Source organism: Saccoglossus kowalevskii, chromosome 6 (genome assembly GCF_978046115.1).
Source record: "Saccoglossus kowalevskii chromosome 6, keSacKowa6.1, whole genome shotgun sequence".
NCBI lineage: Eukaryota > Metazoa > Hemichordata > Enteropneusta > Harrimaniidae > Saccoglossus > Saccoglossus kowalevskii.
The window spans coordinates 26,470,878-26,759,235 of record NC_140646.1 but is presented as its reverse complement, the minus strand read 5'-3'; the positions used below and the strand labels follow the sequence as shown (position 1 = coordinate 26,759,235).

The following is a 288,358-nucleotide window of genomic DNA, read 5'->3' as shown; positions in this document are numbered from 1 at the left end:
CTTCAAGACTTCTGCAATACACCTACTACCGATGTCTTCGAGACTTCTGCAATACGCCTAGTATCGATGTCTTCGAAACTTCTGCAATACACCTAGTACCGATGTCTTCAAGACCTCTGCAATACACCTAGTACCAGTGTCTTCAAGACCTCTGCAATATGCCTCGTACCGATGTCTTCAAGACTTCTGCAATACACCTAGTACCTATGTCTTCAAGACCTCTGCAATACGCCTAGTACCTATGTCTTCGAGATCTCTGTAATACACCTAGTACCGATGTCTTTGAGACCTCTGTAATACACCTAGTACCGATGTCTTCAAGACCTCTGCAATATGCCTCGTACCGATGTCTTCAAGACTTCTGCAATACACCTACTACCGATGTCTTCGAGACTTCTGCAATACGCCTAGTATCGATGTCTTCGAAACTTCTGCAATACACCTAGTACCGATGTCTTCAAGACCTCTGCAATACACCTAGTACCAGTGTCTTCAAGACCTCTGCAATATGCCTCGTACCGATGTCTTCAAGACTTCTGTAATACACCTAGTACCGATGTCTTCAAGACCTCTGCAATACGCCTAGTACCAATGTCTTCAAGACCTCTGCAATATGCCTCGTACCGATGTCTTCAAGACTTCTGCAATACACCTAGTACCTATGTCTTCAAGACCTCTGCAATACGCCTAGTACCTATGTCTTCGAGATCTCTGTAATACACCTAGTACCGATGTCTTTGAGACCTCTGTAATACACCTAGTACCGATGTCTTCAAGACCTCTGCAATATGCCTCATACCGATGTCTTCAAGACTTCTGCAATACACCTACTACCGATGTCTTCGAGACTTCTGCAATACGCCTAGTATCGATGTCTTCGAAACTTCTGCAATACGCCTAGTACCGATGTCTTCAAGACCTCTGCAATACACCTAGTACCAGTGTCTTCAAGACCTCTGCAATATGCCTCGTACCGATGTCTTCAAGACCTCTGCAATATGCCTCGTACCGATGTCTTCAAGACCTCTGCAATATGCCTAGTACCGATGTCTTCAAGACCTCTGCAATACGCCTAGTACCGATGTCTTCAAGACCTCTGCAATATACCTCGTACCGATGTCTTCAAGACCTCTGCAATAAGCCTAGTATCGATGTCTTCGAGACTTCTGCAATACGCCTAGTACCGATGTCTTCAAAACCTCTGCAATACACCTAGTACCAGTGTCTTCAAGACCTCTGCAATTTGCCTTGTACAGATGTCTTTGAGATCTCTGTAATACACCTAGTACCGATGTATTTGAGATCTCTGCAATACGCCTAGTACCGATATCTTCAAGACCTCTGCAATACACCTAGTGCCGATGTCTTTAAGACCTCTGCAATACGCCTAGTACTGATGTCTTCAAGACCTCTGCAATACGAATAGTACCGATGTCTTTGAGACCTCTGCAATACGCCTAGTACCGATGTCTTCGAGACCTCTGCAATACGCCTAGTACCGATGTCTTCGAGACCTCTGCAATATGCCTAGTACCTATGTCTTCGAGATCTCTGCAATACACCTAGTACTGATGTCTTCGAGACCTCTGCAATATGCCTAGTACCGATGTCTTCAAGACCTCTGCAATACACCTAGTACCGATGTATTTGAGACCTCTGCAATACGCCTAGTACCTATGTCTTCAAGACCTCTGCAATACGCCCAGTACCGATGTCTTCAAGACCTCTGCAATACACCTAGTACTGATGTCTTCAAGACTTCTGCAATACGCCTAGTACCGATGTCTTCAAGACCTCTGCAATACGCCTAGTACCGATGTCTTCAAGACCTCTGCAATATGCCTCGTACCGATGTCTTCAAGACTTCTGCAATACACCTACTACCGATGTCTTCGAGACTTCTGCAATACGCCTAGTATCGATGTCTTCAAGACTTCTGCAATACGCCTAGTACCGATGTCTTCAAGACCTCTGCAATACACCTAGTACCAGTGTCTTCAAGACCTCTGCAATATGCCTCGAACCGATGTCTTCAAGACCTCTGCAATATGCCTCGTACCAATGTCTTCAAGACCTCTGCAATATGCCTAGTACCGATGTCTTCAAGACCTCTGCAATACGCCTAGTACCGATGTCTTCAAGACCTCTGCAATATACCTCGTACCGATGCCTTCAAGACCTCTGCAATAAGCCTAGTATCGATGTCTTTGAGACTTCTGCAATACGCCTAGTACCGATGTCTTCAAGACCTCTGCAATACACCTAGTACCAGTGTCTTCAAGACCTCTGCAATACGCCTAGTACCGATGTCTTCAAGACCTCTGCAATACACCTAGTGCCGATGTCTTTAAGACCTCTGCAATACGCCTAGTACTGATGTCTTCAAGACCTCTGCAATACGAATAGTACCGATGTCTGCGAGACCTCTGCAATACGCCTAGTACCGATGTCTTCGAGACCTCTGCAATACGCCTAGTACCGATGTCTTCGAGACCTTTGCAATACGCCTAGTACCTATGTGTTCGAGATCTCTGCAATACACCTAGTACCGATGTCTTCGAGACCTCTGCAATATGCCTAGTACCGATGTCTTCAAGACCTCTGCAATACGCCTAGTACCGATGTCTTTGAGACCTCTGCAATACGCCTAGTACCTACGTCTTCAAGACCTCTGCAATACGCCCAGTACGGATGTCTTCGAGACCTCTGCAATACGCCTGGTACCGATGTCTTCGAGACCTCTGCAATACGCCTAGTACCGATGTCTTCAAGACCTCTGCAATATACCTCGTACCGATGTCTTCAAGACCTCTGCAATAAGCCTAGTATCGATGTCTTTGAGACTTCTGCAATACGCCTAGTACCGATGTCTTCAAGACCTCTGCAATACACCTAGTACCAGTGTCTTCAAGACCTCTGCAATACGCCTAGTACCGATGTCTTCAAGACCTCTGCAATACACCTAGTGTTGATGTCTTTAAGACCTCTGCAATACGCCTAGTACTGATGTCTTCAAGACCTCTGCAATACGAATAGTACCGATGTCTTCGAGACCTCTGCAATACGCCTAGTACCGATGTCTTCGAGACCTCTGCAATACGCCTAGTACCGATGTCTTCGAGACCTCTGCAATACGCCTAGTACCTATGTCTTCGAGATCTCTGCAATACACCTAGTACCGATGTCTTCGAGACCTCTGCAATATGCCTAGTACCGATGTCTTCAAGACCTCTGCAATACGCCTAGTACCGATGTCTTTGAGACCTCTGCAATACGCCTAGTACCTATGTCTTCAAGACCTCTGCAATACGCCCAGTACCGATGTCTTCGAGACCTCTGCAATACGCCTAGTACCGATGTCTTCGAGACCTCTGCAATACGCCTAGTACCGATGTCTTCAAGACCTCTGCAATACGCCTAGTACCTATGTCTTCGAGATCTCTGCAATACACCTAGTACCGATGTCTTCGAGACATCTGCAATACGCCTAGTACCGATGTCTTCGAGACCTCTGCAATACACCTAGTACCGATGTCTTCAAGACCTCTGCAATACGCCTAGTACTGATGTCTTCAAGACCTCTGCAATACGAATAGTACCGATGTCTTCGAGACCTCTGCAATACACCTAGTACCGATGTCTTCGAGACCTCTGCAATACACCTAGTACCGATGTCTTCAAGACCTCTGCAATACGCCTAGTACTGATGTGTTCAAGACCTCTGTAATACGAATAGTACCAATGTCTTTGAGACCTCTGCAATATGCCTAGTACCGATGTCTTTAAGATCTCTGCAATACGCCTAGTGCCTATGTCTTCGAGACCTCTGCAATATGCCTAGTACCGATGTCTTCAAGACCTCTGCAGTACACCTAGTACCAATGTCTTCGAGACCTCTGCAATATGCCTAGTACCGATGTCTTCAAGACCTCTGCAGTACACCTAGTACTGATGTCTTCAAGACCTCTGCAATACGCCTAGTACCAATGTCTTCAAGACCTCTGCAATACGCCTAGTACCGATGTCTTCGAGACCATCGCTAATTAGAAACCATAATTTGTACTCAATTTGCCACCAATTGTGATAAATAACACATACAATTATAAGTATCCGCCATCACACACACAGATGTGAACATACCATACACACATTGCATATGAAGTATGTGTTTACAGTCTTTCTATGAATACCAGCGAGATTTACACTATCCATATCCATATAAATACACATATGAATACAACTATGTATTTACAAACTTCATATGAATACAAGTGCGTGTTTACATATTTCATATGAATACAACTATGTATTTACGATCTTCATATGAATACAAGTGCATGTTTACATATTTCATATGAATACAACTTCGTGTTTACAATCTTCATATAAATACATGTGAGTGTTTACATATTTCATATGAATACAACTATGTATTTACAATCTTCATATGAATACAACTGCGTATTTACATATTTCACATGAATACAACCATGTATTTACAATCTTCATATGAATACAAGTTCATGTTTACATATTTAATATGAACACAACTATGTATTTACAATCTTCATATGAATACAAGTGTGTGTTTACATATTTCATATGAATACAACTATGTATTTACGATCTTCATATGAATACAAGTGCGTGTTTACATATTTCATATGAATACAACTATGTATTTACAATCTTCATATTAATACAAGTGCGTATTTACATATTTCACATGAATACAACCATGTATTTACAATCTTCATATGAATACAAGTTCATGTTTACATATTTAATATGAACACAACTATGTATTTACAATCTTCATATGAATACAAGTGTGTGTTTACATATTTCATATGAGTACAACTATGTATTTACAATCTTCATATGAATACAAGTGCATGTTTATATATTTCATATGAATACAACTATGTATTTACAATCTTCATATGAATACAAGTGCGTGTTTACATATTTCACATGAATACAACCATGTGTTTACAATCTTCATATGAATACAAGTTCATGTTTACATATTTAATATGAACACAACTATGTATTTACAATCTTCATATGAATACAAGTGTGTGTTTACATATTTCATATGAATACAACTATGTATTTATGATCTTCATATGAATACAAGTGCGTGTTTACATATTTCATATGAATACAACTATGTATTTACAATCTTCATATGAATACAAGTGCGTATTTACATATTTCACATGAATACAACCATGTATTTACAATCTTCATATGAATACAAGTTCATGTTTACATATTTAATATGAACACAACTATGTATTTACAATCTTCATATGAATACAAGTGTGTGTTTACATATTTCATATGAATACAACTGTGTATTTACAATCTTCATATGAATACAAGTGCATGTTTATATATTTCATATGAATACAACTATGTATTTACAATCTTCATATGAATACAAGTGCGTGTTTACATATTTCACATGCATACAAATATTATTTACAATCTTCATATGAATACAAGTGCGTGTTTACATATTTCATATGAATACAAATATGTATTTACAATCTTCATATGAATACAAGTGCCTGTTTGCGATCTCTGTATGATACAAATTGCGTTATACAATCTCCAAGTATGTCATAATTTCTCAATATGAATACACGTATGACCCACAATCTCTATGTGGCTACATGGGGTGCTCATATTCTCTAAATAAATACAAGTCTTGTTTACAATCTTGTGTATGTGTGTAAGTTTGTATCTACAATCGCAAATACAATTCATATGAATAGAAGTGTGTTTATAATCTTCATATGGTATGTGCTTAGCGTGAATATACGTATGTGTTTACAACATTCATAAAAATGTGTGTGTTTACACAATATGAATACAAGTATGCATTCACAATTTCCACATGAACAGATTTATGCGTTTACAGTCTCAATATAAATACACGTTCGGTTCACAATCTCTATATTGCTACAGGCATGGTTTCACAATATTTATACGAATCCTAGTATGCGTTTGCGATCGCCATACGAATACAAGTGTGGTTCTCAATATGTGTACAAATATGTGTTCACAATTTCCATAATAATTGCGGCGGTTTACAGTAGCCATAGCAACAACTTAGCAACTTTAGTGTTGATTTATACATGATTATGGGCAATATGCCCAATAGTGGAGGTATAAACACCGAAATGTTTCATAAACGGTTTCCGATGGAGATGTACAGTATGCATATGAATATTAGAGCGATGTGTAGAATATGCACATGAACACCGAAGCGATGGGTACAATATGCAAATGAACACCAAAACGATGGGTACAATATGCATATGAATACCAAAGCAATGTGTAGAATATGCATATGAATATCAAAGCTATGTGTACAGTATGCATATGAACACCAAAGCGATGTGTACAATATGCATATGAACACCGAAGCGATGGGTACAATATGCAAATGAACACCAAAACGATGGGTACAATATGCATATGAATACCAAAGCAATGTGTAGAATATGCATATGAATATCAAAGCTATGTGTACAGTATGCATATGAACACCAAAGCGATGTGTACAGTATGCATATGAACACCAAAGCGATGTGTACAATATGCATATGAATACCAAAGCGGTGTGTACAATATGCATATGAATAACAAAGCAATGTGTACAGTATGCATATGAATACCAAAGCGATGTGTACAGTATGCATATGAATACCAAAGCGATGTGTACAGTATGCATATGAATACCAAAGCGATGTGTACAATATGCATATGAATACCAAAGCGATGTGTACAGTATGCATATGAATACCAAAGCGATGTGTACAATTTGCATATGAACACCAAAGCGATGTGTACAGTAGGCATATAAATACCAAAGCGATGTGTACAATATGCATATGAATACCAAAGCGATGTGTACAGTATGCATATGAATACCAAAGCGATGTGTACAGTATGCATATGAATACCAAAGCGATGTATACAATATGCATATGAATACCAAAGCGATGTGTACAGTATGCATATGAATACCAAAGCGATGTGTACAGTATGCATATGAATACCAGAGCGAGGTTTAGAATCACGTGCACCGTATAAAAGCAAGTGTTTGATTTACATTCTCTATATAAATAGACAATGAATTTAAAATACATATGACTTTATGGGTCTTCATGAATAAATCAACGTCCTAAACAATGAATCACAATGACTATATTTGTTCATATATGTTATTTCATGTGGAATACATTAATTCCAATAGCATGAAAATAAGTAGAAATAAATTGTTGTTCTGACAAAAAAATACTAACCAGCTGTATAGGCGACGTTTACGTGTGCATATATAATTACAAAGATAATTTATATAGATTGAAAACAAATAACACGCTTTATTCCTTTTAATGTAATTGTCCAACTCCCTAGTTACAAGACACGCCTGTACGACAGTTTCAGTCATCAATGAAAATTTTGTTATCAGATATAATTCGATTTTTCCTTTGACCATTCAAAATTCCTCTTCGAAAACCAATGGGAAACACTGCCCTCGGTGTCATTCTCTTCAATACTTTGACATCAATAAGAACAACATGGCCATAATGGAACACGTGTGACATAGCTAACATGTGTGCCGTGGATTCTCTGAAAGGAATGTGACTTATATAATGTTTACAATTATTATGTATTCAGCGGTACAATTCATTCTTTCCAATCCAGCGCCAGACAGCAATGGACCGATTCAGAGAATCACTGTTAGTGATTGCCTTCGTGGCCACGGTTCTTTTTATATGCGAAGTTTACATCTTTCGAAATATTGAACTATGTATATGTGATACGACAGAAATTGTCACAGTTGAACCTTCATGGAGTTCGTCTCTTGATAAACGCAATGAGAATGGAACTCATACCACTGAGAAACTTTATTTCAAAATATCGACAGAATTATTGGAAAAGAATATTCCAGAAGATGTGGATGATAGTATAATTTGGGATGCAAGTGTCGACAAAGTTGCCTACTTGCATGCCAAGTTTGACAATTTTTGCTATAAACCAGAAGAACCTTACTTTGAGCATAAGCAACCGCTGGAGAGAAGTAAACTTGATCGTCGTGGATGTCAAAAAAGGCTGCCACAAATTATCATCCCGGGAGCGAGGAAATGTGGTACGGGAGCTTTAATGAAATTTTTGAATACGCATCCAAATATAACGGGGGCTTCGGAAGAACTGCACTTTTTCGATGAATGGAGAGTACAGAAAAATGTGTCAGATTACAGGGAAGACATGCCGTATACCACCAGTCATCAGTTTACTCTAGATAAAACACCCTCCTATTTCTTTCGCCCTCACAACACCCCGCAGTTGATCAAAGATGAAATCTCTTTAGATACAAAGATTATCATTGTGTTGTGTGACCCAGTTAGACGCGCTGTCTCGGACTACTTGGAATTTCTCTGGCTAGAGGAGCAGAGATATAAAAAAGGTATCGTCGCAAAGAAGAAAGAGATGAGAAGTTTCGAACATTTGGTGTGGGATCACGCATCGATACGCGGTGGGGTTAACCAATTAAACGAAATGGTTGATATGGGAGTTTATATAAAACACCTTATAAGGTGGTATGACGTCTTCAGTGAAGAACAGATTCTTCTTCTGGATGGTAGTTTTCTTTTAACAGATCCGGTTTCTGAATTGAAAAAAGTTGAAAAGTTTCTTGGCCTGAGAAATTTTTTTCTAAAAGAACATTTTTCACTGAATGAAGAACGGGGTATCTTTTGCATGGATTTTCCCAGCAAATATTGCTTACCCGGATGTAAGGGACGCAAGCACCCACACGTGGAGGACAAAGTATGGGCGACACTGTGTGACTTTTTTGCACCATACGACAGATCCCTTGAACAAATGACAGGAAAACATTTCTCATGGGTTGGTAAATGTTCGAGTCAAGACCAATGATCTTCAACTTAGAATGTTTGCGATTACATATGGCGAACAATCTGTGACGTTTAATGACGTATCTGACGTATGTGTGGCTGATCACAATCTACATAGACACTGTGAATTTACAGGAATACATTAATGGCCAAAACAGTGGATCACATGACCTGGACGCTCTCCTGAATATAGTTCACATGGCTGTAACACAAACTACGCCTTGTAACACCGCTTCAAGTACGTCTTTGGATATTTCACTAATCTGGATTTAACAAATTTTAATCAGATTTCATGACGTTATAATTAGCATACATTACGACATAGCCTTTGATATTCTTTCGTAATTAGTGAGATAATTCATGTAGTTAATGAGGTCGTGTTAGAGCTCGTTATTCGATCATACACAAGTTAATTGTCATTTTAAACCACAAATTATAACATGTTTTATTTTACATTTTACCACAGATGGACTGTGATTTTACTAAAGTACTGCTTTTTTATGATAGTATATTTCATGTAGATCTGGAATCATGTGAGTACACTGAAAATGCATTTCTATCTTCAGATAACACAAAGCATTCAATGAATTAGATCAGCGCTTTCTTTATAAAGCTGCACAGCTATTTGATTTAGTAAATCGCTAACAAAATAGGTTTACGATTTGTATTCAAGCATTCAAATGTATGTGCATTCAAGGGGTAACAGCAGTGGGTGGTTACTTACATAGTGGAATTGTGTCACTGTACTAACATTGCTTACTGCTTATTCATTTCGTTGGTTCAATGGAATGACTTACACACAAAAAACTATTCACATTTTAGTTTCCGAAAATCGTGAAATCCGCTGAGAAGATTAATGTTTTGCGTGCTGTGTTCTATGGAACAGCATTAAAGAGATTTATTTTGAACACAATGTTTTATTTTGATTTGATTCCTTGTTGTACCAACATAATTCCATCACAATCATGTCAACTTATCATTCAAGTAAATGCCAGTGTCACAGCAGAGGATTGTCCAATACCTTACAAAGCAACGCAAGTTTGCTAGGTCACTGGTAACAAAATGGAGAACTGACGGTCAGGATCACTAACGTCTCAGCGGTGTTATCACGTGACCGGAAGAGTAAGCATACCTTGCTGACTTGTCACACCGTTCATTATTGGTCTCGTATTGCAATACCAGTCAAGAAATATGGGTCTGATTATGGCAAGTCATAGGTGATCTATATAGAGTCGTAATTAGGAATGCTGTCTCGCAAAATTTGCTCAATTTGGCGAATATTTTAATGATATTATTACCAATAGTCGTAATATGAAAAGTACCCATAAACACGGCATGAGGATGTGACTCTTGTATTGACTCGCTTTTACATGTTCTGAACAGTCAATCATGACCAGGAAGTGAAATTTATCCCCATCCGTATCAGTATCACATATTTTATAGAAGCTCTCTTCAACTTTAAATTTGTGTATGGCCTTATGTGTTGACATTCTGTACTATTAGATTAAGGTAACTATGATTGCGAGTATTTTTGCATATGTTTTTCGCGTAATTTGTGGTTTTAAGTTTGCCAACTGCTGCTACATTGTGAATTCTTTCTTTAAATGTAAAGTACGCCCTCTATTTGTTATTTTCTCCTAAGCGCGAGATTCCTGAATTGCCTTCACCTTTAAACAAAACTTTCTAATTTGTTTCTATTTGATCACTTTTTTCCGAATCATTTCTTGTATTGACGTTCTCAGGAATATTGAAAACTCCGTTTACTAGCTAGTTACTTGTATTTCCAATATCTAGCCATAATATCGGTCCAATGTAGTCTTGGCGAACATATGATAAAAGATTTGCATGAGATCGAAAATTGAGAAATTGGCAGTATATTTCCAATGTTTCATTTTATGTGTGAATACATTGCATTCAATCTTTCACAATGTACATTTCAATAATAATTTCATTGTTATTTGTTTCGTCTAAATAATTATTTAAAAAAACATTGGTGTCTATTGTATTCAATATTATAATGAATTATTAGCTAAAAACTGTGTGTCGGATATTGTATTGTTCCCTTAACGTGAACAGTGTTAACTGTTATCTATAAACATGTTAACGATTCTATAATCTGGTCTGTTCACAGCCTGACAAAGTTTTAGAATACGATTTAATCCGTGGCATATGGTGGTCATTAATTTATTCTATTAATTATTTTCTCACTAAGCCTTTCTCAAAAACCTGTTTTGCTTATGTTTGGCCGGGGAACGACTGGAGCTGAAATAAAGAATTGTAGAAACCATATTCATTCGTCAACAATTAAGGGTTAGAGTTTTACCTCTTTTGTTTGTGCTGTATATCAACAATCTTAAATGTAGTTTACTACAACAAGACATGTGTAACTACGATATCACCAATTCTTGAAAACTGTCGGAGAACGTTGTCGTTTTTATTTCACTGAATTTCCATGTGACTAAGCGCACGTCCGTACCACATGGTGATTGTCACTATAATGTACACTTGAAGTCAACCTTCTCTTTTATACTCAGCTGCAGCCAACGAGTAATAACTTGAAATAGTCAATTCTCTGGGAAGTTTTTTTATTTTATTTGTCTTCCCCTCCTGCTGATCAAATTCATCTTTCCACCGCCCTCATTAAAAAAACATTTTTTTGCCTACTCCCCTACCGCCAACTTGCCTTTCTTGCCCTCCTGCTGACAAAATTCATATCTCCCCTTCTTGCATTTTCAGTTATTGATAGCACACAGCTATTTAGCTGATGTTACCCCCCCCCCCCCCAATGCGTTTTTTTAGTATACCCTGCCCTAAAGGCTGTTTTGCTTATCCTGTGATATTGTTTTATGTAAGTACCCTACCCATTTTTTTAGAAATCTGCCCTGCCCACTGGGGGGGGGGGGCGTACTGATATTTCCCGCTCCCTACAAAAAATAGAAAAAATCCCCTGCCCTCAACGAGAATCAACAGCTATTCCGATGAACAGCTCCATTGGCTGCACCTGTATACTCGCCAGACGGATTCTCTGCCGCTATCAGAAGATCAACTAACTTATACATGTTATCATGGCAATTATAGAGCCATTCACAACGACGCATTGTATAGTAATTTGGCCTTCAGATATACTCATTATATGATGTTCCCGCGCTTCTTAAACTTTATGTGTTTTCTTTCACGTTCGATTTTAAGACATATAAGGAAGAGTATTCCCGGTTAAAGTCATGCATTTCTTCAGTTTGTATTCTGATAGTATGTTCCTGTGTTTGATGTTGAATAAACGGTAGTTTAGTTTAGTTTGTTGAACTTAGTCTACGCCTGACGTTTGTATACCCCCACAAAAACTGCCCAATTTGAAGCACATTCAAAAGCAAAATCACAAAGTGCTATTGTATAAGGCACAGATGTGTTCATGAAAGTACACTGTAAATCTAGGTGTTTTAAAATATGACACATTTGTGTCCCTACTTTAAAAACACTTAAAGTGTTTATATTCTGCATAATTATGAGTGTATATTATGAAAACATTTTCATTGCAACACATTATATAAAGTGTTTCCATTAGAAACACGTTTTGAAAAGTGTTTTCACCAGAAACATGTATGAAAAATGCTTATAATCACAACACTTTTAAAAGTGTTTTTACTGGTCACACATTTTGTAAAGTGTTTTCACCAGGAACATGTATAAAAAAGTGCTTATTATCACAACACTTTTAGAAGTGTTTTTACTAGTCACACATTTTGTAATTTTTTATAATCACGACACGTAGAAAAATGTCTCAACCGAAGACATGTTTTAATGAAGTGTTTACTATCACAACTCTTTGAAAAGTGATTTCACTAGACACACATTTTGAAAAGAGTTTCCACCAGAAATATGTATTGAAAAAGTGTTTATCATCGCAACACTTTGAAAAATAAAACACTAAATATTGACAAGTGCTCGTAACAGAGTCACATTTTAAAATGTATTTACATTGATAACATGGTAAAAATCTTATCAATCGCACGAAGAAGTGTCCTTGACTTATGTGCAGCTGAATAAGTGTGTTTACTCAAAATTCACACGTTTCGTGAAACTGTGATGAATTTGTTTTTGCGTATCTGTTAATCGACTTAGTTAGGTGATTACTAGCGAATGGCTGTGTTATGTCTGTCATCGTTTCGGCCCATTTGAGGTTCTGGACGAAAATCGACTCGGTGATTTGGAACTAATTACGAGATAACCGTCGCTATTTGGACTACTATTTCGGAGAGTTAGTATTCGCAGTTATTAATATAGTGAACGATTAATCAAAAGATATGACGTGTTCAGTACTTAGTGTTATTGGCTGTATGATTGAAGGCCAGGCCTTAGAGTCTTTTAACTGCTTTGTGATTGGTTAAGGTTTTGAAAATGAATAAAGAGTTGTTTGAGTTGGTCTTGGCGAGTACACCAGGACAGACGCAGTCTAGGGACAGAGTCTTGAGTCAGCTCTGCGAGTCTTGGGGACTTTTCCCCAGGGCGCTGTGTCTTATAGAGTGCTCGACTGACCGACTAAGACGAGAGTTGAAACGTATTTTGTTGTGTGCGTCTATTTGACTGTAAGGTTTAAGTGACTTTCCCGATTCCGTACCTCAAGGGGACGCGATAGAGAGACGAGACGAGATTCCCCCCTGACACGTGTAGAGAACCCAGAGAGAAAATTTCCCCCTGATAAAACTGTAGATACAAAACCCAGTATTTGTGAACATTGACACTTCAAAACAGATGAGTAATTAACTGAAAGGAACAATAACATCTTTAAACCCTTTCCTCACTGACATAAATGAAAAGGCCCAATCTCTTCCCATGCGGTAATGTTCAAATGCAGTCTCTCCTAGGGAAAAAATAGTGGGACAAAAAAAATCATTAATTTCATTTATTGCGATCCCATTCACACTCAATCATTGAATCTGCATATATACATTACATCTATTCTATTTCATTTATCTTTCACTTTTCTATCCGTCAAATGCTTGATTGCTTATTTTTATTACTTTTAAAATCATCCCTAACACGGGAAGTGTGGTATTTTAAAAATATATTTACCTATTAAACCAGAGGCTCTGATCGTTTCCCTTAATATCATAAAAGTGTAATATTATCAAAATCCAGTGAGTAATGTTTAATTAATTGTCATTATTGTTTCAAACAATGCGATATTTGAAACAGAAATATGCGATGTTAAATATTATTGTTGTTATAAACCAACGCGCATGTAATGTGAACACGAAAATATTACCACACTCCATTAACACGAATTGAACTGCATTTTCCTGTTAAATTCTGCAACATTTCTATGATTTTATTTGGTAACTCAGATCTTGTCTCTGGGGGTGATGTCGGCATGTACGTTATTCAGTATGGAATTCTCTAGACCTGTAAATGCATGAACTTGAGTTTAATAAGTTATCCCGCACATAATGCAATGAATGGAGGCCGCTGCAAATATCAATGTAGTACACAACTGCTGACGCTTGGTCTATCAATTACACTTGCCACACGCTTCGCAACGGAGTAATAATATCATCTTACCTTCAGGTTTGTTTAGGATAATTTCCGGTTCACTTCTTTCCTCAGAAAAATCAAACAAGACATTATTCGGTTCAAGTTGTTATTGCTTCTTTAACGAATATGCCACCTGTTCACACGCTCCCGATAGTATTATTCAATCATGAATGAGTGTGCTCAGTTACTTGAACACGCAACATGCATTAGTGCTCATCGTCGTTTACGAAAGGTATCTCAAAATGTTTGCAAAGAAGTAGCAAACTAATTTATTGTTCAATATTTATTTTCATATTGTATTTATTGTATTAATTTAATTTCTAAATAACAATTAAATGGTTATGTTTTATTAGAGGCTAAGAGGAGCTCGTTTAAAATATACAGGTGTGTGGTAATCACCATATTGGAATTCAACACCGCCAATAGAATAAGAGTTGTAAAGAAAATGCATCTAATGATTAGATTACAGAAATTAACGCCTGTTTAGCACTGCGTCATTTATCTTACTAACTCCAGCATTGATAACATTGGTTATTCAACGTGTGACAGGTACATTGTATGCACACTCGCAAAATACTAAAATCTATAAATTTGTCGCTACATGCACAGTATGACTTGCTGACAAATGTGACGTGTGTGAGCATTTTTTTCAATGAATAAGCTACATACAGTCGATAATAAGTACTGTGTACATTATAGATGCATACCGTAGACGGCATACAAAACTGTCCTGCATATGAACACTTTAAGTTAAATTTTCGATTGAAACATTGCACGCATTTTTGTTTTCTGAAGTGCCTCAAAATAAAACAGTTTTAAAGAAAAGTTTAAAGAAAAGTGTTTTAGTTACACTGATGAAATTGTGTACATGTCGTATACATAAACACTTATAAAACATGCATAGTCGAGTGTTTTACATTTAAACATCACATGTGTGTTTGTTTTAGGAAGTGCTTCATGATAACAAAAATTGGAAGAAAAGTGTTTTACTCTCATGAACACAAGTGTGTCGTATACATTAACACTTTGCGAATTGAACTTTTGGGTTGAAACATCGGTGGTCATTTTGCTTTCTGAAGTATTTCAAATTGAACATTTTTTGAGAAAAATGTTTAAATCACATGTGGGAATGCTCAGATGTGATTGGAACTACAACTACCGTTCATCAAATGCGGATTAATAGAATAAGGTGAGATTATATAGATTGGTGCTCGACATAAAAATATTTTCTGAAGGTAATGTCATGACCCATCACTTTCGGTGATTGTCTAGTTGGCATATATACCATAATGTTTACTCACGAGTCCCCAGACTTTTCACTCAATTTTGTTAATACTGCTTGCATAAATTTGGATACATTAGTCCATAAATGTCTTATCAATAAACACTTCAATGACACATTTATAATCACATAAAACACCTAGTGTTTTATTTTGAAAAAGTGTATTTTTGTATGTTTACAATGTGCTTAATTTTCACCAAAAAGTGTTTTAATAACTCCCTAAAACACTATTCTAAAAATAATAAAACACTACTGTTTTGATAGAAAATACAAGACTTAGTGTTTTATTATATAATAACAGTGCGTTTTCAATTAAAACGGTGTGTTTTAATGAAAAATATTTAAGTGTTTCCAAGATTTACAGTGTACTAGTAACTAAAACACTTTTCTCTGTTTTATTTTTAATTTCTTCAGAAAAAAACTAAAATATCCGACAACAAATGTTTCATAAACAGTTTATGTACTGAACACTTTTGTATGCAGTCTAGCGTACGCAATTATAATAATATAATTATAATATAATTTATTATCGAATGTGTATAGCATATTTATTAGAAAATATACCCACACACTTCACCATCGTCAGCCAACGTAATGTGCACGTAGAGATAAATTTATTGATTTTAGTAATTTCAATAATAAACAGTTTTATATATTCATGTATTTTGCGCGTGTCCTTACCGTGTACCTGTTATAAGTTCAGTAACGGGTGTAATTAAACATGCACGGTGAAGTTGTTAACGCTCGAGTTAGTAAGCTGGTATACGCAGTGCTAGACTAGCGCTAATTCTCTGTGTTCTAATCAATAATTTATTTTCATCAGGTATTACTGCAATTACGGCATGCAATTTTAGCGAATTGTGGTAAAATGACGTAATAGCGAAATTTTGATTTAGCGAATCTCTCTTGCCATTGTTGATTTCTTTGTTTGGCGGCCATTTTGAATTGATAATAAAGTCATTAGCGACATCTTGAATTAGCGAATCAGTTCTCTCGCTAAATTCGCGAAAAAGTCATGCTCGCGAAAAAGGCATGTTTTACAGTATTCTATTGGCGGAGCCTCAATGTTGAATGCCGTCTAATGGTGCTTACCACACACCTGTGCAAATTTGCGTGTAATATAAAGTCTATATTAATTCATAACTATTTACCTACTATCTAGAAATGTCATAAATACAATACAATATGAAAAAAACTGATATTGAAAAATAGTTCAGGTTGCTACTTCTTTTGTGAGATACCTTTCGTAAACGGCGCCGTTCACGGTAAACATTGTTATATGTTGCGTGTTCAAGTAACTGGAAACTTGTATCGTGTGCACGCTCATTCAACGATTGAATTATACTATCAGGAGCATGTAGACAGGTGACATGTTAGTTAAAGAAACTAAAACAATTTGGACCGAATGCTTTTTATATTTTTTGAGGAAAGTCGAGGACCGGAGGTTATCCTAAATAAACTTGAAGGTATTATTACTTGTATACAAAACGTGTGGAAAGTGTAATCGATAGAGCCAGTGCCGGCAGCTGTGTACTACATTTTCATTTGTAGCGGCCTTCATTTATTTCATTGTGTGCAGGCTAGTACGATGAATGATTTAACTCAAAATCATGCATTTACAGGATCAAAGTAATCCATACTGCATGAATGCCTTACCGACATACTTCAGAGTCATAATCCGAGTTACCGAATAAAATTATCAATATTTCCACATACTTTATAATTTTATAATAATTTACATCACATATATTTTATTCAAATATCTTATTGCTCGAAATTAATTAATTAATTAAACATTACTTACTGATTTTTTCAGGTTGAAAAGAAAAACACAAAAGTTTGGTAAGAGCGGACGAGATGATTTTGCTAATATTGGGAATTAATTAATTAATTACTTTTAAATATAGATTATTATTGTTTGTTAGTGTCTTCTGAGCCAGAAGAGCTCTTGTTAGATACATATACTAAAATACTACACTTCACCGTTTTAGGGGTGATATTCAAATAAACAAACCACTGGACGGATAGAAACGTGAAAGGTGAATGGAATGGAGTGAATGTAGTGCATGAATGCAATTTTCGTGGATTGGGTGAAAATGGGATTAGAATAGATTACATTTATTCCTAGTGAGCAAGTTTGTATGAAATAAAACTGCATTCGATACAACATACCACATGGCATGAGTACGTTCATTCATATCAATGAAGAAAGAGTTGAAAGATGTTATAGTTTGTTTTAGTTTATTACTCACCTGTTTTGGAGTTGCAAGTCAAGGACCAGGGCGGATACAGGATTTTGTTATGGGGGGTCCAAACTTTAAAATCGCCAGACTAAGTTAATAATTTTTTTATATTATACAAAAACAAACTGAATATTTTTTTCAGCAGGGGGGCCCCGGATCCCAAGAACCCCCTAGATCCGCCACTGAGGACATAATTAGTTTTTCTTCCTGTGATTGTTCTTATTAATATTTATGTTTAGTAATAAATATTCACTTGTAATGTGATTTGTTTATTGTATGTTATAATTAATGTGCAAAGTGCTTAATTATAATTATTTAATAAATATTATCACTCTAAAATGTATTCCGGGTGCAGATTATGTGTATTGATAATGATTTGTGTTACCACTCTATCTCAGTGTTACAAGCACTTGTCATTACTTCGATTTTGTTTTACGTGGAAGCACTTTTCAAAATGTTGCGATGATAAACAATTTTTCAATACATAATCCTGGTAAGAATACATCTCAAAATGTGTGTCTAGTGAAAGCACTTTCCCCCAGAATAGTGTCTTGATCATAAACACTTTACAAAGTGTGTTGTACTAATGAACATATTTCCATAATGTGTCTATTGAAAGTGATATGGTAATAAGCTCTTACGTATCTTTAGTGGAAACACTTTACATAATGTGTTATATGCAGGAACATCCCCGAAATGTCGCATAAAAAATACGAACTTACAAAAGCTTTTATCATATACGCTTTTCATAATTATGCAGATTATAAACAGATTTTAGAGTTGTTTTATTTTAAAAAAGTAGTGTTGTAAAATAACTCTTTTGCGATTTTAAGGAACACGCTTAATGTGCTTAATTAAAAAAAAATTGAAGTGATTTTTAAAGTGGGGACAAACATTTGGCAAATTTTAAAACAATGTAACGTCGTTTCTATATTATACTCAACTATTTTACGAACTTCCTATCAATGGAAGAGAGGTTGGGCAATATTTAAATTCACAGAACCTGTACATGTAAGATTAGAGAAATCAAATATGTAAAACAATAACAAGCCGAGCCAAAGCCGAGACCCCCCCCCCCTCCGTGTACTACCAGTGACGTGGTTGAACAAATGATATCCATGCAATTGGTGTACGTATTAACAATGACGTTCCGATGCACGCATCTTCTACTGCAGCTACTGACTCTAACAACTTGGACTAATATTTCCAGTGGCACAATTGAACAATTTGAACAGTGTTGTTGCAATCATATCCGTATATCACTTCTAATTTATAACAACTGTCTCGTCTTCTTGGTGACTATATCATACAAACCAGGTTGTGTACTTCTTCCTAATCTATAGCCATGGTTTCGCGGCGTTTTGGGTCCGGGAAGGTACTTTGCTTCTTTTGTCAATTATATATACATCGTCGGTATACAGTCGGGCCGCTAGCCTAGGGTCAGACGAAGCAAAATACCACGGCTACCTAATCTAATGCACTATCATGTAACATCTTACATTTAGTCTTTTCTTGAAGAATTTGCAAAAAGATATGCCCCCTGCACAGTCAGCTGGCGCACACGTGATAATAAAATAAATACGATATTTACTACATGGGGCCGCCATCTTGAATGACGCGTAAAACTAAATAAGAAACAAGTTGTGAAACGCGTTTTTCAGATTCCTACAAATCAGGACAACAATATCAATCTTTCACAAAAATACGGTCCGTTGGGGTTATATTAAACCAACCGATAACAAAATTCGGCCTAATTCGTCGCTTTTGTGTGGAAAAATCCCTTGCATACGATCACCTAATTACGCGAAGAACCTAGAACACTAAGCCGAGGTATTTGAAACCAAAATTGTCATCTAAGCGTTAGGCCGTCGCTGATTGGCTGCTAAGCTGGAATGCAAATTTTTAGTTTTAAATACCCCAGGAAAGTGTTCTAGGTTCTTCGTGTAATTGCAAGGGATTTTACCACACAAAAACGACGAATTAGGCCGAATTTTGTTATCGTTGGCTAAATATAACCCCAATGGATCGTATTTTCGTGAAAGATTGGTATTTTTGTCCTGATTTGTAGGAATCTGAAAAACGCGTTTCACAACTTGTCTCTTATTTAGTTTTATGCGTCATTCAAGATGGCGGCCCCATGTAGTAAATATCGTATTTATTTTATTATCACGTGTGCGCCAGCTGACTGTGGCCCCCTGTTCTGATCACCCCCCCCCCAATAAACTTGTCATAATTCGCTACTGGTGGCGCTTTCTCGTTCCGTCGACTGCATCTCAACATTTTTAAAATACCTCCTGCTTACCACCGTCTACCAGGTATTTGAACTAAAGTTCAACATATATGAAAATATGAAAATGTAAAAGCACCCAACCCACATACACATACACACACAAACAAACAAACATAGACTCGCTTGCAGTCTGATGCGATTCGGATAAAAAATTCTTGAAAAATAAATATAAATTGTGTAAACAGACTGTTGAGATTTCGCGGTCACATGACTTTCGCGTTCACCCCTCGTTTACGCAATTTAGTTTTATTTTTCAAGAATTTTTCATCAGAATCGCAAAAGACTGCAAGCAAATCTGAGATTTCCCGGTCACATGACTTTCGCGTTCACCCCTCGTTTACGCAATTTATTTTTATTTTTCAAGAATGGTGTACCAGGGAGTATGTTATAATTCAACTGCCATGTTTTCTGAACTTAAAATTTTGTCACTAAATGCGAGGGGCTTGGGTCATTGCAAAAAAAAAAAAAAAGTGTTAGGTGGGTTAATAATCAAGGCTCTCGTATTGTTTTTTGCAAGAAACGCATAGCAGTACGTACAGATGTGGTTAAATTTTAAAGATGTTTTTTTAGCCATGGTGTTTCCAACAGTAAGGGGGTGTTGACTATCTTTCGAAACATCGACTATGAGGTTTTAAATACAATATGTGACCCAGGGGGCAGGTACTTATTTAATTCACGATGTTATGTTATATGGGAAACATTTTCTTTTGGTTAATTCATACGCCCCAAATGAAGAAAAACTTGTCTTCTCAATTCTCTGAAGAATTTACTCAGTGAGATCAGGGGGAGCATGTCAGACCCAGATATCCAAAATGTGTGGGGGCGATCACAACATTGTATTGGACATGGTTAAATATAGGAAAGGTGGTAACCCCCAGAGATGGGTTCGTGTTTTGGAAATGTTTCATGGCTTTTTGGAGGCGGTTGATCTGGTAGATGTATGGAGAATTATACATCCGGATAAAAGTAGTTTTACATGGAAACACTTTAATCCGGAATTGATCCAAAGTAGACTAGACTATTTTCTGGTAAGCCAGTCACTTATTAGTGATGTTACAGTAGTTAAAACAGAAATTGTTCCTGTGTGCTGTCTGATCAGTCAGCGGTCGTCATTACCTTTAAATATGACGAAACTGTACGTGGTCCCTTTTATTGGAAATTGAATACTAGCTTATTGAGAGACACTGATTATATTGAGCTTATTGAAACCCAGTTCCCTAGTTGGCTAAAGAAGGCAAGGATATTGAGGACCCGCGTATGGTATTGGACTGGCTTAAATATTGTATTAAGAAAGTCTCAATAACCTTTAGTAAAGAAAATCAAAGAAAGCTTAGAAAGAACTCCCATGTGCTGAGAGTATTGGAGACACATTAAATATAATTCGAAATTACTTAGCTGAAAACTAATTATGCAAATCAGAAAATTAATATGACCAGATTTGAGTGTAAAACTAATGAGGTCTGCGCAATGTAACAGAAAATCTATGTCTCCAAGTTTAATTGAAATGTGATTAGAACCAAAAAATTATGAATTATTATGCTTATTAGGGAATTAATATGAACAGATTTTTACCCCAAACTAATTAGGTTTGTACATTGTCCTAGAGCATCTTTGTACTAAGTTTCATTGAAATGGAATAATTAGTACCGTGAAAACTCCAAAATTTCGACCCCTCTAAAAATTCGATTGGCTATTTATTTGCCGGGTTTCGGTGTTTTATTTACCTCCAAATTTTCGACTCCACTAAAAGTTGCCGACTCATTCTTATTCGAAAATTGCGACCAGTTTTAGTTTTCCCCCAAACGAAAAAAAAAAACGATGTGAGCGTTCAAACGGGACCTTCCTCGAAGGCATGAATCCGGGTTTCTGATTGACTGAGAGATTTTTATTTTATTGGTAACGAAAATATATTCTAAATAAACGAAGTTTCAAATAAAAACGAACACAAAAATCTCGGCATGCTGCGTTTCTGAATTATTGATTATTACTGTACTCAGTAGTGATTATAATAATGTACACAAAATAAATTTGTTGAATGGTTATGAAATACAAATAAAAGTCAACTAAGTTTCATCTAAGCGAATGATTCCGGTCTCGTATAAACGTTTGATGCTGTAGGATATCCGCCATGTTCTCTTAGGTCAAATAGGTCAAATCGCTAATTAACCAATCAAAAAGCTGGATGATGCCAACGTGTTCAAATTACCATAGCTTATTTAAATATGTTAATGTTATTGAACGCAATGCGAAGAGATTGATGTTGTAGTACGATATTTTGGCTTGGATTTTGATGCGAAAACGGCATGATTTTTTTTAAATAAAAAAATTAGTTGTTTTTAAAAAATAAACTGGTCATCTGAAGAATAATTTAACATTGTTCACAGTGATAACAGCTCATTCTCGAAAGGAAGCTTACCCGCTCACGCTAGTCACGATAAAAATCATACACGTGTACTCTTGAATAGACAGACGTCAATGACTACGGTAAAACTTAGACTCTATTTTAGCCGGCAGGATTGATTGAAATGTCCGAAAAATGACGCCAAAATACACCTTAAAAGTCCCATTTTATTTTCTTAAATCCCATTTTATTTTTTAATCCAAGGGCGAATTTACGGCAGAATTTGGTCCCTCAAATAAGGGACACGTGAGCTTTGATTCTAACCGGATACATTGCACTGGGTCGGGGAGATAGTTTGCTAAACTTCCATGTATCTTTTGTCCAATGGGTACCTGTACTTCGAACATTCGCAAGTTTTCCTAGGTAGTGCGAGACAGCTTTGTCTTTTGACCTATTAGTTTTGTGCTGACCTCTTCTGCGCGTCTTGATGTTTTGTTTTGCTTGTCATAATACTCACTGATTGATGACTTTGTTTAGATTTTGAGTTACAACTCGGCCACGACTCTAAAAACATGTCACATTTCTAACGCCAATTATTTAAAACCGGTCGAAATTTTGGAGTTTTTACGGTACTTTAGATATCAGTGTGAAAGCTTAAAATTGGTTAATTATGCAAATTAGGTAATTAATATGTACAGATTGTAACCCACAATTATTCAGGTCTGTCTATTGTCCTACAGCATCCATGTACATTCATTGATATGTGATGTATAGTACCTGAGATATCAGTGTGAAAGTTGGTTAATTATGCAAATTAGGTGATTAATATGCACAAATATTTACCGGAAACTAATTGGGTCTGCATAATTCTAGATTCATTGAAATGTGATGATTAGTACTTTAGATATCAGTAGAAAAGCTGAAAATTAATTATGCAAATTAGGTAATTAATATGCACAATTATTTACCCTAAAACTAATCAGGTCTCTGCATAGTCCTAAAGGATCTATGTACCAAGTTTCATTGAAATGCGATGATTAGTACTTGAGATACCCATGGAAAAGCTGAAAATTAACTAATTATGCAAATTAGGTGATTAATATGCACAAATGTTTATCGAAAACAATCAATCTCTGCATAGTCTTTGAGTATGTAAGTACCAAGTTTCATTGAAATGTAATGCTAACTACTTATATCAAATGCTGAAAATTAATTAATTATGCAAATTAGGTAATTAATATGTACTGATATCACCATAAAAACTATCAGGTCTGTGCAGTGTCGTATGACATCTATGTACCAAGTTTCATTTGAAATGTGATGATTAGTACTTGAGATATCAGTGGAAAAACCGAAAATTGACTAATCATTATGCAAATTAGGTAATTAGTATCCACGGATTATTACCAAAAACTAATCAAAACCTAGCATTAGTTCAGAGCATCTATGTACCAAGTTTCATCAAAATCCAATGAGTGGTTGTTTAGATATCAGTGGAACAGTCATGGAACCACTAAAAAATAGCTAATTATCATGTAAATTAGGTAATTAATATGCACGGATTTTTACCAAAAATTAATCAAATCTGCGCATATGTTCAGAGCATCTATGTACCAAGTTTCATCAAAATCCAATGAGTGGTTCTTTAGATATCAGTGGAACAGTCATAGAACAGCTAAAAATTAGCTAATTATCATGCAAATTAGGTAATTAACGAGCATGGATTTTTACCAGAACCTAATCAAATCTGCGCATTGGCCCAGAGCATCTATGCACCAAGTTTCATCAAAAACCGATGTATGGTTCTTGAGATAGCAGTGGAACAGTCGGACACACATACACACACACATACACATACACACATACAGACACACTAACTGCAAAGACTCCCATTTTGTGCTTCGCACATGGGAGTCAAAAAGAAAAAACAAACAGTAAAGATAGAAAATCTGGAGCGAAAATTAAAAAATTTGGATGATCAAATTTGCCTAAATCCTACTGCTGAAGTATTACATGAATTTAGTCAAATAAAAGAATCATTACAACAGGAATACGACAAAATAGCAGAGGGGCAGATTGTTAGAGCTAGGGCCAATGAACGCTAGGAGATCTCAAATAAACAAACTTACTAGAACGAATGGGTCAGAGGTGAGGTCCCAGAGAAATTAAGAAATTAAAATGTATTATGAAAATTTGTGTGCCTCAAAACTTGACCAAAATGAAAGAGTGGGGAGGGAAAATGCTCATTTTTTGATAATCCAGACATTCCAAAACTGAAGATCAGGCAAACATTTGTGAAGGCCTCATCTCTGTTGAGGAAGCCTGGGAGGTGATTAAAACTTTTGTACCAAATGAAACCTAAGGTAATGACGTTCTGCCAGCTGATTTTTATAAACAATTTTGGCCATTGGTTAACAAATTTATGGCGAGGGCTCTAAAAACATCCCTTGAGAAAGGCAGGCTATCCACATCTCAACCACAAGCTGTATTAATATTGCTGGGGAAAAAAGGAATAGAAGGGATAATAGCAAGATCCAAAATTGGCGGCCTATATCACTCCTCAATTCAGATTACTAGTATAAGATTGGTACAAAATGTATAACTAAAAGATTAGAAAAAGTTCTTCCGCAGTTAATACATATAACCCAATCGGCTTTTGTCAAAAATAGATTTATAGGAGATGTTGTGAGATTGGTTGACTGTGTAATGGAGTACATGGACGAGGAGGACATCCCTGGTTTGTTATTAACAATAGACTTTGAAAAAGTGGCCTTTCCTCTTTAGAGCATTGGAGACTTATAATTTTGGCCCAAGTTTTATAAAATGGATAAAAGTATTTTACTCTGACATCTCCAGTTGTGCTATGAACAAAGGCACCAGTACAGGATATTTCCCTCTGGGGCGAGGAGTTAGGCAGAGGGATCCAATTTCTCCCCTGTTGTTCATTTTGGTGTTGGAGATATTTCTGTGCTCACTGCGGTCCAGTCAGGATATTGAAGGGGTTGCGGTTCCGGGTTTTGGTTCTCTCAAAAGTGCGTTTGCAGACGATCTGACATGCTTCCTCAGTGATCTCTCTTCATGTAGAAAACTGTTTGAAAAATTGGGTAATTTCGAAAAAATATCTGGGTTAGCAATTAACCAGGATAAGTTTAAGTGTGAAGCAATGTGGATTGGAAACAAAAGCAAATGTAAAAAGAAACCCCTTGCGGTAAAATGGCCAATTATGATTCAAATTGTTGGTGTTTACTTTTCAAATGACAGAAAAATGGCAATGGATAAAAATGTCACAATCCCCATAGAGAAACTAAAAGTATCTTTACACTTCTGGAAAATGAGAGACCTAACACTGCTTGGGAGAATCCAAATTATTAAAGCTATGGGTATTTCATGAGTTCAGTATATTCTTAGTCTCTCGGATTGCCCTAATAGATACCTGAAAGAAATAAACAAAATGTTATTTACATTTCTTTGGAAAGGAAAAGATAAGGTGGCCATGAAAACAATGATAGGGGATATTTTTGCTTAACGAATAGATTGATTACGTCATCTGTTTGACAACGATATAGTCCACCCTTGGAAATGAATATTGCAGAAGAAACTGCCTCGAGTTGGGGAATAGAAACACTTTTAAGGAGTAATTTTAATATTAATGCTCTTCCTATTACTGTGAGGGATTTCTTACGTAGTATGTTAGAGTCGTGGCTAGCAGTCACAGCTCTGCCAGATGGTGAAAAGCATCCCCTAAATCAAAGTATTTGGAACAACAAATATAATTTACAAGGAGGCAGAAGTATATTTTTGGGAGATTTCAGGGAGGCTGGTTTCCACTATGTTGGAAATCTTTTTGATAATAAGGGCCAACTTCTTTAATGGGGTGAAGTGGAAAAAATGGGAATACCTCACAAGAGGTTTTTGGATTAGTCTGGAGTTGCGAGTGGAAAAGGGAAGTAGATATAAACAAATTTGCTAGCCTTGAGGATGACATGTTGGGTATCAGATTTGTGGGCATTCAAATTCATTTGAAACAATGTAAAACTAAGTTGGTGACTCCAGAAGTGATAAAGCAATATTTTATTTCGCCAAGATTTGAAATTTATCATGTTAAAACACTGAACTCCAATATTACTGAATGGGAAATTATCTACTTAGCACCATTTAAACTCACAATAGTCAAAGCTCAGAAAATTTCAATGGAAAATCAGATATGGGGGACAAAACTGATTTTCCCTCGGGTAAACGACCCAGAATGCTTTTTGTTTGGTGATAGTCTTCACCCCTCCTGTTAAACTTTTTGCTTTTGGTTGCCAGGAGGTTTATTTATATTTGCAGATGTCAGGGTAAAAAACCAAAATTTGAGGAATTTAAAGACTTTGTGCAGAGGGTACGGAAAAGTGAGTACTTGATTGCAAACAGAAAAGGTAAATTGGGAAAACATTTTTAAAAATAGGGAAAATTTATGAAAATTGTAGCTACGTCCTAGCATATCAACATGACTACCAGAGCATATATATATAGTACACGGGCTACGTACGTACACACATTCAATATTAGTGGATCCAGAAGATGTACACTGCCATTTTCAAGCGAGTAAATTCCAATAATTATAGGCCGCTCCAGTTCACTGTAACATCGAATACTAATAAAAGACTATAAACAGACTCGTTTTTTTTCACTACTGCAGAAAAAATGTAATAAAGAACGGTGAAACTGAAAAAGCGATAGCGTTAGCATATTAACCTTTTCGCCACCAGACTTTCTCGCCCAAATTATTCTGGAAATGAACCCTAATTGTGGAGCTTTTACTCAAACAAATTTGACTATTTTTGTCCTGATCTTCTGAAGGAAACTATACTATTTCCATACATGCGAATAGTGATGGATGTCCTGGATAACTTTGTCTCTCCCAAAGAATAAATAGTTTACACAGAGCCCTTGTACATAAAATCAACATGAGTGCGTCTAGATGATTAGTCAGACCATCTGCCATTGGATGAATTCCAATAATTACTGGCCTTTCTAAATCACTGTAACTTCTGATACTAGTTAACACTATACAGTCTGACTGGGTACTTTCTTCATCCTTTACATTATATCCTAAAGCTTCAATTTCATATTTGACTTTACTGATGTCTTTCTTTGTATTAACTAAGACGGCTATGTCTTGAGGTAAATAACCCTCAGATTTCAAAGTGTCAAGAATCGAGCCGAGGTGTTGGAGAGATTCGCAATGCTCTATTTCACATGGAGAGCATCCATCGAAGCTGTGTGCAACTTCTATCCCCTCTGAATACAAAACTTCACATAGATATTGTTTAGCGTGGTTGAATATGTTAATACTATTTCTTACAACTTTTCTAAGACTGTAGCATGGTTCGAGCAAGCCAGGGATACCACTCATATTATATGGGTAATCAATTCTAATTTTCTGAGCCAAATCAATGAAACACCAGAAGTAGCCACCACTCTTATTTGTCATACTTCTTGCTTTGCAATACCACTTATCATATCTATCTTCATGTCGGTAAAACTGAACCCCATCCATGACGATGTGTTTCACTTCAGGAAAGTCACCCCTGACGAACGCGGCTCTTGTTATAGCTATACAGACACCTGTTTTCCTACAAAAAACGACAATTTTAAGAGTTAATTCAGATAGATCGTTTCATATATTTGTATTCTCAATACTGGTCGCAATTCAGGGCTAATACACTGCACAAGTTCCTTTGTATTAAATATACATACAACATGCATTGTATATCACTACTTACAAGGCTAATTGCAATGCTCCTTTGTATTCATTCACGTACAAAATCTGTTCTGGTGAAAGGTTTTCTTCTTTGTGTTTCTTCTTCATGAATTCTAAAGCCATCAATGTTTTTCCAGTTCCAGGCGGCCCTTTGATCCATAGATGCTTACTTGAAAAATCATGCAATTTCTTCCAGAAAATATGGAACTGATTCACTGTTAACGCATTTAGATAAGTACATCCCACTTTACTAGAGAGGTGTGTTGAAGAGAATGATAATAATACAGCAGTCAGTGAGTATGTGATAGATTTCACTTTATCCTGGTCGATGTTGTGATACTCTTTCGGGTAAAAATTATTAATGACAAGTTCTACAGGCGCATTCAATAAATCGATATCAACAACATTGTGATTGATTGCAAACTGTTTTGTACAGTCCCCTATCTTTACTAATGCAGATTTGAGCTCCTTGGCAGTTTCTCGACTGTATTTGCAGATTTCTTCACTTGCTCCTCTTGAAAGTGTCAGAAGGAAAATTCCCTTTCCAACCACGAAAAGTAGAATATCGCAGACTAGTGTATTAGGCACAAGTAATTTCATTGCATGTGCGTCTTTAATGCACTCGCAATAAAAGGACTTGACACAGATGGATGTTCCTTGAACCACTTCTAGTATGTTGTCTTCTATATTTTTCTTGTAAGTGGACGACAGACTATGAAGAACACCACCTGTTACACTCTCTCCTGTGGGAAATAATTCAACGTATCTTGTAACTAAGTGTAGACCCACATTTTTTAAACATAGATAATCGATACAACTAATCAGAATACTGTCAATCAATGAAATGCACTCCATTTGTTACAGGGCTTGTGTGATCATCTTACTATCATAATGGCTTCATGGCAAAGTACGTGTAGAGAAATAATTGAGATGTCTTGCATCCTAATTAATAACCTAAAATCAAATTATAGAATACAAAAATACTTCAACCTTATTTTTTCCATACAGGAAAGAATATGGTAAAATTCCTATGATTGAGTGGTATTTTTTTAAATATTTTAACTAAATTTAGGAAATTTATTGGAAGATTTGTCACATAGCCTGTAATAGATACAAGTTGGGAGAATGTCTCCCTGTTGGGAGATTATGCGATGTATGTATAATATGATGTGGGTGGATACAGCATTACGTGATGTGTAAATGTCATTACGTGATGTAGATATGGCATTCTATGATGTAGATGACATTACGTTGACATGGTGTACATAAAGCATTATATGATGTAGATATTATATCTCATGATGTATATATAGCAATTATGTGATGCAGATAAAATATGTAATCTAGATATAGCATTACATGATATAGGTATGACATGAAATTAATTTTGTGATAAAATGCAGTGGAAGAAGAAAGAAACTTAAAATGTGCAGTTAAAAAATGATAATTTAATGCATATGTCAATAAAATAGAGAGCAATTCCTTATACGTATTGTATCAGTGGAAATACTAATGAAGGCTTTCAGAACAGTATAATGATCCACATCTGTTAACCATTGGAAAGTTTTTTTTCAGTTCACTTATTTTATTTTTGCTTTGTTTTGTATATTTTTTGCTTATCGTTAAGTGTTTACTTTGTAAACATTTTGTATGTAAATTGATTGACCATCAATTGTTTGATCATCAAAACAATTACTGTTGGTAGATTAGGTTGTTTTATGTACCAGGAGTGTTTGTTGGGGAAGTGACCATCCACAACCGAAAAGTTTAAGTGTTGAGCTCAACCATCAATATAAACATAGACCTCAACCACAAAGACATGGAAAGTTTACATCCCATAGGGCTATATCTATACCACATATAACTATGGATAGACATATAACAGCTTTGATGTTTCATTAAAAATGCCAAAGCGGAAATACATTATGCTTACAAAAACATTGACACACTATTAAAATTACTATAATACATTTACATGCATCACGTACCGCTAAATAGTTCCTTCCTTGCATTCTCTATGGTTTGATCATCCTCTAAGTAGTAAATCGGTCGTGATATATCACTAGATGTTTCCAACTTCTCCATCCGCTTCGTCCGATAATCCAACGACGAGTCTGTGAAATACAAAAAAAATATATAATATTTCAAAATGTTGCTACAAGCTACACATATTGCACTCAGACTATGCCATGTATTTTATAATTATCAATAATGTTTTTGCTATACACTAACGGTCAAATAACCTGAAACTTGGCAGTGTACCAATCGTCTTTATGTTTGAATTGAAACTAGTAGTTGCATTAGTAGTGAATCGTAGAAAGTTTAGTTCACGGACAGGCGGTCTAGTTTTGGGTATGTGAGAAAGTCAATGCTTAGTAGTTCGGGACCATTAAAATACTTTTGCACATTCGATATGGGACTCATAGCGACGTATACAACGCGTGTAAAATGCATTGTTTATTTACATGAAATTCGAACACGCACTGCGCGACGACCACCGCGCTTTAAGTTTGTTCGAATGCCAGATCACTGGAAGTACTGTGTTTGTCAATTTAATTAATTCAAACATTTTGATAAAGATTTAAAAGTTGTATTATCGGATATATTTTAGATATAACGTAGTATTTGACATACACTAACTGCAACAATTTTGGTATTAACAAAAAATCTGTGCCAGAAGTTTCGTTAAAAAGCCGAACATTTATACTGAGCATTTATGTAGATTCGACTAAGATCAAGTTTTCATCATCTTATCTCCCATTGCACGCGAAATGTTTACAATGCGACCTTCCTAATTAATCAAAATTCAAGGTGAAGCTGGTTTCTTTAAGATTTGTTTGATGAACATTTTTTTAGGATTTTGGTCTGGTCATTTTTATAATAAGGGTGACATTTCTTCTGAATTTAAAATGTGAAAATAAGAAAAAGGTTGCACAATTTCACCAGAGACCGTGTGACATGTGTTGTATACGTCGATGTGAGTCCCATATCAATCACGAACATGATTGTAGAGCTTTAACGTAAAGATTCGCATTGTTAATTTTAAAGAAACTAATAGCAACCAATTTTACTTTAATTTTGTCCATGAAAATAATTCATATAACCCGATTTCAAAAATTGAAATTCTATCAAATCTTAATACCGGGTAGTTTATGTTCTATTGCTCATAATGTGTTGCACAGAAATTCCTCCATCTAAGAACTATCTTGGTTTGTGTATGTTTATAATGTATTCAAACGAAATTTAACAAACCGAAAGCAAGACTACCTAGTGTATTTGGTTGTAACTATTTATTAAGATTAAAAACATACACCACATGCCATATATTCACGCTGGTGATTAATCTACATATTACATAATCTTCATATTCACTGATGCTTACCTCCACCGACTGTATTTGTTTTAGCAGCCCACTCCTCAAAGTCTTCCATTTTTACCACCTTTGTTTCTTCGTCCAAATAATAGCTCTCAGGAATTCTACGGTATACTCCTCCGGAATATTTGATACCAGCAACAGAGATAACAATGACAATATTTCCATCATCATGACAATTTCCCATCTTCTCATTCTCCTCGTCATTATCTACGGAAGACTCACTGGTGACTGGTATAAATGTAATTTTCCAGTGTGTGTTCTCTTGCGGAACGAACCCCCATTGTATTTTTTCAAGTTCACGTTTGACCTTTTGTTTCAGTTTTATAGAATTAATGTTCTTCAAATCGATTCCCTTGGTTATGCATTCGTCATCAACCCCGAAAAATATATGACCTCCTCTGGTATTGGCGAAACCAGAAATATATTTACCAAGGTTGTCTGAGAGTATAGTATCTTTAGATATATTTATGTTTTTAAACTGCACTTGTGTATCTTCACGAGAGAGGTTTGCAGGCATATACTCTTCTTTCGTCAATTGGTGTGGCAGCTTGGGAAGATCCTCTAAATGACATTTAATAGAGCATTTTTTCTTTCTTTCACTGAGCAGTGTTTTTACTTGTGATATAGACATTTTGGTGACTTCACAGTTGGAGGCGCTATAGCAGTCAAGATTAATCGATTTCCACTCTTTTGCGGCAGTGACAAAAAAATTAACATATTCACTGGAACAATCACCTTCTACGGATACAAAATCACTCATATTCTGTGGGTCAATAAGTTTCTTAATAGCTTCGTCAATGGATTTGAGCCACCTGTCAAAGAATATAGGTAACTTATTTATCTGCTTATTCTCGACATTTTTTATCCTCAGCACACCGCCTCCAGAGTTCAGAAGTGCACATGTTTTAACAATTATCTCATCTCGCTGTGCCTCTCGTTGTGATTTAGTATTGCATTTTATTGGCAGAAGGATCTCATTTTCCATGACCAGCATAGTTTCGGCACTGCAAATCAACAAAAACATTGTATTGCCTTGTTAAATACACACTATATGTGATATTATTATATATCTGTCACCGTAATACCATAAGTTACAGCGTGTCGTAATTTTGCGGTATTTTACAGGGTATTTTTATCATACCATATTAGGAAATGCAAATTCCAAATATGGAATGATTATGCGCGTAAAGCGTCCTCTAATAATAAAAATAAACATGGCTGCCACCCGATTTTGACCGGATTCCACACAAAGAATAACATCCTAAAGCAACGTGTAAAGCAATAAAAGAAATGTGCCAATTCATAATAGACCACCTTTCCAAGTTACCCTGCATTTTTTACCCTAAGTGAACACCAATGATCAGGAGAAGAAATACTCACCAATCATTCATATCTTTATCAACAAACATTGGCAGTTTCTAAAGAGAAAATACTTAGTGTCATATTCATAATAAAACTATCATCTATAATATTGTATAGTTTTTCAAATCACATCCAAAAAAAACCATAAGTGTGATAGACATATGTCTTGATATACTTATAGTTGCATTATAATATTATAAACTTATTGCATATATTAGACAGCATTGACGCATCATGTCATGTGTGAATGTAGTGTTCATACTTACAGGTTTACGTGACGAACCAGCACCTGCTTCAACACTTTGTCTTTTCATTCTTCAAATGGTACACATGACGTAAAGTAAAACTAAACAAAACGTTGTTATGACACTGATACTAGAGTAGAAAAAAAGTATTTAATCTGTATTATATTGGTATCATAGACACATATGGCAGCAGCACGTGAATTAAATACCACAAGTACTTATATGTTAAAGGGCGGTAGTCGTTGCGCCGCGGCCTGTTCGATATGGGACTCATAGCGACGTATACAACGCGTGTAAAATACATTGTTTATTTACATGAAATTCGAACACGCGCTGTACGACGACCACTGCGCTTTAACTTTAATATTTCGCTGAATGAAATGAATATTTGAGAATAGTGTTGTAAATACGGTGGCCCACAGGTGCCACGGCAAGGTTATTTTTGGGAGGCAAAACTTTAAATTCGTGGGACAAAACTTATTATTTTAGGACGAAACTACAATTTCTGTATTCAACACTTTAATATTGCAGTACAACATTTTTAATTAGATGGACAAAACTTTAATATTCCGGGACACAATTATAATTTTACTGGACTGCACTTCAAGATTGTGGGTCAAAACGTAATATTTCAGGATTCAGTTATATATTTTTAGCAGGCCGTACTTTAAGATTGTGGGACAAACCATTTAATCGGTGGGACAAAACGTAATATTTCACGATTTAAAAAAAAATATTTGTTTGGATATCAAAATAACAAGAGAAACTACCTACAATAATGTGGAAATACAATATCTAATTCTGCGCTGAAATATATGCCATAGAACGTAACATATATATGATGTGGTCGTACTTGTATTCCACGGGACAAAACATTTATTTCGCAGGACAAAACATTTAATTCTCAGGACGGAAGTTATCATTCTACCCAGAACTCCTCGCGACCATTTCCGCCATTGTACCAAATGGTTGTCTGCTAACCCCGCGCTGCTATAAACGTAGTATTCCCACCGACCAAGTACGTTGAAGATGTCAGCAGGTAAGAATCTCACATTATATACTGTTAAGTTTGTTAATGAACTTCCTGACTGAAATTCAAGTCCTGGGCGTCAGGCCATTGTCAATGCTGTCAACCGGACGCTCGCCGCTAGAATCATCGGAATGATGGAAGTAGTAATACATCACCTTCGATGTCCAAAAATGGATAAGCAGGTGTGATATATGTAGACAAGTAGCTAAAACGTGATCCCGGAACTTGATATCAATTGCAACATTCCCACTCTGTCGAAGCACGGCCTCTCAACAAGGGGCCATGGTCTCAGACACTCGGCGTACAGCCCCCCCCCAACCGGGGCCGTTAGAGACCAGGAAAAAGTCGGGCTATGAACCACAGCTAGCCACTTTTTTTTCCAAAGAAGATATAATTAAGCTCTTAATATGTATATACAGATTACTGGAGTAGATGGGGGAGGGGGGTCCAGTAATCATTACTAATTCATTACAGCAAGTCTCAGAAGTATTGGGGCAGCCAATTTGCTTTGGTTTGCTTTGGTTTTGTCTGAACGATTGGCTTTCGAATCTCGCTGTCGCCGTCCTGTGATCACACTCACTCTGGATGAATCCATATAACAGTTGGAGCCATACTTTGGTTGGATGGCAATTTTGCTTTCAATTATACCAGGGAAAATGTTCTATTTTCTTTGTGTAATGAGGTGTTCGTATACAGGGATTGTCCACACAAAAACGAGGACAGAAGTTGAATTTTATTAGCGGCTGGTTTAATGTTACCCCAACGAATTGTTTTAATGTGAAAATTTATTTTCTCCCTGATTTGTAAGAAACTGTTTCAATCAGTGTTCAAGATGGCTACCGCCAAATAGTAAATATCGGTGGATTAATCGCATTTATCATATTATCACTTGTACGCCAGCTGACTGTGGACATTCTCAGGCTGACCAGGGAAACTACTTTCACATTATCACGCCTCGCAAAGTAAATTATTAAGGGGAATCTAGACATGTATCAGGCTACGTAAAAGCATTCCATGTTCCCTAATGCAATATAGACTCGCCCAGAGTGAACGCGATCACGAGTCGGCGCCAGCGAGAATTGAAAGGCAACTGTTTTATCAAAACCCAAGCAGTTAGCTAATTCGCTAGCGAGTTTGCAAATTGGCTGCCCCAATACTTCTGAGACTTGCTGTAATATAGGTGTGCTCAACAAAGTTGGTTTTAATATTCATAAATATGCAGGGGTGGACTACTGTGTTCTATGAGTATACTAGTACATGGAAATATTCTGTCCCATTGCAGTACACAAATTCCATATAAACAATAATAATAATGGAAAAATTAAGGGGATCTCGAGCAAGTCGTTATTTTTGTAAACTGTGCAAATCCAGATAATCAAAATGCATTTTTGTGGGATGTTTGTTGGTAATGATATGTACTAGTAATTTTAAGCATGATGTTATACTAGCAACTTCATTTAGTCTCACACATTAAATGATTTCATTTATTTGTCTCTTATCAGAACATAAATATTGTTGCAACTGTGGCAAGGAGTTAAGAGGAAAATTCTGCTCACATTGTGGTACAGAATCTTACACCAAGGCAGCAGCAGCAGGTAGGTACTGATTTTGAAATTGCGATAGTCAATATGTCAGCCATTCATTTGCTTGTTAATAAATAAGCATTTCTGGCCTAATTGCCACTATGTTCCCCTGGTTGACCATGTATCTGTTGATAGTTTGCACAAACATTCTAGATGACATCTAGCTCAAATAGTGCTTTGACAGTATTACCCTGATAGACTGGCCATATATACAAGTCATACCTTAAACAAACTCAACTCCTCAGGGAGCATACAATCCCGACTGCCACTAGGCCCACATGGGCTAGCTGCCAATTATTCCTGTCAGGTACCTATTTACTCCTGGGTGGAAGGAAGCACTAAAAGTTAAGGATGTAGTAGTTTTTTTCTTTGAAAATATCAAATTAACTTTTTTTCCATATTCTTTTATACAAATATATAAAGCATGCATTCAACAATTGTTGCAATGGTTTAAGAGGGTGATACATTTTGAGTAAATCTGAGATACAGTGTGTTTTATATTTTTTTGTGATTTTTCACGCATAAGTAAACATCAGTATTTGGGGTTAGTCTAGAGAGTTGATCTCGACTCCCAGCTGCTCCACGATTTTTGGCATAGGTATTCTCTGATAGCTGCTATTGAAATCTGGCAAAGATAGTTTGTCTACCACTTTGACTTTAAAAAATACACAACTCTCCCCTTTGTGAACTGTGACACAGGGTATCATAATTTAAAACAACATTGACGATGTTTTTAAAAAGTGTTATGAGGTAAAAATCTAGGTTACGCAACATTAGATGAACAGGGAAATTGAATTGAAATCTTTTATGAAAATACGACACAACTCTCCCCTTTGTGAACTGTGACACAGGGTATCATAATTTAAAACAACATTGACAATGTTTTTAAAAAGTGTTATGAGGTAAAAATCCAGGTTACGCAACATTAGATGAACAGGGAAATTGAATTGAAATCTTTTATAGTATCTCTAAGTACCACAAACATCATTTCTGTGGCCTTATTTCGGTTTCCTTAAAAAATAACACCTCTCTATTTGTACAGTGATTACACGGTACGATTTTTTGTAGAAATATTTATTTCATATTATTTGAAAAATAAGTTTTCTAAAAATATATAATTTGATGGGATTCAAAGAATATGTTACATGTACTTCCAAAATGTGCTATGCAACTGCAATAGCAAAAACCTACTCATACTCACAACACTATGATTGTAGGCACACAGCCATTGTACCACAGTACCTCCTATTATATATTATAAACAGAAATAAAAACCATGTTAAACATCAAGCAACTAATTTACCATCCCTTGACTTCTAAGTATTGTGAAAATTGCAGGGTCTCATATAAAATACCTTGTGAAATACTTGTATTAAAAGTATCGACATGTATGGTCACTGGTGTAGACCATGTGTACCTGGTATTGTGGTTACAATGTACACAATGTATATCTTGTATCATGTTTACTGCTATAGACCATGTGTAGCTGGTATCATGGCTACTATAGTTACTAATGTACACAATGTATATCTTGTATCATGTTAACTGCTATAGACCATGTGTAGCTGGTATCATGGCTACTATGGTTACTAATGTACACAATTTATATATTGTATCATGTTAACTGCCATAGACCATGTGTAGCTGGTATCATGGCTACTATGGTTACTAATGTACACAATGTATATCTTGTACCATGTTAACTGCTATAGACCATGTGTAGCTGGTATAATGGCTATTATAGTTACTAATGTACACAATGTATATCTTGTATCATGTTAACTGCTATAGACCATGTGTAGCTGGTATCATGGCTACTATGGTTACTAATGTACACAATGTATATATTGTATCATGTTAACTGCTATGGACCATGTGTAGCTGGTATCATGGCTACTATGGTTACTAATGTACACAATGTATATCTTGTACCATGTTAACTGCTATAGACCATGTGTAGCTGGTATAATGGCTACTATGGTTACTAATGTACACAATGTATATCTTGTACCATGTTAACTGCCATAGACCATGTGTAGCTGGTATCATGGCTACTATGGTTACTAATGTACACAATGTATATCTTGTACCATGTTAACTGCTATAGACCATGTGTAGCTGGTATAATGGCTATTATAGTTACTAATGTACACAATGTATATATTGTATCATGTTAACTGCTATGGACCATGTGTAGCTGGTATCATGGCTACTATGGTTACTAATGTACACAATGTATATATTGTATCATGTTAACTGCTATGGACCATGTGTAGCTGGTATCATGGCTACTATGGTTACTAATGTACACAATGTATATCTTGTATCATGTTAACTGCCATAGACCATGTGTAGCTGGTATCATGGCTACTATAGTTACTAATGTACACAATGTATATCTTGTATAATGTTTACTGCTATAGACCATGTGTAGCTGGTATAATGGCTATTATAGTTACTAATTTACACAATGTTTATATTGTATAATGTTTACTGCTATAGACCATGTGTAGCTGGTATAATGGCTATTATAGTTACTAATTTACACAATGTTTATATTGTATCATGTTAACTGCTATAGACCCTGTGTAGCTGGTATCATGGCTACTATGGTTACTAATGTACACAATGTATATCTTGTACCATGTTTACTGCTATAGACCATGTGTAGCTGGTATAATGGCTATTATAGTTACTAATGTACACAATGTATATCTTGTATCATGTTTACTGCTATAGACCATGTGTAGCTGGTATCATAGCTACTATAGTTACTAATGTACACAATGTATATATTGTATCATAGCTGGTATTATAGTTGCTGATGTACACAATGAACACTTTGTATCAAGGTACATGCATGTACATTATTCCATGGTATATACCTATATATATTGTTTGGTATCATGGTAAATAGTCCATACCATTTCAACAAGAGTGGTATCATGTTATATGTCATTTACACTTAATATTGTCATAGACTAGCATATGTTATTTATACCTGGTGCCATATGCCAGTTTGTTACCATATGTCATTCTTTAATGTATGTATGTACCGTTGTTTTCTAGGATCCGAACCTGGTCACATTGCTGGTGAAGAAGGTGATTTTGTCAGAGGTAAGCATAATAGTGTAATTGTTATGTTGTAAAAGTGTAATTATATTATACCAGTATATCAAGCTCCTGAATACATTGAATATACTGAATATACTGCTAAGCGAATTACACATAGTTTAATTGAAAAAATTTTTTTTTTTAAATTTATGCACTGCATTGTGTTGATTCTTGTATGCATGGAAAGTCAATTTTTCGAAAAACGCAAACTGCGCTCATAAATCGACTACCGTCTGCACCTGTTCGCTCGAACAAGACCAGAGTCGTTGCTGACCTGTGCACTGTCAAGCCGTGTACGGTGTCATTCGACAATCAATTTTTTCCAATAATAGGCTGGTTATAGTGATGTCAAGTCTGCCGATATCCCTGCGACCAGAAATAAACAGAATGAACAGAAGCTTGCCATATACAAACTTGCTATCGCTAGTTTCTGTGCAAAATCTTGTGGTATACCTTGCCGGGGCAATGGTTTAATGCTTAATTTTTCTGCGTGCATGTTAATGAGGGTTAATTAGGTTTTTCAGTAATCGTATTTAGATTAAATTCAGTAGTACACTAGAGAACAGATCACATGCCTTTATTTTGTTATATATTTGATGCACACCTGTTAGTTAGTTCACACTTATATAATTGGGACTGCGTAGTTTACAATGACTTGATACTTTGTTGTAGATGCTCCGGAAAAGGCAGGAAGAGCGAAATTTGGAAAAGTAAAATCATTTGAGGAATACAGACGTCAGAAAACAGCAACAGCATTTAGAAAATTACCTGTCACCAATAAAAAGAAACCTGGTAGACCCAGTAGTGGTGAGGATGATAGCGTTACAATAAACATCGGCATCATGATGTTTGATGACAATGTACTTCATTTAAAATCACAGTGGGGAAAACGTCTACTTTTGAAGATTGAGAAAAATGCCACTTATTGGTCAATTCTAAATAAGGCATTGAAAAAATGGAAGGCTTTCAGCAAAGATTTCATTAAGGAAGGTCAGACGTATTTACTTTTATTTCAAGATGGTAACCAAGCAATGTTTGTACCAGGAAGTGAGCGAAGTGATGAGTCATTCAGCCTATGTCGATACCAAGAAGAACTAGGCAAACCATACAAACGAATTTGTCTTTACCTGTGTACAGAAGAAGATTATAATCCCTCACTTGGTTTGAATACTGACTATGAAGAAGAAGATGAAATACTATGTGTAGATCAACTAAGCACGAATAGAGACCCCCAGCCTTCGACTTCAAATTCTGTAGATAAACGTGGTACAGGTGTAACCTGCATGCCTCCAAAAAAGAAAAAGAAAGTAGACAGCAACATGTCTGCAGATGATGTTTCTAATGATGTTTCTAATACTACAAGTCAAAAAAAGTCAGAATCAGCCAATATTGATGAAATAGAGTATGATACGTATGCATCTCTGCTGTTTGATGATAAAGTTAAAGAGTGGTATTCTGATGACGAGGTAGATCTGGAATCATCTCCCATATTAAATGAAGAAGTGCCTCTAGATGATATACTGGGCAATCTGGCAAGTCAAATTAATGCTGATGATGGTATATCTAAGTTCAACATATCTAGAAGCAAACTGTATGAATGTGTGAAAAGAGGATTGAGAAGAAAGTCATTTAATCCAAAACAGAAGATTTCTGTCAAGTTTACCGATGATGCAGGGTCCTCAGAAGGAGCTGTGGATGCAGGAGGTCCAATGAGAGAAATGTTAACCTTATCCCTGTCTCATATACATGGTTCTCAAATATTTGATGGTGGTACTAAAAACAAGTTTCTATCCTGTATCAGTAGTTGTGTGGATGACAACGAGTATTATATGGCTGGTCAGATGATTGCTTTGTGTTTGGTTCATGGGGGCATTGCTCCTCATTTCTTTGCTAATCATTTTTTTGATGCATTAGTGCATGGACCAGACTTTGTGAAACCAACCACTGACGACCTTCCTGAAAACTGCACTGCTAGAGACGAGCTGCTCAAGTTGAAGAATGCAAGTTTGAGTGAGGCAAATGATGTATTGTCTGGAAATTTTGAGAACTTGCTTGAGTTGGCTGGTACTTTGAAGGTGATGCATACTGAAGATGACATAGAAAAGGTTTTATCGGCTACTCTTAAATGGTATCTGTATGGAAGAACAAGAGCAGCATTTGATCAGTTCAAGAACGGCCTTAGTACTCTTGGAGTTTTAACGGCAATGCAGCAATATCCATGCAGTTTAAGGTCAGCTTTCTGTGAGGATGTTGCTTCACTCACTGCTGAGATGTTTGAAAATATGGTTGTTGTGACTAGAAGTGAAGTCGGATCCAACAAATATAATCAAGAAAGCAATGTACTCGCTTACTGGGCTGACTTTCTGCAGAACATGTCTGTCTGTCTCTGTCTGTGTCTGTCTGTCTGTGTCTGTGTCTGTGTCTGTGTCTGTGTCTGTCTGTCTGTGTCTGTCTGTCTGTGTCTGTCTGTGTCTGTCTGTGTCTGTCTGTCTGTCTGTCTGTGTCTGTCTGTCTGTGTCTGTCTGTCTGTGTCTGTCTGTCTGTCTGTGTCTGTCTGTCTGTGTCTGTCTGTCTGTGTCTGTCTGTGTCTGTCTGTCCGTCTGTGTCTGTCTGTCCGTCTGTGTCTGTCTGTCTGTGTCTGTCTGTCTGTGTCTGTCTGTCTGTCTGTGTCTGTCTGTCTGTCTGTCTGTCTGTGTCTGTCTGTCTGTGTCTGTCTGTGTCTGTCTGTCTGTGTCTGTCTCTGTCCGTCTGTCTGTGTCTGTCTCTGTCCGTCTGTCTGTGTCTGTCTCTGTCCGTCTGTGTCTGTCTCTGTCCGTCTGTCTGTGTCTGTCTCTGTCCGTCTGTCTGTGTCTGTCTCTGTCCGTCTGTCTGTGTCTGTCTCTGTCCGTCTGTCTGTGTCTGTCTCTGTCCGTCTGTCTGTGTCTGTCTCTGTCCGTCCGTCTGTCTGTGTCTGTCTCTGTCCGTCCGTCTGTCTGTGTCTGTCTCTGTCTGTCTGTGTCTGTCTCTGTCTGTCTGTGTCTGTCTCTGTCTGTCTGTGTCTGTCTCTGTCTGTGTCTGTCTGTCTCTGTCCGTCTGTCTGTGTCTGTCTCTGTCCGTCTGTCTGTGTCTGTCTCTGTCCGTCTGTCTGTCTGTGTCTGTCTCTGTCCGTCTGTCTGTGTCTGTCTCTGTCCGTCTGTCTGTGTCTGTCTCTGTCCGTCTGTCTGTGTCTGTCTGTCTGTGTCTGTCTCTGTCCGTCTGTCTGTGTCTGTCTCTGTCCGTCTGTCTGTGTCTGTCTCTGTCCGTCTGTCTGTGTCTGTCTCTGTCCGTCTGTCTGTGTCTGTCTCTGTCCGTCTGTCTGTGTCTGTCTCTGTCCGTCTGTCTGTGTCTGTCTCTGTCCGTCCGTCTGTCTGTGTCTGTCTCTGTCCGTCCGTCTGTCTGTGTCTGTCTCTGTCCGTCCGTCTGTCTGTGTCTGTCTCTGTCCGTCCGTCTGTCTGTGTCTGTCTCTGTCCGTCTGTCTGTGTCTGTCTCTGTCCGTCTGTCTGTGTCTGTCTCTGTCCGTCTGTCTGTGTCTGTCTCTGTCCGTCTGTCTGTGTCTGTCTCTGTCCGTCTGTCTGTGTCTGTCTCTGTCCGTCTGTCTGTGTCTGTCTCTGTCCGTCTGTCTGTGTCTGTGTCGGGGCCATCTAGTAGCCGTTTTATGTATTCCCTAGCACCTTGGACATCATAATCCGGCGATCTTCGTTTTAGTCCATAATCTGAAAGTCTCCTTATCAAAGTTCTGTGACTCATATGTATATCATAATACTTGGACATGAACTGCAAAATCTCGTCATATCTATATCCTCTAAAAAAGAAGTACCTAATTAAACTTTCCTCATCTTGGTCAAGGTAAGCATCTTCGTCTTCGTCTGATTCAAACTGTACACGTGGTTGCGCGTTTGCCATGATCCCATGAAACTGATCTCAAGTAAATACCACTATATACTACTATATAGTAAGCTGATAAAGAAAATGGCGATACACTGGATGTTCAAGGATTCTGGGGAAAATACTCAACTTCCGTCGTGTAAAGTGTTGAAATGTGGAAAGTCGCATGTTATGACATGAAGTTTTACCATCAAAAAAAGAATTATGCCATGATGGTCTTAAAGTTCAGTCCACTAAAAATATAATTGTGTCCTACAATCTTAAACTTCCGTCTACTGAAAATTATAATTTTGTCCTGAAATATTAAGTTTTGTACTGCAATTTTAAAGTTTACTCTGCTGAAAATATAATTGTGTCCTTAAACATTAAGTTTTGTCCTGCAATCTTAAAGTTTACTCTGCTGAAAATATAATTGTGTCCTTAAACATTAAGTTTTGTCCTGCAATCTTAAAGTTTACTCTGCTGAAAATATAATTGTGTCCTTATACATTAAGTTTTGTCCTGCAATCTTAAAGTTTACTCTGCTGACAATATAATTGTGTCCTTAAACATTAAGTTTTGTCCTGCAATCTTAAAGTTTACTCTGCTGAAAATATAATTGTGTCCTGCAATCTTAAAGTTTACTCTGCTGAAAATATAATTGTGTCCTGAAACATTAAGTTTTGTCCTGCAATCTTAAAGTTTACTCTGCTGAAAATATAACTGTGTCCTGAAACATTAAGTTTTGTCCTGTGATCTTAAAGTTTACTCTGCTGAAAATATAATTGTGTCCTTAAACATTAAGTTTTGTCTTGCAATCTTAAAGTTTACTCTGCTGAAAATATAATTGTGTCCTTAAACATTAAGTTTTGTCCTGTAATCTTAAAGTTTACTCTGCTGAAAATATAATTGTGTCCTTAAACATTAAGTTTTGTCCTGCAATCTTAAAGTTTACTCTGCTGAAAATATAATTGTGTCCTTAAACATTAAGTTTTGTCCTGCAATCTTAAAGTTTACACTGCTGAAAATATAATTGTGTCCTTAAACATTAAGTTTTGTCCTGCAATCTTAAAGTTTACTCTGCTGAAAATATAATTGTGTCCTGAAACAATAAGTTTTGTCCATCTAATTAAAAATGTTGTACTGCAATATTAAAGTATTGACTACAGAAATTGTAGTTTCGTCCTAAAATAATAAGTTTTGTCCCATGAATTTAAAGTTTTGCCCACCAAGAAAGACATTGCCGTGGCACCTGTGGGCCACCGTATGTAAATAATTGGCTACAAACACTTAAGGTAGAAGCCTAGTCATAATTTTTGACAAAATTAGTCATGACAATGTTCATTAGTTTATTATGTACAATCATGAAGCTAATGTCCCATGGTACATTGAAATAGCGTTATTTTGTGTGTTATAGTTAACGCGCGGTGGTCGTCGCGCAGCGCGTGCTCAAATTTCATGTAAATAAACAATGTATTTTACACGCGTTGTATACGTCGCTATGAGTCCCATATCGAACAGGACGCAGTGCGACGACTGCCGCCCTTTGAGCTTTTTGAGAAACGTGTTCTAATATTTCTTGAAAATTGCTATTTTTAGAACAATTCTATGGAACACAATGTTAAAGAAAAATTGCATTTTTGTCACTTTTTAAAACCCAGATTTTTTAAATAATTAAGAACAACAAAAAGTACTCCATCATTAACAATGTATGATTTTTTCAGCCTATGTCACCAGGCTGGATTTTGAGATACTGCATAATATCTCTGCCATAGGAGCCTGTGGTACAAGTGTTATAATAGTGACAAAATGGCGACTAAAATACAACCATCATTTTCTCGAAAAAAAGGCTGGTGACCCCCAACGTTTTTAAAGTTAATATCCTTATATTGCCTAGGAGTACAGTTTATTGCAAAACGAATAAATTCAGGGTATTTTAATTTATGAGTAGGCTTCTACCTTAAGTATACCTCTTTACTCTACTATTAAAGGGTGGTAGTCGTTGCGTCACGCATGCGCGAGATATATGGGGTCTCACATAACAAAGATGGCGACTATGACTGTTGTGCAAATCAACGAGTACAAAATGAGATGTTACCAAGCTTTATCGAGTCGTCATCGGCGGTAATCAGTGCAAGTCGCGCCCAGGTCAAACCTCACATTTGTGATTTCTATTAAAAATGCGCATTTGTTTGTGGGAAAAATCAATGTTTATCAACACAAATTTCGCACATGCGCAGCGCGACGACAATTGCCCTTTCAATACATTGTATATGTGAATAACGTCAGAATCGCCATGTGTTTTTGTTGCTCGGGACACTTCGCATGAATGAAGGCATGATTTCATATCACTGCAATCAATTCACTGACTTAAGCTTATGGCCTTTTGAATATGTTTATACATATACATATACTCACACAAACATATCAGTCATCAAATTGTAATACAGTATCTGATATATAGTAAGAGAATATATTAATTTATTAAATAATTTGGGAAATATGTACAATATCTGTTCCCTTGCTGTGATACATTTATTAGATCTATCAGTCACGCCGTTATCGTGAACCCGAGAGAATGAGATCTAAAGTCCGACTTGATTATGTATTTTCTTTGATGATTGGTTGTTTTTCAAAGGCTAAAGGTCGAGATATGCAAATCGTATAGCAAATGTACTGGAGTCTATTTTCGGTGGCGAATTGGAGGAGCAGACGGAGGCAGCTGCGGGAATGTAACATATAATTATATATTTACCAAACGTGAAACACGGCTAATACGAGAAATAATTAATTTACCCCATGACCACACAAAAAGAACTGTAGGCACATTAAGATATATATGCGTGCAGAGAAATAAAAAAAAATACTCAAAAAACATTAATTACAGATTCTATTATGATCTTGGCGCTAGTAGCAAATATTCAATAAAACGAAACTGTACAATTAATGTAATCTTTCAAGTTCTATCTGAAAAACAGCACTTTTAGCAATGGGTGAAATCTGAGGTAATTTTCCAAACCACTACTAGGACATTGAACATTGGTTTCCGATCCAAATCTCATTTATACAAGTAACTTTTTACATGTAATATCTCAAGAGAAGTCTCCCATCCATTCGCTGCGGTGTCTTGGTCATCGCTGGACACATGATAGCTCACATACAGTATGGGCCTGCACTGCACTAACTATTTCCTCTTCAGTCCTTGTGGGAGGGGGGTACAGTCACTTCGCCCGAAATCCACTTCGCCCGAACTCCTTCGCCCGATTACCAGTTCGCCCAATTACCGGTTCGCCCAATTACCGGTTCGCCAGTTTTCCTTTTCGCCCGATTTACCGATGTTACACACTAGGCCTACTGGGGGTTTCGATTCGAAATGTACATCTGGTAAAATGCATAAAATCTACCATATGATCGCATTTTAGTCAGGGTTTTCTTGTCGATGCAAACACTGCAACTGATGTCCGCCATTGCGGGTAGTCATCCCCATTCACAATAGAGGGGTGGCCGACAGGCAATGGGACAGGTATGCATCGGCCGTCATACACAGATTTTTCACTTGTTTCACCATCGGTGATATATTATTTCCTCTTTTTTAATATATATATTATTTCCTCTTTTTTTACAGTCAGAGAAATGGTTAATGTTAAATGTAACTGGGAATTACCAATTTTCAATAATATGCAACAGTTGGTACTTTGAATTATGACGACGAGGCCATCGACTGTACGAATGAAAACCCAAGTTATTTTATCTGAATAATAAAACAGGTTTTATAATTGAAAGTGAGCTTATAACAGAGAGCATGAACACGCTTGTGGCACGACGAATATCAATAGTACATTCATTGTCATTGCGACCTGTTTTTTCTTAGAGAAAAAACCTTGCAACTTAGCACAGTATTTCCACATTTACTTTTACAACTGACTTTGCGGTACGTTTACACTATTTCCCTGTTATACAAGTCGTTAATCGACGCAATTACACCATGATTACTTTGATATAGATTGGTGGATTGATGGACAGGAAAAGGCAAAAGTAAACATCAAGCATTAGTACACAGTATTTTTGTTATTTTTCATTATTTATTAAATATTTACCAAATGTGAAACACATTAAATGCGTACAATAGACAAGATCAAAGGATGCCACTCCATTAACTATATGATTGACACAAATTAACACCTGTTGATCACACCTAAGAACAAAGGTTACCATATCCCCCATGAGACCATTAACATACTCTAAAAATAATAGCAGAAAATATGTGCTGCCATTTATTTTACATGCAAATACTGACAATGTGCAAGCAAAATACTGACAATGTGCAAGCATTTGTGATAAAAAACAATTGTTTTTCACTATGGGTTTTTTTTCCTAGGGTTTTTTCCTAGGGTTTTTCCTAAGGGGTTTTCTTTCCGGACCCCTAACGTAACATGGGGCGATTTTTTTTATTATCAGTGGGACTGATATAATGCGACTTAACATAACATGGGACGATTTTTTTATTACAATGCGACTTAACGTAACATGAGACGATTTTTTTATTACAATGTGACTTAGTAACATGCGACGATTTTTTTATTACAATGCGACTTAACGTAACATGGGACGATTTTTTATTATCAATGGGACTGATATAATGCGACTTAACGTAACATGAGACGATTTTTTTTATTACAATGCGACTTAACGTAACATGCGATGATTTTTTTATTACAATGCGACTTAAGGTAGCGAGAAGGGAAATTTTCACTTTTTTCTTGATTTTTCAAAAATTGATAAAACGGTTACTTTAGACCTTGATACATCACCCCAGGTTTACAAAAGATCGAAATTGCGAAATAACGTTGCTCAAATTAGTGTTTTAAAACACTAGCAGAAAAGACTACAACAGCCGTTTCGTGGATATTTGCATAGTGTTTATCTTTGAAAGGGTTTAAATGATAACATCTTATCTGTATACTCTGTTGTTGACGATTCTGATATAACGGGTGATAAGCTTCCAGTTGCAAACAATGCATGTTTATCTAACGTCCATTGTCAGCATTATTGTCAGTCGAGACTTCGTCGGAGAAACATGGTCATACAGTATTCATTTCGCCCAACCTTCCGCTTTTACATCGACCGCTTATCGCGTAATTTCCGACCACGCGGTCTTGTCCGACCGGAAACCGACCGCATTTTAATCGCGTTTTTTTTTCGCTCGCTCGCTCATTGAAAACATTGACCGCTCGCCCAAACACTGAAAACTGGCACATGGGTGGTCGAAATGGTGGTTTTGATAGTAAAGTGTGAACATACAACTAGTATTAACTATTATTACATTCTGAACGACAATTCAAATCTAATAGTTGTATTACACTTGTATCGTGAAAGCAACTGAACTGGGACCTCTTGTTACGTGTTTTGGGTGCTTGTTCTAGATGTAATATTTTTTTTTTTATTTTAATGAGACAGTTACGTGAAAAAAGCCTAGGTAACTCCTTTTGACAGAGCAGAGAAACGAGGAAATGTTAGTGATTAATTCCAAAAATAACGATACCGAATCCACATCGGTCCACGTCTGGTAAAATTTGACATTCAATTTTTAAAATTAAGTCACGATCATTGAATAAGCTCGGTCTATACCATATATGTACCGCAAAAGTGTTCCCACAAAAAATATTCTCGACTAAAAACGGCCACATGCCCTAAAAAAATCGAACAGAGCTTGACATGTATGAATATATTGGGCTTAAAAGAAAAACTTGTCAAATTTAGTTATAGCCATAACTATTTGGTGGCCAGTCGATGAACAATTCAAAACTCAGGATTCACACGGAAGTCCTTCAGGGCTGAAAATCATCGACGCTACTCTGGTTTACTTTATTTCACAACTTGCAGAGAAAACTGATTCGCGTGAGCTCTTATGTATCTTAGCCTAGTATTTTCTTTTTGAACTAAGGTCAAATTCCATCAGTTTGTCAAAATACATGTTTTTCAGCGAATAATTTTGAAGCCTGTCACAGCACAAAAAAACTATGTGAATCGACGCCGGTGATTGGATTGTACGACGACCCTTCAATTAGCGTCAAATATTCTTTGTTACAACATCATTGCTTGGCTGAGAGTCACCTGATCGGAGCACAAACTGGGTCACAGAACCATATTTGTCCGTATTATCAACAGGACTTTGCAAAATAACCACACCCACATTTTCAATCTTTTTTAGCGCGGAAGTTGCCAACAAATGTAAAAAAAAAATCGTGAATTTCATGGATTCGAATAAAATAAAGCAAGCGATTGATAAGGATGATTATTAATATTTTCCCCGATGCTCTTCGAATTTTTTTTTTTTTTTTATTTCAAGGTAAGAAATGGCTAGTTGAAGTTGCATCGTCTTCAATGCGGTTGTTTCACCGCTCTGTTTTGGGCATGGTTTAGTTTTGCTATGTAAAATAAAATATATATTAAAATAATAATACTTGATTAATTATTTGGGGTTTCAGCCCACAAATTACGGACATGATCTCCATGAATTACGGTCAATGTTTGTCTTCTCTCGGCTGATTGTCACGGTGTTGATCGACGCCCTTCCTAAACTCAGTATGAAGAAACCAACGGGGATCGATATTCCAAACAAACAATCGAAATTATCAACGAAAGACGAGATTTTTCTAGATATTTACAAACATACTGTCATGACAAACATATGTAAAATTAACAAATACACAAAGAGGTGTAATATTAGGTTTTATTTTAGGCTTAGAAATATTTTCTTTCACTCAGTCCATGCATGTAACTGCCATTTAGCTTTACGGTCCTTCAGCATCGGGGTAAAACAACAATAATTATACAAAACACATTGCGAAGACTCAACAATCAGGAAAGAAACCCCAGACAACCATGTCGTACTTGTGTTGAAATACATTTTGTATTTCACGTCAGAATATTGTTTAAAATATAATATTCAGTCCAAGCCAAATCGAGGTCAAAGGGTCAGGTTGCGTGCATATAATTATATATAGTTAAAACAAAAAGTATTTGAACTTCTGTCAGCTGTTCAACATCTATAAAAACCAGAAAGACAATTATAAGACAATGTGAACCTCGGAAATTGTTCTGTTAGTCTGAATTTTAAATGCGCGCGAGCGAGCAAGTGGGCGGTGATATTTCGGGGTTTGCGCGGTGGAAAATAAAGCGGAAATTGTTAGATCGAATTCAACAAGCGGTCGCAAAAGCGAGAGAAAAAGGTGATTGGAAAGCGGAAGCGGGCGAGAGGTTGTGCGAAAGGAGTACCGGGGTACTGTAACTTTGCACAACATTCTTTTAAATCGTTTTATTTTCTAAGTCAATATTCTATTTTACTAATACATTTTTTTTTCTAACGCAATGGCGAAAGAAAAGAAAGAAAGCGTTGACAGACGAGGCAAAGAAAAATCTGCCACTCAGTGTCGCACTCTGACACAGCATTTTTTTTTTCAAACATCGGCCATTTTGTTTCACCATGAAAACCGTTTTATTATATGTCTTATCAGAGACACTTGAAGGATTAGCTTGTTTGTAAACTGTCAGCGTGTACAGTGGGACAGTAATGTTTGTCAGAGGATTATCCCTCGTTGTTCGTTCGCATAACAATGGAAAACCCGAACGTTCCTGGAGTACGGACTCAAATGCCAGCAGTTTTCTTCATTTTTCACGCTCGAGCTTGAAATTATTCATTATCTGACACTCTTTATGAGTTCTATGATATCAGTGGTTAATATGTTTGGCCATTTTTAGTGTATATTTATAATAATGCAGCAAATCTACAGTGTTTTATTAACCAAAACTGTTTTTCGCGTTTTTCTCGAGTTGAAGTTTTGATCGAGAACGACTCATTGGGACCGCCGCCAAATCAAGTGCGTTCGGACTAGGACATTCAAACTCGCAGTTATCGTTCAAAAGATAATGATGGTGCGAAATATGTCTGGGTTTTTAAAGAAAATGCTTTGTCACAGAATAATAGTCTGTTAAAGGTGCCAAGTATGAAATAATTTGGGGACAAAAAAACAAACCTGCATAGAAATCGGAATAATAGGTCTTTTGATTATCGGAGACGCAATTCAATGGACTTGATTACGGACAATGCATGACATAAATTTCACCAGGAAATTCCGCAGTATGCTCTCGCAATCGCGGACTTAGTCATTTTTACAAGGTTCGCCATGATAATTATGTAAACAATGTCTGTCCAGTTTGTGTTTTATTTAAAAACGTCACAAAACCTTCTCGCTACCTTAACGTAACATGCGACGATTTTTTTTATTACAATGCGACTTAACGTAACATGGGACGATTTTTTTATTATCAGTGGGACTGATATAATGCGACTTAACGTAACATGGGACGATTTTTTTTTTATTATCAGTGGGACTGATTATAATGCGACTTAACGTAACATGGGACGATTTTTTTTATTATCACTTACGTACAGGCGCGGCATCATCAGTCACGTACTCACTTCTATTCAAGTTCTTAACACCTTCTTTTAGCTGTGAATTTTTTTCTTTAAACAATGATCTGCCGCCAACCGATAGGTCATTGTTTATATATTTAGCGTATAAAAGTAAAAGAAGTTGGACATTTAACAAGGCGACAAAATAAAACATCTTGCTACATTGTTACATTCCGACTTCTGTTCTTAATTTATTTACGCAATAACGCATGGAAAAACATCCAAACGAACCACAAAAATGCGGACCCTGAGCGGAACTGACATGTATTGCTTTACGGTCTGAAATCTGGGATGTGGTCAATTGAATTGCCAATAACTTGCGTGTCGGACTATACCATTTAGGTGGCTGCGGGATAGTTAGCATGATGTGGTTGATTGACAGGTCAACTAGTTAGCATGATGTGGTTGAGTGACAGGCCAATTAGTAACATGCTGTCTTTGTTTTATTTTACAGGCTGCTTTTAGGTTTAAAAATAAAGATCAGAGATAGGCTGCTTTTAGGTTTAAAAATAAAGACCAGAGATAGGCTGCTTCTAGGTTTAAAAATAAAGACCAGAGATAGGCTGCTTTTAGGTTTAAAAATAAAGACCAGAGATAGGCTGCTTCTAGGTTTAAAAATAAAGACCAGAGATAGGCTGCTTTTAGGTTTAAAAATAAAGATCAGAGATAGGATATAGGCTGCTTTGAACCACTCTAGTTAAGATTTTCTTGCAGACTTACAAAAAGCACGCCATTTTATGTTAATTACCAACGACAAAGGATCACTTGCGGGTCACAGGACGCGGTCACTGACCTCTACCGGATGCCATCAATAGGTAACACACAACGTAAGAAATGGACATATAAATAAACTCAATGCATATGCATGTATAAAAACCAAGATGTAAGATGAATCAAAAACACTTTTCTAGTATCTTTGGGTAAATGTACGATTCCTCGATTGTGGCTCACCAAACGTAGTCACAGATGAATGAGCCCGTCATTTTAACGCCACAAGTAGTGTGAAATTAAGTGCGAAGCAGGGCGCTGGGAGGCAGCGTCTGACGCGCCGCCTCGATTAGCAAGCATTGTTTGAGGTGTTATGTTCTTTGTTGGAGGTGTTACATTCATTGAGTTCATGTGGAGGGAGCGGTATGGAAGAACTGACAACGAGGCAGTCACGAACATTTTACGCCATATTTCGGAACAGTACCCCCTAAATTAAAACCATTTCGATACGACGTTCTAAATTAAAACCATTTCGATACGGCGTTCTAAATTAAAACCATTTCGATACGACGTTCTAAATTAAAACCAAATTCGATACGGCGTTCTAAATTAAAACCATTTCGATACGGCGTTCTAAATTAAAACCAAATTCGATACGGCGTTCTAAATTAAAACAATTTCGATACGGCGTTCTAAATTAAAACCATTTCGATACGGCGTTCTAAATTAAAACCATTTCGATACGGCGCTCTAAATTAAAACCATTTCGATACGGCATTCTAAACTAAAACCATTTCGATACGGCATTCTAAATTAAAACCATTTCGATACGGCGTTCTAAATTAAAACCATTTCGATACGGCATTCTAAACTAAAACCATTTCGATACGGCATTCTAAACTAAAACCATTTCGATACGGCGTTCTAAATTAAAACCATTTAGATACGGCGTTCTAAATTAAAATCATTTCGATACGGCATTCTAAACTAAAACCATTTCGGTACGGCATTCTAAATTAAAACCATTTCGGCACGGCATTTAAACAAAAAACAAACAAACAAAACAGCCCTTTTCAGGGCCAAAACATCCTCCAAGAAGGGATATACCGTAAAAATATGACACATAATCACACACATTATTTGTCTCAATAAACATATTTTTTTAGCAAGCGTTTGCCCTGAAAGAGAGATAAAAGTAAATGATTAGTACTTGAGTAAGTGTGAACAGCAGTGATTAACGCAAGCTAGCTCCTCCCCTTCTTTGAAAACTCAACCACCCATTCCCGCAGCCACCTCCCCACACCTAAATGGTATTAGGTAATTCTACCATTTTGTTGGTGCAAGCCGGGTCAAAAAATCAAAGTGTTGTTGTAAATCATGGAACGCCAATATGGAAATATTTAAGAGATGTTCAATAGAGATTCAGTTAGTACTTTTACATTTTTTGCTTGAATTTTTAACGTTATAAATGGCTTTAATTTTAGGAATTTGCTTTATGTTAGTGTGGCGGACGCGCTATTATCAAAGAGATGGCCGATTTATGTGTCCGTCTCATAGCTTGTTAAATAGAGGAAATAGGTGTTAAGTATTCTTAGCACAATATCATTGAGTGTTAATGTTCTCACCCGCGTATTTCGTCCAGCAGTTTTAATTTATTCGCCATAACTATTTTCAAATATTTTGTCTGGAAGTTTGTTTCTAGGTTGAGTTTTATTTTTTTCAAGACATTTTATCACTGAATAATAAAATTATTATTACATTATTTTTAAAAAAAGAATCAAAGATGTAAATTTTTAATTTGTATTTCAATTTCTACGTAGACATTCCATATGTAATACATGTACTAATATATATATTTTTGGTATTTGTGATTTCTTGTAATTGTCTTGTACAGTGTGTGTGTTTTTATATTGCTCGATTGTATTAGCACCTGGTGTGCCACTTTATTCTTATTCGAGGGTAAATAAATAAATGTAATGTAAATGTAAATTATGCATTATATCTTTACTTTCATTGCTCCCCCCTTCCAGGAAACAAAAAGTTCATGCAATATTGGAAGTGAACTGGGGAAAACAAACACAATACTAGAAAAATATTTCAAAAGTTTTTCCTCAACTCAATTTGTTGAATTGTTGTAGCTCTGTGTTTTACTGTGTCAAGTTACCAAAAAATGCTAATATTAAAGGAAAAATAAAGTTTTATCAGATTGAAATTACATTAAAAACAGAGGTTTACATTCTTATACACAAAAAAATATGTTTTTAAAGGGTCACGGTGCATTTAACTAAAGGAACTACCACCATCAAACAAAAAGGTGTGACTGTCCCTCAACTCATTGTTTCCTCCCGATACACAAATGGTATGACCCACACAAGATGGCCGCAACGGCATAAAATTACTTTACAACCCCGTTGTAAACTTCACGTTCGTCACCTTATAAAAACAAATTTCGACTTCTACGTTATCTTGTTTTGACTACACGTAAATACCAAACATACGAGGAATCAGGCGAACTGGTAATCGGGCGAAATGGCAATCGGGCGAAATGGTAATCGGGCGAACAGGTAATCGGGCGAAACCGTTCGGGCGAAGTGGTAAATGGGCGAAATGCCCCCAATTCGGAAATGCAGACACATGTTGAATGCAATTTGCAGACAGTCTAAGCTTATACTTACAACTTTTCTTGAAACACGGTGTCCCTAAATTCTTGACGAAAACGATTTTATACTTGTAACGTATAAATAGTAATAATTTACCTTCAATATTTCTCTCCAAATGTCCTGGTGGTCTGTGGCACGAAAACGAGATCGTCAGACGATTATACTGTGTATGATGACGTCACGGTCCAAAGTATAAAGGTCATATGACGAAACTTTGCCTCCGTCTGGCCCACGGGCGCTTGCAACAGGATTTATGGTTAAGGGAGATAGGCTTGGGTAGGGTTATATACTAGTATAGAAATAAAGACAGGGTATGAAACGTCCGCACTTGGAATCGCTGTACACCAAACGAATACGGCTGGTTTGTGAATAAACTCGCACACTACACTCACCAAAAAAGAAAAAAGCAATCCACTTGACTATCAGACTCTTATTTATCCAATTTTGTCATACGTTTGTAATAATTTGTCTGTAAATTCGCAAAAAAATGATAATTTCTGGCGCTATCGAGCGTCGCGGCGTGAAAAACACAACTACTCCCTGACAAGCTCCGCCCATCGAACGCTCATTGGTAGAAAGGGCTCGGGTCAAAGGGTCACCCTGATTTCAAATACAATAGCGGTCACCTACGAATGCAAATACGGGAGCCAAAATCCGGAGAAAATGGGCGTTTCATCTCTTATGAAAGCTGGAAGATGGCATTTTATAGTTATTGGTAGGTACTATCGCATATAACATCAACTATTTTACACCAATCTCAACGCGTTGGTAAATGCTTTTTCGAAAATTCGCTGCTTTACAGGGGGTGCCACTCTTAAAGTAGCATTTCGTCGAACACGGTCTCGCGTTTGTACCGATTGCTTTAAAGTTAAAACAACACTTGTAAAACACGTTTAAAACGCTATTACATAATATATATCTTATAATGAATAGATGATCGAATATGACTGTAATCGTTAATATGAATAAATTAGAATTTATTTTTCACCATAAGTATACATCAATCTACACAGTATATGCACTGCAAGCTAGTTCGTCTCCTTTTACTGAAATTCTGCTTTTACATGTATATGTATATGTATATACAGGATTTTGTCAAACTTGAGAAGTGCAAATGAGAGTGATTGTATTGTGTGTGGGTCAGTTTACAAAGTTTACAAAACGTATTCTATGTCATTTGCGGCCACCACTGGTAGCGACAAGATTGTCAGTAAAAAGGTACATAGACTAGGACTTTGTTTTTTTAGTAATGTATAATATCATTATTTTTCGATTTCAATGGCAGATATTTTCTAGAGCTCTGAAATGTCTTGTACCAACAATATATAGGTGTAACCACAATAGACAACAGTAAGACAGAATATATACCGAGAAGTGAAAAAAGACACGTTGAAGATGTGTAAAGAACGTAGACAAACCGGTCACACTGTTCACGCTTACGACTGGTCACAATCACCCTCGTTACCTTAGCTTGTGTTTCCAGTCAAACTCCAATCACAACGTGCCTGAGTCGTTAACGTCACTGGATTTGTTCGGCCTCTAGGGGGTACTCCCGTTGAAAAGATATACACATATGTGCCACCAGATGGGGTCCCAAATTCAGCACTTTTATATGGAAAGAGAAAATGCCATTGCATAGCCATACACAAAATAATCTGATTGTAAGGTGTCCGGTCCCTGGTGAAATTGAAATATTATGAGTTTATATTAAACTTGTATCGTCGTCATTTTTGCAAGCCTTTGTAGCTAATTTAGAAATCAATGTATTCAATCGGTTAGTATGCGTGCGTGTTGATTTGCCCATCCTTCTTCGTGCACAATTCCAATGCGAAATCACAATCGGGTATTTCGTTATTTAAACAATAATTGCAGTGGCTAATTATTATACAGTTAATTTATTACACGCAATTATTACTCGCAGTATATTTTTCAAAGTGTTTGAGGCTTTCACAAATTTTCTTCATGGTCCCTGTCATAATAATCTGACTGTATTTCTAGTTGTGTACGATGTGTATTTTCTTTTCAGAAATATACAGAGGTATGACATAGTGCCACAATAAGGATGGATATAACGAATCACTTGACATGTGTGAAATCGCAACATTAATGTTGAATAAAAGGTTCTTTCAGTTTGATATTACCAGTAACACTGTGACTGTAACCTTGTGAAAGCACATTATCCGAGAGAAGCCGATTGGTATCAACATTATGTCTGTAACGTTTACCAGTGATGACTCCTTTAGTGTTAAGATAAATGATACGGCAGTTGATTTGAAACAGTATGGGTTTCCAACAGCCATGTTTTCTACAGAATATAACTTAGATATTCTAGTACTTTTCTTAGACAGGATAAAACTATGCACTGGGTGTGACCAAACCATGTAATATTACTGTCACACAAAACCTACTAATTGAATCTAATCCAGTAAATGGTAAAACTGTTCAAAGTGTGCGTGATATAAAGTATTGTCGCATATTATCATAGGCTTCTGCTTCCGATATTTGTCGAAGCTGTCAGCAAAGTTCTGCTATCAGAAGAGCTACCAGCCAAAAACTGTAGATGAGCCTAGCCCTGACAGGAAGAAATGTGTCGTTTCGGAAATTAATGTAAGGGATGTGTTAAACATAATAGCACCGAACGATGATTCAAACATGCTTTCGTTATTGACTCCAATAATCAATAATAGTAAAGTGCAACCCAAAGAACGTAGTTGGGACAGGGCAGTAATCAAGTTTGCAATTCAACTTTGGTGCAGGAGTTCAAAGGTTACTAGGATATCATTGACAACAAGTACTTGATTCTGCCGTCCACGAGATTGTCAATGATGTATAAAAATGTCATCAATCAAAGGCCTGGATTCAACCCAGATGTGTTTAGGTGGATGTACGACAATATAATAATGGATGAAATGAGCATATAAGAAGATTTGCAGCTTGAAAATAAGGGCGGCAAAAATCAATATGTCGGTGAAATTGACCTGGGCGAAGAATTCAATGACATTCACATCATTAAGCATCAACGGCGAGATGCCAGACTTGCGACGAAGCGGAGAGAGCACCAACCACTGTCAACGAAACGAGTCACCTTTTGATTATATAGGGTGATATCCCCCGGTGAGGTGAGCAAGAGTGTTACCCTTTGACCCGAACCCTTTCTACCAATGAGCGTTCGATGGGCGGAGCTTGTCAGGGAGTAGTTGTGTTTTTCACGCCGCGACGCTCGATAGCGCCAGAAATTATCATTTTTTTGCGAATTTACAGACAAATTATTACAAACGTATGACAAAATTGGATAAATAAGAGTCTGATAGTCAAGTGGATTGCTTTTTTGGTGAGTGTAGTGTGCGAGTTTATTCACAAACCAGCCGTATTCGTTTGGTGTACAGCGATTCCAAGTGCGGACGTTTCATACCCTGTCTTTATTTCTATACTAGTATATAACCCTACCCAAGCCTATCTCCCTTAACCATAAATCCTGTTGCAAGCGCCCGTGGTCTGGCCAATAACAAACAGTTGTATCTTATCTTTTAAATTACTAGTAACTAGGAAAAAGCGGACTTCAAAGAGGGGGGCAAGGGAGTAGCTGGTACAGTTTTACGGGAAATAAAAAGTTTTTTTTACAATTTACAAGGGAAAAAGACGTTTTTACAGTTTACAGTGAAAATTGAATTTTGCAGTGAATTGTGTCATTTAGTTGTTTTACAGTTTCGAAAATGTAATTTCCCTGGATTATTCTTCACGACTTTTTTATTTGGATGTAAATTCTTATACGTACCGAGAAAAATGACACATTTTTACAGTGTACGAACAAAATAATTGATTGATTACGGTGTACGTCTAGCCTGTGATTACAGGAATTTATTTTTTCAATTTACGTTGTACGAACAAAAATATATTGCAATTACGTTGAACGAAAACAACGTTTGCCCCCCTTTTTAAAGCGGAGAGGACATTACTTGCACGCGACGATAACAACGCACGCTAAAAACGACCAAATTATAACTCGATGTTGAATTAACAGTTAAAAGAACTTTGAGTTGCGGGAAATACATAAACATGTATATGTTTTATTGTTGTTGAACGTCCACATTTAGTAACTCGAACTTTAATAAACAGTTAACCGGACATTGAGTTACGGGCAACACAGATTTGTTGTTTTGTTTAACGTTAAAATGTAATAACTCGAATTTTAATTAACATTTAACCGAACTTCGAGTAACTGGAAACATAAAATGTTAAACAAATCAACAAATTTATGTTGCCTGTAACTCGAAGTTTGGTTAACTGTGAATTGAACATCGAGTTATAATTTGGGCGTGGTTTTGCAACAGTGGGCGTGGTTTCTAAAACATAGGCGTGGTCATGTTCGTAACTCGATGTTTTCGTAACTCGATGTCCGTAACTCGGACAATTCAGCATCTCGCGACGACTCCCCGCGTTACTCATGAATCCTCACGTTAGTCTATTTCGGTGCGTTGTGTATGCAACAATACAGTGGCGGCGGCACGGGGGGGGGATCTCCCCCTTCAAAATAAAACTGAAACCCTTTGTGTCAGCAAAATTTGACCATCAAAATGCAGGAAATAGCGTTCCAGAGGGTCTATATTTCAAACATTTTAAAGGGTAGTATGCTCTGGACCCCATAGTAAAGCCGATTACAAGTGTGTTTGCCCAGAATTTATTGTGTATTTCCCGGATTTATTTTGTGACCAAACTATATTCTATAGTCTACATAAAGTGTTATACACCAGCACTGGCATTGTTAATCTTTACCAAACCAACACGCATTTGTCAGGCTGGTATGTGTCACACGCAACGTAATATTACCGTAATTGGTATAGTACAGGTGTGATGGTTCAAATACCAAAATGGCAACAGTAACAGAAAGACTTCCCTGGCGGCGATGATAAAATACGAACACGGAGCCAACAGATGAGGTTTCAACTGGTACTGGTATTATTATACTCTGCAAACATCAAGTACAATAACGCGGTAAAACTCCACTACTCCAATAACTAGATACTTAAACTCCAATACAATTCAATGAGATCCCCGATCTGATCTCAGTGCTGAACAACTCCCCTATATATACCCACACTGTCTATAAATAGACCATTACATCAGCATACATAATGAGTCTGGAACTTACTACCAATTTCTAGAATGTTCCATTACCTTCTATTGCCTCCTACAGTGTTCTATTACCTATTCAACCAGTTTCTAAACAAAATCTAGAATATTCCACCCAGACACAGTACGGTTCTAGAACATTCTCAGTGACACGGAAGTGGCAAATAAGTCGTATGCGACAGTATGATATATCTTTACCGATAATTATTTGTGTCTGATATACATTTATTTAGTCCAGTGTACTTGACCTGAAATGTGTGTTGTTGTACTCATTAATATTGCGAATACTGTCCTTTTCAATTATATTCAATTATTTTCTTTATATTATTGTAACCTTAGAGTTTTTCCCCGCTTATTTTATATTATCTGTGTTTAACATGTGTGCGATGATCCATGCGATTAATGAAACTCTGCTTTTAACATCACTAAAAATGTATATTTCCATGTACCTAGTTTATTTAGGCACTCACATAATTGATACCTATTACGCAATATCTCAGACTTGCTTGCAGTCTGTTACAATTCCGATGAAAAATTCTTGAAAAATAAAACTAAATTGCGTAAACAAGGGTGAATGCGAAAGTCATGTGACCGCGAAATCTCGACAGACTGTTGGGATTTCGCGGTCACATGACTTTCGCGTTCACCCCTCCGGTCGATTACGCAATTTATATTTATTTTTCAAGAATTTTTCATCGGTATCGCAACAGACTGCAAGCAAGTCTAAAACAAACACTAAAAAACATATATCCTGAAATCACTTCTCAGATCCTCAGTTATTGGTGTGGTTGCTTCGTTGGCAAAAACAAAATTGGTCTTAGACTAGTAAAATTCGGGCTAAGAAGATTAATAACACAATTTCATTCATGCTGTACTTCCTCACGTACACATACATACACTTTATCTCAAATGTAGCTGTACTTAATTTTGCCAAAGTGTATATTTGATACTCAGGTTGTTGAAAATAATTTCTAGTAATTTGGGTTTCAGAAAAAATTACGATGAAGCAATATTTACGCTAAAACTTCGCTTGTTTCATCGAGACAGCCTGTGGAGGATATTAGGAGCCTATGGAATTCACCCAAAACTCACCCAACTAATCAAGACATTTTATGTAGACTTTGAGTGCAGCATCATCCTAGACAACGGTCTCTCAGACTGGTTCAAAATTGAGTCAGGAGTACGACAAGGATGCATACTCTCACCCATGTTCTTCCTTAATACCCTTGACTGGGTAATGAGAAACACAAATGTCGGCAAAGCAAGAGAAATACAATGGTCCATGTTTTGCAAACTTGACGATCTGGATTTTGCATACGATATAGCTCTGCTTTCATCAAGACTAGACCACATGCAAGAAAAGACCAACAGGCTCTCTAGGTTTGCAGCACAAACAGGACTGTCAATCAATGAGAAAAAAACACAGCTATTGAAAATCAACACAACAAACCAAACCCCACTCAAAATTCAGGGTAAGGCCATCAATGAAGTTGATGACTTCACTTACCTGGGCAGTAATGTGAGCAAAGACAGCATAAGTAAAAATCAAGAATAGCCAAAGCCAGGAATGCCTTCATAAAACTAAATCCAATTTGGAAATCCAACCAATACAGTCAGAAGCTTAAACTCAAGCTTTACAATAGCAATGTAAAATCTGTCCTTCTCTATGCATATGATCCGAATGTTGGCGTGTAACAAAATCCGATATGATCAAGTTATCATCTTTCCACAATAGTTGCCTTAGGAGAATTTGCAAAATATTCTGGCCAGTGATCATATCCAATGATAATCTCTGTAGGCAAACACATTCTAAGGACATTATTATTATTCTTAGAATACCACAAGACTCAATCCCCAAAACAGCACTTCGCTGGACACCACGACGAAACAGAGGGAGGCCAAAAACCACATGGAGAAGAACCATTACCATAGAACTTGCCCAAGAAAACCTGACCTGGAGTAGTGCAGAAATGGTGGCCAAGGATAGACAGGAATGGAAGAACCTGATTGCAGCCTTATGTCCCGGTGTGAGATGAAAAGGGTCAAAAAATGTCTGCGATATCATACACAGTCAACATGGAGATTACGCACAGCGTGGTAGGCGTGCGTAACTGTTGGTGTCAATTTCAAGAATTAATTTATTCAAATTGACAATTGTTTCAAAAAACAATAATAATTTTGCCAAACCGATACAACCGCTTTGAACATGAACGTACCGGTAGTATTTCTAATCACAGTGTTGTGGTATTTGTGTCACATTGGAAATAAACATCACTGTATTTATTGTATTTTAATGTGGTTATTGTAGGCAGGGTGGATTAGCGTGAACACGTGTGGAAAGATTAACAGCAGTCCTGTCCAATTTGAGGTCACTTCGTAGGCACTTCTCTCGCATATTCATTGCAAAACATACAGTAAAATCTTTAAGTATTTAATAAATCAATGAATGTGCGCTATTTGAGTAATGTCCAGTAATTTCGGTGGGAATTATATCAAATATATGTCATATTATAAGTATTCGACAAGTTCTATACTAAAAAAATAGCATTGCGACATCATCGGTATTGTTTTCGTTGTTCGCAATGTCCTACCCACGAAAAATTATATCCATAGATTTTAGCTAACATTTTATCATAAGGCGCGTAAAAATCGCACATTTTCTGCCAAATGATGTCGTCCACAATTGGGTGTGTACGTCCTTTGCTCTCCGGTAAACAATATTCTTTTGGAAAATTAATGCAATATATTCCTCTATCTGGGTTTAGCGAAAAGTGAGCTTCTCTGAAGAAAGGCCGAAGGCCGAGAAAATGCTCAATCTTTTGGAGTTCTCGGTACGGAGCGTTAGAAAATCGGGTTCCATCCACCAACAGTATGTTCTCTTTTTCAAACGCATCGTACCAGCGTATTAGAAACTTTATATAAACCCCGAGATCTACAATCTCCTGTTCTTCTTTCACACTTTCAGAATATCCGACGTCCACCACCGTCAACTCGAAAGTCTTTCGGATTCTTTTCGCTGCCCCGGCTCCCGGTACAGTTGTTCTCCACTGGTATTCTAAGTAATCAGACACCGCCCTTCTAACAGGGTCGCACAATACCAGAATAATTTTTGTCTCCGGTGACAACTCTTCACGAATCCTCCGCGGAGCGTCGTCGGGGAAGTTGAAGTAGGTTGGAGTTTTTTCTATTGTAATTTGATCTTGAGAACTATATGGCATCTGGTCTCGGTACCATGTCAGATCTCTCTTAACTCGCGAGTCAAAATAGTGGACTTCGGCTTGAGATGACCCGGTGATATTTGGGTGGAGGTTTAGAAATCTCAATACCGCGCCTGTGCCGCATTTTTTGACGCCAGCGATGATGACCTTTGGCAGCCGTTTTGCACAACCTCGTTCTCTCAACACGGATTCACTCAAAAGCTGCTTATCGGTAGCGACGAAGTACGGATACTTTGGGCTGTAGCAAAAACTCCCGAATTTCGCCTCGATGTACTTCGCTTCGTCGTAGCTCGCATCCCAAGTCGACTGTTCCGTTTCTTCTGCAACCAAGGACACATCGCGGAGCTGTATACTACGAGTGACATTATCACCGATGATGACTTCCGCCGAGTGAACTGATGACGAATTCGCCGTACATACAACTGCGGTCTCCGAGCACGAACGTTTGAGATCGATAAGTGACTGCGTGCAGTGTTGAACGTGACTGATATGTCTAACAGTTAGCATCAAAACAAGAACAGCGGCAAAAAATGCGCATTTTGAATGCTCTTTTGATATAATAAGACGATACGGAACCCACCTCATGATTGTCACCGCCTGTTATGACGTGTACCGATCATGATACTATAATCCCACGTGTTACAGTTGTGTGTGGCATATTGGAGGTTTATATACACCCGCTCTATCGAGTTTGAAAACACGCTCGTTTGAAAGCGCGCGTGAGTAAAACCGGAAAAGCTGCCACACATACAATGAAAACAACTATACTATTGCAGTAAATACACAGTAAGACACAATGCAGTGAGTAATTTAAAGGCAACGGTAGTCGAAACTTTTTACTTTGACACCGAACTTTTTGTTTTTTATTTAATTGACTGATATAATAAATACTTGATATTGATCGATAATATACACCTCGATTCACGTTGAATAGTCGTAAAATTCAACCGCTTTACGACACAGGTGCTAATAATATTTACTGGACGGCGTTCAATTACAGCAGAAAATGCGAGTAATACGATCATGTCGACATTTATAACGTCATTTATGAACAATATAAAACAATCTAGCAAAATTACGAACACCTTTGGCGTAGCATACTAAATATAAGCATTTTTTCCGTCGCAAAAAAGAACAATTTTGAAAGTTTGAATAATTAATTCATATGACGTGTCATTTCTATGCTTAAATGAAAACAATACTAGTATCTTATATAAATACTTTGACCGCAGCAAACACAAAGAGTTTTTACAATTTTATATTGGAGCATATTATTAGTTTTCGTTGTTACTTTTTTGCGCTTTATTATCTGTTTGATGGGCTAGGCTATATCGGTTCTAAATATGATGAAAAATCTACGGGCTCCTCAGTTTTAATACCATGTAAATAATATTTTGATTATATTCTAACCACAAAGTTGGCTCATTTTATGTAGTTTCTCTAGTGTTATTAGTCTAAGACCAATATTATATATGCAATATTATAAGCATGTATTATCGGTTCAGTGTCGTCCCAGTGCTGTTTCGATCTAATCTATTTTGTTGTTACTCAGGCTATTATTACTATTGCATATTACTATTTCCTCATCAACATGTTCGATTACGACAAACTGAACTCAGCAGAAATGAACAAATGTTCCAGACCTGCTTGGTCCATGCACGGTTACTTTTAGTAACCATGGTTCACGAGAGGAGCTTAACTTTATTCTAGATTTCGACCAATCGAAAGTCACGAAAGCTTTTGCATGAGTTGTCGTTGTTATCTAGCCCTGACAACCAGGAGACTGTTCAGTCTTTCGAACAATGTTGATGCCTGTTACTGGAAATAACGAATCGACATCTTAAATTGTTTATATAATAGTGAGTTTCTTGTATTCTGATTTAATTAATTTATTTACTTTCCCTGTACAATAATGCTATAGCAAAAACAAAATATATAAAAATCGATGGACTGGAACTAAACAGTGTTGAATCGAAACAGCATTGGAACGAAAAGCCGTTTGGGCGAAACAGCTGGGCGAATCCACGCTTCATATCATGTCAGAGCCTAGCAGCCATGGGCGATGACGTTTTATCGCTGCTGCATGATTTTAGCAATTTATAGGAAATAGCAAAATGGACTGGGGACAGAGGGTAAGTGATTGGAGTTGGGAACCCGACGGTAGAGTCGGGGTAGTAATAATTTAAATGCTGAACTATCCGCGAGGAATCTATGGTGTGTGTCTTTTGTCGATTCATCCAGTATCTCTATATTGCATTCTGCCTAGACTGGCAAAGTCGGGACTTCTTTTTTTGTTTAAAAAAAAAATAATTGTCAGTTTAGCCTTTTTAGCGTGATCGCGAAAACTAGCGTGACCGCGGTCACATTAGTTTTCGCGATCACGCTAAAAGGACTTAAAACAATTAATTATTTCTTTTTGTAAAACAAAAAAGAAGTCCCGACTTTGCCAGTCTACAGCTAGCTGAGTTCTCAGTCCCGGTCATACATGCTCCTAACCGCAACATGCTTCGGTAATAATGCTGTGATGCGACAATAAAGAGGCTTGTTTACTTCACCTGCCGTAAATTTTTCGTAACACTGAATTGAAAGGTACATGTTTTCAGACGTTTAAAATATCACACGTTCGTCTGTTTCCTGGGGTTACAATCCACACAGCGACAAGAAAAAAATAATTATTTATTTATATATAATAAATAACGATTGTCATCAAAGTTCTTCTTTTTCATTTGAAAAGGTAATTTTTCTACCAGGCACCTCTCCTTCAATGCCTATACGCGTAGAACCATCGGTATATTCAAGGATGTGACGTAGAATGTTTCCTCTTCTCGTCATGTCGTCCAACTTCTCCTTGCTCACCTTACCACCTGCAATTCATGGGGGCGCTTATCAGAATATAATAATTGACAACATACGTATTGCGTGTAGCATCCACCATGTCAGATATACTTTATCCAGCTAATAACTCGAAATATTGAATTCATAGTGATATGCATTACACGAAGTTTACATGCTCTAAACACAGATTGCAATGTATCAAAGTTGACATGCGCCGCGATCACTGGGCGCAGATCAACGATTACAAACTGAGACGTTACTCAGCTGCAATTAGGTATATTTTAGGTGAGTAGCGCCTAGGTCAAACCTCATTTCTATTAGAAGAGCGCATTGGATTGTGGGAAAATCAATGTTTATCGACACAAATGTCACACACAGCGCGACGACCACTACCCTTTAAATAATACCCATAACTCACACATACCACAGCCCTTTAAATATATCGTAGGTGAAAGTAACATTGCTTAATCAGCTCATGAATATTTATGACCTTTCTTTGAATGTGATTAAAGCGGGAGGGTCGTCACCTGCGCACACGCAGGAATTGAGTCCCAAGCGACGATAACAGCACACGCTAAAAACGCAAAGGCTTATGGGTAGACGCTTGTTTGTAAACTATGACACGCTATGGCCAACTGGCGCATGCGCAGGTGACGACTCCCCCGCTTTAACATAGTAGATTAACGGACAAGGATTGAAATTGAGTTGTGAGTTCCAATCTTACAATGGGCGTTGTTTCTATTTCTGTAACTTTCGGGACACTTCTAAATTAGGTATGTTCTATAAATGTATAAGGGTCGCAATATTTGGTCCATATAAGTAGATACAAATTGTTCACAGACTTTCCCGCAAGAACAAATATATAGATCACGTGACTGTAACTCACCAATGATGTTATTCACTCGTTGTATTTCCTCGTGGACGAAAGAAACTCCCTTTTCTTGAATTTTCTTCAGGACAGCTAAATAGTAGTCAACATATCTAAAATAAAAAAAGACTTCTTTAACGTCTACATAAGAACATAATTTGGAACGATAAATTTAACTCATCAGATGAATGAAGTGCGGTGATGCTTCTTCCTGTACACCGCCCTCAATCTTAATAAATAACACTCACTTTATTTCTATGTCCGTTGTAAGCTGGGATGACGCCCTCAGTATGTCCTCTCTAGTGGAAGCCTGAAATACACAAACAATACACACTGTTCAAGGTCAAGATCAATTATCTAAATTAGAAGGTAAGTAACCTTACACATGTTTTGTAAAGAAAAAAAACGTAAATTTGACACTTTTTATTCAAAGATGTATTGAAATGAGATCCTAGTTTGTTTGTTTTTTATTTATTTAATATACTGATAATAATTTGTGTTATTATAGTTTGTTTAATTATTTATTTGTTTGATGTTTGTTAAATTTCGGGTAAGTATGTGGTTGTGGTTAACCACACCAGTAAAATAGACTGAGAAGTGTAATGTTGTTGAGATGTATTATTTGTATTAAAGCCAGCTAGATTGCTGTGACGTACAGGGCTCATACCACTTATTAGATTAGTTTTATAGACGACAATGTTAGCCCTTACAAATAAATATTGTTTTAATTTGCTAAAACCTCATGTATGTAATGTAATTATTGCTAGAAAAACACAAGAAATGGGTGTAAATAAAACACACACATTTTCCAGGCTGTCTACGTTCTACATATCATGCAGAATGGAATTTTGGAAGTGTCTAATCTAGTGCTGCCCAGATCCACGGGTCACGGGTCACGGGTCAATAAACAAAGCTTCAAACAGGTTGACGTAATTGCACAACTCCTTCTCACCTCTTAGATAAGACACGAAAAAAATCGTTGCCTAGCAACAAAAATATGATTTGAGGACTATGAACGCTGATTGGCTAATTGGTGGTATGCTGAGGCATACGTAAGTAAGAATATTACAGTACCGTATCACCACTTTGGATTTTTCTTGAGTACTTAGCGATGATGGGATCGATACTGGGGATACGCCCTGCCTGGAAAAATAAAAGAATCTTGACTTTCATGCTTCATCTTATATTGTTTAGTTATGTCAATTACGCTGGGAGGGGGGGGGGGTAACACACACCGATGTGGTATGTAAAAAGATCTATGTAATATACTATAATATATCAACTGTCATCTGAACACAGTCACAGTTTCGTATCACGAAACTAATGGTAAAGGAGACGTTAAATCTCAAGACAACAACAACTCACTGCGTCCGTTAGATTGCCGTTCAGCGATCTCCATAGTTTGGTTTCTCGGTTGATGAAATCCACGAAGTTCTGAGAGGTCAGCTGGACATTTGGGTCGTGCGATGCACCTGGAAACTAAGCACATATGAATATTGATTACGTCACTTCCTGGACAGCGGAATGTGTAAATAATTAGAGCATTAGGTAACATGGACAGGTCACGTGACTTGTTACTACACAGAATGCAACTATTGCGATTATACAAATTAACATCTTTTAAATCTTTAGTATAACGCCCTACACTGGTTGGAGTAATCGCTCAACGAACAAGCAAATATATTGCGGCATCGCTTTTTTGAAATTTCGACAAGCTAGTAGATGCATTCACGGTGAAATAAATGACACATTAAACTTGTGTCATGTTATTGGTAACTTCACGTGTCAAATGATAAATTTAAACTTACCAGTTTTGATCTTTTAGTTCTTTGTGGGAACCACAGATATGCCGGGAGAGCGTGGACATGATAACTGGGAATATAAAATGCATGAACCGATTTGTATCATTTGTACAGAGCCACCGATGGTTGGATACTGACAAAGTTCACCGATATAAACTAATATCGAACAGAGCCAAAAGACAAGTCTCACTTCTCTGTTCGTGTCATCCGTTCGCACGTAACGTGAGCAGTGGCGGATCCAGCAAAATGTATTGGGGGGGGGGGGTCCAAGCTACGCTTAAGATATACGGACCGTAAATCGCAGAGAAGCTATGCGTAATTTAGATGATACGAATCGTCATGCGTTTGGGGGGGTATGCCCCCTGGCCCCCCTCTGGATCCGCCACTGAACGTGAGTGGAGCAAATTGTATTTCCCGCTAATTGTAAGTTGTTTTACAGTATTCACAATATTATTATAGCAAAGTAACCCACTAAGGAGTGTGATGTTTTTTACGAGCCGGCTACTGCATTTTTATAATTCTGAGCACTTCAAATGAAACGTTAATCTGATAAGTCAGATTTGAAAGACTATTCTACTGACACGACTAACTACAAAGTAAGCAACATCATAGAGGATCTGATGAAGTGCTTAAACAGAAATAATATCATTTGACACCTGTTGATAGCTTATCATTAAAATTGTTAAAGGGCGGTAGTCGTCGCGCCACTCATGCGCGAGATATATGGGTCTCATATAAACAAAGATGGCGACTTTGGCTGTTGGCTGATCAACGAGTACAAACTGAGATATTACCAAGCTTAAATTAGGTATTTCTTAGGTGATTGGAAGGTATCGAAGGAGTCACCGGCGGCAATTAGTGCAAGTCGCGCCCAGGTCAAACCTCATACTTGTAATTTTTCTTTAGAAAGGCGCATTGGATTGTGGGAAAATCAATGTTTGTCAACACAAATTTCACACATGCACGGCGCGACGACTACTAGTACCACCACCCTTTAACATGTAACTAACAAAGACTAGTGGGCGGACTGCATGTTTCTTTTTAATAAGAAAGCGTATTTATTTTAATACTTACTGTTCTAGAAGATATCTGTCCGTATCACGACTCAGATCAACACGACCAAATAGTATCTGAAGATATAAATTGTTAGTCTAATAAGATCATAAAGACAATTACACCAAAGGAACCTTCTCAATGAAGCCTGACTAAATCGAAAAAAAACACACACACAAAGGGACTGATGTCGAAAGCAAACACTGATAAAGTGAAATCTATCTGTACCGAACAACAACAAAACTAAAGCAGTGAAACCTGTCTAAACCAAAGAACTGATGCAGTGAAATCTGTCTAAACCGAACAACAACAAAACTGATGCAGTAAAACCTGTCTTAACCGAACAACAGATGAACTGATGCAGTGAAACATGTCGAAAGCAAACAACAAAAGAACTGATGCAGTGAAACCTGTCCAAACCGAAGAACAAAAGAACTGATGCAGTGAAACATGTCTAAACCGAACAACAAAAGAACTGATGCAGTGAAACCTGTCCAAACCGAAGAACAACAGAACTGATGCAGTGAAACATGAAACATGTCTAAACCGAACAACAAAAGAACTGATGCAGTGAAACCTGCCTAAACCGTAAAAACAAAAGAACTGATGCAGTAAAACCTGTCGAAAGCAAACAACGAAAGAACTGATGCAGTGAAACCTGTCCAAACCGGAGAACAAAAGAACTGATGCAGTGAAACATGTCTAAACCGAACAACAAAAGAACTGATGCAGGGAAACCTGTCTAACCCGAACAAGAGAACTGATGCAGTGAAACCTTCTAATACTAAACACCAAAGAATTATATTAAAGCGGGGGAGTCGTCACCTGCGCATGCGTCAGATGGGCATAGAACATAAAAACAAGCCTCTACCCATGAGTCTTTGCGTTTTTAGCGTGTGTTGTTATCGTTGCTTGCGACTCAATTCCCGCGCGTGCGCAGGTGACGACCCTCCCGCTTTAAAGAAGACAACTTTTAAAAAAATACACTATGAGTTTGGGTATTGACTAGTTATGATGTTGTTCTTGTTCTACTTTATTGAGAAGTGTCTGATAAGGGTAATGAAGTTGCAATGCCAGAAATGTTAAATCATGAAATGATATCATGTATGATACCTGTTGTAATAATCAAGCCCGCCCTCGTGCGATAGTTGGGCGACTGGAACACGTAAGGATGTTTCATGACTCGGGGATTATCAGACTTACTCCGAGTAAAAACATTATAGTGCGGTTAAAGCGGGAGGGTCGTTACCTGCGCACGCGCGGGAACTGGGTCCCAAGCGATAATAACAACAGACGCTAAAAACGCAAAGGCGCATAGGTAGACGCGTGTTTATAAACATTGACACGCTATGGCCATCTGACGCATGCGCAGGTGACGACTCCACCGCTTTAAATCCGAGTTTATGCAATGACAGACGTGAGCATAAACTCAGTCCACATACTCACATCCGGATCGTTCTTATACACCGATGCAACCCGTTCAAAGACGGGATAAAGTTTTCTGCATTCGTCGTGTGCTTTGTCGTACAATTCCACCAGAGCATGCTTGTCATTGTCCACAATGGTTGTAGTGAAATTCCATGATGTGACGAACTTGACGTTGGTATTATACTTTTTGGCAAATCTCCCAGCTACCTCTTCTATCAAGGTCACCATCTTTAGCACATTTGTACCTTTAAAACTTCAAAAACGAGAATAAAATTTTAATGACGGAACAAGTATATTAAAGCGCGGTAGTTGTCGCGCATGCGCATGTTCGACATTTGTGCTGATAAACATTAATTTTCCCACAATCCATTGCGCTCTTCAAATGGAAATCACAAGTATGAGGTTTGACCTGGGCGCGACTTGCACTGATTACCGCCGGTGACTCCTTCGATACCTTCCAATCACATGAAAATTACCTAATTAAAGCTTGGAAACGTGTCAGTTCGTACTCGTTGATCTGCGCAACAGTCAAAGTCGCCATCTATGTTTATATGAGACCAATATATCTCGCACATGCGCAGCGCGACGACTACCGCGCTTTAAGCCTCTGTGCGTAATAGTTTTTCTCGCCAAAATGTTGGAGCAACATATTACCTGATTACCAAATGAACATACTTCTTTAATGGTTTTATTTTTTGAAAGGTGGAACAAGTTACTCTTTTTTTCAACTGGCTAAAGTTGCATTCCAACTTTGTGTGATCTATAGAAAATCGCTCACGTGTGGCATGATACCATTGTAAACACATAAGTTTTTTTGTACAGTTCAGGAAAATCTTTTCCCACTTGAACAGAATTCTGAAATCGAATTTATAGGTCCTTTCTACTAAATTAAAGGAAGCCATATTAACGTCAAAAAGCACACATGTAAATGGCCTTGAATGGTTTCAACAATGAAAAATGTTACATTTGGGGATTTCCGTCAAGCTCAGAATATCTATGTTTAGTTCCATGTGCAGAACTAGATTCTAAGTCCCTAATCTACTATAGGTGATTCTCCTTTTACTACGAGATCTCGCGTATAACGCGAAAGGCGCACACCGAGCGCCTGGCACAAAAATCAAACGATTTGATTTTAAACTTGAATTTCTTTTCTTTCTTTTTTTATAGGTCAATGTCGAAGCTCCAATATTTCAGAAGGGAATTTGACACTGAGATACCCTTAATTCATCAAAATTGATCATTGGCAAATATGCATAGGACAATATTAAACGTGGGAAGACCCAATAAATACTTCCGCGTTTGTCCGAATCCCACGAGATGTATTTACGTCACTACGACGCTATGACCTTTGTTTGTCATGTTTTTACGTTCGATTTCACGCATAACGCAGGATCTCGCAGTGAACAGAAAATACTAGTAGTCTAGTGGCAGGAGTGGCGCCCTCCACCGACGGCTCTGTGTAATATTAATAATTTAATGCACTTGTTATCTCAGATACTGGTATTCTATCGTTTCCCGATGCAATCTCAACTCTTCCATACTGCCATTATATAAACACCGCCTACCGGTATTGCTTTTTCGACCTTTTCAAAATAAAGTACGTAAACGCCGCCTACCGGTATTGCCTTAGGTGGGAAACCCCGATGTTTTGGGTAGACTCACCACATCCAACAATGTACAATGCACACGTAAAGTTCATGCTACGAGCGGTCACATAGACAAAATTGCAAAGAAAGTATATAAACGCCACCTACCGGTATGGCTTAGTGTTTCCCTTCTCAAAATAAAGCACAGTGGGAAACCCCGTTATATCGTATCTCTGTGACAACGACTTTTCACTGTAAGCGTCAATCTTTGCTATGACAACGTCTTCTCTGTTCGCAAAATACTCGGCTATGTTCTCGTAAGATGGTGCGAATTTCTTACATGCGGTACACCCTGGTATCAACAATAATAATAATGATATTAATTTAATTTAACATTAAAAATTGACCACTATTTTAATTTGTTATATATATGTATAGAAGCACTCGCCAAATGAAATCGCTGTTTTGCTATTATCACAATTTTTAATAAAATTATGAAAATTAAAATTGTAATCCTCTGAAAAATTGCTGATAATTTAGCATAATTCAGTATCATTTCGCTATACAGAACTTTGATTATACTTTTCTGATAAATTGACTGATTCGCCAGATATTGAAATCATATTTGAGAAAAAAATATTGTTTTGCTGATTTTTGTAGTTAATTTAGTCTATGTCATGACTTGCTTAGTTTTATTGACACTAGAGGGCGTCACCCCAACAAATTCACCGGTGACCATACATTTTTTTTTGTTCTTGAATACTCTTAGTTCTACTACTGTAGAAATGTTCAGAAAATTACTGTGTAACATTACCCTGAGTAGAGACCCTCTTTAAATGAGCGACCGTCCGACGCTCTACTCTTATTAAAAACAGGAGAACATCCTACTCGAGTTCTTGATAAAATTGATAAAATTCAAGTTAGTTTGGCAATATTTAATGTTTGTATCGACGTTATTTTTTATGATATTGTCTTGAGTGATGAATATCTTGTCGATTGAATCTCGGGAAATCTTAAATATCAGGGTATAATGATTCACCTTACTGTTTCTACGTGTTGGAGAAATTTCTGAACGGCTACAGAACCGTGCGAGGGGACGATGCTCGGGATGCGCCCTCTTATAGTCGGTGGATAATCAACGATGTAGTTCCCGGGGTATTCACCCTGCATATGGTATACATTACATGTTCACTCGTTGCCAGGACAACGGTATGGTGTAAAAATAACAATATATATATATACTCACATGGGGCATAAAATTCGACCATAACGAACCGATCTCCAATGACCTGTGTAATTAAACACGTGTTAGGTAATGAAACTGAATACACAATCTTTCCACTGACCTATGCATTTCGCACTGGTATATATTTCATTAGTGTCACATCAGAAACAGAAAATAAGTAAAACAACGTACTTACGTCATCAAAATTTCTTGCGTCTAATTCCATCATAACCATATTCGTTTTAACTGAAGTTGAATATAGCAAAACTAAAAATATCACCAAAGGTTTACAACAAAATACATCCACTTTCATCCTAATAACCTCTGGAGCGTTCACACAAAGAAAGAGACATTATTTATTAAAGTATAGTAGATATTAGCTTAGGTATTGACTTCTGCGGTTAATGATACCATTTTAAAGTTTAAGCATTGATCGACAAATAGGAGTCTTTGCAGCTGTTGGACATAGTGACAATTTAATTTCAGTTAATTACACCAGACGTGGCATACGACGATAAATGCAATTCCATCTCTGATCTCCGTCCGAGGCAGAATGAGACAAAACAACTATACTAGCATAGGAACTAGGAAGCATAGTAATGAAAACAATGCCTTCAACGTTACGCTTGGCAGTCACGGTGAAAATGATTACACGTCGTCATGTACTTTGCATCATAGGTGGGGCACTCGTTTGTAGTCAGTGTGAAACAATCATGGAAAAAGTATTAGTCTAAATATGGACTATAATATAAAACATATTTGTCTACCTCCATGATTTAACAAGGACCACATCAGCTTACATACGTTTGTATTACAGTTTCAAGTTTGTTTTGTTTTTTTGAGCAAATAAAATGTTAGCCTGACGTGAGTTGCGCCCTCCGCTGTGCTCCAAGTTAGTGAGGTCTGATGCAGTTCGACCGGCGAGGGCCTACTCACGCCTACATGTCAGCCTAATAAAATGTAGTTCGACACTTCCACCATCTAGTATACTAGTATATGCCGCATTGCTTTCGAACACATAACTTGGTTTCCAGCGAATTTGCCATACTAATGATTGTTGTACTTCAGTGTTCACTGGCGGCGTACCTCAGTTTAGCCCGTTCTGGTATCGTTCGCAAGTATCCAATCCTCGGGGGCGGACATCCGGGCTTTTTCTACCGCCTGGCAACCCTCGCGGTGAAAACAAAGACCAAAAACTCGCAGAAAACGGTACTTTGCGATGGTTGATGAGAGTCTCCTGAACAGTGTAACAAGATTAGCCCTACGTGTGTAACATATATGAATTTGATTGTTCAGGATTACTTCAAAGTTGAGTTTGTGTTGTTTTCTCGACTTTTCACCGGCTCCACCGGCGTTCCACAGCAGCGCGCACAAAGCCCATAGAAATACGTGGTACAGTGGTGCGCGTCTTAGCAACGTAGAACGACCGTGACGTAGCTCCGCCCCCGAGGATATAACAAAAGTTCAATGAAACCTGATATTATTAGAAGCATTATAGTTATATTCTGTCTTAGAGGGCAGTATATTGACATAGAGACACCCACCTGAATCACTGTAAACAAGTAAACATATTTAAATACTATTGATTTTACGAACATGTTGATTTGTCACCCAGCAATGCAGTGTGTTTTAATTTGTATAAAACGCATGCAAAATCATGTTTAAACATTTGCACATTTACAGCTGGTTACACATGTTTCCTAACAACTGGACTGACAAATGTATATATATGCCGCAAACATAATCTGATAAAAAACTGATACGTGACTGAAATAATAATTTTGTGAAATATGACATGGATTACTGAGGTATAGTTGTCTGTCGTTCTCGCCAAGGGGCTTTCGCGGTCAGTCGACGCGACATGTGTATCAGTCACGGTCGTTGAAATTGAAATGTTGAGATGAGTGTGTTCTATCCCAGAGTACCAATTGCATGAAGCGGATCGTTCTATTATTGATATCATTTGAAGTACCACAAAGAACACAGACTGTCATTTATTACCGAAAAATGTCACGAATCTTTAGGGAACTGTATGGCATATCAGACATAATAACAAATAATTAAATAGGTGTACCATCTCATGTTGCTTGTCTCCATGGTTACGTGTCGAATGTAATGAATTATATATTTGTTTTCCGGCTTCTTCTTATTTTTTCTCTCTGGTCGCTGTAAAAAGCATGTTGTGACAAAGTTGTGTTCGCCTTCATTATTTGGCCAAAGATTGTAGATTTTTGTCATGCTGGTAATTGGTGTTTAATATGCCTCTCTGATTCAATTCTGACGGGTCGTGGTTACTTTAGGGACTGTGCATAAACGAAACCGAAAGATTTACCCCCTCCATGGGGTTTAATTGTAAGCATTTCAAATGCCTCTCAAAGCTACAGTTATAATAAAAAAAATAAACCACTGCAATTTTATTTCAAATTTTATTTATTTATTTATTTATTTATTTATTTATTTATTTATTTATTTATTTATTTATTTATTTATTTATTTATTTATTTATTTATTTATTTATTCATTTATTCATTTGTTTATTTATTTATTTATTTATTTATTTATTTATTTATTTATTTATTTATTTATTTATTTATTTATTTATTTATTTATTTATTTATTCATTTATTCATTTATTCATTTATTTATTCATTTATTTATTTATTTATTTATTTATTTATTTATTTATTTATTTATTTATTTATTTATTTATTTATTTATTTATTTATTTATTTATTTATTTATTTATTTATTTATTTATTTATTCATTCATTTATTTATTTATTTATTTATTTATTTATTTATTTATTTATTTATTTATTTATTTATTTATTTATTTATTTATTTATTTATTTATTTATTTATTTATTTATTTATTTGTTTATTTGTTTATTTGTTTATTTGTTTATTTATTTGTTTATTCCAATGAAGGGTGAGTAATTGTTTTCTGACGCTGCTTCCTTCACCAGCTCCATTGATATTTCATTACTTTTAATTAAGTATACTTAATTGTCTTTAGAAATGAGAGCATATATTGGAGAGAAAAAAAGTGTTCTTTCTTACTAGTCTGGGGGCCAAAATGCCAAAGCCCCCTATAAAATGAAATTCGTAGCACCACCCCCCCCCCCCCTGTGAAAAAGGTTTGACACTTTTTCTTGTTTGTGTGGGTCCCCATGAGTGAATCTAGGGTGAATGTGGTCTGTCACAGTGGTAACATTTATAAGTATGGAAAATTTTCTGAATCATATGAAAATTCTATTTTTTTCATTCCTGAAAAAATGCGGTAAATGCGATGATTTTTCAATGTGCATACTATCATCATGTGCATATTTAATTTATGAACTCAATTATGATTTAAATTTATTTTTTCGTTTAAAATACTGTCTTAAAATATATAATCCCCATATAGTTTATAAAAAACATAGAAAAAACATAGAAGCCCTGCCCTTTTATTTAAATAACGTTGTTACTCTTCTTATAATGTTGAACTTGTTCAATATTCTTCATGACATATTTATCAATTTATTCATATTTCTAGAATCCAATGATAATTATCCCTGTAAGACACTGATTACCCCTTGGTATATGCGTGCGAATATCATGTTTAGACACAGACCTAGAGCCAGTTAATTGGAGATACTATTATCCAACTGAACTATATATTTCATTATACACAAATTGTTCACTAAATTCACAGTGTGAAGGCGATATTGTAACCATTTAACGTATGCTGCTTGTATAGGTAAGTAAATTTCTTATTCAATTCTTTCACATCGCATCCATTTTGATCTTGTTTTATACAGATATATACCATGTTTGAAAACATGTGTGGCAGTATAAAAATTATTTTTTAATGCATTTAATGATAATCAAAAAATAAAGACAGCTTTAATTAGTCAAATGTAATATAATTGGTCAATCATATGTGCAGTTGGTCAGAGTAACAACATTCAGTTGTCTGTCAATGTGCTATTTTTTTTTAGGAAATTGGCAAAATAGTTTCAATAACCGTGATATGAAAATAAATCCATTGAGCAAAGCAATATATTTTATCTTCAAAAGTTTGATATAATTCGGAATTTCAAAGTACCCCATTAGATGTGGTATATCATCATTATGCTCTGTGTCACCACGAACTTGTTTGAGATATGTATATATATATATATATATATATATATATATATATATATATATATATATATATATATATATATATATATATATATATATATATATATATATATATATATATATATATATATGAAAGTAGTATTTAATACTAGTTAAATGTAGCCCATGTATCTTGTTCAGGTATTGAATAATCCTAATATGGAAACAAATTAAAACTGCATCACATATGGCATCATCATTTGTCCCTACTATGCCGAGAAGCAAACATTTTTTTTGGCTTTATATTATGATATAAGAAATAAGTGTACAAATATAATAATTTTGCATGTCATGACAATCTGATGTGACTCTATGTTTTATTTGAATCTCCATTCAGATAGCAGCAAGAACATAAAGAAATACAATAATGGCTGATGACTTTCCTAAGACCTTGACCCTTCTAACAAAAAAAACCTCGTCTGGTTAGTGACTGGTCTAAGTGTATAATTTGCCAGGTTTCGACACCCGAACAGCTTAGGACTGCAACTCCAGCAGGACTAAAGTCTTTTCATTGTGCATATCTTGCTAGAAGAGACCATGTTTATCAGAGATTACAGTCTTTGGATATTGATTCATTATTGACATTGCCACAAGTACATTATCATGCACGATGTCACCAGTCTTACTGCAGCAAAACCAACCTAAAGCCATTTATGCATCAAGGAAGAAGTTCCAGTCCATGTCCAATGGCAGAACCTAGCACATCCATGGACCCCAGTCAGTGTGCAAGCTCGCGCAGTCAAAAATCTACCCGTCAGCTTGTTAACTGGAATGTATGTATAATATGTCAGAAGGTGTATAACAAGAAGGACAAGAATATGTCTCAAATACTAACTTTTGGAGGGCAACAAACTCTATTCGAAGCAGCTGATAACAAGGAAGATGATACTGTCCTGAAGAGGATAGCTGAATTGGACTTAATCGCATATGAAGCAAAATACCACAAAGGTTGCTTTAAGAGTTTCACCATAAAACGAAAACCAGAGTCTAAATTGTCACTTACCAGTAACAAAAAAGACGAGGATATATATCAAGAATGTTTTTGTGAACTAATTTCTGAGGTTGAAAATGACATTCTTATAAACAGAAAAGCATTTTCTATGTCCTACTTGTTACAGAGATACCGTAATCTTCTGAAAGACAAAGTTACAGGCAGTGAAAGTTATCGAAGCGAAAAGTTAAAAAAAGAGACTTTCAAACTATTTTGGTACAAACATTTTGTTTCAACAACAGCCTGACCCAAGTAAACCTGAATTGGTCTATAGCAATAAAGTATCGCTCGTCATAAACATTGCTGCCAAATTCCATTCAGAGTTACAACATGAAGATGAGACTTCTGTGAGCACTTCCAGGATGAGTGATATTGATACGACTTCAAACACATCTACACTTTTCCATGCATCACAAATAATTCGCAAAGAACTCAGAAAGTGTGAGGGGTTGGAGATTAATCCAGTAGATAGTTCCACAATCACGTTAGAACAAGCAGTAAAAATGATTCCAGATAATGTGTATAGATTTTTGCATTGGATCTGCAAAGGGGATGATGGTGATGAACCTATAGATGAGCACTGTCCTTTGAGAACATCCAACAACAGGAATCTACACAGACAGATATTATCAGTTGGTCAGGACATGATTCCTATAGTGTCCAGAGGTGCAAAACGTACCCCTAAACATGTTGGGCTAGCAATGTCCATACGACATATGACAGGATCAAAGCAGGTAGTATCAATGGTACACAAGCTAGCACACTGTGTCAGTTATGAAGACCTGGAGAGAATTGACACTGCTATTGCAATGGATCAACAGAGGAGAGCAGCTGCAGACAATGATGATATCAATGAAGAAACATTAGATGAGAAACACACAACCCATGCTACAACTATGGTAATGTATCAGCGCCAGAATTCAGTAATTATGGAAGGCTGTTTTGGAATAGTACCAACTGAGATGCAGGGGAAAATAATACCACCTAGACAACGAGCACTTAGTAACCCAACAATTTGTCACACAATCCTACAGTACAATTGTCATGGAAGACGTCCTAATCCAAATCTTCTTGGAAAAGTAGACAGTAAATGGTTTTCTGATATTGAATCATGTGAGCAAGCTGCTAACATTGATTTACAATGGCTTATTGTTAAGTGTTGTCCTATAAAGCTATTTGAAGTTGAATTTCAAAGGCTTACTACCCAGCAAATCCCTGGATGGACAGCTTACAATGCAATTATTTCCTCTACAGTACCAAAAATAACATCAATTGAGTACTGCCCAATGCTTCCAGCATCACCTACTGAATGGAGCACTGTGTATACAGTGATGACAAATGTGTGCAAGATGACTTGGATACTTGGGCAAGATTACAGTGTCCTGACATTCGACGAGGCTATATAATGTAAAGCCAAAGAAATTCAGTGGAGGTGTACTGAAGAGTTTAACAAAACAGTATTGAGAATGGGTGGTTTCCACATAGCACTGACATTCCTGGCGGTGATTGGAAAGCAATATGCTGACAGTGGTATTGAAGACATCCTTATAGAATCACAGGTGTATGGCAGCAGTACAACAAGTAATCTACTGAAAGCCAAAACTTACAATCGTGGAGTAAGAGCTCACAAACTGGTAATGGAGGCCCTGTTCAGACTAAGGTGGCATTTTGTGAGTGGATACAAGGCAATGAGATAGATTGTGATGTTGACTTCATCAACGAAAAACTTCAAGAGTGTCAGTCTGCTGTTTTGAATGATAACATACCTAGTCTGGAAGCAGCGCTCTCTCGGTTAAGTGGCGCCATCAATATTGTGCATGATGCACTTAACAGATTCTGCATTACAAGAAGTGCATCATCACAAACATTCATTTTCTGGAATAATTACATCGAAATGGTTAATAGCTGAACGAGCAAGCAACTGGGAACTACATCTGACAGCAGTTATAGAGATGTTACCACTATTCTTTGCCTTTGACTGTACCAACTATGCCCGATGGGTGTCAGTGTATATAGGTGACATGAAGCTTCTACCAGATTGTTCCCCCGAAGTACATGCACAATTTGTACAAGGGAATCATGCTGATGCTCGTTCTACAAATAAGTTTAGTGAAGTCTGGACAGATATGGCACTCGAACAAACAGTAAACCGTGATAGTAAGGTAAAAGGTGGGATTGTTGGGTTTACTTTATGACCAGGAGCCCTTGCTAGGTTTATCACTGCTCATGAACGCACATCTATTACAACCTCTATGAAAGTGATGTGTGATATGGTGGGAGAAACACATGCAAAGCACAAAGAAGCTACTCCAGGCCGCATACAGCGCAATGAAGGAGATGTCAATAAAATAATTAGCACTGTCACTAACTACATGGCAGACCCGTTTGACATAGAAGTGGACCTGGCATCACTTACCAACATTGCCACTGGCATGGCATAGTGATACCACCAGCAATTTCTACTCTGCTTATAAATGCTCGAGACATAGGAATGAAAGCAATGGATCAATTTGTGGAAGACAGACTAAATACAAACAGAATAGGATGTTTTCAACCATTGAATAGACATAACATAAACATATTCGCATCTATGGGCAAGAAAATAAAGAAGAAGGTTGGTGGAGAGCAGACAGTGGCCATCAATGCAGATAGAGAGTTGTTTAGTCGGCTTGTAGTGGCTGCTAAAACAAGAGAAATTAATCTCAAAGATGTTTTCAAACATGAGCTGTCCACAGTTCCATATGCATTGGCCCATGCTGATGGTTCTCTACTAAAAACAGCAAAAAGTAAGCTACTGCCTGAATTAGAGAAAGAAGCGGAATCACAACACCAATTGCCAGCATCCAACATTCCAACAGCATGGATGATAGACGGCATGGCTATTCTGCGGATAGTTAAACAAGGAGGTGCATCCTGCTTCGGGGAACTTGCTGAGGTGCTTTTCAAAATAGTTTACCAACCTCTACAGAGATATGAATGCTGTACAAGAGTAGATATCGTTTTCGATAGATACGATGCAAAAGATTCCATCAAGGCTTTTGAGAGAGCCCGAAGGCAATCCTCACAGAGCTATGAAGTTAAAATTCATGGCCCTAACACACCAATACCAACACAGTGGAGTAAGTATATTGGTAATCCTAGAAATAAAGAACAACTGGTAGACTTCTTATCAGAAACATGGTGCGAAATGGCACAATTGTTACTTGAACCAGATGAGAAAATTATAGTTGCAGGAGGGTTCAAGGATGGTCTCATTGCTCGCATGGCATCTACTGGTGGAGTTGTTGATGTCGAAGATCTGTTCTCATCACATGAAGAAGCAGATAGCAGGCTTTTACTTCATGTTGCACATGCTTCAGAAGAATACCCTCGAGTCGTGGTGTGGTCTCCAGATACTGATGTTGCAGTACTCTGTGTATACTTCAATCACTCCTTGGAATCTGTCCAAGAACTATGGTTCCATACTGGTGTGAAGGATAAATCTCGATTCATACCCACCCATTCCATATCTGATGCATTAGGTCAACAATTGTGTAAACTGTTGCCAGCAGTACACACATTAACTGGATGTGATTCCACCAGCAGTCCTACAAGGGTTGGCAAACTTAAGCCATGGAAGCTTGTCAGGAAGAACCCAGACAAGTTTGGAAGCCTTATGGACTTTGGCACACATGTTGATATACCTCTGATAGAACTGACATCAATAGAACTTCTGATAACTATTATCTATGATGCGACAGCTGACTCGGCGGATGTGAATGGTGTGCGACATAAACTTTTCTGTCGCAGACAAGCAAAGAATGAAGCCCTTCCACCAACATCTGATAGTTTAGAGCAGCATTCCAAACGTGCAAACTACCAAACTTATATATGGAAGCAAGCATTGGAGGCTCAGCCAGTCATTCACTCCCCTATTGGTAATGGATGGCATTACAGTGGCGATGGTCACATGTTTCCGACACTAATGACACAGTCACCTGCCCCTGAAGCTCTTCTAGAACTCATTACATGTGGGTGCAAGAAAGCAAAGTGTGAACGAAACTGCAGTTGTGCGAGACAAAGCATGGCATGCGCAGATGCCTGTTTATGTATGAATGGTGATGATTGTAATAATCCACATAAAGTCGCTATTAGTGTTGACCCAGAAGAATCGGATACAGCGGACGACTCTGATATGGATATGGACGGATAAAATACTTAGCTGTGATATTAGCTGTGATGATAATGGCATTATTATTGTATAGCTGTATAGTTTGTGTGTTATCATTTAGAATTAGAATATATATCTTGTACATGAGTCATATGTATTTCCATATTGAACTGTATACAACTAATGTATTGCAGATATACACTGTCGAATTATTTTTCTATTATTTCGTGGAAATCTTTATTTTGTCCTATTCTTATGTTTTTCCAATGGATCACTCCTAAGCAATACTATGTACAATAAGAAATACAATACATAACCTTGATTAACAATGTTGGATGACTGGAATTTGTTTTTACTGATTAAAAACAACAATATTCAAACCAGACAATTTTCGTTATTTTATGGTGAAATTTAGAGTTTGTCAAAAATCGTTTTTTAACAGTGTACAACAATCCTCGAAATCTACACCTTGCTACCACTTTTTAGGGACACCCCCCCAAAAAAAATAAGTTCCCAAAAGGACACTTCTATGAAAAAAACATGGTTGTTGCTTTTCACAAGGGGGGGGGGGGTGCTACGTCTGTGAAAATTTTCACCCTGGGCCCACAGACTATACGCAAAAAAGTGTAGTTGAACATCTTGTATGTCAAATTTGTAAGAATTCTTGCCTCCCCTAATATCGCAGACTGACGTATGCCGGATTTTTCTTTTAATTGTTCGCTGCTGTGAAGTTACCATTAATATTTGAACTAATTCCCAAATAATACAGTTTACACGTTGCATGAAAATATCCCTATGACACGTTACTCCAATTATAACGTGCGCAAATATACATTTGGACTAACTCGGTTACGTCAACTAGTTCCATGTTAATAGGGTCAATGTTTGCAGCTAGGTCAATGTCCGCTCTGCTTTCCAACCCTGAACTGAACTACTGAACCCGAAAGTCTCAGCAAAAAACTCGACAAATTGTCGTATTGCAAAAAAATAATATGGCTGCTTAAACATATTTTTAATGAGAACTTTGAAACAAAGAAGAAAGTGTGAAAATATTGTTTTTCACAAAAAATACTTATTATATCATACCATAGGGCGGCACGACTCTTATTTCATCCATGCCGACTGTATTTCGGGGATTAATGTGATCGATAGTTCGCATAGTGTGGTTATCGGGATGAAGCTAGGAGATCAAACAAGATGGCGTACAATTGGTAGATTGTTGTGTCTCATGCAAACTGAAAATCTGTAGAATCGCACGCCGTACAGTTAAATAACACTCCAAAAATATCGAGAATACGATGGATATTCACCATGGAAGTACAATACCGGCATTCCTCAACAAATTAATATCCCTACTCGAAGATGAATCGACTAACGACTTGATACGTTGGGGTCAAGTAAGTGATTACGTTTTAAATTAACCACCCCTGCTTGGTCATGGTACGAGTTGAAGTCATACAAATCTAAATACCGATTAGCTAACTAAGGGCGTTATGAACGATTTTGTCACCTTTTATGAGCTTTAACGATTTTCCCAGACTTCGAAATAACTAAATCAATTTCCCATGGTATTTCAAAAGTTGATGCAAAAGTTGAAACGATTTCAAACTTCAAAATCAAACAATAATATGTCAAAGCAAAGTCAGAATGTAAAATAGTCCACTTAATTAATTAAATTTTGTATTAAGTTGATGTATTTGTCCCAAAATATGAATTAGATTTGAAATAAAAATAGCTTGTTACCACAATCTTGGATTTGCAGGGCACTATGGGATAATCTTGTTTATTTTGCTATTTTTTGTGTTTACATGACGAACATAGGCAATATGATTACAAGTCGTTTGGACCCCTCGCCGTTTGGACCTCAGGACGATTAGACCCCTTGACGTTTCGACCCCTTAAAATATATCACGATTAATAAATACACAAGTTAATTGAAATATTAGAAACATATTTACAAATTGTATGTTGTACCATCGAATTTCTACAAGTTGTCTTGGCCCCGGAAATGAACCCGACAGAATATAATTCAAATGAACATTTGTATTTTCCTGTTTGATGAAATAATGACAGCCATGTACCGGCTTGTAAATATGTTTCTCGTATTTTCACCTAACTACTAGTATTTTGATTGAGGTAATCACAGCTTTACATGGAAAAGAACATTGACTTTTTCCTGAAAACAAAACAAAAAAGAAATGTGTTAATTGACTATATTGCCGTCCCTAAGAATCGAATGGTATAGTCCTATTGCTAAACAATAGCCTTGCGATAGTAAACAACATGGCGGACTGAATTCTCTCCAACGCCCAGTACAGGCATTGATCAGAAAAGATATCCGCTGTAATTTGCGACTCTGTTTATTATTATTATTATCAACTAATTTTATACAGTAAAGTGGTTGTTGCTTTTGATCGGACAGTATTCATATTCGTAACAAGAGTGGGTTCAAACGTTTTGGGGTTGTGACGACGAGGGGTTCAACCGTCGAGGGATCGCCGTAATTCGCGATTCTGTTGCCAAAGTCAGGTATCTTCTAGTTTTATCCAGTAAAATGTTGCAACTTTTGACAAATAATGCTGGGTTCAAATAGTGAGGATTGTGGCGCCAAACATCGAGGGGTCTAATCGTCCTAGGGTCGAAACATTGAGGGGTCTAATCGTCCAGGGGTCAAAAGGGCGAGGGGTCCAAACGACCTGATACCGGCAATATCACAGTCCAGTGGAGTATGTGTACTATAGGTGCACTAAAGGTCCACTTAGTGATATTTTTTTACTTCTTTTTTCATAGTGACTCGTCTAAAAAAACAAATTGTGAAACTAATGAAGTTGAGCTGTTGTTCATATCAATAATTCATTTTATAACTTAAAATGCAAAAATAAAAATGTCTATGGACTCAGGAGATACATTAATAACCAGTTTATTTTGTTCAAAACCATACAATTCACTGTTTCGACTGTTTCCTTCGATTTAAGTACTAAAATTGCAGAAAATTAATAATCAAGAGGGCTTGTGCATGGAGTTATAAGTAACTTGTTCAAATAGGGTCTTACAACCTAGGTAATGGCTCAATCAACCAAGTTTCAGCCAATCATGGATGGTGTTACAAGGGTTATTTGATGCACTTACTGCAAAAAGTCATCCTGTTGCTGTTGATCAAAGTTACAGCAAAATTATTGACTCAGACCTGACATTTACAAAGAATTTGTTTGGTTGCTAATTGGTTATACTGTGGGTATTCTAGTAGACATCACACAATAGTGAAAGGCCTATATTAGGTACCACAAATAGTTGTAAAGTTTATAGTCCAACTAAAAAATTATTCTTGGTATTGTAATAATAAAAATACTTTTAATGTAATGTGCATTGGTTTTAGTTTTGTTAATGGCAAGAATAAAATGCAATGATCACTGTATTGCAATCTGTTCACGCTGGTTCACATGTGAACTACTTGCTTGTTTTAGATGTTACAAATATTGATTATCACTCAGTCATATGATAATAATATTATATATAATGCAAGTAAAATTTAGTCATTTATCAACATTGCAGTATGATCTCTTGATTTTGGTAGAAAAAGTGACATATTTTTTTATAAAACTGGAAATTAGTAATTTTAGAAAAATAAACTTGAAGAGTATTGAAGAAGTGTAAAATAATTGTCATGCTGTTAACATTTAAATCTGGTCACAATAAAACATATTCTTGAATAGGGATTAGCAATTACGAAAACCTAAACTGTACTCTAAGCGTCAAGAATAATTGAAATGTTCTAAATACATAACAGTAGTTTTTACTCTTCCATTGTTCCAGAATGGTACATCATTCCTTGTCTGTGACCAAGGTCGATTTGCCAAGGAAGTGTTGCCAAACTACTTCAAACACAACAACATTGCCAGCTTTATAAGACAACTAAACATGTGTAAGTTAATTTATAAATTGTTGATTTTAGAAGATGAAACTTTTTTAGGATGGGTGTACTTCAAGCACTGTTATTCAAGCACTGCTATAGGCTGTGTTTGTGTGAAGCTTGAAGCGGGAGGGTCGTCACTTGCGCACGCACGGGAATTGAGTCCCAAACGATAATAACAACACGTGCTAATGCCACAAAGGCTCATGGGTAGATGCTTGTTTGTAAACAATAACATGCTATGACCATCTGACGCATGCGCAGGTGACGACTTCCCCACTTTAAATTTGGTACCAAAAATGTTGAAGTTTGTGAACTTGAGTTCATACATAATGATGAAACTGAGCAGAACACATTTCCCTTGTCTTGCATGTATTAGTCTTATACAACAATAACCCTCTATAGACAACAATGTACAAACTTGAAAAGTAGGACTACACATAGACAATGTAGTCATCACAAAATTGAAATAGTAAACAGCATCGTCACAGTCTGAAAAGATTAGCCGATTCAACCACACTGATTATGGCAGTCATGTCAAAGTTGACCCAGCTGAGTACGCATTGCCATAGTGATATAGCACCATATTCTAATGGCTTAGCGTCCAGGGTCTCAGCTAAAAAACATGTTTTCGGGCTCTTCCCCAAGCACCTCCTTCGAGAAAATGTACAAATGACAATTTTAGTTCACCATGTGACAGATTGAGACGAATATTGCGTCTTTTAGGGAGAAAATAAAATTGCGAAATTAGTTGCATCATCATTGATTTCAACAGCACTTTTACAATGAAGAAACAGAAATTGTCACAAAAATATTCATATTTTATTTCAATACTAACCTGTTCACCACCAGTTACCTCTTTTCATCACAAATTCAGAAAATAGTCCCATTTATAGTCTGCAATTTCCTTCAGAAGATTGGGACTAAAACCTGAAAATTGACTCAGATTTTGTCCCATTTCCAGAAATATTCAGAATATAAGTGCAGACAAAATGTTGCTTTTTTATATTTGTAGATGGCTTCAGAAAGCTTGTTAATGTTGAGAGTGGTGGATTGAAAGTAGAGCGTGATGAAACAGAATTTTGTCATCCTTATTTCATAAGGGGACGGCTTGAGTTGTTGGAACAGATTAAAAGGAAAGTAAGTACACCATTTTGTTGTTCATGTCATTGCAAACTTATTTTATTTTTCCTAAACTACAAAAGCACCTCATTCTTATTTGTGTGCACAATAATAATTATTATTATAATATATCTGTGACCGTAACGCCATACAGCGTTTTCATCCTACCATATTAGAAAATGCGAATTCCAAATATGGAATGATTACGCGCACAAGCGTCCTCTACTAATAAAAACAAACATGGCTGCCAACAGAGTTTGACCAGACTCCACACAAAGAAGTTCGCTGATTCTGTTCAAAACATTTTGAATTTCGGCATTCCCATGGTGTATCCTTGGAAGGAAAAGATGTATAATAATAAGGTTATTACGAGAATATCTCAAAGTATGCACTCAGACAGTATGCCGTGCATCGACCTCTGCTGCATGTCGAATGATAATCCAACTGTTACTGTCTTTGTGCGTACTTTGAGGTATTCTCGTAATAACCTTATATTATTACATATCTAGCGCCAACAAAAATAGAGTTTTGTAAAAAGCCACATCAGCCCTAGTTCTAAAACTTATCAGCACTCATTTCAAACTTTCAAATTTTCTCTTATACTGGGGTAAACTATGATGTCCATATTGTCACATTCAAACACTTTCCTTTGTTTACATTGCTATAATGCTATAGTGCAATGGAAATAGAATCTCATGTCTCGCGCAAACATTCACGTAGCACAAAACGTTTTTTCGATGTCATTTCGGATTATAATCTCTCAATAAAATATTAATACAAGCAGGAAAAAATGCATAATAATGAAGTTGTCATGAGTATACCGTAAAGTATGCACTCAGGCAGTACGGTTTACATCTCGCATCAGCTAAGCATCGAGCTATATGATCACAGTGTACTGCCTTTGTGCATACTTTGCAGTATTCTTATGATAACCTCGGAATATTAATTTCATATCCTGTTTTTAGCTCCTGTTTGGCACCAGTTGTTTCTATGCATAAATCCTGTTTCACTGATATTTCAAGGATTCACATGAAGCTTGATAATCAAATGCTTTGGAAAAATTGCAAGATTTGATTTGTCTGTGCATATTAATTAGGAATTCTTTCATCATTAAGATGCCCTTCACAAGTACGCAACATTGAGAAAAATTCATACACAAGTTTCAAATTGACGTTTCTGATCACAAGGAGAAAACATGTTGTTGTTTTTTGTCTGATGTTGTTTGTTCGTTGCAGATTTCCTCCAGTAAAGGTGACGAAGTGAAAGTAAAGCAAGGAGATGTGTCGCTCATTCTGAATGATGTTAAACAAATGAAAGGAAAACAAGGAGACATGAGCAACAAATTGGATGCTATGAAAAGGTAAATGAGCACTAAGCTGAACCATTTTGCTCTTATGAAAATAACTAATGATTTCCCAATGTTTATAACATTTATTGCAACATGCATATCAAATATGGTGTCATGGTAAATACTACTGTGTAAATAAGGGCCATACAGGCGATCATTTGCCCGAAGCTAGAATGGTAATTTGCATTATGCATAGATCTAATCGTTCATATACGTGATATAATATTTTTATCACGTGCTTACTTATATAATATTGAATAATTTGCATAAACAATTAACAAGATTTGGTCATACTTTAAAGACCATTCATTCAAGTGTTACGTGGGTGTACTAGTGTCACTGGACTGAACTATTATCAACAGTATATTGAATTTGTATGGATGTGAAGGTGTGCAATGATATTATAATAGTCCATGTGTTAGTCCTTACATTATTTTATTTTTCTTTCTAGAGAAAATCAGGCACTATGGCGTGAGGTAAAAGAGCTTCGTCAGAAACACACCAAACAGCAGCAGATTGTCAACCGACTGATTGAGTTCTTGCTTAGTCTTGTCAAACCAGCAAGATCTGGACTTAAGAGAAAAATGTAAGTTTATTTTGTAATCAGTACCATTACTCTTTTATTTTTTGTGACATCAGAACAAGTTGTCATCAATACAATGTATGTGAGCATTTTGCTTGATGCTTATCGACAAGAACATACTGTGGTGACTTAAGGTAGCGAGAAGGGTTTTGTAACGTTTTTGAATAAAACATTCTATGTCTGTTGTCTCGTTCAGAACAGTAGTTTAGGTTATATATTTCAAAAGACTAAGTATAGAGGTGTACAAGTTCGCACAAACTGAACAGTCATTGTTTACATAATTATCACGTGACATCAAAAATGGCGAACCTTGTAAAAATGACTAAGTCCGCGATTGCGAGAGAACACTGCTGAATTTCCTGGTGAAATTTACGTCATGCATTGTTCGTAATCAAGTCCATTGAAATGTGTTCTCGGTAATCAAAAGACCTATTATTCCGATTTCTATGCAGGTTTGTTTTTTTGTCCCCAAATTATTTCATACTTTTAACAGACTATTATTCTGTGACAAAGAATTTTCTTCAAAAACCCAGACATATTTCGCACCATCATTATCTTTTGAACGATAACTGAGAGTTTGAATGTCCTAGTCCAAACGCACTTGATTTGGTGGCGGTCCCAATGAGTCCGTACTGTCAAAGCTTCAACTCAAGAAAAACGCAAAAAACAGTTTTGGTTAATAAAACACTGTAGATTTGCATTATTATAAATATACACTAAAAATGGCCAAACATATTAACCACTGATATCATAGAACTCATAAAGAGTGTCAGGTAATGAATAATTTCAAGCTCGAGCGTGAAAAATGAAGAAAACTGCTGGCATTTGAGTCCGTACTCCAGGAACGTTCGGGTTTCCATTGTTATGCAAACGAACAACGAGGGATAATCCTCTGACAAACATTACTGTTCCACTGTACACGCTGACAGTTTACAAACAAGCTAATCTTTCCATTGTCTCTGATAGGAGATCTAATAAAACGGTTTTCATGGTAAAACAAAATGGCCGATGTTTGAAAAAGAAAATTGCTGTTTCAGAGTGCGACACTGAGTGGCAGATTTTTCTTTGCCTCGTCTGTCAACGCTTTCTTTTCTTCGCCATTGCGTTAGAAAAAATGGTTGCGCAAAGTTACAATACTTATTTCGCACAACCTCCCGCCCACTTCCGCTTTCCAATCACCTTTTTCTCTCGCTTTTGCGATCGCTTGTTGAATTCGACCGGACAATTTCCGCTTTATTTTCGACCGCGCAAACCCCGAAATATCAACACCCGCCTGCTCGCTCGCGCGCATTAAAATTTCGGACTAATAGAAACATTTCCGAGGTTCACATTGTCTTATAATTGTCTTTCTGGTTTTTATGAATGTTGAACAGCTGACAAAAGTTCAAATACTTTTTGTTTTAACTATCTATAATTATATGCACGCAATCTGACCTTTTGACCTTGATTTGGCTTGAACTGAATATATAATTTTAAACAATATTATGACGTGAAATGCAAAATTTATTTCAACACAAGTACGACATGGTTGTCTGGGTTTTCTTTCCTGATTGTCGTGTCTTCGCGATGTGTTTTGTATAATTATTGAAGCTAAATGGCAGTTCCATGCATGGGCTGAGTGAAAGGAAATATTTCTAAGTCTGAAATAAAACCTAATATTACACCTCTTTGTGTATTTGTTAATTTTACATATGTTTTTCATGACAGTATGTCTGTAAATATCTAGAAAAATCTTGTCTTTCAATGATAATTTCGATTGTTTGGAATGTCTGTCGACCGTGTCCAAATACTTTGTTTGGAATGTCGATTCAAGTTGGTTTCTCCATACTGAGTTTAGGATCAACACAATCAGCCGAGACAGGACAAACATTGACCCTAATCATTCATGGGGACCATGTCCGTAATTTGTGAGCTGAAACCCCAAACAATTAAACAAGTATTATTATTATAATATATATTTTATTTTACATCGCAAAACTACAACAGAGCTAGAGTTGTTCACGGTGAAACAGCTGCATTGAAGACAATGCAACTTCAACTAGCCATTTCTTACCTTGAAATAAAAAAAAATAAAAATTCGACGAAGAGCATCGGGGAAAATATTAATAATCATTCTTATCAATCGCTTGCTTTATTTTATTTGAATCCATGAAATTCACAAGTTTTTTGACATTTGTTGGCAACTTCCGTGCTAAAAAGATTGAAAATGTGGGTGTGGTTCTTTTGCGAGGTCCTGTTGATAATACGGACAAATATGGTTCAGTGACCCAGGTCGTGCTCCGATCATGTGACTTTCAGCCAATCAATGATGTTGTAACAAAGCATATTTGATGCTAATTGAAGGGTCGTCGTACCATCCAATTTGCGGCGTCGATTCACATAGTGTTTTTGTGCTGAAAAACATCGGTATATTTTGACAAACGGATGGAATTTGACCTCAGTTCAAAAAGAAAATACTAGGCTGAGATACATTAGAGTCCACGGCGAATCAGTTTTCTCTGCAAGTTGGGAAATAAAGTAAACCAGCGTAGAGTCGATGATTTTCAGCCCTGAAGGACTTCCATGTGAATCCTGAATTTCGAATTTTTCATCGACTGGCCACCAAATCTTTATGGCTATAACTAAATTTGACACGTTTTTTTAAAGCCCAATAAATCATTCATACATGTCAAGCTCTGTTCGATTTTTTCAGGGCATGTGGCCGTTTTTAATCGAAACCATTTTTTGTGGGAACACTTTTATGGTATAGACTGAACTCATTCAATGATCGTGACTTATTTTTGAAAATTGAATGTCAAATTTTACCAGACCGGCCGACGTGGATTTGGTATCGTTATTTTTGGAATTCATCATTAACATTTCCTCGTTTCTCTGCTCTGTCAAAATGAGTTACCGTACCTATGCTTTTTTCACGTAACTGTCTCCTTAAAATTATAAAAAATATTACATCTAGAACATGCACCCAAAACACGTAACAAGAGGTTCCAGTTCAGTTGCTTTCACGATACAAGTGTCATACAACTATTAGATTTGAAGTGTCTTTCAGAATGTAATAATAGTAAATACTAGTTGTATGTTCTCACTCAAAACCACCATTTCGACCACTCACTGGCATGTGCCAGTGATCAGTGTTTGGGCGAGCGGTCGGTGTTTCAATGAGCGAGCGAGCGAAAAAAAAAACGTGATTAAAATGCGGTCGGTTTCCGGACGAACAAGACCGCATGGTCGGAAATTAAGCGATAAGCGGTCGGTGTAAAAGGGGAAGGTTGGGCGAAATGAGTACTGTATGACCATGTTTCTCTGACGAAGTCTGGACTCATAATGCTGACAATGGACGTTAGATAAACACGCACTGTTTGCGACGGGAAGCTTATCACCCGTTATATCAGAATCGTCAACAACAGAGTATACAGATAAGATGTTATCCTTTAATTCCTTCCAAAGATAAACACTATGCAAATATCCACGAAACAGCAGTTGTAGTCTTTTCTGCTAGCGTTTTAAAACACTAATTTAAGCAACGTTATTTCGCAATTTCGATCTTTTGTAAACCTGGGATGATGTATCAAGGTCTAAAGTAACCATTTTATCAATTTTTGAAAACGCAAGAAAAAAGTGAAAATTTCTCTTCTCGCTACCTTAACATAGTTAAGATCAGATTTCTTTAAATATAGTTTATTTAATGCTTTTGTTCTCGAGACCCCGAAATAAAGAGGTCGACAAACTACTTTTTGCACAAAACTCTGATCTAATCTCTATGAAAATTGTGATTTTTAGCTTATCATATGAGTGATTGTCCGTCGTCGTCCGGTGTCGTCCGTGTCAATGTTTTACTTTTTCGACTTCTTCTTGAAAACTACAAGCCTGAATGCTTTGATACTTGGTGTATATGTACCTTGGGTAGACCTCTCTTAGGTTTGTTCATTTCATGTTGATATCTTCAATTCCCTAATTTTGGTGAATATTTTTGTCATTTTTGGTAAAAAGTGATATTTTCGACTTCTTGTTAAAAACCGCAAGTGCAATTGCTTTGATATTACATATATAGGTACTACATATGGACCTCTCTCAGATTTGTTCATTTTGTAATGATATCTTTAATTCTCTAATTTTGGTGAATATTTTTGTCATTTTTGGTAAAAAGTGATATTTTTGACTTCTTGTTAAAAACCGCAAGTCCAATCGCTTTGATACTTCATATATAGGTACTACATGTGGACCTCTCTCAGATTTGTTCATTTCGTGATGATATTTTCAATTCTCTAATTTTGGTGAATATTTTTGTCATTTTTGGTAAAAAGTGATATTTTCGACTTCTTGTTAAAAAATGCAAGTCCAATTGCTTTGATACTACATATATAGGTACTACAAGTGGACCTCTCTCAGATTTGTTCATTTTGTAATGATATCTTTAATTCTCTAATTTTGGTGAATATTTTTGTCATTTTTGGTAAAAAGTGATATTTTCGACTTCTTGTTGAAAACTTAAGTCCGATTGCTTTGATATTACATATATAGGTACTACATGTGGACCTCTCAGATTTGTTCATTTTGTGATGATATCTTCAATTCTCTAATTAATTTATTTTGGTGAATATTTTTGTAATTTTCGGTAAAAAGTGATATTTTCGACTTCTTGTTAAAAACTGTAAGTCCGATTGCTTTGATACTATTCATATTGTTCATTTTCTAATGATGTCTTCAGTTCTTTAATTGAAATGTGCATTGCTAACAGCGGAGCTATCTCAGCCGATAGGCTGCTTGTTTAAGATATTTCCAATTTGTTTCCATGGTTATATAAAAGTTCTTGCCATATCTTATTTCATTTGGTTACATATATGTCTGCGACGGCCTCAATTGCAATGAACCGTGCTACAATTAAGTTTATAGGCAACTACCAACTTGTTGGTTTACTTGCCTAACAGGAAAGCATTACGATAAATCACTTGGTTTTTCAGAAACATGTCAAAAATTAAAATATGCTACTGTAATGTACATTTTAAAAATGCATTTAGCAATTTTATCGGAATAATTTTGTAATTATTAGTCTTAGCCATAGGTGGTGAAAGTTAAGTAATTTATTGTAGCTAAATCTGAATGTGTGATGTGCCATTAGTGACTGGGGAAGGGTCAGTTTGAAGCCAAGTGCTTACCATCATCTATTTCTGTTCTATCTTAGGCCTTTGATGATTAACCATGCGACAGAGAGTCCGACTTCCAATCCACCAAAGTACAGCCGGCATCTTGCATTCCAGCCATCGACTAGTACAATCTCAGACTATGACCTGCAGTCTGTAAGTTTGTATTTATTTACTTTTTGAGGTAGCTAGTTTGTTGCAACTGTTGCTACCTGAGAGATGTTTGTTGGGAAAAAGTTTCATTGGCATCTCTATTTACACTCTGGAAGGTATTCCACCTCATCATCATTGTGATCACTTGGTCTGCTGGTCCATATTTACATACAAATTATCTCTGCTACAGTCACAGCTGGGTAGACAATTAGTTTCAGCTGTGTGTAAAATACATCTATAAACTGTGAAACCACATTGTATATTTTGTATTACATTCAGATTTATTGATTTGGGAAATGTTATGAATATGCACAAAATGCTCAAATCAAATGTTCACCAAAATTGAACCAAAACATTATAGGTTGTTGGTGTAGAATGTAGGGGTTCGTATTAATTATTTGAAAATACAGTTTTCGTGATACAAATTGTAATTCACAATATTGTCGTAAGAGGGCAAAACAAGATTCAACCTCATTGTACCATTTTGCAGTCGACACAATGTAAGACGTAGTTAGTTTGGTAATGTTTTTTATTGATCAAAAGTTTGTTCATCCAGAAAACATTTTTAACATAGTTTCTTATTTCTTGTTTCCGTCTGTGACCTTTCCTTTACATCTCTAACATTTTCTCAGAAATTCTGCAGCAGATATCGGGTATCAACTTGGCAGGTTGATGAACAAGTCTCTGTTGAATATGCTAGTAATTTTTTTTCCCAGATCTGAAAATCCTAATTGGGTCTTTTTCATGATTTTCATCCAAAATTACTTCTCCCAACAACACTGAGAGAACAACTGAGCATGCTCAGAATAAATAATTAGCTTAGATTGCAATGCTAGGGTTTTCAGTAATGTCATGACCTTGATCTGAATCAGTGACAGAAATGGTCAGTCTGGTTTTTGTTTGGTTTTATGAAAAATTAAAGCTGAAATCTTGAAAAAAGTGTTCAAAAAAGTTGTGTACCGTATTTGTCGGAATGAGCACCCATGCTCGGGCAAACGCGTGTTAACACGAGGTAAGCGTGTTCGCCGTTGTTTACATTTATTTTTCAAGATTTTTCATTAGAGTCATAACAGTCAGCAAGTCTACAAAAATGTGTATTAAAGCAAAAAGTATGTCGTGGCCCTGAAAAGGGTCGTTTGGTTTGTTTTTCCATAGAAACGATTCATGCAAATCTTAAGCATATGGAGAGCCATGAAGCAAGTGTCGCATTCGTTCAGCTTTAGCATCATCGACAATGAAACCGATGTTGCAATATTGTAGCAACCCATACCTAAGAGAGTGGTTGAAAGCGCGTTGTTTTGGCTTAATAATATATTTGCTAGCAGCTTGCAAATCCATAACTGGATAATTTTGCAATCTCAGGTCAAGGACTGCCAACTTTTTTACCATATTTCCTCACCGTTATTGCATGAAAACTATTCTTCTGTCATTGGATAAAAAAACATTTCCTATTTCAAGCCCATCACGATATCCATAGTGAGACATTCCAACCACCGGAACTTGCTGAACGGTAACTTTCACCATGATTGATGAGCGCCTAGTCTGATAAGAAAGCAATGTTGACTTGACCTCTATGAGCCATCACTGAAATAAAGTACTGTAATCATATAGATCGATGCTTAGCAGAGGTTGATGCAAACTGTACTGCCTGAGTGCATACTTTCTCACAAAGTTGAAGATCAGTGAAAACACTTTGCAGTTACTGTTTATAAATCTTGGCTAGGCACATTGACACATGTGGTCTAAATATAGCTTCAGTTGTCAGGGCTAATGGATAAATGGGTCATACCATTATGAATCTCAGTGGAAACTGTAGAGGGGTGTCAGGGCTACATTTTGATGGGAATTATAGTGGTGATACTGAAACCAACCCAGATCCTGGTAATATACAAAGACCTGAATTAATAAAGAAATCAAGTTGTTATTAAAGGTACTTCAACATATGTATGAGACATAGTTTGGTTGCACTTGTGTACTCTGAGATTTTGGACATGGGTCAATGGAAGTTTTCAGTACAATACTAGATTAAGGAAAATCACTTTATGACGAGTTGTACCAACATAGAGTACATATTAATTCAATTGTTTGCAGATGTTCCATGTATTATTTTAACATGAGTATTATATAATTAATGTGACATTCATGTCTTGTTTATCAATAATATTCTATTTCCAAAAGATAACTATGAACCCCTATTCTACACCAATGCCCATTATTATAAAGTATTAAATTAACAAGCTTTGATAATGCATAGTCCGCGTTTAGTATTAGCTGTAGTCGATGTAAGTGTTCAGTACAAGTGACATGTAGAAATGAAAGATCAATGTTTTTTTAACACTAACACAGATTGTGTTACTGTCAGTATAGTACATATGTGCCTACATAGAAACTTTTAACTGAATCGGACTATATCTTACAGAGTAAATAGCATGAAAGAAAAATGCAGCCTGTCGGGTATTGTTGTTCAAGTATATCAAAAATAAATATGGCTTGCACCGTAACCTAATATGTAAGGTCACCATATACAAAATTTGATTGAAAATGCCCTATTCAACTTTGTTACTGAATCAGGCCATATCGCCCTGTTCGCTCCAAGAAACAGTTTCGGACATATTACGGAATGTGATTTTATGTTGTTTTTTTTTGACAAAATGGACACCATTTTGACAAATTGGATCAAATCTCAAGACAAAACATGTTGTTGTGTTACCTTGCAGTATACTACCTACCTATGTACAAACTTTCAAGTGAATCAGGCCATATCTTTCAGAGGAATCGGCACAAAAAAGGAAAAAAAAAAAAAAATGGCAGAAAGTCAGTCCAAATTTTGAATAAAAATATGACGTGCACAAGTAAACCAATATACATGATCATCATACATACTGTGAAAGGGTTAATCATTCACTGGGTTTTAATTTTGTTTATTTCGCTGACTGGAAAATGCGCTAAATTAAACCCCAGTGAATATGTAAAATGTAGCATAGAACACATTATTTAAATGATTAATCCGTGAATTTAAAACCCAGTGATAATGCCTGAAATGCTAAATCAGCGAAATTTAAACTCAGTGAAAATTAGTAGTTTGATTGAAATCACCCTATTCAGCCCTTATAAACAGTTCCAGACACGTTGCAGACTGTGATTTTAAGATATTAAACAAAATGGCTGCCATTTCGACAAATTTGATCAAATCTCAAAACAAAACATGGTGTTGTGTTATCTTGAAGTATAGTACAAACTTTGAACTGAATCAGGCCATATCTCATGGGAAATCAGCACGAAAACATAAACAAAACAAAATGGCCACCAGTCGGCCATCTTGGACCGAATCTTGAAAAAAAAATCTAAATCTAAAAAAAAGTGGCATGCACCTATAACCCAATATGAATGATCACCATACAAAGTTTGATTGAAATCACCCTGTTGAGCTCCGAGAAACAGTTCCGGACACATTTAAATATCAAAATTTAGCAAATTTGAAGGACAAAATGGCTGCCAGTCAGCCATATTTAATCGAATCATAACGAAAATTAGTGTGCATATGTAGGTTATCATACATTGTCTGTATGCCAAGTTTGAACGAGATCGGTCTAAAGGTGTCCGAGAAAGAGCTCCGGACTACGCATGGACGGACGGACGAAACCCAAATTAATATAACTCGTTTTTGGACCTGGTTCGAACGAGGACTAAAAAGACTAGTATTAATGCCAGCTGACTTTTTTCTACATTTATTTTATTTCAAAGTACAACTTACAAGACACGAAATACAAAAAATAAAACAAACACAAATTACAAAACGGAAGCACACACTCCGTCGCTGTTTGGAATCCATAGGAAAAAAAAAAAGTTTTTATGCTTCAACCAGCATTAAATATAAGCAAGAATGTTTCTCCATTTTTGGGTGAAAAATGCAGCTGACTTTAATATTGGTTAAACAATTAAACTTGACACCCTGTATTCATGCCATCTTGTATTTGGACTAATAGACTGTGTTTGGTTGCTGCTATTGTTATTCCCAAAATTATCGAGTTATCTAACAGGGATCCAAACAACTGTCAGATGTGCAACTTGTGCAGCAATGAATGAGTGATCTGAAATAATGAAAAAAACGTGGTTACATCGATCACTGATGAATTGGGAGTGATGTATTGTGCGAGGTTTGGTTCATTTTATTCTGGTAACGCATGCCTGTAAAACTCCAGCCATTACTGCCAGATTATTGTTATGTGTAGTAATAACTGTTCTATATAATGAACATTTTATAATACCCTGACATGCTTGTCCATGATTTCCCAATAGTTGTTGAAGCAAGGTGAAATATATATGGTTTTGTTATGATCTGCGCTGGGTATGTCAAGGGCTGCCACTATTCTTTATGGACTGGATACGGCCTTTGCGACCCAAGGTCGTGTGGTGGGTGTGTAAGCTGTACGACTTTGGGCAACAAAAGCTGTTTCCAGTCCATAATAGTTTTATCATATAGGTGTAATTACAATTTTACCACGGTGCGACCTCAAACACTATTGTTTTGATTGATGAAAACCAAGCACGCTGGGCCGAATGTGATTCAGGAATTTATTGCCCTGATATGATGGCGCACTTTCCGTGGTGTTACGAGGCCTTGCAATACATACTTTTCATTCCTTGAGGTTGTATCTTTTTTTTTTCAGCTACAGCCAAGCGACAGTGAAGAGTTTGAAACAACAGAGCATTCCAATGGTCCTATAATTTCTGATGTAACAGATTTAATTTCCCCGAATGAGGTAGATGAGAATCAAAAGGAGTCTGGATTTGTTGAGGATCATACAAATGAGAATGAAGTAGAGAAACTAGCAGAAGCCTTTCTACCTGAGGCACAGTCGCGGCTTTTGTTGGATAAGATATTGGATGCACCTGTTGTATCTGAACCTTCTATTGACTCAGCTTTGACGTCTTTACCTATGGGTATTGATCTGGAACCCCCAGAAACCTTATTAGAAGACGATGCTGCGACAAGTGATGGTAATCCTAATAACCAAGATAGTGCCAATCTCTCAACCTCAAATAAATCAGATGACAGGGATATGACTGTGGCGCTATCAAATGCACATGCAAGCTCCGCTCCTGTCAGGTACAGTGTTCAATTTCTTCTAAGCTATAGTTGTTATCATTCTAATATATGCATTCCTTCATGCTTTGTGTATTTTCTGTCGGAAGTGTACTTTAAAAAGTAACTTAAAATCCACCCAGACATTTTGTTATAATTCATATTATTCGAAAATTAATATTCAGTCCATATTTCTTTATATCTAGAAACTGAACTCAGTTAAATGAATGATTTTGTTGAAATTGTTTTAAATCATGAATTTAGCTTGTAATCCTTCAAATCCTGAATTTAGCTTGAAATATTTTTAATCTTGGATTTAGCTTGTAATCCTTCAAATCCTGAATTTAGCTTGCAATCCTTCAAATCTTGAATTTAGCTTAGTAAAAGTGATAATGTCAACTTCTATCGGATTACCTTGATATTATACAAATAGGTATCTCAGGCAGACCTCTCTCAGATATTTTCAATCTGTGATGATATTTTCAATTCTTTAATTGAAATGTGCATTGCTAACAGCAAAGCTATCTCAGTCGAGAGGCTGCTTGTCTAAGATTGATTCATCACATTATAATGAAACTGGGTACATTTTTTCCCTGGAACAATACACTGGCCTAATTAGTTTGGGTTGAAATCTAAGAATAACAATTTACTAATTTGCATAATTACCCTATCTGTTAACTCAAAAAAATCAGATTTAAATTGAACTTGTGGTAGAGGTGCTCTACAATATGATATATGCCCCCTTGACCTTGATTTGGCCAAAATGAAATATTTCATTTTTAGCTCTGCTGTCGACTTTGTCGAGCGGAGCTTATCATATGAGTGATTGTCCGTCGTCTGTGTCAATGTTTTACTTTTTCGACTGCTTCTTGAAAACTACAAGCCTGAATGCTTTGATACTTGGTGTATATGTACCTTGGGTAGACCTCTCTCAGATTTGTTCATTTCATGATCATATCTTCAATTCTCTAATTTTGGTGAATATTTTTGTCATTTTTGGTAAAAAGTGATATTTTCGACTTGCTAAAAACCGCAAGTTCAATTACTTTGATATTACATATATAGGTACTACATGTGGATCTCTCTCAGATTTGTTCATTTTGTAATGATATTGTCAATTCTCTAATTTTGGTGAATATTTTTGTAATTTTTGGTAAAAAGTGATATTTTTGACTACCGTACTTGCTAAAAACCGCAAGTTCAATTACTTTGATATTACATATATAGGTACTACATGTGGACCTCTCTCAGATTTGTTCATTTTGTAATGATATTGTCAATTCTCTAATTTTGGTGAATATTTTTGTAATTTTTGGTAAAAAGTGATATTTTTGACTTCTTGTTAAAAAACGCAAGTCCAATTGCTTTGATATTACATATATAGGTACTACATGTGGACCTCTTTTAGATATGTTAATTTTGTGGTGATATCTTCAATTATCTAATTATCTAATTTTGATTGTTTTTGTCATTTTTGGTGAAAAGTGATATTTTTGAAGTCCCATTGTTTTGATACTATACATATTGTTCATTTTCTAATGATATCTTCTGTTCTTTAATTGAAATGTCCATTGCTAACAGCGGAGCTATCTCAGCCGACAGGCTGCTTGTATTAATGTGGGGCAGAATCTGATTTTCCACAATATACTGACTGGAATGTGAACGAAAAAATATAATAATAAATATATTAAATTGACATGATGTCTGGGTTTTCTTTCTGTACTGTTGTTGTCTTCATATACAACTACAAAATCTAAGTGGAAAACGTGGAGTAAAATGAAACAATTTAAAATAAAATTAATCTAACATGACAAACCTATTTTTTGTGTGAAATATCCATGCAGTCAACTGCAATTTTCTTTCAAGTTGATCGATAATAAGTTTGACGGTCTTTTTGTTTTGAAGTTTAGCAAAGTCAATCCTGTTCGTTCATGACTTGTATTTATGTTACTTGATAGTAGTGTCAGTTTATCAGATCATCTTGACGAAGTCCAGAACAATCTAGATTATCTGCAGACTTTGTTATCCGGCCAGAACTACAGTTTTGATCCAGATTCGTTTGTTGGGGTGAGTAATCTCTTGAGAAACGTTATTATGTAATACTGTATTTGCTCCATTAGAAGTGTATTTTCAGTAGAAGCTCATATAAACAAACAAATTATGTTTATTGTATGCTTGATTATTAAAATATGGAATCTTGACCATAGCTCCACCTAGTATCAATATATGCACAAGTGTTTACTCTAGTAATAGAACAAATACGGTATTACTGACAATCACAGAATGTATAATGCTTTTAATATATGAAGTCAAATTTGTGTGGTCTCCGGTGCATTAACATTGACAACCACAAAGGTAGTGTAACAAATGTGGTATTGAGATCAGACAAGATGGTGTAAAATGTGATATTGTGGTCAGGGTAGTCGGTAAAATGTAGTAATGAAAATTTGGCTTGGCAGTATTAAAACTGTAGGCATATCAAAGCCAATGCAGCTGAGTATGGTACACGCCCTACCCTACTACCTCCTGGGAGTGGTGACATGGAATTCTGTTCTACTATATCGCTGGAACCCAAATCCAAAAAAAGTTTTTGTTTAAAATATGAGAGGCTTTTTGTAAAAAGAACAGATGATAATAATTGATTATGGGATAGAAAGATACTCGGTATTACGCTACTAGTTAGGTCGGAATATCGGCCAAATACTGCAGACAAAATTTAAAAAATTGCTCTACCTTTTTCCAAGTTCCCATTGAGTTGAAAAATCTTTGTCAACCTTTGACAGTCAGGCGAGGCGAGGTGAGGCGAAGGGAAGTGAGGTGAGGTGGCCGAAAGCATAATTACCCTAAAAACTTGATTAATTCGCGGTCTCTATTAGTTCGCGCACCCATTTTATTTTCGAACGCTAATTGACTCCCATGTGCGAAGCACAAAATGGGAGTCTTTGCAGTTAGTGTGTCTGTATGTGTGTGTGTATGTGTGTATGTGTGTATGTGTGTCCGACTGTTCCACTGCTATCTCAAGAACCATACATCGGTTTTTGATGAAACTTGGTGCATAGATGCTCTGGGCCAATGCGCAGATTTGATTAGGTTTTGGTAAAAATCCATGCTCGTTAATTACCTAATTTGCATGATAATTAGCTAATTTTTAGCTGTTCTATGACTGTTCCACTGATATCTAAAGAACCACTCATTGGATTTTGATGAAACTTGGTACATAGATGCTCTGAACATATGCGCAGATTTGATTAATTTTTGGTAAAAATCCGTGCATATTAATTACCTAATTTGCATGATAATTAGCTATTTTTTAGTGGTTCCATGACTGTTCCACTGATATCTAAACAACCACTCATTGGATTTTGATGAAATTTGGTACATAGATGCTCTGAACTAATGCTAGGTTTTGATTAGTTTTTGGTAATAATCCGTGGATACTAATTACCTAATTTGCATAATGATAAGTCAATTTTCGGTTTTTCCACTGATATCTCAAGTACTAATCATCACATTTCAATGAAACTTGGTATATAGATGTCATACGACACTGCACAGACCTGATAGTTTTTATGGTAATATCAGTACATATTAATTACCTAATTTGCATAATTAATTAATTTTCAGCATTTGATATAAGTAGTTAGCATTACATTTCAATGAAACTTGGTACTTACATACTCAAGGACTATGCAGAGATTGATTGTTTTTGATAAATATTTGTGCATATTAATCACCTAATTTGCATAATCAGTTAATTGTCAGCTTTTCCACGGGTATCTCAAGTACTAATCATCGCATTTCAATGAAACTTGGTACATAGATCCTTTAGGACTATGCAGAGACCTGATTAGTTTTAGGGTAAATAATTGTGCATATTAATTACCTAATTTGCATAATTAATTTTCAGCTTTTCTACTGATATCTAAAGTACTAATCATCACATTTCAATGAATCTAGAATTATGCAGACCCAATTAGTTTCCGGTAAATATTTGTGCATATTAATCACCTAATTTGCATAATTAACCAACTTTCACACTGATATCTCAGGTACTATACATCACATATCAATGAATGTACATGGATGCTGTAGGACAATAGACAGACCTGAATAATTGTGGGTTAAAATCTGTACATATTAATTACCTAATTTGCATAATTAACCAATTTTAAGCTTTCACACTGATATCTAAAGTACCGTAAAAACTCCAAAATTTCGACCGGTTTTAAATAATTGGTGTTAGAAATGTGACGTGTTTTTAGTGTCAAAATTAAGGTGCATTTTCGGATGGTCGAATTTTTCAGAATAGAAATCAGCAAATGAAAAAATGGGGATGATAGACAGTGTGCTTCATTAGTTTTTAAAAAATGCAATGTCCGTCAATTGACGTAAACTTCCTCATGTTTCACGGTAAAAGCAAAGGTCGTGGCCGAGTTGTAACTCAAAATCTAAACAAAGTCATCAATCAGTGAGTATTATGACAAGCAAAACAAAACATCAAGACGCGGAGAAGAGGTCAGCACAAAACTAATAGGTCAAAAGACAAAGCTGTCTCGCACTACCTAGAAAAACTTGCAAATGTTCGAAGTACAGGTACCCATTGGACAAAAGATGCATGGAAGTTTAGCAAACTATCTCCCCGACCCAGTGCAATGTATCCGGTTAGAATCAAAGCTCACGTGTCCCTTATTTGAGGGACCAAATTCTGCCGTAAATTCGCCCTTGGATTAAAAAATAAAATGGGATTTAAGAAAATAAAATGGGACTTTTAAGGTGTATTTTGGCTTCATTTTTCGGACATTTCAATTAATCCTGCCGGCTAAAATAGAGTCTAAGTTTTACCGTAGTCATTGACGTTTGTCTATTCAAGAGTACACGTGTATGATTTTTATCGTGACTAGCGTGAGCGGGTAACCTTCCTTTCGAGAATAAGCTGTTATCACTGTGAACAATGTTAAATTATTCTTCAGATGACCAGTTTATTTTTTAAAAACAACTAATTTTTTTATTTAAAAAAAATCATGCCGTTTTCGCATCAAAATCCAAGCCAAAATATCGTACTACAACATCAATCTCTTCCGCATTGCGTTCAATAACATTAACATATTTAAGTAAGCTATGGTAATTTGAACACGTTGGCATCATCCAGCTTTTTGATTGGTTAATTAGCGATTTGACCTATTTGACCTAAGAGAACATGGCGGATATCCTACAGCATCAAACGTTTATACGAGACCGGAATCATTCGCTTACGATGAAACTAAGTTGACTTTTATTTGTATTTCATAACCATTCAACAAATTTATTTTGTGTACATTATTATAATCACTACTGAGTACAGTAATAATCAACAATTCAGAAACGCAGCATGCCGAGATTTTTGTGTTCGTTTTTATTTGAAACTTCGTTTATTTAGAATATATTTTCGTTACCAATAAAATAAAAATCTCTCAGTCAATCAGAAACCCAGATTCATGCCTTCGAGGAAGGTCCCGTTTGAACGCTCACATCGTTTTTTTTTTCGTTTGGGGGAAAACTAAAACTGGTCGCAATTTTCGAATAAGAATGAGTCGGCAATTTTTAGTGGAGTCGAAAATTTGGAGGTAAATAAAACACCGAAACCCGGCAAATAAATAGGCGGCCGAATTTTTAGAGGGGTCGAAATTTTGGAGTTTTCACGGTACTAATTATTCCATTTCAATGAAACTTAGTACAAAGATGCTCTAGGACAATGTACAAACCTAATTAGTTTGGGGTAAAAATCTGTTCATATTAATTCCCTAATAAGCATAATAATTCATAATTTTTTGGTTCTAATCACATTTCAATTAAACTTGGAGACATAGATTTTCTGTTACATTGCGCAGACCTCATTAGTTTTACACTCAAATCTGGTCATATTAATTTTCTGATTTGCATAATTAGTTTTCAGCTAAGTAATTTCGAATTATATTTAATGTGTCTCCAATACTCTCAGCACATGGGAGTTCTTTCTAAGCTTTCTTTGATTTTTAAATGTATCCTTTTAATTCGTGGCGTTCAAAAACATGTTTAAAATTGTATCCTATTAATTCGCGGGCCAGAATAAAGTGGATAACTCAGAATATATTGCATGAAGACATTAAAAATATACATATAATTTTATGTTATCAGTACTTGGTGTCGCCGCAATCGCAGATGATCTCTGTCATCACAGCCTTTCAGTTAGCAAGCAGTTTAGGTTCGGTAAAGATTTGACGTGAAAAAAATCATTCCCCCACGACACTACAGATGTTGGGCAAGATTATTACTTAGTCGATAAATATCCATCGGTCAGCACATCGATTACGAATTTCCATGGTGGAAAGCTTAGTACAGGGCTTTTTCGTCGCTGGTCCACAGGGTTGCATCGACCATGTGCCCGCCATTATTCTATTACGTCATTTAAGTGAACCGCCCTATGGTGCGTAAATTGACATTTTTGATTGGTCGGGCGATTGACCTCGTGTCACATTTTCATTATACCAGATTCGGTAAAAAACACAAAGTTAAGCGGTCATGTACCTTCTATAAATCTAACCTTGCACACATAATCTTGTACTGATGTGTTTTTTGTCCAAAAAAGACGTTCCCTTTCATTTAACCCCCAGTTAACTCTTCGTGTCCATGGTATTTGTGAGAGTTAAAAAGATTTTTCGAACAAATGACAAGTAACTATATTGATTTGCGTCAAGTTGGGTGGCCCGAATTTAAATGTCAGTGCATGAACTCTGGATGTCATTGCTCAGTGCCGCACGTAATTCAAACGCGTGGTTATTAGAGTTCAGTCGAAATGTACGTGAATAATGCGATCGAAGTCCGCTGCCCAGAGTTTATTATATTATAGTAAAATTTTATTTGACGTATGGTATGTTTATGTTTGCGTAATTATTATGAATGCAATGCATTATCAAGTCGGTGATATTGAAATATACCCCGGGTCAGTGCCCTAACAATAGTGGAAAAAAAACTAATTATCATGAAAGCAATACATAACGAAGTACAGAGCCGGTACAATATTGTAAACAAATTTGCGTGATTAGAAAAGCAGTGCACTAAGTAAACGACGTTCAAGTTGATATATTCAAGCCAGTACAGAGTTGCATACAAGTTGCGAAATTACAGTACCTTCGGATATAATAACAATTTTACTAGTTTGACGCGCGGGGCATGGAAAAAAAAAAAAAGGTTGCTAAGGTAACGCGCCAGTTCAGCGCGTGACTTGGGGTCAAAATTCGGTCAACACACACTTGATGTCAGCATCGCCGCGCAACAAGTTTCGCAATAAAGTACTTGAAGTTCAATTGCGTCCCAAAATGATGTCGCTGATCACTCAGTTGTCGCAGCGTGTGTTGTGTCATGTCCATGATGCACCCCGTTTCGACTTTGCCTTGCTTTTCCTTCTTAGCGATGCGACCTCTCACCAATGTATTAAAACACTTTGAATTTATACTTTGCATGATTATATTTGGTCAACGCGGAACATTATTTTTTCTAAACATTTTCTAAGACCATTTTTATCAACGCAGGGTTATTTTTCCTGACAAGATGGGCTTCGTAATATCTGCCATAACATCGCCTGGGGAATGCCTAGAAAAATAAAAAAAAGGCCGTGCAGCCAGACGGCTACTTTGTAGCCACGTGTTCATTGTTTGTTTGTGTACAGAGTGACCTTTGCCGTTTCACTGTTTCATTTCAAGTGTAACATGGTGCGTGGTCCTTGACGCAGTGCGTGTTCTCTGCCCGACTATACGCCATGAATGTCGCGAGCCACGAGTCTCGGAGGCACTAAAAAACGTCCTGTAATCGTGTTCATTAGAAAACAAAACAAATCACTAATAAATTTATGAAAACAGCCCCTTTTTGAATCGATCAAAAAGTACTCTTTTAATTTGCGCACCAAAAACCAATAATTTCCGTTTTGACGCTATTAATTTGTGCACTTGAAAAAATAATTATTTTTACTACCGCGAATTAATCAAGTTTTTATGGTAGTTAAATTGTTGTATTTTAGCCTAGGTTTAAATTAGAGAAGACACTTTGCTTCACATATTGTACCAGTAGCTTTTGTGACGCCTTCTGTTTTGCTATAAAGACTCCTCTGCCTAGTCTCTAAAACTACTGGTTGTTCCAATTCTTTCATTCATTTATACCTTTCCGGTAATAAGAATGATGTGGTGTATACAGGTTACAGTAATTGTCGTTGGTGTTGTCAACACTTTCTTGTAGTCAGGATAACACAAACTTAAAAATATTATCAACAAATGTTTAATCTACAATGCCTTTGATGCATGTCACTTTATTCTGTGGAACAATTTCAAAATGGTCGTCTGAGATTCTCTCAACAGTGGTCACATTTCAGTTTCAGCTTCATTTTATTTTTTATCATTGTTTTATTAAAACATCACTTACTTTTTTCAACTGTATACTAGCAATCACACACAAGGTTTCAATAGTTTAATGTTGTTTTCATTGTGCAGTTATTTCTGGGGGCACAAGATGAATCCAGTGAGGACAAGGTAAGCTCATGTTATAATACTGCGGAGAGGGAATTATTCACTGAGTTGAATTTTAGCAAAATTGATGTTACAGAGATATTCACTAGGTTTTAAATTCACTGATTTGTAAAGTAAACAATGTATTTTCATTCTTTTTTCATATTAACTGGCTTTTAATTCAGCTGACTAAGCTATAAAAACCAGTGAATAATCAAGCTCTATACAGTCATTATGATTGTGGCATACTGGCGCCCTCTGGTGTCAGTTTGTTGTGTAGGCCTGAAAAGAGTACTAGTATGTGCTGGGTTATGCAGCTATATTAGAATTAGCTCTTGACCTCACTCAGCTTAATTTAATCTTTCATACACTCTATTCAAACATTCTGTGTCCCAGTATCTCAGCAGCTAGACTCAATTTCCAGTCCCTGACCTTTGCCGTTTCTGTTTGTTACAAAACAACAAAGCACGACAAAATCGGTTTTTCAGCCATGTTGTTTTCATACTAAGTATTTAATTTGAAAATTTCGTTCGACAGTGACTGTATAGATATACTTGGTACATTCGTCTTAGTGCTCAGAGGTTTCATTCCTCCTTCAGTCATAGTTGTAAATTTATGCTTACACTTGCTGTGCCTTGAAGTGCCTGTGCAATGCCCCACCCACACGCTTCCCATTTTAGATCTGTGCCCCACTGAAATGGGTAATTATTGATTTTTTTGCTGAAAATGATTATTTAATTCTCAAATTTTAGTGAATATTTTTGTAATTTTTGGTGAAAAGTGATAATTTTTACTTCTTGTTGAAAACAGCAAGTCCCATTGCTTTGATACTATACATATTGTTCATTTTCTAATGATATCTTCTGTTCTTTAATTGAAATGTGCATTGCTAACAGCGGAGCTATCTCAGCTGATTTTATTTTTGAGAGAACGAATTTTTAGAAGTTGTTTTTACAACAAACATTTATGACGGTTAAACGTTGTGTTGTGGGCGGTTGCAGTAATGCGTATAGTCATAGTGTAAGTATTTACACGTTTCCAATCTATTCGAAGGTGCAAAAATGGTGGACTTCCTCCTTACATATGTAGTGTCCACTTCACCTCAGATTCTTTTTTTCAAAAAACTGTCCTTGTCCATGACAAAACAACTAGGTTTTAACGAGAAACGCCGACAACTTAAACCTGGCGCAATACAAAACGTTTTCGAAAAAAATAGATTCCGGACCAGCCCATGATCACTGCGGCGGATTTCAGAAGGGAGAGAGACGTCGAGTAAATGTTTCAAATGATTTGATTTTTTTTTGCGATCCTGATTATCATTTTATAGAAACCACCCGTGTTATGTAAAAGGTAGCAGTAATTTTGATATTGACACGAAAGCATCTGACAGTAAAAGTGTCTGAATTGTTTGGTGATTGGTGTTGAATGTCGAATTCACACCTTTGTTGCCTTTACTTGCAGCTTGATCTGCGTAATATTTTATGAAATAAGAATCCGGGCTTTGGGCTGTCAATGTATTTTTTTGATATGATGTCATAATTATGAAAATCACACTAAATCCACTCTGAATTTGTCTGTATGTGAGTCGCTCTCAATTATTTTTGTTATCCAATTAAACGCCGCCATTCACGCACTTGTTCCTGTCATGACTCGACGCGTTCACCCATTACAACAAATTTATTTCCACGCGACAGTCATTTATTTAGTAACTGTGTTTTGTCGTTTTTTTTATTATTTCTCTATTTTATTAATCACTATAATTTAATGTTTATAAAGTCAAAATATGTTCCCTTTTAATTTTGAATGTGTTTTTTTACTCAGACGATCGATGAAATAAAACAGTGTAGTGACGTGCCCAGTAACCTGCTAAATAACAAGACGATTCATGCGTCAAATTTGATTTTGTCCAATGTCCAGCGACAGTGTACAAACGTGCACCGGTGACGGTGACGACCACGGTGACTAGCTACATTAGACCGGACATATTTCACATCTGATTCAACCCCATGCAACAAACTTGATACTATCTGTTCATTATGGTCCATTCTTCCTTGACAAACAAGTACATAAGTGGCAATTTAGTCAAAGACAAGAAAACTGCACAAGAAATTTGCCTTATTTACACATATCGGCAATGCAAGCTACCCAGCAACTTCTGACGTCACAAGGTGAATTTCTGTATGCAAATGAGAAGCTAATGAGGAGCCTCGTTTTAAAATACACAACAATAAAGTTGCCGTAGACTGAGTTTAAAACGCATTTTTTCACTAAAAAAAAAAAATTTATGCTTAGAAACATAAAAATTAATAATATTTATGTATCAATGGATAATTTTAGGTGTGAAAATAGCAGCCATTTCACAGGCACTTTAACATAAACTAAACAGCAAGATACTGGAACAGAGTCTAGACAGCAGCTCATCTTGCATTCAACACGTTGCCAGTAGTTAATGACTTCCCTGCAACACTAGATATAATGCATGAGGTCACGTATCCACAAGTTTAGAGAGTCTTTGTACCTACCCATCATCCGATTCTCATTTTCATGCAGCTCCTTTTGAAGTTTCATCAAACATGCGTGATCAATTTTGGAAAACTAATAGTTGACCTGAAACTATCTAACTAGAATTATCAATAATTGTTACACATGTACAAATTGTTTTTCCCCTCGTCATGCATTGTGCTGTGGTTCAATGAAATGCTATGATCTCTTTACAGAACTTGTTAGACACATTTACAGAGGAAGGCGAGTCCAGTGCTACAAGCAGCAGTGTTCCTGGTAGCAGTATTATTGGTAAGTTTTTCACATACATGTAATTTGAGACCAACTTGAAATGTACATGTAAATCACTATCACTTTATGTCCATGGAAACTCATTGGAATTGTCACTGGTTCTCATAGCTGGATTATAATACTTTCTCTGTCACCCTAACGCTATAAGTTACAGCGTGCTGCAATTTTGCGGTATTTTATGGGGTATTTTCATCCTACCATATAAGGAAATGCGAATTCCAAATATTGAATTATTGTGTGTGAAAACAAACATGGCTGCCAAGGTTTGACCGGACTCCACACAAAGTTCGCTGAGTATGTTTTAAACTTTTTGGATTTTGGCATTTCCGTGATGTATCCTTGGAACAAAAAGATGTATAATAATAAGGTTATTACTAAGATACCTCAAAGTATGCATTCAGACAGTACCCGCACATCGATCTCCGCTGCACGCCAGTTGATATTCACCGGTACTGTCTTTGTGCATACTTTGAGGTATCTTCGTAATAACATTATTTGCTATCACGTATACATAAGTGTGTATTAAACTTGATAGCTGCCTCATATTGAACCACCTCAATTTGATCCAGTATATGTTTACTGACTTGAATAAATTGTCAAATAGCCGAAGAGTATGTAGCTTTATGATAGGTATACATATATATATATATATATATGGTATACATTTTTAGGAGAAAGTACACTCTCTAGCAAAAAGGTATAATCTCTGATGTGAATGTTGAAATTTTCCATTGAGTTTGGAAATAAAAATGTTAAATTCATTGGAAGTTACATTTGTCATTTCCACAAAAATTCACGGCTGCATGACATTTCTAAAATCTCTATTAAACTATTAATTTAATTTCCACAGGTAATGAGCTGATTACTTATAACAGTCCACCTAGAGGTTTATTTGCAGACTTGGATATCCCAGGTTTAGAAGAGGAAACCGACAGTACCAACATTAAATCTGAAACGCCATTTTAAATATTTATCCATGGCGAGTGACAGTTATCGGCACTTATTGTGTATGCGCAGTCTCGGTTAGTCAATCAGGATGAAGAGTACATTGCATAATTGCAACGACGTACTTCCTATAATGTATGGTGCACCTTGTTTGTCGTTGAAGATGATGAAACGATGATGCCTTTCTTCTGGTGTTTCCTTTGGACAATCTATACAGCTCAATGATAATAGTGCTGAAATGCTCTGAACAATAGCTTTAAAAAAGGACTTTAATACAAAGGACAAGTAAATTATAGGAATTTTTGGCTGTCACTCAAGGCTGTGCATTTGACGATTACCTTTTTTCTATTATTGGGTAATAACGTGTCTATCAAGAAGATATCAAAATATTTATAATTAAATCTTGATACAGATTAATTAAACAGAAATGCCCTCCTTCTGCTCTCACAAAGGGGATATTTTATTTTATCTGAAACTATTTACCCAATTTAAAGAGTATCAGTCCAATATTCATTATAAAGATTTTTGCTGCCAATGAAAGACGTTATTTCTGCTTCTTATTGTACTTCAAGTTTGAGGTGAAAGTAATAGTTTTTACACACAAATCTGCTTTATAGATTCGGCAGATATAATTATTTGGGTTTCATAAATTATATTTGTAATTACTTTGTACATTTGGTGTCTTCATATACTCTGAAGGTTGGTGTGTCCTGGGAAAAATTCATATTCAACACTTTGAAGAACAACAAACTACTGTATATCCACTATATATATCTGAGAAAAATGCCTTTTATTAAACTGCTGGGTTCAGAATGCTCAAGTCAGATTGAAGCTTCTATATTCATCATACTTGTGCTCATCAATAGTATGAGTTGATGCCATCAGGTTACCGTAGCAAAAAAAAAAAGATTAGGGTCACATGATAATTTTTTGAGGTACAAAAAGCTGATATGTCCTGGAAAATGCTCAAAATTAGCATTTTTACCCTGATTTCTATCATGGGATTACTCTTTGATATCTTAAGATTTTGTTCAGTGACATGGAATGCAAAAGTCATATTACTATTGATATGAAAATTAATATTCTGAAAATATTTTAAAAAGAATTGACATATAATTTAGTCAGATACTGGGTTAATAATTGTTTGGGGCATACAGTGAAAGCTTATCTCCCATAATGCATTGCATATATGTGTATTAACGAGTGTAAATTTTAAATTTGGCTCAGACTGCCTAAGCATGGATTAGACATTTGAGGTTAAGTTTAAGATAGTGAGCTGTTTGGATATTTTAATAGAAAAGAGCCTCTCTAAATAACTGTGACTTGAAGAGGGGTGTATACAATTGAAAGGAGGGTGGAGAGGCGGGAATAGGATTATAGTTAGTGAGGGGCCACTAAGGAACTCTTACCTTTTGCTAAACTTTTATTTGATGATCGGTATTAAGAAAGTTGTACACAAGGCAAAAGAAAAAAAAATTCTACATTGTGTACTATGAAAGACAATGTATTGTTTGCATGTTTAATTGGGAATTCAACAAACAATTCCCCCCCCCCTCCCCCAAATATTGCTGGCACCACAAAATCACACAGTGGTTTTTTGGTTATGATTTGTCATATCACGGCAGCTTGTGTATCTTATGCTTTCGTTCTGGTTCAGAGCATTGTTATATAACGACTTCCCACCCACCCAACATTAACCAACTTTCCATGCAATCACAAACATCCTTTTTCATAGTCTCTCTCCCTATTCGAGTCAGTCTTTGAGAGTGTCAATCCTCATGCGGTAATCTAGCACCACTCAAGGGTTCAATATTACTTGTGGTAATCACATATTTGATGGTAAATGTAAATGTCTGAGTATATGTAAAGTTGAGTCAATTGTAAAATTCACTAGATTAAGCTTGACCTTCTAATTTAATTCCTGGAAGTTCTGCTAAATTAATAACTGAATAATACACTGAATTGGTGACTGCTTAAGAAGAAGAAAAGTAGCCCAAACACTCAAAATTAAACTTAATGTATATTTGTGTGTGAGAAATGAAATTTTTCATCAGATTTTGTACAAAATTCATACATGTATTTGAGCACTGTCAAGTTTACGGAGCATATCAAGAGCTGAGTAACAGACGGCATGATTCGACTGAATATTGTAAATTTTGTTAATTACATGTATACATGTATATAGCTTGCGGTTGTTTTGAGAACCTGTTGGCTGAATTTGATGGATGATATCCTTTATTCTGTTATTCATTGTTTGAGCCGCACAGCATCAATATATGACTGCGGAGGCGGTATAACGTCACCAGTTTAAAGCATGGTAGTCGTCGCGCTGCGCATGTGCGAGATATATTGGTCTCATATAAACAAAGATGGTGGCTTTGACTGTTGCGCAGATCAACGAGTACGAACTGACGCGTTTTCAAGCTTTAATTAGGTAATTTTCATGTGATTAGAAGGTATGGAAGGAGTCATCGGCGGTAATCAGTGCAAGTCGCGCCCAGGTCAAACCTCATACTTGTGATTTCCATTTGAAGAGCGCATTGGATTGTGGGGAAATCAATGTTTATCAACACAAATGTCGAACATGCGACGACTACCGCGCTTTAAGTATATATTTATGTGTGTGATATAAAGAGTGAGAAAAGCAAGCTTTTTGCTTGACTTGAATTCTTGTTTTAGAAAATCTCCATTCTCTGTGCTGTTCTTTCCTTTTGCCAAAAAGTGTGTATCGGTACAGATGACTTTCTAGAATCATCTACAGATCTAGATGCAGAGGCATGTAACACCAAGAGAATGGAAGTTTTAGTCTGTTTTAATTTAGATTTCATATAGTACGAATTGTCAAGACTTCAATATGACCAATTTTGTTTACTTGTTGATAAGCTTGTATTGCCTTATGTATAAACTAGCATATGAAAATAGATTTGTTATTGACAATAATTACTTAGTATTTTTTTCTTTAACGTATGTACGTGTGTGCCGTGTGTCAGTTTTTAGCTCCGCTGTCGACTTTGTCGACTTTATCATATGAGTGATTGTCAGTCGTCGTCTGTATCAATGTTTTTTAGTCCCCGTTCGGACGCAGTCAGAAAACGGGGACTTATGTTTTGACCTTCGTGTGTGCGTGCGTCTGTGCGTGCGTCCGGACCTGTATCTTAGAAATGCCTGGACCAATCACAATCAAACTTCACACATACATCATACATGATATCATACATATGCACGTCAATTTGTTTCATGATCTGATTCAAGATGGCCGAATGGCGGACATTTTTGTGCTAAAAATCATCAAAATCGAGCATGTCCCGGTTGTTTACAGATGGATTTTGTTCAAACCTTGTATATACATTGGACATTATAGGACCTTGATGCACATCATTTTGTTTTACGATCTGATTCAAGATGGCCGAATGGCGGCCATTTTTGTGCTAAAAAAATCATAAAAAGCAACCATTTCTCGGCTGTTTACAGATGGATTTTGCTCAAACTTGGTATATACATTAGACATTATGGGACCTTGATGCAAATAATTTTGTTTTTCAGATAACATTCAAAATGGCCGACTGGCGGCCATTTTGTATTAATCAATGTGGTTCTCGTGCCATATTTTCAATATATTGTTTTGACTGATTATGTTCAAATTTTAAATATTCATTATACATCATGTCATAGATATATTAGTTTGACGATCCTATTCAAAATGGCCGAATGGTTGTCATTTTTGTACTAAAAAATCATCAAATATCAAGCATTTCTGGCATTTATGGATAGATTTCGTTCAAACTTGGTACATACATTAGACATTACAGGTTCCTGATGCACGTCATTTTATTTTTCAGATCAGATTCAAAATGGCTGTCTGGTGGCCATTTTGTTTTAATGAATGGGTTACCAGACCCATATGTCTGACTTGTTTTGTCTGATTATGTTCAAATTTTTAGCTCCGCTGTCGACTTTGTCGAGCGGAGCTTATCATATGAGTGATTGTCCGTCGTCGTCGTCGTCCGTCGTCCGTGTCAATGTTTTACTTTTTCGACTTCTTCTTGAAAACTACAAGCCTAAATGCTTTGATACTTGGTGTATATGTACCTTGGGTAGACCTCTCTTAGGTTTGTTCATTTCATGTTGATATCTTTAATTCTCTAATTTTGGTGAATATTTTTGTCATTTTTGGTAAAAAATATTTTCGACTTCTTGTTAAAAACCGCAAGTGCAATTGCTTTGATATTACATCTATAGGTACTACATGTGGACCTCTCTGAGATTTGTTAATTTTGTAATGATATCTTTAATTCTTTAATTTTGGTGAATATTTTTGTCATTTTTGGTAAAAACTGATATTTTCGACTTCTTGTTAAAAACCGCAAGTGCAATTGCTTTGATATTACATATATAGGTACTACATGTGGACCTCTCTCAGATTTGTTCATTTTGTAATGATATCTTTAATTCTCTAATTTTGGTGAATATTTTTGTCATTTTTGGTAAAAACTGATATTTTCGACTTCTTGTTAAAAACCGCAAGTGCAATTGCTTTGATATTACATATATAGGTACTACATGTGGACCTCTCTCAGATTTGTTCATTTTGTAATGATATCTTTAATTCTCTAATTTTGGTGAATATTTTTGTCATTTTTGGTAAAAACTGATATTTTCGACTTCTTGTTAAAAACCGCAAGTGCAAATGCTTTGATATTACATATATAGGTACTACATGTGGACCTCTCTCAGATTTGTTCATTTTGTAATGATATCTTTAATTCTCTAATTTTGGTGAATATTTTTGTCATTTTTTGGTGAAAAGTGATATTTTCGACTTCTTGTTAAAAACCGCAAGTCCAATTGCTTTGATACTACATATATAGGTACTACATATGTACCTCTCTCAGATTTGTTTATTTCATGATGATATCTTTAATTCTCTAATTTTGGTGAATATTTTTGTCATTTTTGGTAAAAAGTGATATTTTCGACTTCTTGTTAAAAACCGCAAGTCCAATTGCTTTGATACTACATATATAGGTACTACATATGTACCTCTCTCAGATTTGTTTATTTCATGATGATATCTTTAATTCTCTAATTTTGGTGAATATTTTTGTCATTTTTGGTAAAAAGTGATATTTTCGACTTCTTGTTAAAAACTGTACCGGGTAAGTCCGATTGCTTTGATACTATTCATATTGTTCATTTTCTAATGATGTCTTCACTTCTTTAATTGAAATGTGCATTGCTAACAGCGGAGCTATCTCAGCCGATAGGCTGCTTGTTAATATTCATTATACATCATGTCACAGATATACGGATATATTGGTTTGATGATCTTTTTCAAAGTGTGCTATTTTTGTGCTAAAAAAATCCTCGAATATCAAGCATTTCTTGCATTTATGGATGGATTTTGTTCAAACTTATAACACACGTTAAACATTACAGGTTCCTGATGCATGTCATTTTATTTTCAGATTGGATTCAAAATAGCTGACTGGCGGCCATTTTGTTTTAATGATTGGGCTTCTAGAGCCATATCTCTTAAATACTTTGACTGATTATATTCAAATTTTATATATTCGTTATACATCATGTTATATATATATATACATGTATTCAAAATGGCTGATTTTGAATGCTGTTCCAGAGCAATATCTCTCAATATGGACAAGTACTTGTTTAAGGATCAGATACAAATGTCAATCATTTTAATGTTAAAAAATCATATTCCTGACATGATTATATTCCAGCTATATTACTATAAACATAACTATATATCTCAAATTTGATAACTAACGGGGACTGTGCCATGCATGGCTTGTCTTTTTCGACTTCTTCTTGAAAACTACAAGCCTGAATGCTTTGATACTTGGTGTATATGTACCTTGGGTAGACCTTTCTCAGATTTGTTCTTTTCATGTTGATATCTTAAATTCTCTAATTTTGGTGAATATTTTTGGTAAAAAGTGACATTTTTGACTTCTTGTTAAAAACCGCAAGTTCAATTGCTTTGATATTACATACATAGGTACTACATGTGGACCTCTCTCAGATTTGTTCATTTTGTAATGATATCTTTAATTCTCTAATTTTGGTGAATATTTTTGTCATTTTTGGTAAAAACTGATATTTTCGACTTCTTGTTAAAAACCGCAAGTGCAATTGCTTTGATATTACATATATAGGTACTACATGTGGACCTCTCTCAGATTTGTTCATTTTGTAATGATATCTTTAATTCTCTAATTTTGGTGAATATTTTTGTCATTTTTGGTAAAAACTGATATTTTCGACTTCTTGTTAAAAACCGCAAGTGCAATTGCTTTGATATTACATATATAGGTACTACATGTGGACCTCTCTCAGATTTGTTCATTTTGTAATGATATCTTTAATTCTCTAATTTTGGTGAATATTTTTGTCATTTTTGGTAAAAACTGATATTTTCGACTTCTTGTTAAAAACCGCAAGTGCAAATGCTTTGATATTACATATATAGGTACTACATGTGGACCTCTCTCAGATTTGTTCATTTTGTAATGATATCTTTAATTCTCTAATTTTGGTGAATATTTTTGTCATTTTTGGTAAAAAGTGATATTTTCAACTTCTTGTTAAAAACCGCAAGTCCAATTGCTTTGATATTACATATATAAGTACTACATGTGGACCTTTCTCAGATTTGTTCATTTTGTAATGATATCTTTAATTCTCTAATTTTGGTGAATATTTTTGTCATTTTTGGTAAAAAGTGATATTTTCGACTTCTTGTTAAAAACCGCAAGTCCAATTGCTTTGATATTACATATATAGGTACTACATGTGGACCTCTCTCAGATTTGTTCATTTTGTAATGATATCTTTAATTCTCTAATTTTGGTGAATATTTTTGTCATTTTTGGTAAAAAGTGATATTTTCAACTTCTTGTTAAAAACCGCAAGTCCAATTGCTTTGATATTACATATATAGGTACTACATGTGGACCTCTCTCAGATTTGTTCATTTTGTAATGATATCTTTAATTCTCTAATTTTGGTGAATATCTTTGTCATTTTTGGTAAAAAGTGATATTTTCAACTTCTTGTTAAAAACCGCAAGTCCAATTGCTTTGATATTACATATATAGGTACTACATGTGGACCTTTCTCAGATTTGTTCATTTTGTAATGTTATCTTTAATTCTCTAATTTTGGTGAATATTTTTGTCATTTTTGGTAAAAAGTGATATTTTCAACTTCTTGTTAAAAACCGCAAGTCCAATTGCTTTGATATTACATATATAGGTACTATATGTGGACCTTTCTCAGATTTGTTCATTTTGTAATGATATCTTTAATTCTCTAATTTTGGTGAATATTTTTGTCATTTTTGGTAAAAAGTGATATTTTCAACTTCTTGTTAAAAACTGCAAGTCCAATTGCTTTGATATTACATATATAAGTACTACATGTGGACCTTTCTCAGATTTGTTCATTTTGTAATGATATCTTTAATTCTCTAATTTTGGTGAATATTTTTGTCATTTTTGGTAAAAAGTGATATTTTCAACTTCTTGTTAAAAACCGCAAGTCCAATTGCTTTGATATTACATATATAGGTACTACATGTGGACCTTTCTCAGATTTGTTCATTTTGTAATGATATCTTTAATTCTCTAATTTTGGTGAATATTTTTGTCATTTTTGGTAAAAAGTGATATTTTCAACTTCTTGTTAAAAACTGCAAGTCCAATTGCTTTGATATTACATATATAAGTACTACATGTGGACCTTTCTCAGATTTGTTCATTTTGTAATGATATCTTTAATTCTCTAATTTTGGTGAATATTTTTGTCATTTTTGGTAAAAAGTGATATTTTCAACTTCTTGTTAAAAACCGGAAGTCCAATTGCTTTGATATTACATATATAGGTACTACATGTGGACCTCTCTCAGATTTGTTCATTTTGTAATGATATCTTTAATTCTCTAATTTTGGTGAATATCTTTGTCATTTTTGGTAAAAAGTGATATTTTCAACTTCTTGTTAAAAACCGCAAGTCCAATTGCTTTGATATTACATATATAGGTACTACATGTGGACCTCTCTCAGATTTGTTCATTTTGTAATGATATCTTCAATTCTCTAATTTGGGTGAATATTTTTGTCATTTTTGGTTAAAAGTGATATTTTCAACTTCTTGTTAAAAACCGCAAGTCCAATTGCTTTGATATTACATATATAGGTACTACATGTGGACCTTTCTCAGATTTGTTCGTTTTGTGATGATATCTTCAATTCTCTAATTAATTTATTTTGGTGAATATTTTTGTAATTTTTGGTAAAAAGTGATATTTTCGACTTCTTGTTAAAAACTGTAAGTCCGATTGCTATTCATATTGTTCATTTTCTAATGATGTCTTCAGTTCTTTAATTGAAATGTGCATTGCTAACAGCGGAGCTATCTCAGCTGATAGGCTGCTTGTTTTTCTATCCAATCATGGACAGAAATAACCGAAAAGAGAAAAAAACAGAAAAACGGATTGGTTCGAGTGTAAATCTGTGCGTCAAATGAGGTGCATTTGTAAAATCTTTTTACACCCACCCGACAACCAACTGCTATGCCATACTACTGTCCGATTATCAATTTGTATTTAATGGTGAATGTAGTCTGACGCCATGACCAATATTTATCAATTAAGTTTCAGTGGGGGGTAGGGGGGGGTTTGGAAAAAAACTAAAGGAATTAAGTTTTTTATCCGACATTGATCTTTTGACGTCGTTCCTAACGGCGGAGTTATCTCAGCGAGAGGCTGCTTGTTTCAAGGTCCACTATTTGTAACGACCTTTCACTGCTTTGTACATAGTCTGTTCTTTACAGTTGTTGCTGATACTATTAAACTCAGAATATCAGGTGACTGACAATTCACTGGTCACCTGTCTCTCGTTTCAATCTGACACAAAAGTCATGACATTCCTTTCAAAAATACTCATACAAACTTGTGGTGTTAAACCTTGTTTTGTCAAACTGTGCATGTAGAACATTTATCTGAAAAATCGTTGTAGCGTTAGATTAGATGTTGCCAAGATACAGCTTTGTGTACATAAGAATTCACATGGCTGTAAAATAATATATAGCCTCCCTCCCTCCCTCCCTACATTCTTTATTAGTTCCCCCCTTAGACAGAGTTCGAAATGGGTACTAATGGGTGCCGTCCATCTGTCAAAGTGTCTGCCATCGTCATTTCTCTGACATGATTGAACCAGTTTTGTTCAAAGTTGATACAAAGAGAAATCGTAGTTGAGTACATGTATATCTATTTTTAGCTCAATTGTCTTATTTATAGCGATATTTTTGGTCAAAAATGCTATTTTCGACTTCTTCTTGAAAACCACTAGCCCGAATGCTTTGATACTTGGTATGTAGGTACCTTGGGTGAACTTCTCTCAGATTTGTTCATTTTGCAATGATATCTTCAATTCTCTAATTTTGATGAATATTTTTGGTAAAAAGTGATATTTTCGACTTCTTGTAAAAAGCCGCAAGTCTGATTGCTTAAATATTACATATGTAAGTACTACATGTGGACCTCTTTCAGATTTGTTCATTTTGTGATGATATTTTTAATTCTCTAATTTTGATGAATATTTTTGGTAAAAAGTGATATTTTCGACTTCTTGTTAAAAACCGCAAGTCTAATTGCTTTTATATTACATATATGGGTACTACATGTGGACCTCTCTCAGATTTGTTCATTTTGTGATGATATCTTTAATTCTCTAATTTTGATGAATATTTTTGGTAAAAAGTGATATTTTCGACTTCTTGTTAAAAACCGCAAGTCTAATTGCTTTGATATTACATATATGGGTACTACATGTGGACCTCTCTCAGATTTGTTCATTTTGTGATAATATCTTTAATTCCCTAATTTTGGTGAATATTTTTTGTTATTTTTGGTAAAAAGTGATATTTTCGACTTCTTGATAAAAACCGCAAGTCTAATTGCTTTGATATTAGATATACTACATAGGTACTACAGGTAGACCTCTCTCAGATTTGTTCATTTCGTGATGATTTTGTTCTTCAATTATCTAATTTTAATGAATATTTTTGATAAACAGTTATAAAAAGTCTGATTGCATTAATACTATACATATTGTTCATTTTCTATCTTCTGTTCTTTAATTGCAATGTGCGTTAATAACAGCAGAGCTATCTCAGCCAATAGGCTAGTGGCTTTTTTTCCTCCCAAATAAACATCAAAAAACAAAATTTGAACACGTCATCAACTGTTTCTCCTGCATGCCAGTGCTGATTTCATTTGAGTTTAGTATGAACATCACTCAAATGCATGTTGTTTAGTTTGGCTTTTTGATTAGGGTGTTTGCCAGTTTCTCAGATATATTTACAGAATTGGCTTAAATTTGACACAAAGACACAAGTTAATGCTGTTTTAGTTATTTTGGATTTCGTTAAAATATACCTAACTGGCAGCAATTTTTTAATACTTGTCAATCACTCATGGTGTGTTTCTGATGCATGTTCTTTAGTTTTGCGATTTCATTCAAAAATGGCCGCCTGGCAGGCATTTTTATTTCTTCTTTCTCAGAATTAGCCAAAGTTTGGTATGTTGAATGTTGTCTTCAGCTATTTTTGGATTCAGCTGGCAAATAAATCACAAAAATTTAAAAAGTCTTCATCGATTCAAAATGTTCAACAGGTTTATATGTGGATTATACTATTTTGTATGAAATGAGAATTCCATATTTCTAGGTGCCACTTTGAACAAAGTATTAATAAGGTATTTTTAACATGCTGGATTCTCCTCCAACATTTAATTATAATCTGTCATCTTTTATTTTTTTTTAATTGGCCATCACTAGAAACTTTACAGGGACTATGTCATTGATCTTGTCTGATCAGAACAATTGGATCTCAACAAAGTTTGGCACAGACTGAGATGATCCGTGGAAGACCATTGTTTCATATTATTGTGAGGCATTGTTTGCAATGCAGCTGAGATTGGGCCACGTAAAATCCTTTTTATGTAAAAATTACCTAAATTGTGTTAAAATGCTTTTTTCACAATACATGTATGAATATTAAAATCATTGATAAATGCTAATTGTAGAGAAAGAAGAAGTAACAAAGATGGAAATGAACTTGACAGTTTTATAAGCTTCTGTTATTGTCGCAAGTTCAAAAACACATCAATGTTGAGCCTTATAAATTTGGTGGAGTGTATTTTCAGAACTAAGAGGAACGTACAAATTCCAAAACTCTTTCAAAGTTTATTATCCTGTAAAGTAATGTAAAGTAAAAAAAAAACACAGAATGAAAGAGCTTAAAAAAGAAGAACCAATCTGCAAAAAAGTTTTTTCAAAGGTTAGCAGGAACTAATGTAACTTAATCTCCTGAACACATTGAATGATTTCAAACCTACCCATTTTTGACGGCAAATATTTATCTTTTCAAATCCTCGCAGGACCTCTCACAGTGTGTAGAAGACCTGCCATGTAAAGTGGCCGCTACATAACCTTACATAAATTCTTGTATACCAACTACCGCGCTTTAAAATGAGGGGCTTGCTGATTGGGTAATATGCTCATTAATATTAATTTAAACTACCGGGGTATTGATGATGTCACATTAAGATTGTGGATTTGTCAATTTAAATTCTAACTTCCATTTTGGTTTATAAAAATATGTATTTATAAAATATTTATAATGACCCCAGGAGGATTTTATGGTTGCAATTAGTCAAAGCTGTGAATATTTTTGCTAAAAACAAGATAAATATAAACTGGAATTCACATGACAATGTTTACTGGTTTATTTTGTACAATATTTGATTTATATTTCCATGGTAACTTGGAACAGCATTCTTTTGTGTTATACGTGCCATAATGTGATAAACTTAGCCTAATATTTGTCAAAAATTGCTAACACAATGTTAACGAAAAATTGCATATGTTGTTGTTTCATTTTTGAAATAATTGAGGGTAAAAAACAGTATCTGATCAATCACAGGGAGCCCAGGAACTATGATCAACTGTACACAGTCCCTATAAGCGGGGGGGTATCGGCTGGTATTTAGTGTAAGAAATAGATTTCTTACACTAGATATCAGTTGATCATAGTTTCTGGGCTCCCTGTGTATCAATTATAACACTTTTTCGCCCTATACCTTCGAGGTATTTTTTTTGTAGTGCGCCCTCGGTGATGAATAGTGACAAATTTGCTGGAGAAACGAGCGCGTCCATACGTTGGCAACAGGTTGTCGTCACGTGATCTTACAAACAAGCGCCCATTCAGTTCATCATGGCGTCAACTTGAAAAACTTTTGCCACTGATACCTGTATACAAGAATTTATGTAAGGTTATGTAGCGGCCACTTTACATGGCAGGTCTTCGACACACTGTGAGAGGTCCTGCGAGGATTTGAAAAGATATATATTTGCCGTTCAAAATGGGTAGGTTGGAAATTATTCATGTTTAATTAAAGTTTTGATCCGGAAATCCGAAGCGACAGCGGCGACGACACGGGCGATCGTGCTGTCGGTCGCGCTGTGTTTAATTCGCAAGCTGTCTGGCGATGACGAATAATTTCACCGTCACGTTTCCACTGCATTCTGATATATCCACCAATTTTGAGTAATTGCGATTCATTGAGTTTGCTTGAATGGAGCAAGTTTTCTAATAATTTCTTCGCCAATGAGTTCCGTGTTGTTTCCCTCGGTATCGTTTACGGTTTGAGCAATTTCTGTTAGCGTTTCACAAATCTGTACTAAGTTTATATCTAAACTTAGTACAGGATTTCTTAAAATATTTCCCACAAATACTGACAGCAGTGACCCGAATTATCTTATCAGGTGACTGACAACTCAGTAGTCACCTATATTTTGTTTCGACCCAACACAAAAGTCGCAACATTCTTTTCAAAACTAGTCATACAAACTTGAGGTGCAGGTCCTTGTTTAGTCAAACAGCAAATGCACCCGTAGCAAATTTACCTGCAAAATCGTTGTAGCGTTAGATTAGATGTTACCAAGATACAGCTTTGTGTGCAAAAGAATTCACACCACTGTATAAAAAAACATCAATAATAACCCCCTTGACTACGAGCTACATTTGACATGATAAATTATTTAAAAAATTCATGTTTTACTGAAATGATTCGATCGACTGGGTGTTCTGCACTTCAAAAGATTTCTAATACTTGATTTCTTACAAAAACTTGAATGAAATTAATTGTGAACATTTTTATTTTTATTTTAAAGATTTTCACTTGAGGTTATGCCGATAAGATTAGTGACTGTAAATCGCTTTAATTTTGCATTGTGTTTCACAAACACCAAACAAATGAGAAAATTGCAGGAATTTCTAGAAAAATCGTTTACAAAAGTTGTACCTGTTTTGTTTTAACTTTTGATGAATTAAGTTGAAAAAATGTATTTTAATTTGGCCGAACACAGGAAGACTGAAGTTATGGGTAACTTAAAAAAACAACTTGTTTTGTTATAATGCAATACTGCAACATTCATATTAGGAAATTACGGTTGACAGTGAGTTTTTTAAATGTTTGTCCAGAACACAATCATGAAAAGGGTCTGTGATTAAAAGTGCAATAAAAAATTCAGGACCTATGAAATAATTAATGACATTGGCGACAATTGGAAATGGTTTATGCTTACCATATGCCGCACATACCTACAGGTACACTATCTGCATTTCCCTTGTTGCTCATTTCCGTCTGACTGTTTGGTCAGCTAGCAACGTCTCATGACGTTTTTTTGAGAGACTTTTCCCAATGTTAGGAAATATGAAATACTTCCTAAAACATTCGGAGTTAATGCCAGACGTTTATTACTATGAGACATTTCCGAGTGAGAAATATCAAAAATGTGAGTAATTTTAGTTTATTGAAGCAACCTTCATAATTCAAAGGAAATTGTACACTATGCTAATTCTTCCTAGAATTAGAAAAAGTGTCCGAAATATCTATTTTGAGTAAGGGCTACCCAACTATCAATACATGTACATCATTTTACTGAACAAATGGATACTTGAAGTCAGCACAACTGATTCATGAAATATACTTATTCAATATTGGTGTCATACATTCAGTGTGGGTCTCACTCACCCTACAAGTCCATAATTACTGGTAGTTGCGATATAAGGTAACACTAGAAGGTTGATCTGAATGTATGTTAGACTGAAAATGTCAACAAATTCAATCGATGAGATCAAATTGAGTTTTAGTATGCCTCAAAGATAACTATTTTGATGCCAACTATGTACTGGTATATCTATTTATAGGAATTTTGATAACTCTTATTGAACTGATTTTATTTCAGCTGTACATCCAACAGAGAGGTTGTATAGGAAGATAGTCAAACCAAGTCTGGGAATATTGAATGTTGATAACCATACCAGTAGACACCGGATACAATTACATTCTTCCTACCAGCCTCGTATGCAAGGACAGTTATATACTCTTAGAAATAGACCTCGAACTGAACCTACAGGCAGTCTTGTACAGACTTTTCCCAGGATAACAGATGCTCTTGTTGGATCGCCAGAATTTTCCAGTAATTTTGTTTATTCGGTAAGTTTGATTTTTCATGCATGTGCTCTGTATTAATTATTTTTAGCTGGGTTTTATTTTCAATGTATTTTGCTGATAGCTAAACGCATTAAAAATATAATCAAAAATATAATTTAAATCCTAGTGAATTCCCTGCTATAATATCAAAATCAGCTAAATTACAGTGAATATTTCTTATTTTGCAGTAGTTTTTCATGTTTTCCCAATGCTTGAATTTAGTATTGTTGATGACAGATATACACAGGCTCTGTACTTTGTATGCTATATTAGTGATGTCGTAGCATGTCCGTTTAGTTGTTTTGTTTACTTGGACAACCCTCCAAGCTACGACTTTCAGAATGAATAAATAAACATAATGCCCCAGCGGCCTATGAACTATAAGATGCTTTAACAAGATTTGATAGTGCGTGAAAATCATTGATGCGAATCAAGTTGGTGGAAAATATGCCAAGCTGGGGTTAAACCTATGCTTGGCTACCACCACCTGTTGATGGTTTAATTTGATAAGTCTTGCTGTAAGAATGCAAAATGAGTTGTCTATAGTCTGGATTGTAATAGTAGACTTCTAGTGGATTACTGTATATTATAAACCTAGATTGAGATTTAATCCCTATGGTACATAACAAATGTATTCTACTTTCATCAGATTTAGGCTGATTTATTTTATTGTACTTAGTTTAGTTATGGCATGACGGTGTTTGTAAATCTTTTCTGTGACAATAGTTATCACCAAGTGACCTGTGATAGGGGACTAATCCTAGCTACTGGCAAGATAAAAGCCAGAATTTACTCTTAAGGTTATGATTACTGTCGTAAATGTGTGTTTGGCTTTAACTACTTAGTAATCTATTTGTCCACAGCTGATTGTGTTTGCTTTTGGTGGATGATGATTTGGTGAGATAAGAGATCTCAGTGTCCCTATAAATTGATCGTGGCATTATTGTGATTTTGACATTACAGTAAAACTGCTTATTAGTCTACATAACATATTGCCTGCTGAGTGTCTCCATGGGTAGCCAAAATAAATAAGAAAAAACAACATCAGCAGGTGTTGTGTTAATTAAAATGAGCCCTCATCAAGATCTGATGCAGTAAAACACTTTATTACTTTATTTTACCAAACTTACTGACAATAATCAATATTTTCTATTGTGGTTTGATGTGATTCTTTTAGAAATTGTTCCAAGGTCATGAATTCTCATGGGGAATGAACAATCTGTGTAATTACCAGTTTGCAAGAAAGGGCAGTTCTTTTTCAAGTGAGATTTTTTTTCCATTTAAAGAAATAAGTCGTATGTTAAGGTGTGTATGTTGCAGACTGTTACAAATCTGTTAGACAGCAAAGGTGGAAGGGGAAAGATTATTCATCTGTCTTAAAAGTTTATTTTGTAATGCTGAGAAAGCAGTAAAAATACACCTTTCTGTTTCACATACAAAGTGACTTCACCATCCTTTTATTCACTGTTAAAAGTGCAAAACTCACTTTTGTCATTGGCGTTCCTGTACATGTCAATGTATGAATCCTTTCTACTTTATAATCAAATAACATCTTGGTTTCCACACACCCCTGTACAATAACAATATAATGTAACTGTGCTGTGGACCATGAATTGCCTGTCTCTAAGATATGTCATCACACACGAAGACAAACACCTGCAGTTAAGGTGTGCGTTTAAACATGCCTCTAAGCTCAAATCTATTTAATACTTTAACAATATGATTATATCTCAGACTCAAGTGAGATCTTCGTCATCATAGGAATTGAAATCCAGCTTTTGTCATTATTTTTTTAATGTCGCTCACTAACTTGTCATTATTGAACTTTAATTATGTTACCTACAACAATGGCTTCAGTTGTCATGTTTTGTGCCGTCACCAAAACATTTGTCACTATTTGTTCGCTTCACTGTGTATATAAATATATATACCGATACCACTCCTGCTTGAGGATATTGTATTTGACTGATTCACTTCTTAGGTTTGCTGTGTTGTCTCTTTCCCTCCTATTCAGTATAAATTTAACAGGGTGGATAATTCACATGATTGATTATCATTTAAATTTGCATTTGGTAAAAATTAACATAACAATAACATTTTTGTGAAAGAAAGTCCCAAACACTGTTCATAACAATCATACTTCATAGAAAAGCCTAGGTTCAGAGTTTTTGCTTGCCACTGTAATTAAAGCAACTGATGTGTGTGTTTGGTGGACGTACGTTTCGGTCGCGGACGTTTCGACCTTAGTAGAGTTCAATGGTAAGATGATCTCAGAAACATAATAGACTATATATTAAATATTTTTGTAAACAGCTATATGCCGACACTTAATAGACTATGTATTAACTATTTCTAGTAGCATTTTTTAAAATTTTTATTAAATAGTTTAATTACTTTCTAGTATAAAAAAAGACATTTAAATACATTTGAATTTTTACTTAAATTTAAACCAAGTAAATATATACAATAAAAAAAACAATTGATATCTAAATACCCATAAATCTAAATTCTCAATATGTTTCGTCTAGTGGCCAAAAAATCACTATTTTCCACTCCAGAATAAACCGAATATCATTAAACAAACCTATACTGCTAACACTTATTGTTATGAAATAACTGATATCAACACATATAATGGTGGGTGTGAATTTCACAATGAAAGAAAATCATTATGTCCTCTTATGCCATTACGTATATTAACAATATAAAAGTGGTAAAACGTTGTTTTTTTATATGTTACCACCACTGTTTACTTGATCAGATTGGGAGATATTTCTGTATGGCTTCACTAATGTCAGCAACATTACTTGTAACACTAATTTCAAATACTGAAGATCGTTTATTACACAGAAGAGAATCACGGGTTGAAATGTCCGCCCTGGTCAAAACTCTTGGCCGAAACATCCGGTGCCGAAACGTCCACGACCAAAACGTCTGGCATTCGTATGTTTACTCCTGGTGGTTAGCATTTCTTCCCAGAATCAGGGAAATTGTGAGTTCTATCCGTGTAGTTGTCCACTCATACATTATGCTCACTTGCAGTAATCATAGTTGTGAGAGAATAGTATCAATTCAGAGGGAATTTAGGCTGGCAGCCCTATTTTCATTCAGAGGGAACTCAAAGCTGGCAGCCATATCTGTGTGCTGTAACTGCTGTTCCTGTTCTCAGTCATAACAACTGAAACAGTCTCCTCCATACCCGATTAGTGGGTATTTTGTTCACCACCCATGGTTCACCTAGCAATGCAGTTTGCTGAATTTAAAATAAATAAATATAGTTATAATAATATTTAAAATAAAAATTATTATTTATTCAATACAGTATTAAATTCAAGTGACTATGTATTTGTTATTTTCCGTTGTCATGAACACAAGCAGATGAATAAGGCACTGGGTGAATAAGGTAATCCTTTGTTCATCAGTTTGATAAATACCCACCTGCCTTTCATTATTCATTGTTTTCAATAAACAGCTGTGCGTTTCAAACGGAGTAACGATATTACAAGAATGGCCCTCACATAACTTGTCCTGTATTCTGTTGAGACCTTAATTCTGCCAGTCTGGCATTGTGTATTTATTTTATTTTATCAGTTGATTTCTTTTCAATATACGTTTGAATTGATAAAAGGCGCCATTGAGTCTAGGATTTTTAATTATCATGTGTTGCATATTATTGTTGTTAACCATAATTTTCGAAAACTATCTGGAATACTGTAAAATACTTTATTTTAGCTGGAATTAATTTTCGCTGACCATATTTTTTCGGTGTTTTGTATGGAATTTTTTTTCACTGATTTTTGATGAATTCAATGTAAAATATAGGAAAAAAAGTATTTTCACTGGATTTTATTTTCACTAAATCACTCATTCAACAAAAATAGCAAATACAAATTCCAAGTGAAAATTTAAAATTATTTTACAGTATCTAGAAAATAAATACACATTTACCATAAGAACAACTGTGATATATTTTCCACAGTGTCTTTATTGTTTCAGTTGTGGCAATATTTTGTGGTATTTGATCCACATCACTGATATTGTTTGAATGGCACACAGAGCACAACTCGGAATCCAGAAATAATTTCAATTTTTCCACAACTTGTTTATTTTGGAATGTACCATGGCAACAGTCTTGGTTGATTCTATTCCAAATGTTGATGTACATGTAGTTGTGTGTGCATTCAAAATGGTTTGCATTTAGGTCTTGGTCGCTACTTTTTATACTGATGCTGATCATTCTCAGTTTCATGCTGATGTAGTTGCACATATGATAAATAGTTTATTAGTGGCTATAATACTGAAGCAGAATATTCTCATTCTTCGCATTCAACAAATATAAATATTGTTTTTTGCAATACAACATGCTATCTTAAAGGGGAACCGCTCAATCCCATGGATTGCGTCACATGCTCATGGGTAATTAACTCAGTCTCTGTCCACTAAGTAAATGAATGCTTTATATGCTCGCTTACTCAAACTGTGATTGACAGGCATTTTGCATACATTTGATTCCCGTTTAAGTATTTGCTGCAAATAACCTCTTAATATTGTAACAACAATAAGTTGCATTCAGTTTAATAGACACTTCCACTAATTTAGGCCTTGAATTGGGTACCTGCAGAATTAATGTTACTTTACAGTCACTGAGTAAGCTTCTCCCTATACCATTATAGGGCAGGGATCCTCTACTTTACAATGTTGAATAAACAATAGAACTTAATTATCATAACAATAGAGTTAGAACATATTATATTGATGATGTGCAACTTTCCTTTAGTGAACACTGTCTGAGAGATACTTTGGTTAATTCAAAAATAATGCCTGTCCACTGATAATTTCTTGCAAAATTTGTACTATTATAATACATTTTTGTATTTATCTTTTTTGCATCTTCAGAAATACAAGTTTCTATCCATGATTAACAAATAAAGAATTGGAAACAACTAAATAATAAGCGTAAAAATATTGATAAAAAAAGATAAATAAATGAAGTTATTTTAATTGTAATCGTTTGGAATGCAGCAAAGTTATAGGCAGAAAATATTTCAAATATGAATTTGACAAATATGTCAAATGTATTCAACCTTCAATTAGGGGTTCCCGAATTGATAGCGTTTGCTCGTTCATCGCTTGTGTGCCTTGGCATATCACGGAAACGTAGGACAGATTTTGAACGCTTCGAATGCAAGTCGCAGTGCCCCAAACAGCAGTTTCCAACTCACAACGTAAAAGTTTCCCTGAAATAAAACTGCCATTATCTTAAAACTAACTGGTACCAGCATCTGAAAAGTTGCACACTATTCTGTCTAAGCAAGAATAACAAGCATGCAAATTATCTTTGGCTATAGTTTAATATTTTCATATTTTTGCGAGTATATTGGGAGTTGAAAAACTATGTCGCGGTCTATTTTTACTCTGTGAAACACACATGTACCATACTTCAGTTCATTTTCAAAATAATACCATTCAATTTTTGTGTTTGACATTCAATTTGAGGCTTTCACACATATCGCAAGATCTTGCAGGGAATTAAAAAATCACCTATTATTTTTGAACTATGAATACAAAATAATTGTATTATACATATACAATGTGATTGAAGCTACTGGGACATTACAATCAATACAATATATGTATATGATATATCTTTGTGATGAAAATAGATGTCATCAAGATACCAAATAGGGTTTAATCTGTTAAGAGAATCAGTAACATGTCAAATGTAATATCGAAAAAATTGCCTATGTACCTGGTATGTTTTGAGATTATGTTATGACTATCGTTTTTAATTATTATAAATCTGTTTGATATATAATCAAATAAATGCATTCCAACGTTCAAAATTGTGTGGCATTTTACATCATGCTAGCTCGCTTGCTTACATTAAACATGACAACTTGAGACATAAATAGAATCACGTCACTGACCAAACTTGATGGCAGGAATTGCATAGACTGAGTTTATTTTATCAGTATACCGGGTATCAGAGGATCTGTACCCCTGGGTACGTAAGAGGGCGCATGGCCATGGCATGAGGGTGCTGCGCCCCTGTTCCCTTGTTCAAAAAAAATCCCTGATTATATTTATCACAAAATCAGTTTGATATGTAGATTACTTTTTCATTGATTTTTGGTTTCATGTAAAATTCGTGAATTTCACCAGATTTTGTATTTTTCTAAAATTTCTACTGATATACTTTTAAAAAGGGATAGAAATAATCTTGTTCAAATTTATTTACCGGTAACATGCACGACTCCTGAATTGAATACACAGTAAAACTAATGAATTGAAATCTACGGTCTTCTGCATTTTAAAAAAGAAAGACTGCGTAAGAAGCATGTTGCTTAGCAACCAGTTTCTTTCATAAGTCTCATCTACTGAGTTTGTGTACACAAAGTGTTTAATGTAATTATTATGCTGCCACCTAATTGTAAATTTTATCAACTAGTTAATTAGAATTGCATTTAAAAATTTTCCTTTGATTATTGAAAATAAATGACAAATCATCCTCAGTTTTGTGTTCATTTATTTTATTTTTATAAATATATAGTTCTCATTTACTGTTATTTGATGTTGTGATTGCTATATACATTTACACTGTATTTTTTCTGTCACCTAATACATTAACATATCGCATTGACTATCGCATTGTTTCGTTGTATTCAGAATTTAATTCATGAATTTTAAAAAGCTTTTCTAAAAATCATATATATTCTCTATTATTATATCGATGAAGAGCCATTGCTCAAAATGTCTATTTTGAATAGTTATATAGAACAACGATTACCAACTATTATCTACTATGTATAAAATTTAGCTTTTGAAATAAATTTATGACTATTTTGAGGGCATTAAGGTGGAAATTGGCCTTCATAGCCCCAGTCAATTTTAAGCCATGCATATACGATAAATCCATGTTAAACAGTAAACATTAACAATAATTTTTGACTTTCATTTGCCTTTTTGGGAGATGTGCTCTCAATAGAACAAATATTGTCCTTCTCAACAGTTTTATTCTGTCTATTTTGAGTGTAATCTCTCTTCCAGCTTTTATATTCCGGACATGTAACTGCTTGAAGAGTGATAAATGTTCTCCTATTTATTGTGAATAGGACTGTCCTCATGGAAACATTATTCTTTGTTACATTTGTCAATGGGGTTCTTTTATCCATGCTCCACTGATGTTATTGTTCAGTATATAAAATCAGCTGAATTTAGAATTCTAATGGATTTAATAAAACTATATCATTATTTCTCAAACAGGATCAATTTCTCTAGCAAAAACACAGTTTACTTATTACATTTAATTCAGTATGACCAAACAATTCACATCAACAGAAGATGGGGGGGGGGGTCATTTATTTGTTGCAGCACTATAAATATCTGATGTGACAAACATTTCTGCACTTGACTTTTAATGTTTGTCTACAAGATAGTAATGACAGTGGGGGATGTTTATCTATAAACAAACACTATTTGCCACTCAAGGGTCCACCAGCATTGACCTGAACTGGGATCAGGGATATAGAAGTGATGATTTAAGAATAAAGGCCTGGATGGCTTCATTCTTTCCAGAATTTTGAAATATGAGTAAATTTTCCAATGACTAGATGTAAAGATTTGTGTGGAATACTAATACTGCAGTTAATTTCTATAGCCCCTACAGTACTGTGGCAGATAAGTAGCAAATAAAATCCAACAATCAGATTTAAAACTTGACTTAAAACATTTTGTAGCCAGTCTTACATGGGTTGTGCATGGTAAACAAAACTGTATAAAGTTGGCCATTTTGAATCAGAACTTGGAATGAATTTAAGGCATATCAGTATGTGTGATATATGATGTAGGACGTATGTTTTAATGTGATCAGTCAAGCCGTCAATCAACAAAACAAAATGGCCGTCAGTCAACCATGAATATGTTCATATATCTATGACATATTCAGCAAAATGGTGGCATTTTATTGATAAAAATATTTTGTTCCAGCTTGGTATTTACAGTGAACATCATACCTTTAATTGGTGCTCATCTTTTTGTATTACTGATCGGATTAATGATGGCCAACTGGTGGCCATTTTGATCATTTTCAAATTTCACACGTAGTACATCATGTTGCACATATTTATGTTCATTCATTTCATTACCTGATTCAAGATGGCCAAAATGGAAGCCATTTCATTGTTAATTAAAAAAGCTTAGTAAGAACTCCTGTGTGCTGAGAGTATTGAAGGCATAAGAAGTAGAAATAGGGAATATTTAAAGTTGAAGTTTAAGATTACCCTTTCATGCAAGAAGTTTTTTGACAGACAATGACTTGTGAAAGAAATCAAATCCTCTGAATTGAAGTTTATAATACAGAAATTTTTAGAAATATTAAAACAAAAGAAATACCAGTAGATTCGTTTGTACATCTATGGTTTGCTGTAAGTTTTATTTAAGAGCACTGACATGTATGTGCCAATATCAGAAGGTTTTCTAATTTATATAAAAAGCAAGTTTCTTTTAAAACCCTTTGAGATACCTATGAAACAGCTAAAATTTGTGTAAATTAGGTAACTCTAAACTAATAAGATGTGATCAAGTACTCCAAATGGGTAAATGTATCAAGTTTCATAGAAATCAAATAATCTTGAGGTACTGATAGAACAGCTAAAAATTGACTACTGTAAAATACTTTATTTTAACTGGAATTAATTTTCGCTAGATGGAATTTTTTGATGTTTTGTATGGAGTTTATTTTCACTAATTTTGACAAGTTGAATGTAAAATATAGGAAAAAAAGTATATTCGCTGGATTTTATTTTCACTGAATCGTTCCTTTAGCGAAAATAGCAAAAATTCATTCCAAGTGAAAATCAAGTATTTTACAGTAATTTACATAAAATTAGGTCATTTATATAAACAGATTACAACCTAAAACTAATCACTTGTTAATCTATACCAAATCAAGCATTTCTGTCATTTCAGAACCAGATTTCAGTTGTGCATGGATGGATTTCACTCAAACTACATGTTTGCATACATGTACATTGAACTGCAAATTGTACATTGACTATATGACTCACAATCCACACTTGAATGATCTGTCACTTGAGCTATTTGTGTTGTACATGTACATGATGTATTTACAGTCATGAACTTGAGGTCACATTGAATCTTTATAAAACACCAACACCTGTCTGTACTTAATATTTCATTCCCTGCATTCTTTCAAATGTCTATAACTGTCCCAGTAATAATGACAGTATGATAAATTATTAATTGCTTATTTATGGTTATTTATGCGAAGCAGGTACCGGTAGCAACTAGTACGTGTTGGTCCACACATTCATATGATAAGTAAAAGTTAGAAAATATCAGTAATTCCTGTCATTTGGGACAATTTGGGGAAATTTGTTTTGCTGGTTGAAAGTTGAATTTCAACTACTCTTACATTTAGCTTTTATAACTTTATAATACTATATGCAGCTTTATTTACTACTGTATATTTCAGTCTTTGCCATGGTGGGAAATGATGTCTTTATTACCGGTATATCAGATTTCATTCTTTTTTCTTGTTTGTGAATGTATGTTCACCCTTGAATTGATTATCTTCATAAAAACATGTACCGTAATACAATCTATTATTGAATTATTACTATTGTCGCCATTTACTTAACTTTTATTAAGAAATTAAGTATTTTAATTTCCCCTTTGGTGACATTTAAACCCATAAATAGTGACATGCCTTAAATGGCTTATCACCCCTTTATTGTAGTGGTATTGTCCAAATTAACATGGTGACAGAGTTACCGCTTATTGTTGTGGATTTGGCGTGTCACAGGTGGCAATCTTATGCCCTCGATGCGGTGTCAACTTAAATCGATTGTGAGCTTTCTATGAGTGGCACTTCTACACAAGGGTTGCTATGGCATGACGACGTGCTAAGAATTCCAGTGAACATTGTCTGCTGTCTGGGTGAAGTGTTGTTTTTAGTTTGCCACTAATTAGGCGTATCATCCACGTGTAATTCACCTTGTGAGGTGGACATGCGAGTCAACTTGAGCTGTTTCATTTTCAAGATCTGATTCGCATCGCAAGTCAGCTAGGACAGTATCAAAACGGCTACCGGCATAGTTTTTATTGTTCACAAGACAAGTTAAGTAACTATAAACATTGTGACTTATGGAATAAGAACATTCTACTTTTATTGTCTAGCAGCTCGGATTAAAGATTTTTATTTCTGCATAAAGCCAGGATCCATAAATGTGTTGAGATTACATGTTAATCACAAGCAGTGTTTGTTAGTTTATTGAAACGTTTGGAACACTTGATGTCATCCGTATGTTTTGTTTGTTTGTTTCCAGACAGCTAGATGGCTATATAACCACAATCAAACAATACTTTACTCATAGCGGTTGCCATTCCTTTCATGAGCTCTTTGATGGGTATATTAGCTTTACATCTCAAATTGTGATTGGACGACATACAATCACTTCACATATAGTGACCATATAATATAAAGACAGACTTTTAGATGACGATCAACTCTTTTATCACCTGACAACAGAAGTGTGTTGTCTCTTAAAATATCACGCATTATGTGACTTTCTGAAAAGCATCAAGAAGTGAATACTGTAAAATGTAAACTTGTGATCAAAAAGAAAATCTTTGCTGGATTGCTGGAAGGATTTTAATCTCAGTCAGGAATTTTGTGGATGCAGGTCAGGAGACTTATTTTGTAAACTACTTATTCTTTAACGTGATACATTGTTCAGAAGCAAGTGATATCATGAAGGATCCATATGATATCCGCCTGCCAAGGCTAAGTACCAACAAAATATACAGACAGTGCAGTTGGGTTGTTCCGGACTCGCCCAGTGCAGCCAACAATACTGCTACATTTAGTGCTAGATCTAGATCCAGTTACATGAGACAGCTTGGTGTCATATTAACAGATGAAATCATCAGAAATCATAAAAAGGTAATATCTATTGATTATTGTGGCAGCTTTTTCTCAATTATTAATTTTTTGGTTATTTTCTTATCAAGTAAAAAATAGGAGTTATTGGAGACCAGTAATTTTTTTTTTAATATGGGTGACCAGTAGCGAGATGGACATACTTAAAGTTTATATAAAGGAATGGTTGGGTTGGTCTTGGTTGTACTGTATATATATATATATATATATACAAAACACTAGATAGAGAAAAGTCAAGCAGATTAATTCAGATGCAATTGAAAAATACTCCAAAATGACATTAATTTATCCACTAAAATTTTTTACACGTTATACTAGTGTTTCACTGCTCAGTGTGGTACCTAATTAATTTTTGGGATATAATCTTGATGTAATCGCTCAGATACACCTTTTTTATGAGTGCTGTTCACGAACTATATGCTTCAGTAAAGTCTGAAGTTTAGACATACAATGTAGAGTATATTAACTATATCACCCTAAACTCAAATCTCTTCTAGATATGCCAATCACCAACCAGTCAGTGTGTTAACAATTGTGGTCCTTTTCAGTAAATGAATCTTTGAAAATAAATTAAAGGGTCAAAATAAGAGGGAACCCTTTGATTCATAAATGCATTTTGTAAAGTTAGCATTGACAGTTAGTGTTAACCGGTAACTAAGTGTGTGGTATGTGCATTCGAACGTGGTGATCTATTTAATAGAGGAGTGTACTGCATACAATTCAGGTTGTTTACTGGTGCATCTTTAGAAAAGTTATTTTAGTCCCTTGACAAAATTCAAAGGTAGCTTTGGCAGCTTATTTTTTTCTATTTTATGTGGATTTCATTTATGTATGTATGTGCGTTTGTTTATCAATATCACCAACCCATTTTAAATCATTTTATCGTCAATGTCAATGTTATCACATTGCACAAAATATTTCTCTATATTTTGAAGTTTCTCTCAAAAATATTGATTACGTTTTTTGGATCAAAGCTTTATGTGATAGTCCTGTCTGTTTGGTCCAAAATGAACATGGAAATTAGAAAAATCTATAAAATGTTAAACTATAGACAAGTTTTAAGTTATCTGGGTGAGTTCAATATGGTGCGTAATTATGCATTTTTGCAACAGAAGGGGGATTTATTTTATACCCAGCTCACTTTTTCACAAGTTTTTTGTCTTCTCTCAGAATACCAAGATTATATTTATAAATTATATTTTGTGTGTGTATGAACTATTTAAAAAAAAAGCATTTTTCATTTTGACCTCCTCCTTTGCATGCATGGTATAGAGCAAGTAGCTAACACAGAACTCTTTTATTGTGTATCAATATTTCAAGGGAGAGATATTTGTGGGTTATATGAACTATAATCCTTTACATTTCATTTAATATCCTGTTTGCATGAATGAATCTTAGTATTGGGCGAGAATGTGTCCACCTTGTTTGTTTAGGATTGCAAAGCTTTGATGTTAACGTTTAAACTCGCGTATTCAAATTGTATGTTGCCTATATATTTAATGTAGTCTGTTAATTCAAGCAAGTGAGTTACTATTTGGCTATTTTATTTAGCACTATCCTTAGTAGGTTGGAAGATTCAATGCATTGGAAGAAAACATTCTTATTATGCCCAAAGGATTGATATGCAGTACAGTATTTTTTTTTCATCTAAATTAATGTTCAATGATATCTATACCCTTACTTTATTATACCTTTGGGAAATCAATAGAAACTTTAATTTCCTACACCTGTATAGCTGCCAGTAACTGAAATGTCACTGCATGTGATTGTTTCCCTAGCTGATTTAATTAGAAATGTTTTTTTTTTTTATTGGAAAGTGATTTCTTAGGATTCCATAGTATTCAGTACTTTCCAGCAAACATAATTGTCAATATATTGAATCTTCTTTAAATTGGTTCATTACGAGGTCTGGCATTAATAAACTGAGATTGTTTCGCAGGTTTCTGTCTCTGCTCGTATACAACTGCAGTCCCTAAGACATTTGATAGCATATTTACATATAAACAACCTGCGATAAATAATATTGTGCAATGTTTGTGAAACACAATAAATGTAATTGTAGAATTAACTGTAAACCCAAACACAGCACTAATATATCTGTATGCATTGTGACTTGAATTGGTCATCATACAGTCTAATTCTATTTTTAGATTTGAAGTCGTTATATTAGTAAGAATGTTTTATAAGTATAGTACAGTATATGCATAATATATATGTGTATCGTATATATATTTTGGGAAAATTTAAACATTATTACAAAGCATGATTGTGTCATGCCAGGAAGAATTTATTTTGCAGTATATGCTTAAATGATTTGAATTAATTAGACGGTAAAATAAAAACTGGGTATGATTAATTTAGTTTTCAAATCCACTTAATACTTGAAATACTGAACCAAATTAAATTATTTACAGTATTGAATTTCCTCAATTAGAAGCGCAAGTCTCCAATAGAAGTGCATATAAACCAATGCATGTGTTGTATGTATACTGAATCATTAAAATATGACTATTATCACCATAGAAACACACTTGTAATGTACATAAAGGCATGTGCTTCTAATAAAGCAAATACGGTATTACAAATGCCACTTGTACAGTCTCCAAGATGTAATAGATCCCCATATCTTTCTGGCTTGGTAAAGAAAAGAAAAGGTTTTCATGTTACCAGTTTGCTTGACTGAGCATTTGTAAATAAGACATGCAATTGATATTTGTATTTAGGATCAGTTCTATGTCTGTGAAAACAAATGTAACAAGGTTGTGCAGTTAATTGTGCATGTTATTGACTTTTTGACATGGAATGCTCAACTTTTTTGGTTCCATGATGTTTAAATTTTCCCCAGGATTTTCTACTTTAAAATGATATCACATTTTAATACTATTTAAGGTAGTTGACTCCCGTGAAATCAGATCAGATTTTTTGAATTTGACATTATGGTTTTCGCATCGAACTACTTTTTCTGTGGAAATGATGGTTTTTGTAAAAAGTTTTCATCATACATGTATCTCAAAATTGTATTGAATTGTTTCAAAAATTTCCATTTCTACAGTTTTTTCACGAAAAAATGTTTCTCATTCCGAGTAAAAATTAATAACCCCAAAAGTTGATGACATTGAAAAATTGCATGTCATTACACAGCTGTATGTAAGAACCATATACATTTTGAATGTCATCACTGTTATACACACACGTAATTTTACTTTCATAATATAGGGCCTGCATCGGCCACTCTCAGAAAAACATTTCACAAAAGTCTATATGATGGTTTATCCATTTGCATAGAGTGGTAAGCAGTCTACATCAGAAAATAGCTTCTGTTTGTGCACATTGTGTCGTCATGTACTTCACATACTGGATTACGTATCATGCGTCACATGCTTATAAAGTTGAAAAAATGTCACGAAGAACAGACCTATTCAATTGTTGGGGGGAAAATAATGTTATATAAATGAATGTCTTGGAACAAATCCAATTCTGTGTGTATACATTTAGTAGTAAGGGGAGCACCTCTCAGTGATGTGCTATCTAATCAATAAGGTCATAGTCTCAACACAAAGGTTTCTTTTTGTCTATATTCTGTAGCTTGATTTTCTTACCAGGTGTGCACTGTAAAAAAAGTTATTGTTTATTTTGCAGTTTATTCGCTGAGCTATTTTTGAAATAGCTTTCGAATTCGTGCAGTTATTCGCTGTGTGGAGAGTTTAATGTACGAGCTTCTGTATGTTTGTTGTGGGTGTGTTCAGGGCGGAAGTCCAGAATTGAAATTTGCAATTTACTTTAACAGATTGATTTAACCCAATCCCATGTGGGAACACACCCCTATATTTGAACACTGCCACTCGCCTTTACTTCCACTCCCCGATGAATCAAACAGAAACCATTGGCTGACTTCTGTTTTGTTTTTTTAAATCCTTTCGTCCATACAAACAAAAAAGTGGGTTCAGGCACTTCCATAATACTTTATTCCTACTTGACAGTTAAATAAATAATAAAGTAATTATCACAGTGGGGTAGTTGTCAAGGTAACATGTCTTGTTTATATAGCAACCAGTAATTGATGTACTTAGTAACAAGACACTACAAGGTGGCAGAGTATGATATATGTGTATAACTGATGTTATTTCAAATTTGTGATAAGTAATACTTTACATCAAGTATAAAAGTGATGTTATAATTCAATACGGTACCTTGGCTTGTTGCTTTGAAAACCAGTATTTTGTAACTATCTCCATAATGATCATTTTTTTTAAATGGTCAACATTGTGGCTATGTACGATTTAAAAATCAATAATGGACAATATTAACTGCTGTTTTTGAATTGACCAATTTCCTTTTAAAATCAGTCTAACATGTGTAGTCTTTAGGTTGAACCGCAGGAAACTGCCCGATGTTTCCTAATGTATTTCATAGTCGAATAGGTCTCCAACTTAATCGTCAATGTTGTGTTTTTTTCTTTCTTTTTTAAAATGTTTGTGTACATTATCTGAGATAAGTGGTGGTAAAACATACTCTGCAGCTTTAAAAGAGTTATTAACTTTGCGTTTCAGGAAGTGTGATAATGTAAAATGTCTACCCTGGATATTTGTACATGTGTTCCATAATAAAACTGTCCATGTTTTTTTTTTTTCTACAGTATAATTCACAAGTGCAAGATGACTTTAGCAATGTACAAAGGTCTACCACGCCCCAATCTTTCAAGTAAGTCATTGTATTTTTGTATAAAGCATTTTTCTTTTATATAGAGCTACATGATTGTTGCTTGTTTCCTTCCTTCTTGCTCTGTTGAAATCTGTTTTAATATAACTTCAATTAACATATGTACAGCTTGGGTCTTTGTTGAGGTGGTTGGATTCCATTAACCAAATGCTTGGATTTCCTCTTCTTTTACACTTTGGTAAATATTTAATGCTCTTCACAAAACCCAGAAAAAAATATATGGCCATTAAATTACTTTTCACAAAAACAGAGGTCAAACATCCATGGTCATTTTCGAGCTTTTTATTTACCATTGGTTCCTATTGTAGAAAGTCTCATCATATCTCAGAATTTGTTTTTGAATACCATGGAAATAAAATCATATGTAGTTATAAGATGGGTACCGGTACTTATGGTTGTCAAGAATTCCTTGGACATTCTGAGGATTACTATTTATTTTTTAAAAGATAACGCTTTAATAAGGAAATTGTTCCAAAAATGTTAATTTTTGCATCTTTTTAGGCAGTTTTCCTTCAAACAAATATTTTGTACTGGGAATAAAATGTGATAAGTTGATGACATGTTTCAAAATCAATAATTATGTGAGATTTTTGAAACCACAAATTTTTTTAAATATTTTTCCTATTTATAAAAGGTTGAAAACTTGTGATCTACATTAAGGCAAAAAGCATTAGACTAGTTGACACTGTGAAAGAAATATTTAATTATTATAAAGGGCAGTCTGGTGGGGTGTCAAGTGCAGTAACTTCCATGGATGTGTCAAGCCTAAACTACATTTATTATTATTAATTTATTTATAATTATTATACATTTGTTTATTATTATTAACTGAAGCAAATTGCTTTTTTGTCTTTTCCAAAATAAAAAGTTCAATACGTTGGCCATTCCAGTAAGTAATAAAATGTACAATATATATTTTAAGTTGTACTTAATAATCAGATTGTTTTTGTTCATTGTATTTTGCATGGTTTACATTAGGAGCAACTAGAACTAGGAATTGATCCTTAGTACTGTTTTTCATCTTTATTTAAATTAGATATTTTCTACATTTATAATGTGTTTATACAGTCAGTGCTGAAAAACTGACACTGATTCTAAAAGAAACCTGACTGATACATCAGAGATACTTACAGTGCAGTCCAACATCTAAACTGGCTTTGCCTTTTCTTAAAGTGAATATCATTGTCAATAATATTTACAACATTTTTTTCTTAATTTAGTATTTTACCTGGGTTACCCATATAGGACAGTACAATTTTGATACGGTAGTTTTGAAAGCATGTTAAAATAGCTTAAAGCCAGCTTAAAGCATGGACTGTACTGTACTGTACTGTATGTATTACAGGTTTTTCTAGAAGAAATGAACAAGATGGAGCACACACAGACGATCAACCTGGAAATGCCATATTGGAAGGTTTCTGCACTGTTTTAACGATGTATCTATCGGCATTGAAATATTTTTGGTCCCTGGTTAGAAAAAACCCTGTTTTATACCTTACCAGGATGTTGATGTTCATTATAACAGTGTATACCTTACAGTATAAACCTTACATAGAGTACATTTTCATAAAACATGACCATAAAGTATCTATACTTTCCATTAAATTTGTTTTTATTTTATGGCTTGCTATAAAAAAAAATACCCAATCTACATGTCGCCAAAAGTTATATAACTCTTTATGTATTGTATTATATTAACTAAGAAAGTGATAATTTATGTCCACATATTTTAGTGCTTAATAATCAGGTCTTTTTATGAAATATTGATAGTGTTTATGTGTAAATGTTTTAGTATTTGCTGTTCATCAAGCCATTGTGCAACTGATGTGCGTACAAAAGACTTTCCAAGCAATGTAAATACAATCAATACTGTAAAAGGATTAATTATTCACTGGGTTTCGCTGCCTGGAAAATGCGCTAAATTAGAACCCAGTAAATATGTCAAATTTAGCATAGAACACATTACCCGGTAGCTAAATGACAAAACCATGAATTTAAAATCCACTGAATATGCCCGAAATGGTAAATCAGAGAAATTTAAACCCAGTGAAAATTAGTCATTTTACAGTAATACAGCGAGCTAGGGCAGCTTAGTCTCCACACTGCGTTCCGTTAAATATATTATTTTGTTTGGAAGTTTTTTTTATTCTTTTACGGTTTATTAGTTGATTGATATTTGGTTACCGGTAGTAAAACGGTTGATTAATTGTTTGTTGTTTTCTTTATTACTATTTTTAGTCCCCGTTCGGACGCAGTCCGAAAACGGGGACTTATGTTTTGCCCTGTGTGCGTCCGTCCGTTCGTCCGTGCGTCCGTGCGTCCGTGATCACCTGTATCTCGAACATGCATGGACCGATTAAGTTCAAACTTCACTCATACATCACACATTATATGGGACATATGCACATGCATTTTTTTCATGATCCGATTAACGGTAGCCGAATAGCGGCCATTTTAAGGCCGAAAATGCATCAAAATCGCACATTTTCACCATTCCGGACCCGGATCTCAGTTATGCATGGACGGATTTTGTTCAAATTTGGTACATACATTAAACATAATAGGACCTTGATGCACGTCATTTTTTTTTTTGGATCGGGTTCGAAATGGCCGACTGGCGGCCATTTTGTTTTAAAGAATTCAGTTCTGGATCCGTATCTGAGACATGCTTGGATTGATCGAGTTCAAACTTCACACACAAGGTACATCATGTCACAAATATGTATGTGCATTTGTTTCATGATCTCATTAACGATAGCCAAATGGCGGCCGTTTTAAGGCCGAAAATGCATTGAAATCGCACATTTTCACCATTCCGGACCCGGATCTCAGTTATGCATGGACGGATTTCATTCAAATTTGGTACATACATTAAACATAATAGGACCTTGATGCACGTCATTTTTTTTTTCGGATCAAGTTCGAAATAGCCGACTGGCGGCCATTTTGTTTTAAAGAATTCAGTTCTGGATCCGTATCCGAGACATGTCTGGATTGATCAAGTTCAAACTTCACACACACAAGGTACATCATGTCACAAATATGTATGTGCATTTGTTTCATGATCTCATTAACGATAGCCAAATGGCGGCCGTTTTAAGGCCGAAAATGCATTGAAATCGCACATTTTCACCATTCCGGACCCGGATCTCAGTTATGCATGGACGGATTTCATTCAAATTTGGTACATACATTAAACATAATAGGACCTTGATGCACGTCATTTTTTTTTCGGATCAAGTTCGAAATAGCCGACTGGCGGCCATTTTGTTTTAAAGAATTCAGTTCTGGATCCGTATCCGAGACATGTCTGGATTGATCAAGTTCAAACTTCACACACACAAGGTACATCATGTCACAAATATGTATGTGCATTTGTTTCATGATCTCAGTAACGATAGCCAAATGGGGGCCGCTTTAAGGCCGAAAATGCATTGAAATCGCACATTTTCACCATTCCGGACCCGTATCTCAGTTATGCAAGGATGGATTTTGTTCAAATTTGGTACATACATTAAACATAATAGGACCTTGATGCACGTCTTTTTTTTTTCGGATCAAGTTCGAAATGGCCGACTGGCGGCCATTTTGTTAAAGAATTCAGTTCTGGATCCGTATCCAAGACATGTCTGGATTGATCAAGTTCAAAATTCACACACACATGGTACATCATGTCACAAATAGATATGTGCATTTGTTTCATGATCTGCTTAACAATAGCGGAATGATGGCCATTTTAAGGCCGAAAATGCATCAAAATCACGTATTTTCACAATTCCAGAACCGGATCTCAGTCATGCATGGATGGATTTTGTTCAGATTTAGCACAATGTGTTGTACATATGCAGGTGCATTTCGGTCATGATCTGCTTTGAATGTATATGTCACTCAAATATGAACGGAACGGGAACGTGTCATTGACAATGACTTGTTTTCTCTTATTATTATTTACTTATTTTTTGTTTTATATCATTTCTAGTGGAATAAATTTTATTCAGTGTTCATTCCTTGTGGTGTATACATATGTAAAGTACAAAATGGAAGCACATCGTACATATATCATAACCGTTGCATTAATATATATATATTTTTTATAAGAAGTAGTTCTCTCAAGTGGTTTGATCAAAGAAGTTGATTCAATCTTATAATGTACATTTTATTTGTTTTTTAATATGGTTGTACTGAGAACTATTCAATAACAACATGTCATCTGCACGATTTAAATAATAAGGGAAAATTGAGGAAATAACTTATATTGTAATTTTTATGGTTTATTATCATAAAATAATAAATTTCTTAGATGACACTAAACCATAGCAATTTATGTAGCAATCTTGACAAAGTGACCTAGTTTGTGTGAAGAATTCATTTAATCTGATTAAGTCCGCTAACTTTACATGTTTAAATCAAACTAAACAGGATATTACCGTCTATAAATAAATATACATTGTAGGCTGACCAAGTTTAATAACATAACCTAGAAAACTAATCTAAATGCATCACTAATGTAATGAGATGTACTTATAAATATATATTTGTTTTTATATGTTTTTGGAGAAAAACGTATTTGATGTATGAAGATTTTCACTACTTCAGATTTCAGCATTTAGTAATTTGATGGTTTCGCAGGACAGAATCTGACTGAAGTCATTGTGACTCTCCACTCTCTACAAAAATGTTGTGATATTCTTTCCCAAACACACTACTATATACACATGGACATTGATACAGGGACATTGACACAGACATTGTCTAAGATTTGTTTCTTCACCTGAGATGAAAAATTCCACAATTCACTATTCTTTAATGTTGAGAGAATGTCAACACACAATTATTTGAGCAAATATTGAGTTGATACAAAACATTGAAAAATGAGTTTCTTTATTTTTTTCAGTTCTACAAGTAAGATAAAGCAAGTTCCGCTTCCAAGTGTTAGTCCTGCCAGCAAAGCTATTAGTTTGAGGTCAGGATCACCGTCACGTGGTATAAAATCAGTCTCAATATGTTCAGACAGATATATTCAATCACAGAGTAAACACTCTGGGTGGTAAGTATCTCATCTTTATTTCGGTCACTTCTGTATCAGAAAAACAGAATGCCAAATTTGATTTAATAGTGAATGACCAACTCAGATGTGTTCTTTTCATTTTTATTTGGAAGCCAGTACTGTACTAAATTTGTTTATTGTCGTTTGACAGATTTACATGTGGGTGCTCACCTTGTCACCAGGCTGTTTATATTGTTATATTTACTGTTACCTTGTTAGTAATGAAGTATTCTAATATTACTAATACTTGTCATAAATCATATTTTAATAATCCATTATCCAGTGAATTCAATTTTTTTGCTTATGTGTGTACTTCTATTAGAGATTCATTTCTATAGAACAAATACAGTATTTTCACTGAATTTACAGTAAAATATGACAGCGTTATGTTGGAATGCTTTTCAAAATACATTTTTATGAACATTGAAAGGCTGTCTATGTTTGAGGGAATACCGGTATGTTTATAATTGATATCAGAAGACCCTTTTGTATTCATGTACAATAATACTGAGTGTGGGACAATCAAGTGTCATAGCCGACAGGATTGATAACACTAGTCGGTCCTGTACATGGTTTATTTTTGTCCTCAAATGAAATTATACCCCGGTACTTGAATTGTATATGAATATATCTCTCTTTAAGGGACATTTGTTTAGTTCATTGCTTTCTCGACAAACTTTTGTATTATTTAGGACACACCGTTCTGCACATTCCGGCAGATGTCTAAGTGAGCAGCAAAGAAGATTTAGTACTGAAGAAAAGACGAAAGTGAAAAGCAAAGCATTAAAAAGAGCATCAGAGGTATGTGTTCCTTCTTAAAACTAATATAATTGTGTATTTTGGTTTCCATTTAGCTGTTACTATAATGACAACCATTAGCAATGAATCTACTATAAAATTACACACATGTCTATCACCAATCCTACCTCGATGCTTATGTCAGTGACTGCACAACTGGTGGCACAAATAAAAAGTTTGATTCCTGGTTTCAGTGATAAAAACAAGGATTTTGAGACTGTGAATCAAGATATGCATCTCTTCTGAGTTTAGAGAAACACAGTTATTTTAATACTGTATATTTAAATTTGTTTCAGATTATCCCCCATCGTGTAGATCGCATGTACTACATGTCTGGTGCCACTGTCCCAATTAAAAATAAATATCATGTGGACAATGAAGAATTGGAAAGACTTAAAGATTTAGCAAGATCTAGTAATACCACTGGTAGAGGTGTGAGAGCAAGGTAATTATTAAGCCCTTATTTCCACTCTAATTGAACAGATTATGGTTCTACTTTTTTCGTATTGAGAAATTAAGCGTTCTTAAAGAGTTAACTGACCAGTTGGAATTAGTGTTATTTTTTTTTTATAAAAATTATGAGACAGTCACAGCCACAATGAATTCAATATTTATTATATTCTAATGTAGGAATCTGAAAGCAATATGTGTGCACCCGGATGAGAATTATCTGAAATATAGCTTACTTAAAGGACCCAGTGTAGTGCAGATAGAATTAAGTGAGAGTCAGGCAGAGAACTTAAGGGATGAGTATATGCTAACTGAAGATAGTTCGGCAAGCAACTTAGCTAGAGGTCATCTTAAAATGAGGCAAAGCTTTCCCGGAAACTCCTACAAAAATCAAGACAGGGACTCCCAAGAGACTTTTATTGTATTTCAATTGTTTGGAGTTAAAAGGCATTAGTTACGTCACTCAAAAATGACACTCATGGTATCCTTCAAATCAGTTATTTTGGGGCATTATTTTGAAGTTTAGATTTTAGATTTTATTCAAGATTTAACATGTTCCAGAGTGTTATTTTTTATAATTAAACTGTTGATTAGTATCATAATTAGTGAATATACATAATTTCTTTTTTGTTTTTCACATATCAAATTTGCTCTATTAGGTTGATGTGCAATATTATTTTGACCATAGACACATCTGTGATTTGTATAAGTACATGTGCTACTAATAAAGAAAATACGGTAGTAGAAATACACATACATAATAATCCCTGGCTATCAGAATTTGCACAATACATTGACTGGTGATTTGCCTAATGAGTTTTGTCCTCATGTCAGGATAGAAAATGGCTTTTGTTCCTAAAAAAAAATAATAATAATGATATTGAGTAGAAATGTTAACCAGTCTATACATAATATTGAACAGAGCATACGGTACCTGTAGATTATTTAATCTCTTGTGGTGAGCTTGATTACCTGTATCCAGGGATAATATTATTATATATATCATTTGCATAAATAATTATCTTTTACGGTTAATGATGGCATGAGTTAGCAGGTCAGATTTCAGGTCAGTAGTCCATATGCATTGTAAAAGTTAAAGATGTTGATCAGTGCTTGGGTCAAAGTTCAAACTTTAAAAAGTAGTCTTTCTGTTAAATTCTTCACAGGACAGCAATAACACAGAGTAGTCAGATATCAATAAACATTGGAAATTAACACACCAGGGTTTTCAAAATTTTCAGTATATTTATTATATATCATCTTAAAATCAATATTATTTTTTAATTAAATTTTCATATTTAATAAGCCATGACAAGAATTTCTTAAGGATTCAATGCATTTTTAAAATGAATTATAATGCAATTAAATGAATTATAATAAATATAATAATAGAGTTCTAAAATATTTCATTTGTTCAAGGTTTCCAGGCATTTTGAGTCTATAATGCTTTGTTATGCAAAAAAAAATGGTTGGTTGGTGACATATGCTAGTTTTATATTTATAATTGGTGTTTTTACCTACCATTGGGTTGCTTCATATTTATTGTTATAATTGCTGTTTTAAAGTAATAAATTTCATTATATTCATTGCTAACCAAGTTCTCCTATATTTTTCTTTATTCCACCTCGCTCTTTCACCCACTCTTGATTTCATTTTTATCTATAACCTGGCTGTTATAATATTGACTTTGTATTCATTCTTTCCTCCGTTAACTTTACATCTTTATCTGTGTACCTTCCTGCCCCTCCATTCATTCTCATTCCTCCCTGTATCTCAATGTGTTCTTCTTGTGTGGCTCTCTGTGCTAAAAATTGCTGAGACAGAAACCAAACCAGGAAAGGTGATGAGTACATTGCAGACAGACGAGTGCAAGGATTGGAGGTGAGTTTTTATCATGTATTAGATGATTGTCCTATGTCTCTCAATGTCAAAAGATCAGTGTAGGGTAAAATACTTCATTTTTTCCGCCCCAGTGCATCCTATATCGCCTTCAAGTGATACTGATTGACCAATGAGAGCAAGCCATATGTATATATGTAATTAAAATAAAAAGCCTTCAAACAAACTACAACAAAATACCTGCTGTATGTTTTCAATTTCTTCAATCTGCCACACTATTGACAAAATTTAAATAAAAAAAATTGTCTGAGATGAGATGAATGAGCATTCTTTTTTTCTACCTTTTTTTTCTTACATTTTTTACAATGTTTGAGCAAAATAGTGACCAACCCTGTTTCAACTGATGAGTGGGCTGACCAGAAAAAAAAAAATTTGGGGTGCTTAACACATTTTAATCATTACCACATTTTCTCTACTTCAATAAAAGCTTTCAAAGCATACTTGCAAAGAAAAGACATTGGTATTCAAAACAATGGCTAAGTGTGATTCATAATTGGAATTAATTTTTTTTACATAATTTTTAAAACCAGCCGAGGCAGCTTGCCATTACAAATACTGATGCGTTAGATGGTGATGACACTTTGAGTGGTGGACACAGTACAGGTGGTGTCTTAGGGAAAGATAACAGTGAGAAGAGACCCGCTACTGGTAGTTCATGGAGCAGTGATACATCCGCTGTGGGTACAGGAAATAGAGTCAGATTCAAAGCTGCAGGACCCAGCAGTGCTAAAGCATCTATACCTGGTAATATAACCGGAGATGAACAAGACACTAATAATAAAGGTAATTTTACACTCTAGGAGTATCATGTATCCATTGTTGTGAATTGAATGAAAGTGTATCATCATTCCTGATATTTCTATCAATATTTATCAGCGTGTTTTGTGTGTGTTATAATAGATTGTGTCCATGTCAATAAGTTTGGTTTCCATGCTGGATTCGTTTTGAATTTTTAGCCAAAAAATTAAGTGCAATGAATGCAAGATAGTATTTGATTATTTATGGCTATTTTGCAAAAAACTGGAAATTTTCACTCAAAAGTTGACAGGTTTCTATAAATTTAGCCTGTCAAATCAAATTGAGTATCTGTCTAAAATGTGGAGTGCCTAAAATGACAAGTAGACAGGTGTCCAACTAAAAGCATGATTCTTATCATCATGTGGTATTTATTTTATGCCCCCCTGATAAGATAATCTCAAAGTAATCACCAAATATAAGTTGTTTCCTCTTCCTCCTTTGGTGCAAACAGGTATTTGTTTGTAGAAAAAACTATAACTGCCTTGGATGAGCGCCCTCTTGAGTTTATCTGTGTAATGATATTGTTTTTATCTTGCCTGCAATGAAAATGAAGACTAGATATTGTGATTACCATGTCTGTCATGTGGCATAGTCTTTTCATTCTGGACATGACAACCCACATTGATTTTATTTGCTTTCATATTTATTATATGTAATAATGAAATAATGAAGTCAAACATAATGAATGTGATTCTGAGTTGTTCTTCATTGTTTAATCTAATGTACTGGTATCAACCTGGGATCTTTGAATTGTCTATGCAACATAACGCTGTAGTTACTTTTACTAATACAAAAGCATGACCATAAACTGTAACCTGCTTTGCTTGAGGACTTGCCTAAAAGAAACCTGCTGCAACGAATTTGTTATTTATATTATGTTATTTATTGCAGCATCTTTTTGTTACTAAATGTATTTCAAAATGAATTTCTATACCCATGCAATTTTTTGTGAACCCCTGAAACTTATTCTCAGCTGATCGACTACTAACATCTGTATAATAAAAATAATTTTCATTTTACACCTATGTGATTATTATCTTTGGTTGTTCACCATTAAGTGTTCTTCAATAATATTGGATGCATTACCATTTCTCACAAAAATATCATTGAAAACTTGTTTAAAGTTTTTTCTGTAACCTAATAAGGCAGGTGTTGGTGATAATGTGAAATTTGATGTTGGAAGGACAATGAAAAAAAAAAAAGAATATAGCTACCTTTTTTTTTTCAACAGAACAATAGTTTTTCCTGGGGCATGCTGTAGCTTTATGTTGATCAAATTGGTTAATATTATTTTGTTAGATATAATCAAATCAGCCATTGGGACAAGGTTACAATAGTTTCACTATGTTTTTCAGATGTTGTTAACAAAGGAGATGAATCAAATTGTCAAACAGCGGAAGATAACCGGGATGGGTATGATAGCGGTGTAGAACCAGAGGTGAGATTTTATCATATGCCTGTATGCTGATTTTTGCTATGTACAAAGGTCCTAGTTGGGTCATGGCTATATGCACTTGGTGATGCTTGTCACATGGTTTGATGGTGTGAGTTGTTTGTTTACAGGGTGAGAGCAAAGAGCACCATGACAAAGACACAACACAAGGCAATGCTACTAATAGGTAATTACCACATACATACTCGCTTTGAAGTGATGAAGTCGTAATGTTGGCAAAATTTATTTGAAAGCTGTTTCAATTTTAAGTAACCTGGCCAAAAATCGAGGCATTTGTGAGTTAAGCTGGCATATTTTGCTATATATCAAGAAGTTATTATTATCTTCATTACAAATAATCATACATTGCTGTTTCAAATTCTGTTTGGCGTGTGTGCTAATAAACACAACATAAAAAGTATGTTAAATATTTGTAGTTAACTTGAATGCAGTGGTAACATGATAAATAGTTGTTCAAAAGGGAAGGACCTAATAGGTAGTTATGTAGGAAACAACTCAAGAGTCGAGTGTGCATCGTAGATCAATCTCAATGGCAAATGCGATGAACCTTGAATATAGATATTGCCCATCTTCGAAAACCGATTGACTTGAAGACACCCTAAGATGCTGCAAACTCAATCACAAATGAATCTATGGAAATGCTCAGCAATTTTCGGCTAATAATAAATTTCTGACACAGATATTTTGCAAATACTGTAACAGTTGTGCATATATTAAATCACGTATATTACTGCACATGCCAACAGTTTCAAACACAATTTTGCTGACAATGCACCCTTCATAGATAATGATACACATGCAATCCATCAGGATATATGTTCTCACTTTGTCACAATATTACTAATTATTATAAATTTTTATTTTAAATTACAGTGAAGCGGCTGAGAAGAAAGATGAGTATGTATCTGTTTATTTTGTGTGATTCGTATTTGTTTTAAAATTTGTCTGCATTTAATAATATTGTGGACCAAAACAAACTATGTGTATATTTACTTGCCTGGCTCATTTGAGTTTTTTTTTTTTTTCATATACTAAACCGTTATATTGCAGTCGAACTCTTGAAAACACCTCCATATGTAGAGCTAGATATCAAGCCAAAGAATGCGTCCTATTTTTCATTCTCATTTTGATTTGAAGATTCATTATTTATTCAAGAAATCATCTTTGTATTTTTTACAGTGCATTTATGACAGAGTGTCGAGAAGATGACAAAGAGACGACGAAACAAGTAGAAACCACTGATGATTGCAATAATGAAACTACAGAAAGATGAAATTCATTTTGCTTTTAATGGCTGATTGCTGCTTATTTTGTTGTTGTTGAATTTCACGTAGGTTATTTTGTTTTCTGTGTAGGAGGTACTATAAAATGGAAAAAATGGATTTGTTTTTTCTAACACATTGGCCGTTACTTAGACTTATAGAAAGAGTATGCTCTGTGTCATTGTGTTAAAAAAATAATTATTTTTCCTGTCATACTTTTTTTCCTGTCAGTTGCAGCAAAACTGACTTTCTATTCTGCAGGAAATCATAATATTTTTCATCTCATACAACTTCACTGTATTCTGTCCCAATCTTTTGTTTGTATAATGCAGTATATTCTTCAAAAAATGTGGATTTAGTTTTTTTGCTCGATTAGAAGCATAGCTTCAATCAGGTCTCATAAAAGCCAAAAATGGTTGTTTGTATGAGAATTTTGTAACAGCTCTCATGTAACCATATGCTTTTAATAGAGCTAATACTGACCATGTACATAGTTTCATTTTACTGAATTGGATTTAAAGTGTACAGAAAGCCATCAGAATATTTTACCAATATTTGACAAAAAAATCATTTACCAATTCTCAGGAGTTTCTATAATTCAAGATTGATAAAAGTTGGTTTGTGTTCCTGAACACTTAAATAAACAAAAGTTGATTTATTTGAACTATAGATGGCGCTGTTTATGCTGAGAGGCATCATGACATGGTTTTTATAATTACCAAGTTTACATACATCTTGTGATATTTAATTTTGTAAATAAGTAAATAATTGTTAGCTAATAGAGTACATATTTTTATACATAATTTTGTTGTGGTTTATTATCACAAAACATATATGCAAAGGCTGTTTCCATGCGAATTAAATGTGGTGTTACATGGTGTGACAAAGCCAAAATATATTTTATCATTGTGTCAATTTTATCCTTGTTGAATATTGTGATGTAAATAGTTGACAAGAATTGATCTCCTTCTCAGCATGTTTTGTTTTTTATCGGTTTGTGCATTATTAGTATGTACAAATATACACTGACATTTGTTGACATAGTTGCCATGGAGCTTGCATCAAATTTGAATAGCAATGTATTTTACATATGTCGTACATCATACATGATGTGGCACGAATACTACAGTGCTTTAATTCCTAAACTCTGATGATTTGGGCTGTCAAGCTGTGTATGTTTATATATTGTACAAATAATTTTAGGCATATGGGATTCAAATGAAAGCATGTAACGATCGCCAGAAACTTGAAAATGCAGACATCAACAGTTTTTGTTTTGAAACTCATCAGGCATTCTTCTTAGAGAAGAAATATTTTTAAAACTAAATTTGATTATATACTTACTCAATATTGAGTTATATTTCTGTAGTAGTGTTTTAAAAAATTTTAAATTAATTTTTATATCTACCAATACTTTGACATTTTATTTCATGACTTTCAAAATATGCAATATTTTTTTTTATTCATAGATTTTAGGATTTTTTTTCTCTGCCATGTGTTTTTATATGAATACAGGTGTAGGTGGTAATTTTATACTGCAATATTTCTTGCTGAGATTGTAGAGTTTGGCTGGCAGAAAATACTTGTCAGTTACCACTGTATTATACTTTACCGGTAAATGTGGAAAGAGTGGGTGGAATGAAAAGGTTGGAATGACAGGCTAACAGTCAATGTAATCTTACTGTGTTTACCTGTGAATAAGATACTTTTATATTTTCTACTTCTATGTCTTCTTGTAATATATTTCCAATAAATGTAAGAAAGTAATAAGAAAGTTTTTTTGTTTGTTTTTTCAAATCTTTCAATATGCTTTTCAGTTTTTAAATGGATATAACAAATATTGGACTGGTCTTCAATACTGCCCTCTATAGTCTGAACTTGCTAATTCTAATTCTTACCCTGAAAATGCGTGTCCATGCTTGAGGACACACATTGATGTCAACATTATTATTGCACAAACTCAAATTTGTATTTCATTCTGTTTTAAATTTAGTATAATATTACATACTGCTTCTACATGACTGAACAAATAGAAAACTGGGAAAGTGCATGAGGCTTTGCCTGCTACAATGTATTTGGAGGCAGTAAAAACGACCTTCTACCTGCATTTTATTTGCATCTATTTATATTTCATGCATTTTTTTTTGTCTCTATAACACCGAAGTAATTATCTGTGCACATACATCACATTTGATCACATTTTATGATGCTATCAAATTCACTCGTTTTTAGGTCATGTAGATTTCGGCAGCTTACAGTATTCAAAGAACCTAGTCATTCTGTAGTAAAAAAACGGGGAGTGGACCATTTGAAAATTAGGGAGACGGGTTCTGGAGAAAATCAATGAATTCCATTTTTTATGCCTACCAATATGGCAACAAACTATTATTCTCAACAACCATTCGATTTGTTTTCTTTATTTGGAGAGTGATTAAAGTGAGTGATTTTTTGCCAATGGGTTTTTTTTTTTTCATTTTGAAACTGTCACCGCTGATGTATATGCACAGCAATTGCGAGATATTTTTTGTGAACCAACATTATCTGACATTTTTCCACATTTCTTGAACCACTAGTCCTCTTTTTTTTTTTCTTTTTTTTTATGGGTTAGTACATGAGCCAGGTGTGGTCACCGTGACAAGTACCGGGGTACCAATAGGACTGTGTTATAGCCAATTTGTAAAGTTTAGATTCCAATTTGAAAAGCTATTTTTAATCCTGTAGATTTCAATTTAGAAATCAAAAATAGAAACTCTATAGCTAGCTGTTCAGATGATCTAAATTATAAAGTACTGAGCTATTTAGAAACAAGGTTTCAAATTTTCATCGACAATTTAACAAGCTATTTATAAACTTTGATATTTCCCGTAGTTCGAAGTTTGGTTAACTGATAATTAAAATTTGAGTTACTAAAATTGAACGTTGAATGTATGTTGCCCGTAACTCAAAGTTTGGTTAACTGTTATTAAAAATTCGAATTAGAATTTGGGCGTGGTTTCTGAAATATGGTAATTTTTGTAACTCGATGTCCGTAACTGGAACAATTCAGCATCTGCATAACTGCTAACCAATTGACAAAGTCGATTCACGATCTCATGGGCGACAAAACAAAAACTATCGTGGTGAATATCCATTTCTGAAATGTACACGTATTAGAAACAACGCGAGAAAGTGTGGACTTACACACGGTTACTGGTAACCGTGGTTTACAGGACTAATTGCGCAGCAAGAACAATGGGTCACAGGCAGTACTATATACTAGTATAAACAGAAGAATTTGCGGTCGTAATTCGCGGCGATGGTTGTTGCCTTGCTTTGTAAAATTGTCCCTTCATCAACACACTTCTTTGATATTCAAAAGTTATCATAAAGATGTATACTTTCAAATTAGCCCACTCATAACACGTAATTATAAAATTATAACGCAATATGAAAGAGACTTTGCTATCAGAACAGAAAACACGTCAAACAAACCCTGGTTTAAAAAAAAAATAAGTACTAAAAAAAGAATATGTTATTACATAGAATTTGCCTTGTTTATTACATATGTGTGTCTCTCTTCAATTGTAGCATTATATTACTAACGAGTATACCCATAGCCATCAATGCATTTCACCGTGACTGAATTACTTTGCTGCCGTTCATGCCGCACTCGACACGTTCAGGCAATGTTTGAAGGGGGAGACTGGGGAAAAACATATAATGCTCTCAGATAAAAGAGACCCAACAAATGTATAAGAATGCAATTCACCTTTTTTATATATCACTTTTTATTCTCTAGATATTAAATTTTAAAGCATTATTATATAGTTCACTACCTGGATTCTCCAGCAAAGGATTATGGGTAAAGTATGAAATCACTGTTGTGCCTGAGAATTTGAAAAAATGGTTTCTTCTATAGCGTAGGAAGTGCTGATGCGAATTAGTTAAAATGTTAGTGTGCATATTAAGCGTGTATATAATTATAATAATGAAAATTAGAATGTTACAAAGACACAAAATGTGAAGATATTTCCAAAGAAGAAAGTTAAATAAAATCGTTATTTTGATCGTTGGAAATAGAAAGACACTATTTTGTCCCATTTTTACGATCAACAGGTTAAATATAACCCGTATATACTACTCTCATCAATAAATTGTACAAAATATACGAGAAATTAAGTATTTTGTTGAAAATTGTAAAAGTAAGTATTTTCGGTTATGTTGCCTTGAAAATAATTCTATGTATATGGCTGGTATTGGTACACTTGTTCATGTCCCAAACTTTCAACCAATTTGAAGGTCGACTTTTGAAGTTCTATTTTTAATTGATCAGAAACAATGGCTAGTAATACTTTAACAATCAATTTTTGCTGGCAATTTGATTAGCCGACTGCTGCAGCCGTGCAATCATCATAGTTACGGGTTATGCAAGTACATTTATCTCATTCAAGTTACAACTGTGGTACTGTACGTAACCCCTGACCTACATCTGTGCTGTTCTTGTTCCGATGTCATTCACCGCAACATGCTGTGCGTTAATCGAAAACATTGGCAGAGTTGAAACGATTTTATTCACACAGGGTAAGCGGGCACACTATTTAGCGTTTAGAGACTGGCTTGTCATCACAGATTCTAATTACACCAAACACAATCGTGTGCCCATATAAACATGTAATAATGGAAAACCGTGAATTTGCGCTGGTAACATCAGATGGGGATATAGCTCAGTGGTAGAGCATTCGACTGCAGATCGAGAGGTCCCTGGTTCGAACCCGGGTGTCCCCTCCAATTTTTCTTTTTTGTTGTGGAAATAAATATATCGTTCTTGTCGGATTAATCTCATTTCTTTTAATTCAGAAATGATGTATTATTAAACATTTTTACTAGGAAAGTATTTGTGTCATTCATGCATTATCGATTAATAAGGTCACGTGATATATTACTTTTATTTTATTTCCTGTTTTAATTGCGAGGACTTGTGTTTCTGACAAGTACCCGTTATAAAAGTCATATGATAATGTGAATACTAGTATTACTACATTGGCCGCGCTAGTATTATTCTATATCGCAGAATCGCAGAGTGCCCGTGAGTCCCACGACCTACATTTAGAGCATCTGGGTCAATGACACAGATATACAAGCGTTAGCCATAATATTATGTCCATGATTTACCACAGCAGTCAACCCAGTAAGGCGTATTAAATACCAAGAGTCAACGCTTGAATGAACTCATATTGTGATTGCACAATGAGAATGAGTTTTCGCTTGAGTGCCGATTTTACCGCATATAGCAATGACAAAATTTTGTGTTAAAATTTATCTAAAATTATTCATTTCAAGTATAAGTCAACAGTAGGTGTACTTTTTTTTTTGTTTACTGACAATCTGTTTTTTGGGAAAACGGTAAAATAATATGCAAAAGTGGTATTTTAGCAGCGGTTTCCATAGACCACTGAAAACACATTTCCTTTTTAAAAACCCACAAAAATATTGTCAATTGTTTAGTACTTCCAGATATCAAAAAGCACCTTGTAAGACATTATATTACTTTTTTCACCATATGTGACCGAGCATCATTTTGAGATATTGGGATATAACCTTGCCATAGGAAACAATGATAAACATACAAAACATGATATTTTCACTGTTACTATATTATTGATAGATTTTCTCTGAACTGAGTAGGGTCACCCCGTATTTTTATTTCATTTTCTTCATCATTGTAACATGCCGTGGTATATCAAACATGCAAAAATAAAGAAAATGACAATAAATTAATTTTGCAGCATATATAAGGTAGAAGCCTACTCATTACAATGTTCATTGGTTTATTATGTAAAATCATGAAGGCAATGTCACGTGGCACCATGAAATAGCATTCTTGTGTGTGTTAGAGTGACGTACATTTTTTTTGTACGTCACTCTAACACACACAAGAATGCTATTTATTTTGAAAAACTAATAATTGTCAAAAATCGCTTTTTATAGAACAATTCCGTAGAGCACAATGTTTAAAGAAAAAAATGCATTTTTTGACTCTTTTTAAAAACCCAGATTTAAAAAAAAAATTGAGGACAACATATAATCAGTCTATGTCACCAGACTGCAGTACGAGATATGGCATAATATCTCTGCCATATGAACCTATGGTAAAAGCGTTATACTACTGCCAAAATGGTCACCATCCACTAAAATTCAACCATCATTTTCTCAAAAATTAAGCTGCTGACCTTTTTTGAATTGCCCAGAAGTACAATTTATTTGAAAATGAATATATTCTGGGTCAGTATTTGCATTCACGAGTAGGCTTCTACCTTAACTAAATTTATGTCCCAGGATCTGGAAATTTAGGCTAAATCGTTTCGCTTATGAATATGAAGATGATTCAATTCTTGGTATTCTTAGTGTATAAATACTAGAAAAGTAGAAAAGTACGAAGTGACATTGTTGATTGAGGGCGTGCTTTAGGGGCAAATTAGGTAAAGGGTCTATATTATCATGGCGGTAAAATAAAATAAACAATTTTACAACAACTTATTAAAAATCGAAACTATTGTGGTCATTGTCTGGTTCATGTATTGTATATTTCTTACAAAATGTTCGCAGTCTTTATAAAATCCAAGTTCACAAATTATAAAGTCTTTATAAAGTTCAAGTTAACAAATTGTTGTCATCCAACGAGTTACTATCCTATATAACGGGCTATCTATCGCCGCCCGCGACTAGTCAACGTATCCGAATTGTATAATTTCCAAAACATGACGTCGGAAAGGGTATGAATCTGCCACTCAACAAGAACAGCTGAACTCAGTGAAAGGCGAATTACTGTAAGGTTGTATTAATCCGCTATTCTGAAATAATTTAGTTTTCGTACAATTTTTCGAACATACTATAGTAATTTTATTTTACTGGCAGTCATATTTAACGGAATATTATAGAAAATATATTAAATGAACTGAATGCCAAGTTTAATGATGAGGTACTACTTGAGTGACCTGAGCAAGGATACAATTCAATCTTGGGTGTGAAACAGTATGACTATATACGATTTGACGTTCTTAAAATGTGGTGGTCTTTGTACCGGATAAAAACTTCAACCATGTGGCATTATAGTTAGCAGTATAAACATGTATTCCAGGAATAGACATCGTAGATACCCAAGTATCCTTCTCCCCATTGTACTATTGTTAATATGCAGGACTTTCGTCGATGCAGAGACTGCTAACGGAACGGGGACGACCGGTACCGATGAATCGGCAACAGTTTCCGACGAGGACTCTAGTTATTTGGGCCATGCTCAGGGACGTTATCCTATTGCTGACATAAACTGGCATCACGTAGAGACACCATATATGATATCGTTATGGGTTCTATTTGCAAGTTACGCGAAAATAGGTAAGTTGGTCACCTCGAAATACACCAATCACAAAACAGCTGTAAAGTTTGACGCCGGCGATCGTCTGATTTCTCTGTCGTTATCGCATATTAAGCCGATCCAAACCAGACGAAAAAAATAAATAGATAAATACAAAAACGTGAGAATTAACACAAAACTACGAAAGCAATATATAGTGACATTTATTGCAGTTATTTTTTTAAGAAATGAATATTTTTACTTAGATCGTCTGTCGTTTGTTTTGGAAAAATCCAATATGGCGGCCTCCTATGTTTTTTTCCGCCGCGTTTGAATGAGGTTTAATAATAACTTTTTGACTCATTGATTAACCTTCCACTGTGCGGCAGCACTGCATAAATGTACTCTATCTGATAATTCCCCTATCTGCGCGGCGTAGAATATTGATTGTTTGTATTGTGAAGACTGTTAATATATAAATAACATAGAATAACATAAGTAATGTTTATGTTATTATAGTATACATATTTCTGTTAAACTTTTTGAGCTAGTTCTTCATACTTTATGGCATTGGGCAATATTGGTGGATGCCCGGTCAAACGCTGCCATTCACCCTGCTATAGAAAACTGAGGTGGATCTGGATGAACAGCAAATTGATGTGCACTAGTTTTAGGCCAACAAATGAACAAACAACAACTTTCAAAGCTTCTTATACAGTTCAACCATTTTGTTTTAAAGGATACGTTGCCACGTTACTTTCAGGAAACCTTGGTCTGAGTGTATTAACTACAAAATGTGTTTCAGTTTCTCTCTACCATCTAATTGTTCAAGTAAAGTTTCCATGAAATGAAACATTTGTTGGAGTTCCAGGAAAAAATAAGTGTTCTACAAAACCTGATAGAAAAGCTTGTGAATTGTGGTAACTGGTTTGAATAGTGCAAGTTTTTTTGTGTGTGTGAAAACTATCGTTTAATGATAGCCCTTCCCAACAATAATATGGTAATTGTTAATATTCTTTGAAATCAAACCAATCTATTACATTTGAATTAATCCAACCTCATTCATATTCAATAACATGCTGTCATGCTATTGGTCAGAATGTACATTTGTAGTTTAAATGAAGTGCATGAAACTCTGTGCAAAGGTAAAACAATGAAGTGTCTTGCGTAAATTGCAAAGGGAATGCACAAAGGTTGTCGTCTTTACAGGTGGTTGTTAACTCAGGTTTGACTGTATTATATATTTAAAGATTTGCATATGGTTATATGCAATAATCAAAAACAACCCCTCATCGTATTGTCGGTGTCCTTTACACCGATCTAACGCATATCGCGCAAGGTGTGCTGGGAGTTTGTTTGAAATTTTAAACATTTTGGAGTCAATTGTCAATTGCCACATATTTTACGGATATATTACATTGTTTCATGGGCATGTTTACTAAAAAATGATCAATGAAACTTAGAAAACTTGTAAGAACAAACTGGGTCTAAATTACGCAAATTTGCAAGAAGTTTATGCTGCTAGTGTCTGGTTTCGAAGGAGTTCTACGCATGATTTTATCACATTCAAGGACGTTCTATTTTCGAACTAGTTGAAACTGGAAATTATCCAAGTACTTTCGAACTTCGACTCAATGCCCCTCATCGCCTATAAATCAGCACCATCAGTCATACATGTATGATAGCTTAGTAACTGGAGAAACCACAACTTGTCTATTATACTTGCTCTCTTTTTCTCGACTTCTGACCTATAAAATTCTTTCAGTTTCTGTTAAATTTGACAGCTCAGCTAGTGTACAGTACTTGTATCTTGGACGGGTGGAGGTGACAATAATCTTGATAACAAGATTCAAGTTCCTTGATAACATTCCATACTTTTTAAACTGAAAATACAAATATTAAGAACAAAAAACAAATTGTGTGTATATTTTCAATAACGATTTGTGAGTGTGCAACTTATGGCACATTGCCAAGTATTTTGTCCCAGAATATAGTAACACCTGCTGTCCCCATATCTAGCTCAGTAAGTAGATTGTGAAGTGGTGAGATTATTCTATTTATCTCCTTGCTTTAATTTTCCTTTGTGTATTCTGTACAAGATACTGTTATAGTTTTACAATATTATGATTGGCGAAGAGTGACATTGCATGAAAACCACTTTTACTCCCCTACGTGAAATGATAACGCAACAAAATTTCTTATTATTCCTGACTGAAAATTTAAGAACTTAAATGAAAATAGTTTACAGTAATCTAGACACTCTAGATTTGTCTTTTGTTTTCAATTGAAATTTTATGAGTATATTTCCCATTTACTTCATTCAAACAATGTTAAAAGAATACATAATATTATTATAGAATATTTTATTCATCAAATTATACACTGAGCTTTCACTAAGAATAAAATGTTTCAGCCATGACGGTTAATACTACATATTTCTCAGCTAATTACCAACTTGTTTTAGACTTTTGCAAACCTTGTGCAGATGGCTTCATGTGAAAACATGTGCTTGTACCGGTACATATTTTATGCAATATGTTTTTCTTATGTATAATTTACCCTTTTAATTGATGACTATTTCCTAATAATATTTCATCGTTTGAAAACTAGCGAAACCAAAAATTTAGAAAACAAAGGATTTTTGCATTTTAGCAAGTTAGAGTACTGGTTAGAGTATAGGGAAAAGGCAGAATTTATCAGAAAAATCATAATTTATGTTTTGTTTTATTATTAATCAATATATAAAATAAAATTATAAATACAGATTGTTATTTGTGTATTGTGATTGGTTGCAATGTGGTCGTGAGACTGTGAGGTAGATCTGTGTTCTGTGATATCTGTCTTAGAGAAGAATGCTGAACCATTTGAGATATCTTTTCCTATGCTAATAGTCACATTTCATCCTTGGTTAACTAAACATTTATCTTTGTGATGATTTATTTCTAGTACACATATGATAAGTGCAATGTAAGGTTTACTGATAAAGATCACACAATTCTGATTTAAACCTCATCAATAGAGCTTAGTATGGTTCGTGAATATGATCTACAACTAAACTGGAAAGTTATTTTTATTAGCTCCGCTGTCGACTTTGTCGAGCAGAGCTTATCATATGAGTGATTGTCCGTCGTCGTCGTCGTCCGTGTCAATGTTTTACTTTTTCGACCTCTTCTTGAAAACTACAAGCCTGAATGCTTTAATACTTGGTGTATATGTACCTTGGGTAGACCTCTCTCAGATTTGTTCATTTCATGATGATATCTTCAATTCTCTAATTTTGGTGAATATTTTTGTCATTTTTAGTAAAAAGTGATATTTTCGACTTCTTGTTGAAAACCGCAAGTGCAATTGCTTTGATATTACATATATAGGTACTACATGTGGACCTCTCTCAGATTTGTTCATTTTGTAATGATATCTTTAATTCTCTAATTTTGGTGAATATTTTTGTCATTTTTGGTAAAAAGTGATATTTTCGACTTCTTGTTGAAAACCGCAAGTCCAATTGCTTTGATATTTACATATATAGGTACTACATGTCGACCTCTCTCAGATTTGTTCATTTTGTAATGATATCTTCAATTCTCTAATTTTGGTGAATATTTTTGTAATTTTTGGTAAAAAGTGATATTTTCGACCTCTTGTTGAAAACCGCAAGTCCAATTGCTTTGATATTACATATATAGGTACTACATGTGGACCTCTCTCAGATTTGTTCATTTTGTAATGATATCTTTAATTCTCTAATTTTGGTGAATATTTTTGTAATTTTTGGTAAAAAGTGATATTTTCGACTTCTTGTTGAAAACCGCAAGTCCAATTGCTTTGATATTACATATATAGGTACTACATGTGGACCTCTCTCAGATTTGTTCATTTTGTAATGATATCTTTAATTCTCTAATTTCGGTGAATATTTTTGTAATTTTTGGTAAAAAGTGATATTTTCGACTTCTTGTTGAAAACCGCAAGTCCAATTGCTTTGATATTACATATATAGGTACTACATGTGGACCTCTCTCAGATTTGTTCATTTTGTAATGATATCTTTAATTCTCTAATTTTGGTGAATATTTTTGTCATTTTTGGTAAAAAGTGATATTTTCGACTTCTTGTTGAAAACCGCAAGTCCAATTGCTTTGATATTTACATATATAGGTACTACATGTCGACCTCTCTCAGATTTGTTCATTTTGTAATGATATCTTCAATTCTCTAATTTTGGTGAATATTTTTGTAATTTTTGGTAAAAAGTGATATTTTCGACCTCTTGTTGAAAACCGCAAGTCCAATTGCTTTGATATTACATATATAGGTACTACATGTGGACCTCTCTCAGATTTGTTCATTTTGTAATGATATCTTTAATTCTCTAATTTTGGTGAATATTTTTGTAATTTTTGGTAAAAAGTGATATTTTCGACTTCTTGTTGAAAACCGCAAGTCCAATTGCTTTGATATTACATATATAGGTACTACATGTGGACCTCTCTCAGATTTGTTCATTTTGTAATGATATCTTTAATTTTCTAATTTTGGTGAATATTTTTGTAATTTTTGGTAAAAAGTGATATTTTCGACTTCTTGTTGAAAACCGCAAGTCCAATTGCTTTGATATTACATATATAGGTACTACATGTGGACCTCTCTCAGATTTGTTCATTTTGTAATGATATCTTTAATTCTCTAATTTCGGTGAATATTTTTGTAATTTTTGGTAAAAAGTGATATTTTCGACTTCTTGTTGAAAACCGCAAGTCCAATTGCTTTGATATTACATATATAGGTACTACATGTGGACCTCTCTCAGATTTGTTCATTTTGTAATGATATCTTTAATTCTCTAATTTTGGTGAATATTTTTGTCATTTTTGGTAAAAAGTGATATTTTCGACTTCTTGTTGAAAACCGCAAGTCCAATTGCTTTGATATTTACATATATAGGTACTACATGTCGACCTCTCTCAGATTTGTTCATTTTGTAATGATATCTTCAATTCTCTAATTTTGGTGAATATTTTTGTAATTTTTGGTAAAAAGTGATATTTTCGACCTCTTGTTGAAAACCGCAAGTCCAATTGCTTTGATATTACATATATAGGTACTACATGTGGACCTCTCTCAGATTTGTTCATTTTGTAATGATATCTTTAATTCTCTAATTTTGGTGAATATTTTTGTAATTTTTGGTAAAAAGTGATATTTTCGACTTCTTGTTGAAAACCGCAAGTCCAATTGCTTTGATATTACATATATAGGTACTACATGTGGACCTCTCTCAGATTTGTTCATTTTGTAATGATATCTTTAATTCTCTAATTTCGGTGAATATTTTTGTAATTTTTGGTAAAAAGTGATATTTTCGACTTCTTGTTGAAAACCGCAAGTCCAATTGCTTTGATATTACATATATAGGTACTACATGTGGACCTCTCTCAGATTTGTTCATTTCATGATGATATCTTCAATTCTCTAATTAATTTATTTTGGTGAATATTTTTGTAATTTTTCGTAAAAAGTGATATTTTCGACTTCTTGTTGAAAACCGCAAGTCCAATTGCTTTGATATATTATACATATAGGTACTACATGTGGACCTCTCTCAGATTTGTTCATTTTCTAATGATATCTTCTGTTCTTTAATTGCCATGTGCATTGCTAACAGCGGAGCTATCTCAGCCGACAGGCTGCTTGTTATTTTGCTAATGGATTTATAGTGAATAGGCATTTTTGTTATTTTGATTCTGGAATTGGTATGTGAATACACATTTCAAGCAGAGAGAATTTTAAAAACAAGGTCACCTTGTCTTTATTGACAGATCATCATGATATCACACTATTCTTGATCTATATATGCTGAGTAGAAATGTAAACACAAAAGAGGGCTCATAATTTAGGTTTTATTCATTCGTCCATGCACTCTCATATCTCTGACATGCCTAAACCAATTTCATTGAAATTTCTTACATAGACTATTATGGGCTATAGGTGCATGTTAATTGTATGTTCATTCATTTAAATTAATAGAGTGTTTTACTTAGGCAAAAATGGATTTGGGCATACTTGGATCAATTTTGTTTAAACCTAGTACAAAGGAATATTATAAATAGAATATATATTCTGCTGACATTTTATCGTGGTGGTTCATGCAGGTAGTGTTTGTTTAGACACAAAATATAGTCAGATCAAGAATAACTGTCGAACAGTGTCATAACTAGTGACTTTAATACTGATCTCAACAATTCTAATGAAAATACAGCCTTTAAGAAGTATAGATACATTAGCTATTTGATCAACCTACTCGTAATCTATCCAGGTGTGCTTGACCTGATTTTCATAAATCATGCAATGTATCATATTTTATGTACCAAGTTTATTTCATAGCTTTATTTAATTTTTTATGGTTTCACTGAACGTATAAGATTTTGTCTTTAAACATGAGCAATAACATGCATTGACTCTATTTCACTCCACTGTCTAATTTCTGTCTATTTTATTCATGGATCTATTCAAGTATCAAGGGAAATGCGTAAATTGAATACAACTTATTTGATCTTCGTGATAGATGTGACATGTTTTGTTAATAATTGTATGAGTAATATTTATAGTATGATTACCATAATAAATCATTAGCCAGCCCAAACCCTAAATAGTCAATTTTTATCATCTTTCACAAAATAAACCTGCTTAATTTTTCCATATTTTTCAAACATTTTGTTAAAATCTGTAGCCAATGGAAAATTATGTTCATTTGAACCAAAATTAAATAAACAATGATAGAAATATACTTAAAAAAGTGCAAAATATTTTGGTGAGAAAAATTATAGTGTTCAATCTACATTTTTCATTGATTATAATTCACTAAATACTGATTGTTAGTTGATGCTACAAGCTCTGAACACGTCTTAAAAATGTAATTCATAAACAATAATCTTCAAATACTTTATATAATAATTTTTAGTTATTAGTTCATTTTGGTAAGCTTTTACCATTGTTAGGCACTGTATTCATTTTAATATGTCTGCTCAGGTTGCCAACATCAAACAGAAACAGATGTGATATTTTTGCATTCTCATTATTTATTTGCATCACTCATCGTGTATGGCTGCAGATATGTGCAGTCATTTTCATAATACATAACAATTTGTTTTTCTTCTGCTTTTGAGACCATTTTTTTGCTTAATTAATCAATTAGTAGACCTTGTATTTTTGTCTGTATCCCTTGTGATTGATTCAGCACAATAAACAAAATCAGGGTCTGTGTGCAGATAATTGGGGAGAGCTTGATGATCCTAAAACAGAAGAAACAAACAATTCTTAAGAATGAACTTAAAGAGTAGAGTTGATAGTTTATCTGTAAAGCAAATAACTTGGGGAGGGGGGGGGGGGGTTATTGTAACATCAATAAACCAGTTCATAGAACATTGACCACTGTAAATTATATTATTGTTTTGTCTATAATTAGAAGCATGTTATGTTGATGTTCTACCATATGGTTTTAGGTCAAAATTAGCAGTAACCAATGGTACACAGACGACCAATTCGTATTCTAGGGCTACCATTTTTCATTTCAATTTCCAAAAAAGTGACATTTTTGTTATCACATTAACCAACATGTGTTGTGGGTGTCCTACAAAAATAGAGCAATGTGACATTTATTAGTCCCCGTTTGGACAAAGTCCGAGAACGGGGACTTATAATTCGATCTCTGTCCGTGCGTCTGTGCGTCCGTCCAGAGTCGTATCTCAGAATCCCTTGGACCGATTCCGTTCATTCTTTGCATGTGCCTAGTACTTTATGTGGGACATATGCACATGCAGTGGTTTAGCAATTCGATTTAAAATGGCCGACTGGCAGCCATCTTGTGTTTTTTTAAATGTTGTATTTTGGACATGCTTTGTCAGTTTTCATTCAAACTTGGTACATAAATTATACATGTTAGGATACATGTCCATGATTATTTATTTCACAATTGGATCAAAGATGGCCGACTGGCAGCCATCTTGTTTTTTGAAAATGTTGTATTTTGGACATGCTTTGTCAGTTTTCATTCAAATTTAGTACATAGATTATACATGTTAGGATACATGTCCCCGACCATCCGTGAGTTCCTGAGTCCGTCCGTGTGTCCGTCCGTCCGTCACTCTGTCCAGAGTCGTATTTCAGAATCCTGTGGACCAATTCTGTTCATTCTTTGCATGTGCCTAGTACCTTATGTGGGACATATGCACATGCAGTGGTTTAGGTGATTTGATTCAAAATGGCCGACTGGCAGCCATCTTGTTTTTTGAAAATGTTGTATTTTGGACATGCTTTGTCAGTTGTCATTCAAACTTGGTACATAGATTATACATGTTAGGATACATGTTCATGACAATTTATTTCGCAATTAGATCAAACATGGTCGACTGGCAGGCATCTTGTTTTTTTGTTTTTTTATGCGGTATCTTGGACGTGCTCTGTCAGTTTTCATTCAAATTTGGCACATACATGTACTTTATAAATGTTAGGATGCATGTCCATGAAAATTGGTTTCAAAATCTGGTCAAGGATGGCCGATTGACAGCCATCTGACTTTTTGGCCTTACTGCTATATTTCCACAATTTATGTACCATTTTCATTCATATTTGGCACATATATCATACATATCAGTGTGTTTCATAATCAGATCAAAGATGGCCGAATAACTGCTGTTTTTATTTTTGGCCATATTACTACTACAAGGAACACAATCTGTTGTATACGCCATATGGAACTCAAGTTTCAAGGACATGCTTGCGACAACCCCTCTGCTTTAATATGACGAGCACAAAGAGAACTTTTAAAAATTTAACGGGGACTGTGTCATTTTCAATGACTTGTTTATTTATTGATTTATTGATTGATTGATTGATTGATTTATTGATTTATTGATTGATTTATTTGTGTTCACACTTTCTGGCATGACTTTAAGTTTCTACAAAATCTGCAAAATATGACCAAAGGAGCTACATGTACATGTACCAACTCTTGAGATTGGTAGCCCATCATGCTTCCGAGGAATATTGTTAATTTCGAGACCTTGGTTCTTTAAATAAATATTACTTGAAAGATGATGCAAGGATATATTGTGATTTTCACAACCTTGCCCTGGAAAAAGAATGAACAAACATTCAGATGATGACGACATTGAGATGAGTTGATGTGTCAGTTTGTCCAGGCTTGGGAATCAAAGCACTTTATAATAGTAACCAAGTAATCAGATTGATGGCATTGCTTCACCTCAATTTTGGTTCCTTTTTGTAAATGTCAATTCATTAATGGGGATCATACGCTTAAGACAGTTTAAAAACTATGCACTGATTAATCACTTGACGTCACATGGCTTGATGTTAACTCTTAAACTCGCTCGTCTGAAATGTATGTTGCCCATATATCTACTATACAATGTAGTCTGTTAAGGCAAGTGTGTTACTATTCAAGTGTCTGATTTGGCCATTTTACAGCCTAATTATTTTGTAGCATACAAAATGCAGTAAAGTGCTCACTTACGTACAGCAAGTCAAACACACAAAACTTAAATTAATTAGTACCCCGGTATGTCAAATTTAACCTTTGAAATTTGGAAAGATAATTGTGATAAATACGGTTGCCATTTTAAAATTTAATATTGTGCTTTATTAACTGTTTAAGGTACACACAAAGCTGTAATCCAAACATAATTGCCATACTTTAGAATAATATATTAACTGTTCATGCAAGAATACTTCATTGGGGCACTGTCCAACAAAAAAGGGATTTTTACTTCAAGGGAGATGTTTATAGTACCGTAAAAACTCGATTAATTCGCGGTCCCTATTAATTCGCGCACCCAAATATAAAAAAAGGCAGTGCAGTCAGACGCCTACTTTGTAGCCATGTGTTCATTGTTTGTTTGTGTACAGAGTGATGTTTGCCATTTCACTGTTTCATTTCAAGTGTAACATGGTGCGTGTTCTCTGCCCGAATATACGCCATGAATGTCGCTAGCCACGAGTCTCAGAAGCACTAAAACAACGTCCTGTTATCGTGTTCATTGAAAAACAAAACAAATCACTAACGAATTTATGAAAACAGCTCCTTTTTTAATCGATCTAAAAGTACTCTTTTAATTCGCGCACCAAAAACTAATAATTTCCGTTTTAACGCTATTAGTTCGCGCACTTGAAAAAATAATTATTTTTACTACCGCGAATTAATTAAGTTTTTATGGTATTACTGATTGTCGGCATCCGTCGTCGCCGTCGTCAACTTTACATTTTCAACTTCTTCTTAAAAACCACAAACTGTATGGCTGTGAAACTTTCTAGGAAGGTACCTTGGGTGCTTCTCTCTCAGATTTGTTCATTTTGTGTGGCTATGTTCAATTGTCTTATTTATAGCGAATATTTTTGTCATTTTTGGTCAAAAATGCTATTTTCCACTTCTTCTTGAAAACCGCTAGCCTGAATGCTTTATACTTGGTATGTAGGTACCTTGGGTGGACCCCTCTCAAATTTGTTCATTTTGTGATGATATCTTAAATTCTCTAATTTTGATTTATATTTTTATCATTTTTGGTAAAAAGTGATATTTTCGACTTCTTGTTAAAAACTGCATGTCCAATTGCTTTGATACTACATATCTAGGTACTACATGTGGTCCTCTCTCAGGTTTGTTCATTTCATGATGATATCTTTAATTCTCTAATTTTCATGAATATTTTTGTCATTTTTGGTAAAAAGTGATATTAAAAAGTGGTTAAAAACCGCAAGTCTAATTGCTTTGATATTATATATACTACATAGGTACTACAGGTAGACCTCTTTCAGATTTCTTCATTTCGTGATGATTTTGTTCTTTAATTATCTAACTTTAATGAATATTATTGATAAAAAGTCTGATTGCTTTAATACTATACATATTGTTCATTGTCTGATGAAATCTTCTGTTCTTTAATTGCAATGTGCATTGATAACAGCGGAGCTATCTCAGCCGACAGGCTGCTAGTTTAAACATGTTTACAGCAAGTCTCAAAAGTAATGGGGCAGCCAATTTGCAAACTCGCTAGCGAATTGGCTAACTGCTTGGGTTTTGACTAAACAGTTGGCTTTTGAATCTTGCTGGCGCTGACTCATGGCCGCGTCAACTCTGGTAGGTATATGTCTAGATTCCCCTGAATGATTTTCTTTGTTACGAGGTGTGATAATGTAAAAGTAGTTTCCCTGGTCAGCCTGAGAATGGCCACAGTCAGCTGGCGTAATATTAAACCGGTAAATGTGATTAATGCACCGATATTTACTATATGGGGGTAGCCGTCTTGAACATTGCTTGAAACTATGGACCTACCTTGTTGGTAGATCCATGTTGAAACTAAATAAAGAGACAAGTTGATAAACATGACAAATGACAAACTAAAACCGCTAAAAAAATCGACCTCTTTCGTCGTTTTTGTGTGGTCAATCCCTTGTATACGAAAACCTCATTACACATAGAACACTTTCCCTGGTATATTTGAAAGCAAAATGGTCATCCAACTGTGGCTGATTAGCTCCTAAAGTATGACGGCCGTCCCCTGCTGTTATATAGATTCGGCCAGAGTGGGTGTGACCACAAGACGGCGCCAGTGAGATTCGAAAGCCAACTGTTTAGTCAAAACCAAAGCAGTTAGCCCAATTCACTAGCGAATTTGCAAATTGGCTGCCCCAATACTTCTGAGACTTGCTGTAGATAATAAATATGTTTAGGTAATAAAGCATCTCTCACAGGGGACCCCAAAGTTTAATATCTTGAAATGTTTATTTAATATATTGTGAATAAGTAATACAACATCTTCATTTAGTGCAAGATTTTGTCATGGAATAAATGAATCCTATATAACTATATTTGATTGATACTCAGACATGAATTAGAAGTATCTACTTTTAAGTGTTTGCATGCCATAATTAATGTTTGTCAAACAAATTGTAGATCTTGGTTCATCCAGGGCTTGAACTATAGTATTCTAAGCATGTACAAATTCTAGGGAAATAAGATTGTTTTAGTTTGACCTTGAGAATAGAAAAAGATATATAAGTTTTTAACTTGCAAATTAACAAAGATATAACACAAGGATAAAAACAAAAGCACCTAGTTCTTTTGTTTTTAAAGTGGTAAAAAGTGGTAGTCGGCTGTTTATCTTGGATTGTGCTTAAGCAACCCATAACACTCATTGTCTTTGTAACTAATATTACTGTAAGTCGTCCATGCATACCAAAGAAAGTACATGAACACATAAGTATACATGTACACAAAACCAAGTTTTATAACTTATTTTATAATAATAAAAGATCTACTGACCATACCACTAATTTAATTAATATTCATTCATAGTTTGATACTAAAAATTGAGAACGAAAAACAGCACAATTCTGTGATCAGTCAAAATTTTGGAAGCCAATAAATAAGTAGGTGGTTTCTATAGTAGACAAACGTTTTCATAGTACACAGCTTTTGAAACACAACACAAATCAAATTGTCTACCTGTAAATTTGCTATTGCTTCAGGAAATGCATTTGTTATAGGTCAAAGCGTTAATTGACAAACTTATTTGATCTATTGTGGTGGAATATCATCTGAAATCAAAACACATTTGTATTTATTGTATACTGAATCATTTAAATATGACTTATTTTGACCATAGACTCAATAATAAGTGTACACACACAAAATACTATGGTCAGATACCATTTGTCGCATCAACGTTGTCATATGCAACTGTTTGACCTGTCAAGCCCACACTGCATGCTTCACGATTGGTTGATAACTGGTTGGTCACTGCCTTGTCAATCATCAATGTTGCGTTAATGGTGAATATTTCAACAATGTTGGTGATAGAGCAGAGAGCTATGACAGTCTCTCAGGCCTTTGACCCTTGTCAAAATGCCTACAGCATTTCATAGATGCCTATTGTGATTCATTTTTATTCTCACTGAAAAATAAAGAAATTTGGCCTGAGAGACTGTCAACAGTCTATATATATTCGCTGTCTTTATCCTTACAGATACAAAACACTTGACATGCAATAATCACACTTCAGTGCTTTTCTTGCATTTTAAGTAAATTTTTAATCTAAATAAATAGTGCACTTCTTATAAATAATACACTTTATGTGTTTGCTCTTTACCATATACATGTGTCTTCATCACTGTATTTGCTCTACAGTGTACTTGTTGATTTTAAGTACACCTACATGTATAGGCTAATTTTGTTAACACGTCATTTATAAAAATTGCATGCATTTCTAATGGAGGGAAAAATTTAACTTTGCAATACCTCATTTCTATACATTATCAAAAAACAAAGTATGCTCATTCAATATGGTGCTGTGGATGCTACATTATAATGGTGTAACCATGTTCTCTTTGAGTTGCATTCTTATGATTACAGGTCCTATTGCTTGGCGTATAAAGCCCAAGATTGACTAAAAGGATGAAAAATGGTGAACGTTTTTCCAAATGCACCTATTTGAAATTTGCATTTCTTAATATATATCGAGAGCAACAATAATCATGTTTTAAACTGAAAAATATTGACTTGTTCATTTAAAATTTTGAATAACATCGTCCTTTTCTTTGTTTTACAGCTTTCCATCTAACGGACAAGTTGGCCAAAATATTTCCAGAAAGTTGTTTGCTAATCATCCTTGGTATTATAGTAGGAATTGTTATTTATTTTGCTGCCCATGATGTTATGCTGGACTATACACTGGACAGTGACACCTTCTTCCTGTTTTTACTTCCACCCATAGTACTGGAAGCTGGTTATTTTATGCCAAATCGATCATTTTTTGATAACATTGGAACTATTTTACTCTATGCAGTTGTGGGAACACTTTTTAACGTTTTTTGTATTGGTACCTCATTGTACGGGATTGTTGCCCTAGGATGGGTATCTGTTCCAATGGACCTTTTAGATTGCTTGGTATTCAGCAGTTTGATATCTGCGGTTGATCCCGTTGCCGTGCTGGCCGTGTTTGAAGAAGTGCACGTAAATGAATCTTTGTTTATACTTGTGTTTGGGGAATCCTTGCTAAATGATGCAGTCACTGTGGTGAGTAGAAAGTATTCAGTGATATGAATCATTAACTGATTTGAATTCTAGTGAAGTACACATGTAGACGTAATGTTCACTGCTGATTGAAACACAAATACTGTCTTTGCTCTATTAGTAACAGATGCGCTTACTTAAAAGACAGCAATGTGTCTTTGGTAAAAATAAGTCATACACTGTTTTTCTATCTGTGCTACTGGAGCAAAAACAATACATATTCAACACGAATCTATAAACAGAAATTAACATTTTGATGTATCATAGTTATATTGATTCATCCTCATCTGTTCGTGTTTCCAGAGAAGTCATCAGTGCTTATCTGAATTGTCATTTGTAAGCCTCATCCCCATTACCATCATTTCCCCCCAGGAAACATTGCTTTAATAGGTGAGTGAACATGGGACTACGGATTGAATCCTACAAAAAAGGAAATTGTATTATGGTTCTGTTACCAAAATTCACATGCACCAAATAGAAAAAAATGTATTTATATTTTCTGACTAAATATCAGCTGGTCATAGAAATAACAGCAGTTACCAACATAAATGACCTTTCCACATAAATACTTTTATATTAATGAACCGCTGTAATTTGGTTAGAGTACCTTGTAAACAAATATTTAATTGACATGCGTTGAATAAGAGAGTTCCATATCAAACACTACACTTTGAACTTGTATTGTTGGTAAAATTGAAGGCTTTTACATGTGATATAATAAATGCAACAGCGGCAGCATTCACAAGATATTCTCAGGCAGTAGACGAACATCATTGAGCAGTTGTGTTGATTCAGTTGTGATTAAATTTACAGCATTTAAGGGTATCATCGAGTTACTGAATTGCATGCGGGATTCTTATTGATCAAAGATGAAATATTTCAAAATCAATATTTTCTGTAAAGTATTTTCCATTAAGATGATTATCTGAGATGCACACCAGACTCTTGGCTTGTTCCCAGTATAGTCATTAGAATTTATAAAATGACGGTTTCACTTGTGTTGCCACAGTGTCTGAGTGATCTTTGAATATTTTACATTACGTACTTTCTAGGTTAGTTGTATTTAGCATGCACCCAAAGCAGAATTCCAACAGCAATGCATTTATGGCTGTAAGGAAAAATATTAGCTTTAGAGTTAACTGTTTAACACATCAACTTTTGATCATTATATTTATAACTCAAATTATTATATTTATAACTTGAATCAATAACGATCAGGAGGTGCCGGTTAGTTGTGTTCCACTGGTGATTCCGCTGGTTACGGACAGTTTTCTCACTATCCGCGCATTTTCACAAGCCCAAATACCTCTCAATAGACTCTATATAGTGAGTTCTAACAATATTACGAAGGCTGAATGCCACTTTAACTTTCAGGTTTGATTTTTGGTCAAGTTTAAATACTCCAAATTAAGTCTTCCTTTTTGCTGACAATGTACATGTAACTATAATAAAGGAAGTCAGTGTCAAGTTTTTTGAGCCAAACTCAAGAAATCCTTTTTATATATCACCTTCCCGTCAATTGTTAGATTAGCTGAATGTCATTTTTTAATCAGTATGCAAAACTATACATTGTTCCAGAAGATATTTTAACAGTTAAAATTCAACTGATTTCATATCAAACATAAAAATTTAATTAGGTCTGAAAAAAATGCCCTCTGCTTCCTGAAAAGGTCATGATGAAAAAGAATCAGGCAACACATTCCATAAATAATATTCCACTTATCAGTGAGGTGTAATAAAATATATTGTGAATCATTCACGACTCTGCCACATACCTGTATACCCTTCGGCAAAGAATAAAATGAAAACTACTACAGGAATGATAAATCTGTAGTTATAGTGTTATCCCAATAGTGTATTCAAGCAAACATTATGCTTTTCAGTAAACACAAGTGTAGTCCCATGTTAGGTAATGCTTTGTTGACTTCTATCGGTAATCAGATCGTAGTTAGTTATTTATCAACGTTGGTAGAATTAGAAACTGAGGTTTTCATATTTAAAATGTTTGTGAATCATTCAGAATGAATTCTAAATGATCAATAGGTTATTATATTAAATTTCAAGTATGAACTATTTTATTTGACGCATCCTCATCAATCTGAGTCTTTGAACTGAAAATTGTATCTCGAATTTGATAAAAAAAGAATTACATGGTCTGTATTACACCAGTCAGTACACTTAGCAAAGCACAGAAATGCCCAATCTACACATGCATTACCAAAACTGTTGGTGTTTTTCAGATGCATATGAGAAAACTATGTGTTTCGTAGATTGCATATACTGGTAGTATGAAAACAACTTTAGGGTGCTACTAATATGCATGTCACAAAAGATAATACTGTTTTATTCTACAGCAGTAGGAAACTGCACCTTATAGCAGTGAGATAATGGAGTGTCTAAATAATAGTTTGGGCTTTCTACTTCAGTAAAAGTTGATGCATGTACTGTTACATCTTTATTCAAATTCAAATGTTATTAAATACAGGGGGGGTTGAATTGTTCAATCAGTTTGGAAAGTATGAGACAATTAACCATCCATGTGGAACTACATGTAGAGACAGAAATATAGTATTTTGTTCCTCTTATAGTGGAGACAGTGTACTTAAATGTTTATTATGATTGAATTTTATTCTACACTTATAAATTGTCACTTGTACAGTATTTTATTACATTTCTGTGAGACAATTTATCTCATGAGAGTAAAAAACCTGTGACAAAAAATTAAACCATGAGGCAAATGTATCATGTCTCGCATCTGGTAAGAATACTGAGTGTCTGATTATGTCAGACAGGATTATATTTCAAGTAACATTCTTATTTAACTGTCCATGAAGAGAAGATGATTGATTTATTGAATGTGTACTTTGGGTAAATACATGTATGAGCTTATAAACCCCTGGACATGCTATACATGTAGAAGCTTATAAACCCCTGGACATGCTATACATGCGAATAGTAGAATATATGGTACATTCAGGAAATACTTTTGAGTCATTTCTAATAAACACACATTTATAAATTATTACTGCATTGTATGTACTGTGATACATGATTTATGTGATAAAATAATGCTTCTGGGTCTGGTTTAATAGTAGGATTTGATATATAGGAACTACTGTAATTTACTTTTTATTTTACCACATTCTGTCATACTTTCCTCACCAATATTCGATGTGTTAAATTAGGGTAGGATGAACAAGGCTGAAAATAAAATTGCTTTTTGAAGTTCTGAAATCAAGACGTCAAATGCAATCAAAGACCAGAATGCTCCTCACTCGCCTGGGACGGGTATTTTTTGTCTGATTATCTCTTTATTTAAAAGTGGATATCTGAAGAGTTTGGTAACACCACATAGTTTAAAGTGCATTTGCATTGATGTATGCACCAAGCCAGCAAGGTCCTCGGGAGAGTATCTGTGAATCTGGAGTGCACACTAAGTCTCAGCCTTGTGCTAGGGCATTCTAGACATTGTGAAAAAGTAGTGGATTCAACCATTGCATTTGTTACAGACGAACACTGAGTTGCCGCCATCAAAAAAACTTTTAGAGGCAACCAATAACTAGTCCATGAAAATTAAGCTAGTCTAGAAGAAGAACAAATATGCATGGCAACGGAGGCAGTATGTGAAGTTATACCGGTCACTGGTAGCATAGTGGTTGTCGCATCAGAGTCATGATCGGTAGACCCAAGTTCAAATCCTACCTTAGGCTGAACATCAAAGGGTCGACCCCTACCCTGGGTGAGTGTGCCACAGACTCAATGGGAAGGCCAATTCCACTGGCCGAGATTCATTCAACAACGAATGCGACTTTGGGGGAACCTTTGTTAAGGTCCGCAGGTGCTTGTGTTCGACCGAGCCTGGTTTACGCCAGGATAGCGCATTAAAAAAATGACATTTGACAGAGAGATGGCCACACAGCCCTGTCATGTAGTCCCAAACATGAATATGACTTCTGTGGCAAAATGCACTGTGTCAGCACTAGCACTTGTAATTTGCACGTACAAAAAAAAATGTTGAGAGAGACAACAGTGACACTCAATGTCAAGAACTCTCGCCTGGCACAAAAATATTTTAAAAATTAAAAATAAAAATAAAAGTTTTCGCTATCTTTAAATCAGAGCGTTGTGGTACTTCTATTCCCCAACCACCAGCCGTTTTTTTGTAGAGAAGGTGATGAGAGATGTTGAACAGTGTATGGAGTCACATACCTGGTCACCTTCTATCGGCAAGAGTTATGACAGGTGGTCGGCATTTTACATCACAGTACCGATCAGATACATGTACCTCCACAAGTTCCCCAAATGCGTACGAGTAGAACAATAACTACACCATTACTGGTGATGAACCAAAAGGCAGTACACTGAGCTGTATAATTCAGTACCACTTATAAGATGAAAGGAACCTAGTTTTACCATCGGAGACTGCCTAACCTCAAGGGGTGGAATGCTTTCCATAAATTGTCTGATTCCCAGGTCAGGATATTGGATGATAGTACTCAGGTCTTCTTGAGGGTGCTGTTCTATGTGCTTGATATGGTGGCCGTATATTATTATTCTGATTGAAGACTCAAAGATGGCACAAGATCAGACTTTGCAAAAATTTGGTTCTTGTTGTAACCGTGGATTTAAAACAGAATGTCACTGCCCCAGTACACAACTTTTTTACTTGATAATCGGGATGCTATTTGGACCACCCCTCCTCAAGCACTTGCTATTTTGAGAGCCTCAACCAAAGGAGCTTTAATACTCGTAATGTTTGCCCGAATCAGGCTTACTTGGCACACAAGCGACAATGCAATGACAGGAGGTGTTCTCAATATAGTAATTCAAAGACGACTAGATATGAACACTCACCAGTGACAATCTGGCTGTGAGTGTGAGGGTAGTATGGAGGTGAACATAGTCAGGGTCAGGACTCTGCATCGGGTGACAATACACCTTATCAATATTTTTGAAGTTTCAGTTCACTCAGAAGGCACAAATTCATAGATTTCAGTAGTTGATCATAGATCTAAGCCGACTAAATCAGTACATCCCTACAGATCACTTCAAGATGCAACTCCGGCCAATGTACATATCTGCATGTGCTGATTCAGCCCAAAAGCAGATGATAACTAAACACAAAAAACAAATGCAAAGAACTATTTTTTCATGTATCACTTTTGGTCATTTGACCCATTGTTCTGGCATATGCTACTTTGTCTATGCTTAAAACATGGTCAGGGAAATAAAGTCTTTTGGTGACGACGCTGTTCATTCTTTATTAATATTCTAATATCTTGCTACCAGTGTCTGTACTGTATTGATACTGTATCACGGATCTAACACATTTGCCTAACGTCCTCAGCTAGTTTTGTCATCCCTGTTTTGCTTTTGCCATTCACATTATGTTTGACACCAAAAAGTCTAGGGTGAAACATATATATGTATTTCTATCTTGTATATACAACTGTAGCTATTATACATCACCTGCTATATGTCTCGTAAAACATAATATTATCTCAGACATTGATATTTTGAGCTGTATCAATCCGAATTAACATTCTACCTTCATATTCATTTAAATGTATTCTTAATAATAGATGAAGTAATATGACAGAACCCCACACCCTCCCTGTGGCTTTCGTTGCGTATGGAAGTTATTTTCACGAGTGATGCGGTGCATCCTGCGGCTGTACTTTCACGAGCGAAGCAAGTGAAAGTACAGCAGAATACAGATTTGAAGTGGATAAAAATAGCAGACGAAAATGTGTTTACAAAATAAAAATAGTTCGGTAGCCAATGAAAATACCATGTTCATTTGCATATTGACCGTGAAAATACTGAAAACATTATTGCATGGGTGATATGCAAATTAGTTTGGGCCAAAATAAGTGACTGCCTAAAAGTACCATTACTGTTGTTCAAATTTTATTTCACTCGGCAAGTATATTCATGTACCCCAAGGGGAAAATATTGCACTTCTAAATATTGTTTATTTCGAAAAACTGTACTCCTGAAGGAACTACTTTGTTTGCTCTCAGACATCATTTGCATATGGGTTGTGGAAATACCGATTTTGATTTCAGGGACGAATCAAAATAAACTGCAGTACATATGTAATAATTTCTCGTATTACAAGTATCTCAGAATTGACAAGTTTGCAAGGAGAATTGTACATGTAAGTGCCTCAAGGAAGGAGGGCAGGGTCAACCTTTTCTCTCTGACTTTTAACCTTATTTAATATGTACTGAACAGAAATGCATGTACATGTAAAATGTCGATTTTGCCTATACCCGTCATTAAAACCCACACCAGATTTATAAATGAAAACTAACTGCTAGGTATGCCCTTATTATTATTGGCTGGGGCAATTTCGTTCAAACTTGGCAAGCGCAATTTCGTTCAAACTTGGCAGGCAGGTCACACCTTCACTCTAGTTAGGTGATAAAATCTTTAAAAATTCCTATCGCACGCTGCCTTGGCAACAGCCAAAAAAAAAAATGATTTTTGAATACCTTTGTACCAAATCCTCCTGCAAATCTAAAAAAAACATACTGTACGTAAAAACCTTTGTCATATCTCATTCTACGCAGCTTGAGTGTGGACCCAAAGTTATTATTTGTTATTTGTCCAAAAATGAGTGTATAGTACTAAAGTGCATAAGCTCAAGAACTAAGTTTATTCACATTCATTATTTGTATGCATGTGTGCGTATGTACAAATATATGTATGAAATATGCTACTGTTTTCAATTATAGATTTAAAATACTGAAATTTTAATGGCAATATTTAAATTGTCGCTGTCTATACATATTCTGTGTGTTATCTTGTACATGTATAGCGCAGGGAATACAGTACTTATAATGCGTAGGTTGCTGCAAGTGAAATCCCATCTTGGTTAGTCTCAAGTTTTCCAAACTCATTTGTGACGATTTCCAGAATTAGGACAAGGTGCATGCAATTTGCTGCCTTCCCGACCACTCACCTACAGCTACAGTTGTACATGTATTTAATAGTAATCTGATGTAGTAAAGTACACTGGGGTTAAGCTGATGCTGTGAATTTAACACATTGTCTGCTTTCTCCTGATTTTAGTATTTCTGTTGAGCTTTTAGCAGACAGTGTGTTAAAATTGATTGCCACAGTAGAGTCAATGCAAAGCTACATTATACTTACAAGATTGTGTCTGATTGGCTGCACAACCCTAGCACCTAACAGTGAGACCAATCAGAGAGCAGCTTGCATTGTGTTTGATTGGCTACCCAACTTTAACACCTAACAGTCAGACCAATCAGAGAATAGCTTGTTTGTTGACAGGTTTTTTTTGATGTTTCAAATTCAACCTTGTATTAGGCTTCAACTCAACTGCAACAGTGCACTAAACTTACTTCCATCAACTTGTACTCAGTATAAAGCTTACCGGTATCTGAAGTTCCCAAAACATACTTGAATACATATATACATGTATGTTTGCAAGAATGGTATACTGTAAAATGACTAATTTTCACTGGGTCTAAATTTCACTGATTTACCATTTCAGGCATATTCAGTGGGTTTTAAATTCACGGTTTCGTCATTTAGATAATGTGTTCTATGCTAAATTTTACATATTCACTTGGTTTTAATCTAGCGCATTTTCCAGTCAGCAAAATAAGCTAAATTAATGAATAATTAGCCCCTTTACAGTATACATTTTGTGTAAAGATACATCATTTTTTGATAACAAATATGACATATGCACATTCAATTGTTCCTTGTTATGATTCAAGATTGCTGAGAAACAACCATTTTTATGAGTAACAATCATTTCAAAATTGAGCATTTCTGTTGTTCCCAAACCAGATTTAGGTCGTTTTTGTTCAATTTTTGTTCAAACTTGGTTTATCGGAGATAATGAGTCACTGCATGATAATTTTTAGATCAAATTCAAAATGGCACCATCTTGTTTTAACAACTGTTGTTCCTGAGCCATATCTCAAACATGCCTTGATCAATCGTATAGCATGTCATACATGTACATGTATGTGCTTGTATGCACTTTTGTTTGACAATCAAAATGGCTGAATGGCAGCTATTTTAATGTTAACATTGCATTAAAATCAAGGATTTCTATCCTTCCAATGGTCATATAATGATATGTAAAGCTATTGTCCAAATTTGAATATACATAAAAAATAATGAGACATTTTCAGATCATTGCTCTGGGCTAATGCACAGATTTTGAATCCACTGATATCTAAAGAGCCACTCATTTGTTGGATTTTGATGCAACTTGGTACATAGATGCTCAAGGACTATGCACAGACCTGATTAGTTTTTGGTTAAAATCTGTGCATATTAATTACCTGATTTGCAAAATAATCAGTCAGTTTTCAGCAATATCTCAAGTACTTATCTTTATGTATTTCAATGAAACTTGGTACATAAATACATAAAGACAATGCAACGATCTAATTAGTTTTGGGTTTATATACATTCATAATAATTACCGAATACTCTCAGCACATTGGGGTTCTTTCTAAGTTTGATTTAATTATTCATCAAATGAAAGACTACATGTACAAATGTACAGCTATAAACATAGGTCTATAAATTGACATTAATGTATTACCAGGTATTCACTGGCAGTTTACTGCGTTCCCTTTTAAAAAAAATTTTTTATAAATTTATATATTTATATGAATAATAATCTGATATTAAGCTGTACAATGGATAAAGTGAATCCTAATGTTCAAATTAATTTATGCACATTTTTTCAAAAATAATATTAAACTGAAAATGTTATGGATTGTTTGCTTTTATTGTACGTGATATTTTTCTAGTTAGTGTTCCTTATACTAAGTGACTAAAGGACGAATTGATTTTACAACTTCCCTTAGAAACAATAATGCTGAGTAGTCTGTATTTTTTTTCAAAAGTTCTTCTTGATTTTACGCATGGCTAACAACGCAAGAGTTTTACTCTTGAAGATTATTGTACATACATGCACTTGCTGTAAGTGATGCATTTTACTGACTGTTGAAAGTCCTGAGGCCTTTTTTTTTTATTTTCTGACTATTGTTTTCACAGAAAAAAACTAAAATATCAGGTCATGAAACTGTCAACAGTCTAATACATTACTCGCAGCAAGCATGTACAATAATCTTCAAGAGAAAACTTGTTTATAAATTGGGAGTTTACATAACTGAAATGTCAAGTCAAGACAAAACATTCTTTGAAAATCAGTAGGACTGCACTTGTTTGGGCTTTGCATGTGAAAAGTCTTTCGCTTTGGCTGCTGTTATTAACCTTTTCACCACCAAACTTTCTCATCCAAATTTTTCTGCACTTTTTTCTTGTATTCTTAAATATTTCTAGAAATTAATCCTAATTTTGGAGCCTAAAGACAAAATTTGAGTAAAATTTTTATTTTTTACTAAAAAAAATTTGTTTTTGTCTCAATCTTTCGAAGAAAAGTGCTGAATCTAAACAGGACTAGTGGTGGTAAAAAGGTTAGGTGTGCATGTACATTTATGTATTTCGGTTAATAAAACATCTTATGGATAACTTTGTCACAGCAGACCATAAACCAGTGCTGATCAGTGTACAATATTTTACCCTGACATGTGCATGCTGATTCGCGAAATTGTCAATTGACGTCAGTACGCTCGTGTACGGATATATAGAGAGCAATTTCAAACTATATTGTATATTTTTAACCTGTGTAATTTACTGGACTGCTCTATCCTATGTTGTCAGCTATATTACTTTTCTCTCATTCAGTACTGTCAGTTGCGGTAGCATCTTTATTAAAGCATTGTGGCTTTTTTACTCAAGAACTCGAAATCTAATTACTCTGCATGTCTACCGTACTTTTGTTGAACTACAGAGTTACTCTGTTAATTACAATCTGTAGTGAGAGAGTTGTGCATGCTTTGCATGTACCTGTACACGAGCTGATTGACTAGCACAAATTTCACGGGTATATTTTTAAGTTACCTAGTCATACCAATAAAACTCTGACCTTTTGTCTATTGGCGCCATTTTGTCAGCGACTACAGTATAAAGTAAAATTTGTGTGCTTACCTTATGTGCTAATTAATTATTACTTGTACAAGAGCTGATTAACTAGTACAAATTTCACTCGTATATTTTTAAGTCAGTCATGCAAATTAAAACTTCAACCCTTCGTCTTTTGGCGCCATTTAGTCAGCAAGTACAGTATAAAGTAAAATTTGTGTGCTTACCTCCATGCCTTTTGTGTTAATTAATTTGATTTGATCACAATTAAGGGCTTATTTTATCTTGTATCACTGATTAAAATACCGGTACTGTATTTATCCAGTGTGCATCTTCCATTTAATACAGTCCATGGGATGTTTTTATACACCACCCTAATACCATATTGGCTATTGGTTATGTTTGAAATATGGTAAATGTGCATGTTTTTGCTATATAGTTTCAGACATTTTTCATGGTTTGTTTTTATGCTCAAGTCACATACAAATGTAATATTCAGCCTTCACTATTTTTCATTCTCCCAACCTCAACTTGGCAGCACACAGCTTTCATTTTTCAAATGTACTGATTTCCAAATTCTTATGATATTTGTAATAGAATTACTTCAAAAGTTAGGAAAATATACCAAGTTCAGGAAATGGTGTTTCTATATGCAATTGAGATATGAAACACGTTAAGAAGTGGATATTTCAGAACTTTGAACATTACATTGATTTTGTTAGCAAAAATGTCTGTTGTCTGTTGTCCATTGTCTGTCATCCGTCATCTGTCGTCCGTACATGTACTTTGTGAGCTTGATTACTCATAAAGTTACCATGTTATTTATTTCAAACTGTTATATCTTGTGCATTTGAATGTAATTTGCACCTATTGAGAATTTGGGCTGCTATCTATGCATAATTTTTGAAATTTGTTTACTTGTCAAAGGCTTCTAACATAATTTTGCCAACAATACAACCTTAATAGACCTGGGGGTAATCTTGCACTTCACTAGCCAAGTATGGTAAAATTGCCGTGCCTAATAGACCTGAGAAACATGGTAAAACTACCATGCTCAATTTTGCATGTTAGTGTTGTTTTTACATTTTTTTACCTATGGTAGAAAACAGTACCTTTATCACACGATAGAAAGGCTGTTGGTCAAGGTATGAGTGACATTGGGTAAACAATTACAGCAATTCCAGGCACTGATTTGACGCTGAAGTAGTGCTAGATGTTGATAACTTACTACAATAGGTTACACACTTTGTTTTCACATTTACATAAGTTGTAACTAGAAATATAAACATCGGCTGCAAATCAGAGGAATGATTGACAGATATTGCCCACAATGTTTTCTATTTTTGCTACAAAGTCAGATACACCTAGACTTTGAGGCGCGTCGGTCTTTCATTCATTTTTGGCCGGTCATTGTGTCGATTGCGTGTCTACAAATCGGCATACACATGTATGTCCAAGTTGTTTGAGCACCACGATGGAGAAGCAAAGAGTCAAATAACCAGTTGAAATAAGAACAAGAGTTGTCAATTTGTATTTTCGTGGACTGTCATTTGCTGAGATTAGAGATCGAAATGTTGTTTCAAAACAGGCAGCTTATAATATCGTCAAATGGTTTGTTACCACCGAGAGTATCCTGCCAGGAAACTGACAACGTTATAAGACTACTGTAAAAGGACTAATATTCACGTGGTTTAAATTTCACTGATTTAGCATTTCAGGCATATTCACATGGTTTTAAATTCACGGTTTTATCATTTAGATAATGTGTTCTATGTTAAATTTTACATATTCACTGGGTTTTAATTTAGCGCATTTTCCAGTCAGCGAAATAAGCAAAATTAAAACCCAGTGAATAATTAATCCTTTTGCAGTATGTCGAATATTTTAAACCATTGGGACCGCGCATTTACGAACGGGAAATTCGACAAAAACTACTTGTATACGATGGCAACCCTCCCCGGACGTGTGTTGCCAGTGATATTATTTGGTGGCACATCAACCTTTTGGTTCTCATCGTCGAGAACTAATAATCGAATAACACCCATTTTAATTATGTATTCAATTTCATTATTGATATACTGGATGAAGTCTCCATAGGACATTTGTTGCAGGCAGCTTTCAGTTATATACATCGGCGTGATACGGATATTTCTATAATAGGAATAATGCACTTTGATCAATAATTCTGTCATGATCAGACGGTCAGCTGGTTCTGTAAAATAACGTTCTTTACAGTGCCACCACTTTATGCCCTCTCACTGAAATAACATGTGACGCAAATTGAAGTACGAAACTAAGTTGAGAGCCTCGATCGTTTATTGGAGGAGAAATTCAAAACTAATGTACCGCCACTTTTATGGGCGGAGCTTTCTTCCAGTGCGTGTCTGCATTATTTGTAACAACTTCTGTAAATTTGAAAACAAAGTGTGTACAAACCTATTGTAGTAAGTTATCAACTTCTAGCACTACTTCAGTGTCAAATCATTGCCTGGAATTGCTGTAATATATTGCCATTGTTATGAATCGTAATATTTTCCAAACAATTTACATTTATTTTAATATTACATTTTTTTTATTTCAATTGGAATTTGTTTTGTCATAATGCATATACTCATTAACATGCACAGTAATGCAAACTCTGTGACTTAAATAGTTGTAAAGTTGTAAAGTGTAAGCAGCCCACACCATTGAACAATGCATAACATGTAAACATTTTTTTTTTTTAAATTTAGGTGCTATATCGAATGTTCAAGCAATTTGCAGCGATGGGTGCTGATAACATTCTACCAGTTGACTGTGTTGTTGGAGTAACATCTTTTCTAATTATTGGTATTGGCGGTACACTTATTGGTATCGTATGGGGTCTACTGACGGGATTTGTCACCAAATTTACAGATCATGTTCGAGTGATTGAACCATTATTTGTGTTTGTTATGAGTTATCTCTCCTACCTCACTGCTGAAATATTTGGTTTCTCTGGAATCATGGCGTAAGTATAATTTTCTGTCTACTCTGGTATTATTACTATATTTCATATAAATGACAAGCACAAAAAAGTTAAAAAGAAAACCTTGGGTATAAAAACGTCTCCTCCACAATGTACAGTTACTGGAACTACAAAAAATGTCACTATTCAGAATATATATGACAAAATATGATTGTCACTATTTGTAATTCTTTCTGAGAAGCTAAAAGACGTCTTTTGCAACATAACAGAAGAATCCACATTAAGCTTGACAAAGCTCTCAGAAACACTAGGATAATGACTCGCGTTACACACAAGTCTAGAAGTGAAAAATTGGTCACAAGTATTCTTCAGTATTCATACAACAAGCAACTAACTAATCAGGTTTTGATTTTAATCAGTCGTTATTTGCTCTATCTAAAGCACATACACTTTACGATACTGTGTAAGTGCATTTACCACAAGCATAACAAGTATTCTTAGGTCACTGCACTTTTAATACATGTACAACCAGAGCAAGCATTTTGCCAGTTGGATGATGTTGACTTTGAATGCCTTTTATTGCTGAATAGTCTTTAATAAGGTTTCCTAACTTATCGTCCGTGGGTGTTATAAATCAGTTTAACCTTTTCATTACCACACTTTCTCACTTTTCTTTTCTTATATTCTTCAATATTTCTGGAAATGAACCCTAATTTTGAAGCCAACGAACAAAATTTAAGTCAATTTTTACTCAAAAGGGATTTTTTGTCCCAATCTTCTGAAGGAAAGTACAGACTATAAACAAGACTATTTTGTGAATTTGTGATCCAAAGAGGGAACTGGTGGTGAAAAAGGCGAATCTTCAGTTTAAAAAAAAAAAATTACTTAGCTGATTCTGATTCTATCTCATGTACTGTAGCACTTGCATAAAGTTTATGTTATTTAGATTAGTGTTTCCAAATATTATAAATGGCATGTAAGAAATGTCAATTCCTATGTATTATAGGGAATATAAATCTGATCAATGTTAATATAGGCACAAGCTGTAGAACAGATTTTATTTTGTCGGTGTGCAATGTCCTTGGCTATGATGACTTGTGTACTTTTACAATGAAAGTACTGGTATGTCAATCTGAATGAGGATATACTTTTACTACTGTTATTTATGATCAACATGCACAACTATAATGTCTATTAGTAGCCCATGCACTTACATAAACAAGGTTTGTCAATATGTGTAGTCAAAATAAATCATATTTTTAGGATTCAGCATACAATAAATACAGTTTATGGTTTGCATGTGCCTCAGATGTGCATGTCGAGTAAAATAAATATGATATTTTAAATGGTCATTCAACTTGCAAGTTGGATGAAGGAAAATAATATTCATGACTGAATCCTCCCTTTTTCTCTTTCAACAGAATTGTATTTTGTGGAATCATCATGAAAAAATACGTAGAAGCTAATATATCACAGAAATCACACACTACTGTCAAATATTTTATGAAGATGTTGACGAGTATAAGTGAAACTATTATTTTCATGTTTCTGGGTTTATCAGCGGTCCGAGATGACCATGTATGGGATAGTGCATTTGTGCTTTGTACACTGTTCTTTTGTCTGTTCTACCGGGCTATAGGTAAGAATTTTTCAATGGTTCACTCACTTTGAAATGTTAAAATATTTTTTGTTGAAATGCACATTATTGGATGTACAGTACTTTAGTATTGAAAATTGAATGGATATAATACTCTTGAAATAGGTTGTCAATAATTCTGAGTGTACAATGTATATTGTATTGTTCATACCTACAATGTATGTCATGCAGGGTTCGAACACAGCCTTGAATTCCTGGAATATACTAGAATTTTGAAAATCACTTTTCCAGGCCTTGAAAAGCCTTGAAATTTTGCTTTTTTATTTAAAATCCTGGAAAAACCTTGAATTTCACAATTTTTTTTTTTTTATTTTTGGCCACTCTCCCATTTTTCCTCTCCGTCTTTTGATTATAAATTGACGATTGTCGATCTGTGGTGAAGTCTGCCGGTTTAGGGGTCATGTTGGTTGTCACAGCAACGTAAGGTCATGAGCTGTGTGAATTCGGCTTGTTGATTGGCTTTCAGTGCCTACTTAGGCAAGCCCAGGAAATGTTGTATGTTTTTATTTCATGGATCGCAAAAGGGAAATAAATAAATGTAAGCTATGGATTTTTTTGAGATTGTGAAAGCAATAAAATAATGTTAATATTGGGGGGATATGATGACTCTGAAAAAGGGTTCGGTTTAGAGATTCATTCCGAATCGATCGGAATCAAGACGAGCAGCCATGTCATGACGTAATGCGCATGTGCATGTGCAAAAGTAATGGAGGCAATTGGTGTGACGTGATCAGTGGTGTTTCAATCTTTTTTGTGTAAAAATTTCGACCTACGGCCTAATTTGCTCACTTAACTTTTCTAGTATGGGGAAAACCAAGTTTCGGGATTTGTGGTTGAGTCACAAAGTATATGGGGAGTGGATTATGCAAAGTTCGTCATCACAGTACGAAGCCAGATGTTCGGTTTGCATGGTAAATTTTGACGTTGCTATTCATGGGCATCAGTGCTCTCAAAAGTCATGAAAAGGGGAAAAAGCATATGGAAAATATGGCTAAATTATCAAAGAACTATAGTGTGCTTGATTTTGTGAAAGCTGTGCCTTCAACATCGACTGGAAAATTAGCTGACGTTGCGACACTTAAAGCCGTGTACGAACCCAGTCATGTACATGAGCCATGCGGTGAATGAAGTGACCCTTATTTTATTAGTGATTTAAGTAGAGTACTTGTGAAGCAGTGAATTGATTAGATAATACCTTTTGGCATTTTTGATAAGATATGCAAGTCTTGTTTCCTTTAGTAGCATAGGTCTGAATTTGGAATACTAGTAGTGTCCACACACTCTTTGCACGAGAATATTTAATTTTTGGACAGAATAGTTATCAATGACTTCTTCAAATGTATAATAGTGTGCTCAGCCTTTGAGTGGTTTTCTTCCTGACAATGTCTTATTATAATTGTACAAAATTGGCCATTAATTTGTTATTCGTCAATCGATTACCTTTATTGAAATTATATCTCTTGATGTTTATTGAAGCAATTTTTGAATATTGGCCTCCAATGTCAACCCAACTTCAGATGGAATGTGTCCACACTCACATAAGATTTGCTGTGATAATTATTTTTCAAATTTCATTAATATACATGTATGAAAATATTGATATTTATTAATTATAATTTATATGGTTATTATATGGGTGCGTTGTATAATTTAATATATCAATATATAAATAAAATTGTGTTTCCAAATATTTATTTATTTTTCTATAATAATTGTGAAAGTTGAACAAATGATTGTAGCGACTAGGGAAATTTTACTGATTTTTAAATCAGTATGTCTCTGTTAGTTACACAATAATGTGTAATGTTTTATAGCATGCATGTACATCTTTTGAAAGCTTTGATTTAGGATGGAGAAAAAGAGTTGATACATTCTGCAACATGGTTAGCTTAACGCAAATTATGCAATGCAGAGAATCTTCTAAAAAAAGTTGAAATTAAGTTTATTGTGTGTGTTTATACTCACTATATACATTGTACCTTGCAGAAAATTTAACTGTGGTTTTGTACAAATTGTTGAATAGAGACTTTTAAGTTATTTACAAATGAAAGGACATACAAAGTAAGACAGATTGCTTAACAATTATCGTATCATTGTACTTCATTCAAGAGTATGTGATGTGCTTTCTCTATAGGAGTAATCATTCTGACTGCATTAGCCAATAAGTTCCGGGCAATCAAAGTGAATAAAGTGGAGCAGTTCATCATGGCTTATGGCGGTTTGAGAGGTGCTATAGCATTCTCACTCGTTATTTTATTGGAAGAGCCAACAAAAGTGATGGCCCAACGCAAAAGCCTTTTTCTCACAACTTGTCTCATAGTTATATTCTTCACAGTATTTGTCCAGGTAAGGTATATAATATATTGTTTTGTATACAGGGAGATGGTCTGCTTTGCATGATGGGGTACAGGAATTCCGCAGTAAACACCCCCATGGGATTGAGGAGGGCAGAAATTTTAGTAGTGGTTTCATATTTTGAGAGCATTTAAGGGATGTATTGATATTGTATTAAAAATTAAAATTTATTTTAAAAAACTCAAATCTATTCAAATCAGAGATTCGTTTCAAATATACTGGTACTTGTTTTCAGTTCTCGTTTACAGTTGCTTGCCAATTTTGTGTATGTGCCTGATGGTTAAGTATTTTAATAATACAATGTAAATGTGAATTGATATTAACTTTCTGTGAAATAACCTAAGGAGATCAAGTTCAAGTGATGGGAGGGATTCATGACATGCTATTTCAAGTATTTATACATTTCTGTTTTAGCCCACAAAGCATACTCTACTGTACCATCTTGCTATACAGGGTATCAGTGTGTGTGACGTACATGGTTACCTTGACCTGTATACAAAAACACGTATGTAAATGTATTTAGAGATCTTCTATTGATTCAAATGCTCCATGCGGCTGTTTCACCACCCCCTTACTCACTACCATATATGCATTGTTCATTTGTGACGTTGCCCTAATGTAATCTGCTTTAAATAAAGACCCTGTGACGCACGTCACATATGCTGCATAAGCACTACCATAATTTCACTATTTGTTATCCTAGGTGGAACATTTCAAAATATGTTTACAACAGTTTACAAAAATGTTAGTGCTATGGCTTTTTGGTTGTTCGATTAAAAAAAGACGGAAATACCATATTTGCTCTTACTAGTCAGTTATTAAAAGCACATCTCGGATAGAAGCGCATGTAAACCAAAAATTGCATTTATTGTATCATGGGTCAATAAAATAGGACTGTTGACCATAATGTGCTACTATTAAGGGATGACGTCAAAAGATCGATGTCAGATAAAAAACTTATTTGCTTTAGTTTGGGGGTGGGGGGTTCTGACCTGAAAAAGTTCCCATCCTACAAAAACGATTTTATTTTTTAATGAAGTCAAAAAAAAGTATTTGTAGTTCGTTTTTTTTATATCCAATCATAGACAAAAATAACAGAAAATGAAAAAAAAAAAACCCAAGACGAGAAAATGGTTTGGTCCGAGTGTAAATGTGCGCGTCAAATGAGGTCAATTTCAGGTCATGAACGGCTATGCCATACTACTGTCCGATTATCAATTTGTATTTAATGGTGAATGTAGTCTGAGGCCATAATCAATATTTATCAATTAAGTTTCAGTGGGGACACACACATAAACATACACACACACATAAACATACAGACAGGCTAACTGTAAAGACTCCAATTGTGTGCTTCGCACATGGGAGTCAAAAAATTTACAATGTTTTTTTTATAGTTAAAAAGGTCATGTTTCCCATTTTTCTTTAATAACTGCATAATATAAACATACTATTTTCTCAAGAATAAGGTACATGTAGGTGACCCCCATTATTTAATTAGATTATACGATAATAGAATAATTTCCTAGTGTACCAAAAAAATTGAAAATTCTCTGTTTTTTGTGAAACTGTATCAAACATCCTTAAATATGAACAAATGTAACAGTAGAATCCAACAACCTAAATTTACATGCAGTTCTGAATGTACAATCAGATTACACCCAGCAGGAAATGTCTATCATCTTAAATGATGATTAAATGCTGTTATTTTGTGAGTCTTTGTTAAAGCGTATTTAGAAAAGACTGATATCTGACAATGCAGTGTTGCTGAGGAACGTCTGAGTGCATCTATAAATGCCAGATGACTGCTAGACAAATCGATTTAAGTGTAATTTGTTGTATGCGCTTTCCTCCAACTAAAATCTTTGTAAAATTCAATGGAGTTAAACAGAAACGTTTATCCTTATACTTGTATAAATTGTTGTCTGAACATGGATGTGGTACGGTGGTTAGCATGGTTTGCCTCACATCAAGGAATCTCTGGAGTTTTCTTCCTTCAGCCTCACTCAGTTAATATAAATTTAATTATACACTGACCATTGAACATATACCGTAGTATTACATTTCAGAGAATGTTGTTGAATGGGGATAATAAAAAAGATCTGTCCTGTGTGGAATTCCTGTCCTCAAACATGTTAATTAACCAAGGTATGCCCATGCGTTGTTTTATTATTTCCCAGGGGCATAGTACTGGCAGAGAGAGATACAGTTGTTCCCAGTGTGTTTTCATACTTACCAGCATCCTTCCATGCGAAGTCATAACTAAGAAAATTCAATACTCATTTAGAAACTTGGTGTGTGTGATGGACATACAGTTCTGGTGGAAATGTATATCTCGTACATGTACATGCTTTAAGCAGATTACTTAAAACTTAAAATAGACAGTACATCATGGCACATACATGCACATACATTAAGGGCTCATACCACTAATTGAATTTCCATAGACTACAATGTTAACATATGACGAGATTGCTATATGAAAATGATGAAGAAAGTTGAAAACATGGCTCAAAAATGGAAAATCAACATGCCAGTAATCAACCATATGAAAAAAAATAACATGTTGGCCAGCTCAAACTCTTACAAATCTCAGGTAAACAAGACACACCTACTGTATTTAGATTGCACCTAGAGAAATCACTGGAAAAACACCAAGATTAGACCATCCAAATACACGCAGAATAAACCCACAGGTACACAGCCGCTAAGTAGTAAACAAAAGACCACATGTTGGTCTCACGTTTGACCCAGGTGATTACATCTTCAAACCTGAGAGAAAAAAATATTTAAAAAATTTCATTGGTTCTTGCAAGGTATTTAAATTGAGGGCTACGAGCAGCCATTGGTTAATTAGTGGCATGAGACCTTAATAGTGTCATCTGATCAAAGATGGTCGACTCCTGATAATTTTAGTTTAAAAACACTAAAATCAGGTATTAGTTGTGTTCACGTTACACAAAGTACGGGCTAAGATTTAAGCTGATTTAGGCTTATCTAGCATATTTGCATTTCGGCTAGACCCAATTGCGTCCACGCACAGGGAGGGCCAGTCGTCAGCACGGGCTAAGGGGCGCCATCAGTCAGTGACCTTTGGCAAGCCGCTATTTATGAACGAAAAATGGATGACACGCGTGAGGTTCTATTTCTGCTGCTGAAATGTTTCGTTCTAATTTTGAAGCGACGTGCACAGAAACAGTATACAACTGCGTAACAGAATACAGAGTTTTATTAATGCATGTCGTAGACAACAACCCAAATTTATTTTGTCTACGATTGGAGCTGCTGTACGCTCTACTACAGTGACCCGATCAGTGTGGAAGCGTGTACACTGAGCTCGGTTACCATTTTGGGAATGAGAAAGTTGGATATATTTGATCACATGCATAATGTTCACACCCAAAGGTCGCTGCAGAAGACGCTTAGCCTGTGCTAAGGGTCTAGACCGCGTCTTAAATTCAGATCAGATTTAACCCGTACTTAGCATTCCTTAGCTCGTGCTTAGCGTTCACACACATTTGCTTAGCACGGGCTAAGGAATTTGACCTCTTAGCCCGTGCTAAGGAGCTGTGCGTGAACGCAACTATTATGACATGTCTGTAATCAGATCTTGGGCATGCATTAGCTGATTTACTTCAAACTTGGTGGAAAGATTAACCATTATGATTTGTATTTGCACACCACTTTGATTTGTAAATTCAACTCAAGGTTGCCGACTGGTGGCCATTTTTCTTTTGACAAATTCTATTCCAGACATTCTATTTGCTTCAAACCTTTAGATTGTCTATCATGGCACACATACAATAATGTTATCATCTGATTAAATATGGCCAACTGCTTACTTTCAGTTGTAAAAAAAATGAAGGTTGATACCTGTCACTTTGATTTGTAAAGTCTACTCAAGCTGGCTGACTTGATCTATCTATCCGGTCATTCAAGTACTGCAACATCATATACTATTTGCATATTTGAAATTCTTGAAGCTATAAAATAGCAATGTAAAAATGTTCACTATGCACAGGTCTAAAAGCTAAATTATCCTTAAATGTGCATAGTTTTGAGATTGAACACAAATAAAGTATGTGAATTGGTCACATTATGAGTCACATTGAATAGGAATTACCGTATATTAATAATTTGTGCTACCGGGGGGGTATGCTATAAATTTGATATATTCATTGTCACAGTGCATGTTTTAATTCATCATCAGCATTATAGTTATTTTTTCGAACTTATGAATGAAAATTTCAAGTTTAATAACGCATCACCAATTCTAGCAGGCGATGTGTTAAATACTACCTTTAATTTAAAACCAAATAGGAAATGGGCCCTCACTCTCCTAGGCTTGATGTTGAGATACGACTTCAAAAATAACACTGGTGTTTGGCAAACAATAGTAGTACTATAATGATTTGTACATGCACACACGATAAAACAGCGATATTCTGAAGCTGTCATCAGCCAAAGTAATACATATATATTTTTAGCTTCGCTGTCTACTTTGTCAAGCAGAGCTCATCATATGCTTTGATACTTGGTGTATATGTACCTTGGGCAGACTTATCTTAGATTTGTTCATTTCGTGATGATATCTTTAAATCTCCAATTTTGATGAATATTTTTGTCATTTTTGGTAAAAGTGATATTTTCGACTTCTTATTAAGTCTGATTGCTTTGATATTAAGTATATAGGTACTCCAGACAGACCTCTCTCAGATTTGTTCATTTCGTGCTGATATCTTCAATTCTCTAATTTTGATGAATATTTTTGTTGAACACAGTAAGTCCGATTGCTTTGAAACTATACATATAGGTACCTCAGGTACCTCCTCTGATTTATTCCTTTTCTAATGATATCTTCAGTTCTTTAACTGAAATGTGCATTGCTAACAGCTAAGCTATCTCAGTCAAGAGGCTGCCTGTTTAAATAATACAGAGCTGTCATGTGTACATTGTGCTGTCATCTCTTGTTAGTAATATTGTAGTATCATAGTACAGAAAAAAAAATACAAATTTTGGCAATCTCACCTGCTCCTAAAGAAATGGAATGCATAGTGTAGATTTAGACAAATTCATTTTCAAAAAAAAGAAGTCCTGATTAAAATGTGATCATGTATTAGTTACTCTTCCGTTAATGCTTTCATGTAGTATGATGCAGAGATAGTGACCATAGTAACCCATTCTCCCCATTCTGCCTCAAAGTCTCTTATTTTGGGTCAAAAAGGAGTCTTATCTCTGTGATAGAGATATACTATTAAAATCAATTATTTCTTATGCATTTGCTCGTCAGCATCGACTAACAAAAATGCCAACCTGGTTAAATGTATGTTATTAGTTCCTGTTAAATAAAGTCCATAAATGGGGACTTATGTTTTGACCAGTGTGTGTGTATGTCTTCACCTGTATTACATTGAAACATGCATCTTGTGATACATATGCACATCCTATCATTTTGAGATCCGCTTTAAAATGGTTGAATGGTGGCCTTTTTAGTGCTTAAAAATTCATTGAAATCAAGCATTTCTGCCACTCTGGAACTGGATTTTGGTCATGTATTGAGAAAATTGCATGAGCCATATCTCTGACATGCATTACTTGTGTTATTTCTCTTGTAAATTTTTTCATATACATTCTCTTTGTGTATTGTGCTTTTTTATTCAAGGGTATGACTGTCAAGCCACTGGTGGATAAATTGAAAGTAAAAAAAAGTCATAAGCACAAGCCTTCTATGGGTGAGAAGATATTTACAAGGGTTAGTGTTATCTTTGTTGTGTTCCTTTACATGTGGTGTGTAATTTAATAGACAAATGTTTGCATTTATGTCGTATTTGTAGTACTGCAAGGAGAAATTTACTGGGTCATTGGTTTATGAAGGAAACAATCAATTTCTTGCTTATTCACCAGGTTTTAATATTAGTGTATTTAGCTATCAGGGAAATAAAACAAAGTCTGAGTATTCATTCCATAAATGAAGACAAGAATTATAGAGAAAATGTTTTAAAAGAATTTAAACTATTAAATGTAGTATTATTCAATTTTTATTGACGGTATTTTTCAATTTTTATTGACGGTATTATTCAATTTTTATCACAGGGGTTTCTGATTTTGATTTTCAAAAAGGGAATATTTGATAAAAGTAAGGGGAGCAATTCTCCATTGAATCTTATGATTAAAAATTGTAAAATGACTGAAATAATTTTGAGAACTATGATCTGTAATCTGATTTGCATATTAGCTGAATTTATTTTCAAAAGTAGTTAATAGAGAATTATTTCTATTAAACTCATTCACTTCATTTTTATTCATACCAGTTTGTTGTTACAAAAGAAATTCATGTAATTTTGGTAACTCGAATAATAACACTGAAGCAATAACGGAAAACAGGGTTCTATTTAGAGTGGTGAGCTTATAAAATATCTTGGAAATTAAAATATGATGTACAAAGTTTATTAATTAAACTTGTGATTATATGTTCAATTTAGTTGATAGATCATGCCATGGCTGGTATAGAAGATGTTATTGGTAGTCATGGACACAATTACTGGAGAGATAAGTGAGTATGACAAGCATTAAAAAATTCACTCATCAGTGATGTGAGGTTACTTGCATACGTGAGTTATCTTGTAACATCGGCAAATTGATTTTAATGACTTGAATTTCTATTACCTAGGTGGGAAGAAATTGATAGGAAGTATTTGCAGCCTTTATTGATGCGAGAAAAGCCTGAAGCCAAAGATAGCCAAATCCTACAGGTGTACACCAATCTGAATATTAAAGATGCCATGGAGTATGTGAAGAGTGCAGGCTCATTTAATGTTCAGCAAGGCAGTGTTGCTAACTATCTGAGAAGAAACAAGTCATCTGCCAGTATGGGTGGAAGGAATGGAAGGTCAGTGGAATCATTGGCTTGGTCATTTGGAATTATAAAGCTTAACCTTTGAGCATCAGAGTAGTCTCACCTTTCATTTTATTTAAAAAAAATTGATTTGTAGCAGATTTTGTTCAAAAATATCAAAAAAAAGAATTTATAGACACGTACCAGTACATGAAAATAGCCAAAACGTTACACTATCAGTCTGTACTAAAGGTTGCATTGCAATTCATGGTATGTAAAGAAAAACTCGCGTGTCAAGTCTGTGTTGTCTGTTGCCATATTTTTGGAGAAACAATATCATTGCTCCAAAAATAAATCTGTACAGAACCACAATAAGTTTATTTTTTTCTTTATGAATGGTGAACTTATTTTGTGAAAAAAATATTAACTTGGAAGACATGGACCTGACATCATTTCACTTAGCCAAGCCAAGCCAAGCCAAGCCAATCATCCCAAGAATTGTAGGCACAAAATAAAGGGAGCCTATTGTTTCTACATGTACTATTATTACTGTTTCTCTCAGTTTCCCTTTTAAAGGGATTCTGCAGAAAAAGTTTTGACCTGTTCCAAATATCAAATTGTCTGGGCTCCTTGTTTCTTGACTCCTGGCTACCAAATTTTACAATATTTTAAGCTTCTATAATTTACCAGAAACTTCATTCTGTATCATGAATGTTAAGTCATTGCTAAAAATTTAATAAAAACAAAATATGTACAAATGGGATGGTACTCCACTGTACATCACTATGTATAATCTTTTTATATAATGTTTCAGTATTCCCTATAATATGAGTGATATATGTTTAGACATGCATAGTGTTGGTGGTGCTGGGGAGTATGCTAGACGGGAAGTGGATGATGCTGAATTACATCATATATCTAACCAAGTGTTTGGTAGTATGCACCAACCCAGGAAAAAGGTAGGAATGACCTGTGCTGAACTTTTCTTTTTGCTGACCCTTCATCAGTCTCCAATTTTAGATTTTGCTACGGAAGAGTTTGTCACTTTAGCCACCAATGGCTAAAAACATACCAGTACAACGTCTTACTAAAAATTATCACCACTTAAACATATCATACCATCACCTTTTTATAGATAAGTGAATTAAACATTGTGCAGTACGGCTCAGGACTGTGAAAGGTGGCTTATTTGCATGGTTTGCTGTGAAATAAAAATTATATACCAAATGTTACTTCAAGTTTGATATCAATTGAACAGTAGTTTTGGAGTTCATTACTTCTTCAAAAATCTTTAGAATTAAAACAAACATGTGCACTATTTTTGTCACAGGGTGCTAGTTGGGTTGAGCTAAGGTTTCAAATTGTCCCAAACAAATGACACCCATAACACCCCTGTGAACTGGGTCCTTTAATAATTCGAAACTTAGGACAGTTATATAATTTATATGCGACATAAACAACAAGTACACGCTACACGAGTAAGGTTTAAACAACGTACTTTATTCCACACACCTAAAAGATGGGCAGGAAATGCCTGACCCGTTACAAGGGGTAGTGGGGTACACGTTGTTTTGTTACACAAAAAATATAACACTAGAAATATAATTCAGTAATAATATTGTAATATTTCCACACGGGAAAAGGGTAGTGGATTACGTTATACTATTACGAGGAAATGCCTAAATCGATAATGTAAATAATTGTCTAACATAGAATCTTGCATGCATGCATAAAACTAAGAGACAAACATACATAACAAACAACGGACGCAAATAATATACTGGCGATCGGACACAGCCCTACCTACATACAGTTTCTTCAAACTAGATGAAAACGGGTCTTTGCGTGATAACGGTGTATTTTCCAGCGAGTCTGTGCTAACGGTGGCGACGACGGTAATTACAAAACGCAGTCAGAAGCACTGTAGTCGTAGAATACACGCTGCACACTCAGTCGAGCACGATACCAATCAATTACAGAGTTTATCTGTCCAATATTCGTAACTTGTAGAAGGAGAGTGGTCCGGGTGGATTCCCTTGCACCGCAGTACACCTCCGTAGCCAGTAACATAAATTAGAAGGCACATCCAGTTCAGAACCAAAATCGGGAATGTCATTCACTGGCGAGTTTCCCCACTCGTTAACTGCAGTAGGCCGGAATTGGCCAATAGAATTATCTTTATGATGCACATTCCGTAGATCACAATACATTAATTTGTATGACAATACACAGTGTATTGTTCTAACGTTACTTGCAAACGCGTGATTAGTAGACACGTAAAAAATGGTATACTGCCAACAACGGCGAACCGACGTCCTCCAGAATAGATCACAAACTCCCATGATGCAATATTATTCAATGGCTTACTGTGGTACCTACAAGATCGGACATCCACATTTGATCACATGAACGTTCAGATCGGGTTCTATCAAAGTCCGCTTCCCTAGTGCTGACTAAAAGAAACATCTTGCCACTCTATATTTAACAATTATCTATCGCCAAAAACAACATTGCCTATCTATCGCCGTAAGACAAACACAAAACGCCACCATCACGACATACAACATAAACATGATTTAATGTTTGACATTCGTGACAATTTTTCATGTGAATAGGTTACTAGTATGAGAGAAACTGTTACATTGAATTTTTAAATGGTCAGAAAAATCTGTTAACCAATGTTTTGATGTTCAGTAAGAAAAACTTGATCAGTTAGAATCTAAAGTTGTTCTATTAACATTCATACTTATCTGTGTGCGTAATTAAATGTTTAAGATTGATCATTTTTGCACATTGTAAATTGCATTTTTCTACATTTGTAGTGCTCTTTTATCTGGGAGCATTATGTTGTTTGCCTGTAATTCTCTTTTAATTCATTTTTTAAAGTACTAGGGTTGAAATAAAAACATGTAATACCTACAAGTGTTTTTATTAGATACAGAAAAAACTATGTTAATTTTATCTACATTCTGTGTAATGAAAGAGAACTGCTTCACAGAATTTTCCACCTGGGAACATATTTATCATTCATGTATTAATTGACCCCTCCCCCAAATGTAGTTTTTTTTTTTTCGTGTAGTTTAAAATGTGTCCTAACTGCAGAATCCACGAAAAAGAATAATGAAATTTCCATAGAACAATCAGATACAGATATGGTTTCTATAAAATGACCATTTTGATGAACATTGTTCAAAACAAAGCTCTAATTATTAAAAACAAAACAAAAATATTATTTTTGACTAGCCACTCTTATATGTTTCCGTCCACAACAGAGCTGCTACAAAAGGAATAGGCATAATATGCATGATGCTGAACTTGAAAAGAACGACCATCTACTGCGAAGAAGTGTTCATTTACATTTGAGGCATGTGATGAAACAGAGGAAAAAGAAAGCTAGGATGGCTAACAGACCCTCTCATCACAGTTTGAATTCAGAAGATGATAGACCATCACGTAATAGTTCTCATCATAGCCACGTTGGACATCACAACGGTCATCATCATCATCGTAAAGAACACAAAGATCATCACCACAAAGGACCACATAAAAATGTTAGTTTCAGTATGGACATTCCATTCCCAGGTAAGTTTTATTACCTTGTTCGTATCGTCAAAGATGGAAGGGAAAGGTTTATTAAGGGAAATGTCTGTTGTCGTCATTGTTGTCGTTGTCATCGTCGTCGTCATTGTTAATAATTGTTATATTGTGCTATTATTAACCATGGGATATAGGATTTTATGAAGGTTCCTGGCATGTCACTAGCTTTTTGGCCCCCTTGGGCAAAGCGGGTAAAAAAAGGCCAATATAATACCAACATGTATGTATATGTCCATGTATGGATGTATCAAGTGTCAATCAGAATAAACAATATCAGGCCTTTGTGGAACCTTATTTTAGGTATTCATTGATGGATGTTCAAATTTTTTGCGTAATAGATTAAAATAGAGATATTTGAGATATTCGATGCACGTATCAATACAGATATGTATACATGCACTTTAATAAATATATATTTTTTTAATGAAAACGACAGAACTGTGGCATGTCTTGTTACCTTAAAAAATGATTGCCTTAAAAAGTATGCTTTTTTTTTTTTTTTATATAGATGATCCACCATCTTTTCACATCGAGCCAACACTGAAAGAAGAGAATAGTTCTGATGAAGAAGGTGGTATAATATTTTCAGCTACTCCAGGTAAAAACTTTTGTTTTTATTCTTAATTTTACTAGTTCTCGTGTTCAGTGAAATGAACGTCAAATACATTTGGTTGCTTAGTGTTCTTCCCAGGCCTTCAAAGCATGGTGGTTTTACAGAAATGCCGTGCTTGGAATTTTCAAAAAAATAGATATGACTTCTATTATTACAATTGCTGAGTTTTGGGTTCTTTATCTTACCATGTACTGCAAGAAGGAAATACATGTATATCAATGTTTATTCGCATTGACAAACATGCTAATGTTAGTGAAATAATATATATATATTCAACTTATGAAAAACTGAGGCAAACTTTGCCCCCTCCCCCTTTCTGTTGCAGGCATATACTCAGTATTGCCCAAGCAATATGCAAATTAGATATTAATATGCTGAGGAGAGTACTTGTTAAAGACACTCGCCTTCAAGGATTCAGCAAAACTGTTAGTGATATTGTTGCTTTGATATAATTCATTATTGTACATCTAGAATTTACCATATCATAAAAGGTTGTACATGTAAATATTATTATTATTAATAATCACAAGGTTATCACAAGAATAACACAGATTATTATACATCTGTCGCCGTACAGCATGCTGTAATTTTGCAGTATTTTACAGGGTATTTTCATCCTACCATATAAGGAAATGCGAATTAAAATATGGAATGATTACTCACATAAGCGTCCTCTAATAATAAAAACTGACATGGCTGCCACCAGGGTTTGGCCGGGCTCAGAACAAAGAAGTTCGCTGATTCTGTTCTAAACATTTTGAATTTCGGCATTCCCAGTGTGTATCCTTGGAAGGAAAAAATGTATAATAAGGTTATTACGAGGATTCCTCAAAGTATGCACTCAGACAGTATGTCATCGCATCGGCCTCCGTTGCGCGTCAGTCAATACTCCCGCTGTACTGTTTTCCTGCATACTTTGAGATATCCTCATAATAACCTCATAGTATGCACTTTCGCAGTAGGGAAACTTTGGGCGATATGATTGCTGTACTGCATGTACTGCATATTTTGCGATAATTGCATGGTATTGTTATAACATTCATATGCATTTAAGATTTCAACCAAAAATGCATGCGAATTAAATTGTATCAATATCACTAGTAATTGGTATGCACAGCAGAGTAAAATATCTTATAATATCAAATTATGCACATACCTTTCTCTATTAGAAGTACATGCTCTTAAGTACAGGTGTGTTAGTCGAGGGAAAAATAAGTAATATTTTAATTATCTCGAATACAAAACAAGCATATGCTGGTTTATATGCACTTCCATTGAAGATGTGCTTCTAATAGAGCAAATACGGTACATTTAATTTTCATCTGTACTGATTAACGTACTTATTACAGATGCACTGCATGTGACAGTGCGTAATCACATCAACACTACTGACTCTGCAAATGTATCAATAATAGCTGGAGTTGATTTACCTCTAGGTATGTGTTCAAGGCATCTGAGCTTGCTTTCATCTCCACAGTCTCATGATGCTTTCCTTGGATGTCGCCATTATTACATTTTTTCATTACTAATGCTCACAGTTGGTGTGTGAAATCTACATGTACGCTGCCAGCACATTGCGTTTTTTTTTTTAGAAACAAATTGCTGATGAAGCAACTGTATATTTAGGACAATGCATGATTTCTGTGATAAAGAATGCTTTAATACATCATCACTCATTTCAAGTTTCAGAACTGTAACGTAAAATATATATAAAAACGTATACCGGTAATCTAATAATCTTTTATTGTAATTTAAATTAATCAGCCTAAATTTTTATATCACATCATTTAGTGTCTGCGTCTATCCATGCATGGGCTAATTTTGTTCAAAGGAGGTACAATGACTGTACATAATGGTATATTTATGCACATTGATTTGTTTTTCATTTCGTTGACCTTCGTCTGATTTGCGTCATTTTCATCTCAAAACATTTCAACGTGTCTTCAACTGTTCTTCAGGTGTGCCTGGGTCGGTTTCATTGAACTTGATATTAATATTACTCATAGTAGGTTACTGATGTACTCATTTGGCCGACTGGCAAATCAAAATGTTCACTGGCATTCATGTTGGTTTGATTTTCATGTATTCTTATTTACATTGTATATCACAAACATGTCTTGAAAAATGTGTGTTGAAAGTTGTATGGCAATGTGTGAACCTCATTTATACATCACAAAGTTTTTGATATTTATATTCTAAAGCATGTTTTTAAATTGCATGAAAATAATGGCTTGAAATAAAATGCAACTTCACAAAAATAGTGAAGTTAGAAGTATCTTTGTTATCTTAATAATAATAATAATAATAATAATAATAATAATAATAATAATAATAATAATAATAATGTTATTTTTGTTGATGCAGGTGCTGACTATGATGAAGAAATGGATGGCCCCACTACAGCTAAAGAGCCGATTGTTCCAACAGCTGCCGAATGTCTACTTCCTTGGAAGCAGTACAGTGAGCCCAGACTTTCAGACAGAGCTAGGACAGAATCCTATGGGCAGTTTGGTACACCTGTTGGTTCTGAAGATGAGGATAACAACCCCACATCACCTGGGAAACCTGTTTCCGATGAGGGAGGTGATGAATCTGATTCAGGGATTACTTTTTCAATTGGCAGTGGTGAAGCTTCAAAACCTATTCCGAGTCCTAAAATAGATCGGCGAAGCTACGGTCAACATCCGGGAAATATTGAACATCATACTTTTGATCCGGTTCACCATGATGACTTAACCTATGCACAACCTCATGGGGAAATTATTGAGGATGATGATCATGCCATCCCAGCCTTCCATAACTACCATCACCATAGTGATGCAGATGCAGATGTAGAGGATGAGGATGATGACAAAGATGATGTCGATCATAGGCATCAGAGTGGAGGACGTAAGCACCGTTCTGGTCATCATCACAGACACAGACACAATGCTGATGAAGACAAGACAAGTAATCCAGATGGTAGACATCATCATCATCGCCATCATCATCATCGTCATCATGACAAACCATCACATTTTCAGCTTACTGGTAAGTGTGTAAAAGGTGGCATAATTTGTTGTGGTGGTTCTGGATGTAATTTTCATTACTCATATAACAACTAACTATTTTATTCAACCATGCTTCTTTGCCATACTTGCTGTACTGTACATGTTTTCCTATGTTGGTGAAAGTTTAGGAAAAAATAAATCTGTTTTAATTTTCCCAATTCATTGCCCAAATACTTGTTTCTAGACGTGTTGTTTTTATTTAGTGTTATTGTTGTTTCAAAATAATATGCAGGTCATACTAATGGTTGGAATGTATCGCCTGATCAAGTCAGTATTTGTTTGTGTTGTATGCTTAGCGTTGTTGTGCAGTTATTTGTAGTTTGACACGCAAGTAAAGTGTTTTTATTAATTTGATTTCCTTTTGTGATTTCCTTCAATTTATAGTTTTATTTTTTGGTTTGCTATTTTTTTTTCTTTGTTAAAGTTTGCATGATAGTCGCAATTAATTCACAAATAATTGAAAAAAAAAAAAAAAAAAAATCTGCTGACTTGCAAGTTTTTTGTATAGAGCATCAACAGCAGTATGAGCAACATGCCAGATCCAGGAACACTCTACCAGACTTGAATACTAGGGCTCTTTTAAATGAAACACCTTTGTTGGATCTGATGGAAGACGAATATTCGGGTGAGAAAATAATATTGACCAGTTTGTGATGCAGGATACCAAAACACAATTAAAGGAAGAAAATTTAAGACTTTAAAAACGGAGATTTTGAACCAGTCTTCTAGTTTCAATTTTTTTTATATCTGGTGTCTGTTCTATTATTGAACATCTTAGGTAGCCTAGATTTGGAACAGTTAATATTCATGCAGTGAAGTTGTATAATTTAGCAGTTTACTTTTCAGAGCAGTCTACAATGTCTCTGATAATATTGATGAATGATTCAAATTTAGATTATTACTTTCTGCGTTTAGTAGTGACAATTGGTGTTCTTTTGTCCAAACACATTTGAAGAACCGTCCACATAACTGGAATGGTTCAATTTAAAATAAATCAATTTCCAAAACTGTAGTGATTTGAAGACAGGTGGCATTCTTTTGTTGTAATGAGTGGTTCAAATTTATAGCACATTTATATTTCTAGTTATTGAAGATACTGTTCTGTAAGTTGAGTGAAAGAGTCATAATCAATCATACATCCTGACTAACAGCTTGTGCCATCATAGTTATTTCATAATCCTATTTCTTTGCATTTTATTCCAAGCATTATAGCTAGCAATAAAGCGCATATTTAATGCAGCTATCTATATTCCTAATGATATTTTGTTATTGGAAGTGTTTCGACTTCATGCATTTGTCTTTCTCTATAGCAATGTTTATTCATAGGATGTATATTGCAGCTTTGAATTGAATTACAGAAACCATCAAGACATTTGTGAACTTTCACATTTTCTTTGTTAATTCATTAAAAAATGTTCAAAATTAGTTATTTTAGTTACAGTATGTGTAATATACATTATAAAGGCTGTGGTAATTAAGACAACGCAAACTGTTGCTTTTTTTCATTGTACTGCAAATATTTCAAATCTGATTCACTTTCTATTTGCTAGATTCAGAAGGTGAAGACAACCCACTGTTCAAGAAGGACAGTCACATAGTTGAAATGTCTCCACTTGTACCCCAAAGAACATCAACACCAGCAGATCTTGATATCAAAATGTCTAATAAAGATGATTATCCGCAAGACCAACTACGTGTGGATTTTCGTTCGTCTGATGGTCAGACTCCTCTTAATGCTGAATCTTCTTTATAACGCATAACCAGTAAGAATCAGAATTTATATTAAAATTAGCAAAAGAAAATCCACGTTGGAAAGATGGAAGAATTAACATGGCTAACAACCACAGTTGTATGTAAACTGTATTTAATATGTAACTTTGCATTGACATCTACATGTACAACTCCTGTTTTGTACTCGGCATTCTCACTGTTACTTTGTATGTGAATGTTTACAATGAATACATTGCAGCACTTTTATAACAGGACTATGGTTTGATTTATGCGCTACATAAATATACAAATATCATCTAATCCAGTCTGTTTGTACATGTGTTGGAAAGACAGACTCGCTTATAATAGCAGAGTATACTGCCACAAGGTGACTTCCTGAAAATTGCCATGAATGTCGATATGAATGGTATAGGTGGAGTGTTAAACGAGAATTCTCATTTTAGCTTCACTATGTTTAATATTACAATAAGATTAGCTACATTAATATACTGCTAATTCAGCTATGCACTAAATGGCATGTATTGTTTTTACATAGTTATTTCAGGCTGAATGTTGGTATTCTGCAGCAGTATACCTGTCTGTGTACCGGTATCACATTTCATTCATCACTGATATATATATGACTTTTCAACTGAAATAATGTAACGCGTGTTGATGCCATTATTTGAGATGATTTGACTGTTTTCAGTTTTCATAGAATAATGAGAAAATCATGAAAATATACCATTATATCTGAAAATAGTAACATAATAACAAATCAATGACTCAGGTTTGTAAATTTGAAATTTGTTTTAGTTCATTTTATAATGAATAACTAATAATGCATGGTAAATGAGACCTAAACTAGATTTTAGAAGATCTTGATTCTGCTCCATAAACTCGACTTGAATAAAACATTGCTTACCCAAGGAGCTTCAGGTAGTTGTTGCTGCTCTGTTTGTAATGTACTACAAAATGTGTACACGAGTTGCCAGCTTAACCGTAAATGTTGCAAGAAGGTGTACATTGTTTTGTACATGTACAATCATGGAATTCTGTGTGTTACCGTTCCTGTGTGTTTATGGAGTAGGTTCATAAATGTTAACGCTGTTAATAGGATCATGTGCGTGTTTTTTTGCTAGGTATTGTTTTTCTATTTTTCCTACTTAAGATAGCAACAACATGTTAAAAATTGATCTGTGATTCAGAGTTTATAAAATTGAGTTTTCTGAATCTGTCTTTGTTTTCTGTCTATGATTAAATAACTACAGACATGCTACGCTTAATCCTGTAGACACACATTAGTACGACATATGCACTACTGTATTCGTCTATACCTAAGCTTTCAGATGATGTATAGATAAAGACTAAATCACAGATCATTTCTCCCCCTGTTGTTGTCTTAAATAGATTATATAACATTTGCTATTCACTATTTCCATCCCTTCCTGCTTTTTTCATTTAGAACTTGCTAACTAGTGAAAAAGAAAAAAAAAATACGATATTTTGTTGCAGTTATTTTTAAGAAGAATATCACCAGATGAATGGAAATGAAAATGCTGTTTAATACTACAATAAATCTGAGTTGATCTATGATTCTTGTGGTAAACAGTCAAATATGGTGATTGATTCTGTGCAATAATTTGCTAATTTGGTTTTGTAAATATACGTCTCACACTGAGACTTAATATCACAGCGTTTATAATCAGTAAATATTTACAAGTCTCCATAGAGGGCGCTCCATAGACTGTCTTTCAACCAAGGTTTCTGCATTTATATTCACGAAAACAAGATTTATAATTTACATTAATTTTTTAATTGAAATTCAAATCTAATTATAATCTATATATATCCATAGAAAAGTGAAAATCCAACTAAATGTGTATTATACACACGGTTACAAGTTTACTAGTAATCATGGCTATACTGAAGAGTGGATTCATTTAAAACTGATTTGCTCAAGTTCTTTTAGCCTTCTCTTCATAACAAGTTTTATAAAAAAAAAAAAGGATCATTAATAAAATGTTTACTTGTGAAAAAATAAGACAAAGAATTGAATATTTTTTTTTAAATATTAACAAAATATTGAAAAATAATACCTTGCAAATTTGTATTTTAGTAGTACCAGTTTTTCACTTATTTAACATTTTAATATTTATCTTTTGCAATATTCGGGATGGATTTTCTTATTTAGGTTTCTTTTGATATTTTATCAAAACTGTATATTTTTGTCCTAAGCATTCTTTTATTTTGAATTAAATTTTGACTGTTATTTTATTGCTAATGGTATGTAGTATGTAAAAGTTGCAGCTTAACCCTTTGAATGCCAAATTAAATTTCGTAAACTTTCCCAAAATAAAGAAAACCATCAAAAGTTCAATATTGGATCAAAAAATGAATTCCATAATTTTTTTCGGTAACCGACCCACATTAAAAATAAACAGGCTACATATTTTCGTTATTTAATCAGTGTGTGAATGTCAAATTTTAAAACAATATTTTAGAATATGAACAATTTAATAACTTTAATGCTTAGTTTATGAAAAAAAATGTGTTTATTATACAAGACATTAAGTGATAATATGGCTTCTACTTTGTGCATCCTAAAATATTTATTTCCACCTAATAGAATTCTTGTTTAATACGCTATTCTTAACTTGTATTATTACAAATATCTCCTACATTGAATCCTTCCATTCACTCTGTGCATAGGACTTCTTTCCCATACTGTGATACAGATTGCTTGCAAAATGTGCAACATTAACAGCGGGGCTATATCAAGACCTGTAGCCAGCCTGTCCATTTATATGAACACATAGTCCAAAACAAACAAAAAAATTACAGAAATACGCATACAAAATTTGCATTTAAAGGGTTAACTCTCTTTAGTAAAGTACCTGCGCATAATGTATACAACATAGGATCGGGGAGCTCTACTGGTTACTGATATTACATATATTATTCATGACATAATATGTCACTTATTCATCACACATAACTACTTTTCTTTTTTTGTATTTTAACCTTAGCCTAGAATGTACGCTCACTTCAAGCGTGGTTTTGTCTTAAAATCCAGTATCAAAATAATAGCGTAGCAAATGTGCATCTATTCAGTACATTTCTGGAATGGTGTTGTGGGTGTATTTTAGAAAAACATTTGCATTCATTGATATCTTCAATCAGCTAACCCTCTTCATAATCATTGTGTGACTGTCAGGAATTCAGGAATGAGCAGATGTTCTAGGCTAGGTTCACAAATGTGTGGGTTTTTTGATGCTTTGATTATATAGACTATGTATCCCAGATTAACAAATATCTCATATTAACAATATGATCATAGATATTCATTATAAAATGACTTTGTGTGTATTCTTTCTTCTTATATTTGAACTTGTTTTGAAAAAAGGAAATTATAAGTAATAAAATAATATGAAATTACATATCGATTGTATTTTCTTGAAAAGTGGTGGGTAAAATGTCAACTTTTAAAATGATATGCTTACAATTTTGCCAATCAGTTTGCAAAAAATGTGCCTAACTGATCAGCAATCTGCTGTTACAATGATGCCTGTAAACAGCAGAAAATACCATTATTTTATCTTGGGTGTCAATGACCGGTTCTTGCCAACCAGTAGACCCAGCAACAGTAATTACAAGGGCTAGGAGTAGAGCCTACCACATGTTTATTATAAATCACCACTATCATCACGGTTTTACATTACCACATAATAATGTACCAGTGAACCACGAGTGAATTAATTTCATAAAAAAAAAACATTGAAGTAAATTTGTTCAATTTTGATGGTGGTGATTTATATCAACAATAATAAATCCCCCACAGCATCATATTGGATTTAAAGAAAGGTCTAGATGTTATAATGTACATGTATTTGGCTTTGCTCCACACATTATGTTGTTGAAGATCCATCTTCTCATCCAATATTGCGCTGTGGGGGAAGTAATGAAATGCGAGAAAGATCCGGCGGCAGCGATTACAAATGCTGGAGTAGAGTCCACCACACATCCTAAATTTGTTTGTATGATGATTTTAATGATTGACTTGCTACAACCCTATGAAATACTCGGACAAAAATAATTTATACTGAAACCTACAACTTATTTGAAAAGGGGGTAACTTTGTGTGATCTTGTTTACCTCTTGAGAACAAACTTTGCTCAAGGAAGAACTTGATAACAATAAGAAAGTAGTTTGAGGAAACAGCGTCCTCTGACGACGAGGCATAAACATTAGGGATGTTCATGCCCAATCTTCTTGCTGGTTCTCTGTGTCTATTTTTCGGTGTGCCATGGCACTTGAGGCAGCAACCAGCCAAGCTAAGAGTTCTATTTCTACGAATATATCTCTGGCACCGCACAATCTTATGCTCGTCAATGATTGATTGATACGTCTTGGTGGTATTACTTTTCAATAAAACATAGCCATGCTGGTGTTTGATTTGCAAATCTAACAAAAGCGGTTGGTAGATGCTAGATGAGTGAAAATCTCATTTTTGACTTTCAGTAGCACAAACTGAGTGGTATTTAGACAAGTTAGCTATCAATACTACAACATGCTTTTGTTTGTTTATATTTCTCCATATGGCAATCCACAGGTCTACAGACCTTTAAATTGATTAATATCAGGATGATCTGCTAGAAGAACTGAAATACACCTTAGTAACAGCAAAGACATTGTCTTTATAAGCTATTAATAACATATCATACTGCAAAACTTGTTTAACCAGTATGAAGAAAGCAACAAGAAAGCCGCATAATGAAAAAAACATGCCAAGTTTACTTATAGTAAAAGTCTTGTGGCATTTCACCACAAAATGGCTGTGTGTGGTAGCAGACAGATTTTTGGTGTTCTAACTGCAAGAAACTCTGGGAAGGAGAAAGGTTCAGACTGTGCACTTGTTTACATATTGTGTGCATAACTATAAAACATTGCATGCTACAATGAACTGAAAAACAAAGGAAATAGAACACAATATTAATTTATTTGAAAGGACAAAGCTTTGTGACCTTGTTCACTCCATACGAACATATTTTGCTCAATAAAAAACTTAAATAACATTAAGAAAGTAGTTTCGGGGAACGGCATCTTCTGGAAACAAGTATTAAGCATTGACTGATGTTTAACCCACCTCTGCCATTGGTCTTGGGTGTGGGTCTTGTTTTGGAGGAGATGCGATTGAGTTACGAACATTGAGTTCCGAAAACATTGAGTTACAGAAATGACCACGCCCATATTTTTGAAACCACGCCCACTTTTGTGTAATGTTCAATTAACAGTTAACAGAACTTCGAGTTACGAGCAATGTACATTTTGGTTTTTGCTGAACGTCCACATTCAGTAACTCAAACTTTAAATAACCAAACTTTGATTTACAGGCAACATATATATTTTTGTTTTGTTTAACTCGAAATTTAATTAACAGTTTGCTTATAAATAAACAAATGTATTTAAAACATATGCTCCAGTAAGACATAATGCTGCAGTCAATATAAACGTTTTATAAATATACATTTTTATAAATCAAAATAGAAATTTGTGGTGAGTAAAATTTGGGAAATCCTTGTTAGCAAAATAGCCCCCCACTAATTAGATTTAATACTCATTTAAAACTGTACAAAATGTGGTATAAAAATGCATGAAAGAAAATGCGAAACAAACAACAAATTATGTCCATGAAAAGATTCACCTTCAACTGTGGGTCTCGATCAGTTTCATAAGAACAAACAAGTGCTCACTCATTCCTTTTCTGATTTGGTGGGAACAAATTTGTTTGCATCACATGTACTTCCTCCATTGAGTCAGCGTTATTATGACATGGGTACTAGTCGCCGCACAGATATCAGCCTCGACAAGCCTCCTTGTCCGGCTCTCAGTTTTGTGACTATTGTAAGCTGAATTACCTGTGTTGCGCCATCTAGCGTTGAAGCATGCCACTCTTTTTAGGCAAGCTTTAAAAAACTTCCTTCGGAAAATTTAAGTATACAACATATATTTGTCGATATATGTCTAAAATATTATTCTGCTATTAGTATATACTAGTAACGCAAAATGCGTTCAACAAGTTTCCGGAACAAGCTCCAGTGAAGCTTTTACAAATGTTAGCGCCAAATCGTTTACCAGTTGACAAAGTTAAGGAGTTATGTTTTTTAAAAACCTAAACAAATGCCCCCTAAGTCAATGATTACGTATCGGATTGTTATTTCACTCATGATGGACTAAGTTCTTTCGTCGTGCGTGTTGTATATTTACATTCGGTGGCTGTTTTCGTTTTGTAAGATGCTGTGAACAGACTCATGGCTCTGGTGAAACTGGATATGAAGTGTTTAGCTTCCGTGTTGATGTTAATTTTGGGTCACACTGCTGTAGCTTCTGCTCGGGAGGTATTACTTGTCCAAAATGCATCATCAGGGGGCGTCGTCTACCATGTCGTACCAACTACGGACTCTGATGACAATGAACTTGGAAGTCGCAGCGAGGATGGTGACGCCGACGGTCATCATGGCGAAACATACGAAAGATACCCTGTTGCAGAGTTGAACTGGTGGCACGTTGAGACACCTTACCTGATATCCTTATGGGTGCTTTTTGCTAGCTATGCAAAGATTGGTAAGTTTGTGGATTGTTTTTTTTTTTTTTCTGTCGATGTTCTACTTGTAGTGACGTACTGTTTGATGACACTAAGATAAAGAACGGTAAAATAATCTATTCTGGAATACATCAACACATTTTCAGATTCTTAAATATTTGATATGGAGTATCTAAAATCGATCAGAATTCTTCCAAATTGTTATAGATTCATGAGTTAAATTTTTAATTATTTATCGTTTCTTGAAATCTCTTAGAATAAAAAAAATTATGTTCCACAAACTAATAAAACAGCCTTTTCTTCATACCATGTATGAGTTATAGAGAGAAACATGATATGTCAAAAAACATCTCCCCTGCAGTCATAGTTAGTGTATTGAAGACTCACTTATGTACTGAATAGGAATCGGAAATTGTAATTTCCTACAAGTATCTGGGGGAAGTGTCCATCTTTAATAATTAGAGCCAGTCACTACATTTTCTTCTGACATTATTAGTTTTCTTTTATATGATACAGAAAAACAAAACAAAACAAAAATGAAAAAAGATGCAAAATGCTACAAGAACATTTTTCACACTGTGAGATCTGTGTTATGCGCGAAATTAAACAAAAAAAAAATAAACAAATACATTTTTTGGGGTATTCTCATTTTTGATGATAGTCAATTTTGGAGAAGTAATGGTATCTCAACACAATATTCCTTCCTCAAAGATCGGCATTCTGACATTGAGCTATACAAAAGGAAATTTAAAATCACATTTTTCAATTTTTGCACTAAATGTTCGGCCCTTGTCTCTCTCGCGCAGTATGCTGGATCTCGCAGTGAACTGAAAATTCATCTATTCAAATGAAATATTGAGGAATGGAGTCTACCTACTCCAGATTTTTATCATTCTGATGTAAGCTTTAATCTGTTTCTTTATGTGGTCTGACTTGTATTAATATATGGAAAATCTGTAAGCGATGATAAATTTTGTCTGTTTAGATCAACATAAAATGTTGCAAAACTGCATATACAGTGATTCTTTTAATTTCCTGAGATTTAGTTGAGGTGTTGTTATGTCTATCATGTTTTCCAGTACAACAGTTACAATGCCAGTTGTATATTTAATGTCACCTCATCCTACATTTTATGTGGAATCCTGTAAAAAAATAAGGTTCATTTACAATGTACAAATGACAGGAAAATTTTATAACTATAATTAAAAATGACACAGAAACAACAATAATTATTCAGTAAACACACCTTTGTATATTTCATATATATATCATAAAGTATTTTTTTGTTTTTAAACTATTTTTAGCTTATCATATGATTGATTGTCGGTGTCGTCCATGTCAATGTTTTACTTTTTCGATGACCTCTTGAAAACTACAAGCCTGAATGCTTTGATACTTGGTATATATGTACTTTGAGTGGACCTCTCTTAGATTTGTTCATTTCATGATGATATCTTTTATTCTCTAATTTTGGTGGATATTTTTGTAATTTTTAGTAAAAAGTGATATTTTCGACTTCTTGTCAAAAACCGCAAGTCTGATTGCTTTGATATCACATATATAGATACTAAATGTGGACCTCTCTCAGATTTTTATAAGATTTTTTATGTTAAAAAATGCAATTTTGGAAAAGTACTATATGCTGTGTCATCAATTGATAATATATTTAGTCTATGTGCACGGACCATTCCTCTTCATACAGACACATACCTTTTACATAAGTGGAATGTTGTGTTGATAAACACTGGCTGCCTTCCAATACTGGTATAACAGGGGGTTTATTGACATGCATGTATCCCATAATCCATCACTAAGAGGTTTACCATTTGAACTTTGGAGGGCATTATGCTTGGGGGGTTGAAAAAAAAATCTCTTGTCAATGCACAGTATAAATTTGATAAGCTGTTTCTTTTAGCATGTTACATGTCTGTCTGTCATGTCTGTCATGATTGCATCAACACTAAACACTTGCGCTCGGGATGACTCAAGTAATTTTGTTCATTCTTTTTCAAATAATATTTAATCCAATATGTAATAATCATAATTCACCAGAAATTTGTTTCCGCTGAAATATACTGAGGTACCATATATTTTTGCACTTTTTTGAAACTTTCCTACAATCCATGTCATAATCTATAAGGGACCTTGGGATTAATATAGTACATTTAATAATAACTGAAAAGAAGTGTATCCAGTCACACTCATGTTTTAATAAATGACTTTAAATATGAATTATTAAAAATTGCAAATAACAAGTTGAGCGTCTTTTTTACTCACAAACAAAGCACCCCATATAAAGTTAATATTTATAATTACAGAAAGACAGTATGTTTTAGCTCCGCTGTCATCGAAGAAGACAGAGGGGAGCTGTTCATACAGGTGTTCTTTGACTATTTTCGTCATTCTTGGTAAAAAATTATATTTTTGACTTCCTTTTGAAAACTACTAGCTCACTTGCTTTGATACTTGGTTATGTAGGTACCTTTGTGGACTTCTGTAAATTTTTTCATTTTGTGATGATATTTTAAGTTCTCTATTTCTAGCAAATATTTTTTACATGCTACTTTTAACTTCTAAAAAAATGCTTGTATAAGTTGGTATGTAGAGTCCATGGGTTGACCTGCATGAGATCTGTAGCAAGATAATAACAATTGTAATTGGCAACAACCAAATAAACTACCGGTACCATGGTTGTGTCATGCAAGAACATAAGTAGCATTCATGCAAAGCTCCTTGGCTCGGGCTAAGAAAACACGTGTGAAGGCTTAGCCACGAGCTAAGAAACAGCAAGTACGGATTATATCTGACGTGATCCAGATCCTTAGCACTGGCTAATGAAGCGTGCATGAATGCTTAGCTCTGGCTGAGCACCCAAAACGCCACTGTATTCAATGTTCATTTGGAAGATTTACTATTGTATTCATGATTATTCATTTCGGTATGCCATTTCTGACATGAATATCAACACAAACACATATAAAGAGAACTGATGACGAGATTCGATCTGTGCTACTTAGTATTTTTCTGCAATTTGCACTTCTGAATTTGCTTTGGTATTGTTTTATAACCGTAGAACTATCATATATACTTTCCTAGTTACTGTACTAGTAATTATAGTTAAATGACTGAAGATTTTTTGTACCGGTATATTCTTAACAAGATTCTTCCCGTGCTTGAACGCATTTGGGTCTATCCGATATGGAAACATATGAGATTAGCTTAAATCTTACCCCGTACTTCATGTAGTGTCAACACTACTATTGTGGGAATAACCATGGAAAATAGTTAATATCTCGGAAAAGTATCAACTTTGTTTTGAAGAAGACATTATACCAAGACAGTGGAGTCTTGAAATACAAAAGTGAGGTCGTTTGTCTAGTGAATCAAATTTATGTGTGATACCCAGGGGCAGTGGTTGTAATATTGCATTCATTATGCAGCTTAAAATGCTGCCATTGCCATAGGCATATATGTATCTATCGTACATCTAATACTATGAGGTAATTACAAGAATACCGCTAAGTATGCATGAAGGAAGAACGGTGATCGTATCGACCAGCATGTAGTGGAAATTGATGCATACTGAGTATATTATCATACATCTTTTTCCCTGCTACTACTGTAGTAATAATTTCATGAGAGAAAACAGTCCGAAATGACAACAAAGGAGCTATGCATACTTTTTCGTTCATTGTGCGGTGATAACACTTTTGCGCCTGAAGTGACTAAAATTAAGTATTTGAATGTTACGTGAACAGGATGCACGTACCGGAGGTCGGTGCATTACTGTATTAGGAATGGGTATACATGTACATGTTTCTCACGTACTATTAAACAGATTTCAATAAAACTTGGTACATAGATGATCTGGAATAATGGGCTTGATTAGTTTTTGGTTAAAATCTGTGCATATTAATAGCCTAATTTACATATTCATTAGCTAATATTTAACTTTTTCACCAATATCTTAACCACTCATCAGATTCAATAAAACTTGGTACATAGATGCCACGCATATTAATTACCTGTTATTAATGTCATGTGTCCTTCTTATTATGCTCAACTGTAATATACTAATCACTGCTGCAGTCGCATGCAACCAGTGCTTTAATGAAGGCATCTGACAATGATATGAATCAGATGACAATATATGGTCATGTGACCTCCATGCATAAATGTAATTTTTTAAGTACTGTTGCAGGTAGGGAAATTGCATCTGGAGTTATAATTTTGTTGTCCGATAAGATATATGACCAAAATATCAAGTCATCATATATGGTCATTAATTCATTAAATATTTATACCGGTAATTGTTAAACCATACATGCAGCTACTTAGAACCACACTACTCATTGCTTTTTGAATGCTGTATTTGCTCTATTATAAGCACATGTGTTTACTGTTAATATAAATGACAAAGACAAGTCTGTGGTCAAAATAAGACATATTTCAATGATTTTGCATGTAATAAATACAATTGTTGCTTTATGTGTATTGAATATGTGTTTCTAATAAAGGAAAAACAGTATACCTTGTTTGTACTTCAGCCTCTAATACCTTCAGCACACGGGAGTTCTTTCTTATCTCTCTATGTTGTTAATATTGGAAAAAACTAAAAGATATAAGAAAATCAGATGGATGCACAATTTGTGAAAGATCAGTGATTAATTTAACACTACATGTAAATGAACTTTGTGATGCAGATTTTTTTGGGGCTGTCAAAAACTTGGAAAATTTGACTCTATCACCAAAATGTATACTTTATAGAATATACTGTAGTTATACAACATGAGTAACAGAAATTACTAAGGGCGGAGGCAGATTTAGAAGGAGCACACCCTCTATGAGAACATATACACATCACGCAATGGAATGGGTAAATTACATCATTATAAAGCACCCACCACCACCACCACCACCACCACCACAACCACCAAATACTATAACATTCCATAACTACTGTACAATGCTACAAAAATCTAATTTGGTTAGGGTTGTTATGGTCATGCTTATTTGTATTCATCGCATGTTTTTATCTCTATAAATAAAGATAATATGTGTCTACCCAGTAACCCTTGAACAGGACCGTAAATTCCAAAGAGACAACCGTGGTATGTTGACATGCTGTGTTTTTAATACTAAGAATTAATTTCTAGGTATGGTAATTTGCTTGCTATTATAATAAGTTTAGGTCTGGTTGTTTTATTTCAATTTATGCCTTAGTAGTCTTTTAGGCTCAGTAATACATCTATTTATAAAATACAAAACATAAAGCTCATATAGCATGGAATATTTATTGCTTTATATATTAAGAAGAAAAAGCTGTCCCAAACTCATTTTTTGTTTTCTTTATTGTTATGTACCTTGCTGAATGGAAGTGTGTGGGTGCGTTCTCGTTGAACAGCGCTAAATGATAATTTAGGTCTGGCCCTTATAAGTATTTATGGTTTTTGAAATGTCATTGCTATTCTGTGTATGCATAATTTAAGAAAAATAAACCAAAATTACACCGCCCACTCTTCTTTGGAATCATGTTAGGCCTGCGTTGACAGGCTCAGCACAAAAAACAATATTGAATGTTGAAAAATATCAGAAAAATTCAAATTAATATTTTTGTGGTCCATGGTCATGTGATTAGCACGTTTTTAGCTCCGCTGTCAACTTTGCCTTGCTTATTATATGAGTGATTGTCCATCGGCGTCTGTCATCCGTGTCAACTTTTTACATTTTCAACTTCTTTAAACTATAATTCTTATTGCTTTGATACTTGGTGTATATGTACCTTGGGAAGACCTCAAGTTCGATTGCTTTGATATTACATATATAGGTACTGCATGTGGACCTCTCAGGTTTGTTCATTTCATGTTGATATCTTCAATTCTCTAATTTTGGTGAATATTTTTGTCATTTTTAGTAAAAAGTGATATTTTCGACTTCTTGTTAAAAACCACAAGTCCGATTGCTTTGATATTATACAAATAGGTACTACATGTGAACCTCTCTCAAATTTGTTCATTTTGTATGATATCTTCATTTATCTAATTTTGATGAATATTTTTGTCATTTTTAGTAAAAAGTGATATTTTCGGTTTCTTGTTAAAAACCGCAAGTCCGATTGCTTTGATATTATACAAATAGGTACTACATGTGAACCTCTCTCAAATTTGTTCATTTTGTTTGATATCTTCAATTATCTAATTTTGATGAATATTTTTGTCATTTTTGGTAAAAAGTGATATTTTTCTTGTTCTTGTTGAAAACAGCAAGTCTGATTGCTATACATATTGTTCATTTTCTAATGATATCTTCAGTTCTTTAATTGAAATGTGCATTGCTAACACTCGACAGGCTGCTTGTTTTGGTATAACATTTATTTAAATGTAAATTAAAACAATTCAAAATTTTTATAATGAAGTTATGAATGTTTTTTTATATACAAATTTGATAAATTTCAAATTAGGATTAAAACAACTTGACCAATCAGGGATGCATACAATGTAACAATAAATCAACCAATGATTGAAGGAAACCTGCAAAGACTCATGGGTAATTTGCATATTCAAATGTTTCTCTAAGCCAATGAAAGTATCTTCTTAAGATTTGAATGAAGTGCAAGGATTTTCTGAGGTGAATGTTTTATAAATATTTTATGCATTTTCATAAGTTCATTTGGTCTAAAAATAACAAAAAAAGGATTAAAAATAAATGCTTCAAAATAAATGTTGCGTCTCTAAATTAATAACTAACATGTTCATTGAAGTGCAGCAGGTTGTATGATGTTATAGAAGTGACAGGAATAAATGCACGCTAACTGTTATTACTCTGTCTTCTTGTAATCTTCCTACGTTTATGTCTCCTGAGACGCAGAAAAAAATAAGAAAAGTAAATGCAGTCATCACGCTTCACTTTGTTGTAACTATAAGTCTTATCCACCCATCAGAATGCTAAGTGCTCTCAAGTGTGTTACAATCCCATGGGAAATAAATTCATCATAAATGTGAAATAGACTTTGAAAAAAAACTGAGATAAAAAAAAGTCATACAATAGAAAATGTTTCAAGATGATGTATTTGTTCTATTTGAAGTGCATCTACAGTAGAGGTGCATGTATACGTTCCAAATATTTGTTCCAATTTGATTTTATGTATCACCAACTTGTTGATGCTGACATTTTTTGTTTCACATCGTCACATATTTCAATTAGAAACCTACACCTCGCACATATTTTGCAATTTTGCATACTGTAGAGTGCATCACAAAGTAGAATAGGGAAATGTTTGTTTTCTGTTTCAGAGGATGAATTATTGATTCGAAACAACCTTTAATGCAGGTATTCAGAAGCATTATATAATAACTGTAAAATGTTGAACATATATTTACTTGTTGTGGTATTAAAGCGAGGGAGTCGTCACCTGCGCATGCGTTTAGCTTGTGTTGTTATTGTCGCTTGAGACTCAATTCCCGCGCGTACACAGGTGATGACCCTCCCGCTTTAAATAATCTTTAATCACTGCACTGTTTTTCAATTTTCCTCATGACGAGATGGAAAACCGTTTTTTACATGGATATTCACAAGTACATAGGCTTGAAATGGAGTCAATACAATGTACAGTAAATGCTCTATTAATAATCCATTTCTAATAGAAGCATACCAAACATTGTATTTAATGTATTTTTATCAATAAAAAAAATATTCTGACTAGCCACATCTCTTTATTCACAGAAACGCATCCAAATACAGTACTTTAAGAGGGGGAGTCGTCACCTGTGCATGCGTCAGATGGCCATAGCGTGTTATTGTTTACAAATAATTGTCTGCCCATGATCTTTTGCATTTTTAGTGTGTGTTGTTATTGTCGCTTGCGACTTGATTCCCGTGCGTGCGCAGGTGACGACCCTCCCGCTTTAAGGTATCTCATAGGACGCTCTCTAGCTTGTTCATCATTAATACCATCTTTTGACTGTGCAAAACAAAATTATTTTTAAGATTTGTCCTGATTAGATTAATGTAATAGATGTTAATGTTGTTTGGTGAACCCAAAAAATGGGTATTAGTATTTAGTTGTGAGCTCCAGCCTATATTCTTCTCCACTGCATAGATCGCTGCATAAAGCACCCTGTAATTGGATATTAAATGTAATTGTATGAGCATCAGTTTACCTGCACATTGTTGCACATCACCACGTCCCATACTTAAACACAACAAATGCTTTAAATTCCATCCATGTATCTCATATCGTATGAATACTCAATCAATTCAATTTGTGCAAGGTGATTTGTCACAATGTGAATATTACAAATTGACATATTCCTAAAGTATGATGATTGATCCATTAAAAGATACGCTAATGTGTTTTATTATAATTCGGCTCCTGAGGGTTATAGGATGCATGCTGTAAAAACATTAATTATTCAGTAGTTATTAATATACAGATTTGTGATTTCCCCTAAACTAAAGAGAGTGCTGTCAATCCCTGGGATTGCATCAGTGGATTATGGGATACCATTGGTTATGTTGTTTACACTATTTTGTTTATTATTGTGATTTCAATCTAGTAAGTAATTAATTATTTGCTACTCGTTAACTGTCGTAACTGCAGGTGCCTTTATGTAAGGTAATAAATAACTTGGTCTTTGTGGAATTGCTCAGACCAATATTCGTTGGTTCCCGGCGTTCCTTGTGAATGGCAAGTAGAACACAGGTAATTAGTAATCACCATATCGTTCCACTGGGCTGGAGTTCCTGCCCAAAGGCACATGACCAAGTGATGTAATTTGAAAACATTCTAATATTCGCTTTCCGTAAATAAGTCTTCATTACTGCAATAACGCCCTGCCCATACAGTCTGCCAGGAAGGACTTTAATATTTGAGATGAATCTGGCATTTCTCGCTGTTTCTGTACAAATTGATAACAAAAGAAACATTTTTTTATTTGCCCAATTAAGTAGAAGGAAACCCCTGAACGGCCATGAGGGTAATTAAGCGATGACATCAGGTATAATAACCAAGGGAAATAGAACAAGCAACGAGAAAGTGACGAACCAATCAGAATGCTAAATTCGATACTAGTTACCGGCCTCTTGTGGCTTGGTGCACCATGACACTTAAGGCGTGAACCAGCCAAAGACCAATAAATAGGGAATACAGTACAGATGATTTGCTAAGCATAATGCTCTCAGTAATAACTATTCAAAATTGAGTCTTCATCTTCATAAGCTACAAAAGGAGAGTCAATTGCTTGGAAAGTCTTGTTATTTTGAATAGTTACTTTAAGACAACTATTACCGAATCATGTCCACTATATATTCTATAAAAGTTACTTGTATCTCATTCATTGAAATGCTGGGTCTGCTGGTAACAATAAAATGGGATCCCCTCCAGGGATCTATAGAAGCGATGCTTTGCTACAGCCTACATATACCAGTAACAATTATAATTAGGCTGGTCTGCTTCAGCCTGACAATTAAATTGCCTTGCCTCCGGGCTTTGTGTCTATCCATAGAAACACCTCTCTGCTTCAACCCACATATAACAATTATAATTAAGCCCCCCTCGAAGGTAACATGTCTATTTTCATCCATGGAAACACTGACTTGTTTCAGCATACATATAACTAGGCTTTCCTCCAAGGAAACGTGTATACTTTCATCCATAGAAACACCAGGTCTGCTTCAACATAACAATTAAGCCCCCCCCTCCAAAAAAACGTGTCTACCTTCATCCATGGAAACGCTGGTCTGCTTCAACATAACAATTAAGCCCCCCTGCAAGAAAATGTGTCTACTTTCATCCATAGAAACACCAGGTCTGCTTCAAGATAACAATTAAGCCCCCCTCCAAGGAAACGTGTCTACCTTCATCCATGGAAACGCTGGTCTGCTTCAACATAACAATTAAGCCCCCCTCCAAGGAAACATGTCTACTCTCATCCATAGAAACATCAGGTCTGCTTCAACATAACAATTAAGCCCCCTCCAAGAAAACATGTCTACTTTCATCCATAGAAACACCAGGTCTGCTTTAACATAACAATTAAGCCCCCCTTCAAGGAAACATGTCTACTTTCATCCATGGAAACACCAGGTCTGCTTCAACATAACAATTAAGCCCCCCTTCAAGGAAACATGTCTACTTTCATCCATAGAAACACCAGGTCTGCTTCAACATAACAATTAAGCCCCCCTCCAAGAAAACATGTCTACTTTCATCCATGGAAACGCTGGTCTGCTTTAGCCTGCTTAAGCCTGCTTATAAATATGCTCCCCTCCAAGGAATGCCATATGCTTTCATCACAGCTTCTGTCAGTAGTATCATACTGAAAATGATGTACAGAAAAATAATGTACATGACCTGAATGGAAATAGATCAGAGTTCGAACAATATGCTAAGGATTATCATGAAAATGTGTGGCACATTGATAACTAGATGGTACTTGAAAGTTTAGACCTCCACAACATCTGCAAAGCTGTTTATCCTCACTAATACCTCTAATTGTCTTCTTCTGACATTTAAAACACATTTAACTTCCAATTTCTTTTTTAAAAAAACAAATTGAGTCTTGAGTAGTTTATTTACTCAGTAAATCAGACTATATTTGACAATAATGAAGAATCTATTAAACATTTGTTGTTTCAATTACAAATTGATAAATTGCACACTTTTTTTTTTGAAAGACAACTCCCCCCTCCTAAAAAACATTCATCGTCCATGAAGAATCATTCCTAATTTTGTTGTTCCCATGGCAACCAGACACAAATCATTCCTAATTTTTTTTTCCCATGGCAACCAGACACACAATAACATTTGATGGATTGATACTGTTACGAGCAGCCCTTATGAAAATTGCACGACAATTTGTATATTGAAAAGTCAGTTCTAAAATTAATGTTTCTATGGCAACCAGATTCTTGAAAATGTTGTATGTTATCCTGCACAGAGACAGAAACTGTTTAAGAACAAGATAAAAATTGCAACTACATTAAATTGTTGCAAAAAAAAAAAAAAATTAATTAGAAGGCATCATTTGGTTAAAATGAGAAGTGCACGTAGACAATGAAGTGAAAACTATAGACATCAGGGTTCAAAATTTAGTGTTTGCAAAAGGAAATGTAAATACAAATTATATACAGACACAAGAAAAATACTTTATTCTAATTTCTCTCAAAAAAACAGAACTGCTATAAGCATGTGGCAGAAATAGAATCCCGTCACTGAGCGAAAATATTTGTGCAGTGCAAAATATTTTTCATTGCCATTTTTGGCTGTTATTCTTATTAAATTATTACTACAAACAGAGGAAAGATGTATCATAATATGGTTTTCACAAGATCCAGCAAATTATGTTTGAAAGCAGTACAAAGTTACATTGACTTCTGTTATATGTAGACCATACTGCCTTAGTTCATACTTTGCGGTATCCTTGTGATAACCTCTTAGTACTTTTATCAGGATGGATACATTTGTGGAACTGTTCAAATTAAAAGTGTCGTACTCTACAGCAATAACAGCAATAATTTGTAAATATATGTCTTGCATATTTTTTTCCTATAATTGATTTACGAACAGAGAATGATAAGAACAACATTTGTAGTCATCAAGACTGGAATCTTTGCTCGCTAAGAAGATTTCAAAATGCAATTTGTTATTGAAGTTTTTTTTCATCTTGTTTAGTGATCTAGCGTGAGTGCATGTCCTGAGGTGATACTGTAAAAGTATATGATAAAGCCCTCATACATTGACTCTTCTGGAAAATATTGTACACTGAAAATACACTGTACACTGAGTCGAAAAGCTGCAGGCTGAGACATTTTATCATGGAAATGACTATACATGTATAACCAGAAAAGTACCATCCCCTGAAACATGTATATTGTATACCGGTCGATATATATTTTTATGAAAATTCTGATACTTTTGATGCTATTTAGTGATTCCTGTCAGTAATTTTGAATGAAATTTGTAATGGGGAAAAAGAAGACCATTCCCCTATTTTTAAATGGAATACATGCAATTATAAGTTATAGTGAGCATTGAACTTTCAAAATTCCTAAATATTGTTTACATATATCATAAAATGTGCATACTAATAGACCATTTTCCGTTCACTGCGAGAATCACTCATTATGCGTGAAATCGAACGTAAAAACAGGACAAACAAAGGTCATAGCATCGTAGTGGCGTCAAACATCGCGTGGGATTCGACAAACGCGAAAGTATTTCGGGGGACATTTCCATGCTTAATAATGTGCTGTCCACATTTGATGATAGGCAATTTCGATTAAGTGAGAGTATTCGGAAGCAATATTCCTCTGTTGAAGATCGGCCGGTCGATGTGAGCTACGAAATAAAGAAATTCAAGTTCAAAATCAAATCGTTGATTTTTGCAGCAGACGTTTGATGCGCGTCTTTCATGGAACTCGCAAGATCTCGCAGTTGAACGGAAAATCATCTATTGTGGCAGGTGAACCCTATATCCATGATCTGCATAATGGTCAACTTATGAATATTCATGATCTAATTTAAAACTTATATATGCAAATACCCAACATCACATCACTCATTGGATCCAATATTTGCGGTTTCTTCTTCTTCGGCGCAGTAAAACATAGTCAATTTTTCATCTTGGATGTCACATGATCTATAAAAAGTTCTAAAGTAATTTCTGACAACAAAGAGATTTGACTTGAGAAAATGAGTCAGACTCTGGAAGCGAGGACATTTATAGATTATTTTGATTGGCTGAGAATCACTAGGTGGGTTTTAATAATGATTACCGGTTATCTTTTTATAGATTCTTCATCATTATTACAAACATGTGTGACTATGTACCCTTATATTAAAGCTTTCAGAAAATATATAAATGGATACAAGTACATTAACTGAAACACTAAATAAATAAATAAATAAATAAATAAATAAATAAATAAATAAATAAATAAATAAATAAATAAATAAATAAATAAATAAATAAATAATACATGTAATAATCTTTAATAATATCATATTCATGTTCTTGTAATTAATGTTAATACAATAATGTTGTAACATACAAAAGGTATAAATAGGAATTAAAATATTACTCCAGCTACTACTGATTGTCCTTAATATTGAGAATTTAATTAAAAAACAAGATCATAAAATTATTCTCCAGTGGAACATTTAAAGAATAGGTACAATCTCTGTTGGAAATCTAGCATGTAAGCCTGAGGATCTATCCTTTTAATGTTGATGTCATTTCCACCCTTCTGTTGGTGACATGCAATCTACAATGATTGATTGATTATTTGGAATGGCTGCTGAATCTAAGCTGTTATTCAAGTTCTCCGTAAACAATGTGTCTTGTTTCATCTGAATGGCCTTTTGGGTTAAATTTTGCTTTCTTGATGATGTTTCTATTAATTTTAATGTCAAAAACAAAAATTTAGCCATTATTGCTATTTGAGGTCATTTCTGAAAAGCCCAATGCAGTTTGACCCATAATAGCTCTGTAAAAAGAAGCAATAATTGTATTAACGTTAAAGTCTATCTGAAAGCATCTTTTATAAAAGAGTAATTGAAATGGATGTTGACTTGATTATATTGGTTGTGCCGTCCTCAGTAACATGCACTAACTAGAAGTCACATGTACACGCAATCCAACAAAGAAACGGTCGATATTGTTCATTGCATTTCATTGGAGGAGATTTTGAATCACTAAATTTGCTGTATCTTAATCAATCCATGTTGTACACAACATCATTGATCATCATCCTTGTTTCAACAATTGAACTTATTGGCTACATTAACCTTTTCACCACCAGACTTTCTTGCCCAATTTTTTCTGCACTTTTTTCTTAAATTCTTCAATATTTCTGGAAATGAACCCTAATTTTGGAGCCAACAGACAAAAATTGAGTCAATAATCAGTTTTTACTCAAAAAATTTGGCTATTTTGTGAATTTGTGATTAAAAGAGGGAAGTGGTGGTAAAAAGGTTTAATGAATTATGGGTTGTGTTCATTAGTAGACAGGTTCAGTGACATACATGTATGTTAATTTATTGGTTATGCTATATGCTACAACATTTTTAAATGAAATGTGTCGTTATATTTTTAAGTACATTCTTCTTGAAATGGAACTGTCTTCTGTATATTTTTACTATACGACAGTGAGCATCAAAACCATATGTATTCAATATGGCTTTATTGTATATAGAAAACACAAATGTCAGATTTGGGTTTATTTACACAAAATGTATGGCCACAGCCACCACATGTGGGTACACCACCACATGCTTGTTTCAAACACATAAAATGACACACATTTGAATTATTTTGTGTTATAACTGCAAAGGTCATATTTACCGGTAGTATAATGAAACTTGATACATTGTGCTCTTGGATATGTGCATACCTGATAATTATTTGGATGAAATCTTTGCATGTTAATTACCTAATTTGCATAATAATTAGCCAATTTTTAGCTGCTCCAGTGATATATAACAGCCACTATTAACAGATTACAATAAAACTTGGTGAATACAATGTAGGTGCTCTGGGGGTAATTCAAAGACCTTTTTGTTTATGATTGAAAATCATGCATATTAAATACCAAATTTGCATACATTAGGCAACTTTCTACATAAATTTGTTATATAAATGTCCATACTGTGGATCTGATTGCTTCCATATTCTGCATTTAAAAGAGCAGACCTATATTTGCCAACAGACGGGCTTCTTGTTTCAAAATATAATCTTAACTTCAATTCAATTTTAAATATTCCCTGTTTCTACTTTATATGCCCTAGCACACAGTAGTTCTTTTTAATCTTTTTTTGGATTTGACAGAATTGATTCAAGAGATAATGAAGGAGCAGTGAGCCACGTTTTTTTTTTGAAGCATGAAGCAAAGCTGTTTCTTTTAAAAAGGTGTTCTGTTTACAGAGGTGTTTGGCTTACAGAGAAGTTTCATTTATAGACGTGTAGTTTTACAGTGGTGTTTGATTATACAGAGGTTTTTGGCTTACAGAGATGTTCGGTTTACCAAGGTGTTTTCTTTACAGAGATGGTGGTTCATCTGGATGTTTGGTTTACAGGTGTTGGTTTACCAACATTTTTGGTTTATAGCAGTGTTTGGTTTACATGTGTTCTGTTTACAGAGGTGTTACTTTAACAAGATTAACAGGTGTTTAATTAACAGGTCTTCTGTATATAGAGGTTTTGGTTTGCCAGGATATTTGGTTTATAGATGTGTTGGGTTCACATTGGTGTTCTGTTTACAGGTTTACAAGGTGTTTGCTTTACCAAGGTGTTAGTTTATAGAGGTTTGGGTTTACTAATATGTTTGGCTTACACGATGGTGTTCTTTTACCAGGGTGTCACTTCACAAAGATGTTTGGTTTACGGAGGTGTTTGGTTTGCAGATATGTTTGGTTTATACAGAGGTGTTCTGTTTATAGCGGTCTTGCTTCACCCAAAAGTTTGGTTTACAGAAATGTACGATTACAGGCGTTCATGAGTTGGTTTATCAAAATGTTTATGTACACTGTGACAACACACAGCCCATGATGGGGCTGCAGAAAAAGAAACTTATTACTTTCAGTACTTTGTTATAGTACAGCAACTCAAACGCTAATGGTATTTAGTTTACAGCCATCCTTTAACTATCAGTTAATTTTGTCATGTTAAAAAATCCATGAATTGTGTATTTCTTAGACACAGTGTATCATATATCACACATTCCAACCAATCATGTTTAAAAGATCTTGCATTTTACTATTTGACGCTTACCTGTTTGATCTTGTGTAATTTATGACATAATGTAACAACTTCTTTTAAGGGAGAAGTCGAGAACTATAAAAATTTATGTCACAAGAAAAGTTTAAGCTTCACATTTATTAGGATAATAATAGTACACCATATAACGCAGAAATAATGAAACAAACAACCGCAAGTTGTACGGTACATATGCCTGTGCCATCATCATGATATAATCAATGGTTATATTCACGGACTGCGAAGTACGAATGATGATTATGGTCTGCTATATATAGAATGTATCCATTGCTAACTGTGGTTAATTTCCCAGGGGATACAGGGAGAGCACATTCTGATATACCACCTGATTAGGTAACCGTTCTCCTCTCATCAAGTACAAGGATACAATTATACACTGTAAAAAGTCCCTACATTCACAATTTATGTTATTCTGATCAACAATTTTGATGTCCCAATCTCACCAAGCATACATGCCCAGTTATAATGGTAGTGTACGTGCCTTGAATAATATGTGAATGCACTTATTCTGTAATTTAATTCTGTTAAAATAATTAAAAATTCGAAAAGCTAATCTATCATCATGATACAAGTGATAAAGTGTGAATTCACATAAAAACACCAATAATTGTTGCACAACGAATTTAAAAATACGGTTTTATCTGTTGACAGGGCTTGTTTCTTTCTATACTTTGTTAACCTTCTAAGTTCCAAAGTCAACATTTGTTACATGATTCACAAAATGAAAAACATATTTTACCAAAATTTTGTTTGAGACCTGAAGCCAATAGGAAATAATGCTCATTTGGTTCAAAATTATAAAAAAATTATAGAAAAAAACCATAAAAACAAACAAAATGCGGCACCAAAATCTGAGCGGGAAAAATAATGGGGCTCAAGGGGTTAATAAGTGAACATCCACATGTTACAAATAAATGCAATAAATATTTATAGGCTAGCTATTCTACGACAGTTTCTGATTACAGAATAAGCTTTCCTAAACAATCAGGACATTATTTGTAAATACACATGTAGTAGGACTTGAATCACCAATAAATCAATACTACAATAATAAAGATAATTGCAATGACCTTTAGCAATTTAAGTTTGAGGAAGTTGACAGATAACATACTAATGTTACTGTAATGATCAATACCCAGTGCATATAAAACATTGTTTTCATTTTGACTGGTACTTTTTTCTTTAATATTCACCTGTGATGTGAAAGTAAAAAAAAAATACTTATTAATTTCCTCATTTGCATAATTATTATACATTGATTAGTCTTCTGATCTTGATTTGTCTATTTCATTCTTGTTTAATGTATTATCACCAGGTAGACAACTTGCTATATTGTTTATTCACTTTTTGTTACTTAAGTACCGCCATATGCAGAATAAAAGTGTGTAATTTATATTTTGCATTTTACTCGTTGGTTACGCATACTTGAGTGTTTTATTAATTTTAAACACCTTCTAATGTTTATTGAAGAATTATACTTGGCGATATTGATTACTGTAGCACCCGTAGGTTAGATTAAAGAATGTGCTTATAAAATTAATGATTTGTATATTTCATTGAATGTGTTGGGGCATATTTTAAAAATTTCATATTTCTTTTGTTGTGTAATATATGCGCATACGGGAAATGTATTTCTTTATAACACAGTAAATACATAATTGATTTATTATTATTTTGCAGTACTCCTTCATTATATACAACGAGTTTCCTATTTTTTTTTTTTACACAATGTCGGTAATTACTCACAATTTAATAAATTTGGTATCACATGGACACAAATTTGAGATCCATAATTTATTCCATTTTGCACGTTTTTCCCATAAATTTGTCAGAAGCTTGTGTAAGCATGTTCAAGGCTTCTTTGTGCATTGCATGTTTCATTTTGCGTACCAGGATTCATCGCACATTTCTGGGATATAATTATATTGACAGTTTCAGAAACACATTATTGGTATCATTTGCACTTCACTGTAAATGTAACTCTATCAGCATTTTGTAGACATATCGTGAGAATTATGTCACCGGTACATCTGGGAAACGAATCTCATCTTAGGCCACACTGATTTAATTTTATGGATGACATCTCTGGAGACCTCAAAACTAATGCGAGAGTGTGAAAAAAAAAAATCTTGCCAAAAAAAAAATGCTGCTAAAACCACAGGACTACAGAACTGGTATTACATCTCGTACTGTATTGCTGTCACAGGTATAACCATTTCGGACAAGCTCTAGTACATGTAGTCATGGAATGTACATATCACTACTTTTAATTGCGTCAATTGCCTACCAGTCTACAACAGTCCCTCGGTTTTTCCTCTGAACTTTTATGCTCACGTACTTTGGTTGCGTGGTTGCCATGTTGGAATTCCCGGCAACCCAATAGGCATGTGTAGAAAATCATTTACAACAAAATTGGCACGTTTTGAGGTAGTCAAAAACGAGTTTAACGACAAGCCGGCGCAATATGAATGGAGACTCATCTGTGGAGACTCATTGTCAGAGATTTTTTTTTTTTTTGAGAACAGGCGAAAACTAATGCGCGCGCGAATGTCATCCATAAAATTAAGACGGTGTGGCCTTAGTTAGGGTTGAGAGAATTTGAAACAGTAAATATCGCATTATGATTATAACACAGAAACATGTCTTGTTAAATGTTTAAAACTACCAGTACTTGTACATAGCGGAAAGATTAATATTTCAAACAGTAGTTTTTAAATAAAAATAACAATTGTCAAATGCCATAAAATGTTTGAAGATGATGTCACAATATTAAAATACATCAATCAAACATGTTTAGATGATCTTATTGGTTGATGTATGCATTGCATGCTGGGAGGGGGGAGGTTATTGAAAATATCTGCTGGGCTGTATCACATGAACAGGTACATTAATAAATTAATTATTATCTTGCCTGAATATAGAAGAAGAATAAGATATATGAAGGGGGAAATGCCCTTCTTGTTGTTGTTAATGTCAGTGTTAATTTTTTTTTTGTCGTTATTAAAAACTGATTTCATCTATTTTTTTCTAAAATTTTTTTCACCAACAAAATTTACAAATAAATTTCTCTTCAAAAGGTTGTGTTTTGTTTGGATCTATTGCTGTAAATATTTAGAGAATAATAGACAATTTGTATTACATTATTCTATAACAGATGTTGAGATTAACAGTACATGTACGGTAAAAACAATTTTGACCAATGTGCTAATATAAATAATTAATTTAAAAATTCATGGTAGAATTTTGACTGTTCGAAATGTAGGGTGACATATATTGTGCATCGTTTGTTGCTGTATTATATAGAACAGTGAAATTTCAGTCTAAACGTTGTTTCATGGCCCAAAAAAAAGACTACGCTGAGTGAGTACTAATAAGAAAACACAGTACACTGTATGAGTGGATAAGATACTTTTTAATTATCATTATTGAAAGCTGTTAAAACTCTTTCAATATTACCTTACAAAAATTCTGATATATTACTGTATTGATTGAAATATTTTAATATAACTTTTTCTCTTCAAAGAATAGATTGTATCAGGCAGCAACTGCATTGTTACTTTGTATCCAATGGGCAAGGTAGTGATAGATACATGTATGCTATGTTATTTTAATTTCTTTTCTTATTTGTATATTCACAGCGTTTCATCTGTCAAATCGACTAGCAAAGATCTTTCCAGAGAGCTGCTTGCTGATTATTCTTGGTATAATTGTTGGAGTAATTATCTACTTTGCAGCCAACGATGTTATCGACGATTACACTCTTGACAGCGACACTTTCTTCTTGTTCTTACTTCCGCCCATTGTTCTAGAAGCCGGTTACTTTATGCCCAATCGTGCTTTCTTCGACAACATTGGAACAATTTTACTCTATGCAGTTTTAGGGACTCTTTTTAATTGCTTTGCCATCGGTGCATCCCTCTATGGCATCGTTTGTCTTGGATGGGTGTCTGTACCGTTAGACTTTCTGGATTGCTTGGTATTCAGCAGTTTGATATCTGCGGTTGATCCCGTTGCCGTGCTGGCCGTGTTTGAAGAAGTGCACGTAAATGAATCTTTGTATATACTTGTATTCGGGGAATCATTGCTCAATGATGCAGTCACTGTGGTAAGTGTAAAACCTGCTGAATAAAAATGCCATAATCATAACAACATCACTCAATCTGATTTAATAACACTGAATAATTACAAATTATTTTGTTTTGTTTTTCAATTTTTTGAATACTTTGTATGTAGCTCGTTATCAGGGAGAGAAGACATAACCAACAAACAAACACCACTGATTGATTTATTTGATGGTGATTAGTGAAACACCAATTGAATGGGGATAATAAGATTCGTAGGTATTTTTTGAAATGACACTCATCAAATTTTCAATAACAAAGATCATGCTCATATATGCTAATAATTGTACACATGTACTTTATAAAATTTGCATAGATCAACATCATGCACATGTTCATTTCAAAAACATAAAATATATACATGTAATAATATATCTAAAAACGGTGGTTTATGTAAATTATTCCACTGTATATTGGCTGGGGTCATTGTAACCTGACAGGGGTCACTGTATCCTGCAGGGATCTGTTATCAGTGAAGCTGTTTGAGTAATAAAACTACAATTTGATTGACTTGTAGAAAAAGGCATGTTGTATGGATGTGTGCTATGACAGTCGCGCTTCACTGATATCTCTGCAGCTGGAATGCAGTTTTGCATAAACATTGTACAAATCTGTTTTGTTTTTGTACTTTCTGTGTATGTATATATTAATTAGATAGTTTGTTTAATAATTTAACTGATATTTAGGCAATTTAATATCACAGTATCTATATTGTAGCAAATAATGCAGGCACTTTCTTTGTTTACAATGTAAATCATGTTGATGTTTTCCCAGTTAACAAAAGTGCCCTGTTTACAATGTAGATTATGTTGGTGTTTTCCCAGTTAACAAAAGTGTCCTGTTTACAATGTAGATTATGTTTATGTTTTCCCAGTTAACAAAAGTGTCATGTTTACAATACAGATTATGTTGATGTTTTCCTAGTTAACAAAAGTGTCTTGTTTACAATGTAGATTATGTTGATGTTTTCTCAGTTAACAAGAGTGTTCTGTTTACAATGTAGATTATGTTGATGTTTTCTCAGTTAACAAAGGTGTTCTGTTTACAATGTAGATTATGTTGATGTTTTCTCAGTTAACAAAGGTGTCTTGTTTACAATGTAGATTATGTTGATGTTTTCTCAGTTAACAAAAGTGTCTTGTTTACAATGTAGATTATGTTGATGTTTTCTCAGTTAACAAAAGTGTCTTGTTTACAATGTAGATTATGTTGATGTTTTCTCAGTTAACAAAAGTGTCTTGTTTACAATGTAGATTATGTTGATGTTTTCTCAGTTGACAAAGGTGTTCTGTTTACAATGTAGATTATGTTGATGTTTTCTCAGTTAACAAAGGTGTTCTGTTTACAATGTAGATTATGTTGATGTTTTCTCAGTTAACAAAGGTGTTCTGTTTACAATGTAGATTATGTTGTTTTCCCAGTTAACAAAAGTGTTCTGTTTACAATGTAGATTATGTTGATGTTTTCTCAGTTAACAAAGGTGTTCTGTTTACAATGTAGATTATGTTGATGTTTTCCCAGTTAACAAAAGTGTTCTGTTTACAATGTAGATTATGTTGATGTTTCCCCAGTTAACAAAAGTGTCCTGTTTACAATGAAGATTATATTGATGTTTTCCCAGTTCACAAGTGTTCTGTTTACAATGTAAATTATGTTGATGTTTCCCCAGTTAACAATAGTGTCCTGTTTACAACGCTGATTATGTTGATGTTTTTCCAGTTAACAAAAGTGTCCTATTTACAATGCTGATTATGTTTATGTTTTCCCAGTTAACAAAAGTGTCCTGTTTACAATACAGATTATGTTGATTTTTTTCCAGTTAACAAAAGTGTCCTGTTTATAATGCTGATTATGTTGATGTTTTTTTAGTTCACAAGTGTCCTGTTTACAATGTAGATTAAGTTGATGTTTTCCCAGTTAACAAAAGTGTCCTGTTTACAATACAGATTATGTTGATGTTTTCCCAGTTAACAAACGTGTCCTGTTTACAATACAGATTATGTTGATTTTTTTCCAGTTAACAAAAGTGTCCTGTTTACAATGTAGATTATGTTGATGTTTTCCCAGTTAACAAAAGTGTCCTGTTTACAGTGTAGATTATGTTCAATAAATTCTAATGTGCATTGTTTAGTAGAGTGGCAATTAGGCAATTAGTTTAATATTTAATTTGTGCATAAACATGTTACATTAAACATGTTGATTGGTTCACTCTCGTACAACTGCACATTGCGATTGGTTAATCACTCATTGTCAAATACGCATGTTGTGATTGACTCAGTTAATTGCCGGAATGCTGATCAATTCACATTCATACGTGTCAACACCATTTCCTTAATACTTTAACGTGACCATGTACATTCAGTCATTTAACAGCATGCAAAAGTTGGAATGTGCTGGAAATAAGCTGAAAATAATTTCCAAACACTGTTGAAATTCATACTGGATCTCTAACCTGTCTATACATTATTTCCTATTTATGTCTGAGAACTATAAGAAACTGTGTCTTGTGGGAATCCATACAACCTGTGGGCTTGCATACCATGAGTATAATTCTCATTCATTATCTCAGTAATGTTCTAACCAGACATGCAATTCCAGCTCTAAATATCAATAAAGTAGAAACCTTTCAGTCTTATTTGTGAAGAATAAACTTAAATTATAATTTATGATGGCAGGATATATCGTCTGTGATTACTTCAGATTATGCCTTCCTATGATCTATGAGGGTCTTTTGTCACTCAAGGAGATTGCATATTTGCTAAATATAAAATGGGCACCTTTAAAAAGTAATCCATTGTGGTCAACTTTTAGATGACATTTATGTGGCAATGTGCAGCCTAGCCTCACTATCGAAGTATACAGTTCAGCAAATATGAAACCAGGCCAGAATTTTTTTTTTAGTCCTCATTTGGACACAGTGTGAAAACATGGACTTGTGGATTAATTGACCTCCGTGAATCGACATGTTTGCGTGCACTCTATCTCAGACACGTCTGAGCCAATCACATTCAAACTTCACACATACATCATATATCGTATGCACGTCCATTCGTTTCACGAACTGTTTTATGATGGCCAAATATACATACATTTGACATAATGAGACATTCAAGCACATTATTTTTTTTTTCGGATTGGATTCAAAATGGCTGACCGGTGGCCATATTTTGTAAAACAAATGTTCCGGACGATATACATACCTTAACCAATCACTTTCAAACTTTATACAGCATACATCATGTCTAACACAGATTTGTTTGACAGTCAGATTCAAGATGGCCAAATGGTGGCCATTTTAATTTAAAAATTCATCAAAATTCAGATCTCATACATGGACAGCTTTTTTCCATCTTGGTACATTCATTATAACAAGAGCATGATGTTTTTTAAGATCTGATTCAAAATGACCGAATACAAATGCTGTTCTAGAGCCATGTCTCTGATATACATTGACTGATCACAATCAAACTTTACAACTACATTATACATCATGTAAATTGTTTCATGTTCTGATTCAAAATGGCTGACTTATTTCAGTTTTGTTTGCTATTCAACTAACATGGACTCCGTCATACCATGACATGACTTAAATAAAATAAATTTTCAAGAATTTAAAAACTGAATATATACAAAATATACCAGTATAAATGAAAAAGTAATATATATCTTTATTGCGTATTTAGAAATGAAAACATCTATAAATATCCAATTAAAAGAAAAATAAATGAAGTTGTATTATTCGTTATTACATTTTTGGATTGTAGCAAAGCTAAAGTATGATAGGCAATCGTCAGTATGATAAAAATAGAATAGAATATCTCTAAAAATAAACAAAATCAATAAAATTAAATTATTTCGGTTTCGCTGTGTCATATAATACCCCTAAGTAATGATTATAGCTGGTGTTATGTGACGTGATTTGACAATACCCGGGGTCATGTGACTTGAGGAGACCTTGGATCAGGTAAATGCCGACAGGTAGTCAGGGTGTTATTTTCTAATCTCACATTTGGCTGATTATTACGTGATCTGTGCATGTTGTATGTGTCTTGTTATAACTGACAGTGCCAAGAGCTATAAGTAGTATAAAACTCAGCATGCCTTGTGAACTCTTACTCTTCGTGAAATATCACTTTCATTCAATTCAAGACACTAAATTTGACAGTTATGACGCAAACTTTGATGTGTTTTAATGATGACTGAATCTGTGGTTGTGTTCAATATGACATCTTGGAAAAGTAATTAGAGAATAAAGTTTGACATGATGTGGACAAATTATATTGTGAGTGCATGAGGTACATCAAAGGTAAATTCAGAATCTGAATTCAAAGTGGATGTACATGTCAACAAATTGTTTATTTAAATTCTATGTATTAAAACTATTGCTGATGGTTGATTCATTATTAGCTGTGGAAATACCCCAAAATAATTTTGTGTTTGTCAAATCCCATGAGGTGTTGTGACACAACTACAACTCTATGAAATTCTGTCCTGTTTTTATTTTTGATTTCACGCATAATATGGTCTGTTGCCAAAAAATACTGAAAATTGATTTTAAGTTAATTTCAAGAGAAACAGAATCTGTCCATGGATGACTGCGACAGGTTGCGAAATAGAGAAAATGTGTGATTTAAGACATTTTTGACCCTAAAATAGCTGCAATTTGTCCATCTTGAATCAGATGACTGCACATATTGGTTAGATTTTTGAATAACTTTTACATAATCATTATACACTTTGAATGATTTGATTTTGAATAATTTTTACACAACCACAGACATTGATTAAATTTGTGAATAACATTTATACAACCTCACACATTAATTGGATTTTTTTGCTATGCTGGCGACTTTGTCGAGCAGAGCCTATCATATGAGTGATTGTCCATAGTTTTACTTTTTCGACTTTTTCTTGAAAACTACAAGCCTGAATGCTTTGATACTTGGTGTAGACCTCTCTTAGATTTGTTCATTTCATATGATATCTTTAATTATCTAATTTTAATGAATATTTTTGTCATTTTCAGTAAAAGTTATATTTTAAACTTTTTGTTAAAAACTGCAAGTCCGATTGATTTGATATTTTACATATAGGTACTACAGGTAGACTTCGCTCAGATTTGTTCATTTTGTGATGATATCTTCAATTCTCCAATTTTGATGAATATTTTTGTCATTTTTGGTAAAAAGTGATATTTTCCCCTTCTTTTTATAACCGCAGTTCTGATTGCACATAGATATGATTTTTGAATAACTTTTACACAGCCACAAATATTGATTGGATTTTTAAATAATTTGACACAACCTTACACAATGATGTTCAATTTATGGTAGAGCTCTGAAACTCGTATGTCTACTGTATTCTTAAAATTCCAGTCACGATTGTAGCAGGTATTCAAAAAAAAAAACAGTCTGTATTGATAGTATTTTTAGCTTCCCTCATTCTCAATATCTCTATGCAGTCAAATTGAACTGCTGTGTTATGAAGTGAAAATTGCCTGATTCAATTTTCTTTTGAGTGGTTGCCATGGTTGAAAAGCACTATATACTACTCCATTTTCTGTGGATAGATGTGTGAATGTTTTGCCAGTCAATCAAGTATCAACACTATCAAATCTGTTTTTAGCTCCGCTGTCGACGTTGTCGAGCGGAGCTTATCATATGAGTGATCGTCGTCTGTCGTCGTCCGTGTCAATGTTTTACTTTTTCGACTTCTTCTTGAAAACTACAAGCCTGAATGCTTTGATACTTGGTGTATATGTACCTTGGGTAGACCTCGATTAGGTTTGTTCATTTCATGTTGATATCTTCAATTCTCTAATTTTGCTGAATATTTTTGTCATTTTTGGTAAAAAGTGATATTTTCGACTTCTTGTTAAAAACCGCAGGTGCAATTGCTTTGATATTACATATATAGGTACTACATGTGGACCTCTCTCAGATTTGTTCATTTTGTAATGATATCTTTAATTCTCTAATTTTGGTGAATATTTTTGTCATTTTTGGTAAAAACTGATATTTTCGACTTCTTGTTAAAAATCGCAAGTCCGATTGCTTTGATATTACATATATAGGTACTACATGTGGACCTCTCTCAGATTTGTTCATTTTTTGATGATATCTTCAATTCTCTAATTTTGGTGAATATTTTTGTAATTTTTGGTAAAAAGTGATATTTTCGACTTCTTGTTAAACAAAAATAGTTCAATTGCTTTGATATTACATATATAGATACTACATGTAGACCTTTCTCAGATTTGTTCATTTTGTGATGATATCTTCAATTCTCTAATTTTGGTGAATATTTTTGTAATGTTTGGTAAAAAGTGATATTTTCGACTTCTTGTTAAAAACTGTAAATCCTGTTGCTTTGATACTATACATATTGTTCATTTTCTAATGATGTCTTCAGTTCTTTAATTGAAATGTGCATTGCTAACAGCGGAGCTATCTCAGCCGATAGGCTGCTTGTTTATAGTCTTCTACTATAACATTGCACAGATACCAAGTGTTATCTCTTGTCAATCACTGCAACAAAGTCAATGATAGAGATCAATTAGTAACCTAGCAACCAGAAAATTTAGATTACTATAACTTATCTTTAAAAAAAATCATGGATATAATAATAATAACACTGATAATATTGTAAAAACCAATATGGCCGACTGGAAGATGAAGATCTTTCAGAGCCTGGATGTATAGATGTTGTGACAGATTTTGGTTGCTATTGTCTAAATATTGTATGTGTAAATGAAATCTATTCATGATAGTAATATATTTAGTAGTCCAGTCATTATTTCTAAATAATCGTGAATATCATTTCAATTATGTTCATCATTCATTCTGTCTATCAAATGTTTTCCTGCTATGCAGATGTATCTTGGGAAGTACCGGGGGTATAGTCTGTGAAATATTGTCACTGTTTGGTTATTAACTGGCAACAATAATTTAATTCACAGATGTGCTTGCAAATTCTTGATATTTTGCTCAGCAAAAAGTTTTAATATCAAATAAATTACAAAATTCATTCAGGATTTTGTTGATGCTGGAATTTTTGTTTGTTAAACAAATGTATGGGGAAACTGGGAAACTACGGGCATGGGAGGAAATTCAGAGTAAAGGAGTACCTGGGTCATGCTTTCTAAAATGGTATGGCCTGATAGAGTGCGTACCTCACAAACTAAACAACTCTGATTTTGACGAGAATGTTAACCCTTTGGATAAACCAGTTAGATTTAAAAACGGCAGTACATCGGTTGATTTACAAAATTGTACTACAAAAATTGTAGCTAAGAGTATTGTTAACAACAAATTTATCTCGCCGAGATCTGAGACCTATTTTACTGTATTATTGAATATTTCACACTTGATGTCTTGGTTGCCAATCTACCAATTACCCTTTCGTACTACAATTGATACTCGTCTCAGAGAATTTCAACTCAAAATAATCCATAATATTCTGACCACAAACAAAACATTATTCAAGATGAACCCTCCCATCGTGGAGTCTGATCTTTGTACTTTCTGTTCATCATGTTCTGAATCTCTTATCCATTTGTTTTACCAATGTCAATGCACCCAAGATTTTTGGGAAACACTGTACATGCTTTGGGGGGGGGGTAAGCTTGGCCTGAGGGCATTCCCAAACGCACAATAAATACTTCTCAGGAATGAAAACTTTACATGTTTAGTCAACTTCCTCGTTCTGGTAGCAAAAAAATATATTTACTTGTGTAGACATAAAAATCAAAAGCCAGAATTCATGGCATACAAAAGATATGTAAAATATTTCCTGGAGATAGAGTACTTCATTGCTGTCCGACGGAATAGGTTGACTTCTCATAACAAGAAATGGGGATATTTTATGAAAAATGTTACCCAATCCACTTCACAATATGTAGATTAATTGCAATTTGTAATGTACAAACTAAGTATGTAAGATGTTAATTTCAGTGCAAACTCCAATAAAAGTTTATAAATACAAAAAAAAAAAAAAAAAATGCAAGTAATGGCATACATGAGATTGTTTCCATGGAAACAATAACTTTATTATTATGTCATTCAAATTCAGGTGGCCATTTTGAATTGAAAGATATGCTAATTGTAATGCAGATAAGAAAGATGAATTATTTTTTGAACTTTCCAAACAGTTTCTAAGCGTCAGAATTTCATATTTCAAAATTGTGCTTATTCATAAACATGTCCTTCCTTACATTTTAACCAAAATGATATATTAAATTTCTTCAAAATACTGACTGCCAACTTGTTAACCTGGGGTGTATACTTCAATACATGTAATATAATAATGATTTTATCTATTTGTTTTTGTTTTTAATGATTCAACTTAAGCTGGATTTATTTTTTAATAGAGTGTATTACCAGTTAATTCACATTGATTTAAAGATAATAAATTGATTTGCGAGTTAGGATTAAGAATATGAGATTAGAAATATGCTACTGTGAAAATGCGTATCATAGCAATGGCGCCATTTTGATTATTATCTCTTCTTGATTAGATGTTTGTAAATGAAATATAATAATTGAAACCAACATGGAGGCATAGACTGACATATTACAAGTCATGGGTATAATCCATATGATAAAAACTGACATTATCATCTATCTTGATTAAATATAGAAAAGGATTATGGAAATTTGAGTCTACTAGCAAATTGCTTCATCGTATTGATCACAAAAGTTAAATGATGCAGACTCTGAGCAGATTATTTACTCATGTAATCAAAATCAATATTTCAGCAAACTGCATGTGTTTTAGTCCTCATGCAGAGACGACCAATATTATACCATATATGGACATGTAAGAAGCTGTATGGTTGGATTATCTTGACATACAGGTAGTTTTACACATCTGTTTGCATATTAAGTATCTATTTTGCATATGACTGAAATAGCTATAGGTGTACGTGTTGCTAGGTTGATTACTATTCAGAGAAACATGATACAAAAAAGTTGTTTTACAAATTAGTGTGCATATTAAGTACCTAATTTGCATATATCTGAAATAGCCCATTCCATAGATGTGTGAGTAGCTCGATAGATTACCATTTAGGGAAACTTGATACAAAAAAGTTGTTTTACAAATCAGTGTGCATATTAAGTACCTAATTTGCATATTACTGAAATAGTCCATTCCGGGGGGGGGGGGGGGGGGGCTACTTCCACATTAAGTGGGTAAGAGTGTGCAGCCCAACTCTCGTAAGCCATACCCACTTCTAAACACAAGTGTTTTCAGCAAAAAAAAAACAAAACACCCAGCTAACAACTTTCGTAACCAGTGAGCGCATCTGGGCAATGCATTTTATTCAGCCTTTTCCGGTATTTGGCTTTGAATATAAGGACCTGTGAAAAAGTAAATAAATGCTACACACTTCTAAACCAAAACATTGATAAATGACCACTCACTTCTAAACAAAATAACGTGAAATGACACCCCAGTCGGGCGGCACATACCCGTATTGCACTTCTATGCAATAAAATTTTTAATGTAAATGATACGCACCATAGTATTTTATTGATAAAAGTTTTGATGTCTGATCAATATCGTTGCTGATATTAAAATGATGTACTATTAAATTGTGATAATAGAGTTAATATAACAAAATAATAATTGTGTTAAAATAAAGATAAATTGTATTAATTTGTATAAGAATGCACATCATAGATGTCGTATATGTGAGTTGATTTGTACCGGAATGTGTAAAGAAGGATTTCTGTAACCTAATGGAAAAGCCATTTGTCTGTCTGTATAGTACATGTCAAAACCTTAATAAACGTCCTTTAGATGTGATCTTTGTTGAGTCGTTTGGCGCCTGTGTTCATTTAAATTTAAAATGGCTTACTTCAGATGGTTTATTTCTCGCGATTTCAATAATGCACATGTTTTGAATGTGTATAAAAGGTGATTTGTTGAGTTATCATATTTAATTATACCTTCCCTTTAATTAGTACCTGCATACTACCTATAGATTATGTAATATGCAAATTAGTGACTTACCGGTTATTGTAACTCTTTTGAATTATTTATTACCTAATTATTGTATAATTTGTTAATTAATAAATTGAGTTAACACATTATGTTGGATATGTCTGTTTTGTATCTCTTTCTATATTGCTAACGTCACTGGGCACAGCATAATTGATCTGACAAGACTAGTGTCCATGAGTTGAATCCCTGATGTTTGAAGCACTCAATCATTCTGTAAGGTGCCTTGCCCACATTTTTATCCATCAGTCTGGAAATTGTGTGTTAATTAGCGTCACCTGTATATTGCTTTCATGAGAAGCAATTTAGAGAGTGGGAAATATCAGGAAATTTTGTTGTCCTTCACTGAATTTTGTTTAACTTTGATTGAACCATAAAACGAATTTATTCTAAACTAGCTTGCATCGTATTTCAAATTGCAGCAAGTTGGCGTGAAATGACATGCACATGTCTGCACCAATTTATTTGATATGCAATTATTATGTGATTATTATTGTAACACATGTTGTCAGAAACAACAATTATGCAATCGTATTGTCAATATAAAAAATAAACTAAAATTTGATGCATTAAAACTGTTTCACTATAGCTTGACACCATACTAAAATGATTGTAGGCAGCTTTTGGTTTTTATGGAATTTCTTTAGTGTTGAAAAATTAGATGATTTATCTCTCTAAGTCCAAAGACGTGAAATTTTCTAAAGTTTGGTATTGAATTTCATAATACAGCGTGGTGGCACTATTTATTTATTCACTCATCCACTTTAAAAAATTCAAACTACTAAAAATTGTTCACAATAAACTTGACACATACTCCAAACATCACCAAAGAGTCTACAAAGTGATTTGCATATATACAAATCTATATTAAATTTTGAAATACCAGTGTGCAAAAAGCTGCGATATGACCCTTAGGCCAGATAAAACATTTTTTTTTTCTCCCCCCCCCCCAAAGTGCACAGAGTGAGAAAGGTTTATGATACTCATCTTGGTGAGACCAATACAAATTTCAAAGAAAATAATGCAAAAATTGAAGTGGATGGTCATATATGTATAAATGCGGTTGGTGAGACGCACAGACAACTCTTGTTCTCCTCAGGTCCGATAAACAAGATTTTTTTTTGTCTGGCCTTATGTGTGATAATGTAGAGATGACACTCTTGTGCTAAAGATGACTTCTGGATTAAAAGATTAAAAATTGATATGATATGAATTTCCCTTTAAATGTCAAAGTACACCTTTTACATTAATGAATCTTTTTAACTGAAACCATGGTAAGCGAAAATAACGTTCAAAAAGTAATATACAAAAACTACCAAGTGAATTAGTAGATGCAGGTAGACGCAGCGTGACTGCACTTACTAGGTAGAAAAACAGTGACTGCAACTACATATAGAAATAGCATGACTGCAACTACAGGTAGAAACAGCATGACTGCAACTACAGTAGAAACAGCGTGACTGCAACTACAGGTAGAAACAGCATGACTGCAACTACAGTAGAAACAGCATGACTGCAACTACAGGTAGAAAAAGCATAAGTGCAACTATAGATAGAAACAGCATGACTGCAACTACAGTAGAAACAGCATGACTGCAACTACAGTAAAAACAGCATGACTGCAACTACAGGTAGAAACAGCATGACTGCAACTACAGGTAGAAACAGCATGACTGCAACTATAGGTAGAAACAGCATGACTGCAACTACAGTAGAAACAGAATGACTGCAACTACAGGTAGAAACAGCATGACTGCAACTACAGGTTGAAACAGCATGACTGCAACTATGGGTAGAAACAGCATGACTGCAACTACAGATAGAAACAGCGTGACTGCAACTACAGATAGAAGCAGCATGACTGCAACTACAGTAGAAGCAGCATGGCTGCAACTACAGTAGAAACAGCATGACTGCAACTACAGATAGAAGCAGCATGACTGCAACTACAGTAGAAACAGCATGACTGCAACTACAGATAGAGCAGCATGACTGCAACTACAGTAGAAACAACATGACTGCAACTACAGTAGAAACAGCATGACTGCAACTACAGATAGAAGCAGCATGACTGCAGATAGAAGCAGCGTGACTGCAACTACAGATAGAAACAGCATGACTGCAACTACAGATAGAAGCAGCATGACTGCAACTACAGTAGAAACAGCATGACTGCAACTACAGTAGAAACAGCATGACTGCAACTACAGATAGAAGCAGCATGACTGCAACTACAGTAGAAGCAGCATGACTGCAACTACAGTAGAAGCAGCATGGCTGAAACTACAGTAGAAACAGCATGACTGCAACTACAGATAAAAGCAGCATGACTGCAACTACAGATAGAAGCAGCATGACTGCAACTACAGATAGAAGCAGCATGACTGCAACTACATGAAGCAGCATGACTGCAACTACAGTAGAAACGGCATGACTGTAACTACAGTAGAAACAGCATGACTGCAACTACAGTAGAAACAGCATGACTGCAACTACAGATAGAAGCAGCATGACTGCAACTACAGTAGAAGCATTATGACTGCAACTACAGTAGAAGCAGCATGACTGCAACTACAGTAGAAACAGCATGACTGCAACTACAGATAAAAGCAGCATGACTGCAACTACAGTAGAAACAGCATGACTGCATGCAACTACTGCATTGTCCACATAAATGGCAGTCATGCAGAAACAGCATGACTGCAACTACAGATAGAAGCAGCATGACTGCAACTACAGTAGAAGCATTATGACTGCAACTACAGTAGAAGCAGCATGACTGCAACTACAGTAGAAACAGCATGACTGCAACTACAGATAGAAGCAGCATGACTGCAACTACAGTAGAAGCATTATGACTGCAACTACAGTAGAAGCAGCATGACTGCAACTACAGTAGAAACAGCATGACTGCAACTACAGATAGAAGCAGCATGACTGCAACTACAGTAGAAACAGCATGACTGCAACTACAGTAGAAACAGCATGACTGCAACTACAGATAGAAGCAGCATGACTGCAACTACAGTAGAAGCAGCATGACTGCAACTACAGTAGAAGCAGCATGGCTGCAACTACAGTAGAAACAGCATGACTGCAACTACAGATAAAAGCAGCATGACTGCAACTACAGATAGAAGCAGCATGACTGCAACTACATGAAGCAGCATGACTGCAACTACAGTAGAAACGGCATGACTGTAACTACAGTAGAAACAGCATGACTGCAACTACAGTAGAAACAGCATGACTGCAACTACAGATAGAAGCAGCATGACTGCAACTACAGTAGAAGCAGCATGACTGCAACTACAGTAGAAGCAGCATGACTGCAACTACAGTAGAAACAGCATGACTGCAACTACAGATAAAAGCAGCATGACTGCAACTACAGTAGAAACAGCATGACTGCAACTACAGTAGAAGCATTATGACTGCAACTACAGTAGAAGCAGCATGACTGCAACTACAGTAGAAACAGCATGACTGCAACTACAGATAAAAGCAGCATGACTGCAACTACAGTAGAAACAGCATGACTGCATGCAACTACTGCATTGTCCACATAAATGGCAGTCATGCAGAAACAGCATGACTGCAACTACAGATAGAAGCAGCATGACTGCAACTACAGTAGAAGCATTATGACTGCAACTACAGTAGAAGCAGCATGACTGCAACTACAGTAGAAACAGCATGACTGCAACTACAGATAGAAGCAGCATGACTGCAACTACAGTAGAAGCATTATGACTGCAACTACAGTAGAAGCAGCATGACTGCAACTACAGTAGAAACAGCGTGACTGCAACTACAGATAGAAGCAGCATGACTGCAACTACAGTAGAAACAGCATGACTGCAACTACAGTAGAAACAGCATGACTGCAACTACAGATAGAAGCAGCATGACTGCAACTACAGTAGAAGCAGCATGACTGCAACTACAGTAGAAGCAGCATGACTGCAACTACAGTAGAAGCAGCATGGCTGCAACTACAGTAGAAACAGCATGACTGCAACTACAGATAAAAGCAGCATGACTGCAACTACAGATAGAAGCAGCATGACTGCAACTACATGAAGCAGCATGACTGCAACTACAGTAGAAACGGCATGACTGTAACTACAGTAGAAACAGCGTGACTGCAACTACAGTAGAAACAGCATGACTGCAACTACAGATAGAAGCAGCATGACTGCAACTACAGTAGAAGCAGCATGACTGCAACTACAGTAGAAACAGCATGACTGCAACTACAGATAAAAGCAGCATGACTGCAACTGCAGTAGAAACAGCATGAGTGCATGCAACTACTGCATTGTCCACATAAATGGCAAATTTATGACAACTGCAGAGAGATTTATTGCGACAGTAAAGACCCAACTATAAAGTTATAAACACTTAACTGGAAATAATCGAGCAAAGTGAAAAATTAACAAACAAAGAAAAAAATCTACACTACTCAATATTAGTCCTTCACTAGTTGAGACTGTGTGTGAAACTATGAGACTATATGGCCATTCAATGGGGGGGGGGGGTCATTGGAAACAGGAAACTGTACTGGTATGACATATACAGTATGAACTAAAGTGTATGGGGATTGTAAATGTTATTGCCATATATTGTCAACATATTAATGCAATTTATTTGTATTACTGTTGAGCCACCTGAACAGAATTTTCATTTTTTTTAGCTCTGTTGTCATCATAAATGTCAGAGCGGAGCTGTTCATTAGGTGATTGCCCATCATCCATCAACAATTACATTTTCATCTTTTTGAAAACTTATACCAAATCAATTGCTCCTAGCTGTTACTTATGTGGGTACCTCGAGTGGATCGACCTCTGTCAGATATGTTCATGTGTAAAAGTCTATTTTTAGCTTTTCTACAATTATTAAATGTTAATCATCGCATTTAAATGAAAATTTGTACACAATGCGCAACCTGATCAGTTTTGTGTTAAAATCTTTAAATATAAATATTTTTTTGTTTTTTTCATCAATATCTGAACTTCTGATCACATTTCAATGTACCTTGGTACATAGATGCTCTGACATTGTGCATTTGAAATCCATGCATGTTAATTGTATAATAATTAACCAATTTTCCACCTTTATCTCAAAGACCAATTATGGCGGTTCAATGATTAGTTTTGAATTGAAATTCAAGCATACTAATTGCCTAATTTGCATAATGTGTATATTCATCACAATTCATTGCAATTTGGTTAATCTAAAGACATGATTATTTTAATGTTGAAAACTATACATATTGATTATCTAATTATTATTAGTCAATTTCTGATATCTCAAAAAAATCATATTTAAAGGTGCTCTGCAATAAGCAAACCACAGATGTACAATCAAATTTGTTTTCGGTGTTATAAACTTCAATACCGTACTTCAATGTTTGACTAATCGTCAAAGTTTGAAATATTTGATATATATATTTCATGCATAACTAATTATTATTAAAGTATAGCAAGTAAAGTTCCATTTTTGCATTTTGGGCCCGTATCTCTCCTTCAATTATTGCTACAGGAAAAAAACATAAAGGTTATCGCAAGTATACCTCAAAAATATAGAATCATCCGACCATTGCTTAACTGAGCTGCCTTAAAGGATTCTATGATGTCATTCTTTACCCATAATTCTTTGCTTGAAAATCAAGATGGCTGACTACATAATACTGATGAAAAGTTGAATATCTAGAGAATGAAAAGTGATATAAACAAACTGTTAATTTCATTCTCCTACATTTGTGGAGCTTATTCTTTAGAGGTCATTATGTTGTTTGGGCTGATGTTTCCATTAATTGTTGGTAAAATTGTAATATTTTCAAGAAAGTTTTTGTAATATTTGATGTCCGTCCAACGTAACTATTTTCTAAACATTGTATATTGTCACAGGTGTTATACAGAATGTTCAAACAATTCGCTGTGATGGGAAGCGAGAACCGACAGTCTGTTGACTATGTGCTTGGTTTGACATCTTTCTTCGTTATCAGTATTGGCGGTACACTTATAGGTATCATATGGGGTCTACTGACGGGATTTGTCACCAAATTTACAGATCATGTCCGAGTGATTGAACCATTGTTTGTGTTTCTCATGAGTTATCTCTCCTACCTCACTGCTGAAATATTTGGTTTCTCTGGAATCATGGCGTAAGTATTATTCTACATTTTATATTTATAGTGATTAATTTTTTTGAAACAATTATAAATGATTTATAGTTGACGTGATCTTATATTGAAATGTAAATATTTCAATAATAATTTCCTACCTTTTTGATAGATTGAAATTTCTGTTTCTATGGTTACTGTGAACCACTTCAATTTCGCTTTTCCACTTTTCATAAAAGACAAATTTTTGGGAAAAAGTCTGGGGAAAATTGTGGAATTTTTTAGCAGTAAACATTTTATTGGGAATTGAGACTATTCCTCATATCAATATCACAAAAATTAATAGCGACATAAATTAAACATCCTGGGAAATCATAAAATTTTATAGCCAATCACATCGCAAAAATGTTTAAATGACTACAAATTAAGAGTTGTCTCATTTGGTTTGCAATTTTAGTAACATACATGTAAAACAACATTTCAATTCAGTGATTTGTGGGAAAACCAAAAATGGGGAATGGGGGAAAAATCAGTGAAAATTAATTTCATACAAAACACCCAAAGATTGTTTCAGCAAAAATTAATTCCAGCGAAAATAAAGTGTTTTACAGTACATTTGTATCTTGATACTGTGATGTACTCAAGACTGTTAAAGTGAAATTATAACCATGATATATTTCATATAATTCTTATGTGTAGACATCTCGTAAAATAATAGAAGTGCCTTTAATAGATTATATTCTAAAAATAGAATAAATTAAAGCAACTTAAAGTGCATTTATTTTATATTTCTTGAAATCCTGCTTAACAAAAACAGCTGTTCATGATGAGTAGGATTCCAGGAGCAAAATATCCGGGGAGTAAATGCAATAGATTAAAATAGAGAAATAAATATATGTATAAAAACACTGGTCTGGTAGCGGTATTAATTTATAGTTATAAAAATGACTTCTCATGATATTTGTTAGACAATGAATTGTGGGAAATGTTGGCAGCATGCGTTTGATGATAGTGGATCCGGTATTTCATGTAGTTGACTCCCTTCACACTTCATATTTATTTTGTACGTCCATTTCTATGCAAATTGTGGGATGATGATGAGGGTTAATTAATATGTGTGGAAATAATATTCTAGGACAAATTTGTTTTTGAAAACTTTTACCACAGATTAATAAATTATATGGATAATAATTACAGTGATATCAAAAATTTTTTGTAATTTTTTTGGTAAAACATGCTATCTTTGAAAAGTATTAGCCAGATTTAATACCCCCCATAGTCAAATTTGTTAATCCTTATTTTTATGCAGAATGCTATTTTTTACTCATGTGTGTGAAGCACTCAATGGGAGTCTTTGCAGCTATACATGTATCTGTATATTAATCACCTAATTTACATAACATCTCAAGTGCTGTAATCATCACATTTCAATGAAACTTTGTACATGAATACTCTAAAACAATACAACAATTTAATTAGTTTTGGGTATATATACATGTGATTGATAATGAAAAACATGCATATTGCTTATCTACATGTAATTATTATTAGCCAATTTCTGATATCTCAAAAATTCAGATTTAACTTGAAATTGAACTTGTGGTACAGGTGCTCTGGAGTAAATTGGACTGAAAACCACAGATGTAAAATCAAATGTATTTTCTAAATTATATATTTCAATACTTCTGATCACATTGTTTTAATTTAGTTAATGTACATCTTAAAAAGATAAATATTAGTTGCCAATCATCTTGTTTGGAAGGCTAATTGATCTTTATATGTCTTCAATATTCTCAGCACACAGGAATTCATTCTAAGCTTTCTTTGGTTGAGTTCTTGAAAACAGCCAGCCTTATTTCTTTGCCATTTTTTTCACACTCTGTATCTCAAACAGCAGAGCTATAGCAACAGTAGTTTCTTTCATGATTCAGAAGAAATGCCTCGACATGCCACTAAAATATGTAATACAGTGTAAATGTATAAAGGCTATACAACTAGTCAAATACCTACTTCCCTGTTTCCTCAGCTATATCTCTACAATGCATTGCAAGCTGTGTATGGAACAGCTATATAATAACACTTATTGAATCACATTGTTGCAAGATAAGTTTCCAAATGTCACTATATTGTTAGCCAAATGTCACTATTGAGGCATGCAAATTGGGACAATGTATCTGCTGTCACTGTGAAAGTGATGCAATCAATTGGAGGATGTATAATTATTTACTTTGTATCGCTTCTCAATCCAGCTACATCTAAGATCAATTATTGGTACGAAATAGCATTGCATAGTGATGATGATAATATGTTTCTATGGTTACCATTCTTACAATAGTCATGTACTGAATGACTACTCGCATTTCTTATGCCATATATGGTGGTTTGTATAAAGTTAATTCACATTCAATTGCTTTGATCAATCTACAATGTTGATGCAATATCTGAGTAGACTGATGTTCGATCACCGTGAAAGGGTGATAAAGAACTACAAACAACGGAAATCAATGAGATGTTTTGCAAATAATTTGCAGTATATGATATTTTAATAACGAGATAATATACCTGTAATATGTAGCATAGTCAACACACAAATTGAAATTTTGTAAAAAAATAAATATATTTTTCCCATGTGTATACATCACATTGTATTGAACGTGGTACAGCATGAGGACTGTCATACAGCAAAAATAGACCATTTTCCGTTCACTGCGAGAATCACGCGTTATGCGTGAAATCGAACGTAAAACAGGACAAACAAAGGTCATAGCGTCGTAGTGGTGTCAAACATCGCGTGGGATTCGACAAACGCGAAAGTATTTTGGGGACATTTCCATGCTTAATAATGTGCTGTCCACATTTGATGATAGGCAATTTCGATTAAGTAAGGGTATTCGGAAGCAATATTCCTCTGTCGAAGATCGGCCGGTCGGTGTGAGCTACGAAATAAGGAAATTCGAGTTCAAAATCAAATCGTTTGATTTTTGCGGCAGACGTTCGACGCGCGTCTTTCATGCATCTTGCGAGATCTCGCAATTGTACGGAAAATCAAATCAAATTTAAAATGATTAAAATCAGGAATTGATCATCATTGTGATTGAATTAGGATGTACATGTATGAGAAGAGTAGTTATTGCATGAATTATAATATGATATTTATGTGGTGAAAAGAAATTTATGGATTGATTTAAGAAGTGAGATCCGAAACAATATGAATAACGTGCTACAGTTGTCGCGCCGCATCATGTTAATTATAGTGACGTATACAACGCGTGTAAGATACATTATTTGTTTACACTAATAAAAAAATGTTGGATGATTTTTTTTCAAAAAAGTGTTTTGTAATAAATGTTTAAATATATTAATATTATTAGTCCCTGTGGAATATACTCCAAAATAGACTCTTATTTTTAGTGTTCTGTGTGTCCGTCCGTCCATGCATGTACATGATCAGCTGTTTGTCCATTCGTCCGTTCATCCAATCATCATTCCATGGATATGCCTGGATTGGTTGTTTTTCAAAGTTGGTAAAAATGGTATGCATATGCACATTGAATTGGTCATCGTTTTTGTTAAAAAAATCCCCCAAAAACTACATTTTACTATATGTCACCATCCATTACTGAGATGTGCCTTTAGCAATTTCATTCAAACTTGGCATTGACATCTCCCATGGATGGTTACTCATACAGTTCATTTTGTTTCATGGTTTGATAAACTGTTGCTGATTTTGTTTAAATTTGGTAAAAAGTCAAGGGGTTGCAATTGCTCTCTTCAGTTATTTTTGGATTTTGATGTAATTATAGACTGGCAATTCAAGATGGCTGAATAGTAGCCAATTTAACGCTGAAAATACATCAAAATCGAGTATCTCTGTTATTCTGAAACTGGATCTCGGTGGTTTATGGACTTTATTAGTTGATATATTTGACATTATGGGATTATGATGCTTGCACTTTTGCAGGTTGGATCAAAAATGTATCTGTTTTACTTTTGTTCAGTCACATGTCAACTTTTGTCACAAAATAAAATCTACATAATATTTTGTAGACTTTTTCCAAAACATTTGTAGCCAATAGGAAATGGTGTCCATTTGGTTCAAAATTATTAATAACAAAATTAAAAAATTCATAAAAACAAGCAAAATGGACAAATTATGGTGCCCCAAAGTTTAAAGTCGGGTGTGTGTGCTTTGCGCGTGTTTTTTCTCAAATCGTCAAATAACTGAAATTATCAAAAGTATATACCGTAATTTAACACGTTTTCCAATGCTTGGTAAAAAGACAGTATAAAATGTTCATAGTAAAATATAAACAGATTGTAGTATTATTAGTATACGTTTCTGTTTTGAGGGAAACCATACTGTTATAGATGTTAAGTTCATGATTAAGGCGTCACAGTTTTGCACTAACGAGTATTATAAATATGACTTTGTGAGTGAAATATCGGTATTAGCCAAAGTCATTACAAAAAGATGCTATGTAGAGAGTAAAGTGTGATGTTCCTATGGCAACCTTGGAAAACACAGAGTGAGGCTTATCGTAGTTATAGTAACTGTGTGCATGTCAGTTAGCATGGAAATTTATTAGTAACCCAGATTTAACATTAATCAGCAAGGCACAATGTGAGCGCACATGTTTTAAATAATTCTGTCTTCGTCCTTCTATGCGTCTGTCCATTCATCCATAGTCATATTTTTGAACCCTGTTGACCAAATCTGTTCATTCTTTGCAGGTGCCTAGTATTTTATCTGGGAAATATGCACATGCAGTGGTTTACTGATTCAATCCAAGATGGCTGACTGTCAGCCATTTTGTTGTTTGAAAATCTGGTAATCGTATGCATGCTTTGTCAGTTTTTGTTCAAATTTAGTACATACATTGTATATTTTAGATTACATGTCCATGACAATTAGTTTTACAATCAGACCAAAGATTACTGATTGGTGGCCATCTTGCTTTTTACTATACTATATATTTCCAAGGCTTAGGGACCATTTTCAATCATATTTAGCACATACATCAAACATATTGGAATACATGTCAATGTCAGTTTGTTTCATAGTCAGATCAAAATTGGCCAACTGGCATCCATCTTGTCTTTTTGAAAATGTGGTATCTTAGACAGGATTTGTCGGTTTTCAAATTAGATGCAAACATTTATACATGTTGAGATACATGTACATGTCCATGATAATTCGTTTCATGTTCCGTATATATATCTCTGTACATCAGCCTGGACAAATGATATTCATTTTGGATACAAAAAATGCATATTGCAATTTTGGAAGAGTCATTTACATCTAATTACATCTAATTTCTGTTGATGCTAGACCAATTATTCCCTCTAAATTATTGGTTTTGGTTCATTTTTGGCATGAATAACATTTCCCCTAATTCCAACAGGGACTATGTCATTAACAATGACTTGTTATGCTTTAAATTTTTATTTTTTTATTTTTAAACTCTGACAAGTGAAGTGTCATATGTAATCATATTTTATTGTCCATCGTCAATGAGTACTTCTTCCAACAATTTCCACCAAGATACTGTGGCTGTAGTTTGTTACAAACTCTTTTCCAGACCACACACAGCTAAAAAGCATAGCAATAAAATACCGGCAATAAAACATCCATTGCTATCACATATAGCGTTACAGTTTAAGTATCTCTCTACTATACTACAACTAACCTACCTTAAGAGCTGTGTTAATCATTTAAATACCAGAATTGCAATCTCATACATTATATTTCTGTAACGGTGAAGTATCTGTATTATGTGACACTTTACCAACTGCACCAGAAGTGGTATACATTACCATAGCAACAACTATACAGTATTTATCACCAAGTCTGCAAAATTGCAGACTAATGTGAATTAATATTAATTTATCACTGATTGAATAAAGAAATTGTACTTTTCAAGATAAATAAATGGAAAGAGCTGGATTTATTACATCTTTGTGATTATTTTTCTGAGATATTTTGGGCCTGAACTTAGAAGCATTTGTACATCAATGAATCAGTCTGTTGCATCATGGGTAAAATGATTCTGTTGCTAGGTGGTGATATAACTGGTATCTCCTGTTGGACAGGTCATATATATTATGTATAAAATGACCCACTTTTTTGTGTTGTATTTCAGGAATTTATTTTAGAAACATGAGAAATACATGATTTTAACATTTTTATACATTCCAGATCTGAAAATCCTATGTGGGTCTTTTTCAAGATTTTCATTCAAAATTACCTCTCCCTACTGCACTGACAGAGCAACTGAGCATGCTCAGAATAAATAATTAGCTTGGATTGTAATGCTAGGGTTTTTAGTGATGTCATGACCTGGTCATGACCTTGATCTGAACATGGATCTGAATTAGTGACAGATGGGTCATACCATTACCAATCTCCATGAAAAATGTAGAGGGGTGTCGGGCTACATTTTGATGGGAATTATAGTGGTAATACTGGAACAAACCTAGGTCTGTGTTATACAATAACCTGAATTAACAAAAAAGTCAAGTTGTTATTAAAAGTACTCAGGTTTACTCAGATTTATGAATGCAGTTTTTTGAGACATAGTTTGGTTGCACTTGTGTACTTTTTGGACCTGGGTCAATGACAGTTTTCAGTTATCAGATTAAGGGAATTCACTCTATGATGAGTTGTACCCACATAGAGTACATATTAATTCAATTGTTGGCAGATGTTCCATGTATTATTTTAACATGAATATTTTATAATTAAATAATGGGGACTGTGACATTCATGTTTTGTAGTGAATATTTTTGTTTTTTTTTAGTAAAATTAGCTATTTTCGCCTTCTTCATAAAAATGGCTGAACTGATTGCCCTGACTCTTTAAAGATTATTTTTTAAAACCCCCAGCCTGATTGGTGTAATATTTTATTTTGTAGGTACTTTAATTTGTTCCTTGGGTAGATAGATTTTATTCATTCCCCTCCCTATCTCATTGATTTATTTATAATAAAATTCCTAATTTTGATGAATATTCTTGAAAACTTCTTTCGCATTATAAATTTCAAACAGCAGAGCTATATCAGCTGACAAGTACGATAAATATTTTTGTTTTTTGACTTGAGATGCACAATGACCAGAAACCTTAATTTTCAAGACCTCACTGTATTAGTTTGATTTCATCATCCCATGCACACTGATTCTTTCACAAACTCTTCTGGACGGCCGTCAAAGTCAATGAACTGAGAGCTGGTTTGTCTATTACTTGGATGACAAGTAGAGCATATAATAACGTAATCAATGATGATTGAGGTTGATGGATAGAAGCTTGTCCCACTCGATATTTTTTTCCTAGAAATATCTACATGTTTTCTCTGAAACCTTTTAACCCTGATACGTGGAATCATTCAGTCATGTAAAACTATGTACAATGTAATTTGAGTCCTGTGAATTGTTCACCCCTGGAGCATATGCAGTCACAGTGGTTTAATTTTGCTCAGATGAAAATGCTTGTTCTGGGATCTCATTTCATTCTGAAATAATGAGACTGTTTCCTCCCAATAGTGTTCATTTATGTCTATATGCTAACTGATGATCCCTTCCTCCCTTGTTTTATGAGATAATGGGACTTAACATTCAATTTATAGTTTTCAATGTCCAAAAACTGAAAAAATTGACCTTCATCTGTCATCTGTCTGTCAATCCGTCTGTCCGCACCTTTATCTTGGATTGGGCAGATCACATTGCATTACATTTGTTTTGCGATTCAATTCAAAATGGCCAAATAAAGACCATTTTTATGCTTAAATTTCATCAAAATTAAGCATTTCTCCTATTCCAAAATCGGACGTCGATCGAGTATGTATATGTTTTATTCAAACTTGGTTCACTGTACATTGGATATAATGAGCTATTTTGTTTGCCTCAAGTATATTTCATCCACTAAGCCAGTAGTATCGGCAGCTAATTGGCAGACAATACAGCTGTGTTTGCATGCAATGCATTCAGGAAGCCAGTAGATCATTATCAGAACTTGGAGGCAACATTTCTTACAATGCTGCTATCAGCCAATTAGCTGACAATGTTGCTGGTTGCATGTAGATGTACAAAACATATTCTTAGCCACAGTAACAATTTTAAATCTCTTACATGCCTTGACCAATCACATTCAAAATTAATGTATTTGTGCGACAATCAAGGACGACCATTTTAATGTTAAAAATTCATCAAAATCATTTGTTCAAAAATTTTACATACATTGGATATTATGAGATCTTAATTGATTCACATTAATTTTGTTTTCCGATCCAAAAAGGCCGACTGATGGCCATTTTATTTTAATGATATCTGTTTAACAGCCAAATCTCTGACATGCTCTAACCGACTTTTGTGGAATCATCATGAAAAAATTTACTTTTCTCTTCTCAGAATTGTATTTTGTGGAATCATCATCAACAAAAATTTACTTTTCTCTTCTCAGAATTGTATTTTGTGGAATCATCATGAAAAAAATTTACTTTTCTCTTCTCAGAATTGTATTTTGTGGAATCATCATGAAAAAAATTTACTTTTCTCTTCTCAGAATTGTATTTTGTGGAATCATCATGAAAAAAATTTACTTTTCTCTTCTCAGAATTGTATTTTGTGGAATCATCATGAAAAAAATTTACTTTTCTCTTCTCAGAATTGTATTTTGTGGAATCATCATGAAAAAATACGTAGAAGCTAATATATCACAGAAATCGCACACTACTGTCAAATATTTTATGAAGATGTTGAGTAGTATAAGTGAAACTATTATTTTCATGTTTCTGGGTTTATCAGCGGTTCAAGATGACCATGTATGGGATATAGCGTTCATTCTTTGTACGCTGTTCTTTTGTTTGTTCTACAGAGCGACAGGTATGTGCAACATTGCCAATTTAATCTTTATACATACTGCTAACCACTTATTTTTGTGTGGAATATTTTACGAGAATATCGGGAGTTCTGGAAATTCTTTTAGATTGGGAGTCAAAAGGACTTCATGGAGATTTAGACCTCGTGAACACTCAGAAATTCTCTCAAAACCATAACATTTTCTGGTTGACACAAACTTTATGGTTATAGTATTTGGTTATTATTATTTTCTTGGATTTTACTATACGACTTCATTTTATGCTTTTGCTCACTGGGTCTCATTAAAATGGAAATTTTGAGCTATTTACAATTGATTCTTGTGGTAAAAGGTTTTGTTATACAACATTTACAAATTTTATTCATAATGTTTTAACATCAATTCTTTTGGAAAAAGTTCCAAAAAAGCCCGTTTTGATATGTTTTCGGACACTTTTTCACCAAAACATTTTTCATACTGGGTAATAAAAAGTTGTGAAATTGAAACATCTTAAAAGTATCTGATACAAAGAGAGTGATTAAAAGAAAATCTAAATACAAGTACAATAAACAAATACATGTAGACTGGCAAAGTCAGGAATTCCTTTTTGTTTGACAAAATGAAATAATTAATTGTTTTAGCGTGATCATGAAAACTAAAAGGACCTCAGAAGTGATAGTCACATTAACATAGATAAGATATGTCATTTACAGCTGCACTCAACTATTAATTAGCATATAATCACCGCAGTAATTCCGCTCCAGTTTTCACTCCACCTGCAGATGCGTCCAGTCGGGATTTCTTTCGCTGTCAGGCTAGTTTTTGCAATCACGGTAAAAAGGCTAAATTGACAATTAATAATATTTTTTTGTGAAACAAAAAAAAAGTCCCGACTTTGCCAGTCTAATATACTTGTTGTATTGCTCCTGACAGGTGTCATTGTATTAACCGCACTTGCTAATTGGTTTCGAGCAATCAAAGTGAACAAAGTGGAACAGTTCATCATGGCTTATGGCGGTTTGAGAGGTGCTATAGCATTCTCACTCGTCGTACTTTTAGAAGCCCCTACCCCAGGACTACAAACTAAGAAAGCGTTAATGAGTACTACATGTCTAATTGTTATATTTTTTACTGTCTTTGTACAGGTGAGTCGGCATTTATTAGTACATTTCACAATTTTATTTTTACAGTTTTCACTCTAAGTATATTGTCAGACAAAATATTACTATTTATAGTGACGATTACATGCCATTATATTTCCTACCAAAATCACACACTGCTGTAGATACACACAAACAATATCCAAATTCGAGACAAAAAGAATTCTTTATGTTTCTTAGTAGCATAATATAAACGGTATTATTTTCGAGTACACTCTTCCGTGACTATTAATCGTCAAGTACGGTATTATTAAACAGTGTTGCTATAATTAAAAGTGACTTTAATCATTTGACTTGACACAGACATGTTATACTAAAGAGAAACAATTTATCTTTTCTGTAACTATAATCATTGTACTGTGTTGAAACCATTAACACATCTGACTGGCTAATATCATAGTCCTTGGTTATATTCAACATCCTGTAATTACCATGTCACAGGCTTACAATTACAGTATCCATTATAACCATCGTCAAACCAGTTATTCCGACTCAGTGACCGCTAACTAATTACTGATCTTATAGTGTAGTTATAGGTGAGCGTATGGCACGAAATTAGAAACTGTACATTGAGAATATTGCACATATACCATATTTGTTCTATTAGAAGCACACATGTTATATCAGACGCCGTGGTAAAGTGTTAGAATTAATGCACACACATGGTATATGCATGAACAGTTACATATACTATATAGTACCGGTAGCTCATTATAATATGACTTAATATTTTGTCCACAGATGCACACTTGTCATTTACCTTAATGCATGCGCTACTAGGAGTGCAAATACGATGTACTGTAAAATACATTATTTTAGCTGGAATTAATTTTCAATGAGCATTTTTTTGAGGTGTTTTGAAGATTATTTTCGCTGATTTTTAATGAGTAAGAATTAGGAAAAATGGTATATTCTTGGGATTTTATTTTCAATGAATTATCCCTTTAGCGAAAATAGTTAAAATAAATTTCAAGGGAAAATAAAGTATTTTACAGTAAGTTTACAGTAAACAGAGTGAATACTCAAAATCAAACATTTTTTTACTTACATTGAATACACACTTCTAATAGAACAATTCTGATTAAAATGCAAATGATTGTACAGCATGTATTTTTTATTAGCTCCGCTGTCGACTTTGTCGAGCGGAGCTTATCATATGAGTGATTGTCCGTCGTCGTCCGTCGTCGTCGTCGTCGTCCGTGTCAATGTTTTACTTTTTCGACTTCTTCTTGAAAACTACAAGCCTGAATGCTTTGATACTTGGTGTATATGTACCTTGGGTAGACCTCTCTTAGGTTTGTTCATTTCATGTTGATATCTTCAATTCTCTAATTTTGGTGAATATTTTTGTCATTTTTGGTAAAAAGTGATATTTTCGACTTCTTGTTAAAAACCGCAAGTGCAATTGCTTTGATATTACATATATAGGTACTACATGTGGACCTCTCTCAGATTTGTTCATTTTGTAATGATATCTTTAATTCTCTAATTTTGGTGAATATTTTTGTCATTTTTGGTAAAAAGTGATATTTTCGACTTCTTGTTAAAAACCGCAAGTGCAATTGCTTTGATATTACATATATAGGTACTACATGTGGACCTCTCTCAGATTTGTTCATTTTGTAATGATATCGTCAATTCTCTAATTTTGGTGAATATTTTTGTAATTTTTGGTAAAAAGTGATATTTTCGACTTCTTGTTAAAAACCGCAAGTGCAATTGCTTTGATATTACATATATAGGTACTACATGTGGACCTCTCTCAGAATTGTTCATTTTGTAATGATATCTTTAATTCTCTAATTTTGGTGAATATTTTTATCATTTTTGGTAAAAAGTGATATTTTCGACTTCTTGTTAAAAACCGCAAGTCCAATTGCTTTGATACTACATATATAGGTACTACATGTGGACCTCTCTCAGATTTGTTCATTTTGTGATGATATCTTCAATTCTCTAATTTTGGTGAATATTTTTGTAATTTTTGGTAAAAAGTGATATTTTTGACTTCTTGTTAAAAACCAATAGTTCAATTGCTTTGATATTACATATTTAGATACTACATGTAGACCTTTCTCAGATTTGTTCATTTCGTGATGATATCTTGGATTCTATAATTTTGGTGAATATTTTTGTCATATTTGGTAAAAAGTGATATTTTCGACTTCTTGTTAAAAACCAAAAGTTCAATTGCTTTGATATTACATATATAGATACTACATGTAGACCTTTCTCAGATTTGTTCATTTCGTGATGATATCTTCAATTCTCTAATTTTGGTGAATATTTTAGTCATTTTTGGTAGAAAGTGATATTTTCGACTTCTTGTTAAAAACTGTAAGTCCGATTGCTTTGATACTATACATATTGTTCATTTTCTGATGATGTCTTCAGTTCTTTAATTGAAATGTGCATTTCTAACAGCGGAGCTATCTCAGCCGATAGGCTGCTTGTTTCATATATATATATTTTTTTAGCTCCGCTGTCGACTTTGTCGAGCGGAGCTTATCATATGAGTGATTGTCCGTCGTCGTCCGTCTCTGTTGTTCGTGTCAATGTTTTACTTTTTCGACTTCTTCTTGAAAACTACAAGCCTGAATGCTTTGATACTTGGTGTATATGTACCTTGGGTAGACCTCTCTTAGGTTTGTTCATTTCATGTTGATATCTTCAATTCTCTAATTTTGGTGAATATTTTTGTCATTTTTGGTAAAAAGTGATATTTTCGACTTCTTGTTAAAAACCGCAAGTCCAATTGATTTGATACTACATATATAGGTACTACATGTGGACCTCTCTCAGATTTGTTCATTTCGTGATGATATCTTCAATTCTCTAATTTTGGTGAATATTTTTGTCATTTTTGGTAAAAAGTGATATTTTCAACTTCTTGTTAAAAACCAAAAATACAATTGCTTTGATATTACATATATAGGTACTACATGTGGACCTCTCTTAGATTTGTTCATTTTGTAATGATATCGTCAATTCTCTAATTTTGGTGAATATTTTTGTCATTTTTGGTAAAAGTGATATTTTCAACTTCTTGTTAAAAACCGCTAGTCCAATTGCTTTGATATTAAATATATAGATGCCACATGTTGACCTTTCTGAGATTTGTTCATTTTGTGATAATATCTTCAATTCTCTAATTTTGGTGAATATTTTTGTCATTTTTGGTAAAAAGTGATATTTTCGACTTCTTGTTAAAAACCACAAGTTTAATTGCTTTGATATTGATTACATGTATATAGATGCTACATGTTGACCTTTCTGAGATTGTTCATTTCGTGATAATATCTTTAATTTTCTAATTTTGGTGAATATTTTTGTCATTTTTGGTAAAAAGTGATATTTTCGACTTCTTGTTAAAAACCACAAGTCCAATTACTTTAATATTACATATATAGGTACTACATGTGGACCACTCTCAAATTTGTTCATTTCATGATGATATCTTTAATTTTCTAATTTTGGTGAATATTTTTGTAATCTTTGGTAAAAAGTGATATTTTCGACTTCTTGTTAAAAACGACAAATCCAATTGCTTTGATATTACATGGATAGGTACTACATGTGGACCTCTCTCAGATTTGTTCATTTCGTGATGATATCTTCAATTCTCTAATTTTGATGAATATTTTTGTCATTTTTGGTAAAAAGTGATATTTTCTTCTTGTAAAAAACCACAATCATTTATGGTGAAAAATGATATTTTTGAATTCTTGTTGAAAACAGCAAGTCCCATTGCATTGATACTATGCATATTGTTCATTTTCTAATGATATCTTCTGTTCTTTAATTGAAATGTGCATTGCAAACAGCGGAGCTATCTCAGCCGAGAGGCTGCTTGTTTATGTACATATCATTTTCTATTATTTTAAGTACTTTGAGGATTTTTGTTATTACAAAAACTTAAAAAAATAAGTAATAAGTATATGAAAACTAAATAATTAAATCCATGAAAAAAAAAAAAAATAAAAAAAGCCCAAACTAGGATCTTAATCAGATTGTAATAGAATAATACAAAGACTTAAATCTCTTATAAATTGTTTTTTTATGCTGGTTTATTTTACAAGTCATGGTAATTTATTTGATTGCTTTGCTTTGCAGGGAATGTCAATTAAACCATTAGTTGACAAGTTGGGAGTAAAGAGAAGTACGAAACACAAACCAAGTATGGGTGAAAAAATATTTACAAGGGTAAGTTCAGAATTATAAAATGAGATTTCAATAATATAAGTCTGCTTTAGTCTGCTAAGTTAACTCACTGGTTAACATTCTATCATTGAATGTGGTGATTTACTCATCAATATTCGAATCGCAGATTAAACAAAAAATCTCCTGCCATTATAAATCTCTCCCTTTTGAAAGAAAGAAAAAAAATGAATGTGGATTATGTTTTATAATGTTTTTTGCAATTTCCAGTTTTTCTTGTGTTTATCTAGTTACTAGATCATGCTATGGCTGGTGTAGAAGATATCACTGGTTCCCATGGACACAATTATTGGAGAGATAGGTAGGATATATGTCACAAATAAACAAACATGCAAATAGAGCTATGGTATAGAATTTTCAGTTTCTGATGAATACGCTTTGTGAAAAAATCTGTTGCAACAACCCTTATTGTTACCATTTTATTTACAAAGGGCGGTGATAATTTTGTGAAAAAAAGTAATCATTTTCTCATTCATCCACAGGTGGGAGGAAATTGATCGCAAATATCTTCAACCTCTTTTATTGCGAGAGCTTCCAGAAGCCAAAGACACCCAAATTTTACAAGTTTATACAAATTTAAACATCAAAGATGCCTTAGAATATGTTAAAAGTGCTGGAACTTTTAACTTACAGCATGCGAGTCCTAGCATAGCTAGTTTTCTGCGAAGAAATGCTTCCTCAAATGTCCTTGGAAATTCTTCAGATGGAATGTAAGTGTTGATTATTAGCCACTGAAGGCTAGTGGTTTGAGTACTGTCCGTCCATCTGTTCGTCCGCCCATCTTTCATCGAACTTTGATATGCTCCAATTTATTTCAAATTTGGTGCACCTGTCTGTCTCAATGCCCTACATATTCACACCAAGTATTATTTTTTTATTTTCGCAAGTGAATATAAATCTTGAAATTTTGTGGCAGTATCTTATTGTTGGTGACTTTTGCAAGATTTTGTCTTCTGGAATATGCCATAAAATCCTGAAATTTCAAAAATTTCTGATCAAAACCAGTAGCCAATGAGAAATGCTGTCCATTTTATCCAAAAATTTGAGAAATTATAGAAAAATGCATAAAAATTATCAAAATATTGGTTAATTTTGTGACTGTAATAATCAAGATGTTCAAAAATTAGATTTTGTTTCAGCAACTTTTAACACTGCATTATGGCTGTCACAAATCAGATGCAGTTCAAAATATGCTGCAATTAAGATTTCCTCATATTGATAAATCGTTATTATATTACAAAAAGTTTATCTGACTAATAAATATTTTATATATTGTTCTTTACCTGCTAGCTTACAGCACGGTGTTAGTGACGTCTGTATTGATATGCAAAGTGTCGGAGGCACTGGTGAGTTGGCTTCACGACACATTGATGATGCTCAGTTACATCATTTACAAGACGTTGTTTTCAATAGTATGCACAAAACAAGGAAACAGGTAATATTGCTACCATTAAATCAACAGATTTCCTTGATTTTTACCATGATTATTTTATGTTGTTGTTCACAAAATCTAGATGTAAACGTATGGTCATTGAATTATCTTTTTCACAAGAAATGAACCACCCATAAAAATGGAGAATTTTGAGCCATTTACCAATGGTTCCTGTTGTAAAAACATTTTGTCGAATTTCTTTGTGGTACAAATGGTGAAAAAGAAATCAGATAGATTTAAAATGGTCACTTTTGTCCCAAGTTATTGGGAAATACTCACAACTACTGTCGTATTAATTTTTTTAGGAAATAATGCTTATACATAAATAAATAGATTTCAGATAGTTTCATTCCAGGAAAATATCTCACACTGGGGAAAATATCCTAAAGGCTAACCTTTTCACAACTATTTCCCTCTTTTCATCACAAAATAGTCCTGTTTATAGTCTGCACTTTCCTTCAAAAGATTGGGACAAAAATAGCCAATTTTTTTGAGCAAAAACTGAATATTTACTCAAATTGTGTCTGTTGGCTCCAAAATTAAGGTTCATTTCCAGAAATATTGAAGAATACAAGAAAAAAGTGCAGACAAATTTGGGCAAGAAAGTCTGGTGGTGAAAAGGTTAATGATTCATATCTAAATCAAGAATTATGTACCACTTTTGGAACATAATATTTTTGCTCTTTTTTAGTCCCCGTTCGGACGCAGTCCGAAAACGGGGACTTATGTTTTGACCTCCGTGTGTCCGTCCGTGCTTGCCTGCGTCTGTGCGTGCGTCCAGACCTGTATCTTAGAAATGCCTGGACCAATCACAATCAAACTTCACACATACATCATACATGATATTATACATATGCACGTCAATTTGTTTCATGATCTGATTCAAGATGGCCGAATGGCGGCCATTTTTGTGCTAAAAAATCCTAAAAATCAAGCATTTCCCGGCTGTTTACAGATGAATTTTGTTCAAACTTGGTATATACATTAGACATTATAGGACCTTGATGCAAATAATTTTGTTTTTCAGATAAGATTCAAAATGGCCGACTGGCGGCCATTTTGTTTTAATGAATGTGGTTCTCATGCCATATCTCTGACTTGCTTTCACTGATTATGTTCAAATTTTAAATATTCATTATACATCATGTCATAGATAGACAGATATATTGGTTTGACGATCCTATTCAAAATGGCAAAATGGTGGCCATTTTTGTGCTAAAAAATCATCAAATATCAAGCATTTCTGGCATTTATGGATGGATTTCGTTCAAACTTGGTACATATATTAGACATTACAGGTTCCTGATGCACATCATTTATTTTTCAGATCGGATTCAAAATGGCTGTCTGGTGGCCGTTTTGTTTTAATGAATGGGCTTCTAGACCCATATCTTCGACTTGTTTTGACTGATTATATTCGAATTTTAAATATTCATTATACATCATGTCATAGATAAACAGATATATTGGTTTGACGATCCTATTCAAAATGGCCGAATGGTGGTCATTTCTGTGTTAAAAAGTCATCAAATATCAAGCATTTCTGGCATTTATGGATGAATTTCATTCAAAGTTGGTACATACATTAGACATAACGGGTTCCTGATGCACGTCATTTTATTTTTCAGATTGGATTCAAAATGGCTGACTGGCAGCCATTTTGTTTTAATGATTGAGCTTCTAGAGCCATATCTCTTAAATGCTTGACTGATTATATTCAAATTTTATATATTCATTATACATCATGTTATATATATACATGTATTCAAAATGGCTGATTTTGAATGCTGTTCCAGAGCAATATCTCTCAATATGGACAAGTACTTGTTTGACGATCAGATACAAATGTCAATCATTTTAATATTAAAAAATCATATTCCTGACATGGTTATATTCCAGCTATATTACTATAAACAAAACTATATATCTTAAATTTGATAACTAACGGGGACTGTGCCATGCATGGCTTGTTTATAATAGGCTGAATGCTCTCGAATGACATTTTCTAATTTTAGTGAACATAATGTGAACCTCCCAGATCTCCCGTGAAAAGTGAAGCCATTATTAAATTACATTAAATCCAATTAGAATTGAAGTTTAATTCAATTAACACATTAAAAATACAATGCAAGATAGAAATTTATGTATTTCTTTAAATTGACTTGAATATTTTTTTTTTGGTTACACAATTCTAGTTCCAGTTCATATTCCTGACATGGTTATTTTCCAGCTATATTACTATAAACAAAACTATATATCTTAAATTTGATAACTAACGAGGACTGTGCCATGCATGGCTTGTTCATAATAGGCTGAATGCTCTCGAATGACATTTTCTAATTTTAGTGAACATAATGTGAGCCTCCCAGATCTCCCGTGAAAAGTAAAGCCATTATTAAATTACATTAAATCCAATTAGAATTGAAGTTTAATTCAATTAACTCATTAAAAATACAATGCAAGATAGAAATTTATGTATTTCTTAAAATTGACTTGAATATTTTTTTTTTGGTTACAAAATTCTAGTTCCAGTCTCATGTTTTATATACATGACAATGTTCATTGTGTTTTAACATGCAGACATGGAATTAACTGATAGAAACATTGTATTTCTAAGGATGTTTTTCTAAAGGTTGCAATACAGTAAACACCTTATATATAATCCCCCAATCTTTTTGCTTAGCTTGACGTCAGCAGACATATTTGATTGCCACCACGGTTTCATATCAGTCCGAGCCACAGGCCATAATCACGAGTGTTTGCTGACGTCAACCTAAGAGAAAATATCATACGATTATATACGTTCATTTCATGCATATTTCCACAGTATGACATGGTGAAATGTCGGACAGTTGAAATAACACTAAATACAAATATATCATTGCACATGTTATCCATAGATATCGGACTGTATGTAGCACCGGAATGTCCAGGCAGCGCATACAATGAAAACAAAGTTTGGTGGTGATATGCAATTTATGCACGTCATAGCATCATATTTAAATGTGGCTTTTTTAAATCATTTTCATAGAACTCGGTTTTTCATCAGCCAAAATGGACAAACATAATGATGGGACTACATAACATAACGATAGGACTACATAACATAACGATGGGACTACTTAACATAACGATGGGACTACATAACATGACGATGGGACTACATAACATAACGATGGGACTACATAACATAACGATGGGACTACATAACATAACGATGGGACTACATAACATAACGATGGGACTACATAACATAACGATGGGACTACATAACATGACGATATAACGATGGGACTACATAACATGACGATATAACAATGGGACTACATAACATGACGATGAGACTACATAACATAACGATGGGACTACATAACATGACGATGGGACTACATAACATAACGATGGGACTACATAACATAACGATGGGACTACATAACATAACGATGGAACTACATAACATAATGATGGGACTACATAACATAACGATGGGACTACATAACATGACGATGGGACTACGTAATATGACGATGGGACTATGTAACATGACGATGGGACTACATAACATGACGATGGGACTACATAACATAACGATGGGACTACATAACATAACGATGGGACTACATAACACAACGATGGGACTACATAACATAACGATGGGACTACATAACATGACGATGGGACTACATAACATAACGATGGGACTACATAACATGACGATGGGACTACATAACATAACGATGGGACTACATAACATAACGATGGGACTACATAACATAACGATGGAACTACATAACATAACGATGGGACTACATAACATAACGATGGGACTACATAACATAACGATGGGACTACATAACATAACGATGGTACTACAACATAACGATGGGACTACATAACATAACGATGGGACTATAACATAACGATGGGACTACATAACATAACGATGGGACTATAACATAACGATGGGACTATAACATAACGATGGGACTACATAACATAACGATGGGACTATAACATAACGATGGGACTACATAACATAACGATGGGACTATAACATAACGATGGGACTACATAGCATATAGACAGAACATCACATAAGACAGTTACAGCGTTCCATATCAAGACATTCTAATGATGACATAATGGTCACCATTCACTAAAATAATGATTTCCTCAAAATAGTCTCGAGACCCCAAACATTATATACTAAAAACAGTTTGATTCATGATTATACTTCTTCCTGTCAGAGTAAATATATGAAGCAGATATAAATTTAGGATACAGATTTCTAAAGAAAATCAAAAACAAATCATTTTGACAGATAACAGCTGTTCTAGACATGTTAATTTAAATTAAATGTACTGGCTGTATCCGTTTTACATGATTGGTCCGAACCGGGGTAGTAATTTACATAATTATATACCGGTATATGGTAATACACATTGATCACTTGTCTTTGCATAAAAATGAATTCTGTATTTGCTTTATTAAAAGTGAATCTCCAATAGAAGCACACATAACCAAAAAAATATTTTAACCATAGGCACCTCTGTTATTAGGTTTTTAAAGTGCATGTGCTTTTAATAGAGCAAATATGGTAATCCGTAGAATTGTTACTTTCTATTTATCTGATTTATTCCTGCAAATATTCTTTATAGGTTCGCTATCAAAATATGAAACATCATATTCATGACTACGAAAATGAAAATACGGGGAATTTACTTCATCGAAGTGTACATCTACATCTAAAACATTGTATCAGGCAGAGAAAAAGGAAAGCCAAGGTGACAAAAAAGTTAGGGCATCATAGCATGTTAAAAGATGGTGTACACAAACTGACTGTTCCTGATGTTAAACAAAGATCAAATGACAAGGTCAATAATAATGGAAAACTCAGATTTGCTGGTGAGTACGCGGCGTAGGATTCTTGTAAACGGCTTTCATCGCAAGTTTTTTTTTTAACTTGATGAAAATCTCTGAAATGAAATGTTCGCTGCCACAATATTTTTTTCGACTACAAATTTGTGAAAATTTGTCTTGCTAAAACAAATTAGCTTTAGTGTGATGAAGCAGTTTTAGTGTTTCCAAGATTTCCAAGACACTTATTATGTTGCAGTGATTAAGAACTTTTATTTGTTATCAAATCTTCTATAATAATTGGCAGTGGCGTGATTCATTCATTTCTTACATAAAAATAACTTTTTTTTTTTCATTTTCTTGAATGTGTGCTGTTTATAAAAATTATTTTTTTGATTGTACATGAGGGAGATAACTGTTTGCCTACTATTGCTGTTGTTGTCGTCATTAACCCCAAATATTACATATGACAGTTATACATGATTATTGATACTGTAAATCTTTTAATTTTCAATTCTAGAAGTTTAAACGATTTCAGGATTTTATGGCATATGTGAAGACAAAATTTCACAAAAGTCACCAACACTTCATGTTGTAGAACCCAGAGAAATTTTCACTTCTACAAAATTTCATGATTTTCTCTGACTTACGAAATTCATCAACATTTTTTACTCATGAAGAGGCTTACTGTAATATTGAATGGCTCTGCTGAGGTGTTATCAATTGCAAGTACATTTCGTTGTATTCCCAAGTGGCCTTGTACTATTGATTACCGGTAGCGGACAGCAAGTACAACATGATATATTGTCTCCAACCATATTGCAAATGTGTTTCTGAATAACTATAATCATGTAATGTTTATTACTTTTCAGATGAGGAAATTAAAGGTGGACCTGTTGAGGTTAAAGTTCACCCACCCGAAGCTGAGAATTCCAGTTCCGATGATGACGAGTGTGGAATAACTTTCAAAGCAAATCCAGGTACACACATTCAGAATTTGTCGGCACAAATAAATGGCTATTCACATTCATTGTGTAACTTTAAAATGATTTTTTTTTTGTATAAAAATGTTAATCCAGAAAAGAAGCAGAATATAATGAGATTTGACATCAGTGAAAGTGATAACAGTTATGAAATTTTTAATGAAGCTAGGGTGCTTTATTCGTCAAATAATAACTCTCATTATCTGAAGAGATTATCGTTTATCTTTAAAGTCTAAAATCACTTGTACCCACACTTATTAGTCCCCGTTCGAACATTCTTTGCAAGTGTCTAAGTACTTTATCTGGGACATATGCACATGCAGCGATTTACTGATTCAATCCAAGATGGCTGACTGGCAGCCATTTTATTTTTTGAAAATCATATAGTAATATCTCCAAGGCTTAGGGATTATTTTCATGCATATTTGGCAAATACATCAGACATATTAATGGAATACATGTCTTTATCAGTTTGTTTCATAATCTGATCAAAGATGGCTGACTGGCATCCATCTTGTTTTTTGGAAATGTAGTAGGACAACATTTGTCGGTTTTCATTCAAATTTGATACAAAAATTATACATGTTGAGATACATGTTCATGATGATTCGTTTCGTGTTCAAATCGGAAATGACAAACTGGCAGCTATCTTGTTTTTTTCAAAATTGACATTGACATGGGTTTGGATACATGTCTGATGAAAAAATTAATTAGTTTCACGATCGGGTCAAAGATGGTTGACTGCCTACAATCTTGCTTTTTGACCTTACTACTATATCTCTGTACATGAGCCTGGACAAATGAAATTCAATTTGGATAAAAAAAAATGCATGAATAGCATATCCTGTTTAATTTCTGACCATACACATATATTACGATTTTGGAAGAGTCATTTATTGAATACTTCTAATTTCTTTTTTTACTAGAATACAGCCAATTATTCACTCTCAATAACTATCTATGCTTTTGATCCATATTACTTTCTTTTTGGCATGATAACATTTCCCCTAATTCCAACGGGGACTATGTCATTAATTAATTTAAAAACTTACTTTCTTATGTTATGGTTTTTACGATTTCTTTAAAAATTCTCAACATTCAGTAATGTTTCATTCATATGCAGATATGTGTACAACTGAAAAATGAGTGAGCAAATAAAAAAATGATTTACAATTTTCTATTAATATCAGTTTTGGAACATGCAAAATAAGTTAATATTTATATTCAATATAGATATTGAAGTTTTCTGTTAGGAGTACAACCTGCTATGGGATTTACCGCAAAAAATAAATTAAAAATTGTAAATTATGGATAAATTGAATAATTATGAAGAACATTGTATATTAGCTTATAATCGAACAATTAAAATTTTAAAAAATAACTGTAACCAAATAACATTAGACATTCATTTAAGGTTTATCTTATAATATTGCTTTAGATAATTATGTTTTCATTTCTGATTACTTTTATTTCATTTCTATTTCATTCTGTCTGTCATATCATTATCAGATTCATATTCATTGAAAGAGACACCCAGTAAGTATTATTACCATGGTTATCTAGCTGAAACTCAACAACTGAAAAAAATTAAATATCATCTGTGTATTCATTTTAAAATTTCTGTTATTTCTATCGTTCTTGTACAATTCAATAAATACTGTTATGGATTCATTTCTTCTGTCATCTCTTCTGTCGTTCAATCAATCTATGAATGCCAAAGTCAACTTTTCGTCAAAACCAACATTTGTTCTGTTATTGGCGCATGTGCTTACATGTAAATGACAAAGATGTGTTTCTGTGGTCAAAATAATGTCATATTCTAATGATCCATTGGAAAGACTTCTTTAAAGCCTTAACCCTAACACTACAGCTTCTTAAGGTATACATGTCCTGAAGACAGCATATACAATTAAAATATGAGAGGGGGCACTGGAGGGGCAAGGTTAGAATTAGACTTAGGAGTGAGCGGGCCCTAGGGAAGTCTTTATAATGACTCACCATACAACAAATGTAAGTTTTAGTTTATATGCGCTTCTAATAGAACTAATACGGTTTTTGTTTTCATATTTTTTCAAACATTTTGTTCTAGACTCTTACGATATAATGCACATTTGGTACAAAATTAATCAAGAAATACCGGATTCGGCTGATACCCCGTCCATCCTAAACCCCGCCATGGGCGATGTTTCAAATAGTGGGCGATGTTTTGGTCCACACATTGCCTGACTGAACCAACAAACATTTTTACAGACCCCAATTTTCCCGTCCGACATCTTGTATCGAGCGCGCTATTTCAAATATGACGCTAAAATAATTCACTGTGAAGCCGAAAAGCATTAAAAACTTCAATAAAACCAATGCTGTATACGAATTGTTGTTGCGTATTATTACACTCGAATAAAGTCTACACTTGAAAAGAATGTTATTTACAAAGTTTAAAATATCCAAGCCTTCCTGGTTCGAGCCTCTTGGTTGTTATCAGTAATGTTTAATCTTTGTCTGTATCGAGGTATGTAAATGTGTCGAAATGGACATAGTGCGAGTGGTTAGTGCTAGTACTAGTAGTAGCACTAATCCGAAAAAGTACTAGATCTAGTGCTAAAATGGCACTAGATCTAGTACTAAAATGGCACTAGATCTAGTGCTAAAACGGCACTAGATCTAGTACTAAAATGTACATAGTGCGAGTGGCATTGATATCGCGTTGTCAACGACGTCGAGACATCCCGTAATTGTCTGAAAATAAATTAATATTTACGTAAAGTTGTTGTATCTTTCATTTATTGGAAATGTGCTACAGTGGGAAAACTGAGTATGTACATGAATGTCATTGTCCACGTGTATCGTAACTAATAGACCTTTGAAACAACGCGATCGGCCGGGAAACTAGCTCCATGGTCAGTGAAACTGCAGGTCGAACTTCGCAATTTTTACAAATTGTGAATACGTGCTGTATCGCATTCCAGACGAAAAGTCGGTAAACAAGAAATGGGCGAACTAAAATGTCTCCTGCGTTTCACATGCGACATGATTATTAAAAAACAGAGTTAAGCGGCCATGTACGTTCTATAAAGCTAACCTTGTACACATAATCTTGTACTGACGTGTTTTTTCTCCAAAAAAGACGTTCTCTTTCAGTTAACCCCCAGTTAGCTCTTCGAGTTCATGGTATTTGTGAGAGTTGAAAGATTTTTTGAACACATGACAAGTAACTATATTGATTTGCGTCAAGCTGGGTGGCCCGAATTTAAATATCAGTGCGTGAACTCAAAGGCGTGGTTATTAGAGTTCAGTCGAAATGTACGTGAATATTGCGATCGAAGTGCGCTGTCCAGAGTTTATTATATTATAGTAAAATTTAACTTGACGCATGGTATGGTTTATATTACATGTTCACTTCATTTCGAATAAAAAAATCACCATTGGAACATTGGTGAATCACAAGTATTTAAAATATTTTCTCGACTTTCCGTAGATACCAGACTAATATCATTTTTAATGATTTAAATGCGCCAATGTTTATGTTTGCGTAATTATTACGAATGCAACGCATTATCAAGTCGGTAATATTGAAATATTCACAGACCCAATACCCCGGGTCAGTGCCCTAACAATAGTAAAAATTAACTTGAGTTTGCGTAATTATCATGAAAGCAATACATTTAATACAAAGTTGAAATATTCAGAGCTGGTACAATATTGTAAACAAATTTGCGTAATTAGAAAAGCAGTGCACTAAGTAAACGACGTTGATATATTCAAAGCCAGTACAGAGTTGTATACAAGTTGAGTAATTACAGTATCGTCGGATATAATACAAATTTTACTAGATCGACGCGCGGGCCGCAAAAGAAAAAGGTTGCTCAGGTAACGCACCAGTTCAGCGCGTGACTTGGGGTCAAACTTCGGTCAACACACACTTGATCACCGCATCACCGCGCAGCAAGTTTCGCAAAGAAGTACTTCAAGTTCAATTGCGTCCCAAAATTATGTCGCTAATCACTCAGTTGTCGCAGCATGTGTTGTGTCATGTCCATGATGCACCCCGTTTCGACTTTAACTTGCTTTTCCTTCTTAGTGCATGTTCTTGTTCACGTAAAATGCGACCTCTCACCAATGTATTAAAACACTTTGAATTTATACTTTGCATGATTATATTTGGTCAACGCGAAACATTATTTTTTCTAGACCATTTCTATCAACGCAGGGTTATTTTTTAAGACAAGATGGGCCTCGTAATATCTGCCAAAAGATCGCCCGGGCGATCTTTTGGTCCACATTATTCTAAAAAAAAATCGAATCCTCCATAATAATAAAAACAAACATGGCTGCCACTAGGGTTTGACCAAACTCCACAAGAAATTTGCTAAATCTGTTCTAAACTTTTCGGATTTCTATGATGTATCATTGGGAGGAAAAGATGTATAATAATAAGGTTATTACGAGGATACCGCAAAGTATGCAATCAGACAGTACACCGTCGCATCAACCTCTGCTACATGCCAGTTGATACTCCCACTGTACTGTCTGTGCATACTTTTCGGTATCCTCGTAATAACCTCATAGAATACAAACAAAATGTACGCTCTAGTGTTCAAAGTATTATGGTTTTCATTCTCTCGCAAACAAAGCACACCAAGTTTGTTTATCAACCTGCAACTTGCAATACTGTAGAATACTTTATTTACGCTTGGAATTTATTTTCGCTATTTTCGCTGAAAGAACGATTCAGTGAAAATAAAATCCAGCGAATATACATTTTTTTCCTATATTTTACATTCAACTCATCAAAAATCAGTGAAAATAAATTCCATACAAAACACCCAAAAAGTCTTTTCAGCGAAAATTAATTCCAGCTAAAATAAATTATTTTACAGTAGAATAATTTAACATTTTATTAACTCACTGCCATTGCTACAAGCAAACATTGCATTAAACTTGTAAATTCTAAATTATTGACTAAAATCAATATTTTTCCTAATTTCCTTAAATCAGCTTGTCTAGCATCTGACAATAATTCAGTAACGTCTAACATAAAGCAATAATATTATAAAATTAAACCAACTAAAATCTAAAATAAACTATGTTTCCCTTGCCAGTGACCATGGAAAGGTCATCGCTTCTCACCATACCAGGTAAGAGAAATAAACAAAATAAAACATTGAATCGATTTAACATTTGTGACAAATTCTTGACCATTATATTTTGAAAACATTGTTCTCTCAAAGTGAAGTATTGATTTTATTTAGCACTCATGAGTTTGTTTATTAACCATAAAGTAGGACACAAGTACTAATAAGAAATTGAAACTTATGGTCGTTGCACTGCGTCGAATTTGTGTTCGACCTACATGTAATACATGGCTCACACGTAAATGCAACATGTGCTGCGCTACAATCTCTGCTTTGTAATATAAGGCTGGCAATAACTTTTTATATATTAGTCAGTCAATGTGTTAAAATGAATATATTTGCATAGTTCATAGGTCAGACCTGGTATGACCTTATATTTGCATAGTTCATAGGTCAGACCTGGTGTCACCTTTTATTTGCATAGTTCAGACCTGGCGTGACCTTATACTTGCCTAGTTCAGACCTGGTGTGACCTCCTTATATTTGCATAGTTCATAATTCAGACCAGGTGTGACCTTCTATTTGCATAGGTCATAGTTCAGACCAGGTGTGACCTTCTATTTGCATAGGTCATACACGATGTGACCTTATACTGTAAATACATTAATTATTCACTGGGTTTTGATTTTGCTAACTTCATTGATAAGTAACATCTGTTAAATTAAATTTACGTAAACATGTAAAAATAATGATAAAACTCATTGTTTCCTTGACAATGTCGTGAAATTAATACACAGTGAATATGCTCAAAACATCAAAATAATGAAATTATTCAATGTCAGTGAAAATAAATGGTTCATAGGTGACTCAGTGTGACCATTAATTTTTATAATTCATAGGTCAGACTTGGTGTGACCTGATATTTGCATAGTTCATATGTAAATCAGGTTTCTGAATTGTTTTTCTTATGTATATAAAGTATTATCTTTGGAGAACTTTTATGCTATTTTTTGTTTTTGGTGTATACCGGTAGATAAGGTTCTGTGATTACTAAAATATATATTAATCAGCATTTTTGATAAATGTGAATTTTCATATTCAGAATCAAAGCAGAATATGTTTGTGAATTCCCTATCACTTTGTTTTGTCCACAGATAGAGAATCTATTCCTCTTCTCCGAGCATCACCCGTATCAATCACCATGGAAACGGATCATTCAATGGAAAGTGATGAAGAGGAGGTACACATAGAACCATCAGCTGCTGAAACCTGGTTACCTTGGAAACAGTTTAGTGAACCAAAAATTTCAGAAAGAGCCAAAGAGGAAGCTGTGGGTATGTTTGGTGTTACCGAGCAATTGGCTCCCTCTGTGAAAAGCTGGGACAATGACCAAATCGACGTTCTCATGAAAGTTCGAAGAAACAGTGTCGATGCTGTTGACGTCGTTGGCTCAGTTGGACGACGAACCAGTGATGGGAATGTGAAAGCCATGACAAAAGGAGGTGATGTAATACGTAAATTGTTACTACGCCGACAAAGCGAAGTTTGTCCACCAGATCATCATCAGTTGCATATTTCATCATTGACAAATCATCCAAAATGTCATCTTTCTAAATATAAGAGAAGGCAGAGTGATGACGTCAGCCATCATCATAATCCTTTTGTGAATTCTCATCAGCATCATCATTATAAGCACAGAAATCGTGCATGGAGAAATGCTAGAAGTGGTAAGTGCATGTAACCTCATTGCTGATTGGTTGCTGAAAGAGTAAAACTCCATTTCTTTATAGCATGAGCCAATGAGACAATACTTGACATTATATTTTGATATCAGATTATACTATCCCATTTATTCACAGTTTGCTTAATTTTTGCAGCAGTGTGTTGAGATTGAATTAAAGTGTCTTTCTGATTTTATCAGCCAGGAATCGTAAAAGTAGTTAATAAATAAACGCTACTCAAACTGATAAATATAATATATATAGTAGATAATATTTAGTAATCGTAGTTCTAAGTAACTATTAAAAATAGGCTATCCTCTATCCTATCCGATTTATGTCTTGCCCACATGGTGACAATTAATCACTGCCTACGTTCTTTACACTCTGGGTTATAGATATTTATAGTCACATTTTTCCAAGGTACAGCGAAGTCCATAAAGTTTAGAAAATATATGCGAATCTTTTAAGGCAGCTGTAAAGATAACATCGACATGTTGGTGATTTATTTCTTTTAAAAATTTTGTTCAGATATATGTAGTGGCTCCTAGAAATGGTTGCCACTGAGTGATCAAGTCAGATGATCACAGGCATCAAAATAAGCAATGTGTTCCAACATGCTGAATTGTGAGTTACAAAAATGACTCCCATATTTTAGAAACCACTCTCCATTTTGTGAAACCATGCCCAAATGGTAACTGAATGTTCAATTAACTGTAAAATACTTTATTTTCGCTTGGAATTAATTTTTGCTATTTTCGCTGCAGGAATGATTCAGTAAAAATAAAATCCTATATTTTACATACAACTTGTTAAAAATCAGTGAAAATAAATTCCAAACAAAACACCAAAAAAGTTATGGGCAACATTCATTTTTAGCTCTGCTGTCGACTTTGTCGAGCGGAGCTTATCATATGAGTGGTTGTCCAGCGTCGTCCGCCGTCGTCCGTCGTCCGTGTCAATGTTTTACTTTTTCGACTTCTTCTTGAAAACTACAAGCCTGAGTGCTTTGATACTTGGTGTATATGTACCTTGGGTAGACCTCTCTCAGATTTGTTCATTTCATGATCATATCTTCAATTCTCTAATTTTGATGAATATATTTGTCATTTTTGGTAAAAAGTGATATTTTCTTCTTGTTAAAAACCACAATCATTTATGGTTAAAAATTATATTTTTGAATTCTTGTTGAAAACAGCAAGTCCCATTGCATTGATACTATGCATATTGTTCATTTTCTAATGATATCTTCTGTTCTTTAATTGAAATGTCCATCCGGAGCTATCTCAGCCGACAGGCTGCTTGTTTGATTTTGTTGAACTTCCACATTTAGTAACACAAACATTAAAGATCAGTTAACCAAACTTTGAGTTACGGGCAACACAGATTTGTTGTTTTGTTTAACGCTTATGTTTTTCGTAACTCAAGGTTCGGTTAACTTTTAATTAAAATCCTAGTTATTACAAAACAACTCCAGATGCCATGATGAACTGGAAACCCTAACTTGTTTTCTGGACATCTGTTATATGTAAATTACCCTCCTGTCGTCAAACTCAGCTTTCACGAACCTGATACATCCTCCAGATACTATAAGACGAGAAACCTTTTATTTAATTGCTTGTGCTCTCTAGTTGATTTTTATTTCTGTCAATTAATTTCAGTGACCTTACCTGAAGAAAACCCATCTAAGTATGAGGATAAATTTCTTACATCAATCGCAGAAAAATCGAATGGAAGTGTTTCCGAGATTCCATTGCCACCATCGGAATGTACCCCGTTATTATCATTGGAAAATTCATCACATGCAAGGTCCGTGGATGATTACAGAATCTGTATAGCTGATTGCCATGGAAACTTAGAAAAAGAGTCATCCGTATGATCACTGATTTAGGAGTGCAGGTGCAGATTGCCTAATATGCAAATTAGTGGATTATTCTACTATTTCATGTAGGGGTGTCAGCTATCCCTCTAGTACTTTTTGACATCTGATTGTTTTTGTTGACTTTAATATGAACATAGCATCTTTAATTTATGAAGTAATTAAATTACATTAAATTGAAGATGGTAAATACTATATATATAAAACTGTTTTTAAAAATGGATTGGAATTGAAAGAAAGATTACTTCTTACACATGTAGAATTTTTAGTAAAGCTTGAATGTATTGGGAAGAAATATGTTTGTCAAGCAAAACAAAATAAATTTTTAAATTCTCTAATCTGACTTTACTTATTATATTTACATTATGCATGTAATTGCAAATATTATCAGGAAAGGTTTTGTTTGGCGTTTAAAATCATGGTGCTAATTTATGTGAGATTTACATTTAATCTGGTCATTTACTAGCTTTACCACAATATGTGTTGTATGAGGGCGCTGTCTAACCATAAGTGAGATCATGAGAAAGCACAGGTTAATTTTTTGTAAATGTGGACACCCAGTTTCCATGGAAATATAATTAATGTCTATCTGAAACTGAAGTCGTAGAGGGTTGATACAATTGCCATGGCAACTATTTTATAATAAATTTAACATATTATCTATAAAAATATGCTCATTTGCAAACAATATATATATATCACAGTTTGAACATAAAATATTTTGTTTGCAATGATAATTTTTAAATTACGCAGAAAATAAATGGTATGGAAAGACTTTTTGTTGTGTCTCACGTTTATAATGAATTTTTGCAAATTATCTGTGATATATATTACATTACAAATTGCCGTTTTGAATTGTGATATATTATCAGCGAAATGAAGCATTTGATTATATATTATATATATATATACCGGTATCTGTAGAGGGGAATTTTTTATGTCCCTTTTCAAAGCTGTTTTTATTTTTTGCTTACAAAAATTAAAAACTTCTTGGTCAACGTTTATTCAAAAATCTGTTTTTTAATTGTCATAAAAACTTTTTTTATTTTAATTTGATTTTTTTGCAAAAATTGGATTTTTTTTTATTATTTAAAAAAATTCTGGTCGATATGCATGTTGATGTAAATATTTTTTCTGAGAGTTGATTATTATTACTTATAATGTGTGCATGATTGATTTATCACTTGCATTTTCTAACAATTCTTAGCAATATGGAAAAAAAGTTTTTATTTATTTTTCTATAATTTTTAATGTTATCTTTGATTTCTGAGAGCTGCATATGCAAATGTACTTTGAGTCGTGTCCTAAGTGTCATGTGACAGTGATGTTTACTAATTTTACTAAAATCACATCGCTTTTTCATTTGCATCACATCATGATAGAGTAAATGTGACTATTTTAATGATATTTAATATATCGGGCGACCATCTTTAATTTGACCAAAAAATGGAAAATACAGATTCCTACGAAATTGTAAAAAAAATCCCAATCTTTCATTTGCATACACACTCTCATTTGACACAGAATGTAGAACAGTTCCTGGGGCAATTGAAATCAAAACTATCATTCAACTGTAAACCTGTTGCTGATTGGCTTTTCAGTTCATTTGTTTTTCATTTTTGGCTCTGAAAATGTCAGCATCAGATCACAACCTTTCATTCAAACTACCATATTTACTCAATTATAAGTGCATATGAAACAAAAAATGCATTTATTGTATGGATTACTAAATTATGACATTTTTGTGCAAAGACATGCCTCTGTTGTTTACATAAGTATATAATAATAATAATTTTATTCAACACGAAAATCTACTACAGAGAGTAATTTTATGGTTGTAAAACAGTAAGTTTATGTACATTAAAAGGCAGAGGTCATCACAACCACATGTATTTAGTATAGCTTTAATTTGAACACTTTTGAACATTCAACACATTGATAATGCCCAGAAACCATTGATAATGCCCAGAAATCATTGATAATGCCCAGAAATCTTTGATAATGCCAGGATTCATTGATAATGCCCAGAAATCATTGATAATGCCCAGAAAATATTGATAATGCCCAGAAATCTTTGATGATGCCCTGAAATCATTGATAATGCCAAGAAATCATTGATAATGCCCAGAAAATGTTGATAATGCCCAGAAATCTTTGATAATGCCCAGAAATCTTTGATAATGCCCAGAAATCATTGATAATGCCATAAAATCATTGATAATGCCCAGAAATCATTGATAATGCCAAGAAATCATTGATAATGCCAAGAAATCATTGATAATGCCCAGAAAATGTTGATAATGCCCAGAAATCTTTGATAATGCCCAGAAATCATTGATAATGCCATAAAATCATTGATAATGCCCAGAAATCATTGATAATGCCAAGAAATCATTGATAATGCCCAGAAAACATTGATAATGCCCAGAAATCTTTGATAATGCCCTGAAATCATTGATAATGCCAAGAAATCATTGATAATGCCCAGAAAATGTTGATAATGCCCAGAAATCATTGATAATGCCATAAAATCATTGATAATGCCCAGAAATCATTGATAATGCCCAGGAATCATTGATAATGCCCAGAAATCATTGATAATGCCAAGAAATCATTGATAATGCCCAGAAATCATTGATAATGCCCAGAAATCATTGATAATGCCAAGAAAATACTTGCGAACAGCAAAATTATTTCATTATTTTGTGTACGAAGTTCAATTCTTTTCCTTTATAGGGATAGTTTTCAATAGTTTCATTATATTAATTTAATTTAATATCATTTTTCCTGTTTAGTTTTGTTATTTCATTTTCCACTCTCCTCTGAGATATTTTGATGCATCTCAAAAATAATGCCAACTTTTAAAAGTGTGAATTCATCTTTCTCTACCCTGAACCTGTATCGTTTGTCCTTGAACATTTATTTTATTATCTTTTGAACCTGAAAATGTATTTCATTATTCTCTGCTTCTGAAACTGTATTTCATTATCTTCTCCCCTGAACCTGTATTTTATCATCCTCTCCCCTGAACCTGTATTTTATCATCCCTTGCTTCTGAAGCTTTATTTTAATTATCCTTTGTCCCTGAAGATGTATTTTATTATCTTTTGCCCGTGAACCTGTATTTTATTATTCTCTACCCTGAACCTGTATTTTATCATCCCTTGCTTCTGAAGCTGTATTTTATTATCCTCTGCACTGAACCTTTATTTTATTATCCCTTGCTTCTGAAGCTTTATTTTAATTATCCTTTGTCCCTGAAGATGTATTTTATTATCCTTTGCCCGTGAACCTGTATTTTATTGTCCTCTACCCTGAACCTGTATTTTATCATCCCTTGCTTCTGAAGCTTTATTTTAATTATCCTTTGTCCCTGAAGATGTATTTTATTATCCTTTGCCCGTGAACCTATATTTTATTATCCTCTACCCTGAACCTGTATTATATCATCCCTTACTTCTAAAGCGCTATTTAATTATCCTTTGCCCCTGAACCTGTATTTTATTATCCTTTGCCCCTGAACCTGTATTTTATCTTCCTCTGCCCTAAACCTGTATTTTATTATCCTGTGCACTAAAACGTATCTTTTATTATCATCTGAACATGTATTTTATTAAACTTTGCCCCTTTTTATATCTCAGTGTAATCCCAAATCGTAACAATGATTATTATTTTATATATTTTTGTATTGTACAATAAGTTGTTGTTTATCATTAAATGTTGACTGAGAATTGTTGATTTTTGTTCTTGTTCCACTGAAGCGTGGAATGACACTATATAATGAGACGAAACTTCTTGCCCCCCCCAAAAAAAGTTCTTTATGGAAAAAAATTGACATGAAACAATTTTGATTGGCAAACTTGATTGATTATTGATCAGTTGATTGATGAAAGTCTTTTAAACCTTGATATTTCTTCACCTTTCTGTGCAATGAACACTCTGAAATTAAATTTTATAATATCACAAGGATCTTTTTGCGACTTTTGTTCATCCTAGAAGAAAATGTTTATTTGTTTTGATTTGGAATGTTTCCTAATATGGAAGAGTATTAGACCATTATTGTGGTGAAATAAAGAAGCATGAATATTTTTGTAAAGATTTCATCTTTTATATTAAATAAATAAATAAATTTATATAGAAGCATCAGTATTCTTTGTGTGAGTGTTGCATCTTGGGTAGTAGCTTATTGCCTTTCCAGACTTTCCTATTATGACTCTTGCAGTACGTAGAGGGCGCTATCTGCTTGGATAGTTTCGTGGATTAAACTCACAATAACTTTAAATCATACACTTAGTAGATTGTTGACTTGAAATGTACAAAAAATGCTGTTTAAATAAAAATACAGGGGCAAAAATAAAGTGATTTTTTTTTATTTTGAGGGAGCTGGTAATTTTTTTTAAATATTGTTTTCCCTGATGTTGAAACAGTTATTTAACTGTATACCAGGAAATCCACATTACAAGTATCTTCTGCAGTGATGTACCATGGGTAATGAATTCAAGAGATGCTATTTTTATCTTTATTGAACTGCCCCCTCCCCTCCCTAATACCGTGTGAGGGCTTTCTCAGGCTAAATATTTCACGAAGAACTTTAAAAAAATACCACGGGTAAAAGCATAGCCAGTCATGTGCAAGCTAAATCCAATTTAGAAGTCCAATTAAATACCAAAAAAAATTGAAAATACATCTTTGAGCAGCAGAAATAAGCCCAAATTACATCATGGATGTGAGAACACTCAGAACATTGCAACATCTCTTCGCTGACTGACGCCATCAAATTTGCAGATGACTTATAAGTTCGTGGGTCACTGTACCAGGAGCAAGCAAGTCATTTTCAGTATCCTTCTTTGCCAACCAACGCACAGCAAAAAGACAACTAGCTAACAAATATGATAGACAGCTATAAGAATACACAGGTACGAAGAAAAGAAAAGAATTTCCGGCTTATGCCATCCATATTGTCCGGGTGCTCCCGAAATGCATTTTTTTCGTGAAAAAAGGTTGAATGGACACAAAATCACGTGAGCGGACGATGCCGAACATGTGATGAAATGTGACGAAATTTAAATCCTGGTTGGACATCTAACTCTGCTACCGAGCTAGAGAGGGCGTGCTCGGGCTAGATAATTCGTGAAATTAAATGCAATCCTCGGGGGGGGGCGGACATCCGGGCATTTTCTACCGCCTGGCAACCTTCGTGGTGAAAACAAAGACCAAAAACTCACAGAAAACGGTACTTTGCGATGGTTGTTGAGAGTGCCCTGAACAGTGTAACAAGATTAGCCCTACGTGTGTAACATATATGAATTTGGTTGTTCAGGATTACTTCAAAGTTGAGTTAGTGTTGTTTTCTCGAGTTTTCACCGGCTCCACAGCAGCGCGCACAGAGCCCATAGAAATACGTGGTACAGTGGTGCGCGTCTTAGCAACGTAGAACGTCCGTGACGTAGCTCCGCCCCGAGGATACCAACAAGCTTTACATGACAACCAAATGACGTAGCCTGCAATGGTCTGCCAATCATAAAATGAGTTCATTCTATTACTTATAATAGATAAGTAGAGGCTATATTAGTCCCTATGGGACTCTTCTTTCTACTACCGCGCGAGGGCGTGCTTGGCCGTTTTTATGTCACGAAATTACACGTAAAGTTACGATTAAAATGACATCAGCACCATTTTATGGAACATGAATGGGGAAAACTATGCAAATGATGAGTGTAACGGGGAACGGCATACAATCTCGTTAATAAGGATGAAACAAATGTGTGTTCACATAAGATATCCACTCTGTGTTTTCTTAAAATTAATGTTACGTCATTATATCGAATATTCAAAGATGAGAATCGAGTGTACGCAATATCTGAGTTGGATGCCGGTACTTGTCTCTCGACATAGACGTTGACGCCTTAAGAACAGGCTGCACTGAAGAAAGAACTAAAACGTCACATCCGCTTTGCATTAATGGTATGAATATTTATTTAATACATTAAATAAAAGAAAATACAATAGAGAATGAATAATCCAAAGTTAATAAAAAGTACGACCTGAGAACAATTTTAAACTAAATTCAAAACTTCTAAAAATATCAAAGGCATGTGCAATAAAAGCAAACTTTTTCCTTGAAAAAGGCAAACGAAAAAGTGAATATTTAAAGGTATACATCTGCTCAAATAAAAACTGTAAATATTGACTTGAACAATACCTCAGACGAATTCTGTAAATAAATTTTATAACGTGCATATTTTTCACGCCCAATTTTGTTAATTAAACTATTTTGCCATTGATATTCTCATCGTCTCATGTACAATGCAATAGGTGATTTTCCGTTCAACTGCGAGATCTCGCAAGATACATGAAAGACGCGCGTCGAACGTCTGCCCGCAAAAATCGAACGATTTGATTTTGAACTAGAATTTCTTTATTTCGTAGCTTACATTGACCGGCCGATCTTCGACAGAGGAATATTGCTTCCGAATACCCTTACTTAATCGAAATTGCCTATCATCAAATGTGGACAGCACGTTATTAAGCATGGAAATGTCCCCGAAATACTTTTGCGTTTGTCGAATCCCACGCTATGTTTGACGCC

The 288,358-nt window shown here is 34.5% G+C and overlaps 9 protein-coding genes and 1 non-coding gene across 13 annotated transcripts; 6 read left to right on the top strand and 4 right to left on the bottom strand.

Annotated features, from left to right (window-relative positions):
* Nucleotides 1–26,662: 26,662 nt before the first annotated feature.
* On the bottom strand, nucleotides 26,663–55,038 carry LOC100372251 (schlafen family member 9-like). The gene is made up of 7 exons (XM_002741639.4): nucleotides 54,897–55,038; nucleotides 33,369–33,477; nucleotides 33,121–33,158; nucleotides 31,747–32,744; nucleotides 30,353–30,478; nucleotides 28,387–29,107; nucleotides 26,663–28,236 (listed from the first exon to the last, which is right to left on the bottom strand). The coding sequence occupies exons 2-7, from the start codon at nucleotides 33,414–33,416 to the stop codon at nucleotides 27,465–27,467; spliced, it is 2,703 nt and encodes a 900-aa protein (XP_002741685.2). The 5' UTR covers nucleotides 33,417–33,477; nucleotides 54,897–55,038; the 3' UTR covers nucleotides 26,663–27,464.
* A 6,598-nt stretch (nucleotides 55,039–61,636) lies between these two features.
* Nucleotides 61,637–61,966, top strand: LOC144343196 (uncharacterized). Its single transcript, XM_078005911.1, has one exon. The coding sequence runs from the start codon at nucleotides 61,637–61,639 to the stop codon at nucleotides 61,964–61,966; it is 330 nt and encodes a 109-aa protein (XP_077862037.1).
* An 84-nt stretch (nucleotides 61,967–62,050) lies between these two features.
* Nucleotides 62,051–63,833, bottom strand: LOC100372103 (heparan sulfate glucosamine 3-O-sulfotransferase 1-like). The gene has a single exon (XM_002741638.4). It carries the CDS (start codon nucleotides 63,731–63,733, stop codon nucleotides 62,486–62,488), a length of 1,248 nt encoding a protein of 415 aa, XP_002741684.3. The 5' UTR covers nucleotides 63,734–63,833; the 3' UTR covers nucleotides 62,051–62,485.
* Nucleotides 63,834–65,675: 1,842 nt separating this feature from the next.
* On the bottom strand, nucleotides 65,676–67,516 carry LOC146742199 (uncharacterized). Its single transcript, XM_085500643.1, has 4 exons — nucleotides 67,508–67,516; nucleotides 67,100–67,161; nucleotides 66,870–66,964; nucleotides 65,676–66,012 (listed from the first exon to the last, which is right to left on the bottom strand). Exons 1-4 carry the CDS (start codon nucleotides 67,514–67,516, stop codon nucleotides 65,855–65,857), a joined length of 324 nt encoding a protein of 107 aa, XP_085356769.1. The 3' UTR covers nucleotides 65,676–65,854.
* Nucleotides 67,517–69,723: 2,207 nt separating this feature from the next.
* On the bottom strand, nucleotides 69,724–74,180 carry LOC102802611 (uncharacterized). The gene is made up of 5 exons (XM_006825125.2): nucleotides 74,142–74,180; nucleotides 73,967–74,009; nucleotides 72,889–73,072; nucleotides 71,153–71,387; nucleotides 69,724–69,783 (listed from the first exon to the last, which is right to left on the bottom strand). Exons 1-5 carry the CDS (start codon nucleotides 74,178–74,180, stop codon nucleotides 69,724–69,726), a joined length of 561 nt encoding a protein of 186 aa, XP_006825188.2.
* Nucleotides 74,181–84,418: 10,238 nt separating this feature from the next.
* Nucleotides 84,419–115,784, top strand: LOC100371951 (heat shock factor protein-like). 3 transcript variants are annotated; one of them, XM_085500279.1, is made up of 11 exons: nucleotides 84,419–84,650; nucleotides 87,067–87,175; nucleotides 88,179–88,303; nucleotides 89,521–89,645; nucleotides 90,085–90,219; nucleotides 95,396–95,510; nucleotides 100,178–100,617; nucleotides 102,555–102,660; nucleotides 109,092–109,130; nucleotides 111,824–111,899; nucleotides 112,750–115,784. In XM_085500279.1, exons 1-11 carry the CDS (start codon nucleotides 84,552–84,554, stop codon nucleotides 112,863–112,865), a joined length of 1,485 nt encoding a protein of 494 aa, XP_085356405.1. In that variant the 5' UTR covers nucleotides 84,419–84,551; the 3' UTR covers nucleotides 112,866–115,784. The 3 variants fall into 3 exon arrangements, with proteins under 3 accessions (XP_085356405.1, XP_085356404.1, XP_085356406.1); XM_085500278.1 differs by having other exon boundaries at nucleotides 102,552–102,660; XM_085500280.1 differs by lacking the exon at nucleotides 109,092–109,130 and having other exon boundaries at nucleotides 102,552–102,660.
* Nucleotides 115,785–125,123: 9,339 nt separating this feature from the next.
* Nucleotides 125,124–156,585, top strand: LOC100371803 (uncharacterized). Of its 2 annotated transcripts, XM_006825119.2 has the most exons (12): nucleotides 125,124–125,293; nucleotides 127,178–127,428; nucleotides 143,022–143,086; nucleotides 147,999–148,151; nucleotides 148,844–148,952; nucleotides 149,246–149,394; nucleotides 151,223–151,280; nucleotides 151,829–152,081; nucleotides 153,452–153,534; nucleotides 153,660–153,715; nucleotides 154,423–154,446; nucleotides 154,729–156,585. In XM_006825119.2, the coding sequence occupies exons 1-12, from the start codon at nucleotides 125,290–125,292 to the stop codon at nucleotides 154,820–154,822; spliced, it is 1,299 nt and encodes a 432-aa protein (XP_006825182.1). In that variant the 5' UTR covers nucleotides 125,124–125,289; the 3' UTR covers nucleotides 154,823–156,585. The 2 variants fall into 2 exon arrangements, with proteins under 2 accessions (XP_006825182.1, XP_085356403.1); XM_085500277.1 differs by lacking the exons at nucleotides 125,124–125,293; nucleotides 127,178–127,428 and adding an exon at nucleotides 137,631–138,388.
* Nucleotides 156,586–159,503: 2,918 nt separating this feature from the next.
* Nucleotides 159,504–159,575, top strand: TRNAC-GCA (transfer RNA cysteine (anticodon GCA)). The gene has a single exon. It is a non-coding gene; the product is annotated as a tRNA-Cys (tRNA).
* Nucleotides 159,576–161,816: 2,241 nt separating this feature from the next.
* LOC100370587 (sodium/hydrogen exchanger 3-like) lies at nucleotides 161,817–212,415 on the top strand. The gene is made up of 13 exons (XM_002741628.4): nucleotides 161,817–162,185; nucleotides 175,767–176,233; nucleotides 188,944–189,200; nucleotides 190,580–190,797; nucleotides 192,950–193,161; nucleotides 198,833–198,922; nucleotides 199,653–199,723; nucleotides 199,841–200,059; nucleotides 200,820–200,964; nucleotides 203,278–203,587; nucleotides 204,111–204,200; nucleotides 206,580–207,245; nucleotides 208,816–212,415. Exons 1-13 carry the CDS (start codon nucleotides 161,918–161,920, stop codon nucleotides 209,016–209,018), a joined length of 3,216 nt encoding a protein of 1,071 aa, XP_002741674.2. The 5' UTR covers nucleotides 161,817–161,917; the 3' UTR covers nucleotides 209,019–212,415.
* Nucleotides 212,416–215,286: 2,871 nt separating this feature from the next.
* LOC102803957 (sodium/hydrogen exchanger 3-like) lies at nucleotides 215,287–285,915 on the top strand. The gene is made up of 15 exons (XM_085500642.1): nucleotides 215,287–215,599; nucleotides 234,991–235,457; nucleotides 251,388–251,644; nucleotides 260,259–260,476; nucleotides 261,384–261,595; nucleotides 265,724–265,813; nucleotides 266,059–266,129; nucleotides 266,311–266,538; nucleotides 267,119–267,263; nucleotides 271,919–272,165; nucleotides 272,990–273,097; nucleotides 274,610–274,636; nucleotides 278,200–278,235; nucleotides 279,327–279,899; nucleotides 281,552–285,915. Exons 1-15 carry the CDS (start codon nucleotides 215,287–215,289, stop codon nucleotides 281,767–281,769), a joined length of 3,210 nt encoding a protein of 1,069 aa, XP_085356768.1. The 3' UTR covers nucleotides 281,770–285,915.
* Nucleotides 285,916–288,358: the final 2,443 nt, after the last annotated feature.

Coding starts and splice junctions, on each gene's coding strand:
- LOC100372251 (XM_002741639.4), bottom strand. CDS start 33,416: ATGAAAAGACAAAGTGTTGAAGCAGGTGCTGGTTCGTCACGTAAACCT. Junction 33,159..33,368: donor CTGGTTCGTCACGTAAACCT/GTAAGTATGAAC, acceptor TTTTCTCTTTAG/AAACTGCCAATGTTTGTTGA. Junction 30,479..31,746: donor AACAAATACAGTCGGTGGAG/GTAAGCATCAGT, acceptor TGTATTTCACAG/ACTCGTCGTTGGATTATCGG.
- LOC144343196 (XM_078005911.1), top strand. CDS start 61,637: ATGATCAAGTTATCATCTTTCCACAATAGTTGCCTTAGGAGAATTTGC.
- LOC100372103 (XM_002741638.4), bottom strand. CDS start 63,733: ATGAGGTGGGTTCCGTATCGTCTTATTATATCAAAAGAGCATTCAAAA.
- LOC146742199 (XM_085500643.1), bottom strand. Junction 66,965..67,099: donor ACAACGGACATAGAAATAAA/GTGAGTGTTATT, acceptor TTTTTATTTTAG/ATATGTTGACTACTATTTAG. Junction 66,013..66,869: donor ACGAGTGAATAACATCATTG/GTGAGTTACAGT, acceptor CATGAATTGCAG/GTGGTAAGGTGAGCAAGGAG.
- LOC102802611 (XM_006825125.2), bottom strand. CDS start 74,180: ATGGTTATGATGGAATTAGACGCAAGAAATTTTGATGAC. Junction 73,073..73,966: donor GGTCGAATTTTATGCCCCAT/GTGAGTATATAT, acceptor TGTTGATACCAG/GGTGTACCGCATGTAAGAAA. Junction 71,388..72,888: donor GGAAACACTAAGCCATACCG/GTAGGTGGCGTT, acceptor TCGTTTTTGAAG/TTTTAAAGGTACAAATGTGC.
- LOC100371951 (XM_085500278.1), top strand. CDS start 84,552: ATGGATATTCACCATGGAAGTACAATACCGGCATTCCTCAACAAATTA. Junction 90,220..95,395: donor TCTGGACTTAAGAGAAAAAT/GTAAGTTTATTT, acceptor GTTCTATCTTAG/GCCTTTGATGATTAACCATG. Junction 95,511..100,177: donor CAGACTATGACCTGCAGTCT/GTAAGTTTGTAT, acceptor TTTTTTTTTCAG/CTACAGCCAAGCGACAGTGA.
- LOC100371803 (XM_006825119.2), top strand. Junction 127,429..143,021: donor CCAGTAATTTTGTTTATTCG/GTAAGTTTGATT, acceptor TTTTTTCTACAG/TATAATTCACAAGTGCAAGA. Junction 148,953..149,245: donor CATTAAAAAGAGCATCAGAG/GTATGTGTTCCT, acceptor AATTTGTTTCAG/ATTATCCCCCATCGTGTAGA.
- LOC100370587 (XM_002741628.4), top strand. CDS start 161,918: ATGTATTCCAGGAATAGACATCGTAGATACCCAAGTATCCTTCTCCCC. Junction 176,234..188,943: donor TAAATGATGCAGTCACTGTG/GTGAGTAGAAAG, acceptor TTTTAAATTTAG/GTGCTATATCGAATGTTCAA. Junction 200,060..200,819: donor ATGGGTGGAAGGAATGGAAG/GTCAGTGGAATC, acceptor ATAATGTTTCAG/TATTCCCTATAATATGAGTG.
- LOC102803957 (XM_085500642.1), top strand. CDS start 215,287: ATGGCTCTGGTGAAACTGGATATGAAGTGTTTAGCTTCCGTGTTGATG. Junction 266,130..266,310: donor CACAATTATTGGAGAGATAG/GTAGGATATATG, acceptor ATTCATCCACAG/GTGGGAGGAAATTGATCGCA. Junction 274,637..278,199: donor TTCATTGAAAGAGACACCCA/GTAAGTATTATT, acceptor TTCCCTTGCCAG/TGACCATGGAAAGGTCATCG.